A 265653-nucleotide genomic window follows, 5' to 3' on the forward strand; every position below is an offset into this window, starting at 1 on the left:
CCGAAATGGCATTACCTTGAGAGAAGAAGGAAAAAAGGTGCAAAGGTAGCGAGAGATCCAAAAATGGGTGATATTGATATATGCTGGCATGATATTAATATTTTGACTTTAGAATTGAAGATTTCTAGAAGCTGCAAGTTTGAGGTCATTGGCACGGAGGAAGCGACTTACACCATTAGTAAGTCTGTTCTAGACTGGAATTGAAGTTGAGGTCACTGGCTGGAGGAATGGGCAGGTCTAGAAGGATAGCTACGGGTAGCTAATGCCTACCTCTCTCTTCTTTTTCTACTTTATCTTTTAGTCACATCAAAAACTTAAGATCCTATCTCCCAAACATCCATACTTCATTTTCTACTTTAGCTTTAGTTGCGTCAAACAATTAAGATCACTATCTCCCAACCATCCATACTTCACTTCCATTTTCATTTATGGTTGTCCATACTTTACTTTAGCTTGATTTGTAATCCAAAAAAATAGAACCCAAACTAAAGAGTGAAAAAAACGCTCATAGTCTAATCCAAGATAAAAAGATTCAATTAAAATCTTATTTGTAATTTCTTTTAATAACGAAGGTTTTTAATTTATTCTTTTTGGAATACTAATTTGGTACAAACCTACCAATCAGGGACTAAATAGGCATGGAATTAGGCACAAAGTTGTGTATACCCATCTAAAATCTACCAATTAAATTAAGGTACTTATTGATAGGACCAGTTATATGATAAAAGCACTTGAAAAAAAAATCAAGCAATTGTAGCCTTACTTTTAACTCATTAAAGTTTGTGCCAGACTTCAACTCACACTCAAGCTTGACACCCTAGCAAGTAACTAATTAAACCAGAAAATGTGGAAAAAAAACAGTTGAAAAGTGGCAGAGTTCCGTAAAATCATCTTCTTTAATCTTGGCACTGAAGGTTTTGCCTCATTGACATTTTAATTTTAGAAAAACTTAAGAAATAAGAGTTGCAGAGAAAAAGTAGAGGTATTTGTGTTTGTAACAAAAACATATACGAATGATAATATATATAGAGAGTTTATCTGAGAGATGAAGGAAAAGAGTGCGAGACATCATATTGTGCGTGCTTGGACGCAGAGGTCCAAAATGGCTTACCCTGAGAGAAGAAGGAAAAAGGATGTGTGTGTGGTTAAATTGCCAACAAGGATAACAAGACTGAATTGAAAAAAGAAGAACATGAAAAGGAGAGTTTCGACAAGAAAAATCAAGTCTACGTCCTATGTTATCTTATACTTTGTAATTGTTTACAATCAGACTGATTACAAAGAAGAAAAACGATGAACCAAATAACTCTACCTAGGAGCTTAAAAGAACGAAAAAAGAGAGTTCATCCTTCGGGTGAAACACCATTTATATAAGTTATTACAGTGGCAAACTTGTAAGTAAGTCTAACTTGTAGCCAAACTTTAAATTGTGGACAATGTTTAACTTGAAAGCAACACTTAACTTATATTGGGATTAGCTCAAGGTAGGCTGACACATGGCTAGATCTTACCATTGAAAATCCTTGGGACACAGGGGTAAATCTATGCTATTGGATTTCCAACACAATAATAGCCCCCCAGTTTTTGGACTTCAAGATCAAACTTAAAAAATTACAAACTCTAGAAATGACAAGCTTTAGAAATGACGAGCTTCAGAACCATCGAGCTCTAGAAACGACAAGCTTTAGAAATGACGAGCTTAAGAAATGATGAGCTATAGAAACGAAAAGCTTAGAAAATGAGTTTTGAAAACAAGGGGTAGGCTCTCTTCTCGAATGAAGAGTTTGAGTTAAGAGGTCGACCCTTTTTCTCGAGCTACATGCTCGAGTCATGATGAGGTTGGCTTATCTTCAGCTAATGAGGTAGGCTCCTTTTCTTGAATAATGAGCTTGAGTTATGATAAGATAGGTCATCTTCCCAAACTGATGAGCTCAAGTTATGACGAGGGCTTGAGCTGACGAGAGCTCAGTTAAAGAGGTCATCTCATTTTTCTAAGCTGATGTGGAGTTATGATGAGATAGCTTGTCTTCTCAAACTAAAAAGTTCGAGTTGATGAGATCAGTTGTTATCCCAAGCTGACGAGCTCAGTTATGAAAAGGTGGCTTGTCTTCCGAGTTGATGAGCACGAGTTATGACAGGTAGCTCGTCTTCTTGAAATGAAAGCTTAAATTATGACGAGGTAGGCTTGTCTTCTCGAACTAATAAGCTGAGTTATGACGAAGTAGGTTTATGTTGCGAGTGACTAGATGAGTAATGCGGGTCAACTTATCTTTAACTAATGAGCTTGGTTATGAGAGGTAAGCTCATCTTCCCAAGTTGAGAGCTCGAGTTGTGTGATGAAGTAGGCTTTTCTTCTCGAATGGAGAGTTCAAGTTGATGAGGGTGGTTAGAGTTTAGACAAGGTAAGCTTGTTTTCTGGAGTTGACGAGGTCGGCTCATCTTTTGAGCACACGCTCAGCTATGACAAGGTAGGTCGTATTCTCAAACCAAGAGTTCAAGTTAAAAGAGTTAGCTCGTTTCCCCAGCTGACGAGTCAAGTTATGCAAAGTAGGCTTCTCTTCTCAAACTGAAGAGTTCGAGTTACGAGGTAAGGTCTTCTTCCAAAGCTGACGAGCTCGAGTTGTGATAGGTAAGTCATCTTCTCGAGTACTAAGCTCAAGTGACAGGCGGCGTCTTCTTAAGCTAAAAAGCTCGAGTTTTGACAAGCTCGAGTTATAACGAGGTAGATACATTTTCTCGAATTGAAGTGTTCAAATTGACAGGTTAACTCGTTTCTCAAGTTGATGAACTTGAGTTATGACAGGTATACTCGTTTCTCGAATTGAAGAGTCAAGTTGATGAGGTCAGTTCTCCTTCCCAAGCCAATGAGCTTGAGTTCTAACAAGGTAGGCTCATCCTCTCGAACTAGTGTGAGGTAGTGCTCGTCTCTTGAGTTGATGAGCAAGTTATAACGAGGTAGGCCATCTTCTCGAACTGAAATGTTCAAATTGCGAGGTCGGCTCGTATTCTCAAGGTGATGAACTGAGTTATGACGAGGTAGGCTCGTCTTCTGAATTGAAGGTTTGAGTTGATGAGGTCGGTTCGCCTTCCCAAGCCAATGAGCTCAAGTTTTGAGAGGTAGGTTTGCCTTCTCAAACTATGACGAGGTTGGCTCGTCTTCTCAGTGACGAGCTTGAATTATGGCAAGGTGGCTCGTCTTCTAGAATTGAAGAGGTGAGTTGACAAGATCCTCGAGCTGACGAAATGAGTTATGATAACATAGGCTCGTCTTCTGAAATAAAGAGTTTGATTAATGATGAGGTCGGCTGTCTTCGGGAGTCGACGAGCTCGAGTTGACAAGATTGCGTTCGTTTACGAGTTATGACAATGAGGTCACACTCTTTTTATGAGCTATGGCAACGAGGCTGGCTTTTAACTATGCACATTGCTTTTTAATTTTAAGAGGTTTAATCTTCGTAGGAGAGAAGAACAAGGTTAAAGGTATAGAAAAATGGTATAACTGGATTAGAGAGGAGATGGAAGGTTGTGAAGGACTTAGTGAAGCTAGAAGTTAACAAAGATGATGATATATTTCATCGAATTATTGGTACCATCACAAGAGAACCCAAATTTCTAGACGCATCATTTGATATACAACGAAGTCAGAATTTAAATTGGTTTTCTATTTTTCATCGAGTTGTTGATTTTTATGCTTGAATACTATTGCAAATGGTTGCAGACATTACTCTATTCACTATTTTGTAGAGCAAAAAACATGTAGTTATAAATATAGTTTTATGGGAAACCGTAGTCTTGAATGTCCATATTGTAATGTAACACAATATAGTATATTTGGTTTGTATTCATTGAGTGGCATGACATAAATATTGACCAATCATCCATATAATAGAAATAATTCAAGAGTAATAAGCCCATTAACATGTGGTTATAGCAATTTTTTCTTTGTTTGGTTTATTTTTACATAACTATATAATTTTTTTTTTATGCAGATAACAATTTTTGCCTTTATATATAATGGCAAAAAAATATGCAATAACCCACAACTACCAATAATTCAACTGCATAATCTACATGCAGAAAAAGACACCCATAGAACCCTAATTCTAAACAGAGGCACAATTTAATTTCTAATTTTGTTTGCTATATTTGGAGCCATTTTTTAAATTATCTATATTATTAGAGAAAAAGGAAAAGAAGTGAGAAGGAAATTGTGGGAGATCCTGCTAAGGTAATATTAATAAATTCCGTTTTTCTAACTTCATTATACCTTTTTTACTTACATTCATTTAAATGGACAAATACAACTTCTAACACTTCCTCATGTTAGGCGTGTGGTTAGCGTGCATGGCTAGTCTACCAAATTGCAATATGGAACCCATTAGACCACATAATTTTTCCTATAAATGGACATACTCTCCTCTCTCAAATTATGCCTTCAGTTTCCATAGGGAAGCAATGCTCATATCTTCTTATATAATAAAATAGGAAAATGTGGATAGTACCAGACCAAAGAATGTGCAAATTCATAAAGTCATATTAATTTTCACGGACATACTCATGTCCATGAATTGGAGAGTTGAAGGATAAAGCGGTAGTAAAGGAGTAATGTTTTGACTGGAAGAGGTTTGTTGGGTTTAACATAAAAAGAATAAATGATATTAAAATGAGAAAGAATAGAGTACCTTGGATTTGGAAGGTTCCAAGGCCACTGCCATCTCCTCCAAAGTCCCACCAAATCATCTTCTTTAGCCTTGGCACTAAGTGTTTGTATCATTAGATTTTAATTTTAGAAAACTTAGAATGAAGAGTTGAGAGAAAAATTAATGGTTTGTTTGTTCGTAACAAAACGAGATATATGAATGATAATATATATAAAGTTTACCTTGAGAGAAGAGGAAAAAGCATGCAAAGGCATCATGCTGTGGTGCCGGAGGCAGAGGTCAAAATGACATTACTTTAAGAGAAGAAGAAAAAAGGGTGCAAAGACATAACTAGAGTGCCTGGGATAGAGGTCCAAAATGGCATTACTGTGTGAGAGAAGAAAAAGGGTGCAAAGATATCATACTATGCTGCCGGGCTAGAGGTCCAAAATGGCATTACCTTGACAGAAGAAGGAAAGGGTGCAAAGGTAGCACAGAGGTCCAAAAAAGGCATGATATGTATAATTTGCATGATATAATATTCTGACTGTAGAATTGAAGATCTCTAGAAGTTGCAAGTTAAGCTCATTGGCATGGATGAATGCAACTTACACACCATTAGTGAGCTAGTTCTAGACATTTTGAAGATAAGAAAATCTAATAAGATGTTATATATATATATATATATATATATATATATATATATATATATATATATTTTTATATTTCTTCTCTACTTCAGAAACCTGCAAATCAAATAAGTCATGTAATTTTCAAACCACATTTATCAACATCGCCAGACTGGGGAAGATTTTACATTGGGATGTGGAATTTTTGTTTGATTATTTACCTTCTAAACGGACCTAATGATGGTGTCGATAGCTTGGCCTATAAGCTACATAATCGACATACATAGTCGATGTCGTTTTAAGATAAAAATATGCTCACAACATTCTTTTTCTATGTGAGCTGGCTATTCAACCGAAAAATCTTCAATAAGACGAAAGCAATTGTTGAGTTAAAGAAGTTTCCATGGGAGGAGCAAGCTCATATCTTCTTAATAATAAAAATAGGAAATATGGATAGTAACCAGACCAAAGAATGTGCAAATTCATAAATCATATTAATTTTTCATTGGACATACTCATGTTCCATTGACATTGAGACAATTGAAGGATAAAGACGTAGTAAAGGAGTAATATTTTGACCTGGAAGAGTGTTTTGTTGGGTTTAACATAAATGAATTCATAAATGATATATAAAATGAGAAGGACATAGTACCTTGGATTTGTATGGTTCCAAGGCCACTGCCATCTCTTCCAAAGTCCGCCAAATCATCTTCTTAGCCTTGGCACTAGAGTGTTTTGCATCATAGACATTTTAATTTTAGAAAAACTTAAGAAATGAAGAGTTGCAAAGAAAAAGTAATAGGTTTGTTTGTTCGTAACAAAAAGAGATATTGAACGATAATATATATAAAGTTTACCTTAGAGAAGACAGAAAAAGCGTGCAAATGCATCATGCTGTGCTGCCTGGAAGCAGAGGTCCCAAATGGCATTAATTTAAGAGAAGAAGAAAAAGGGTGCAAAGACATCATACTGTGTGTGCCTGGCGTAGAGGTCCAAAATGGATTACCATGTGAGAAGAAGGAAAAAGGGTGCAAAGATATCATACTGTGCGTGCCTGGGCGTAGAGGTCCAAAATGGCATTACCTTGAGGAAGAAGGAAAAAGGGTGCAAAGGTAGCACAGAGGTCCAAAAACGGCATGATTGTTATAATGTTTGGCATGATATTAATATATGACTGTAAAACTGAAGATCTCGAGAAGTTGCAAGTTAAGCTATTGGCGTGGAGGAATGCGACTTACACAACCATTAGTGAGTCTAGTTCGACTTTAGAATGAAGTGAGGTCACTGGCATGGAGGAATGGCAAGTCAGCAACCAAACTAGCTGAGGCGGCTAATGCTACCACTCTCTTCTTTTCCGTTCAGCTTTTAGCACATCAAACACTTAAGATCCCTATCTCCCAAACCGTCCATATCCTCCATGTTCATTTATGGTTGTCATACTTAACTTCAGCCATGGTTTATAGTCCCAACAAATAGAACCTTAACTGAAATGTAAAAGACAGCTCATAGTCTAATCCAAGATAAAGGACTCATTAAAATCCTAATTTGTAATTTCTTTTAGCAAGAAGGTTTTTAATTATTATTCTTTTTGGAATACTAATTTGACCACAACCTACCAGATCGAGCAGACTGAATGGCATGGAATTGGTACAAAGTTTTGAACACCAATCTAAAATATACCAATTAAAGTTACTTATTTGATAAGGACCCATTTATATTGATAAAAAGCACTTGAATAAAAATCAAGCAACTGTAGCCTTACTTTTAACTCATTAAAGTTTGTGCCAGACTTCAACTCACACTCAAGCTTGCCACCCCCAGCAAGTAACTTTTATTCAACCAGAAAATGTGGAAAAAAACAGTTGAAAAGCGGCAAAGTTCCGCCAAATCATCTTCTTCAGTCTTGGCACTAGAGTGTTTCACATCATTAGATATTTTAATTTCAGAAAAACTTAAGAAATGAAGAGTTGTAGAGAAAAAGTAACAGGTATTTGTTTGTTCGTAACAAAAACGATATATGAATGATAATATATATAGTGTTTACCTTGAGAGAAAAAGGAAAAAAACATGCAAAGGCATCATACTGCATTTGCATGCCTTGACACAAAGGTCCAAAATGGCATTACCTTGACAGAAGAAGGGAAAAGGGTGCTAAGGCATTATACTGTGCGTGCTTGGGCGTAGAGGTCCAAAATGACATTACCCTAAGAGAAGAAGGAAAAAGGGTGCAAAGACATCATATTGTGTGTGCCTAGGCATAGAGGTTCAAAATGGCATTACCCTGAGAGAAGAAGGAAAAAGGGTGCAAAGGTAGCGCAGAGGTCTAAAAATGGCATGATATTGATATAATATTTACATGATATTAATATTCTGACTCTAAAACCAAAGATCTCAAGAAGCTGCAAGTTTGAGGTCATTTGCATGGAGGAATGGGCAAGTCATAGAAGTAGACTAGCTGTAGGTAGCTAATGCGTACCTTTCTCTTCAATTCTACTTCAACTTTTAGTCACATCAAACACCTACGATCCCTATCTCCTAAATCGTCCATACTTCACTTCCATGTTCATTTATGGTTGTCCACACTTTTACTTCCATGTTCATTTATGGTTGTCCATACTTTACTTTAGCTCAGGGTTTGTAATCCAAAAAAATAGAACCCAAACCTGAAGACGTGTAAAGACTAGCTCATAGTCTAATCCAAGATAAAAGGATTCAATTAAAATCTTGATTTGTAATTTTCTTTTTAATAAGGAAGGTTTTTAATTATTATTCTTTTTTGAATACTAATTTGATACAAACCAACCTAATCTAGTAGAGTGAATTGGCATGGAATTAGGCACAAAGCTGTGTATACCAATCTAAAATCTACCAATTAAATAAAAGTTACTTATTAGATAAGGACCCATTTATATTGATAAAAAGCACTTGAAAAAAAATCAAGCAACTGTAGCCTTACTTTTTAACTCATTAAAGTTTGTGTCTGACTTCAACTCACACTCAAGCTTGCCAACCCTCGCTAGTAACTTTAATTCAACCAAAAAATATGGAAAAAAAAAAAAAAAACAAGTGGTAGAGTTCCGCCAAATCATCTTCTTCAGTCTTGGCATTGGAGTGCTTTGCATCATTAGACATTTTCATTTTAGAAAAACTTAAGAAATGAAGAGTTGCAGAGAAAATGTAATAGGTATTTGTTTGTTCGTAACAAAAACGATATATGAATGATAATTTATATAGAGTTTACCTTGAGAGAAGAAGGAAAAAGAGTGCAAAGGCATCACATTGTGCGTGCTTGGACGCAAAGGTCCAAAATGGCATTACCCTAAGAGAATAAGGAAAAAGGGTGCAAAGGCATCATACTATGCATGCCTGGGCATAGAGGTAAAAAATGGCATTACCTTGAGAGAAGAAGGAAAAAGGGTGCAAAGACATCATACTGTGTGTGCCTGGGCATAGAGGTCCAAAATAGCATTACCCTAAGAGAAAAAGGGAAAATGGTGCAAAGGTAGTGCAGAGGTCCAAAAATGGCATGATATTGATATAATGTTTGACATTATATTAATATTCTGACTTTAGGACTGAAGATCTCAAGAAACTACAAGTTTGAGGTCATTACCGTGGAGGAATACGATTTATATACCATTAGTGAGTCTAGTTCTAGACTCTAGAATTGAAGTTGAGGTCATTGGTGTGGAGGAATGGGCAAGTCACAGAAGCAAACTAGCTACAGGTAGCTAATGTCTACCTCTCTCTTCTTTTTCTACTTCAGCTTTTAGTTACATCAAACATTTAAGATCCCTATCTCCCAAACCGTCTATACTTCACTTCCATGTTCATTTATGGTTGTCCATACTTTACTTCCATGTTCATTTATGGTTGCCCATATTTTACTCTCCAATTACTAGTAGCATGCCAAGATAGGTGTACAAATTGAAAAAAAAATAGAACCTTCAATACCATATCAACTAATCAAGACCAACAAAACGTATCCAAACTACAAAGAACATTGCCAATATATGACAAACCCGATCACCATTCCATACTACAAAAGTTTGATGACACTCAAATGGATAAGGCCCTTCACTATCATACCATCACTAAATAATTGAAAGTGTACCTAAATCGAATGCTTGAGATCATTTCTTTCCTAAGGCAAGGAAACAAATTTATTAAAACAATTGGGATATTTTTTTTTCGTCTAACATCGATGGAATAACCTAGCTCATGGTTTGGAAGAAAAAAAAATATAAAACAAACCTAAAGACGTGAAAAGACTAGCTCATAGTCTAATTCAAGATAAAGAGGATTCATTTAAAATCCTAATTTGTAATTTCTTTTTAATAAGGAAGGTTTTAGTTATTGTTCTTTTTGGAATACTAATTTGATACAAACCTACCGAATCCAGTAGACTGAATTGGCATGGAATTAGGCACAAAGTTGTGTATACCAATCTAAAATCTACCAATTAAATTAAAGTTAATAGATAAGGACTCATTTATATTGATAAAAAGCACTTTGAAAAAAAATCAAGCAGTTATAGCCTTGCTTTTAACTCATTAAAGTTTGTGCTTGACTTCAACTCACACTTAAGTTGGCCACCCCTAGCAAGTAAACTTTAATTCAACCAAAAAATGTGGAAAAAATAGTTGAAAAGAGATAGAAATAAACAAAATATAATAGTTTGTTTGGCCCAGAGGATTGCTTTCATTTTTAAGATTCAATATAAGCAACAGAATGATACCAAAATTTTGCATTAAGTTGTCTCACAACTGAAATATATTAAACTCAATCTTTAAGAATGATTTATGTATATCATATGCTTAAAGTGCTATATGAAAATTACTATAATGTTTTGGCATGATATTAATATTCTGATTGTGGCTATGGGAGACCGCCATTTATTTACTTATTTTACCTTTTTTTTTTTTTTAACCTTGATACTAGCAACTCACGTGCTTTCCAATAAAGTGTAGCTTTCTCATTGAACCAGCCAGCATAAACCATTAGTGAGTCTAGTTTTAGACTCCAGAGATCTCGAGAAGCTACAAGTTTGAGATCATTGGCATGGGGGAATGCGATTTATACACCATTAATCAGTCTAGTCTGGACTCTAGAATTGAAGTTGAGGTCACTCGCGTGGAGGAATGGGCAAGTCGCAGAAACAGACTAGCGGCAGGCAACTAATGCCTAATTCCCTCTTCTTTTTCTACTTTAGCTTTAGTCACATCAAACACTTATGAAATAAAATCCCTATCTCCTAAACCATCCATACTTTACTTCCATGTTCATTTATGGTCAAAAGAAATTGACCAGGGCCAAAGTTGTAGATCATTTTCATGCCGGCAGTGTTGCCAGGTCCACCACAGATATACTGCCACAACTGTTTTGACACTGTTCATCACATTCCTTCTTAATTTATAATTTTATAAAAGTAAATCTTTCATTAATACTAATTTATTAAATTATCAATATAAATTCAAATAACATTTTCTATTATTAGTTAAAGGTAATTTTATATTGCACAAGTATAAAATCAACTTAAAAACTAATTTGATTTTGAAAAGTTATCTAGGGTATTTTTTTATGAATCAATTTTTATGATCAGCTTCAAATTTAATTAGTTTATCAAACACTTTTATTATTATAACTTAAAACTTAATTGATTATTTCTTAAGTTACAACAATCTTAAACATACATTAAGCAAAATTATCACGTCATCGTATTTAATGTAGCAAAGTCTTTTGAATTATTGTTATTCAACAACCAATTTAAGCTTCAATAGTATAAATGATATTCAAAATATCAGGTTTTTACCATTATGTAAGTGTTTGAATAAAAATGCATACCTTTGTGTCATAATTTTGCTAAGAGTAGGGGTAGGTTGTGATATTTTCTCAATAGTATTTCTTAAAATTTTGGGCCATTGATGCGCTTGGTTTGAGTTCTTATAAACGGGGCTTTTGAGAAGATTTTGATGGAACAAGAGGCAGGACTTAGGAAAAGGATTAAGAGAGAGAGAGAATTAAATTTATTTCTCTTAAAGGACAAAAGAAAAATTTCAACCTTGAGGGCATTTTATTTATAAACAGTAAACCTGGGCCATTCTTGATTTTCCAGGCCTGAGCCCAAGTTTTTTATATACTTATGTCTGGACACCCTAGGCCCAGGCTGGGTTTTTTTAACATCCTACACGAAACCATTTGGTTCCTGAAGGCAAAGTAGCAAACCTAGTGCCTAAAGTTTAGGGAAATACGCTCAGGACCTATTAATTTGAAACCCAGTGCCTAACGACACTCTCTTCACCATGTAAATTAGGATCTCATCACTTCATCTGCATTTACTCATCATAACTACTAAGCTCTGGAAGCTCACCTTTAAGATCTTTTCTTGCTTTTCAAGATACTCACTAAGTCCTTTGTGTCCTGCCGCAGCAGCCAAATCAGTAGGTTTGGGCTCATCTACTAATGCAATAGCTCCACCTTTTTGGATGAGAGATTTCGCTATCTCCATCCTACCAAAATGTGTTGCCCAGTGTGGTAGAGAAAAGGTATATATATATATATATATATATATTTAAAGATAATTATAGGATCAATTAGGAAGACCATGGGTATGGATGGTAGATTGATCTTGTTTTTGTTTTGAATTAAATACATTAATTGATATAGATTATTACAAAACTTTCCAAGAAGCATCTTTTCAATATGCTTGTTAAATGAATTAATGGTGGGTTATGCATACTCACTTCATATGTAATAGAATGCAAATTCTTCATTGAATTCAAAAAGGGTGGAGTAAACATAATTTTATTTTTTATTTATTTGATTGTTGAGAAAATGTGGAGAAGGAATGGATGGAACCTTGAGTTTCTATTTTCTTAACATTTCCAACTCACTTTGAATGCTTGCTCAGGAATCACTTGTTTCAATTCCTTTTTCTGGGTCTTGTAATGATTCCATATTTTGGCAATGCCAATATCTTTTAGGCTTCCGGCCTTTGTACATAACTAGCATCCACGATTCTGATTGAAGTTTTATTATGCAGTTTAATGCTTCGAGGCGACACATTGAAGTTTGTTAATATCACATTAAATTAAATTAATTTTATTCCAATTTCATATTTTCTTTTCTTTCTAACACCCGCATGGGTGTCGTTGACGCTGTGACTCTGCCCAAAAAAAATTCTCAAATAACCCAAACGCCAAAGCAGTGCAGCACTGACACTGTAGAGTTACTTCAACAGGAAAAAGCCATTTCTTTTCACATAACACAACTGCTCACACTCTCTCTCCCTCAAAAAGTAAAGCCATAAACAACCCTCAGAGCATCCACACCAATAGCTTTATAATCATCATCAACAACTCTTCCAACTTGTCACCCTCCATGATAATGCCATATGGTCATCATAATGTCTCTGTAAAACTGTTCTAGGAAAACTGAAGCACTAACGTGCCTTGATCTCAGGTTCGTAGGGACTTTCACCATCAAATTTATGAGTCCTTGAACCGGCATGTCACTATAACGAAACTTGGACATGGCGCTAGAATTTACAACATTGATAATGGTTTGCATGCCTTGGACTTATCTCTTTAAGTCTTGAGGACCTAGAAATAGTTGAAAGTGATAGAAGGGTTATTGTTTGGATTGGTGGTCAGGAGATCAAGATGGTCAATCAAGATCGGACCCGTGATTTTCTCAAGAATAACTCCAGTTCTTATTGTTCCATTGGCATTTGCATACGATTACATGGTTTCAAGAGCACTAGCCATTGCTTCTGGAGTCACCATGGACAGCTGTTGTCCCCTCTGCATATATGTAAATTTTTTTTTTTTTTTTCAAAATCATGTATTAGGCTTGATATGTATTGGTTAGGACCAGTCCTCGCCTAGGTCGGGACCAATCCCTGCCCAGGTCTAGGAATATATATATTTGATTGTTTACTCCAACCAAAATATAGGGTGTAATGGGTGGGAATTCTCATTACCTCAATGATGGTGTCAATTGATTGGCCTATATAGTCACATACTCGACATACATAGTCGATGTCATCTTTTAAGATAAAAATATGCTCACCCGGTTCTTTTTCCATCTGAGCTGGCTGTTCAACCACATCCTACAAGAAAGGGCGAAAAAAAAAATTGACTGAGAAGAATGTTTTGTTGGGTTTAATAGAAATAAATAGATAAATGACATAAAAAATTAGAAAGACCAGAGTATCCTGGATTAGGAAGATTCCAAAGCCATTGCCATATCCTCCCAAAGTTGCGCCAAATCGTCTGCTTCAGTTTTGGCACTGGAGTGTTTTGCATCATTAGACATTTTAACTTAAAAAAACTTAAGAAATGAAGAGTTGTAGAGAACAACTAACAAATATTTGATTGTTCGCGACAAAAACAAAATATGAACGATAATATGGATAGAGTTTACCTTGAGAGAAGAAGGAAAAAACGTGCCTGAGCGTGGAGGTCCAAAATGGCATTACCCTGAGAGAATAATGAAAAAGGGTGCAAAGACAGCGCAAAGGTCCAAAAATGGCATGATATTCATATTCTGACTCTAGATCTGGAGAAGCTGCAAGTTTGAGATTTAGAGTCATCAATGATCAAAATAGAAGATTAATTAAATAAATATTTCATTACATTACTTTCACCTACTTTCTATGTGTTATTAAATATTGGAAAATTCCAGTCAAATTATATAAACAATCTAATTAAATCATCACCCCTTAACCTCATCTAATTAACGTGTCTTTGTCATATATATTTAACAAATATAACAAAGTAGAATCATTCCAAAGATGAATTATTTTATGTTTGTATAAGAATCCAATAGTTGCAGTGATGAGTGGTCATTTTACACTTCACATCTCTCCCCAAAATAGATAAAACAAGCTCATCTTGAAAACCCAAATCAACTTACCATTATGAATTAATAAAACAAATCAATGAAGAAACTCCACTTGTTCTTCATCTCCACTCTTGGAATAGGCAATCTTGTTCCACCTGTTGAGTTTGCTTGTCTTGTAACCAAACACACCCTCGGTTTTCTACCATCATTCTCATCATCACCGTCCCTAAACGACCCCCTTACATAATTTTTTTCGCCCTTTAAATATAAAAAAAATTGGGGAAGGAGTCAAAAATAATTTTCTAAGCCCATAAGACCGATCCTATGGGCCTAGGACCCGTCTTAGGGACTGGTCCAGGTCCTAAAATTTCTCTGGGCGACTGGTCTCAATCGGGCCCAAATTTGGGCCCGGTTGGGACCGATCCTTGCCCAGGTCGGGACCGGTCCCTGCCCAGGTCTAAGAATATATATATTTGATTGTTTACTCCAACCAAATATAAGGTGTAATAGGTGGGAATTCTCATTACCTCAATGATAGTGTCAATTGATTGGGCTATATAGCCACATACTCGACATACATAGCTGATGTCATCTTTTAAGATAAAAATATGCTCACTCGGTTCTTTTTCCATCTGAGCTGGCTGTTCAACCACATCCTACAAAAAAGGGCGAAAAAAAATTTGACTGAGAAGAATGTTTTGTCTGGTTTAACAAAAATGAATAGATCAATGATATATAAAATTAGAAAGACCAGAGTACCTTGGATTTTGAAGATTCCAAAGCCATTGCGATCTCCCCCCAAAGTTACGCAAATCGTCTGCTTCAGTTTTGGCACTGGATTGTTTTGCATCATTAGACATTTTAACTTCACAAAAACTTAAGAAATGAAGAGTTGTAGAAAACAACTAACAAATATTTGATTGTTCGCAACAAAAATAAAATATGAACGATAATATGTATAGAGTTTACCTTGAGAGAAGAAGGAAAAAGCGTATCTGAGCGTAGAGGTCCAAAATGGCATTACCTTGAGAGAAGAATGAAAAAGGGTGTAAAGACAACGTAGAGGTCCAAAAATGGCATGATATTCATATTCTGACTCTAGATCTGGAGAAGCTGCAAATTTGAGATTTAGAGTCATCAATGATCAAAGTAGAAGATTAATTAAATAAATATTTCATTAAATTACTTTCACCTACTTTCTATGTGTTATTAAATATTGGAAAATTCCAGTCAAATTACATAAACAATCTAATTAAATTATCACCCCCTAACCTCATCTAATTAACGTGTCTTTGTCATATATATTTAACAAATATAACAAAGTAGAATCATTCCAAAGATGAATTATTTTATGTTTGTATAAGAATCCAATAGTTGCAGTGATGAGTGGTCATTTTACACTTCACATATCTCCCCAAAATAGATAAAACAAGCTCATCTTGAAAACCCAAATCAACTTACCATTCTGAATTAATAAAAAAAATCAATGAAGAAACCCCACCTGTTCTTCATCTCCACTCTTGGAATAGGCAATCTTGTTCCCCTTGTTGAGTTTGCTCGTCTTGTAACCAAACACCACCCTTGGTTTTCTACCACTATTCTCATCTTCACCGTCCCTAAACGACCACCCACTTACATAATTTTTTTGGCCCCTTAAATATAAAAAAAATTGTGGAAGTAGTGAAAAATAATTTTCTAAGCCCATAAGACCGGTCCTATGGGCCTAGGACCAATCCTAGGGACTGGTCCACGTCCTAAAATTTTTCTGGGTGACTGGTCCCAATCGGGCCTGAACTTGGGCCCGATTGGGACCGATCCTTGCCCAGGTCGGGACCGGTCCTTGCCCAGGTCTAGGAATATATATATTTGATTGTTTACTCCAACCAAAATATAAGGTGTAATGGGTGGGAATTCTCATTACCTCAATGATGGTGTCAATTGATTTGCCTATATAGCCACATACTCGACATACATAGCCGATGTCATCTTTTAAGATAAAAATATGCTCACCCGGTTCTTTTTCCATCTGAGCTGGCTGTTCAGCCACATCCTACAAAAAAGGGCGAAAAATAATTTGACTGAGAAGAATGTTTTTTGGGGTTTAACAGAAATGAATAGATAAATGATATATAAAATTAGAAAGACTAGAGTGCCTTGGATTTGGAAGATTCCAAAGCCATTGCCATCTCCTCCCAAAGTTACGCCAAATGTCTGCTTCAGTTTTGGCACTGGAGTGTTTTGCATCATTAGACATTTTATCTTCACAAAAACTTAAGAAATGAAGAGTTGTAGAGAACAACTAACAAATATTTGATTGTTCGCAACAAAAATAAAATATGAACGATAATATGTATAGAGTTTACCTTGAGAGAAGAAGGAAAAAGTGTGCCTGAGCGTACCAAAATGGCATTACCCTAAGAACGGAATGAAAAAGGGTGCAAAGACAACGCAAAGGTCCAAAAATGGCATGATATTCATATTCTAACTCTAAATCTAGAGAAGCTACAAGTTTGAGATTTGGAGTCATCAATGATCAAAGTAGAAGATTAATTAAATAAATATTTCATTAAATTACTTTCACCTACTTTCTATGTGTTATTAAATATTGGAAAATTCCAGTCAAATTACATGAACAATCTAATTAAATCATCACCCTCTAACCCCATCTAATTAACGTGTCTTTGTCATATATATTTAACAAATACAACAAAGTAGAATCATTCCAAAGATGAATTATTTTATATTTGTATAAGAATCCAATAGTTACGGTGATGAGTGGTCATTTTACACTTCACATCTCTCCCCAAAATAGTTAAAACAAGTTCATCTTGAAAACCCAAATCAACTTACCATTCTGAAATAATAAAACAAATCAATGAAGAAACTCCACCTGTTCTTCATCTCTACTCTTGGAGTAGGCAATCTTATTCCACCTGTTGAGTTTGTTCGTCTCTTAATCAAACACCATTGTCGGTTTTCTACCTCCATTCTCATAATCACCGTCCCTAAATGACCCCCTTGCATAATTTTTTTTGCCCCTTAAATATAAAAAAGATTGGGGAAGGAGTGAAAAATAATTTTCTAAGCCCATAAGACCGATCCTATAGGCCTAGGACCAGTCCTAGGGACCGGTCCAGGTCCTAAAATTTCTCTGGGCGACTGGTCCCAATCGGGCCCAAACTTGGGTCCGGTTTGGACCGGTCCTTGCCCAGGTCAGGACCGGTCCCTGCCTCGATCTAGGAATATATATATTTGATTGTTTACTCCAACCAAAATATAAGGTGTAATGGGTGGGAATTCTCATTACCTCAAATCTTTGTTGGGTTTATCATCATATTACAACTACCAATTATTTAAACCAAAAACCAAATTTTATTGTGGAACATGAAAAAGAAAAAAAAAATATTGGGTTAATCTTTGCTAAAGGTTTAGATTAGATCATTACTATTTTCTGTTTGGTTGATGAGAAAAATATGTGATGAGAAGTTGAAGTGTTTTTTGTTTTGGCTATATAGTTATTTTATTCCTGATTTGCAAAGTTAAATTTCTGGACAAAAACTTTCAAAACAGAACCAATTATCAAATTAGCACAAATCCTATACATAACAAATATTAAACCTTATTACTAATAATTCTTAAAACCAACTGCTAGGATCACTTCAGCNGTCCTCGCCTAGGTCGGGACCAATCCCTGCCCAGGTCTAGGAATATATATATTTGATTGTTTACTCCAACCAAAATATAGGGTGTAATGGGTGGGAATTCTCATTACCTCAATGATGGTGTCAATTGATTGGCCTATATAGTCACATACTCGACATACATAGTCGATGTCATCTTTTAAGATAAAAATATACTCACCCGGTTCTTTTTCCATCTGAGCTGGCTGTTCAACCACATCCTACAAAAAATGGCGGAAAAAAAATTGACTGAGAAGAATGTTTTGTTGGGTTTAACAAAAATAAATAGATAAATGATATAAAAAATTAGAAAGACCAGAGTACCCAAGATTAGGAAGATTCCAAAGCCATTGCCATCTCCTCCCAAAGTTGCGCCAAATCATCTGCTTCAGTTTTGGCACTGGAGTGTTTTGCATCATTAGACATTTAAACTTAAAAAAACTTAAGAAATGAAGAGTTGTAGAGAACAACTAACAAATATTTGATTGTTCGCAACAAAAACAAAATATGAACGATAATATGGATAGAATTTACCTTGAGAGAAGAAGGAAAAAGCGTGCCTAAGCGTGGAGGTCCAAAATGGCATTACCCTGAGAGAAGAATGAAAAAGGGTGTAAAGACAGCGCAAAGGTCCAAAAATGGCATGATATTCATATTCTGACTCTAGATCTGGAGAAGCTGCAAGTTTGAGATTTAGAGTCATCAATTATCAAAATAGAAGATTAATTAAATAAATATCTCATTAAATTACTTTCACTTACTTTCTATGTGTTATTAAATATTGGAAAATTCCAGTCAAATTATATAAACAATCTAATTAAATCATCACCCCCTAACCTCATTTAATTAACGTGTCTTTGTCATATATATTCAACAAATATAACAAAGTAGAATCATTCCAAAGATGAATTATTTTATGTTTGTATAAGAATCCAATAGTTTCAGTGATGAGTGGTCATTTTACACTTCACATCTCTACCCAAAATAGATAAAACAAGCTCATCTTGAAAACCCAAATCAACTTACCATTATGAATTAATAAAACAAATCAATGAAGAAACTCCACTTGTTCTTCATCTCCACTCTTGGAATAGGCAATCTTGTTCCACCTGTTGAGTTTGCTCGACTTGTAACCAAACACACCCTCGGTTTTCTACCACCATTCTCATCATCACCGTCCCTAAACGACCCCCTTACATAATTTTTTTCGCCCTTTAAATATAAAAAAAAATGGGGAAGGAGTCAAAAATAATTTTCTAAGCCCATAAGACCGATCCTATGGGCCTAGGACCCGTCCCCAGGTCCTAAAATTTCTCTGGGCGACTGGTCCCAATCGGGCCCAAATTTGGGCCCGGTTGGGACCGATCCTTACCCAGGTCGGGACCGGTCCTTGCCCAGGTCTAGGAATATATATATTTGATTGTTTACTCCAACCAAAATATAAGGTGTAATAGGTGGGAATTCTCATTACCTCAAATCTTTGTTGGGTTTATCATCATATTACAACTACCAATTATTTAAACCAAAAACCAAATTTTATTGTGGAACATGAAAAAGAAAAAAAAAATATTGGGTTAATCTTTGCTAAAGGTTTAGATTAGATCATTACTATCTTCTGTTTGGTTGATGAGAAAAATATGTGATGAGAAGTTGAAGTGTTTTTTGTTTTGGCTATATAGTTATTTTATTCCTGATTTGCAAAGTTAAATTTCTGGACAAAAACTTTCAAAACAGAACCAATTATCAAATTAGCACAAATCCTATACATAACAAATATTAAACCTTATTACTAATAATTCTTAAAACCAACTGCTAGGATCACTTCAGCATTCCATTCCACATGCTCAAAAGGTCGCAGTTGGTTTTAGCTCCCAAGGAACAATCGACAATAACCTGCAAATACAACGATGCACCGACTTCTTATTGTGTAGACAATAAAGTGGAATGAAGTAACGAATGAATGGTACGTCATACGTGTGGATGTGGCAATGTAGAAGTAGTGCGCAAAATTGTTTGGGGACAATTCCATTTACATGAATAAAGCATCATATTTCCAATAGAATTTCTTATTACTAAAGTGTTTTTTTCTTTTTTTTTTTCTTTTTGGCTACTTGTTTCACCATTTGTTTTCCTGCTAAGAAAGTTCAAGAAAGTGAATAAAAATAATTTTTACGATTAAAACTGTATAAAAGAACTTACTCTCTCTCCCCTTTGTTTATAAATAATAAACTTAGTCTCCAATCTCCTCTCACTCTATTTTCTCCATGGCTACGCTAAACTATAAGTTCCACTAAATACTCTACTCTCTCTCTCTCCTTTCGCTCTGTTTGCATCCCCCATAGCTAAACCAAGGTTTTTTTTTTTTTTTTTTTTTTTTAATATTTTGATGATTTAGTGAGAAAAGCTAAAGACAATCGGCTTACTACACTTGATATCTATTATTTGCTTAACGACCATGAAAAACATCATAAGATGACCCGCAACTAGTCACAAGAAATGCCTAACTAGCCACAAATGACGCCTCTAAGTAAGATTTATTTAACGTCTTCATTTTTTGTTTTTATATTTTGTTTTATAAACTTACATGTACATTACTTTCTAATTTCAAGTGGTACAATCTTCTTAATAAGGAAGAACCATGATAAACATTTTAAAAATGATGGTTATAATTGGATTATGAAATCAACTCATGGGTAGTTCAAACATGATAAAAAGTTGTACGTTTCTCGGTTTCTTGTCTACAAGAGAACGAAAAGTTTATAAGACACATCTATTGGATGAATGACCACTGAAACACTTTTTAAATTTTTTGGTTTTCTATTTTTTATTGATTGTTTGATTTTTATGCCGAATTTTATTGCAGAGCGATTTCAAAAATGGTTCTATTTCACTACATAGAGGAAGAGCTAGAACTAGAAGCAATGGTCAGTATTTTTATATTTTTCCCTTGACGGAGGAATCTATTTCTTAATGATAATGTAGTGAGGCATAATAATTTTATGCCATTTGAGTTTCAACAATATAAATTAAACTTGTGCAAGCTTAGATGACATTATATTGATACCTAGGATTAATAACCATGTGCATTAATATATGAGTAGATAAGTATATTTTTATGGTGAATACTGTTAGTTTAGTTTGTATTTATTTGAGTGGTGACCAATCATCCATATTCATGAATAATTTTGTTTCCTACTTATTTGGAAGTCAAAACTTAATTTATTTATTTTAATTATCTACTAATTATTAGAGGAAAAGGAAAAGAAGTGGCAAGGGAATTGTGGGAGATCCTACTGAGGAGTGAATTGATGGAGATCTTGCTAAGGAGGCAATATTCAGTCAATTCTGGTTTTCAATGCTTCCTTTTCTCTTTACCTACATTTAATGATTTTCAAATTTAGGATGAACCTATTGATACAAAAACCATGTCGCACACGATTCGAAGAGCTATTGTGTATACAGCTAGTGAATCCAAATTATAATTCCAAGACTATGACTGATATAATTGGAACTAAGACTAAGCTCAAACCACTGCTGAAAGAAGACGATCAGGATATGTTAGACCTTTTGGCACAGTTGAATACTTCTTCGGAGGTAGTAGCTGAATGGTTTCATTAGAGTTATCTAAAGGAGAAGAAGTATTTATGGTGCTTTCATAAGCTAAGGGAAGGCAAAATTGTCTTAACTGAGTCAAGTTGGTGTGGCCTAGGTGCATAGCATTTTGTAGCTGCCCTGGGTTACAAATGGGTCGTTGAAGCAATAAGCATTGCAAGTGATGGAAGTAAAGATTTATTTTCCCTTGATGACAAGGCATGGATTCCACTACACTAGGCATCACATTTTGGCATGATGGAGATAGCAGAATTTCTCATTCAAAGAGGTGAAGCTATCGCATTAGTAGATGAGCCCAAACTTGCTGATTTGGCTGCTGCAACAGGATACGAAGGACTTAGTGACTATCTTGAAAAGCAAGAAAAGATCTTCAAGGCGACCTTCCCAGAGCTTAGCAGTCATGATGACAAAATGCGAATGAAATGATGAGATCCTGATTTGCATGGCGAAGAGAGCTAAATTTTTGGACAAAAAGTGTTTTTTTTTTTTTAAAGATAATGACAAGATCAATTAAGAAGACCATGGGTATGGATGGTGGATTGATCTTGTTTTTGTTTTGAATTAAATACATTAATTGATATAGATTATTACTAAACTTTCCAATAAGCATTTGTTTAATATGCTTGTTAAATGAATTAATGGTGGGTTATGCATACTCTCTTCATATGTAATGGAATGCAAATTCTTCATTGAATTCCAAATGGGTGGAGTATATAAACAAAATTTTATTTTTTATTTATTTGATTGCTAAGAAAATGTGGAGAATGAATGGATAGAACCTTGAGTTTCTATTTTCTTAACATTTCCAACTTACATCTCATGGTTGAACCACTTTGAAAGCTTGCTCATGAATCACTTGTTTCAGTTCCTTTTTCTGGGTCTTGTAATGATTTTATATTTTGGCAATGTCAATATCTTTTAGGCTTTCGGCCTTTGTACATAACTTGGATCCATGATTCTGATTGAAGTTGGTATGCAATTTAATGCTTCAATTATTAAATATTGTATGAAGTATACAAACAAAGATAACTAAAATAAATTACTACAAATTAAGAAAGAGACTAACACACCTATTATTGGTTACAATTAGGCAACCTTTGAACTCTCTTGAGAAAGTTGTAACTATGATGACCATGATGTGCCATAGGGTTGCCAAAGTTTCTAAGAACACTCCTTGTATGACTGTTGACAATCCTTTTAGAAGTTAAACCATCCAGTAATGCCCATGCTGAAAAAGTTTCAAAAAATAAGCCTCAATATCCCCAGGCACGAAAGTTTTCCATTACAGTCCCAGAACTTTTCCAATAAGCTATATATCAGTTATAACACCAGTATTTAATTTGAATTCTCTTACCCAATGGTAGTCTTTATTATCGTAATCTTTCAGCACCTATATCTTTATCTGGGTATGTAATGGAACGGGATCCTCTCAAACTAATCAATGAAATTTTTTTATGCATACTATACAGTACTCCACATTTGGACGACGAGTCCACTTAAGTTCTTCTTCTATGAAATTGAAAGATACAATCATCGTCTTGTATTGGTTACCTCCTTAGAGAAAATACATCCAATGCATATCTCCATATGCACTTACTCCACATGAACTTAAAACACAAGAAGGGTTTGAGGAGATTCGAGTCACGAATTTGTACCCAAAGTGTAAACTTGAGTCTTGAATTGCAGTCTCATATAATAAGCACCCGAGATCGTGAACAACCTTGTATGTGTTAGGGCATCTCCAACCCAACACCATTTGGGTGTAAAACACCAAAATGTTGTGGAAATTTTGCTCCAACCCAACACCAAAAGCTACACCAAATTCGTGTGCATGAATAGTATCACACCAAATTTGGTGTAACACTATTCATCCACACCAATTTGGTGTGACATTATTCATCTACTACAAAACATATTTTATTTCCTTATTTTTGTTATTTAATTTTTTTAATTTGTATTTATGTTAATTTGATTACTATTTATATTAATATTTATAATAGTAAATTCATAATAATTATATGATTAAAAGAAAACTTATATAATTAAATGATGAAAAATTAAAAACAAAACTTCATTCAATGTAAATATTAAACTACAATAACTCAAAATAAATTAACACTAATTTAAAAACACTAAAATTAAAAGAAAATACAACATAAACTAAAATAATAATATGAAATTTTACTTTTGTGTTGTTGTTTTTATTTTATTTTTTGTGGCATTTTATATTGGATGTAATGTTTTTTTTATATTGAATATAATTTTTTTTATATTAAATGTAATGTTTGTTTGATTAAACTAAAGATTGATGTGTGTTAAATTAGTATAATTTTCAAAGTATATTATTAACAAAAATATCATTTCCAATATTAATTAATATAAACAAAAAATAATTAGTGGAATATTAATTATTGATTATTAATAGAAAAAAAAAAAAGAAATGAATATTCTAAGGATATCATTTTGGATATATATTTGGAGCAATGGGTTGAAAAAACAATAATGAAATATACTAAAAGTACACCATTTTGGTGTAAAAATTGTACCAATCTGGTGTTTGCGGTTGGAGATGGTCTTAGGTTCTCAACCCAACATCAAACACCAAAATGGGGTAAAAATTTTGCTCCAACCCAACACAAAAACCACACCAAATTGGTTTAAATGAATGTATCACACAAAATGGTGTAACATTATTCATCCACACCATTTGGTGTGACACTATTCATTTACTACAAAACTTTATTCTTATTTTTGTATTTAATTTTTTTTTAATTTGTATTTATGTTAATTTGATTATTATTATATTTATATTTATATTAAATAATAAATTCATAATAATTATATAATTAAAAAATGATGGAAAATTAAAAACAAAACTTCATTCAATGCAAATATTAAACTACAACAAATGTTTCGTAAGATCATGTTGAATGGATTGTGAGCAATATCATATGTTGCTTTATGTCCATAATAACTGGATTGGTTGATTAGGTTGATAGCCCAAATCTTGCAAGAGAAATCTAGCCACAAAGCTTCACAATCCCAAGTGTCATTCCCCTAAATTCACTTCAGCATTTAAGCATGCCAAACATTTTGTTTTTGCTTCTCCATGTGACTAGATTACCCCCTACAAAAGTAAAATAACCCGAAGTAGATCGCCTGTCGTCCATCTGCCAGCCCAATCAGATCAGTATATCATTCACATTTTGGTAATTCGTATTTTTAGTAAATAGGATTCCTTTCCCAGAAGCATGTTTTAAGTACTCAAAATACGCGTGACAACATCATGTTGTTCTCCAGGGTTATGCCTGAACTGACTGACTAACTTAATGCATAGGCAAGATCTAGCCTAATGTGTGACAAGTACATCAATCTTCTCACAAGTCTGATATCTCCCTTTGTCAATTGGTACTTGATCAATCTTGATACATAATTTCAAACCTTCTTCAATTGGTGTATTGCTGGTTAACATGTGACATACCATTTCCTGCAAAAAAATCTAAGGCATAGTTTCTTTGTGATAGAAAGATACCTTTGTTAAATTGAGACACTGATTCCAAGAAAATATTTCAAAGAACCTAGGTCTTTCATTTCAAATTCTTCTGACAAGTACTTTTGCAGAGCCTTCTTTCTTTTGGATTATTTCTAGTGACCACCATATCATCCACATATACAATAACTGCAGTGATCTTCCCTTACTATTTTTTTAGGAACAATGTGTGATCTAATTGCTTGATGGTAGCCAAAAGACTTCATAGCTTTTGTAAACCTCCCAAACCATGCCCTCGGAGATCACTTCAACCCATATAGAGATTTCTTTAACTTATATCCTTTTGGTGTGCTTTTCTGGTGAAATACACCCTGGTAGAGGATCCATTATCTCTTTTGACAATTCTCCATGTAGGAAAGCATTTCACATCAAATTGTTGTAATGCCAATCAAGGTTTGCAATGAAAGATAATAAACATGTACCGTGTTGATTTTAGCTACAGGTGCAAATGTCTTTGTATAGTCATCCCATGGGTTGAGTGTACCCTTTGTACTAGTCCGACTTTGAATATCTCAATTGTACCATTAGCTTTATAATTCACAGTGAAACCCATCGACATCCAACAGTCTTCTTTCCTGGTGGAGATCAACAAGTTCCCAGTCTCATTCTTCTGTAACGATTTCATTTCCTCATTCATAGCAGCTTTCCATTTTGGATCAGTAAGGCTTCCTGCACACGTTAGGAACAGATACAGTAGTAATTGATTCACAAATGACATATTTGATTTTGACAAATGATGGTTAAACACATAATGACATGGGTATTTGACCTTACTGGAAACTCTGGTTGGGAATCCCTCAGTACTACGTGGTGGTAACTGTTTTCTAATTAGTTCAGACTCAATTAGTTCAAACTCTAAAAGGAACATTCTCAACAAATGATGGTTGTGACATACCAGGAATGAGAGACTCGGATAAAAGGGTATACGGATGGGTTTGATACCACCTCCACATTATCATCATCCACTTATCTTCTGTCGAACAATAGGTCTAGTTTGTGACTCATGGTCTCCCACATCTTGACATCATCTGAAAGCATAGTCAAGAGTCGAATTTCTTCTTGACAATAGTTAGACTCAGAAGAAAATACATTAACTCATGGAAACAAATCCATCGTTACAAATGTTTGTTGAGTTGGGGGATGATAACACGATACCCCTTTTGATGAACACCATACCCAATGAAAACACATTTCAATGCATGAGGGGATAACTTGTTGCGTTGATGTTTATGCAGGTGAACAAATGCGATGCAGCCAAAAACCTGAGGCGGTAAGTTCAGGAGATTGGAGCATTCACTGCATTACGCTTACTTGAAGTTTGATGTTCCATTTTATGTCTGCTTGACTCTCTATGTCACTTGTTTTGACGGTCACCACAAAAAGTTAAATTGGTTCATTTTGTTTTTATGTTTTGTGTGCTCACAATGCATGTAATGTGTTCACCTTGCCTGTGAAGAAACTTCCCTCCAGGATCCAGCAAACTCAGAGGATGATCATTATGACCAAAGAGGGGGAAGGCATTAATCTTTTTCATTGAGCTTCATTGTCATCTGTGAAAGTGATCACAGCTGCTGATTGTGATCAATTGAAGGAAATTTTTTATGCAGAACTCTTTTATTTTGCTGAAATTTTGTTGTAGTTAAGTTTGAGTTGTTGAACTTATTCTTTTTGTTCTGCTACTTTTTATTAACTGATACAGTTGTGTCTTTGTGCAGTAAATTTTGTTTACGCTTGTCTTCTAACTGCATTCTTTGTATTGTTATTTGCTTTTGAATTCTTGCTAATTTTCTCTTGATATGCAGATAACATTCTTTTCAGTCATGTATGACTTGAACTATCCCCTTATGGAAATTGATTGGTAAATTCGTTATGTATGTTGGATTAGTTCTCAGGGGGAGTATACTAATTGAGGGGGAGTTTTTTTATAATTTTAATTTGCAAAATTGTTTTTAATTGAACCATACTGATATTATGTTTTGCTTGTTGTCTTTGTTTATACTTATCTCTATGCCTTGATGATTATGTCCTATGAGATATGTTTTTGTGGTTGTTTTAAGTTTTGTCTCTTGTGATTGATCATTGATTTTTTGAGATAGGTTGTGTAATGAAAAGATTGTGCTTTGTATAAGATTGACATAAGGGAAGATGTTGTGTAATTGTCATCTTATGATCTGTTTTGAGTCATGCACTATCTTTTCCTTTCGCCAATTTGGGCATACTCTCTAAAGGTGATAACCTTCAAAAGTGTGAGCACTTTAAAATCTGGTGGCTCACAATGTATCTGGCAGCATTTTTCTGAATCAACACATCACGCACCCGTTTTGCTTTTTGGATAATATTATTCCTTGTTGATATTCTGTTTTGAGCCCCTTTTTCACTTGACCACTTTCTATTCATTGTGTGAGAAAAAGAATTTTGCTTTGTTTGTGGTCCCAAAGATTCTTTTCTAAAAGCAAAACACAAAAGTTTATTTTAACTTTTTTGTCCCCCAACCTAGTCACCTTGTTCTTTATATATTCATACTTATCGAGTGTCTTCTTTAAGAACCCTAATTGCCTTGATTCATCACTAAATATCCTCTGATGTTTTTGATTTGTTCAAGGTTTCTTCTATGCTTTGGTAGGCTTGAAATCACCCCCTTTCACTTGTTCTTGTGTGCTGACTTTGGGACTTGGTTCCATGTTGATGCGGATGTGTGCAAGCTGCTGTCCAAAGTTGATCCTTCACTGATTGAAACTTGAGAGGAGCTAAGTGCGACCGGTGGTCTCGTGTGTGAAGCTTGTTATGGTGGTTGAAGTTCAAACAAAGAAGATATAGTTGTCATATAGAAACAGGGAGTGTTTTTGAACTTTGATATCTTGCTTTGTATTTGAACTCATAAGTTTACATAGTGGATTTGCTTTTTTGGACTTAGTTCTATGGATGTAGGATGTTGCCGAACCATATAAAAATGAGTGTATTCTTTTCTTACTTGATAGATGTTTCACTTATGCCTTGAGCAACTCCTATGCACAATATGAACAAGCAACTTGATGGGAATGCAAAATGTCATATTTAACCCCTTAAGTTTAGTTTTATATGTATTTGTTTCCTAATTGTACTCATTATTACTTTATTTTGGTTTAGGAAGCAAATGGAGGGTGTTAATTGAAAGACGGAATTAATTAGGGGAATTCAGACAGTTTCGCCACTGCTTTGTATCTGGGCATAATTCTCTCATCTAAGCCTGATTGAGATGATTCGAAATGCTGTGGAACGGTAAGGAGAGAGTCTACAACTTTCATGTTTTGAGTTTTTAGAGATACTGCTGAAAAAGGTTGTAATCGAGCTTGAAGTTGATGCACTGCATAGCCGACGTCCTAGAGCGTTCTGACTTGTTATGCAAGTCAGTCTATTATGCACGTTTTGAAGACATACATGCTGCACGAAAATTACAGCTGGAAACACCACTTTCCTATTTATTAGGACTCTATTTTATTTTATTTCCAATTAGAATTAAATTAGGATTAATGTTATTTTAGGATAGGAGAATATTTCTTTTAGGAGATTGAGTGGGATTCGAATTCTAAAATTGGATTTTAAAAGGGAGATCAGATTAGGTTTGAGGACCACACCTCCTCTCTTTTCCTCTCTGGAATTTTCTTTCTCTTGAGTTTTTGTGATGGCCATGAGCGGCTAGAACTTTGTAACTTGGTCGAAGGAAACGGAAGCCTCGAAATCAAATAAACTGTGAGATCTTTCTGTTTTTAGTGTTAAATTCATGTTTGAGTATTGAATGTTATTCTGTGCATATTTCATGATTGATGCATTTAATTACTAGAGGCCTAATAGTGTATTATTTGTTGAAATCTACTGCTAAGTTTGATATCAAATCCGTAATTGTTTGATCCCTCAACTTGTGAAGCAATTAGGGTTAGTAATTTGCTGCGTCAGGAATTAGTAACCTTACGAAAAACATTCAACTAAATTAAATACAATCGCTGTGTTTTGTTGTTTAGCTCACGATCTCTCTAATTCTTAAGGCTGCCACTAGATTAATCTTGAGTGCTTGTCTAGGGTTGTTTAGGGGTAAGATTAATTAGGATCGCTTGTTTCCTGATTAATTACAAAAGAAGAGATAGGAAAATAGTTCCAACGGTGAATATTCAATGTGTGAATTGATTATCTTTGCATCAATGATCAATAGTAAGATTCGATGGTGGATGTGACAGAGACCAAGTCCATCATTTGTTGAATTGAATTAAATGTTTTTGTTTTGCTGAGATTGTTTCTGTTTTTACACAAACCCCCCACCTTTTCACATCAAAGAAAATTCGGCTAGACATCTTCGTGGGATCGACCCTTGCTTACCCTATTTACAGTTCAGTAGTTAGGTTCGGAAGGTTTTATTCTGGGTTCTTACGACAGCACGCCACAACTCATTCTGCATAAGTTTGAATCACTTGGTAAATTAAAACTCTCAATGACATCTAATTTTCTGTCATATATCTTTTCATCTTCACAATGTAGAAGATGAAAGAAGCAAAATGAAGCCTCCATAGGCCTAATTTGGCCATGGTTGAATACCAAAGCATTTCATTTTTTATTTTTGTTTCCTGGATCCAAAGCTCAATGCTGAATACTGGTTCAGGTTTCTTTGGATACCACCGATATGAGGCTTACCAACGCCTTGGCCTCCCAACAATCCGCTGTAAAGTTCGTCATGGAACGAAAGAAACTTTCAGGTTTTGCTTTCCTCAGATTTCCCTACAGTCCTCTAATATCCTGCAGTTATCTCATTAACACTAACAGACATAATATACTTTTTCCATGTTCATTTTGCAGGCACCATCTTCGTTAAGTTCTAGCAATTTGCTTTTCCAGGGTGAAATTCAAGTAAAATTATCCTTTATACGCTATAGTATTTGTAATATACAAATATTTACTATTAATCAATGGCTTTCGACTGTTTGACATTACGATTATATATGTTGTTCCTAATGTATCTTCAATTATATTTATTGGTCAATTTGCATTTGGACGGGCAAACTCCCTCAGATGAACAACATAAACACAAGATGACATAGGGCATTAACTTACATTAACAAAACTGTTACAAAGAGGAAGTCGTGCAGTAAATTCACATACTTTTTTGCAAAATTTGTATGAACAAAGCTTCGTATAATTCAATGCTATTCAAATAACCATCACTGATATGAGACGTATATAATTTACCATTTATTTCTTTTGGTGCCCATCGTCTTTTCTACTTGTATGACATACGTAAATCTACTTGTATGATACTGCAAACCTTGGCAGAGGACTGGGACTTGTGCTCCCAGAAGTTGAGCGTTCGACAAACTAAACTTTACTACGGCTTGAATTGTAATCAAGTGGCCAGAGAGGCGCACATTCCAGTGTCTACCTTCACTGCTCTTTATGCTTCCACTACTGGGATCATAGAAGTAGCCGGAATCATTAGAACTATACTGCAGAGTTGAATCGCCACGAGGCTGCCTTGTTATGGGAGAGGGGATGTGATAATGATACAGTGAGATGATGGCGGGGTGATAAGCTTAGTAACGCCAGCGGGATGGATGCGGAATTCATATAATACGACTGTATATCGATCGGAGAATGGCACAAAGGAAAGTGGGCCAGTCAAGAACAACTTCTGGGAAGGAATGGTGATATCTCACAAAGTTGGTCGAGAAATATAAGCTTGGCTACCATATGAGATCTGTTTAACAAAGGGATTTATCATCAACATCCATACCATTAATAGGAGCTATAAATCTTCAATCAGAAAATTGAACAAATGCATATCCTTGAATGATCATTTGTAACTCAGAAATAGTTATATCTTTGATTTAATGAAAACAAGAAGAATGAGAAGCTATCCTCTCACCTGTTAGCTTCACTCCACGAATCTAGTATTATTCCTGCATAGAATTTGACAAAAACTTGCATTGCAGACTTGATGCTTGCTTCCACCGAAACATGGCTTTGCATTTCAGGATCCAAAGTCTGACCAGCATGGCCATTCTAGAGAGCCTGTATCTGGTGATATTCCCGTTCCAATCTGACATACTCACGCCCTGCAATCACAGCATGAATGCACCTGCCATTTCTCTATTACAGTATCTTTTTTACCAGAACAATGAAAGGAACAAATATGAAAGCAACAATACCAGAAAGCAAAGAAAAATGACAGATTAATCAAGTGATGCCTTACCTGAGCAAGTTCAAGCATGGTGAATTCACCAGGGTTTCCAAGATTAAAAGGTCCCACATGCTCTCCTTCCATCAAGCGCATCAGACCCTCCACCTATTGTGACATACATTCAACAAAGCATCTTAATCATACTGAACAGCAGTGACCAAGCTGAATTTTCAAAATATAACAAATCTATGATTCATGTTACCAGAAAACTATAACAAATTGTATAACTAAAGAGGTAATTTTAAATGACACATATCAAATAATGTAATTTTAAAGAAATAATCCACTTAAGTGGTCTTGAATTGGAGCTAAATTAATCAAGTGGTCTTGTATTAGAAATCTCGACTTCGCATTAATTTACATATAATATTTGTTGTTTGTACTTGTGTTTATATCTTGGTGGCTATGTTTGGCCTACAGCAAATGCATGGGAGGAAATGAAGGCATGTAATTGGTGTTTGCATTAACCTTGTTGTGGAGGGATTCATGAGTTGGGCTGAGTTGGCCCTATCCTAACTCTTGGGGCAATAATAAAAATGGGCTTTAATATTAAGAAACAAAACTGATATGGACTTAAAGTTGGGCTTCATAATTAGACTCTTGTTCTAATTTTCAGAATTTAGTATCTTGCACTTCAAGCGTAGAACCTCATAAAAATATGTTTTATAATACCACACATCTCTTTTTCACTCTAAAGAGAGGCCGATGCTGTGATTGACTTCTTAATATTAGGGTTTTATTTGAAATTTAAATTAATATATTCTTAAATGTGTTTATTTTTGTATAATATTTCTAATCATTCCATTGGAAAACAGATAAAAGAACATTATTTTATTTATCATTCATTTGATATATTTAATTATTAAATTTTTTTCTTTTAATTAATAATTACATTTTAATATTTTATATTTTCACTTGATTTTAAAATCCCTCCAAGTCCAATTAACTTAATAAATTTTTCATGTAGAAAATTCATTTTGATAGGCAAATTAATATTAATAAATTTGTTGGTTTTAAAGATAAATAAACGACCACGTTTCGGACAATGCGGCCTTTTGATGAATTTGAGAAAAGTAGGTGTGAGAAGAAAGGAGAGGGGAAACGAAGATGGGTTTCGGTTGGTTTATGGGAAGAACAAGTAGGGAGAGTCAGAGAGACTGTGCATGGTAGTGAAGGTGCAGGGTGACTCGGTGAATGTGAAAGAAGACAAAAGAGAAGGCAAAAGTGCCGTTTCATATACCCACTATAAAGAGACCTCAAGAGTTAGAGAAGTATAATGTCTTGGTGAATAATTTGAACAGGTGATCAANGGATGATAACATCGATACCCCTTTTGATGAACACCATACCCAATGAAAACACATTTCAATGCATGAGGGGATAACTTGTTGCGTTGATGTTTATGCAGGTGAACAAATGCGATGCAGCCAAAAACATGAGGCGGTAAGTTCAGGAGCATTGGAGCATTCACTGCATTACGCTTACTTGAAGTTTGATGTTGCCATTTTATGTCTGCTTGACTCTCTATGTTCACTTGTTTTGACGGTCACCACAAAATGCTTAAATTGGTTCATTTTTGTTTTTATGTTTTGTGTGCTCACACTGCATGTAATGTGTTCACCTTGCCTGTGCCAAGAAACTTCCCTCCAGGAGATCCAGCAAACTCAGAGGATGATCATTTATGACCAAAGAGGGGGAGTAGGCATTAATCTTTTTCATTGAGCTTCATTGTCATCTGTGAAAGTGATCACAGCTGCCTTGATTGTGATCACATTGAAGGAAATTTTTTATGCAGAACTCTTTTTATTTTTGCTGAACTTTTGCTTGTAGTTAAGTTTGAGTTGTTGAACTTATGTTTCTTTTTGTTCTGCTACTTTTTATTAACTGATACAGTTGTGTCTTTGTGCAGTAAATTTTGTTTACGCTTGTCTTCTAACTGCATTTTCTTTGTATTGTTATTTGCTTTTGAATTCTTGCTAATTCTTCTCTTGATATGCAGATAACATTCTTTTCAGTCCATGTATGACTTGAACTATCCCCTTATGGAAATTGATTGGTAAATTCGTTATGTATGTTGGATTAGTTACTCAGGGGGAGTATACTAATTGAGGGGGAGTTTTTTAGTTTAATTTTTAATCTTGCAAAATTGTTTTTAATTGAACCATACTGATATTATGTTTTGCTTGTTGTCTTTGTTTCATACTTATCTCTATGCCTTGATGATTATGTCCTCATGAGATATGTTTTTTGTGTTGTTTTAAGTTTTGTCTCTTGTTGATTGATCATTGATTTTTTGAGATAGGTTTGTGAATGAAAAGATTGTGCTTTGTTCATAAGATTGACATAAGGGAAGATTGTTAGTGTAATTGTCATCTTATGATCTTGTTTTGAGTCATGCACTATCTTTTCCTTTCTGCCAATTTGGGCATACTCTCTAAAGGTGATAACCTTCAAAAGTGTGAGCACTTTAAAATCTGTGTGCTCACAATGTATCTGGCAGCTATTTTTCTGAATCACACATCACGCACCCGTTTTGCTTTTTGGATAATATTATTCCTTGTTGATATTCTGTTTTGTGCCCCTTTTTCACTTGACCACTTTCTATTCATTGTGTGAGAAAAAGAATTTTGCTTTGTTTGTGGTCCCAAAGATTCTTTTCTAAAAGCAAAACACAAAAGTTTTATTTTAACTTTTTTGTCCCCCAACCCTAGTCACCTTGTTCTCTATATATTCATACTTATCGAGTGTCTTCTTTAAGAACCCTAATTGCCTCTGATTCATCACTAAATATCCTCTGATGTTTTTGTATTTGTTCAAGGTTTCTTCTATGCTTTGGTAGGCTTGAAATCACCCCCTTTTCACTTGTTCTTGTGTGCTGACTTTGGGACTTGGTTCCATGTTGATGCTTGGATGTGTGCAAGCTGCTGTCCCAAAGTTGATCCTTCACTATTGAAACTTGAGAGGAGCTTAAGTGCGACCTGGTGGTCTCGTGTGTGAAGCTTGTTATGGTGGCTTGAAGTTCAAACAAAGAAGATATAGTTGTCATATAGAAAACAGGGAGTGTTTTTGCAACTTTGATTATCTTGCTTTGTATTTGAACTCATAAGTTTACATAGTGGATTTGCTTTTTCTGGACTTAGTTCTATGGATGTAGGCATGTTGCCGAACCATATAAAAATGAGTGTATTCTTTTCTTACTTTGATAGATGTTTCACTTATGCCTTGAGCAACTCCTATGCACAATATGAACAAGGCAACTTGATGGGAATGCAAAATGTCATATTTAACCCCTTAAGTTTAGTTTTATATGTATTTGTTTCCTAATTGTACTCATTATTACTTTATTTTGGTTTAGGAAGCAAATGGAGGTGTTAATTGAAAGACGGAATTAATTAGGGGAATTCAGACAGTTTCGCCACTGCTTTGTATCTGGGCATAATTCTCTCATCTAAGCCTGTTGAGATGATTCGAAATGCTGTGGAACGGTAAGGAGAGAGTCTACAACTTTCATGTTTTGAGTTTTTAGAGATACTGCTGAATAAAGGTTGTAATCGAGCTTGAAGTTGATGCACTGCATAGCCGACGTCCTAGAGCGTTCTGACTTGTTATGCAAGTCAGTCTATTATGCACGTTTTGAAGACATACATGCTGCACGAAAATTACAGCTGGAAACACCACTTTCCTATTTATTAGGACTCTATTTTATTTTATTTCCAATTAGAATTAAATTAGGATTAATGTTATTTTAGGATAGGAGAATATTTCTTTAGGAGATGAGTGGGATTCGAATTCTAAAATTGGATTTTAAAAGGGAGATCAGATTAGGTTTGAGGACCACACCTCTCTCTCTTTTCCTCTCTGGAATTTTCTTTCTCTTGAGTTTTTGTGATGGCCATGAGCGGCTAGAACTTTGTAACTTGGTCGAAGGAAACGGAAGCCTCGAAATCAAATAAACTGTGAGATCTTTCTGTTTTTAGTGTTAAATTCATGTTTGAGTATTGAATGTTATTCTGTGCATATTTCATGATTGATGCATTTAATTACTAGAGGCCTATAGTGTATTATTTGTTGAAATCTACTGCTAAGTTTGATATCAAATCCGTAATTGTTTGATCCCTCAACTTGTGAAGCAATTAGGGTTAGTAATTTGCTGCGTCAGGAATTAGTAACCTTACGAAAAACATTCAACTAAATTAAATACAATCGCTGTGTTTTGTTTGTTTAGCTCACGATCTCTCTAATTCTTAAGGCTGCCACTAGATTAATCTTGAGTGCTTGTCTAGGGTTGTTTAGGGGTAAGATAATTAGGATCGCTTGTTCCTGATTAATTACAAAAGAAGAGATAGGAAAATAGTTCCAACGGTGAATATTCAATGTGTGAATTGATTATCTTTGCATCAATGATCAATAGTAAGATTTCGATGGTGGATGTGACAGAGACCAAGTCCATCATTTGTTGATTGAATTAAATGTTTTTGTTTTGCTGAGATTGTTTCTGTTTTTACACAAACCCCCCACCTTTTCACATCAAAGAAAATTCGGCTAGACATCTTCGTGGGATCGACCCTTGCTTACCCTATTTACAGTTCAGTAGTTAGGTTCGGAAGGTTTTAATTCTGGGTTCTTACGACAGCACGCCACAACTCATTCTGCATAAGTTTGAATCACTTGGTAAATTAAAACTCTCAATGGACATCTAATTTTCTGTCATATATCTTTTCATCTTCACAATGTAGAAGATGAAAGAAGCAAAATGAAGCCTCCATAGGCCTAATTTGGCCATGGTTGAATACCAAAGCATTTCATTTTTTATTTTTGTTTCCTGGATCCAAAGCTCAATGCTGAATACTGGTTCAGGTTTCTTTGGATACCACCGATATGAGGCTTACCAACGCCTTGGCCTCCCAACAATCCGCTGTAAAGTTCGTCATGGAACGAAAGAAACTTTCAGGTTTTGCTTTCCTCAGATTTCCCTACAGTCCTCTATATCCTGCAGTTATCTCATTAACACTAACAGACATAATATACTTTTTCCATGTTCATTTTGCAGGCACCATCTTCGTTAAGTTCTAGCAATTTGCTTTTCCAGGGTGAATTCAAGTAAAATTATCCTTTATACGCTATAGTATTTGTAATATACAAATATTTACTATTAATCAATGGCTTTCGACTGTTTGACATTACGATTATATATGTTGTTCCTAATGTATCTTCAATTATATTTATTTGGTCAATTTGCATTTGGACGGGCAAACTCCCTCAGATGAACAACATAAACACAAGTGACATAGGGCATTAACTTACATTAACAAAACTGTTACAAAGAGGAAGTCGTGCAGTAAATCACATACTTTTTTGCAAAATTTGTATGAACAAAGCTTCGTATAATTCAATGCTATTCAAATAACCCTCACTGATATGAGACGTATATAATTTACCATTTATTTCTTTTGGTGCCCATCGTCTTTTCTACTTGTATGACATACGTAAATCTACTGTATGATACTGCAAACCTTGGCAGAGGACTGGGACTTGTGCTCCCAGAAGTTGAGCGTTCGACAAACTAAACTTTACTACGGCTTGAATTGTAATCAAGTGGCCAGAGAGGCGACATTCCAGTGTCTACCTTCACTGCTCTTTATGCTTCCACTACTGGGATCATAGAAGTAGCCGGAATCATTAGAACTATACTGCAGAGTTGAATCGCCACGAGGCTGCCTTGTTATGGGAGAGGGGATGTGATAATGTACAGGAGATGATGGCGGGGTGATAAGCTTAGTAACGCCAGCGGGATGGATGCGGAATTATATAATACTGACTGTATATCGATCGGAGAATGGCACAAGGAAAGTGGGATCAAGACAACTTCTGGGAAGGAATGGTGATATCTCACAAAGTGGTGTCGAGAAAATAAGCTTGGCTACCATATGAGATCTGTTTAACAAAGGGATTTATCATCAACATCCATACCATTAATAGGAGTATAAATCTTCAATCAGAAAATTGAACAAATGCATATCCTTGAATGATCATTTGTAACTCAGAAATAGTTATATCTTTGATTTAATGAAAACAAAGAGAATGAGAAGCTATCCTCTACCTGTAGCTTCACTCCACGAATCTAGTATTATTCCTGATAGAAATTGACAAAAAATTGGATTGCAGACTTGATGCTTGCTTCCACCGAAACATGGCTTTGCATTTCAGGATCCAAAGTCTGACCAGCATGGCCATTCGAGAGAGCCTGATATGGTGATATTCCCGTTCCAATCTGACATACTCACGCCCTGCAATCCCAGGATGAATGCACCTGCCATTTCTCTATTACAGTATCTTTTTTACCAGAACAATGAAAGGAACAAATATGAAAGCAACAAAACCAGAAAGCAAAGAAAAATGACAGAAATCAAGTGATGCTTACCTGAGCAAGTTCAAGCACGGTGAATTCACCAGGGTTTCCAAGATTAAAAGGTCCCACATGCTCTCTCCCATCAAGCGCATCAGAACCTCACCTATTGTGACATACATTCAACAAAGCATCTTAATCATACTGAACAGCAGTGACACAGCTGAATTTTCAAAATATAACAAATCTATGATTCATGTTACCAGAAAACTATAACAAATTGTATAACTAAAGAGGTAATTTTAAATGACACATATCAAATAATGTAATTTAAAGAAATAATCCACTTAAGTGGTCTTGAATTGGAGCTAAATTAATCAAGTGGTCTTGTATTAGAAATCTCGACTTCGCATTAATTACATATAAATTGTGTTTTGTACTGTGTTTTATCTGGTGGCTATGTTGGCTACAGCAAATGCATGGGAGGAAATGAAGGCATGTAATTGGTGTTTGCATTAACCTGTGTGGAGGGATTCATGAGTTGGGCTGAGTTGGCCCTATCCTAACTCTTGGGGCAATAATAAAAATGGGCTTTAATATTAAGAAACAAAACTGATATGGACTTAAAGTGGGCTTCATAATTAGAATCTTGTTCTAATTTTCAGAATTTAGATCTTGCACTTCAAGCGTAGAACCTCATAAAATAGTTTTTATATACCACACATCTCTTTTTCCCTCTAAAGAGAGGCCGAGGCTGTGATTGACTTCTTAATATAGGGTTTTATTTGAAATTTAATTAATATTTTTAAATGTGTTTATTTTTGTATAAATTTTAATTAAAAAGTAAATAATCATTCCATTGGAAAACAGATAAAGAAACATTATTTATTTATCATTCATTTGAATTATTAATTATAAATTTTTTTTCTTTAATTAATAATTACATTTTAATATTTTATATTTTCACTGATTTAAAATCCCTCCAAGTCCAATTAACTTAATAAATTTTTCATGTAGAAAATTCATTTTGATAGGCAAATTAATATTAATAAATTTGGGTTTTAAAGATAAATAAACGACCACGTTTCGGACAATGCGGCCTTTGATGAATTTGAGAAAAGTAGGTGTGAGAAGAAAGGAGAGGGGAAACGAAGATGGGTTTCGGTTGGTTTATGGGAAGAAACAGTAGGGAGAGTCAGAGGACTGTGCATGGTAGTGAAGGTGCAGGGTCCTAGTTAGTAAACGGGACGGCAAAAAAAAGTACGGGAATTTACGGGTATAATACGGCAAATGGTTAAAAAATACGTTTGTAAAAATTCGGTCATAAATTCGGATACGGAAAAAATACGATTCGGATATATACGGGTTTAATACGACACATGTCAATAATACGTTTTGAAAAATACGGCAATAGCAATCTTGGTTTTAGCACTTTTCAAAACATCCAATTTAAATAATCCATTTTGGTCGACCTACAATTTATTTTTTTATTAAAGTATATTTGAACAATAACTAAGACTAGATTTTATCCGTAATTTTATAGCTACGCCATACAAAATTGGATTCCAATTAGTATAGTTGTTTATTTTTTGAATTAATTGGATAGTGCATTCAAAGGTCAAATAATAATAGTGTTATGAAATCTAAAAACATGACAGAGTGCACATGGGTTTACAATTTGCAGTTGGCGTTGGTTGCAGCTGATGGTTTTTTGTTTTTTTTCTTCTCTTTAAGATATGCCAATTCAAATCCAAGCCCGACAATATTATTTTATGAATTCATGCTTTTCTTTTGCAGTTTTGCCTTACCTTTTGCTTTCATAGATGATTTTAGTCTTTTCATTTTGACCCATACAACACAAAACAACAGAACTAAATGAAAATATATGTTAAAACAGATACCAAATATAAATCTACAAGCATTTCATCAAACATATTTCAAACAAATCTATCAATCCACCAACATAACAAATCCATCCATCCACCAGTCCCTATTACTACTACTCACACACCCAGCACAAACACAAACAAATCACCAACATACAAGATTCAAAGAGAGTTAAAAAGAGAAGAGAAGAATGTGTAGCTAGAGGCTTGAAGAGTTGAAGTCTTGGACTTAAAGCTTGGGAGAAGAGAGTTAAAAAGAGAAGAAGAAGAGATCAAGACTCAAGAGTCAAGAGATGAAGAAAAAAAGAGTTGAATTATTGAAGATTGAAGAGAGATGAAGATTGTGGAAGAGAGAATCGAGGAAGAGGGAGGGATTTTCTTTAATTTTAGTCAAACCCAACCAAAACGACGTCGTTTGCTAACATTTAATTATTTTTTTGTCTGCAAAAATTCGGCAAAAATTCGGCAAAAATTGTGTATAATTCGCGAATTATACGGATAGGGTATATAATTTGCGAATTATACGGCAGCCCTATAAAATACGTGAGTTCGCGTTTTATACGGGAATTATACGGCTAGCCGTATAATTCGCGTATAAAACGCGAATTTACTAACTAGGTGCAGGGTGACTCGGTGAATGTGAAAGAAGACAAAAGAGAAAGCAAAAGTGCCGTTTCATACCCACTATAAAGAGACCTCAAGAGTTAGAGAGTATAGTTTGGTGAATAATTTGAAAGGTGATCAACTAATTAAAATTTAAATTGGGTTTCAGTTATTAAAAAATAATAAAAAAAATTCTGGCCAAGTTTAAAATCAGAAAGATGATGATAATAATAATCAAAGTCTCGCTCATTTCTTGACACTTGCAGCATCATTTTCCTTGGCATACACAATCATGCCTATCAACAAATAAAAAACCCAAAACTACTGTTATATTCTATTTTGAATACTTTCTTAAACTATTGCCAAAGAAAAGTTATATGATGTTGTACCTACCACTCCCCGTGGACTTGTAGCCTGTAGGTGACTACCAAACTCTTGGGATTTGCCAAAGCTTTTGGCAAAAGGCTGTTATGAAATTTCATATTGTTCAGGAATGTTTCCCATAGTTTTCATTTGAGTTGTAGGTGGCTCTGGCCCTTAAGGTTGCAACTTCATCAATCTATTTTATTTCAAGTAATTTAATAAAGTAAGCATAATAAAATATTTATCTGATTTAACAATCAAGATAAGACTAAAAAGATACAAATTATAAGTGATGGTACGAAACAATTATGAAAATCAAATAAAAAAAGGTGGTTACTTTATTAAATTACTTATGATTTGACATCAAATTTAGTGACACAACCAGGTTGACTCATTTTCTTATAATATGGAAATAAGAAGGCATTTATTTAAAGTGAATAAATTAGAGAGAATAAAGTTTATGCTCATCCCATGCGTCATGCTCATATGTGTACTATTAAAACCAAAATTAAAATATTAGAGGAAAGGGAAATTCCATTTATAGTTGAGACCAAACACAAAGACGAAAGACACAAATTGATAGGCAGAGTTTCAACTCAAGTAAGCATACCCACATGCCTAATCTTCTTGCATGTTAATTCTTTTTCAATTACCTGTCTCCCTAGAACTCACAATTTCATAATTTCAATTTTGATTTGATGTATAGATGTGTGTTTTATATTACAAATTTTCAACATTCTCAATTTATTTATTTGCATATTATTATTAGCATTAATTATTAATTGATTACATGGCTAGTGATGATGTGGCAGATACGCAAGTAATTCATTTGTTCATCTGTCTCCTATTTTATTGATTTAATTAAGGATATTTTTCTACCTTATTTTTCTTTTCATGGAAAAATATGGTTATAATTTAGAATATTACATTTCAAATTTATTTGATTATTTCTATTTAATTCATGCATTTTGGTCAGTGTTATAGAATAATTTTTTTTCAATTATCTGGGAACATTTTTAATATACTGTATAATAGTAGGATGGACAATGAACAAACTATCAAATAAGTTAATTAGAATAAATAAAAAAATCATGCCTAGCCAGTAATTAATTAATCAATTATATATTAGAATAAATCTAAAACCGTTTCCAAAACATTCATTACAAGAGTTTGCTCATTGACATTGACAGTGACATTCTGTTAAAAAAAAAAACAAACAAACAAACAAACGCACGTTTAAACAAATGCTTATAATGCTCATGCTCATAATTAACGTATTAGAGAATTGGTTTATTCTCATGTTCATATATGTGCAATTTAACGCAAAGTCTTACTTTAAATTTCTCGCTTAATCTCTTTCTTCTTTCTCTAACTCAAAACTCATTGAGTTAATAACACTTTTCTTATGAAGCTTTTAGGTAGATGTTTTCTTGCTGAACAAAATACTTTATGAATAAGTTAATTGATTTGTTTCTCTGTCTTTTATTTTTATTGAGTTAACATTAGTTTAGTTAAAGATATTTTTCCACATTATTTTTTTTCATGGAGAAATATCTTTCATGTAATTATGTTGGTTATAATTTAGAATATTACATTTCAAATTTAGTTGATTATTTCTATTTAATTCGAGCATTTTGGTCAGTGTTATAGAATATATATTTTTCAACTATGTGGGAACATTTTTAATATACGGTATAATAGTGGGATGGACAATCGACAAACTATCAAGTGAGTTAATTAGAATGAATAATAAAATCATGCCTGGCCACTAATTAATTAATTATTAAAATAAAGAGTTAACCACTTTTTTCCACCTGAATAATGGTGTAATGATACTTTCTTACCCTTAAACATTTAAAATACCACTCCACTACCCAAACATTAGATTCCGTTAACAGTTTTTATGTGAAGATCAAAGTACCCCTACCAAAGATCAGCCCCCAATCGCTAGCCACCGTAATTCAAAGTTTTGCGAACCTCAACCCAAATTTCAGCTGATTCCAACACTGGAAATCGACTCGGTCACCACCAACTCACCGACGTCCCCCTACCAAAACCCCTCTCACCCCTACTCACAATCACTCCTCAATTGTCGATGACACTTGGAGTGGGGCAACTCGTCGAACACTTAGTGTATCCAGTAAATGCGTATTTGAAAATTTTCATGCATTATAAATATATAGCTTGTGGTTACCATTGAGGGCAATAATTTGTTGTCAAGTAATATTTCCATATTTTTAGATATTTATCTACAACACAATGAGGTTGTATCTAATTGATTTAACATTCACATATGATATTTTTAATTAATCATATCACATAATTTCTTTTGTGGTAGCACTTGTTTGGATTGGTGATTGGTTCAACAAATAAGGTTGCAGCTTGAGGTCACAGTTCGTTAACACGAGCTAGTCAGATCGAGGTCATAGTTTGTCAGCGCTAGCTAGTCAATAATATTAGGTTTTTCTCATTAAACTTAATATATAAACATATTATTCTCTTATATGAGTGATAGAAATCATAGACAAATGCATTCATTGTAACGAGAGAAGTGAGGAGATATTTTCAATAATATTAGTTCTATTAGATGTAGTCTGTTTTGGATGAATCAGGATAAATCGCGCATGTATTTTTTTTTTTACTGTTTATGTTATTTGTGTGTAATTGTTTACATGTTTGGTTTCGATTACTTTCTAGATTGTTTTAGCACTTACTATATTATTTTTGGCCTTTCAAAATTTTCGATGGCCTACCACTAATAGAAGTTGGCAGAGAAATAGATGAGAATAAGTGTAAACGAGTTTAAGAATACTAAATTAAGATTTAGGAGAAGAGTATAGAATGAGCATCACTTTTAGATTAGATTATAAACAATTTTATATAAGTTATTTTTGACACATGCGGTTGAAATCAGAATAAAAAAAAACTAGTTAAATTATTTGTTATTAACAATTCTTATAAAACAAAAAAATACACTTTAATGTTCCCCTCTTTCTATTATTTATTTTAACTCAATAAACACAATCGAACCGACGGTTTATAATTGTCTTTTTCACTTCATCTTTCTTTAATCCAAGATTTTATGTGAAAAGAGACATCATTAGACACCACGGAGTTTGGCTAATATAACAAAATGAAATACATTGGATATACATTCCTTAACAGGAAAACACACATTTAAATATTACAATATATAGAATATTGCTAAAACATCATTTTAACATTTATAATAAATAAATAAATAAATTCCAATTTGTTACTTCACAGTAGACAAATGTCCTCCAAATAAATAAGTAAAGTCAGGTAACATCATGGCTATCTGGCTTTAAAATTAGCCGAGTAGCCATGAAAGGACAAACATCCACGTGAGACAAACACAAGTCTAGGATTTCGATAGTTGGACCCACTTAAGAGTTCAAATGTAGTGTTAGCCTTACAAACCTAAATTACAAACATCTAAAAATTACCTTCACCAATGGTTTGACTTTTAAAATATGTGTTTCTAAAACATTTAAAATTATATATATTGTTTTTAAAAATTATAATAATATATGTCAATTAAATATTTATAAAACTACAACACGATATTTTATTAAAATTGTACATATTTTATGAAATTTTAAATATAATTTCCAAAAAAAATGAAAACTTGTAAAAAATAAGAAAAATCCAAAAATAGAAAATTATAAAAATTTGAAAAAAAAAAAAAACTGAAAAAAAAAAAAAAAAGATTTTGACTCCTACCAGTAAAAAGTACAGGCACCTTTGCGGCCTTGTTTTTGTCACTTTCGGTGTTAGGGTGGCTAGCTTTTGGTTTCCACGCACTTTCCGTATCGAATCTTGTTTGTGTATTACATGATTATCATTATATATATTGTTTTCATCCCATAGCAACAAAAATAATTTAACTCTTGAATTAGATTTAATTCCAGAGGGGAAACAGTTATGCTCCTCACTGATAACAATTCCGATACTGAATCACACCTGCCGCCCTGGCTTATGATGTTGGATGGGGAGAGACATTGGTATTTTCTTGACTTACTGAAAAATGGGAGCCCTCAATTAATTACGCCGAACTTATTGGAGAAGAAGCAGTTTAAATTAAGTGTTTGATTAAGGGATAAGGGGTTAGAACCATCAATAGACAATGAGGGGAGTCGGGGACGTCAAATCCAGCCTAATTTTTTTTTTTTCCAAGGATAAAAACAAAATAAGCAGCGCGTGTCTTTTTATTTAATAAAGTAAATTAAGCAAAGTCGTTGGATGGCATCATAGATTCGCAGCGTTAATCAACAGTAATATACTTTTCCGCTCTAATAAAAGGAACAATGCATGTTAAGATAAGTACTTATGTTAACACATAAATAAAGTCAAGTCAATGGCGCATACTCGGGCCTCGAGACGTTTTGCTCTTGCCACTCAACTGAGTAATGGAATTATTTATGTTGAGTGGATAATTTAATTGGTTTGATTGATTAATGTAATGCAGAATCTGCAGGTATTGATCAAATACTGAGAGACGCCAGAGAACGATGGTTGCATCCAGCCGAAATCTGTGAAATAATTCGAAACAGTAGCAAGATTCCTATTGCTTCTGAACCTCATAAAAGGCCTCCCAGTATGTTCATCTTGAATTTTATTTTTTTCCATATTGATATCGTTAACACATACTGGCTTGATTTAGGTTAACTTCTAATTTCAGGTGGATCAGTTTTTGTTTTTAATCGGCACGTCGTGAGATACTTCAGAAAAGATGGCCATAACTGGAGCAAGAGAAGTGATGGAAAGACAGTCAAGGAAGCTCACGAAAAGCTCAAGGTTAGTTTACCAAAATTGATTAATGGTTTATTCGAAGTTAACTTTGAACAAGAAAGATCAACATGCACGCAGCTTTTTTCTCTCAGGTTGGGAATGTTCCCATGTTGCAGTGCTACTATACGCATGGAGCAGAAAATCAAAATTTTCATAGACGTATTTACTGGATGCTCAAAGAGTAAGCATTTAGAATTTTACTCTCACAGTTCTTGACTTGATTTGAGTGACTAGTTGGGATAGAGGATGCTGCTGGTTGATGATAATATTATAATCTTTTTGTTATCTTGTAGGGTTTCCAATAGTTTTTTTTTATATGTTTGAGATGCACCAATTTGAATGATAATGATTGTTTAGTTTGATTAATACTATTCATCTGCTTATTCAACTTCCCGGGTTCTGTTCTTCAATGGCCGGGATGTCTGTTTACAAATTAGTGTCATTAGTTTCAGCTGTGATATCTTCTCTCTTTTTTCTGCTACCTATCTAATTTACTACTATTGCAGGCAATTTTCAAGCATAGTTGTTGTCCACTACCTAGAAACAAAGGTTGCACTTTGTCCTATCAAGTCTGTTATCTTAATTACCGTTGTATTTCTCTGCAAGTTACACTATTTTTCTCAGAAACATATCCTCCACTAATTAGATTTATGTAGTTCTTCCCTCTTATAAGCATGTTCTTGTTTGCCTCATGTCCTTCTGCAAACCTCAATTTATTTTCTTCTTTCTTTTTGAAATTATCAGGGAAATAGGAGAAATTTTAACTGCACCAAAGTGACTAAAAAAATCACTCAATATTCCAATGAAATTGAACCCAATTTGGAGATAAGAGGTTCTCTGTCTTGCGGTGTCCATCCTAACAGTTACCAATTGCCTTTACAAACTACTGATGCAACAAGCCCGGGCAGTGCTAATAAGAATTTAGAACATGAGAATGCTGAATCAAGTAAATTCTGGTAGCTTTTACAGGTTATCAACATATAATTTCACTTGTGTTATGTACTGCAAGAGATACAGTATAACTTTGTAAATATGTTTGTTGGTTGCTGCTAGTTGCAGGAGATGCCTTGGAGGATTGGGCTACCGAATTTGACTCTCAGCTTCTTCATCATCTGTTGTTTTCTTCACCATCTCAAACTGACACCACAGAAAACATATTTGTATCAGAAGATCACATACTGGAAGAGCTTTTTCCTGACAACCTTGATGCATGTTCGGAGTTCAGAAGTCCAGAAAAGATTCAAGAGGGTAGACAGGTAATAAATGATACAGCTTGTAGGATTATTATATTGGCATCAAATGTTTACTATTAGATGAAATGAGTCTTTTTATGCACATCCTGACAAGCAAAATGATCTTAAATGCAGCATTTAGAGAGCGATTCTTATTATCACTTTAGAACAGAGGATGGTGAGAGGAGTGATGGTTCCGACATTCCCTCGGATCCCTATGAACGCGGTAGAGATCTCTCCCAACATCGGCTTGAAAGCTTTGCCAAGTTCCCACCACAATGGTCATATATCGGCTCAGCAATCCAGGTAGACTGTAATTTATATTCTATCTGCTCTTCAATGTTTAATTTTGTAGACTAATTTTTATTGTTATAAACAGAACACTGAAAATGAAGCTATTCATTTATCCGAGCAGCCCATGGATCAGAACTTGTTTTCGGACTCGACACTGGATCTTACTTCAGTGTTTTATGAGCAAGGCATTGATTGTGATGTTATATTTGATTCACTTGATATGCAAAATGGTCCACAAATACAGGAAACTGCAAAAAATTGTGGATGGTCTCCTATGTTTGGGGAAGTGGAAGTTTCGGCAGAAAAAATGGTTGATGGTTTTCTTGATTGCCATAATCCTGAACAAGAAGTTGGGTTAGCTTGCACTGAACTGCCAGAATTTGAATGTGGTCAGATCAGAATTGAAAGTCTCTGTATACGATTTGGAAAGTTACTCTGTCTGAGTTCGGTTGATGTTCCTACTCCAGATTATGATCCTGGCGAAGCAAATGAAGTATCTCAAATGAGCGGTAAAATCAGTACATTGCTAAAAGAGGACAGTGGTGATTGGGACCAGATGTTAATACATACTTTAGAAGGAAAATTTTCATCAGAAATGGTAAAGGAAAAGCTTCTGCAGAAGTTTTTCAAGGAGAAGTTGCTTGCATGGCTCTTGCAGAAGGCAGGTGAAGGAGGAGAAGGTCCCAATGTGTTAGATCAGGGTGGCCAAGGTGTGCTTCATTTCGCTGCTGCTCTTGGCTATGATTGGGCCATTGAACCCACAATTGTTGCCGGTGTAAATATCAATTTTCGCGATGTGAATGGATGGACTGCACTTCATTGGGCGGCATATAGTGGCAGGTAAATGCCTTTAGTAATTTCTTTCTATATGTTTAAATTGCTTCTTCCCTGCCTTCCTTTTATTATTCAAGGCACCATATAGGAAGAGCTGGGCTATGACAATAAGTTTAACAGAATGCTCAAGTTGGGAGAGTTTGAGCACCAGCCATTAATAAATCAAAACCTTGAAGTGTGGTCTTCGAAATTCTCCCTATTGCTTTGTTACTAATATTTTGGTACTTGAATTTCTTGTGTTCCAGAGAGCATACATTTGCGTGCCTCATCTCTTTTGGTGCAGCTCCTCAAGCACTATCAAATCCAACTCCCATATATCCTTCAGGCCAAACACCTGTCGACTTGGCTTCTGCCATTGGACACCAAGCAATTATTGGTTATCTTGCAAACTCTGGTCTGAGTTCTCACATTTCATCCCTGAGTTTGCACCAAAAGGATGGAGATAATTTAAGAATTTGTTGGAGCCAAAGTAGTTAAATTCCCACATAATCTGATCTCGAGAGCAGGTTGGCCTTCTTGCACAAATTTTTTTAAGCTTATTAGTTTATATATATATATGGAAATTCTAATAAGCAGACTCAAATTGTAGATATAAAATCAAATCTATGTGCATTCTATAGTAACCATACTGACACTCTGATAGCAAGAAAGCGTTTTACTAAATGGTGTCTTTAACAAGTAAAGTAAGCGACTGGGGTAAATAAAAGAATAAACTCTGTAAAGTCAGGGGAGACGCGTAGTGTAAGTGTTCAGTCCACAAAAGCAAATTTTATTTTTATCCTATAAATAACGGTCCTACCTTTTATTTTAACAAAAACCCTATTGTTAATGGCGGGGAATAGGCGGTATGCCTATGTAGCTCAACCAGGTGACAAAAATTCAATCATTTTGTGTTAATTTTAATTTTTTCTGGAAATGGAATAGTTAGAATCTATGGCGAATGCAGATGTTGAGCAGATACTGTTAGAAGCACGACATCAATGGCTTCATCCACGTGAGATTTGTGAATTGCTTCGAAACTCTAACAAATTTCGTATTTCTCTTCAGTCTCCGAACCTGCCGCCAAGTAAGGAAAGAGAGAGTTTTAGCAAATAGTTTTTAAATTCATTGTCGCAATATCTCGGTTTGATTTACATTTGTGATTTCAGGTGGTTCGATTTTTCTTTTTGATCGGAAGGTGGTGATACTTTAGAAATGATGGCCATAAGTGGAGGAATAAGAAAGATGGAAAGACAGTGAAAGAATCTCATGAAAAACTGAGCGTGAGTAACAAAATTAATTAATTGGTTTTTTATTGAAAATATGAAGCACTGATGCGGGGGGTAATATACTAATCTTTCAGGCGGGGAGCGTAAACGTGTCGCAATGCTACTGCGCCCGTGGAGAAGATAATGGAAACTTTCAAAGACGAAGTTATTGGATGCTCCTAGAGTAAGTCTCTGAGATTTAGTTCGTTGGGGTTCACTTACATTAGATTGGCAACTCTGGTGCTCAATGGAGCTATTGTTTGTTGATTTCATAAGTAGAGCTAGTTATTTGTGCTCGAAACAAGATGCCGTGGGGTTGTGTAAATAGTATTGCGGAATCAGAAATGTTCGGCTTCTGCAAAATTTTGCTGTGATATCTTACTTAATAGACCCTTATTGGCCACTGCAGGGAGCTTTCAAACACAGTTCTTGTCCACTATCGAGAAGTAAAGGTTAGACAATTCTCTCTTTATATTCTGCACTGCTCAGTTTTTCATCTTTATATTACTTGAAATGAATTACTGTGCTCAGAAACATGTACTCCTCTATAATTCATTTCTAAAAGATTTACCATTGGTAACTAAGGCTTTTCCTTGTTTGCTTTGTGCCTTCTGCAAATCCTGTATGGCTTAGATAGAATATACTGATACTTGAGAATGCACATTTGATGTTTTATGCTATGTTGTCCTTTTGTGCCAGCCCTCAGAAAATTCCTGACTTCCAGTCATGGAATCATTTCGCGAAAATTTGTGATGTCAATGTTGGATCTCTTCCTTCTCAATGTCACCCATCATTTTCTTCCACTCAAACCAAAACCATTGGAAGCATTCCTTAACAAGGTGGAATTTTGGAACAGCTTTTTGCCAAAAGTTTTGGTGAATCCCAGGAGTTTGGGAGTCACCTACAGGTCCATGGGGAGTAGCAGGTACAATATCATATAGCTTTTTTTTTGCAATAGTTTAAGGTTGGTAGAAAGTGTTTAAAATAGAAAATGATCTATAAGGTTCGTTCTACAGATCTTTTGGGTTTTTTTTATTTGCAATTACATTACAGTGACAAGAATAGATGCTTTGGAAGCTGTTAGGACTGAAAAATCTAGCGCTCTCTTGATAAATCATGTTTCTATAACTCTTTTAACTTCAATTACTCTTGTTCAGATTTTAATTTTTCTTGTCAACAGACATTCGAAAATGATTCTGCTAGCAAATGTCTCACATATTCAGACTTGGCACAAGATCTTACTTCAAGGTTTTCTGAGCAAGACATTGATTGTGTTGATTTACTTGATTCCTTTGCACCTTCATGTGCACATCCACGCAATCAAAATGATGTTCAAAGACAGGTTCCAAATGCAGAACGTTCACACATCTTGCAATCAGAATCAGAAATAATTTCGACTATAGAGGGGAAATCCATTCACGCTGATGCTGATGAGTGTCATGTGCAGGAGAAGGTTTGAAGAAGATTGAAAATTCCTAAGTGCGTAATGAGTAAGGAACTTGCTGATGCTGATGAGTGTCATGTGCAGTTCGGTTCTGAGGCAGTTGAAATTGAGACTAGGATTAATGGTTGTAGCATTTCCACTCAACCGCACTTGGGTACGGATCCTTTTCTCTCTGAAGACCAGCTATCAGGCATTATTAAATTCACAACAAATCGGGCATGTGTTGTGTGGGCTCTCAAACTGGAGATATACTAAACTTTAAATTCCTTTTTCGTGGCAATATGTCAAGCTTTAGGCATCTCAACTATTCAATCTCAACTATTCAATATAGGCAGGAACGTTAAATAAATTGTCAAAGTAAAGCTTTGTTCATCTTTTACAGTAACATTCAGTAAATGCTATTTCAAATTTCTAGTTTATTTTTCACTTTACATTCACTGATTTTTGTTCATACTTTTAATTTTCATTGTAAAAAGACATCTGAAAATAATTCATGTGCACATCTAGGCAAGCAAAATGAAGTTAAGCAGCCTTTAGATTTTCTTTTGGAAATAGATTCAGACTATTCTTTAATGGAGGAAGATTTGAAGAAAACTGAAAGTTCCAATGGCCTGATAAAATAGCTTATATAAGAAATACTTTTCATATAGTATGTGTAATGTGACATTAATGTCTAAAATAAATAAATAATGTTATTTTTACTCATATTAAATTGGTCCTCTTTAGTGGAGCTCAAGTAGTTGTAATCAAATTAAGTGTAGAGGATAAATGTTGGTCTCCCAATTTGAATCCATTAATTAGAGAGATAAATGTTGTGGACCAGGTTAGGCTCCGGTCGATGAGCATTTCCTTTAAGAATAACTCCAAAGTTCAGCAAGTTTTGGAGGAGTGGGGTATCCTGATGAGGTGCCTTGTGGTGGGTAATAGAAATCAGTGATGTCTCTTGTGGCTGGTGTTTTTTATTTTGGTGTGGCTGATCACGTTGGATCTCCGGCTGCTGTTGTGTGTGGGTGGTGTCTTTCCTTCTAGGGAGTCTAGAGAGTGTACTGTTATGCCACTTTGCGTGTGCTTCTGTGCAAAGAAGAGTGTGGTTGGGCTTGGTTGGAACTGGTGTTTTGGCTATGTGGATAGGATGGTGGTGGGGGCTGATGGGAGGTGTTGGGTGTGGGGTTTTCGTATGTGGTGGGATATGGGGTCTGGTCAGGAGGGAGGAGGAGGTTTTGGAGTGGGTGGGCTGCGGCCGGGTGTAGGGGGAGGGGTGAGGTTATGGGTTGGTTTTTGGCTTGCTGGGGTTGGAGGTGCTGTGTTGGTTTTTGGCTTGCTCGCTGTTGGAGTCAGTGGCGTTTTGCTCTCTTGTGGGAGCTTTGGTTGATGTTTTTGCGTTTTCTTTTGGAGTGGTCAGATCTCCCTGCAGTCTTGTTGGCGTGGCTGGACTGTCTTTTCCCTCAAGGCAGCTGCCAAAGGCTTTTTGTGGATTTGGCGATTGATTGTTTTTTCCTGCATGCTTGGTCTCCTACCTGGTTGTTTGATGGTTGGCTGGGCTGGTGTTTTATCTGCAGTTCTTGATGGCTGGGGGTTGGCCGCTGGATGATGCTTTGATTGGGTGGTAATTTGTGATTGTTCTGTCTTGCGGTGTGGCTGCTGTTTTGAGCTGCTTTTGTCCCGTTTTGTGTAGGCTCCTCCCCTGGCTGTTTTTGCTGTCTTGGGGTGTGGTGCTGTGATTAGGCTTGATTCCCAGCTGGGGTGTCTTGCTAATTGTAAAGGATTGCATATCCTTGATTTGGTTCTTATAGTTAGTGGTCCTATGTGTCCGTTAGGATTTGCTTTGTTTGGGATTTCTCCCCTTTAGTTATAAATTCTTTATTCATTATAAAATTACCAATTACTCAAAAATAATATCGAGAGACCTTCCAACTAATAGCATTGGTAAATGTCCGGAACAGTTGATTTTTAAACCGATTCTGGGGCACAACTAATGTATTAATGATAGAGATTATATGCTATTATATTGTTGTTATCAAATTCTATTAGATCATCACAAACTTTTCTTTGCCAATAATTGCGAGATTAGTTGAAAGTCAGTAATTGGGTTATTGCTTTATTTTAAATCATACAATCCAAGACATTAAATTCTATTCTACAAGGTTTTTTGGATTATGCTTTGGAATTACATTTTAGACTTTCCATTGCTGGTGACAAGATACATACTCAGTATGAAAATTTACAAGCTATAACATATTAATTATACTTCCCTGCTGAAGCAAATATTTAGTAAATTCTAATTTCCAGCTGCTTTCTTTTTCCCTTTTACATTCATTTAATTTTGCCTACTAATCTTCAAATGCAAGACCCTGCAGCTAATTCTGGCGACATTACACATGAAAGTCTCCATATAAGATTTGAGAACATGTTGTCTCAAACTTCTGTCTGTCCAAACTATGATCACAGCAATATTAGTAAATTTCTTGAGTTGTGCAGTAAAATTGAACAGTTGCTAAAAGAGGAGGGTGGTGATTGGGGCCAGATGTCAATACGTACTTTAGAAGATAAATTCTCCTCTGAAATGACTGCAGAAGTTGCCTTACTGTGTTGGATGGGGGGTGGCCAAGGTGTGCTACATCTTGGCGCTGCTCTTGGTTATGATTAGACCCTAAAGCGCACTGTTGATGTAGGTGTAGATATCAATTACGCTGATGTAAATGGATGGACCGCACTTCATTGGGCAGCATATTGTCACAGGTGAACACCATCAAAATCATCTTGCTTATTTCTTTTGAAGTAAATTTTAGCTCTAGTAAATTTTGCTTGTATAAAAAACATGGTGAAATAATAATTTGTAATCTAAATTCTTCTGATAACAGAAAGCATACAGTTGAGTTTCTCATCTCTAAAGGTGCAACTCCTGGAATACTATGCCTTCCACCTCCCAATTATCACAGGGAAAAAACACCTGCTGACTTGGCTTTTGCCACTGGACACAAAGAAATTTGCGATTATCTTGAAGAAAAAGTAGAGCTCGCGGTGGCATCCCTGGAGCTTTTATAAACAGCTCCTAGACTGTTTTTTCAAGAATTATTGTTTGGGTGAAAACATTATTGACAAGTTTTCAATTCTTCTCATCCCTATATCTTATCATTTATGTTCCATCAATCATCAATATGAGTTCTGCAAAGTTCAACGCTTGAACTTGAAGTGATTTATAGGTAGCTACTAAATTCTGAAAATTAGAATAAACTAATACTACACCCACAATCTTTTCTCACTAAATTTCTCTCACAATTCCAATGAAACAACTTGGTCAACTTATAAATGGTCTTAGCTGATAAATTATAGTGTTGACCAATTACGAGTTGCTACGTCAGAGTTGTGAGAGAAATTTTGTGAAAAAAGATTACAGATATAATATTACTCATTAGAGTGAGAGTCGTAATTTACAGTATTATGAAGCCCAACTTTTAGCCCATATCAGTTTGTTTCTTAATATTAAAGTCCATTTATTGTACTAAAGCCCATTTATTATACTATATCGCAATTACAAGCCCATGTCAATTTGTTTACTAATATTAAAGCCCATTTATTATTCTGTAGCCCAATTCTAAGCCTATACTTGTTTGCTTCCTAATCTTAAAGCCCATTTATTGCGAGATGAGTGAAATACTAAATTTGGGTTTACAATAGGAAGACCAATACCCACTATAAGTCACCGATAATGATTGATACCTCTACACGCGAATACCCACCGATAGGCTATCCTAGGTTTTGTTGACAACATCAAAATCTCTTCAATTTTCAATATCACCTAATAAAAATGAACCAAATAACGAACATGAACCACCCATCTACATAAAATATCACAATTAACATGTTTTTTACACATATATTTCTACGAGTTTTGAAGAAGTTAAAGAAGTTAAGCTCTTTGTACCAAATTTCGAGATTCATTCACTACCACATTAGCACACCAAATTTTTAGTTGTTAGCTACTTGAAGGAATCAGAGAACAATAAATTTTGTACAATTTTTATTTAGTTGTATGATAACAAAACATTATTGTTTTATTTATTGAATGGATTAAATTTATCTTATCTATAATTTAATTTAATTTTTGTACTCTCTAATTAAGTCTTTTTTATTAATGGATTCAAATTGGGAGACCAACATTTATCCTCCACACTTATGTATAATTATATATTACAAATTGTTTTATATTACAAATTTTCAACATTCTCATTTTATTTATTTGTATGTTATTATTAGCGTTAATTATTACTCCCTCTGTTTCCAAATAAAAGTCGTTTTGAGGGCAATAATTTGTTTCAAAATAAACGACGTTCTCTTCTTTCAATGACCCATATCTTCATTCTACGCTCCTCTCTCTCTTTTTATTTTTCTCTTCCCCTCATCTCCTCTCTTTCACAATTTGTCTCTCTTTATTTTAATATTTCACTGTCTTACACACGCGTTGCAAAGGGAGAAACAAAATTTTCCCTCATGCAACATGATGAAAAAGTCAATTCGCTGCACAGTTTTCGATTTCTTAAAAACTGTGTAAAAACTTAAAACGACACTTATATAAAAACGGAGGGAGTAATTGATTACATGATAAGTGATGACATGACAGTTATGCAGGTAATTGATTTGTTTATCTCTCTCTTATTTTATTAAGTTAATATTAATTAATTAAGGATGTTTTTTCACATTATTTTTTTTTCATGGAGAAATATATTTCTTATTGGTTATAATTTAAATATTACATTTCAAATCTATTTGATTATTACTATTCAACTCATGCATTTTGGTCAGAGTCATAGAATAAATAGTTTTCAACTATGTGAGAACATTTTTTATATACGGTATAATAGTAGGATGGACAATCAACAAACTATCAAGTAAATAAATTAGAATGAATAATAAAAACAATTGCTGCTACCACTTCAAGAGTTCTGATTCAAACCTATACTATAAATATCTTAAACTCAGAATTGCACCAACACCCGCACAAGCTTGCATCTAGTCCTTAAAATAACAATTATGTACTCTAATATGATGGAACAATAATATATATATATATACACACAACCAAGGGGTCTAATATTCAACCTCTCAACAATGAAGACTATGAAAAATCCATATGAGTGTCTTTCGTTGTTGAGTTTAGGTAGTTTATGAGTGGCGGCACTCAGCCAACTCAACGTGGAGGAGCCACCACCAAGATGTATTAATTTTCAGAAAAAAATTCATTAGAGCCTTAGAGGTAAATCAAAAATTGGTCCAAGGTAAATTTAATTTTGGAATAGATTGGACAACTGGCAGTAGTAATTCCAAAAATTTAATATATTGAAATAGATTACTTAAAACAAAGGAATAAACTAGTTGCTGACTTTCTACCCATTTTGGAACTATTGCAAGAAAAAGTTGATTTCATCTGATAATAAACATTTAATTTGACATATAATTGATAATAAACATTTAATTCTATATGGTGGTACATCTCTTGCAGAACACTAGGGTAGTTGCGTTTCACAATTTTCCCTTTTCCCAAAGTTTAAAAAACAAATAAAAACATCAATATTTACCTAATAATTAAAAACAGGCCTTGTCACCCTTGACTGTAGCTCAAAAAAAAAAAAAAAAAAAAAAAAAAAAAAATCACTTTACATAAATTTATCATGTATTACATATTATAAGATTTTCTCTTATTTTTAGAGTAAACGACATATTCCCCACAAGGTTCACAAATCCCAAGTTATATTCTTGGTTTTATTTATCCAAATACCCACCCTAAATTAACACAGTTATGACTGTTGAGTTTTGACAAATGTTATTACCAAATTGCACTTCACCCAATTCCAAACCACCATAGCCATCCAAACCACCACACACCCACCAACCACCCCATTCCAAATCCCACAGTCGGCCAAACACACCACCCCACCTTCCAAACCACCCCACCAAACCACCACACGATCAAACCACCCCATTCCAAACCCATAGCAACAGCAAATATCACACCATCTCAATTAAAAAAAAATAAAAAAACATAAAACAAAATCAAAAGCAAAAGATAAAATAAAAACACTAGGGAGAGGGGGCTAATCGACGTTGATAGGTGAGAAAGCGGGGACGAAAAGCATGGGTTATTGGAGAGGGCTCTTTGATGAGTTAAATGTGGCTTGATGAAGATTTTTGGTGATGGAACGCAGAAAGAGGTTGGCAGAGTGCGACACTTGAGTTGAAGGGTAATGGCAAAAGGGGGAGTCAAGGTGGTCGGGGGGTAGTGGGTTGGGATGGTGAGGTGCCGGGGAGTTGGAAAATGGGGTAGGGGGCAATTTTCTTCGCCTGAAAGTTGCTAGAAAACTGCTAGGGGTGACTGGTGAACAGCGAGCTAGTACGGCTAAGGGTGATGGGGTTTTGATGATGGTGACTAGATGAAACCAGCTGTAGTGGAAGGAAAAAGAAGAAGATGAGACGTGGAGGTGTGAAGGGAAAAAGAAGAAGATGGGAGGAGGAGGCTTAATGAGGAAGAAATGGGAAGGGAAGAGGAAAAAAAGACCAGTTTGCCCCTTCACTATTAAAATAAAGGAAATTGTGTTAATTTAAGGGTAGATATTTGGAATAAATGAAACCAGGGGTATTACCTATGTCATTTAGTTTATTTTTAATCGGTAAAGAAAGAGATAGAGATGGAGATTGAGTGGTTGTAGCCAACTGTTACATGAATAAATCAACGAGGTCCTAATCATAGAATTTGATGCCAAATCATAAGTTCACTTCTTTCCAAATAATATAAGTCAGTACATTTTCCAATGCCTAATTCTTGGAGTATTTTTTCTTTGTTTCTTCATTCGTATATGTTAAATGATTTTATTAATCTTAGTTTGCATGCTTGGAATGGTGTTAATTATACATATATAATTAATCCTTTGATGTTACTAAGAAAGGGTTAAGTAATGTTTTGTTGCTAATTATAGATGTTGATGCATATATGTATATTATTCTCATGGGCCGTGATATATTAATTAATTTGTATCTTTAAGTACGTCCATCATTTATAATTTGTATCTTTTTATTCTTACTTTGATTTTTAAAAGTACAAAACAATCTCTTGCTAAACAAGATAAATAGTTAAAAAGATAAATAATATTATGTGTAACATGGGACACAAAGCTTTAATGCTCTTCTTATAGCAATAATATTATGCGACTACATCATGTATACAAAGTCTACCTGTAGTCGTGTGTTGTTTTGTTTTGTGCGTTGATTGGGTTCAAATTGAACGGGAATTTGATTGTTGTTAGTTGTATTTACGGATTGGTGTTTGTTTTGGGTTGTAATTCTAGGCTTTTCCTCTTCCTAGTGATCATTTTTCCGATTGCCTCTGCTCATCGATGAGAAATTAGGTGTCAGAGTGAGAGAGGCCAACGATTAGTGGTGCAAACAGGTGGGGATGACGACAGGGGTTTAGTTAATTGACCATCATACCTTCACTTATAACAGACTTTTAACCATCTTGTGCCCTTCGTCACAACAAAATTTATTAATAGAATTGTGCTTTGGGTAGTAAAATAATATTTTGAAAGTCTATAGATGGAAAAGTGTCATGAAACTATTATTTTGGGAGGAAAAAGTGGTTTACTCCAAAAGTATTTCCAAAAAAATTTTCACAGGTAACAAATTATCGGCATATTATTATCCATTAACTAAAAAATTGAATGTCATGAGAGCTAAAGAATGACCACTACGTGTAGGAATTATATTGCTTTGATGGTCAACTCATCAACAAAATACTAAAGGAGACAGGAATCCTCATTGCATAAAAAGTGAAAGGTTGGCTGCCTATGACCTGTAATTTCTTGTCTATAAATAAACGTTTGACATCTATCTCACTCTCATCTCTTTCTCACTGTCTCTCTCCAATACTCTCACTGTTATTTCTTTCTCGTTCTCCTTCTGGCTCTTTCTTATAAAAAGATTTTAATAATTAATTAATATATCTTATTGATTAAGTGATAGAGTAAACATTTTCAAAACTAAATAAATATGTTAATTTGCAGTGGATAATGTTGTTGCTACGAAAATCTGCAATAACCAGAGACAGCAAGTCGACCACGACAAGACTGGGTAGAATGTGTGTGTGATTATAAATAGCCAGCAAGGATAACAAGACTGAATTGAAAAAAGAAGAACACGAGAAGTAGAGTTTCGGCAAGTAAGAATCAAGTCTAAGTCCTCTGTTATCTTATTGCTTTTTATTTGCTTTACAATCAGACTTATTACAAAGAAGAAATACGATGAACCAAAATGAACTTTGCCTAGGCAGTTTACATGAATCGAAAAAAAAAAGAGTTCATCCTTCGGGTGAAAAATCATTTTATATAAGTATTACAGTGGAAAACTTGTAAGTTAAGTCTAACTTGTAGCCAACCTTTAACTTGTGGACAATGTTTAACTTGAAAGCAGCACTTAACTTGTAAATGGGATTAGCTCAAGGTAGGCAGACACATGGCGTAGATCTCACCATTAAAAAATCCTTGGGACATGTGGGGTAAATCCATGCTTATTGGATTTCCAACGCAATAATAGCCCCCTAGTTTTTGGAGTTCGAGATCGGACTTAAAAAATTACAAGCTCTAGAATTGACAAATTTTAGAAACAACTAGCTTTAGAAATGTCAAGCTCCAGAAACTATGAGCTCTATAAATGATAAGCTTTAGAAATGACGAGCTTAAGAACTGGTGAGCTCCAAAAATGACAAGCTTTAGAAAATATGAGTTTTGAAAACAATGAGGTAGGCTCTCTTCTCAAACTAAAGAGTTCAAGTTAATGAGGCTGACCCTTTTTCTTGAGCTGACATGCTCAAGTTATGATGAGGTTGGCTCGTCTTTCCGAGCTGTTGAGCTCAAGTTATGATGTGGTAGGCTCCTCTTCTCGAATAGATGAGCTCGAGTTATGATAAGATAGGGTCGTCTTCCCAAACTAATGAGCTCGAGTTATGACGAGGCCGACTTATCTTCTTGAGCTGATGAGCTCGAGTTAAAATGAGGTTATCTCATTTTTTCGAGCTGATGTGCTCGAGTTATGACAAGGTAGACTCGTCTTCTCAAACAAAAAGTTCGAGTTGATGAGATTAGTCTGTTATCCCGAGCTGATAAGCTCGAGTTATGACAAGGTAGGCTCGTCTTCTCGAGTTGATGAGCACGAGTTTTGACAAGGTAGGCTCGTCTTCTTGAATTGATGAGCTCCAATTATGACAAGGTAGGCTTGTCTTTTTGAACTGATGAAGTTGAGTTATGACGAGGTAGGCTCATGTTGCCAAGCTGACGAGATCGAGTAATGACGAGGTCAACTCATCTTTTTGAGCTGACGAGCTTGAGTTATAACGAGGTAGGCTCGTCTTCCCAAGTTGACGAGCTGGAGTTGTGATGAAATAGGCTTTTCTTCTTGAATTGAAGAGTTCAAGTTGACGAGGTTGGCTAAAGTTAAGATGAGGTACGCTTGTCTTCTAGAGTTAATAAGGTCGGCTCATCTTTCTGAGCTGACACGCTCGAGCTATGACAAGGTAGACTCGTATTCTCGAACTAAAGAGTTCAAGTTAAAGAAGCATAACTAAGCCATTTTAACTTCGTTTTTTGTTATTCAAAAGTAATTTTCTTCATAATTTCATAAGGAATCTAATAATCTAATTATTATTACCAGAAAGATAACTCTACAAGCATGAAAAACGAAATTTCAGAACTGAATTTAAGTAAGATGCAGAATGTTTTAGCACAATAGTACGAAATTAAAAAAGATGAAAAACCACGGCTCTGATGCTAATGTTGGAAAAAAACTTAGAATAACAAATATTCTAATTAATCCCAAGATTATATAAATATTCACCCATTGCAATCACATTTTACTTAAACAAATTACAATGAAGTTCATAGCATAAATACCTCTTCTCCTTAACTCTGAAGCAAAAATTGTATCTTAAGAGAAAAACCATGTATGTGTTTTTTCTTTAATAAATTTTAGAGAGATTGAAAGAAGTTCTAAAAGGAATTTCTTCTCTTCTATACGGACTACAGTTTTAGGTGGAAACTGCCAGACACATACTTTGAGTGGGTCTCATCATGGGTGTCCCACCCATATCCAATGTATACTTTTATGGTGAATATCGTAATAACGGTACCATATTGTAATGTAAACACAATATAATAGCTTTAGTTTGGTTTGTATTCATTTCAGCGGCATGACATGTAAATATTGATCAATCATTCATACAATAAAAATATATTCATGAGTAATAAGCCCATTTAACATGTGGTTGTACTAATTTTTTTCGTTTGGTTTATTTTTACATAACTATAGTATTAATTTTTTTATGCAGATAACAATTTTTGTCTTTATTAATATAATGGCAAAAAAATATACATAAACCCACAAATACTCAAATAATTCAACTGCATAATCTACATGCATGCCCACCACAACTTATTTTAGTTTCTAATTTTGTTTGCTACTTACTTGGAACCAAATTTTTTTTTTTAAAATTATCTATTAATTATTAGAGAAAAAGGAAAAGAAGTGAGAAGGAAATTGTGGGAGATCCCACTGAGGTAATATTCAGTCAATTTTGTTTTTCTAACTTCATGCTTCCTTTTTTATTTACATCCATTTAAATGGGCAAATACAACTTCTAACACCGTTCCTCATGCTAGGTGTGCAGTTGGCATGCGGTTGGCGTGCAAGGCTAGTCTCCCAAATTGGCAATATGAAACCTATTAAACCCACATAATTTTTCTTATAAATGGATATACTCTCCTTTCTCTAATTATGCCTTCGGTTTCTTAGTTACTCTTTAAATCCTCTCTCTAATTATGCCTTTCATGGTTTTCAAGTATTTTCAATACTTTTTTGGCCTAAGCCATTGACGGTGCGGATCTTGCAGTGATCAGTTAACATATGTATCATTTCACTCAACAAAACAATTCAAATTGCAAGTGATTAACATCCTTTCAGCAATGTAACTTATTCATGAATTACTTTGTTCAACAAGAAAGCGTTAACCTAAAAGCTCCAAAAGAAGGGTGTCTGCAAACTGTGTGAGTTTTGAGCTGGAGGAAGAGAAAAGAGACCAAGTGGGAAATTTAAAGTAAGATTTTGTGTTAACTTGCACACATATGAGCGAGATTATAAACCAATTTAAATGTTGTTTTCCCTACACAATAAAAAAAACTTGGTTTACCCATGGGAGGTGCTAATAGAGTGAAAGGAGACACAGATATAGCCAGAGGAGACACACAAAGAGAGAAGAGAGTATTTAGTGGAACTTATTGTAGTGTAGCCATGGAAAAAATAGAGCGAGAGGAGACTAGAGACTAAGTTTATAAACAAAGGGAAGAGAGAGAGACAAAGAGTAAGTTTTTTTACAGTTTAAATCTTTTGTAAAAATTATTTTTATTTACTTTTTTGAACTTGGTTAGCAAGAAAACAAATGGTGAAACAAGTAACCCAAAAATACAAAAACACTTTAGCAATTAAAATCGTTAGAAATATCTGAAATTCTATTGGACACATGATGTCTTTTTCATGTAAATGGAATTGTATGCTATGTTGTTTCTCCTAACAATTTTGCATACTATTTTCACGTGTTGGTCTCTAATCCACCATTGCCACGTTTTCATATGTAATTCAACCGATAATAATATCCCTTGCACCTTCGCTCGTTCCTTCCACTTCTATTAAACGTCGATTTCCTTGCACAATAAGGAGCTGGTGCATCATTGTCTTTGCAGGTTGTGGAATACTGAAATGATCCTAGTCATTGGTTCTAACAGTTATTATTAATGAGGTTTTAATATTTGTTATGCATGGTATTTGTGGTAATCTAATAATTGGTTTAGGCTTCAAAAGATTTTTGTATTTAACCCTACAAATTAAGTATAAAATAACTAAGTAGCCAAAACAACAAACACTTCAACTTCTCGTTACTTCATCCACATTTCCTCATCATTTTCTCAACAACCAAACAGAAAAAAGTAATGATTTGACTCTAAACCACTAGCAAAGATTAAGCTAATAAATTTTTTTCTTTTTCATTTTTCACAATAAAATTTGGTTTTTGGATTAAATAATTGGTAGTTGTAATGTAATGATTAACCTAACAAAGATTTGATATAGTGAGAATTCCCACCCATTACACCTTATATTTTGGTTGGAGTAAACAATCAAATATAAATATTCCTATAAATTATCAATTATATTGATGAATGAAATTTAATCATTTTAAGATATAATGGTCCCTTCTCATCGATGCCTATTTAACTCTCTTTACCATGTAAATCAAGAATAAAATAACTAAACACCCTAATTTTCACCTCAACCAGCCAAAACACCAAACACTTCAACTTCTCATCACTTCATTCGTATTTTCTCATCATTTTCTCAACAACCAAACAGAAAACAATAATGATCTGACTCTAAACCACTAACAACCACTAAAACCACATGAAATTGAACTATTCACCATAACTTACACACACATTGCTACAAAGAGATGAAAATCTCAGTAATCATTGTATCTATCGTATGATTTGTCCAATGAATATTTACTGATGAAAGAAGGAATTAAATGGAGCTTACCATATGTTCAAATAGAAAATTAAACGCAAATTTGTTTATAATAACACTCATATGTTTGCAATTTTAGCGTGAAGTTTTACTTTAAATTTCTCGCTTAATCTCCTTCTTCTTCATCTAGCTCAAAACTCACAGAGTTATGAACACATTTCTTATGGGGTTTTCAGGTAAGCGCTTTCTTGCTGAACAAAGTGCTTCATGAATAAGTTACATTGCTAAGAAGATGTTAATCACTTTAAATCTGAATTCTTTTGTTGATTGAAATGATACAGATGTTGAACGATTACGGCAACAAGCACACCATCGATGGTTTAAGCCACATGAAGTATTGAAAAATACTTGAAAACCATAAAAAAACTCAATATACTCACGTCTCAACCACTAGAAAGCCGCCAAGTATTGTTTTGTTTTGGATATTGTTTCATCAAATTTTTACATATGCGATTTGCTCTTGGCTTGATTTACATTTATTTCTTATAGTAGGTGGTTCCGCTTTTCTAGTTGAGTGATAGAGGCTTGCAAAGTTTAAAAAGGATGGTCACGTTTGGAGCGAAAAAACGGAGGATAAAAAGGGAATCCTGGAGTTTCAACCGAGTCTTAAGGTTAGTGCAATAATTGCATGAGACTTTTAATATGGTATAAGAATTAATTTTATAATATTTATATTCAGTGCTCTCAATTTAGTAGATTAACAACTGCAAATTTTCATAAATTTTTAATTGCTTGAGCCTCATGCTCATAATTAACGCGTTAAAGAGTTGGTTTATAATAACACTCATATGTGTGCAATTTTAATGCGAAGTCTTATTTTAAATTTCCCACTTAATCTTCTTCTTCTTCTTCTGCTAGCTCAAAACTCACAAAGTTACATACATCTTTCTTATGGAGCTTTCATTAGATTTTTTTTTGCTAAACAAAGTTCTTTATGAATAAGTTACATTGTTGAGAAGATGTTCATCACTTGCAATTTGAATTCTTTTGTTGATTGAAATTATACAAATGTTAAACAATCACTATAAGATCCGCACTTTTAATGGTTTAGGTCAAGCGAAATATTGAAAATATTTGAAAATTATGAAATGCATAATTAGAGAGAGGATTTATGCAAGTTGTAAAAAAAAGAGTAATTGAGAAACTAAAGGCATAATTAGAGAGAGGAGAGTATGTCTATTTTATAGGAAAAATTATATGAGTCCCAAGGATACTGCACGGCAACTGCACGCTGAGCGCACGTCAACCGCACGCCTAATTGTTTTAAATAATTTTGAGATAAGAAGCTCCATCTTTTGAGATAAGAAATTTCATTGTCCCTATTATGTTATCAAAACAAATCCTATTACATATTACTAAACAAGTAAATGAAAATAATGGGACTATTTTTAAGTAGTATATTTGCCAAAACTTGATGCCCTAAACCCTAATCCTAAACCATAAACCCTAATCCTAAACCCTAAACCCGACCATTATTATCTATATTAGTTACTTATAAATGGATTGTTCAAATTGCAAATCTAACAATTTATTGTTCATCATTCAATTAATTACACAAAAACAAACAAAGAGTCAAACTAAATTTATCAAACATAGTTAAACATAATAACGAAAAATATTTTTCATAAAACATATTATCATTTAACATTTAATATAAATCTGAAAAATTTTAAACTCATCCAATAACAACAAAACATTTAAATTAAAATAACCATAACCAATAACATGCAAACACTTACCAAAAAATATCAAAAGTCGTATGAATTAACAATAATCCAATTACACTGAATAAAACACAAACAGTTATTGTAATCATTAATTATAATATAATATTACTTAATAATGTCTGTGTGCAATCATTCATAATGTCATTCAATGACATCTAGAGCTATAAGAATAAACAATTACACCTCTTTATAAAATTATTTAAAAAAAACCCGATAGACGTATTTAATACTTCTTTAAAGAAGTGGATAAGTTTCAATTGAAGCGATTTTGTAAGGGTGAAAATGAAATAAACCCGAACTTAGATTAAAAGATCCCACTTAGAACATGGTCATTAAACTTTTACAAGCCTTGCTTCAACAAATAGCAATACGGTATCATTAGAGTGACCAAATTGCAGTTATAAAATGTATTAAAATACTATTAAAGACTTAAGTAAAATAAAACATTCTGAGATAGAATCTCAGCTTCTCCTTCTCCTGCAACAACATTTTCTTTTCTACTTTCTCTCTTCTCTACTTCCAGAAGCCTGCAAATCAAATAAAATCAATTAAGTCATGTAATTTATTGTTTGTTTGATTACTTACCTTCTTAAACCGGACCTCAATGATGGTGTCGATTGATTAGCCTAAATAGCTACATACTTGATATACATAGCCGATGTCATCTTTTAAGATAAAAATATGCTTACACATTTCTTTTTCCATGTGAGCTGGCTGTTCAACCACATCCTACAAAAAAGAGTAAAAAAAAATTTGACCTAGAAGAATGTTTTGCTAGGTTTAACAGAAATGAATAGATAAATGATATGTAAAATTAGAAAGACCAGAATACCTTGGATTTGGAAGATTTCAAGGCCATTGCCATCTCCTCCCAAAGTTCCCTCAAATCGTCTGTTTTAGTCTTGGCACTGGAGTGTTTTGCATTATTAGACATTTTAACTTCACAAAAACTTAAGAAATAAAGAGTTGCAGAGAACTATCAAATATTTGATTGTTCGTAACAAAAACAAAATATGAACGATAATATGTATAGAGTTTATACCTTGAGAGAAGAAGGAAAAAGCGTGTCTGAGCATAGAGGTCCAAAATGGCATTACCTTGAGAGAAGAAGGAAAAAAGGTGCAAAGACGACACAGAAGTTCAAAAATGGCATGATATTGGTATTCTGACTCTAGATCTAGAGAAGTTGCAAGTTTGAGATTTAGAGTCATCAATGATCAAAATACAAGATTAATTAAATAAATATTTCATTAAATTACTTTCATATACTTTCTATGTGTTATTAAATATTAGAAAATTCCAGTCAAATTATATAAACAATCTAATTAAATCATCACCCCCTAACCTCATCTAATTATCTTGTCTTTGTCATATATATTTAACAAATACAACAAAGTAGAATCATTCCAAAGATGAATTATTTTATGTTTGTATAAGAATCTAAAAGTTGCAGTGATGAGTGGTCATTTTATACTCCAAATCTGCTTCCTTTTGCTTAGTACGTCTAGATTTTGCCATCTTTTTTAATTCTAATATTCGCAGCAAAATATATAATTGATAATCCTCATACAAATGGTACATACTGCATTTAACGATAGCAATAGTATAAGCCACCACAAAAGAAGAATTTAAAAATGCAAAATAAAATTCACATCATATCTGAAGCTCACCTCATCTCTAAACCATGTAAGAACTAAATTTTCCTTTCAATACAACCTAACTACCATAAAGAAACCTAGCAAAATAAAATCTTATAAGCATCATGTCTAAATGATAAAGGAGAATCAATTTCTCCATGATACGTGCTGCCTTATCTTTCTGTTAGCATAATATCCAATATGTGCTGCCTTCCTTTTCTGTTAAGCATAATATCCGCTTGTATAGTTGTAGGGATAAACTCATTATTTGTATTTGATTCTTTCCTATTATATAGGAGTTTGCAACTGTAATTATCGTGTATATACAATGAAGGGTTATCTCCTCATAATGTAAGGAGGATTTCAGTCATTTACTGTGTTTATCAAACATCTTTATGGTATTAGATTTAAGGTTTTCCTTTCTCTGATTCTGACCATGGCTGATTCATCTTCTTCACCTCCTACTCTTCCGCTCAACACAATGGTGCATATGCTCACCATTAAACTGACATTCTCTAATTGTCTATTGTGCAGAAATCAGTTCGTTCCTTTGTTAGCTAGTCAATAGCTTTTTGGTTATTTGGACGGTAGCATCACGGCCTCTTCTCCTACGATTATTGCTTCTGATGGCACCTCAAAAACCAATCCTGCATATACCTCTTGGCTGGATACCAATCAGACACTGCACAACTTATTCTATTCTTTTCTTACGGAGGAATCTATGACTATGAGTGAGGTATTGGGTTTCTGTCACTCCCATGAGGCCTGACATGCGCTTGAAGTCTCATTTTCGCACCAATCAAAGACTCGAGAATTGCAACTCAAGGATGAACTCCACCTGATGCAACGTGGCTCTCAGTCCATTGCTGAGTTTTCTTGCACCTTCAAAGGTCTTTGCGATCAACTGGTTGCTATTGGTCGTCCCATTAACGACATGGATAAAGTCCATTGGTACCTACACGCATTAGGACTCAACTACAAGATCTTTTCTACCACCATGATGTCACAACTTCCTCTACCATCCTTTATAGAGATTGTTCTGAAAGCTTTGAGCCATGAAATCTTTGAATGGCCAGTTTCCCATTCATCATCCAACTTTGCTTATTTTGTGCAGCAAATTTCCAAAGTGGCTAGTCATAAGAAAGTGAAGCATCGGCCTTCAGCCTCTCCTACACTGTCTGCCAATTCGAAGTCATCATTCAACTCCTCCATTCATTGTCAGTTGTGTGACAAAGAGGGCCACTTAGCCAAACGTTGCTAGACTTTCTTGAAACTCAAGAAGAAGCAATCGGCTAACCTTGCTGAGGCATTTTCTTCTTGCTCCATTTAGGATTTGAATGACTCCGAATGGTTCCCTGACTCTGGTGCAACGTCCCACATGACTAGTGACATTGAGGGTGTGGATCAACTGGCTGTCTATTCTGGTAATGAACGTGTCATGGTTGGCAATGGTTAGTCTTTAACCATCCCTCACATTGGTTCCATTTCATCTCTTGTTCCATCTAGTCCTCTTCTTTTATCTAATGTCTTAGTTGTTATTGGAATTAAGAAAAATCTTATTTCTATTAGTCAACTTACCAAAGACAATAATTTTTGTGTTACCTTCTCTTCCTCTGGTTTTACCATACAGGATCGGGTCACAAGAGTGATATTGGGAGTCAGAAGATGTGAAAATGGTCTCTACATGTTGGATAGTCGTCATCATGCATTCGTGTCCATTACTTCTTCACCAGCAGCATCCGTTTGTTCATGGCATGCTCGCCTTGGTCATCCACATTATCGTACTGTCGTTGCTCTTTCTAAATTAGGATCTATTTCTTGTAGTAATAAATTGGTGAACAATGATTCTGAAATTTATGTTGGTTGTAGAATCGGCAAAAGCCACTGTTTACTCTTTTCTCTTAATGATGAATGTTGTGCCATGCCTTTTGATCGTTTACACTGTGACTTATGGGGTTCGTCACCCGTTTGTTCTTTTACTGGATATAGATACTATGTGGTTTTCATTTATGATTGTAAAGATTTAATTGGATGTTCCCTTTAAAACACAAATCCAATTTCTTTGACACTTTCCTCTATTTACAATGTTTTATTGAGATACAATTTTCTGCAAAAATCAAATCATTTCAGTGTGATGGTGGAACTGAGTTTACTAATATTAAGTTTCGCTCTCATCTGTATTCTTGTGGCATTGATCTTCGTCTGGCATGTCCTTACACTCCTAGTCAGAATGGAATTGTCAAACGTAAGCCTCACTATGTCACAAAAACAGGTCTTACTCTTATGTTTCATGCTCATGTGTCACTCTCCTTATGGGTTGAGGCCTTCTCCATTGTCGTCTTTCTCATTAACTGACTCCTGTCACCATCTTTTTCTAGCAACACACCTTATGAGCTCCTGTTTGGTAAGAAATCCGATTACTCCATGCTTCGTACTTTTGGGTGTCTTTGCTTCCCTTATTTGAGAGATTACTCACCTCATAAATTGTCTCCAAAATCTGTTCATTGTGTCTTTTTAGGTTATAGTACCCTTCATAAAGGATTTCGGTGCTTAGACTGTAAGACACATTGTGTTTATGTTTCTCGACATGTGCAGTTTCATGAACATAACTTCCCTATAATGGTGATTCTGTGCAAAATTTGTCATCTAACATTGACTATATTAATTTTTTTGAGTGTTAGGAATGTGTTTCTAGTTCTTCTAACATTAGTTCTTCACCATCTTTTTCGAATTCATCGTGTCTGCCTTGTAGTGATATTCCACACCTATCATCACCTTCTTCTCCAAGTCCACAAGTTCCTGTCAATAAGGAATCTCCTTTGGATTTTGTTGCTCTAGATTCTACCATTCCTTCCCTCGTTTCGTCCTCTCCTCGTGTGACCACTTCCAGCTATCCGATAATTACTAGAGGAAAAGCTGGTATATTCAAACCACGATTGTATCATGCTATGAATATCTCATCTTCTTCTTAGTTGTTTCAGGCTCTTCTTGCTCTCAAAGAGCCACAGGGCTTCAAGTCTGCTGTCGAACACCCTGAACGGCTCTCGGCTATGGATGATGAAATTCACACACTGAAGAAAAATGATACATGGGTTCTTGTACCTCGTCCTCAGCATCATAATGTGGTTGGTTGTCGCTGGATTTTCAAAACAAAGCTTTACTCTGATGGGTCTATTGAGCGTCATAAGACACGACTTGTGGTTCAAGGATTTTCTTAGATTTGTGGGACTTTGGTGACACTTTTAGCCTTATGGTGCATCCTGCTATAGTCAGAATTATTTTATCCTTGGTTGTTACATTTGGATGGCGCTTACATCAACTAGATGTTAAAAACGTCTTTCTTCATGGCTTTCTCAACAAAGAGGTGTACATGGAACAACTACCTAGCTACACTGATCCACAGTTTTCTCAGCATGTTGGTTGCCTAAAATGTGCTATTTATGGCCTGAAACAAGCTCCTTGAGCTTGGTTTCATCGTTTTAGCTCTTTTTTGCTCAAACTTGGCTTTCACTCTAGTCAGGCTGATTCTTCGTTGTTTGTCTATCACTCCTCGCTTGGCACTGTTCACTTACTTCTTTATGTTAATGACATGGTCATCACTGGAAGTACTCCTTCTCTAGTTTACACCTTTATTACTTGGCTTTCCAATGAATTCTCCATGATGGATTTGGGTGTTCTTCATTATTTTCTCGGAGTTGAAGTCAAAGCTAGTGAGAAGGGTCTCTTTTTCAGTCAAACAAAGTATGCTCTTGATCTCTTGCAACGTGCTTCAATGATTGATGCCAAGCCTATTTCTACACCTTTTGTTGTTGGTCAGCATCTATCAGCCAAAGGGACGCTATTCTCTGACCCTACTTTGTTTCGTTCTCTTGCCAGTGCTCTTTAATACCTGACTATCACCAGGTCTAATCTATCCTTCAGTGTCAATTCCATTTGCCAGTACATCATGCTCCCACCAAGGACCATTTTCGTGCTCTCAAGCATATTTTGTGCTATGTTAAAGGCACTGCTCATCATGGTCTTCAACTTCATAAACAGTCCACTCGTGATCATCTTGACTATTCTGATGCGGATTGGGTTGGATGTCCTGATACACGTCGTTCTACTATCGGCTATGCTATCTTTTTTGGCGCTAATTTAATCTCTTGGTCTTCTAAGAAACAAAACACTGTCTTCGTTCAAGTGCAGAAGCAGAATATCGCTCCTTAACTATTGCTACTGCTGATATTGCATGGATTATTCAATTGCTTTGGGACCTTTGTGTTACACTTTTAGCGCCATCTAAAATTCTCTGTGACAATCAAAGTGCAATTTTTGTGGTAGTCAATCCGGTTACTAGTCCTTGGTCAAAACATATTGCGATTGACTACCATTTTGTTCGTGAACTTGTTGATAATGGCACTTTGAAAATCGATTTTGTTCCTTCACACCTGCAGCTCGCTGATTCGCTGACCAAAGGAGTTACCAAGCTGCAATTTTTTCTCTTTCAAAGCAAGCTTAGTGTTACCCCTTCTGCCACGCTCACCTTGCAAGGGTTGATAAGGGAGAATCAATTTCTCCATGATATGTGCTGCCTTATCTTTCTGTTAGCATAATATTCGATACGTGTTGCTTTCCTTTTCTGTTAAGCATAATATCCGCTTGTATAGCTGTAGGGATAAGCTCATTATTTGTATTTGATTCTTTCCTATTATATAGGAGTTTACAACTGTAATTATCGTGTATATATAATGAAGGGTTATCTCCTCATAATGTAAGGAGGATTTCAGTCATTTACCATGTTTATCAAACATCTTTACTAAGCAAAGCATCCCTTTAATCAGTAGTCATTTACTTTATATTTTATGTGTTTTGACTCAAAATGTTTCTTAATTAAGTAGTAAAGTATGTTTTTCATGACGTTGCAAACAATTTTACTATTTATTCTTTACCCAAATCAACCAATTAAATCAATTTCAAAGGTGCACACTAAATTAAGTAACCACATCAAAGAAAAAATCCTTAAATTAATATAAACTCAATAAAACAATTCTAAATTAAATTAAGATTTGTTGATATCACGTGCGAAACTCTAGAAATCACAAGGGTACTGGCTCGAGTCGAGGCGGCACATTGAAGTTTGTTGATGTCACATGAAATTAAATTAATTTTATTTTAATTTCAAATTTTCTTTTCTTTCCAACTTTGCCCAAAAGAATATAATTTCTTAAGGTATTACATGGGCCATGGGCTACCATGATTTAATGTGCATTTTATAGGCTTCAATGGGCCAAGAGCAGACCAAATTCCTCTGTTGCTTTGTCGTTCAAATGAGATCAAAATATGGTACGAGCCTTTTAGATTTAAAATTAGAAACAAAAACCTGATTCATGAACAATTCATAGTTTGAAGAAAGCCCTTGGGCGTGGACGCTTTGAGGGTTGTTGATATCATATTATTGTTTACTTCTAACAATTTTACAATTAAAGAGTGATGGCGAGAGATTAGCTTTACTAATTTTTCTAGCTTTCTTTTTTTTTTTTTTTTTTTTTTTGAGAAATGTGTTTGGTTGATGTGAAAGTGACAAGGAAATTTAGAGAGTTTAGAGAGATTTACAAAGAAATTTTTTTGGGTAAATATTGGAATGATGGATAAACTCTTATTTCATCAGGGTATTTATTTAATGAAAAAGTGTACTACATATTCGATATGGTATATCGTCCACATATTTATGTCAATAAAATTCTTCCAACACATAAATAATAATCTCAAAACCATAATCATAGTGCTGCTAGATCAAGAAAAACAAAAAAAATTCATTGACTCAATATACTAATGACAATATATTGTAGAGATAATCAAAATATATTTTCTTATATAATCCAAGGAAACCCTTGTTAGCTTCTTAAATCTCATTGATTTGCATTCACATTTTTATTGTATCTATGCTGAATTGGCAGGCCTTTTTCTCTCCCCTGGCTGACGTGGCTGCCTTTATTAATTAATTATTCTTCAAACCCTTCATGGCCTCCTTCTTTGCCTCTATACTTTGGTACGATGGGCCTATTCAAGCTTTTGAGACAATTGTGGGAGCATTTACATCAAGCCCTTTACTTATTTTGTGGCCCAAATTCGGCCCATAGGAAAGCCCACAAAGTGGGATTATTGATTGTAAAATAAATTAGAAATATAATGGTTATTTTGTAAATAAATAGGGTTTATTTAGGTATTTACATATGTTTGAAACTTTTAACGGAGTAAATTTAAAGATGGGGTTTATTAAGATAGATTATGAGGGCCAATAGCAGCACTCATAATTTCATTACAAACAAATAAAAATGCGTACAAGAGCTAATGATCCTAACAAAGTTAAAGAACTCATGGATAGTATTAAGATAGATTATGAGGGCCATATTTAATTTTTTAGTTAATGGATATTAATATGTTGATAATTTGTTACATGTGAAAATGTTTTTGGAAATATTGTTGCCCTTAACCCATGATATTAACGGAGCGAACAATTGCTGCCTACGAATACAATCTTAATGGCCATTAGTATGAAATGGTAATCCTCGATGCCCGCAAGCATTAAAGTTTTGACACAATATATTACGCAAAGATTGCCATGAATATATATGATTATTTATTATAATATCAATACTTAACCTACAGTGTGTCACCCAATAGTGATTTCTCTTCTCAGAATATTTCAACACCCACATCTCCATCTATGCAACCTCAAAAAGATATCGTGGATGACATCAACAGGAATATTAACATAGCACTTTTGTTTTTCCTTTTCGAATACTTACAGAATTGGTGAATTCCATTAAGTTCATAGACTCCATATGAAAAAACCAATCAATTTAAGAATCTTGGAGAAAATATATAATTATCCTATTTCCGGGGATTTTAGAAAAAAAAATTGATTATTTTTCTAAAAAGTCATATAAATTTTAAAATACTATAAATATTATTGCAAATTGGAAAGTCTCTACAAATTTGTACAAGATCATTCAACGCAATTCATGGTTCTCCTGGTTTATTACATTAGTTAAAATGAATAAGCCAATTGAAATACTTAGGAAAAAGATTTAACATATCCATCATTGGTTACAATTTAGTCAAAGGTGACAAGCAAACAAAATTAAAATTCTAAGCTCATCATCATTCTTTTAATTAGGCGAAACATAAACATTGGGAACTCTCTTGAGAAATTTGTAACCATGATTTTCAATGGAGTTGCCAAAGTTTCTAAGACAAACAAGACTCTTTGTATAACTGTAGACTGCCCTCTTATCACATATAATTCCCGCTCTATCATAATTATAATTCTGTTCTAGAATGCGTTGACTAATGTGATGTGTGTGATTCTTCTTAAGATCAATAATATAATGTTCATGGAGACGAGTATCAAAAAATAAACCTCCATAACCCCAAACACCAAAGACTTCAAGTAAACACCAAAAATATTGTCGTGAAACTACATCTTTAAATGTTACACTACCGATACTTAATTTGAATTCTTTTACCCAATAGTAATCTTCCTTATCATCATAATCTTTCAACACCCATATCTCCATCTGTGCATAAAATCGAATATCAACAATAGCTAGGGATCCCTTTATATTAATTAAGGAAAATCTTATATCAGAAGCGAACACACCATCCTCAAAATTCGGATGACAAGTCCACTTAAATTCCTCTTTTTTGAAATCGAAAGATGCTATCATCCTCTCGTATTGTTTAGTTTTTTCATAAAAAGGATGCATCCAATGCATATCTCCATATGCAGTCACACCAAATAAATTTAGTTTACAGGATGGGTTTGAGGAGATTCGTCGCCATGAATTTGTGCCCAAAGTGTAAACTTCAGTCTCATATTGATGTGTATAAAACACCCGAACAACCTTGTATGTGTTTATTGTATAATCAAATCCCATCCCATACCTCATTGACAACCTCCACATCCTAATAGTAGGCTTTGGTAGCTCCAAAACTTCTCTCATGAGAGGATTGAATGAAAAGACTGATTCAAGTTGATAGCATCGTCCATCTCGAATGCATAATAGACCATAAGCAACATGACAAAGTTCATAGTCATGCTTTTCCTCTGAAAACTCCAAAATCAAAGTTTCACTTTTCTTCACTACATAATTAGTGTCATCATATGCAATGGAATGCAATTTCTTCACTGAATTCAAAGCAAGAGGAGTATACAAAATTTAAGGTTCTTCAACACATGCTGATTCGTACATGTTAGCAAACGAAACACTGTCAATGATGTCACAACACTTCTTTGACACACATCGAAAATGCAAAAGTGATTTTGTAGGCAATCTCAGAAAGACATCATGGACTATATCAGCAGGAATATTAATATAGCAACGATGTTTCTTCTTTCCGGAAGTACTTACGTATTTGGTGATTTCCATTAATTTGAGCAGAAAACTACAAACAAGACACATTAAATTCACTCTTACCTCAAAATATAATAAGTCATGCTACATATTATCATGAATGATATTATGAGAAGAGACAATTATATATGAACTTAACAAATGAAGAGAAAATCTTACCGAGCAAGAAAACTCAAGTCTGAATTGACAATGCCTTAAATGAATTTCAATCAGTACTATAGCCCTAAATAAACAAAACCAGTGGTTAATAGATAATTAACAACATAAAAATTAAGCAAAAATTCAATTTTAAAATCAGAGAACTTATAGTAACGATAGTATAAACAATTAGTAATCCGAAAGATGTGTATATATATAAATTAAATCTCCCGAATGAATTGGGTTGTTTATTTGGATTGTGAAGTAGAAGACAATATTGATGAAACCTAAGAAGCATCTTTATAGAGTTCTTTTAGGTTGAATCTTTTTGTGATATTTTCTTGTTGATTTTGACTTCTTTTAAAATCTATATATATAAGGAATATAATTATTATACGTGGCACAAATAATAACAAAGCTGGAGAACCTTGGCTTGATTTATTCTATATATAGTTTGATTCATCTCTTTAGGAAAGAAAGATAATTCATCTAATTAGGTGAATTTTTCTAGGGTTCTCTCTTTATTTAGGAAAATCCAAGAGAACCATTATTATTTCTAATTAAGAATAATATTTAGCCAACAAGTTTAGGAAATTCTAAGAGAATATTATTTCTAATCAATATAATTCTAATTGTGAAAAATATAAGTGAGAGATTAGGTGCGTTTGGTTCAATATTTTTACCCATATTTCTAATCCTATTCCCCAAATATTATTTGACATATTATTCATGAAATATTAGTGTATTTTCTTAACTACTTTTAAACACCTTAAGTTTATTAATTTCACTAAATACCCCCAAAAAAGTTTAAAAATTAGCAAAAATACCCCCACCCACCAATACTTGCTAAAAGCGAGGGTTTCTAATGGTTATAATCAATTGTACGGTGGTTGGTTGGTGTCTTTGTTTTACAATTACAATAATATTATTGCTAGAGGAAGAGCATTAAAGTTGTGTGTCCCATGTTACAATGAGTTTTGGTGTTTACTTGGAGTAGAGCACAATTATGAACGTTAAGAACACACCACCAAGCAAGAATAAAGATATATTCATTTGTTTTTTCTATTTGGGAGAAGGTTTCTTTCTCCCAAAGTACTCTTTAGTTTTTCCTTTTTAATAAAAGTGGTATTCTTAAATAAGGAAATTTGCATATTTGCATGAAATACAAAAAAATTTCTTCTTTTGCCTTAAAGTACAAAGCGCACAAATTATATTGTAAGAGAAAAACGTTTGTACTATTAATGGACAGATTAAAAAAGAGTGCTATTTTTTCACTTAACTTTATTCCCGCTTCTACTATTGAAATCAAGCATTGAACAACAAATTTTTCGGAATTTAACCAAACCTCAACTAAATCCGACCCTCCTTTTTTTTTTTTTTTTTTGGTCGGTTTAAAGAAGTTGCACTATGTAATTATTGGAAGAATGTTAAAACTAAATGGGTGCCACCTCTTTAAAGGGAAGAAGTTATAAAAATTACATAAATCTCATTATTTATGCATATGCTAATTCAAATTTATAATGTCTTCCGAATTGAAATGAATTCTTCCCCATTCCTCATACAAAAGTAAAGCCACTTAGCTTTTATTTCAGCCACGTCAGATTGTAGAAGGAGGTTGTAAAGCTACAGCATCAATACTATACTACTATTTACCCTCCAAAATTTACTTTACATTCAACGGCTGTGATGGCGCAAGTGATTTCATGTTTGATGGCTAACAAAGACCTCTCTCTATCTTTAAAAGCAAGAGAGAGAGTACAAAGAGAGGCTGAAATTGAAAGATGGCAAACTTTATTCTGCAACTACCAAACAACTTGAGGAGCTTCTCTGTTTCTGCTTCTTCAAATGGTACTTCTTTTTGTTTTGGCATTTCTAGTGATCTTATGTGTATATGATTTGATGGGTTGGTTGATTTTGGTTAAATTCAGGGAGTCCTCCCAGTAATAGTAATGGTGGTGGTCAAAATGGAGGGCCGGTGATAGTTGAACTGCCTCTGGATAAGATAAAGAGACCCCTTATGCGTACAAGAGCTAATGATCCTAACAAAGTTAAAGAACTCATGGATAGTATTAAAGAAATTGGCCTCCAAGTACCTGTAAGCTCTCTCATTTTTTATGTGATCTCTTGATTTGGTGTTCAAATAAGTTGCTTTGTGTTGAGTGTTAGTTTGTCCGTCCCATGTTTGGTTAGCAAGAAAGTGAAGGGAATGAAGGTAAAGTAAAAGGTTTCGGTGATTCTTGTAGTTTAGAATGAGGGAGATGAAGGCATGATATATAAAGGGGCCACTTGTGCTCAGAAAGAGAAAGGAATTGGACATTTTATAGAAATGGATCCTGAATCCATTACACCATCCTTCTTTTGCAGACAGTGAAATACGAAAGCTTTAATCTATTTAAATGTACTTGAAACACATACTGTAAAACCTAAGAAACACTGAAGAATCAGGAAAACCTTTGACGGGTTCGGATGCTTTTATCATTTTATCTTTTAAATCTCTTGGTAGAAAATGCTCAAAATCAGATTTCTATATTAGTTGACTGATATGCAAAAACTGATGCAGATTGATGTGATCGAGGTTGAAGGAAATTACTATGGTATGTTCACATCTTAATTCTCTGTGATCTTTTCATCTTCACAATGTAAAAGATGAAAGAAGCAAAATGAAGCTCCTCCATAGGCCTTATTTGGCTATGGTTGAATACCAAAGCATTTCATTTTTTATTTTTCGTTTCAGGTTTCTCTGGATGCCACCGGTACNATCATTTTATCTTTTAAATCTCTTGGTAGAAAATGCTCAAAATCAGATTTCTATATTAGTTGACTGATATGCAAAAACTGATGCAGATTGATGTGATCGAGGTTGAAGGAAATTACTATGGTATGTTCACATCTTAATTCTCTGTGATCTTTTCATCTTCACAATGTAAAAGATGAAAGAAGCAAAATGAAGCTCCTCCATAGGCCTTATTTGGCTATGGTTGAATACCAAAGCATTTCATTTTTTATTTTTCGTTTCAGGTTTCTCTGGATGCCACCGGTACGAGGCTCACCAGCGCCTCGGCCTCCCAACAATCCGCTGTAAAGTTCGTCGTGGAACGAAAGAAACTTTGAGGTTTTGCTTTCCTCTAATATTCCTGCATTCTTCTCATTAACACTGACAGACATAATATACTTTTTCCACGTTCATTTTGCAGGCACCATCTTCGTTAAGTTCTATCAATTTGCTTCTCCAGGGTGAAATTCAAGTAAAGTTATCCTTTATACACTATATTTGTACGCAGGTTTTCAAACATAGTATTTGTAATATACAAATATTTTACTATTAATCAATGCGCTTTCCATGGCTTGAGAATACGATTATATATGCTGTTCCTAATGTATATTCAATTATATATATTTGGTCAATTTGCATTTGGACGGGCAAACCGAGTACCAACTACCAAGGACTATAAAAAATGGCACACTTCAGATGAACAACCTAAACACAAGATGACATAGGGCATTAACTTACATTAACAAAACTGTTACAAAGAGGAAGTCGTGCAGTAAATCTACATACTTTTTTGCAAAATTTGTATGAACAAATCTTCGTGTAATTAGTAATTACATATGCTATTCAAATAACCATCACTGACATGAGACGTAGATAATTTACCATTCATTTCCTTTCGGTGCCCATCATCATTTTCTACTTGTATGATATAGGACCAGACCTTGATACTGCAAACCTTGGCAGAGGACTGGGGCCTGTGCTCCCAGAAGTTGAGCCTTCGACGAACTTAACTTTACTCCGGCTTGAACTGTAATCAAGTGGCCCAGAGCGACGCACATTCACTTTACTCTGGCTTGAACTGTAATCAAGTGGTCCAGAGCGACGCACATTCCGGTGTCTACCTTCACTACTCTTTATGCTTCCACTACTGGGATCATAGAAGTGTTCCTGGCTATGGGATGATGATCCTCTGAAGTAGCCAGAATCATTAGAACTATACTGCGGAGTTGAATCGCCACGAGGCTGCCTTGTTATGGGAGAGGCATGATGTGATAATGATACAGTAGATGAATGGCGGGGTGATAAGCTTAGTAATGCCAGCGGTATGGATGGGGAATTCATATAATACTGACTGTATATCGATCGGAGAATGGCATAAGGAACGTGGGGTTCAAGAGAACTTCTGGGAAGGAATGGTGATATCTCACAAAGTTGGTCGAGAAATATGAGCTTGGCTACCATATGAGATCTGTTGAACAAAGGGGCTTATCATCAACATCCATAACATTAGTAAGAGCTATAAATCTTCAATCAGAAAATTGAACAAATGAACATCCTTGAATGATCATTTGTAGCTCAAGAAATAGTTATATCTTTAAAACAAGAAGAATGAGAAGCTATCCTCTCACCTGTTAGCTTCACTCCACGAATCTAGTATTATTCCTGCAGAGAATTTGACAAAAACCTGCATTGCAGACTTGATGCTTGCTTCCACCGAAACATGGCTTTGCATTTCAGGATCCAAAGTCTCACCAGCATGGCCATTTGAGAGAGCCTGTCTCTGGTGATATTCCCGTTCCAATCTGACATGCTCACGTCCTGCAATCACAGCATGAATGCACCTGCCAGCAATAATCATCACAGAATTAAATAAATGTTAAGTTAGGTAGATTCAAGCAAGAATCATAATGATTAACAGCATGAGATAGTACTTCAGTGGATGAATCATTGAAAGCTTTAACAAGTAAAAAACTTCAAAATAATTAGACCACTTCTTTAAGATGGAAATTGCAGTGGATTTGTTGGAAACAATTTGAAAATCCACCTTGCCAGACAATGGATATTGTTGTTGAAACCTCCAGTGTCAACATTGAACCCAGTGGTGTTCCAAATATTGGAGGTCATGAAGCTTGCAAATAAGGAAGGCAACAAACTCCATGAATCATCGTGTGCACCTCCAACCTCCTCCAATATTGATCTTACCCACTCAGAATCATGATCAGCAACCACACCAACACTGTTTGCCAACCCCTTCAGCCTCCTGATTTCCTTCTTTTCAGGTAGTTCTTCAGGTATATGCTTAACTACCCCAGCAAGTAAAGAGTATATCAATGGTGCACCTTCTTCAAGGACGGTTCCAGCAGCTTCAGCTAGAAGGTTATCAAAAGCTAGTGCTTGCCCTGCCTCGACGCAAAATCCAATTAGCGTGTCCAAATCCACTATCTGCTTCAAAGAGGCCTCTCTTTCTATTCGGTCACCATTTTGCATGCTGACAGCAACTGCCTCCAACAGCTCACGGTTTGAACGCAATGATGTGTCAATGCAGTTCAAAAGAGCAGCCGTATGATCTTTCATCATTCTGTCCAGCCTATCCACCCCATAACCACCAAAGAGTCGAATGAAGGCTTGCAATTCTCTGAGATCAGTGACTGACTCAGCAAAATATCCACCAACAGGCCTTGTGCTTTTGAAGCATTTGTGCATTGGTGTAAACAGGATTCCAGCACCAGATACATCCTTGACAATATTGTCTATGTACCAGTTGCATACAATTTCAGTTGCTGATCCAGTGAGTTGCTCTGCTGGTTTATCAAACACGTGAAGAGAAGAAACTGGTCCTGTGAAGGCCTCAGTGAGTAAGACTTCTCGAATACCCTGGGTTAAGTCCATGCTAATATGCTGCTCTGCCAGGTGGACAATGCTCATGTGTCTGCGAATCATCGATTCCAAAATGGAAGGCCGTTGAAGATCATTATCAGTTTTTAGTACAGCAAGTAATCTCCTCTTGAAATTCCCAAGGATGCATTCCCTCATGTACTGCGCCAACATGATCCATCGTATCAAGAGACCAAGCAAAATAAACTTAAGCCAGATAGCATAAACAACACTAGAAAAGGAAAAGGAAATTCTCTTTGTTTCTGATCACTTGAGTACATTAAAGAAAGCCTACTTTGAGGCACAAAATTGGCTGCAAACCAAGGTAGTTAAATCCCAAAAGAAATTAACTTTTCAATCCTAATTGAGGAAGATTCGATCCCAATTAGCTCTTAGATATCAATCAAAGAATGTATATCAATCTTAAAAAACAAGTGACTGAAAACTACTAGTAGTTAGACAAAAAATAGAATAACTATTAACGAACACGTAATTGAAGGGCAAAAGCACACTCTAATTAACAAGAGAAAAAGGAATAATCAACCTGTTGATATTAATTGACAATATTTACACTATGATGATCTTAAAATTCACAGTGAAATAAAAACAGGAACAATGGCAAGTTAACCTGCAAACAGAACACAATTGGTTCCTTTTAAGTGTTGGAAAAAGTTGACTAGCACTGTTATGATTCATGATGCCTAAATGACAGACTATATTAGAGTAGACAGGAAGTTCATTAGCAAAAGAAATGAACAGTGAGAAACAAAAACATAGTCATTAAAGAAGAGGGAAGGAAAACATGAGTAGGCATCCAATAAAGCAAGCAAAAAGAAAACGAAAAGTAAAGAAGGAAATTAGAGTAATCTAATCAACTATAATGTTCCTTAGTCAGATTCTACTAACACGAGAAAGAGTGGACCACTGTGGGAAGAACACCTTACCTCCCTTAGGACAAACACGTGGTTAAGAACACATATAGGCTCCATATCATTCAACACTGAGCATAAGTTGGTCAATCTCTGCATTGCAGCTTCTAACCTGCCACAATAAAGTAAGATTAGATTTCATCAACTGTGAACATTGCAGGTTTTCTCAAGAAACAAGAAAAGATCCTTGCTGTTAATAGAAGTGCCTTACATTTTAATAGAATTATTATTTTCAGGATAGCTCTCATGGCCAGGCAACAGATATCCAGCTGCCATTTTTGGAGATTTTGCTGAAGGAATTGAAACTCTTGATGCATTATTCAAATAAAATGCTGCCTGCTCTGGAAGAAGCTGAGATTTCTTTCAAAGTTAGTTTTATGGAACATATTACCATCAAACAAGTTCTTACACTAAATAACATAAGAATAAGACCTTATCGGAGGGAAAAAATATTAAAATACGAACCTGAATCTCTAAAGCACCAAATCCTCCTTCAGAATCAAGAATGTTGATCAGCCCCTCCAATCCTCCCATGATGGATTCTATAAGAGACTCAACATATAGGACTGCATCCCGCCCAATTTTAGTAACCTGTTTGCAGTATCATATAAGGAAAATTTCTAACCACTTCTTTTTTTTACATGGCAAGAGAGATGGATATTCAAAGCATGTGATTTTATATTTTTCAGTTAATAGAGGTGTATTTGATTTATACATTAGCAGTAACAATAATTAGAGTAATGACAACCTTTTTTATAGCTGCATTTGATTGGTTTATGAGAATGAAATAAAACAAATAAATAAATAGAAAGAAAAAAAAGCTTTTTTGCACTTTGGCCTTTTATGTGAAGTATGTGCCATTTGTGCCTACCCTGAACTTAGAAAGTATGTTTTTTACCCTCTTCAGTTGCATTAAAGCTTTGTTAGGTGAACTTGTTACATTGATCCCACACAGCTCTAGAAGCATTAACCAATGCAGTTTTACCATGCAGTTTTACCACACAGCTCTAGAAGCATTAAACCCTTTTGGTTTTCAGCATGCAAAAGTATGAAAATAGGAGAATAAAAGGGGGTTTGGGTCAGAGAAGTGGTCTTGGTTTTTGGTGGTGGGAAAGTGGAGCTTTGGACTACCTCTTCAGGAACAATTGGAGAAGCACACTCTGGAAAACTACTTGCCACACCAAGCCATGCACAGCAATGCTGAGGACGTCCTTCTGGACCAAACATAGTGTTCCTGAAAACCTGTAGTAACAGTCAGTCACGCAAAAATTACCTTTTAGAGAATTGAAGACAAAATGCAAGCAGGGTTAATATCACTTTGCAGTTAAATAATCCCCAGGAAAATAGTTGTGGAGAAACGAAGCAATAAAATACCGCTGTAAGGTGTTGGTGGTAGAAATACAGCTTTCTGAGACTTCCATGCTTTGATAACTGAGACTCCAGTTCATCCACACATCTACATGAAATAGATTCAAACACATTATACTGTTTCTTTCACATCTCTGGGTGCTTGTCTGTGTACACACATGCACTTCTATGATTTCTTTTATCGAATGTTGAAGCTGACATGCATTATTGAAAGGAAACACACAATAGGCATTACAAGTTACTGCAATAATAATCACAGTATAAATCAAAGTTGGAAGGACCTGGACCAATTGTATGCCGCATTTCCTTCAGATAGTAATCCTTCCTTTCCTGTGGAGACAGTAGCTTTCTCCAAATGTCTTATGTTAATAGATGACCGAGCAGATGTGACAATCGTCAATATTGATAACCAATCCTTACGAAAGTCCTAATTGAGAACCAGAAATGACTCGTATCAAATAATGTAATTTTAAAGAAATAATCCACTTTAGTGGTCTTGAATTGGAGATAAAATTGATGAAGTGGTCTTGTATTAGAATCCTCATATCGCATTAATTTACATATAATAATTGGTGTTTGTACTTATGTTTATATTTGTGGTGGTTATGTTTGGTCTACAGCAAATGCATGGGAGGGCATGTGTTAGAGCTTAAATACTATAGTTAGGCCCTTACCTATCAACTTAACAATCAGGTTTCAGTAACCCATAGGGTTTTGGAACTTAACAAACCCTTAAATTTTGATGAGCGAACATGTAATAATGGCATCAATTAGGTAAAACACAAATAAGTGAAAACACTAGCATTAAAATGTATATATACACAAAGATATGAACAGCAACAAACATGCCAATGCACAAAAAGGCACATATGAAAATTAACAAAAACCTCAAAAGGGTTCAGTTTTCATCAAAAATTTCCCCTGGGGTTCTTGATTAATTGTACTACTAACATTATAGCTAGAAATGTCATTGCAACATTAGCTTCACAGGTACGCACACATGCATCAGTGCACACACAAAATAAACAAATGCTAACCTATACATGTATCTAACAACAACTCACTGACTTTCCCCATTGTTTCTTGTATGTCATTATCTTCTAAGTGTTAGTACTAGTAACGCTCACAATTTAACTTTAGCATTGCAAAACCACTGTTTTAATTTTTTAGTACACAACACCAAACAGATTATTCAATCAAAAGATGAGAAAATATTCATTCAACAGGGATTCTAAATGCTGACAACTCATGCAAGTCAATAATATTTCAGAAGTCACCATGGAGGCCCTAAACAAGTAAAATGTGTTTTGCAAAGATTCTTACAGATAGATCGCATGTGATGGCAGATACATTTTCACCCTGTAGTTTTGGTATGTGGTCAAGTTTCTGAACTATCTGCTGAAAAAGTCTTTTCAAAGTTGAGTCAAGGTCAAGGGCCACCATTCCAGGAGTTCCAAGTAAAAACCGGATTCTACCAGCACAGGAAGAGAGATATGATAATGCATAACCTCGAATTGCTGCATTTACAAATTAATAATTTAAAACCTAACTCATCCATAATACTGAGAAATCTTCCATTGCACTAACAGAACAGAAAGATAAATGCATTATCTTAGCTTATCACCAACAACTAAGATAACATGAGTTTGAATGTCAACTGTATATAGACACCAAGCCCAAGGAGTCAAAAAACTTTAAAACTAGCCAGAAAATGAAAGATGAATTTGTCCATGGTTATAAATTCCTCAAAGTTCTGGTCTTACAGCCCCTACCTATATGTTCAACACCCTCAAAAGCTCTACAGTTCCTCCCTCACAAAAAATTTAATAACAGGCAAAAAGGAACCAGCCTAGAAGACCTCCATCAATTCCTCCCAGACTCCCCCCTTATATATTCTCTTAAGCAGCCCTCCCCATCTAAAAAGGATGAAGAAGCATCACTGACACCCCACTAGGCACCTAGAATGCAGAAATAAACAATCAACAGTTCTCTGTCCATTTGACACATGTGGCATCAATTAACCCAAAATTGCCAGCAAAGGCAAAGCAATTGTCTATCCTCAATAAATAAAGTGAAATATTTGACTGCACATTCATAGATTTGGATAATGCCAATTAACCCAAAATTGCCAGTAAAGGCAAAGCAATTGTCTATCCTCAATAAATAAAGTGAACTATTTGACTGCACATTCATAGATTTGGATATTATTTGGATAGGCCAAGTGCTTTAAAGTCACAATTCCTTAGATGGAAATCAAAATCACACTTCACAACTGCAAATAAATTTATATAATAATAAACTCAATTAACCTGCAATATACTTGCGCACTAGACAGCACAGGCGATCCATTCCATCTAACAAGAATCCAATAGTTGGATCATTTAGATCCTGCAAGCAAAATCACACCAATTCAAAATTAGCACTTGACTCACTGGTAGGCCCATTTCATGTTAATCGATTCAACTAATTCAAGAGAGAAACTCGACTTACTATGTCCACTGGTACAATTCGAGCAGTTTTAGATTTTGATGTTGCAACTCCAACATGTTGAAAGTACCAGATCACCTCACATTGAGCTAGAGCCAAAGCAGAAAATACCATCTGCAGGAAAACACTAAATCATAAGAAAAGACATTGCTGCACCAAGTATTACCCTATTCATGCAAATTAGGTTTCTATTTAATTTTAAAATGTTAAGAAAAATCCTGTTTAAAAAGTAAGAAATTACAACATATAAAGTCTAATTTATTTTGTACAAAAACATAATATAAGTAGACATCTACTTTCAACTGAAGCAGTTCCCTAACAACTTTATGAAGTTTGCAGTAACATCCTAAGCTTCTGTTACTATTCTGCTAACAGTGACAACTCCAAAGATCCATTCCTCCCTCCTGATTCTCAAAAAATCCTAGCAGACAGGTCAAGAATAAAAAATTCTGCTTCTTAATCAAGAATTTCAATTTAGCCTGAAAAAAAACATATTAGACATCCAAGCATATACGTAAATGATAAATATGACAGAAGATGCATTTTTTATTTAAAATAGCACTCATATCTTTTTTTTCCTTTTTCATGCCTTGTTTACAGCACATTTGAAGAAGTCTGTAGAAATTCTAATAACAGTCTTACCTGGATGTTTGGAGCCAATAAACTTGGCTGATCAGTGAAAAAGATTACCATCCTTCCAATTTCTTGCTTTAATAATATTCTCCTCTCCCGGTGTATCACATCACATGATAAAATTGCTTGCTCATGAACCTCACTGCAATCAACAACTTTACCATCTCATACTCAATTCTGACTTGCGTCAGAAAAATTAGAAAGTACTCAACATACCAACTTAACCAACTCTTTGCTTTTGAAAGTTATAATATACCTTAGCATCTTCTCAACCTGCTTTGCCACACTATATTCCAAATCTGCTTCCTTTTGCTTAGTACGTCCAGATTTTGCCATCTTTTTCGATTCTAATATTCGCGGCAAAACATATAACTGATAATCCTCATGCAATGGTACATACTGCATTTAACAATAGCAACAGTATAAGCCACCACAAAAGAAGAATTTAGAAATGCAAAATAAAATTCACATCATATCTGAAGCTCACCTCATCTCTAAACAGTGGAAGAACTAAATTTTCCTTCAGTACAACCTAACAACCATAAAGAACGGAGTAAGTCAGAGACGAAACCCAACAAAATAAAATCTCATAAGCATCATGTCTAAGCAAAGTATGGTCGAGAAAACGACTCTGTCAAAGAGAAATAAATAACAATTACATAATATTCCCAATTTAGCCTTAACACGACAACATCGAATGTCATCCCAAGTCATTTGTGACTAAGACAAATGGCTACTACTTTTAAAGGTTTTCAAGATATGAGAAACAGAAACAGACAGAGTTAACAATGGGCATAAATAGGATTATGAAACTCAAAAGAAGAAATTACATAAAATTAGCTGTTACCAGAGCAATATCAATGCTAGTAACGCGAAGCAGCTCATCAGGGCAAACAAGATATCCAAGTAATACCCATTCTCGATAAGAAGTAACATTTGCAAGATCTTGGGCTCTCTGCAGGTATAAAACTCAAACTTGGTCAATAATGAACGCCTCCATCAACAAAAAGTTTCAGACTACTACAGCTAAAGAATAGCAGGCTGAAACCAAATAGATATAGTCCATCTAAAAGCCATCCAAATTAATGATAAATACCATGGGGTGAGCACTATTTGTGAGTATGTCTGGGTATCGAGGATGATATGGACTCAGAAATCCCTCATTTCTCAGCTTCCTTGTATCTGTAGATAAGAAAATAATAGGACCAACAGCCTCCAGTACCTGGAAATAAGAAATCAAAATACTCATTGTCAACATACCATTTAAACAGGAAATGACTAGGAATAATTATACAACTCTAATTCTAAGATTCAAATGCGCCACCAAACTTGTCAAAGTAATTGACATTTAAATCATTATTCAAAACCCATAAGACCTGAATAACCAGGCAATCCTATTTAGAAATTGTAACATGAAAACTGGCAGCTACACCTGCACTACAATCATAAGTTCTCGTGAGGCAGTTGTGAACAGCAATACAAACTGAGCTTACTCGCTACAAAAATGCTTATTTACGTACACATATATTTATTGCAAAATTAAATATTAAGATATGGAGAGTGCTCTTTATCATTTATAAATTTTCATCCAACAGTCTACCTTCCCCTTATTATCTGCGGGGATGTAACAGTAGTAAAAGGAAGGGAGGAAGAGAGAGATTTTGATAAAATACAACTTATGAGAGGGTATAACTTTACAAGCAGTGAAGGATAACTCCTCTTCATTTTGTAATTGGCAGCATTTTAAAACATATCTATACTTAATAAATATTTCTTAAATCTAATGGCCAAATACCAGCAATTAAAGAAGTATTAATGAAAATTCAAAGAGACATAATTATTATAATATCCCGCAAAGCAAGATAAAGAACATAATTTACCTCCCCAATACGTGGGCTCACAAAATTTAGGTCTTCTTGTAACCCTTTCAATGGTGGATCATATGAGTCTATAAACATAATCAACCTGAAATTCAAAGAACAATATATACATAATGAGATATGTAATCATGAAAGAATTAGTTTAAGACACTGAAAAAGAAAATATGAAGCAAAAGGGAGGAGAGAAAAAAAACACTCTCCAATTTTAGAAAGGCCGAAGAACTTGATAATTAAACAGGTAGATGAGAAACACATCTTTATTTAGCTTAGCAAGTGAAATCACATGTCAGGCAAATTCACACAGAATCAGGAATAGAATCTATGATTCAGGTTACCACAAAACAACAACGAAATTGTATAATTAAAAGGCAGTAAAAGAGGACATGTCTCAAAGTTCATAATTACTGAAAAATTTGTCCAAATCAAGAAAGATAAGACATCAATCAGAAAGATTTCTTACCGATGATAATAATCAAAGTCTCGTTCATTTCTTGACATGGCATGTAAAAGGTTATACACTTGCAGCATCATTTTCCTTGGCATCTGTCACAAAAGCATTGATTGCATCATATCAGAAAAATTCCAAATACATTTATAGAGATGAAAATAAAAAGATATATGGAAGTTGACTTGCCTTCTCAGAGAAAAGATTAACGCGGACAAAGGAACAAAAGACATCCATAAAAGCATGTAGTATAAGTGAGTTCTGATGAGGCTGCAAAATACTGTGCCAAGTTATTAGAAATATCATAAGAAACACACCTATCGTGTTCATCAACATAACTACAGCACATAAGTTTTGCATACAAAATCATGCTTATCAACAAGGCATGACAAAAACTTATTGCCTTAGTGGCATTGAACTTTTTGTTTCTAGGATCATTATTTGGCACCTCATTTCAACTTGATCCTCAAAAACCAGGTAAGAATCATTTCAACCAAAAAAAAAAAAAAAAAAAAATTGTGTAATAAAAAAAAAGAACCAATTTTTTGAACTTACCAAGAGGGTAATAACAGTACTACTTAGATCCAGTATAAGTCGCAGAGCTTGTTCACGAAATGCCAGCAAGTCAAGAAGCAACTATTTCACACAAAAGAAAGCTATTACCANTCGTGTTCATCAACATAACTACAGCACATAAGTTTTGCATACAAAATCATGCTTATCAACAAGGCATGACAAAAACTTATTGCCTTAGTGGCATTGAACTTTTTGTTTCTAGGATCATTATTTGGCACCTCATTTCAACTTGATCCTCAAAAACCAGGTAAGAATCATTTCAACCAAAAAAAAAAAAAAAAAAAAATTGTGTAATAAAAAAAAAGAATCAATTTTTTGAACTTACCAAGAGGGTAATAACAGTACTACTTAGATCCAGTATAAGTCGCAGAGCTTGTTCACGAAATGCCAGCAAGTCAAGAAGCAACTATTTCACACAAAAGAAAGCTATTACCAGTTAAATGTACAAATAATTGATTTCTGACATTTGGATTTCATTATCTAACATGAATAAAATCTGAGAAGCAGTAGTAGTGATTAAACATGAACTGCCAGACTAACAGCTTCCCAAGGTTAATTTCTGGTTTTCACATGAAATATAGCAATAAAAATTGGAACGAAGCAATTTGGATGACAAATAATCACTGTCTTTCAATTTTATTTTATTTTTAACTTTTGAATGTCTTTGTGTTTATATAAAACGAGCTGGAAAAACTCTTTGCAGAACAATTGATTAAATACCTGAATCCATGGTTCCAAGCTCTGTAAATGAACTTCTGCACTGTCATGCATGGCATCCAAAGCAGCTTTATCCACCTGTATTAAGGGTTGAAAAAAATTAGACAATCACCTAATCCCATATTCTCAAGCAACAAAGAATAAACGACTACAAATTCAAAACAGAAGAATTCCAATCTTACACGTTCAAGTTGCAATTTGCTAAAGTGCTCTGGAAACTTTTTTGATAGTAATAAACATATCCTTGGATGGTTCGGGAACACGCCTGATTTCCAGAATGCTTCAGAAAACACATGACCGACCGGATCTGGATAGTCCAATATTTGATTAAACCGATACATCTTGGCCATTAATCCATCGGCCACTTCAATAAGTTGGACCACCCACTGCATGTTCAAACCCCTGTGTGATCCACCCAAACCACCCTGGCTCTGTCCATCAAGACTCCCATTTCTAGAGGTTCTTGATGACACTGGAGAATTTGTGTCAGGACCTAAGTACTCTGTCCATCTCGATGGACCCTCCCATTCCCTCGACCTCACAGCAGTAGGTGACAATGATGCATCTTGGGCATAAAAATGTTGCCTCGATTTTGCCATGAATAAATGAAATCAATCCTCTCTTAATTTTTTACAATCAGAAGTCGGAGTTACGGTCAAAATCCTGTAAAGCTTAAAAATATTACCCTACACAAGCCCTTTGTACCACATGTCCAGATTTATTCACTACCACATAAGCACAAGAAATTTTCAGCTGTTAGCTACTTGCAGGAATCAGAGAACAGCACAATAAATAAATAAATAAAACAGAATAAAAAACAAAACAAAAAACCTCAAACTACTTTCTCTCCAGCTTTTCAGCTTCTAAGATACATTATCACTCATCTACTGAGTTCTCATTTTACATAAAATAAAATAAAATTTAATTTCATGACTCTCAGCTTTAAAGCCATCAAAATAAACCCCATAAAATATTAACTTCAAAACAAGAATTAATTAGCACTAAAAGCATCCAAAATTAGCAGTAATCCTCGTTAAACACAAAGAAACTGAAAAAATTCAATAAAACTATGCCACATTTCTCATCAACCAACCAGACCACAATCGGTTGAATAGAAAATATCTTAAACATCAGAGCAAATCACTAATAACTTACACATTCATTAATAAATAGATGAAAGCTACAAACTTAGCCTCATTTTCTCATCAACCAAACAGACAATAAACAGTTTAATAAAACAAACCTTAGAATGCACAGAAAATCACGAAAACCAAGAGAGTAAAAAATTTAACAAAACTTTGCCTCATTTACTCATCAGCCAAACAGACTACAAACAATATAATTAAAAAAAAAAAAATTAGAATTCATAGCAATATTACTAAACAAAAAGAAAATAAAAAGAAAAAAAAACTAAAGTTTGCCTCATTTTCTCATCAATCTAACAGACTAAAAACACCTTAATAAATAAATAAATAAAAAAAAAAAAACCCCGTAGTATTCAGAGCAAAATTCAAAACAAAAACTGCCAAAAACATGAACAAACATAGCCTCATTTTCTCATCAACCTAACAGACTACAAACACTTAATCAAATAAATAAAACCGTAGAATTCAGAGCAAATTACAAAGACAAAGCAGTAAAAAAGAAAATAAACAAAACTTTGCCTCATTTTCTAATCAACGAAACACAGAACAAAGTTAAACAAAAATAACAAAGAATTCAGAGCAGAAAAAAAAAAAAAAAAAAACCTAGCCATAAAAAAAAAAATTAGACAAATTAACCTGATTTTCTTGGCAACCAAACAAGCAAGAAACAGTTGAAAAGAGCAAATACCTTAGAATTCACAGGTTGAAGTTGAAGAGAAGAGCGAGCGTGAGTTTATGTGAAAGCATGAAGCTCAGATCTGAGGCCTTTGAAAGTAATAAGTAAGAATCAGGAGGTTTGAGAGAGAGAGACAGAGATGAGAGATTGAGAGTAGTTGGTCTAGTTATTAGTAGAAGCAGAGCTGGATTTTAAGCAAAAGATAATTCTTTATTTATTTATCTTTATATATTTACCAATTACCAAAATAAATTACTCGTTTTTTGTTGTTTTAAACTTTAAATTCGAAACAGACAGAGAGCCGTTATTTCCTTTTTCAATTTTTATTTATTTTTAATCTAATTTCTTACGCACGACGTGGCGACTGGCATACTATATTATACCGTATATAAACTCTTTTATTCATATAATTTTCTTACATAATATATCCATTTAATGAAATTATATTTTGATAAATATTTTTAATTAATTTGTTATTCTCAAAATAAATAAACACATATATTAAACATTATATAATATCCAATCATCTAATAATATTATTGACACCAACTCTTGTTATTATTCATCCTTATTTGCATAAACCTAGGATACCCAAAAATTAATGGTTTAAATATTGGGATATGATATGATATTATGATGTTTGTATCATTGCCCCTTTTAAGAGGTGATTAAGGTTGTAAGATTAATTAATTACCACTTTTCACAAGTTCTTCTCAACATATATTTTTGTTTTAACAAATTTTTTAACGAAGATTATCCTAAATAAAGTTGGATGTCCTAATTAGAGTCTCACTTTATTTATACACATAAGGATATTAATTTGACGTTGAAATGATGTAATATATCGGTTTTATATTTTTTATCATACATGAGAAAATAAAAATGTAAAGAAAATTGGAAGTGTGGTGTGAGTGGAGGGCATGATACAATAGGGCAATCTATAATGGAATAGGCAATTATAATAATAATAAAGTTAAGAGTTGTTAAATAATTAGTGCAAGATTTATATAAGATGTGGTGCGTATAGTAGAAGGGAAATTTTGTGGATTTAGCTTTAGATTATGGAGAGGAGAAACGTGACTTAGAAATGAAGCCTCCATCATTCCAATTTTACTATTTTAGAATTGAGTGTTACAAACAATTATAAATCAAATTGCTAGCCTTCAATTTTATTTTATTTTATTATTTTTTTTAAGTTTAAACATAATTATTTTGTTTCATATAATCAAGTTGGTAGATTGTTATATTGTAAGTTGAATTTATCTCACATCGTCAAATTGGTAAACTATTATGGGGTGTGTATATATGATTCAATTCCCTTCAAATAAGTTTTATCCAGGAAGATTAATAAATATATAAGAAAGGGGTAAAAAATAGTTGTTATTTGTTAAAAATATAAATTTTCCAACAAAGTCAACTGTCATCAAATTTGTGAAAGGAGTTATTGGCCTTTCTGAAATTGATATATAAAAATGTTATTGTTAATGAAGTGGGTAAGTGATGAAGACATATATACATAAATAACATATAATTAAACACCTTTTGATTAATTGATGTAACTAACTCTCCTACTTCTTTCCTTCCTTTTCTTCCAATATCCCTTTCATTCTCATTAAAATCTCACTTTATAAGCAAATTTAACACTTTCTGTATCTGGCTGCAATATCTTCTTTTCTTTTTATCTAGAAGATGTTAGCTCGATAATGTTATCAGACTAGAAATATGAGATGTCTCAGTCGCTTTGAGAGAGCTTGATTTATCGAATAACGTACTAGTTTGATAACGTTACCTGACTATATTCTAGCTCTATTCAAAGACTTGCATTTCTGCAGATGGGACTGAAAATTTTGTGCAAACTCCAGGTTGGCTAAGCAATATTGTTTAACTCAATCAGAATGAGTGTAGATTTGTCTTTTGGCAATCCTTTTAACTGTAGAATTTCTAGTAATGCATCAGCTTTGGAATAATATATGTACAAATATAACACATCTCTGGAATCCTTTACTTCTCTTCTGCCAAAAGGAATACTATTACAAGAATAACACCATGACTAGACAACAAAAATCTGCTCTCCAGGAAATATAGATGAACTATTGACCACTCCAAATATGATTGATTTCTCAGGTTGCATATTTCAACAACCGATTGGAATCAGTAGCAGTTAACTCGCGCATGTATTATTTGTAGTCATCACCAATTCGCTGTAAATTACCCATTGTGGTTGTGTATGGAAAAGGGCACTGCCTGGATGAATATAAACAAATCGATTGCCTTTTTAGGTTCTGTAACCCTCTTTTGGAACCTTTCTTGCAGCCTGGAAAAAAGAATCCGGCTGTAATCGCCTGTTGAATCTTACGGAAATTCTTGCCTGCACTCACAACTTCTACTTCATACTTGTCTATTATGTTCAGAAGCTGTTACCTGATTTCCTTTGCTCTTCTCGTGGATTGAAATTGATTAAAGTTTTTACAACACAAAATGCCTTGAGTAATTTTGCGCTCTCCAGTAGTTGTATACAGCTAGATGAGACAAATGATCTCCCTCCCGCTTCTGAAACTTGGCCTTCTCCTCATCTGCAAGATTCTGCTTATCTCTAGACCTGTTGAAGATATTGCCACCTTGAATCATGGCAATGATGCTCACAATCTCGTCGCTGCTCCCTAGTACCACACTCGAAAGAAGGATTTTTAACAAGGAAGGATCAAGGAGAAACTCCTCCATTTTTCTGCCCAATTCCGTTAGTTGTGCCTCTTCATCCAAAGCCTTTAGACTGCAGAGCTATTCCATGGCGCAAACAAAAGCTTGGGAATCAGGTGGATCCACAAAATTAAATGATACAAAGTCAAGTATTTCCCATAGCTTTCAGTGTAAGGGAGGTGGATCCAAGATTACTTCTTTTGATTTCAGCTATGCAGGTTGGAGGCATTTCATTGAGGTATGCATCTTCAGTGTAGAGGCGATAGCATCTTCCAGGCCCTGTACGACCAGCACGCCCAGCTCGTTGCTTTGCTGATGCTTGCGAAATGGGCATCATGACAAGAGATTCAATCCCTTGCTTCGGATAGTCAAAGAAGCCTCAGCAACATTAGTTACCACAACCACTTTTCTCTTCCCAGGAGGGGTTCATTAGAAAATCCTGGACTGACCTTCAATAGAAAGTGCTCTGTAAACAGGTCTAACGATCAACTCAGGAAGATCTTCAGCTAATCCTTTCATCTTCTCGAAAAGTGATTGGCACGAGAAATCAATCTCCTCTTGACCAGTCAAGAAGAGAAGAATATCACCTTCAGGTTCTCTCAAACGTACCTGAAGAACAGTGAAGATAGTTTCATCTAGATAATCAATTACAGGCTGCTTGGCATAAAAAAAATTCTACAGGAAAACTTCTTCCAGGAACTGTGAAGATGTTACCATTAAAGAAATACCTGGAAGACTTCTCAGCATCCAAGTTGGCAGATGTAACAATCAAATGCTTAGGTAAACCCAAAAGAACATCCGTATGAATAGTCCTCTCATGTGCTTCATCAAGGATTATCACAAAATATTGATAAATAAGAACAATTTAACAACAAATATATATAATTAGGAGTTTCATAACGCTTGAAAGCACTCAACCAGGCTTATATAAGTGAAGCAATAAGGTGGTGGCTAATAAATCCAGATTCGGCGTTCGATTTTACATTGTTGTAGTTTTCATGTATAGAGTGTTCGAGGAAGGAAGTAGAAATGGCCACAAGAATCCACAGATTATTTTAGTTTAAAAAGATTTAGTCATTGTATTGTATCCATTCAACTCTAATTTTACTGAAAATTTTCATTTAAAACAATTTTCATTCAACTCTAATCCTTTTCCAAGAATCCAACAGACTCGTTACAATAGGAATCTGGCTTAAGGTTCATATTCTATAGTGTCATATGTCGAAGCCTTGGAATTCAAGAAGTTAACAGTTTCGAAACCATAAAATTGGAAAAATTTCCTGAAACATATTGTAACTTTTTTGTGAATTTAAGGAAAAAAAATTGTTTGTGTAAACTATATTTACATAAATAAATAAAAAATCAATTCCCAAACAAATGAAAACTCCATCCAACTCTCTGTATGGAAACTAAATGCTCCCCTCCATTCTACAGCTTAAACTCAAAAATCTTCTTTCACAGTTAATCACTTCTAAGGTCCACACACAAGCAACTTAAATGCAGAAGCACTCTTTCCAGCCAATGCAAAGACATGGCTCCGTTAATTCATTGTAACGATCTTGGCTTTGAACTGGGCTTTCTGACTTATCCGTTTCTTCTTTCCCTAAGGACTAATCCCTGGAACATGAGGAACAGGTGGCTTTGGCTTCTTTGTTTTCTCTACCAACACAGCTTGAGTTGTAAGGACTACTGATGCGATGGAAACTGCATTTTGAAGTGCACATCTTGAAACCCGACAAGGATCTACTACTCCGGCATCCAGAAGATCTTCATATCTTCCTGTCATTGCATTGTACCCAATTCGCCAATCACAAGTTCGAGTCTTCTCCACAACAATTGTTCCATCAACTCCTGCATTAGTTGCGATTGACATTGCAGGTACAATAAGTGCCTGCAAATCATCATTGACAAACTTTTGTGAAAAAGGATTTGCCTTCAACAATAAGGTCTAAAAAACAGGGTTTTCTTGTTTTAGTAAATAATAAACCGTTTTAGTCATCAAGGAACTACTACAATAACCAATTATGATCAACAAAACAATATTAATAACTTTGTTTCAAGAAAGGAAAGACCTCATATGGGGATCTGATTTGTTTGATATTTGCTTGTATAAAATAGTGAAGAAAATGTCTACTAAGAAATGTGAAATCCACTTAACAGCACACCTTTGCTACAACATCAGCACCAATCTGTTCATCTGGATCTTCCATAGAATTTTTTATCATAGGAATCTGGTTGGATAAATGTACATATGTCGCACCACCACCAGGCACTATGCCTTCATCCATGGCAGCAAATGTTGCATTCTTTGCATCCTCAATTCTGAGTTTTCGATCTTCAAGTTCCACCTCAGTGTGTGCTCCTACCTGGTTTAAATTACACATTGCTCAATTAAGAAGGTAGACAAAGAAACAAGACACAGAAGGTTGGTTTTTGAACCCTTTCAGAATTCCAACATGTGAGACATAAGAAAGAAAACCTTGAGTAATTTGGACAATGCTTTGATGGTTTAAATAAGAATGAATTAGAATCTTATTCACAGTTGTTAACAGGCCCTTTAAGGATGGCCAATGTATCAAGTAAAATTCCTAATAGCTCCAAAAATAGCAATGCATAGATCTTTTTTGGCACAAAGGTTTTGAATTAGAGGCATCTAAATGATGCATAGATTTGATAAGAAGATGTCAATTCAATTTTTTTATTATATTCCAGACCTTAATTACAGCCACACCTCCAGAGAGCTTAGCGATTCTTTCTGAGAGCTTTCTTGACAGATATGAACTATCTGTTTCAGCTAGGTCCTTCTTTATCTGCAAAATTCTTGCCTGAATTTCAGCTTTTGTAGAATGGTCAGCTACAATGGTTGTTGAATTACTTGTTATGGTTACTTTTCTTGCAATGCCAAGCTGATCAGAGGTTGCACCTTCAAGGGTCAGGCCCAAATCTCCAGAAAGAAAATCGGCACCTGATCATACAAAAATGATTCCTATCAGAAAACATAGAAGAATTTGGTCCGTTATGAGGAAGAACAGTTTGTATGACAATGCAATAACATATCATACATTCTTATTGAGCATACAAGAAAGTAATGCTCAATTTGCAGAAAGAAGAAAACAAGAAAGCTTAAATTACACCACTGCATATTAGTGTGATGGAACGGCTTCTATTGTGCCATTTTATCACATTCCAAACACATGAAAGGAAACCATTTTAAGTTGGAAACTTAGAATGCCATATGTAAATTCACCTGTCATAAGGGCAATATCTTGCAACAGAGCTTTCTTTCCCTCTCCAAATCCTGGACATTTGACTACAGCAACATTAAGTAAACCTCGCATTTTGTTCACCACTAGTGTTTCCAGCACTTGCCTTGAGATATCTTCAGCAATGATTAGAAGTGGGACACTCAATTGGGTGGTCTTTTCTAGTAAAGGAACTATTTCTTTCACAGTTGAAATTTTTTGATCAGTTATCAGGACTTTAGCATTGTCAAACTCCACAAGAGATTTATCCTGGTTTGTGATGAAATGGGGTGACATATAACCCTTATCAATCTGTAGACAAGAAAAACCTTGATTCAATTTATAGAACACATAAGAATACACAAAAGTTTAGACAAGCATAGTAATAAGGTATTATCTGACATTAATGCAAATATGCAAAACCACAGTTCAAGCATCTCAGTGGAGCTGGAAGATCCTAACCGTTCAGAGTATTGGTAAAACTTTCTACTGGGTTTTGTTAGAAGTTAAAAAAAAAATAGTTTAAGGATAAGTAAAAATGTAAAATAAAAGATTGTCCACATTAGGTTAGCAACAGTCACACAGATCATCCTCACAATCTTTATTAACAAAACTAAATAAATCATATTACGTTCCAATTTCAACAAAATGCCAACCAATACTATTCTTACAATAAAAATATTCCATTCTTCTAATATTGAACTACATTTTGGTTGTTAAAAAAAATAAATAAATAAATAAACAAGAAATGAAATTTTATCTAAAAGTTTTAGAAAAGTTTCCGGCATGGACTGTGACAGAAGTTGATAGATCAACCAAGTCATGCCCTTATTCCCCACAGAGCAGTAATTTATAATAATTTATATCAAAGAATCCAGATCAGAAAAATCTGATTCACCTTCATTCCTTCTTCAACTATCACTGAGGTCTCAAATGTCGAGGATGATTCCATAGAAATCACTCCGTCAGGGCCAATCTTCTCTATAGCTTCAGCAATCAAGTTACCAACAAACTCATCATTTCCAGCAGAGATTGAAGCAACAGCTGCAAAAATGAAGACTTTCAATTTTCAATATTTTCATTCTTAATCAGAAACAACTTTTTAATCAAAATATGGACAAGGCTAAGAAAGAACCTTTTATATCATCCCTTCCTTTTACAGGAAAACTTTTATTCTTCAAAACCTTGACCAATTCTTTAACAGTCTTATCCATTCCTTTCTTCATAGAAATGGGGTTAGCTCCAAAAGAAACTGCCAACAACCCAGATTTGATCATTTCTCGAGCCACTATTACTGCAGTTGTGGTACCATCACCAGCCAAATCATTCGTTTTACTTGCAACCTGCAAGTAGGGTACTCAACATTCACACCTTACAAATATTTATGCCCTATAAAATTCAGTAAGAGCTTAGGGGATAGAATTATTTAGCAACCATGAATAACCTCTTGCATTAGCATTGCTCCAGCATTCTCGATTGTATCTGAAAGTTCTATGGCTCGGGCAATTGTAACTCCATCATTAATTACTTTCAGTGCCCCGGACTCAGAAAGTATAACATTTCTTCCTGCATGTTTTATCTTAAACATATTAACAACTTGCATCAAAGAAGAGCTTCCATGTTTATTAATTCTTAAATCTAACTCCTACCCCAAAAAAGAAGCTATTTCAAGTCACTATCATCTATTATTGTAAAGCATATGTCATATTGCAATGTAACAAAGGGCAAACATGCATAGCCTTAAGAAACTTTGTGGAGTTATGCTTCCAGAATTAAGATGCACAAAAGATAAAATTATACATGCACATATCTTATGGCCTACCATTGACTCCGGTGTATTCATACATTTAACCAAATTACACAAACAACAAAGATATGAATTAAAATAATCTGTGCACTTTTATACTTCAAAATAAGAGGCAAATAAACGTAAGCATCTATAAGAAAACTTACTTTCTCTAGATCAGTGAGGACTGCTGACACTTAATGCATACTCTCTAAACAATATAGAAGCGTATTTCTAGAAGGCAAAAGCAAGACGACAGAAATAGTCAAAAGCTCCAAAAGATTTCAACACAAATGATACTTTCCAAACTAGTTTAATGATTTTTGCCAAAAAAGGGGGGGAGGGGGAATCTAGGGAATGATCATATGAATTACAGCGAAAAACATTACTTTCTTAAGATTAATTAATCCCTTCACTTACCAAAGATTGTTCACCTCATTCATATATATAACATAAGCAACCATCCATCAAAAAGCTTCAATATTTATCTCATAGCTTCCACATAATAACTATTTCTTTATCAAAATCCATTTTTTCCTCTTTAAATTGTTTCAAGACCTCTTGTACAACCCCGAGAAACCCAACCAGCTGAACTGACTAGTTCCGCTTTCTAAATTCTTATCCCCAAACTACAAAGGAATTAAAACCCAAAGAGAAAAATGAAAAAGAAAGAAAACTCAGATACCTTTAGGGCCTATAGTGAGAGAAACAGCATCAGCAAGCTTATCAATTCCAGCTTGTAAAGACTCTCTACATTCTTTGCCATACAATATCTTCTTTACCCCAGCTCTCACCACCATTTTCCTCATCATCTTCTGAGACTGGTTCCTCCATAACAATTCACCACTCACGCTCTTCTTGCCATCAAAATTCCTCTGCAACAACACCCGCGTAACACTAAGTTACCATTAAAAAAAAAAAAAAAAAAAACACAAACGAAGAGACAGAGAGATACTTACCCTGAAGAAAGCTATTGAAGGAAAGACTGCTGGCGAATGAAAGGAGAGAGCCATTCGGGCATGTAATTTCTAAAGAGGTTTTTGAGGGGTTTTAGCAGAGCAGACTGTATAGAAGACAATGGGCTATAAATTATTAAAAATTGAAGCTTTCTACAAAAATAGCCCAATAATGGGGTATATGGACAAAAATATTATCGACCACGTGTCGAAAGAAGAGCGTGGTAAAACAGAGATTGTGTACAACCATGGTACACCATATGAAGAATATAAAACTGGCAAACATGAGTCAGCACTCACCAACTTCCATGTTAAGTGGGCTTGTTGACACATTGACCCACTGCCATTTTCATATTAAATTAAAATTATTCTCAATAAATTTACCTAAAATGTGACATAATTTTAAAATTAAATTTCATATTCATTTTCTATAAGATGTTACCAATATAAGGATTTCATATCATATTATGTGACTTCATATCATATGTCATAAAAGAACTTGTCTCTTTATCATTATTCTTGTTCTTCTTTATATGCCAAAATCTATTAAAAGAATTTATAGTTGGAGCAATGGATTTATATGGCTTTAAACAACTTAAAAACTATAGTTTTCTGGCACATGAAATCTATCAACCTTGGCCTAGCTTTATGCATACTAATATTATATATTTGGTTAGGTTATGTATAATAAGTATTATAAAATATTTATTAGTTTTAGATAAATATAAATTTTATAATAATAATAAGAAGTAAATAAATAAAAACAAAAACCCACCAACCCCCCAACATAGTATTATAATAAAGAGAGAGAGTAGGAGTTTCGACTGTGTTTTGAAACCCAAGTGAAGAAAACACACCGCAACAAATGGCTTCTTCAAGGTTGTTGTGGGCTTCATCAAGGGCTGCTTCTTATCTCAGGATCTCTGTCTTCCACAGAGGCTTCTCTTCCAGTAAACCACTCTTCCACTTTTTTTTTCTAATGCAGTGATCATGTCAGGGTGAATATGAGAAAACTGGTTGATCAAATTGGATCTTAGTTATTTTTTTGTTTATATGTTTGATCTGTCGTTCTGTTTGACTAAAGATTTGATTTTTTTTGCAACTGGGTTATGTTTGTTTATGTCGTTGGTGTGATGTGATTCATTCAAGTTTTGTATTTGTCGAATGCTGATGGTTTAGAGGAGGTTGAGTCCGTGCATTCATCTGTTGATTTTCTCTGCTAGGATTTTGTCCTTTCTTTTTTTTTTTGTTTATGGCTGCTGATCTTTTGATGGGTTCCTGATCGTGTGTAATGCACTATGACTTCTCTTTTGTGCTTTCTGAAAGGAAAGGTTTTTTTTTTTTTTTTTTTTTTTTTTTTGTTTTTTTTTTTTTTGGTTGTGAACATGTTTGGTGGCCACCTAAATGGCAATGATTGGTGGTATGGTGGTAGTGTTTTTCTTTTAGGATTTATTGTTTTGGTTGTTAAAATGTTTGGTTTCCAGCTAAATGGCAATGATTGGTGGCATGGTGGTAGTGTTTTTCTTTTGGAGTTATTGTTTTTGGTTGGTAAAATGTTTGGTGGGCACCGAAGTTGCAATGATTGGTGGTAATGGTGATGGACTTAGCCTGCTTATGGTGGAGAGGATGACAGTGGCTATAGGGTTAAGGCATTGTGGTTTGTTGATGTTGAAAATGGCATGATGCTATTGATATGTAATGTATTGGCGTGGCAGTGGGGATAATGTTGTGGTGGCTTATTGGTACAGATAAAGTAAAGTATTTTTCAGAAGTTATTTGATGCTAGGGTGAGGATCAGACCGGAGTATTTTGAGGCTTTTGAATGCTTTCCCATGCTTATCAAACAAAAATATGACAGAAATGGTTTCTAATGAAAAGTTATTGGCATTTCGTCTGTGTATTCTGCTTTAGACTTAGCTGTGTGTGATCCCCACTCAGTAATGATGTTATTTGGGAATATATCTATCTTTATTCTGATAAATTATGTTGGCTTTGTTAAAGAAGATATTCTACTCTATTGATCTTAATTTCCACTGCAATTCAGGAGACCTTTTCTCTGTTGGATATAGCATTTTTTTGCAACTTGGGCTTTCTTTTGCGTCAACTTAGACTTCTCAAATTTTCTTGCCGTCATATTGGATCTAATATATGCTGACACTTAAGTGAATTTTCTTGCAGTTATAAAGGATCTAAAATATGCTGATTCTCATGAATGGGTAAAGGTTGATGGCAATTCTGCCACAGTCGGTATAACAGATCATGCTCAAGATCATTTGGGTGATGTTGTGTATGTTGAATTACCAGAAGTAGGGACTAGTGTATCACAAGGTGGCAGTTTTGGTGCAGTTGAAAGTGTCAAGGCTACGAGTGATATTAATTCTCCTGTTTCTGGAAAAGTGGTTGAGGTGAATGAAGAGCTGAACAGCTCCCCTGGTTTGGTGAGTTTGCTTGGAAAGTGCTACATTACTTTGCATTATTTTCATGCCATTGTCGTTTATTTTGGAATTTGTTGNACCGTTCTGTCTTCGAATCCGATGGTTACGAATAATGTTGAAGTTCCGGTTGCGAACAAAACGACGCCGAGTACGAACTCGAGAGTGGTGGTGGGTCGGCATGGGATCCTGATACGGCCGTGGCCCCACCCTAACCCGACGGAAGTGATGAAAGCGCATAGATTAATCGAGAGAGTGCAGAAAGAGCAGAGAGCTCATTTTGGATTTAAAAATCCGAGAACAGTGATTGCGGTGACTCCTACTTATGTAAGGACATTCCAAACGCTTCATTTGACTGGTGTGATGCACTCGCTCATGCTGGTGCCGTACGATCTGGTGTGGATCGTGGTAGAGGCAGGTGGAGTGACCAACGAAACGGCGTCTTTGATTGCCAAGTCTCAATTGAGGACCGTTCATGTTGGAATTAAGCAAAGAATGCCCAATTCGTGGGAGGAAAGACATAAATTGGAGGCCAAGATGCGGCTCCGCGCTTTGAGGTCAATTCTTAGTACTTTTTGCTTCACATATTGGCTTTGATTCTTGTTAATTCTTGGCTAGTGTTAAATTTAATCATATGCAAAAATTAAACTCAAATAATTGTTGAAATTGAGTGAAAAGAATTAGTTAACGTTGCATTTTATGGTTTTTATGTCGGGTGAGAGCTGTAATTAATAAATGAAAATGGATTCTAGCAGATGGAAATGAATGTTGAGAAATTTAATCAAGATGATTTGTTTCAATATTGCGGTATTTAGTTTGTTTTCTTTTGACTTAGGCAGAGTATTTAGGATGTTATTAGAATGTGAATTAATTTAGTAGGTCTATGATGGAACAGAGTTGTGAGAGAAGAGAAGCTGGATGGGATTGTTATGTTTGCGGATGATAGTAATATGCACAGTATGGAGCTGTTCGATGAAATTCAAAATGTGAAATGGTTTGGTGCTGTTTCGGTTGGAATTCTTGCCCATTCAGAAGATCCAGACGACTCATCACTAACAGCAAAGGAGAAAGAGGATGGTGCAGGGAGCTCACCAGTCCCTGTTCAAGGACCAGCTTGTAACGCATCCAATAAGTTGGTTGGTTGGCACACTTTTAATTCCCTGCCATATGCTGGGAAAAGTGCAACTTACATTGATGATAGGGCAACTGTGCTTCCCAGGAAGCTGGAATGGGCTGGGTTTGTTTTGAGTTCCAGGTTGCTTTGGAAAGAAACCGAAGATAAGCTAGAGTGGGTGAATGATCTGGATTTACTGGATAAGGTTGAGGATATAGAGAGTCCGCTATCGCTGCTGAAGGACCATTCTGTGGTGGAGCCGCTTGGAAGTTGTGGGCGCCAAGTTTTAATTTGGTGGCTTCGTGTTGAAGCTCGTGCTGATAGCAAGTTCCCTCCGAGGTGAGTCCTCAATCTTTTGTTCTTGCTACTGCACTATATGTGCTTCCCAATGATTCTAATAGAAATAAGTGATTATTTTATGTATTTTCATGAATAAGTATTAAAGTCAATGTGGTTTATGCTTAGTGGTGCAAAATCCTTTTAGATGTCCAGTGTTTGTTTTCTTTGATCTTTGATGACCGGGTCTACTAGAAAGTAAACACAGGACATAAAATCAGACTATTCATTGAGCCAAAAATTTTGGTGGACGGGGTGTTAATCAAATTTGGTTTTGGTTATCAAGTAGATCTCAAGTGTTCCTATGTTACAATTTGTGGTAGATTTGTTTACTGAATGGAGCTGATTCTTTGAGTAGAATCTTAATTGTATTGCTCTACAAGGGCTAAGATATAGTGTTCCGATCTGTCATGTTCCATGCTTGTTTGCCACACTCGCCTAACTGTTGGTTTCTTTTGTTAACTTCAATAATAAGAAAAGGTTATTGTATCTTTAGCTGAGGCAGTTGCCATTAGATCCCCTTGTTGCACATGTATGATCTTTACCTCTTATAGAAAGCATTGGGTTTCTCAATTCTTTGCCTTAGGATTAATAAGTTCTATTTCCTTTTCTTGGTGGGGGTAGGGAAGGAATATAACTTAGCCGTAGAGTGTCACCTTGATGTTGTGGAAGTCATCAGTTGATCCTGTTGGGACAATTAGAAGGTCATCCTGAGCCAGACCTTTTATTGGTAGGTAACATCAATGAAGCTAATAACCAATGCTTTACACTCTTAAGTCACATGTCCACATATCTGACGGTATACCCCGATGCCTATTTGAGAACAAGTAGGATGTCTGTTGATTTTTTACTGAATTTCTATCTGCCCGTGATACACTCAATATAGAAATTGCAAAGCTATGATGCTTAAAGACACAAGTTATTTTGTTCATTGAACAGCCAGTTTTTTGTTCTTTGTGGCAAGTTAAATTATGCTATTNTTGTTGAGATATCCTTTTTGTCCTTCGGTGGGGAAGATTTGTCACTATTTTGTGGAGCTTCACCTTATATTATACTTCCAAATTTTAGGTTCTTATAAACTGTTCTCAGTGGTCGGAGCTATCCTTCTGAGAACAACATTTGGCAGAACTTGGAATTAAATGTTAAGAAATTCGTGAACTTGGTATATTTTGCTTAAAAGTTAGTAATTAGCTAAGCACAGTAACAAATTTTTTACATGAATTGTGGGCTTAACCCATCATATAGAACATTACTTCGCCTAGATGGTTTCTCTTTTTCTAATAGTAAGGTAGGCTTCAGGATTATAACACAGTGAGGAAATATATTTTTTCCTAATTTGTTTGATATTGATTATCTGATGACATTTTGATTTAGGTTAACTCAAGCCCATATGATAAAGGATGGATTATTAAGGTGGAGATGAATGATGCTGGTGAATTGAAGAGCTTGATCGATGCAGATCAGTACTCCAAGTTCTGTGAAGAAGAGGACTCGAAGCACTAATTGGACCACCTTGGTTATGTAGGAATGGCTTATATTGTGCTTAGAGTGATCATGCTCTATCAGGGAAGCCAAAAGTGCATATTTCTTTCTTGAGGTTTTCATACAACTATGTTATTTCATGTCTCTTATACTTTCTTATGGGCGACGAATTTGTTGGAATATTTTTCTTTAGATTTAAGGATAATCAATTGAGGTTGGCAAATGATTTTAGCCATTTGCATCAAATTTGAAATTGATAAAGCTTTTGATAAAATTCTGGAATGGTTTAGGAAATGCAGCTTGTACAATCTTTGGTGAGTATCATGAAAGATGATATGACAATGGGAGTACTAACTATTTAATGCTGTTTTGCTTATGGTGAATGAAGCATATATTAGTATGAGTGAACACGTTTCATTTTGACAAACAAAAATTGAAACCTCTTGAGGGAATATGGAGAACTAGGCCGAGGATATTCAGTGCTGGGCCGGTACAACTGAGGCCCGTAAAATATACTGTTGGGCCTGACGGGGTATGGACCCTGATTACTTTACATGGGTTCCAAATTAGAGAACGGTCATATTACATTACAGAGGTAACTTTACCTCTATTACCGTAACGCTAGCCTTGTCTAGTAGGAGACTGCCTTAATCCAAAGGCTATTGTGTTTATAATAATTTGGTTATAAGTTTTGACAAAATGGTAAGCGGTAAACTATTCAAACCATGATAATGTGTATGCTGACATATATGGCTAATCTTTGAACTTATTGTTGTCTCCCTTTATCTTGTTGACTGCAAATACATGCATGAAAAGTATACGAGTTAATATGTTCCAGAAGTAAATTACCATGTGTCAGTTCCGTCGAAATTCAGATTAAGCCTTAAGGGAGGGTGTTAATTTATGTGGCACACGTAAATATTTTGTTGATTGAAGTTTTGACAAAAGGGAAAATCTCTCTCTCTAAAGAACTTTCTCTTCTTCAACGCTGTACATATACGACCCTTAACTCATTAATTACACTCTTACGGTACAAGTAATGCTTAAATGGATCAGATACTTAAGACTTTTTGCTTCAACAATTTCACCTGCCGATCAATAATTCAATTTCTTTCACGTTCACATTCCCTCAAATCTCCTATAAATAGCAGCTCACATGGCCAAATTAAACATATATCACATTACTCGAATCAATCCAGCTACCGCCTATACTTTTTTGCAAAGAGAAACATTGAAAATCAACCATGTCGAGATTGAGCTTGTTATGCCTGGTTTTAGCCATAACATCAACAATGGCTCAGCCATCTGACAATAACACGAGCCCTCCTGTGCTTGACGTTAATGGACAGCCACTCCAGCGTTATTTGGAGTACTTAATACTACCCAATAACAACGCTAGCGGTTTGACTTTAATCAATCGCAACAACTCCTGTCCCTTGTACGTTGGTCAAGAAGACAGCTCAGTCACACAAGGTTTGCCTTTGGTCTTCACACCATTCCAGGCTGAAGAGACTATCATCAGGGAGTCTCGTGACTTCACGGTGGCGTTCCAGGCGTCCACGATTTGTATTCAGTCCACAGCCTGGAGGGTTGGGGAAGAAGATCCTGAGACGAGAAGGAGACTGATTGTTACCGGAGGGGAAGCGGGGTTCTTCAGAATTGACAGAAATGGAACTGCATATAACTTGGCTTGGTGCCCCTCTGAGGCTTGTCCAAATTGCAGGCCTAGGTGTGGATCTGCTGGCATTTTGATTGAGAATGAAAAGAGATTGCTTGCTCTGGATGGCCCTGCAATTCCTGTTGTGTTCAGGAGGGCTGGGACTGCTTAGTTCATTCAATTCTTCCTATATTGTTTAACGAATAATGAGTAATCATTGAGTGGTTACTGTAATATTTAATAAATGGGGATCCCTCCAAGCTGAAAAAATATGTACTTGTATTGTTTAAATTTTATATAGACGTGATTTATCATTCTAATATATTTATAATATGTAAAAAACTTTTAATTCATACTTTTTTTGATAAAAAAGAAGGCATAAATTGTATCCATGCACTCAGAAATATAGACATCCTTATCTCTTCACGTCAATCCCAAGAGCCTCTTATCCATTATTATTCGATCATGGCAGGGGCAAGTCAAAATAGAAAAACTTACAACTCATATTGGGTTTAGGGATAATCTAAATCAAGCTTGAAATGATGCCTTCAACTAGTGGAAAGACTACCATGTTCTGTCCAGGGATGCAATCCGTTATCCGCTGCTCTAAAAGAATATTACATCATAAAATGAATTAATGAATATATGCAAAAACTAAACTCATTTAATCCTTAATATATATAAATGAATAACATTTCAATCAAAGATTAATGCTACATCCATTAGTTTACATATTTAGTCAGTGCATGTAACACTTATTCATATTAAATTGTTCACTGTCTTACACATATGTTTGAGACAGTTATGAGGCAATTGCCTACTCCAACGCCAAACTCAACCCATCAAACAAATACAAATCCATATCCGTCGAAGCAGATTTTGACTCGAGCACAAGACCTAATTCATAGTGTTCACTGTCCTATACATATACACATACGAATTAACTTATTCAAACGTGCAAAGTCATGCGCGGGAGTAACCGTTTGAAACAGTTAGGAGGCAATTGCCTACTCCAACGCCAAACTCAACCCATCAATGAGTTAAAATCATCAACAAATCCAAACCCACACCAAACTCAAGCCACCAATGAGCTAAAATCATCAACAAATACAAATCCATATCCGTCGAAGAAGATTTTGACTCAAAAGCACAAGACCAACGACAAACCAAAACCCGTTGGAGACACAGATATTAAGCAATGGAACATGGTCATAACTAGTCACATGCGTGCCGGCCGATGCGACTCGGCTCTTAGAGTGTTTATCACCATGCCGCGTCGAAGTTCGGTTTCATATAATGCTATGATATGTGGGTATTTGTCAAATGATAGATTTGATCTTGCAAGAGAGTTGTTTGAGAAAATGCCTGAAAGAGACTTGGTTTCTTGGAATGTGATGATCAGTGGGTGTGTGAGGTATAAGAACCTTTGTGCTGCACGGGATTTGTTTGAGAGAATGCCGAAAAGGGATGTTGTTTCTTGGAATTCTATGTTGTCGGGATATGCGCAGAATGGGTATGTTGATGAGGCGAGACGCATTTTTGATAGGATGCCGAAGAAGAATGAGATTTCATGGAATGCGTTGCTTGCTGCGTATGTACAGAATGGGAGAATTGAGGAGGCTTGCTCCTTGTTTGAGTCGAAGGTGGATTGGGAGGCAGTTTCTTGGAATTGTTTGATGGGAGGTTTTGTGAAGAAAAAGAAGTTGGTTGAGGCTTGGTGGCTTTTTGATAGGATGCCAGAGAGAGATAAGGTTTCATGGAATATTATGATTGCGGGTTATGCTCAGAATAATTATCTGGAAGAGGCACAAAGATTGTTTGAGGAGGCTTCAGTGAAGGATGTGTTTACTTGGACGACAATGGTGTCAGGGTATGTGCAAAATGGGATGGTTGATGAAGCAAAGAGAGTTTTTGATGCTATGCCTGAAACTAATGTGATTACATGGAATGCAATGATTGGGGGATATGTGCAAAGTAAGAGAATGGTCATGGCGAGGGAAATGTTTGAGGCCATGACTAACAAGAACGTTGCAACTTGGAATACAATGATCACTGGTTATGCTCAAAGTGGTGAGATAACTCATGCTAGGAATTTGTTTGATAGAATGACTCGGCGTGATTCTATCTCATGGGCTGCTATGATTGCTGGTTATGCTCAGAGTGGCTACAGTGAAGAGGCTTTGCGCCTTTTTGTAGCGATGAAAAGGGATGGTGAAAGATTGAACAGGTCCCCATTTACAAGTGCTTTGAGCACATGTTCGAATATTGCTGCTCTGGAATTGGGAAAGCAGTTACATGGTCAGCTAGTTAAGGTTGGATTTGAGGCTGGTTGCTTTGTGGGGAATGCACTCCTTGTAATGTATTGCAAGTGTGGAAGTGTAGAAGAAGCATATCATGCATTTGAAGAAATATCAGATAAGGATGTTGTCTCATGGAACACAATGATTGCTGGTTATGCTAGACATGGATTTGGAAAAGATGCTCTACTCCTATTTGAGTCAATGAAGACAAGGGGTATCAAACCAGATGACATCACTATGGTAAATTTTGATGTCTTATGCCTCTTAATAATATTGAGGCCTTCTGTTATGAACTTTGGACCCTTTTTTTTCTAATTAATAACATCAGACCTCATGTGAATGGCTAATAAATAGTATATTAATTGCTTTATTGTACCTGTGACTTAATGAAGAGGTTTTTTACTGTCTTCAAATGATATTATTGTTTTTACATATGGATCTTTTTCATATCAAATGGTTCTTAGATTTAGTTTTTTCATTTGTTTTGCAGGTTGGTGTACTTTCTGCCTGCAGTCACACTGGCTTGGTAGAGAGGGGCACAAAATATTTTTACTCCATGAATCAAGATTATGGAATAATAGCAAATTCCAAACACTATACTTGTATGGTTGATCTTCTTGGTCGAGCTGGGCGCCTAGATGAGGCACAAAGCTTAATGAGAAACATGCCTTTTGAACCTGATGCAGCAACATGGGGTGCTTTACTTGGTGCATGCAGAATTCATGGCAACACTGAGTTAGGTGAAAAAGCTGCACAGGTGATTTTTGAAATGGAGCCTGAAAACTCAGGGATGTATGTTCTTCTGTCAAACCTATATGCAGCTTCAGGTAGATGGGGTGATGTTAGTAAGATGAGATTGAAAATGAGAGACAAAGGTGTTAAGAAAGTAACTGGCTTTAGCTGGCTTGAAGTGCAAAATAAGATTCATACATTTTCGGTTGGTGATACTTTGCACCCTGATAGGGATAGAATATACGCTTACTTGGAAGAGTTGGAATTCAAAATGAAGCTTGACGGGTATGTCTACTCTACAAAATTGGTATTGCATGATGTTGGTGAGGAAGAAAAGGAGCATATGCTCAGGTATCATAGTGAAAAGTTAGCTGTAGCATATGGGGTTCTGTCTATACCGCCTGGGAGACCAATACGTGTGATAAAAAACTTGCGTGTATGTGAAGACTGTCACAATGCCATAAAGCACATATCCAAGATTGTGGGAAGGTTAATAATCTTAAGGGATAATAATCGCTTTCACCACTTCAGTGGTGGTTCATGTTCTTGTGGGGATTACTGGTGAGAGTGGAGAGATTACTTTTAGCGGAAAATTCTAAATTGCTGTCATGAAGAATACTCTGGATCTATTAAATCCTTGCAGATGAACGAAATCTACATTCTGACGGGTTGGAATTTTTATTGGCTTGTACAAGGAAATAAAAGAAGTGGACATTTCAGGTTCTGCTGCTCATAAAAGGAAATGATAAAGTTATTCCATTATCTAGGAACATGTTTTCTCTCTGATTGATGAAGATGTATTCTTCACTTAATGAAAAAGACAAACAACTGAAGTACGTTGTTCAAATTAGTTACCCACTCAGAGAAAGAGACAGAGAGCAATATTATTGTCTCAAATAGAATGTTCTTGGTGGAGATTAACTGTGAGCAGTAGATACATCAAAATAATTGCAAATTTAGGCAGCTGAGATGTAATACAGTGGCGGTTTAATGCTCTTCTACTGTTTCATTTTCAGATCAACAAGTGTAAATCTCATCCTCAATAACAGATATTTCTCTGCTTTTTGCCCATCAGTTCAGTTAAGAAAGGGCTGTGTCTTGAATGTACCACATTTGGACCCAAATATCATGAAGGAATTGTACAGAACAAGTTGTTTCCTTAAAACTCACACTTTCTTTGTTCAATTTCCCAGTTGAAATATTTATCTTTCACGAATAAATTGAAGTTCATTTTCATCAAAAGTTCACTTTACCAATGAATGAAGCAACTAAACTAAACTAGAATCTGAGCTATGTGCAACAAGTAATAAATGGTACGAAGCCAACACTTGTACATAGACCCAAAAATATAGTATGAATTAAATTTATGTAGTAAGAAACGATTTTTTTTTTTTTTTTTTTTTAAACAAAAGATTACTTTTAAAACATTCAGGAAGCTTCAGACTCCCTTTTTACTATCAGATTATTTATATAACTTTAAGGGGGTTAAGAGAATATTGGATTACTAGAAAGTTAAATTACCTTAAAGATTACTGGAAATCTTTAGGAAAATGTGTTTGGTTAATTAGTGGGTATGTTATATTAATATGTTTGGTTGAGAGAAATGAATTGGTGGGTATATTATTTAAATTACTGAATTTTTCTCTAATTAAATATTATTAGTATATTATTTTTTAATATTGATTATTATTTGGATTATATAACACCCCTACATTTGAAAACTTAGCAAAAACAACCCCATAATAAAAGTTTAGAAAATCAACAAAGCACCCCCATCAACCTAGCCACTACCGGCCGCTGACAACCACCGCCGGCAACCTAACGGCGCACGGAAGGCAGGAAATGGCCTTCGTGCGCCATATGGCCATTTCCGGCCATGGATTTGGCCGAAAATGGCCAGACGTGACCGATTTGGCCGTCAACGGCCAGATCGATGGCCGTTGATGGCCAGATTGACGGATATGGCCATTTCCGGCAAGATATCTAGTTGGAAATGGCCGTATCGGCACACGGAGACTATTTTCGGCCTTCCGTGAGCCGTTCTGACGGCGACAGGTGGGTGGAGGTGGTGACTTGGGTGGGCTGTAATTTGTTTTGAATTTAAGGGTAATTTTGTCCAAAAAATTAATTAATTGGGATGAAATAATAAAAGTCATATTCATGTAAATAAATTTAAAAATAAAGGCATTATTGTCCAAAATTTTTATTAATAAGGGATAGAATTATAACAAAAAAAGATAACTTTGGTAATCTTAGAATACCTAAGAAAATTGAGGTAATCAAATTACCTTCAATATTATTAATAGTAATTAGTATTTGAAGATTACTGTCATCTTATATTACTTGACAACCAAACATGGTAATCAAGTAATATAAGATGACTTAATTTCAGTAATCCCACATAACCCCCATCCAAACACCCCCTAAGAAATGGATAGCAAATGTAATCTCGAGTACAGAAACTCCAGGCATGTAACAAGAATTGCTACTATATCAGGACTTAGGATTTGCAAGCATCATAATTCTTCAAGTATTATGCAGTTTGTATGTACAAAAATCACGATGTGCATGGTATTATACTTAGATTGACGCCTGATTATCAACAAAAAATATAACATAACTTACAATTTAATCTAAGTATGCAACATTTATCAGATGGGCACGGCTGTTTTCATATCTTTGTGCATTGTTCTAACCAGAGTTGTAACCTGCTCAATTTGATCTTCACTTGAACAAGCTGAGAGAAGTACTTTGGCAGTTCCACCATCTGGGTAACAGCCAGCATCAATCATTTCTTCAAAAATTTCTAAGCATCTTGTGTACAATTTCTTTCTTGAATAGGCGCCAAGCCTTGAAGTCCAAGTCACCACATCAGGTGTTAAACTTTTGGCAGGAAGAGACNGATACATCAAAATAATTGCAAATTTAGGCAGCTGAGATGTAATACAGTGGCGGTATAATGCTCTTCTACTGTTTCATTTTCAGATCAACAAGTGTAAATCTCATCCTCAAAAACAGATATTTCTCTGCTTTTTGCCCATCAGTTCAGTTAAGAAAGGGCTGTGTCTTGAATGTACCACATTTGGACCCAAATATCATGAAGGAATTGTACAGAACAAGTTGTTTCCTTAAAACTCACACTTTCTTTGTTCAATTTCCCAGTTGAAATATTTATCTTTCACGAATAAATTGAAGTTCATTTTCATCAAAAGTTCACTTTACCAATGAATGAAGCAACTAAACTAAACTAGAATCTGAGCTATGTGCACCAAGTAATAAATTGTACGAAGCCAAAACTTGTATATAGACCCAAAAATATAGCATGAATTAAATTTATGCAGTAAGAAACGATTTTTTTTTTTTTAAAAAACAAAAGATTACTTTTAAAACATTTAGGAAGATTCAGACTGCCTTTTTACTATCAGATTATTTATATAACTTTAAGGGGGTTCAGAAAATGTTAGATTACTGGAAAGTTAAATTACCTTAAAGATTATTGGGAATCTTTGGGAAAATGTGTTTGGTTAATTTGTGGGTATATATTAATATGTTTGGTTGGGAGGAATGAATTGGTGGGTATGTTATTTAAATTACTGAATTTTTCTCTAATTAAATATTATTATTATATTATTTTTTAATAGTGATTATTATTTGGATTATATAACCCCCTTACATTTGAAAACTTAGCAAAAACAACCCCATAATAAAAGTTTAGAAAATCAACAAAGCACCCCCACCAACCCAGCCACTACCGGTCGCCGACAACCACCGCAGGCCACCGGCAACCTAACGGTGCACGGAAGGCAGGAAATGACCTTCGTGCACCATATGGCCATTTCAGACCATGGATTTGGCCGGAAATGGCCAGACGTGACAGATTTGGCCGTCAATGACTATATTGATGGCCAGATCGATGGATATGGCCATTTCCGGCAAGATATCTAGTTGGAAATGTTCGTATCGGCGCATGGCGACCATTTTCGACCTTCCTTGAGCCGTTCTGGCAGCGACAGGTGGGTGGGGGTGGTGGCTTGGATGGGCTGCAGTTTGTTTTGAATTCAAGGGTAATTTTGTCCAAAAAATTAATTAATTGGGGTGAAATAGTAAAAGTCATATTTATGTAAATAAATTTAAAAATAAGGGCATTATTGTCCAAAATTTTTATTAATAAGGGATAGAATTGTAACAAAAAAAGATAACCTTGGTAATCTTAGAATACCTAAGAAAATTGAGGTAATCAGATTACCTTCAATATTACTAATAGTAATTGGTATTTGAAGATTACCGTCGTCTTATATTACTTGACAACCAAACATGATAATCAAGTAATATAAGATGACTTAACCTCAGTAATCCCACATAACCCCCATCCAAACGCCCCTAAGAAATGGATTGCAAATGTAATCTCGAGTGCAGAAACTCCAGGCATGTAACAAGAATTGCTACTATATCAGGACTTAGGATTTGCAAGCATCATAATTCTTGCAGTATTATGCAGTTTGTATGTACAAAAATCACGATATGCATGGTATTATACTTAGATTGACGCCTGATTATCAACAAAAAATATAACATAACTTACAATATAATCTAAGTATGCAACATTTATCAGATGGGCACGGCTGTTTTCATATCTTTGTGCATTGTTCTAACCAGAGTTGTAACCTGCTCAATTTGATCTTCACTTGAACAAGCTGAGAGAAGTACTTTGGCAGTTCCACCATCTGGGTAACAGCCAGCATCAATCATTTCTTCAAAAATTTCTAAGCATCTTGTGTACAATTTCTTTCTTGAATAGGCGCCAAGCCTTGAAGTCCAAGTCACCACATCAGGCGTTAAACGTTTGGCAGGAAGAGAATGGAACAGCCCTTCCATTCTCTCGATGAATCCTGCTCGTCCATATACATTGATCAAGATATTGTATGTGCTGATATCAGCTGCATATGGTCCTTTCTCCATTGCATTTAAGGCTTCCTCCATTTTTTCAAATTGGCCCAACCGGCCATACAGGTTCAGCATACTATTGATTACAAAAGTGTCTGGCTTGAGCCCTGCTTTGTGCATCTGGTTTAAGATGTCTTCACATTTGGCGACATTGCCTGTTTTTGAATACGCACATAACAGTAGCATGTGGGATTTCATTGTTGGGCTTATTCCTAGCCGCTTCATATCTTCAAATACAGCTTGTGCATCTAATCACAAAACAAGTAAATGGGGAGAGCTAACTCTCATTAAAAAATGAGATGTAGGATATGTTAATGGAAAAGGAAATTTATTAGAAATATTGTTTTTTCCAAGCATGAAGATACCGTCAGAGTTTTCTAGTAAAGCAGAAAAAGGTTTTTTCTCTTGTTAATATTTCCTTTTAATTAAGTTTAGGAACCACAAATTGTCAACTGAGCACGGAAAATTTTATATATGAAGAGCAGTGCTTGACAGGAAATTCAAATATATGGTAATCACTTTTCAGTTAAAGAGTATTTACCCTCATGAAGACCAGCTCTACCATATGCATCTACCATGATATTATATGAAGCTCTATCAGGTTCACAACCCATGTGCTGCATAAGTGAAAATATTTCTGCAGCGCCATTAGGATAACCTGCACGACTGTTCAGATAAGGGAGTCAAAAAAGTTTGTATGCTCACATACATATGCTTGAGGAATTATTCGAGAGATAGCCATAAAAAGTTTGTGGACACATTAGTTTTTGCCAGAAAGCCGGAGGTATATGCTATCATCAACTGAAAATAGATTTCACCAGATAAGATGATCCACAATGTAACTGTACAAGATATTGACCTGTAAGCTTCCATAAGCGCATTATAAACATAAACATCTGGCTCAAGCCCAGCTTCTTGAAGCTGTTCAAAGATTTCTTCTGCCTTCTGGCATAGTCCCTCCCTAGCAAATGCATTCACTAAAGCAGTATATGTGCAGATATTCGGCTTACACTTCTGACTTCTCATTTCAGTAAACAACTTGAAGGCCATATAGGATTTGCTTGCCTGCACAGCAGAATGTGTACATACAAAGATCAAATCATTTGGGAGAAAATCAATTATAATGTAAAAAATTAGAGGCAGTTACAAGAATTTTGGTTTAGTTGATTTACTGTGTACACATACATATGCAAACGTTCTCACCATATTTTCATTCGATTCCTTACGGCCGATAATCAATTCTATTTTATTTTTCCTTTTTTCATTCTCTTTTTTACCTTTTGCTAAGACATAATGGATACGGGGTAAAGTTTTTATTTATAATAAACATGAAGTTATGTAAGATCAAGACTGAAAATGATATATATCCCAGGAGACTGCATTTTACCCTTTATTGCTTTAATATTTTTCTTAATATAAACAGAATAGTTGTTTCAACTATGCCACTTGAAGTTTCACATTTTTTTCATTCATTCCTTTTGTCTACCTTCCCGTATAAGTTGATCATCATTGTATAAGTTTCAGTAGATGGCTGGCAGTAATCTCGCTTCATTCTCTGAAAGATCTCTATAGCCTTCTCTGGGTTTCTTCCCTTCATTAGTCCATCTATAAAAGCATTATACACAATCGCACCTGTATAAAACTAGTAAGATTAATTTATGAACTCGCATTATAAATAAAGCTCATATCAAAGCATATGAAATGTGAAACATGAAGTAAAAATTCGAAATCTAACGTAGCAAATCGAGTAACACAGTGCTTAATGATCAGAAATTGATAAGATATTCTTAAAAAGGTTATTGAGATTCCAAAAATATACTCACCCCTTGCAAAACTAATTCATAATACTGAAACATTTTAAGGTTAAAAACTTGAACAAGAAAAGTCTAAATCATTCATTTAATTATTGAGTTTCCTCTAAACAATAATGTTCCATTGAAAAGAAATTGAAGAAACAAAGAATTAAAGAAGGAATGTTGATAAATTAAAATAGAAACATACTTGGGGGAAGGCCATACTTCCGCAGCTCAGAAAAGACTGCTTCAGCTTTCTCTAGCAGCCCAGATTTGCAGTAGGCCTTTATAAGAAGGGCATAAGTATCTTCAGTAGGGATACATCGGGCTTCAAGAAGTTCTAAATATAAGGATTCTGCCTTCTTGTGGAGAGATTTTTGCCCATAAGCATCTATAAGCAAATTGAAACACATGACATCCGGCTGGAAGGAGCTCCTGTGCAATATCCATTCACATATCTGGAGATGCTTATAGTGTTACACTTATTGAAACTCATACGCCAAAAATTAATATACACAACAAAACCTCAATGCTTTGAAACTGTATGGGTAAAGGTTAAACACATAATGTTCTTGCTTTTGTCAAAGTTTTGAAATTTGGAAAAAATCACAAGATTCTTGTCAATTTGATAAACTAAAATAAGAGGCAGAGCAGCATAAGTTTCTTACGAAGATGATTGGATCCCATCGTTTATTCAAGCGAAGTTGAACAGCTACATTAATAAGATCATCCCAAGTGGCATGAGTTGGAGGAAGAGTATCAAAAGAGTCACATATATTGTTAAAATTCACTTCCTTTTGTACAAATTGTAGGATTTGCTGAGCAATGGGACTCAACACAGGGAAAATTCCATCAACGAAACCAGATCCATATTTCCAGCCTTTTCCCCTCAACGAACCACCTAAAACGAAAACAATGCCATAAACACATATACAGAGAAAGCCATACATGAAAAGGGCACATAATCAACAATTACAAGAATGCAAACATTAAGGAGTATAAAGCTTTCTTTACATCGTTTTCTAGATAGCTTTTTGTGATTAAAGCTTCTCAATTTTCCATTTTTGTCAATGAAAAAGCCATCTGGGTTGTACTTCTGAATAGAAACACCACTAGAGCTGCTGTTTGCTCTGCATCTGAAATCACTCTTGCAGCTCCTCGGTTCTATCAATATACGATTCAGTGAGTTTCCAACAATCGACCTGAAAAAGCTCAATCACAAATTTACAATTAATATAAAGTTGCATCAGCATTGCTTAGTTCCCTAATGTGTCATAATCGTAGTTGTCACCATATGAAGTGAGGCTGGCTCTAATACAAGAAGCTATCACATGGAATCGAAAATCCAAAAACAGAACAAGCTATGAAGCAATGCCGAAAAGTAACCAGAAAATAAAGCATGAAACTGAGAAGAAGTTAAACATTAAGCTTCTGCAGTGAAAAGAATTCCAAAATCTTAAAATGCTGTGAAATGTTTAAGAAAATAAAACCTTTTCTTTAGTAACCTCTGGAGCATTGATGTTCAAGTGATAAAGAACAAACAAAAAGCCATTCCTACACTTGATGACAAGGGCTTAATTTATAATGTCATTGAAACCAAATCCCATTTCCTAGAACAAAGTAAAAACGCCATAAACACAAAGAACATGTAAACTTTTAAAAGAGATAACAGAAACAATAATGAACCAAAAGAGAAGTAGAAAACGAAGATAAAGCAAGAAGAAGAAGATGAAGTAAGAGAAAGGATTAGAGATTTACATGAAGGAATAGAAGTTAGTGGGAAATGTTTAATGTCCAAGAAAAGAAGGTTCAGTTGAAAAATGAAGATAACGAACTCAAAAATATCTAACACTGACAGTTAGAAACTTTGCTTGGATGGGTAGTACTTTGGTACCGATTCCTTGCTAACCGTTGGATCAATGGGATTTTTTTTCTCCAAATGGGATGATTTTTTTTCCTTTAAACAGATTAGTATTTTCCAAATAAATATTTTTTTATGTGATTACAAATTTAATTCTTTTTGTAATTTTATGATTAAATCTTTCCTTTAAACAACAGATTAGTAATTTTTAGCGACAAAATTATGCATAAACTTATAAAATAAAACACTGGTTAACATTATTAATGAAATATTCTTATAGATAACCGTCCTTACTAAACTCAAGTTTATGACTAGACTTGTGTCTCCGATCCTTTCAATTAGATTTAATTGAATTATAAATGAGTTGTGCTAGCTTATTCTTATANAGGTTCAGTTGAAAAATGAAGATAACGAACTCAAAAATATCTAACACTGACAGTTAGAAACTTTGCTTGGATGGGTAGTACTTTGGTACCGATTCCTTGCTAACCGTTGGATCAATGGGATTTTTTTTCTCCAAATGGGATGATTTTTTTTCCTTTAAACAGATTAGTATTTTCCAAATAAATATTTTTTTATGTGATTACAAATTTAATTCTTTTTGTAATTTTATGATTAAATCTTTCCTTTAAACAACAGATTGGTAATTTTTAGCGAGAAAATTATGCATAAACTTATAAAATAAAACACTGGTTAACATTATTAATGAAATATTCTTATATATAACTGTACTTACTAAACTCAAGTTTATGGAGTAGACTTGTGTCTCCGATCCTTTCAATTAGATTTAATTGAATTATAAATGAGTTGTGCTAGCTTATTCTTATAGTGTACTTGTCTGAGGCAATCTCTGTTTTAATAACTGGACCAGACCGGCCAATCGGACCGAGACCCGACAACTTCTTCGGTCCAGTTTAAGTCTTAGGAAGGTTTTTATAATATTTCATAATTATAAGGGTTAATATAATTTTATAAGGGTGATTTGAAGATATGTCAAAAGTTTAGAGAATAATTAATAATTTTTTGGGGCATTTTTAAATAAATAAAAATTTTAAGGATTATTTTAAACTTTTTTAGGGAATTTTTTGTAATATATTAAAATTTAAGGGATTAATATATAATTTTTTAAAAATACGCTGACATCATTAAACCCATGACCCAAGCAGCAAAACAGGTTACCCTCCGGTCAGGTTTTAAAACAATGGAGGCAACTATATCATCTAAAGCTGTTGGCCGAAGTAAAAACATTAGAAATGAACGATAAATGGCGAAATTAGTATCCATGTTTTGGCACTAATAAAAGAAACAGATGAGGGTGATTAGATGATTTAACATAGGACAAATCAACTATTCTCAAGGTTTGAGCATTCACATGTAACTAGATTCTGTTTAGAAGTCCTGAAAAAAGACAGTTGATTCATTCCAAATTGTGAGGGGTAAAGAGCAAGCTATTCCACTTCAGCCAAATAATCGTCAATTTCACCTGGGGTTAGTACCCTGCAAAGACAAAAGAAATTTATTTTACCATACACAAACATCGGAAGCTGGGAATCATTAAACACCTATACTTGAAATTCCGAAATTGCGATATCAGTTAGGTTAGTATTAAAAATAACTAGACAAAACCAAACTTACCGGAATTTTTTGTCTGCACCAATAATTCCAATCTCAATGTTTTTACTAGAAATTTGTCCTTCAAATCTGCACAAATATTAAAAAAAATGTTATTGGGCAACTAGATAAACTGAAGTAAACTTGAAGGAATTACAGCTGGTCCTATGAAATTAGATTTTGGGTCTCTAGACCTTCATATTCATTTGAACATCTAGAAGTGGGGAAGTAGATATATAGTGTGATCTGTAGCTGTTTAAGTGTATAGTGATTGATGGGAACCTCAGAGTAAGAAGAATAGGAGAAGCAAAAGAAACTTAGGAAGAAACCCAATATTATCAATCAATTCATATTCTAGTCTATAAACAATAATAAACTATCTATTTATAATGGTCAAAAAAAATTATATAGTAAATAAAAATACCGAATTAGTCCAAACAGATGATAAATTAAATCCTAACAGAACACGAAAACAAAACAAACTAGGTTGTCCTACATTAGTGATCTCATTTTTTATTCTGTATTCTTGAGCGGTGGACTGCAACTTCATGTTTCTTGTATAAACATCTGGTTTTGGGGTTAATTTGTCTTTGTCTTTATAAACTACAAATACACAATTCTACTTACAATGAAGTATTCGCCACCATAAAAAAGATATTCCCAAGTTGTTCCACACATATGGATTCTTTATGGCCAAGAATATCTAAGAAAAATAATAACTAAAAAAAAAAAAAAGGTGGACAAAAAGGTTTAGTCATGTACCCCTCCTTCAGTGTCAGAATGGCAGTATGCACAGCATCGTCAAGCTCCATATCATCAGTGTATCTAAAGGAAACATTAACATAGTTAATGCACACAGTTAAGGCAAAAAACAAAGTTACTCAAAAAGAAGGGAAACTGGGAAGTAAAATGTAAATAGATGAAATGTCACTGCAAATATTCAATACAAACTAAACAATGCATCAATATATCAAATTAAGGTAACACAACTACCAGCCTTTACAAGTTAAAAGCACAAATAAAACTAGTATAATTTAGGAACTCCAGAAAAAATTCTGTACCAATTTGAAGAAATTAAATAACTAGAGTGACAATTCTAATCAAACTAAACTAAGTCAAATCACAATTCTATTGGGCCACCAGTCTAAGGCGTTACAGGTTTGACAAAAATTTGATCCTAGACCTTTTCCTTCATTAAAAGAAATCTAACCGAGTAAGTTATCCCCTTAGTGACATTAAAACAAAATCACAGAAATTTCTATTTAATCAGAAAATAACAAATGCAAATGAGGAAGAGTTATGACTTAATTAGTACAGAACTTCAGTGGCAACCAGATGCCAGTGCAAATACCTCTTCTCAAGAAATGTTTTTGCATTTGAGACATTCTTCCCCATTGCTGAAGCCTTCCATGAGAAGTAGGAACCAGATGGGTCCACCTACCAAAATTTAAAAAACAATAATTAACTTTTGCATGGTTAAAAATTGTGCCAATCATATAAATGTCAAAAGATTCGTCAAAATGACAAGTAGGGCCTTGCTCAGAATTTTATATGTTGCAATGTTAATAAAGCTATAGAAAGAAAAACAAACAGATAAGTTCCACTCAATTATGAATACTAACAGACCTTGTTACCTAATACTCCCAATATAATCACAAGCACTTCAAATCAGCTATCATTGAGAGAAGCATTATAACAATTTCTGCAGTGTGAATGTTACCGATAATTGAAAGAATGCCAATATGTAAAGTATCAAATTATTTTTTGAAAATCAGGTAGAAAGAATATTTTTATGCTAGAAAACACCAGAGCACCCAAACCATTCTAGATACAAGCAGAAATAGATCAAAATGGATGCCAAGAACAATTAAAACATAATATTCTTATAAAACAATTAATGTCATACACGCCAGCATACAATTTCCAGGGCATACACCTGTAAACTTGTTGGCATATCACATAAAATATTCTAGTTACTCAAGATAGCAACAGAAAACATTAATAACTTCATATAATACAAATTAAAGAAAGAGATACCTGGTATAGTTGCGGACCCTTGTCATCAAACCCAGCAACCAGCAAAGACACTCCAAAAGGTCTCACTCCTCTACCAGAAATAGGATAGAAATAAGATATTGAACTTTGTATATACGAAATAAAATGGTTTCTTATCAATAGTTCTCCCTCGTTAATTCTTTCAAAAAAAATAAGAAGAAAAAAAGAAAGTCAATATTAATATTAATTAAACATAAAAACACCGGTGCATAAAAGTTATGCTACTCTATGAACATTGGTTTCACATTAAATCCCAAAAATTACCTAGCATTGTAATCCTTTAACTTATGCATCTCACATTCATTATAACTCAAAAAAAGAGTGAAACACATTTAAAGTTTTTACTAACTGATATGCAGATTACCCGGATTGAGTGAACTCCTGCATAACAGTTGCAGTTTCCCTCACAAGTTGTGTGACAGGGATTGGTTCCTACAAATAAAAAAAAAAAGTCATGCATTTGAGTAATTGTATAGGCATCAAAAGGGTTCTACATAATAGCCATAAAATTTTCTCTCTGCTGAATCAAAGAAATTCCCAAATTATGCAAGCATGATCATAACTTAATGCAAAAAATAAAAAACAAAAATTCATATTACAAATTCATGTGGTAATAGGATTGTGCAAAAGAAAGCAAAAGGGTGAAAAAATATGAATAAGAGATTGACCTTATATAATCTATGATACTGTTCTGCTTGCTTTCTACTTTTTCGGACCAAAACCCGGAAATCAGGACCCATCCCACTGCAGCAGAAAAATACCAATTAGAGTTTATACTATAGTGTTAGTGAAAAGAATGGATACAGGAAACAGACAATATATTACTGGCAAAGCAACTATATTACAAGGTAAGGCAAATGAGTTAAGACATATGCTTGTGTATGAACCAAAACTGTAAAATATGTATATATACAACCATATGAATGTCCCACTTTAAGCATTGTTTAAAGCAAGTCCCATACCCATGCCAATGTACTGTGATAACCAACAAGTGACATTGAAATGCCTAATATGTTTTCTAGGTAGGCACACCATAAAATTATAACTGTTTCAAGTAACAGAAAAGGAATAGCTTGTTTTATCTTTCAAGAAGTAAAAGCATTCAAGATCTGTTGGTTACACTATCACACACACCAAAAGAAAAGACCTAAGGTTTAATTACATTGATGGCACACTTTGAGTTGAACCCACTTTCTGAAACTGACAGTATTATCAACTAGTATTTCAAGTTGGAATCATACTCGGTAACAGTACTCATATAAAACATGCATATGAATGAGCAGCCAACATCAAATTATCACAACTCATAGAGTTATTAGCAAAATAATGAGATAAATACGACAAAAACAGAAGTATTATCAGCATTCTAACTATTACTTGTACATATCACTTAAACCATAAAACAAAGGACTAACATAAACTCTCAACAGCAAAGAAAGTAAAAGCAAACCTGTAAACAACTCCAATGTTTGGGGTCAAAGACTGAATTTTCTGAACCTGAAACAAATGAAAATCAACTAATTGTTACCCACTAAATGACTACTCACATATTCAATACAACACACAAGCTATATTTTTACTTACAGAAGTTTCATCAACCAAAATCGAAGGCAGTTTCTTTTCGGTGGCAATAACAACGCCATTAGCGGCTGCAATATTAAATCAAAAACTCAAACGAAAGAAAGAAGAAAAGAACTTTTATAATATCATAAATTTAAATCAATTTAATACCTTTGATTCCTAGAGATGTTTGACCAGAACCAACGGCAGTCAACGCGTGTTCGATCTGAACTAGCTTTCCTGAAGGACTGTATGTTTGACAAACAAATCAATTAGTTAATAAATCAATTGAACTACATGAAATGTGAGAGTTGGTGAGTGAGGTTTAAACCTGAAAGTAGTGAGAGAAAATGAGTATTGACTATCGCCCATAGTGAGCTAGAGCTTCAACACAAAGAATCAATTGAGAGAAAGATTGATTTTCTCGGGAAAATTTAAGAGAAAACAATGAGTTTAAAGAAGAGCTCTTTAACTTTCTTGTTTGGGAAGAAGCTTTTATTGGGCTGGGTTTGGCTCGGATCTTCTGCCCATAAGCCCCATCACGAGTTTGCCCCGGCCCGAAAATAATTCTGAAAAAACCGTTTTTGAAATTTAACTTATATAAACCAATCACATTTTCATAATTTCTTTACTCAAAAATAAAAATTATATTTAAATCATATAACACATCGGTGTCATATAGCCCATCTTCAAATTTATTTCAATATTATCAAGTCAACATATCGGGAAAATCTTCATCAAGAATAACATATTATATATTTGTTTCACAAAAGGGGATAAATTTTAAATATCATTTTGCTTTTAAGATTGGTTTGAGGATCACGACTTTTGATCTAGTTAGCATGGTTTATATTATGAGCAATGTTAGTTTTACAAAGACACATATGAAGGGGTTATACAAAGACAATCCTCACCCTTGATTTTCATGATTTTTTTTTCTCTCTCTCTTTTTCCGTTTTTTCTTTGTCTTTTTCTTCTTGATGATGTCACTTTGTAGCTCTCTTTGTATGGGTCTTTGTGAGAATATCATTTTTCTTATATTTTATAAGTAGTATGTCCCAATTTTTTCAATAGCATCATGTCAATAAAGAGAATCTTTAGTAAGATTAGTATACCGCATTAATAGTACGCGTATTCAATAAATATTTTTACATATAAAAAGATTAAAGTTGAATCAATTTAACCTAAAGTTATGGCACCAAAATAGATTGGCAATACTATTATGATAACTAAAACTCTAAAAGTAATGATGTCAAAAATATACTCAATCATGTGATAACCGAAATAATTGATTATGTGTTTCTGATTCTAAGTACTAACTGAATTAAGATAATTATTTTCAACGTAATCATATTAATAATACTTCAACTTTCATTAATCACGTAGGAATATATATTTAAGTAGATGATTATGAAAGTGGGATGTTGTACTAGTTACTTACAAAGGTTAGTCAAAGTATACGTAAATTGACTCGGATACTTTGGTTCAACAAATATATATATATAACATAAATGTCCAATATATGTGTGGAATGAATCAAATCATCATCAAATTTTACACTTCCATTAGAAGGAGCTCATACATGTTCAAAGCTTCATGTAAATACTTCGCTCACATGAGAAGGTATCTATGTTAGTTTAATTTAACCCCTAGTTTTTCAATAATATTAACTTGAATAAGTAGAAATCGAATCATAAGCTCATACAGTGTGTTTGTTTTATTATTTTGAATAATATTTTTGAAAATGTTAAATTGAGTTATTATTACAAGATAAAATTTGAATTTAAAAATGTGTTTGGTAAGATTCTTTTAATCCCCTATATTTGTTAATTTAGTTAAACACCCCCTACAATAAAAGTTTTAAAATTAACAAAAACACCTCCACCCATCCATTAAATGCCGGTAGCCGGCTATCAAGAATATGTGGGTGGATAAGGGTGTTTTTGTTAATTTATAAATTTTTATTATTGGGGTGTTTAGTTAAATTAACAAACCTAAGAGGTTTAAAATAGTTGAATAAAATAGAATGAAAACAAATATTTATATTTTGGGTAGGATATGGATAAGATATGGTATAAATAATGCCCCAAGCACAGCCAATAATATCAATGCTCTTGTGGATAAACTACCCTAAAACTTACAAGATGTTGCAATCAATATTAGGAATGAAATTCTCCAAGATATTTTGGACCTTTGGTTTCATAAATATTAATTTACAAACTAATTAAATATAAATTATTACAATTAATCAAATAATAAAAAAAAAAGGTAATGAAATATGTGAAAGTGTTAAACAATCAATTTCCTCTATGTGATTTGACCTCTTATAAAGACAAAAATACTGAATCTTTTAGACAAAACACGTTGACCAAATAAGTCTAAACCACGCTCAAAGTCCCAAACTGTACAACACTGGGCCCATTCGGCCCATTATTTATTCTAATATTACTCCCCCAGAATCCGAAAACGTCGTTGCTCACCCCTCGATAAATTCTTTACATGCCTTTTTCACCAACTTCTCCTTCTCATGACATCTGTCTCCACCTCTCCTTCTGAGTCGTGACTCCACTATCTCTGCTTCATTTGCAACACGTGGCCATTTCTACTGTCACTCCCTCTTTCTTCCCTGCCTTCGAACCTTCATCGATCCTCTAACGCGCGCTGTGACTGGTCCATGACGGTGAATCTCTCATTACAGTCTCATTGTTCTTTGCAACTATATATTATTTATTGTTACCGAGATTTTAGTTGTTGAATCTGAGCGCTAGAGAAACGTAAGAGAGAAGTACTTCGTTTTTGTGTCTCCGTTCGGCTTACTCTTCTGTCGAACCACCGGTACTTCACTTGCAATATTCAATCACACTAAACAATGCATCATATATCAAATTAAGGTAACACAACTACCAGCCTTTACAAGTTAAAAGCACAAATAAAACTAGATATTTTTAGGAACTCCAGAAAAAATTCTATATCAATTTGAAGAAATTAAAATACTAGAGTGAACATTCTAATCAAACTAAACTATCAAATCACAATTCTATTGGGCCACCAGTCTAAGGCATTCAGGTTTGACAAAAATTTGATCCGAGACCTTTCCTTCATTGAAAGAAATCTAACCAGTAAGTTATCCCCTTAGTGACATTAAACAAATCACAGAAATTTCTATTTATCAGAAAATAACAAATGCAAATGAGAAGAGTTTATGACTTAATTAGTACAGAACTTCAGTGGCAACCAGATGCCAGTGCAAATACCTCTTCTCAAGAAATGTTTTTGCATTTGAGACATTCTTCCCCATTGCTGAAGCCTTCCATGAGAAGTAGGAACCGTGGGTCCACCTACCAAAATTTAAAAAACAATAATGACTTTTACATAGTAGAAATTGTGCCAATCATATAAATGTCAAAAGATTCGTCAAAATGACATAGGGCCTTGCTCAGAATTTTATATGTTGTGATGTTAATAAAGCTATGGAAAGAAAAACAAACAGATAAGTTACTCCAATTATGAATACTAACAGACCTTGTACCTAATACTCCCAATATAATCCAAGCACTTCAAATCGCTATCATTGAGAGAAGCATTACGATTTCTGCAGTGTGCATGTTACTGATAATTGAAAGAATGCCAATAGTAAAGTATCAATTATTTTTTGAAAATCAGGTAGAAAGAATATTTGTATGCTAGAAAACACCAGAGCACCCAACCATGCCGATCCAAGCAGAAATAGATCAAGATGGACGCCAAGAACAATTAAAACATAATATTCTTATAAAACAATTAATGTCATACACGCCAGCATACAATTTCCAGGGCATACACCTGTAAACTTGTTGGCATATCACATAAAATATTCTAGTCACCACAGATGGCAACAGCAACACTTATACTTCATATATACAAATTAAAGAAAGACATACCTGGTATAGTTGCGACCCTTGTCATCAAACCCAGCAACCAGCAAAGACACTCCAAAAGGTCTCACTCCTCTACCAAAATAGATAGAAATAAGATATTGAAATTTGTATATACGAAATAAAATGGTTTCTTATCAATAGTTCTCCCTCGTTAATTCTTTCAAAAAAAATAAGAAGAAAAAAAGAAAGTCAATATTAATATTAATTAAACAAAAACACCGGTGCATAAAAGTTATGCTACTCTATGAACATTGTTCACATTAAATCCCAAAAATTACCTAGCATTATAATCCTTTAACTTATCATCTCACTTTCATTATACTCATCAAAAAAGAGTAAACACATTTAAAGTTTTACTAACTGATATGTAGATTACCCGGATTGAGTGAACTCTGCATAACAGTTGCAGTTTCCCTCACAAGTTGTGTGACAGGGATTGGTTCCTACAAATAAAAAAAAAAGTCAGCATTTGAGTATTTGTATAGGTCAAAAGGTTCTACATAATACCATAAAATTTTATCTCCGCTGAATCAAAGAAATTCCCGAATTATGCAAGCATGATCATAACTTAATGCAAAAATAAAAAAACAAAATTCTATTACAAATTCATTGGTAATAGATTGTGCAAAAGAAAGCAAAAGGGTGAAAAAATATGAATAGAGATTGACCTTATATAATCTATGATACTGTTCTGCTTGCTTTCTACTTTTTCGGACCAAACCCGAAATCAGCCCCATCCCACTGCAGCAGAAAATTACCAATTAGAGTTATACTATAGAGTTAGTGAAAGAATGGATACAGGACAGACAATATTACTGGCAAAGCAACTATATTACAGGTAGGCAAATGAGTTAAGACATATGCTTGTGTAGAACCAAACTGTAAAATATGTATATATACAACCATAATGTCCCCCTTTAAGCATTGTTTAAAGCAAGTCCCATACCCATGCCAATGTACTGTGATAACCAACAAGTGACATTGAAATGCCTAATATGTTTTCTAGTAGGCACACCATAAATTATAACTGTTTCAGTAACAGAAAAGGAATAGCTTGTTTTATCTTTCAAGAAGTAAAGCATCCAAGATCTGTTGGTTACACTATCACACACCCCAAAAGAAAAGACCTAAGGTTTAATTCATTGATGGCACACTTGAGTTGAACCCACTTTCTGAAACTGACAGTATTATCAACTAGTATTTCAAGTTGGAATCATACTCGGTACAGTACTCATATAAAACATGCATATGAATGAGTCGCCAACATCAATTATCACAACTCATAGAGTTATTAGCAAAATAATGAGATAAATACGACAAAAACAGAAGTATTATCAGCATTCTAACTATTACTTGCACTATCACTTAAACCATAAAACAAAGGACTAACATAAACTCTCAACAGCAAAGAAAGTAAAAGCAAACCTGTAAACAACTCCAATGTTTGGGGTCAAAGACTGATTTTCTGAACCTATAACAAATGAAAATCAACTAATTGTTACCCACAATGACTACTCACATATTCATACAACACACAACGTATATTTACTTACGAAGTTTCATCAACCAAAATCGAAGCAGTTTCTTTTCGTGGCAATAACAACGCCATTAGCGGCTGCTATTAAATCAAAAACTCAAACGAAAGAAAGAAGAAAAGAACTTTTATAATATCATAAATTTAAATCAATTTAATACCTTTGATTCCTAGAGATTTTTGACCAGAACCACGGCGTCAACGCGTGTTCGATCTGAACAGCTTTCCTGAAGGACTGTTGTTTGACAAACAAATCAATTAGTTAATAAATCATTGACTCACTGAAATGTGAGAGTTGGTGAGTGAGGTTTAAACCTGAAAGTAGTGAGAGAAAATGGCTTATGCTCTGCATCTGAAATCACTCTTGCAGCTCCTCGGTTCTATCAATATACGATTCAGTGAGTTTCCAACAATCGACCTGAAAAAGCTCAATCACAAATTTACAATTAATATAAAGTTGCATCAGCATTGCTTAGTTCCCTAATGTGTCATAATCGTAGTTGTCACCATATGAAGTGAGGCTGGCTCTAATACAAGAAGCTATCACATGGAATCGAAAATCCAAAAACAGAACAAGCTATGAAGCAATGCCAAAAAGTAACCAGAAAATAGAGCGTGAAACAAAGAAGAAGTTAAACATTAAGCTTCTGCAGTGAAAAGAATTCCTAAATCTTAAAATGCTGTGAAATGTTTAAGAAAATAAAACCTTTTTTTTAGTAACCTCTGGAGCATTGATGTTCAAGTGATAAAGAACAAACAAAAAGCCATTCCTACACTTGATGACAAGGGCTTAATTTATAATGTCATTGAAACCAAATCCCATTTCCTAGAACAAAGTAAAAACGCCATAAACACAAAGAACATGTAAACTTTTAAAAGAGATAACAGAAACAATAATGAACCAAAAGAGAAGTAGAAAACGAAGATAAAGCAAGAAGAAGAAGATGAAGTAAGAGAAAGGATTAGAGATTTACATGAAGGAATAGAAGTTAGTGGGAAATGTTTAATGTCCAAGAAAAGAAGGTTCAGTTGAAAAATGAAGATAACGAACTCAAAAATATCTAACACTGACAGTTAGAAACTTTGCTTGGATGGGTAGTACTTTGGTACCGATTCCTTGCTAACCGTTGGATCAATGGGATTTTTTTTCTCCAAATGGGATGATTTTTTTTCCTTTAAACAGATTAGTATTTTCCAAATAAATATTTTTTTATGTGATTACAAATTTAATTCTTTTTGTAATTTTATGATTAAATCTTTCCTTTAAACAACAGATTAGTAATTTTTAGCGACAAAATTATGCATAAACTTATAAAATAAAACACTGGTTAACATTATTAATGAAATATTCTTATAGATAACCGTCCTTACTAAACTCAAGTTTATGACTAGACTTGTGTCTCCGATCCTTTCAATTAGATTTAATTGAATTATAAATGAGTTGTGCTAGCTTATTCTTATACTGTGCTTGTCTGAGGCAATACGACCTTTAACTATATCATCTAAAGCTGTTGGCTTAAGTAAAAACATTAGAAATGAACAATAAATGGCGAAATTAGTATTCCATGTTTTGGCACTAATAAAAGAAACGGATGAGGGTGATTAGATGATTTAAAATAGGACAAATCAACTATTCTCAAGGTTTGAGCATTCACATGTAACTAGATTCTGTTTAGAAGTCCTGAAAAAAGACAGTTGATTCATTCCAAATTGTGAGGGGTAAAGAGCAAGCTATTCCACTTCAGCCAAATAATCGTCAATTTCACCTGGGGTTAGTACCCTGCAAAGACGAAAGAAATTTATTTTACCATACACAAACATCGGAAGCTGGGAATCATTAAACACCTATACTTGAAATTCCGAAATTGCGATATCAGTTAGGTTAGTATTAAAAATAACTAGACAAAACCAAACTTACCGGAATTTTTTGTCTGCACCAATAATTCCAATCTCAATGTTTTTACTGGAAATTTGTCCTTCAAATCTGCACAAATATTAAAAAAAATGTTATTGGGCAACTAGATAAACTGAAGTAAACTTGAAGGAATTACAGCTGGTCCTATGAAATTAGATTTTGGGTCTCTAGACCTTCATATTCATTTGAACATCTAGAAGTGGGGAAGTAGATATATAGTGTGATCTGTAGCTGTTTAAGTGTATAGTGATTGATGGGAACCTCAGAGTAAGAAGAATAGGAGAAGCAAAAGAAACTTAGGAAGAAACCCAATATTATCAATCAATTCATATTCTAGTCTATAAACAATAATAAACTATCTATTTATAATGGTCAAAAAAAATTATATAGTAAATAAAAATACCGAATTAGTCCAAACAGATGATAAATTAAATCCTAACAGAACACGAAAACAAAACAAACTAGGTTGTCCTACATTAGTGATCTCATTTTTTATTCTGTATTCTTGAGCGGTGGACTGCAACTTCATGTTTCTTGTATAAACATCTGGTTTTGGGGTTAATTTGTCTTTGTCTTTATAAACTACAAATACACAATTCTACTTACAATGAAGTATTCGCCACCATAAAAAAGATATTCCCAAGTTGTTCCACACATATGGATTCTTTATGGCCAAGAATATCTAAGAATAATAATAACTAAAAAAAAAAAAAAAAAAAGGTGGACAAAAAGGTTTAGTCATGTACCCCTCCTTCAGTGTCAGAATGGCAGTATGCACAGCATCGTCAAGCTCCATATCATCAGTGTATCTAAAGGAAACATTAACATAGTTAATGCACACAGTTAAGGCAAAAACAAAGCTACTCAAAAAGAAGGGAAACTGGGAAGCAAAATGTAAATAGATGAAATGTCACTGCAAATATTCAATACACACTAAACAATGCATCAATATATCAAATTAAGGTAACACAACTACCAGCCTTTACAAGTTAAAAGCACAAATAAAACTAGTATATTTTAGGAACTCCAGAAAAAATTCTATATCAATTTGAAGAAATTAAATAACTAGAGTGACAATTCTAATCAAACTAAACTAAGTCAAATCACAATTCTATTGGGCCACCAGTCTAAGGCATTACAGGTTTGACAAAAATTTGATCCGAGACCTTTTCCTTCATTGAAAGAAATCTAACCAAGTAAGTTATCCCCTTAGTGACATTAAAACAAGATCACAGAAATTTCTATTTTATCAGAAAATAACAAATGCAAATGAGGAAGAGTTATGACTTAATTAGTACAGAACTTCAGTGGCAACCAGATGCCAGTGCAAATACCTCTTCTCAAGAAATGTTTTTGCATTTGAGACATTCTTCCCCATTGCTGAAGCCTTCCATGAGAAGTAGGAACCAGATGGGTCCACCTACCAAAATTTAAAAAACAATAATTAACTTTTGCATGGTTAAAAATTGTGCCAATCATATAAATGTCAAAAGATTCGTCAAAATGACAAGTAGGGCCTTGCTCAGAATTTTATATGTTGCAATGTTAATAAAGCTATAGAAAGAAAAACAAACAGATAAGTTCCACTCAATTATGAATACTAACAGACCTTGTTACCTAATACTCCCAATATAATCACAAGCACTTCAAATCAGCTATCATTGAGAGAAGCATTATAACAATTTCTGCAGTGTGAATGTTACCGATAATTGAAAGAATGCCAATATGTAAAGTATCAAATTATTTTTTGAAAATCAGGTAGAAAGAATATTTTTATGCTAGAAAACACCAGAGCACCCAAACCATTCTAGATACAAGCAGAAATAGATCAAAATGGATGCCAAGAACAATTAAAACATAATATTCTTATAAAACAATTAATGTCATACACGCCAGCATACAATTTCCAGGGCATACACCTGTAAACTTGTTGGCATATCACATAAAATATTCTAGTTACTCAAGATAGCAACAGAAAACATTAATAACTTCATATAATACAAATTAAAGAAAGAGATACCTGGTATAGTTGCGGACCCTTGTCATCAAACCCAGCAACCAGCAAAGACACTCCAAAAGGTCTCACTCCTCTACCAGAAATAGGATAGAAATAAGATATTGAACTTTGTATATACGAAATAAAATGGTTTCTTATCAATAGTTCTCCCTCGTTAATTCTTTCAAAAAAAATAAGAAGAAAAAAAGAAAGTCAATATTAATATTAATTAAACATAAAAACACCGGTGCATAAAAGTTATGCTACTCTATGAACATTGGTTTCACATTAAATCCCAAAAATTACCTAGCATTGTAATCCTTTAACTTATGCATCTCACATTCATTATAACTCAAAAAAAGAGTGAAACACATTTAAAGTTTTTACTAACTGATATGCAGATTACCCGGATTGAGTGAACTCCTGCATAACAGTTGCAGTTTCCCTCACAAGTTGTGTGACAGGGATTGGTTCCTACAAATAAAAAAAAAAAGTCATGCATTTGAGTAATTGTATAGGGATCAAAAGGGTTCTACATAATAGCCATAAAATTTTATCTCCGCTGAATCAAAGAAATTCCCGAATTATGCAAGCATGATCATAACTTAATGCAAAAAATAAAAAACAAAATTCATATTACAAATTCATGTGGTAATAGGATTGTGCAAAAGAAAGCAAAAGGGTGAAAAAATATGAATAAGAGATTGACCTTATATAATCTATGATACTGTTCTGCTTGCTTTCTACTTTTTCGGACCAAAACCCGGAAATCAGGACCCATCCCACTGCAGCAGAAAATTACCAATTAGAGTTTATACTATAGTGTTAGTGAAAAGAATGGATACAGGAAACAGACAATATATTACTGGCAAAGCAACTATATTACAAGGTAAGGCAAATGAGTTAAGACATATGCTTGTGTAGGAACCAAAACTGTAAAATATGTATATATACAACCATATGAATGTCCCACTTTAAGCATTGTTTAAAGCAAGTCCCATACCCATGCCAATGTACTGTGATAACCAACAAGTGACATTGAAATGCCTAATATGTTGTCTAGGTAGGCACACCATAAAATTGTAACTGTTTCAAGTAACAGAAAAGGAATAGCTTGTTTTATCTTTCAAGAAGTAAAAGCATTCAAGATCTGTTGGTTACACTATCACACACACCAAAAGAAAAGACCTAAGGTTTAATTACATTGATGGCACACTTTGAGTTGAACCCACTTTCTGAAACTGACAGTATTATCAACTAGTATTTCAAGTTGGAATCATACTCGGTAACAGTACTCATATAAAACATGCATATGAATGAGCAGCCAACATCAAATTATCACAACTCATAGAGTTATTAGCAAAATAATGAGATAAATACGACAAAAACAGAAGTATTATCAGCATTCTAACTATTACTTGTACATATCACTTAAACCATAAAACAAAGGACTAACATAAACTCTCAACAGCAAAGAAAGTAAAAGCAAACCTGTAAACAACTCCAATGTTTGGGGTCAAAGACTGAATTTTCTGAACCTGAAACAAATGAAAATCAACTAATTGTTACCCACTAAATGACTACTCACATATTCAATACAACACACAAGCTATATTTTTACTTACAGAAGTTTCATCAACCAAAATCGAAGGCAGTTTCTTTTCGGTGGCAATAACAACGCCATTAGCGGCTGCAATATTAAATCAAAAACTCAAACGAAAGAAAGAAGAAAAGAACTTTTATAATATCATAAATTTAAATCAATTTAATACCTTTGATTCCTAGAGATGTTTGACCAGAACCAACGGCAGTCAACGCGTGTTCGATCTGAACTAGCTTTCCTGAAGGACTGTATGTTTGACAAACAAATCAATTAGTTAATAAATCAATTGAACTACATGAAATGTGAGAGTTGGTGAGTGAGGTTTAAACCTGAAAGTAGTGAGAGAAAATGAGTATTGACTATCGCCCATAGTGAGCTAGAGCTTCAACACAAAGAATCAATTGAGAGAAAGATTGATTTTCTCGGGAAAATTTAAGAGAAAACAATGAGTTTAAAGAAGAGCTCTTTAACTTTCTTGTTTGGGAAGAAGCTTTTATTGGGCTGGGTTTGGCTCGGATCTTCTGCCCATAAGCCCCATCACGAGTTTGCCCCGGCCCGAAAATAATTCTGAAAAAACCGTTTTTGAAATTTAACTTATATAAACCAATCACATTTTCATAATTTCTTTACTCAAAAATAAAAATTATATTTAAATCATATAACACATCGGTGTCATATAGCCCATCTTCAAATTTATTTCAATATTATCAAGTCAACATATCGGGAAAATCTTCATCAAGAATAACATATTATATATTTGTTTCACAAAAGGGGATAAATTTTAAATATCATTTTGCTTTTAAGATTGGTTTGAGGATCACGACTTTTGATCTAGTTAGCATGGTTTATATTATGAGCAATGTTAGTTTTACAAAGACACATATGAAGGGGTTATACAAAGACAATCCTCACCCTTGATTTTCATGATTTTTTTTTCTCTCTCTCTTTTTCCGTTTTTTCTTTGTCTTTTTCTTCTTGATGATGTCACTTTGTAGCTCTCTTTGTATGGGTCTTTGTGAGAATATCATTTTTCTTATATTTTATAAGTAGTATGTCCCAATTTTTTCAATAGCATCATTTCAATAAAGAGAATCTTTAGAAAGATTAGTATACCACATTAATAGTATGTGCATTCAATAAATATTTTTACATATAAAAAGATTAAAGTTCAATCAATTTAACCAATAATTATGGCACCAAAATAGATTGACAATACTATTATGATAACTAAAACTCTAAAAGTAATGATGTCAAAAATATACTCAATCATGTGATAACCAAAACAATTGATTATGTGTTTTTTATTCTAAATACTGACTGAATTAAGATAATTTTTTTTCGATGTAATTATATTAATAATACTTAACTTTCATTAATCACGTAGGAATGTATATTTAAATAGATGATCATGAAGGTGAGATGTTGTGCTAATTACTTATAATGGTTAGTCAAAGTATATGTAAATTGACTCGAACATATATATATATATATATAACATAAGTGTCCATATACGTGTGGAATAAATCAAATCATCATCAAATTTTATACTTCCATTAGAAGGAGCTCATACATGTTCAATGCTTCATGTAAATACTTCGCTCACATGAGAAGTTATCGATGTTAGTTTAATTTAACCCCAAGTATTTCAATAATATTAACCTGAATAACTAGAAATCGAATCATAAGCTCATATAGTGTGTTTGTTTTATTATTTTGAATAGTATTTTTGAAAAGTTAAATTGAGTTATTATTACGAGGTAAGATTTGAATTTGAAAATGTGTTTGGTAAGATTATTTTTAATCTCTTATATTTGTCAATTTAGTTAAACACCCCCTATAATAAAAGTTTTAAAATTAACAAAAACACCCAGACCCATCCATTAAATGCTAGCAATCGGTGGCTTGCTATTGGGGATATGTGGGTGGATGAGGGTGTTTTTGATAATTTATAAATTTTTATTATTTGGGGTGTTTAGTTAAATTAACAAATCTATGGGTTTTAAAGATAGTTGAATAAAATAGAATTAAATTTTCATAACAGAGAAACAAATATGTATTTTGGGTAGGATAGGGATAAGATATGGCAGAAATAATGCCCCAAACACAACCAATGGTGTGTTTTGTTGAGTTATTTTGAGTAGTATTTTTAAAGTATTATTGTAAAGTTGAGTTAAGTTATTATTTCGAGAATAAGATTTGAAAAAAATGTGTTTGGTACAGTATTTAGTTGGGTTATTACGAGAATATAATTTGATGTTTGGTAAAGTATTTAATATGGTATATAGAGTTGAATAAATTATAGAAAAATTGTTTGGTATATTTTTTTATAAAGGATTTATTGATAGAATTGTTTGTTGCTTTTTTTTAAATTAATACGGTGGACCTCGAAGTCTGAAATGTTTGGGCAATGGGCAGATCTTGAACGGTGGTGTGTTTGGAAGACAGCACAGTGGTGATGAGTGGTGGTGGAAGCCGATGGCCTAGGGTTTTAAGAGGATGGCTGACGATGGTGGTGGATCTTGAAGATCATGCGACGATGGTGGTCCAAGGCCAAAGCGTGTGGGCGTTGCAAGAGGTTCATCGGTTGTGGAGGAGGAAGAGAGATTCCCAGTGATGAGTGGTGGTGAAAGACAGACAATGTGCAATGGGTGGAACAAATTTAATTTATATGGCCACTTTTGGGATAGAGATCTTGGGGAAGGAGAGCTGCAAGATCTTGGGTTTGTTTTCTAATTCAGGTGGAAGATTGTTTGGAGATAGATTTGGGAATTGAGAGGAAGATCGTTTGTGACCGTGGTGAAGGAGTGAAGACAGAATAAGGAGGAGTGAGGACAGAACAAGAAGAAACATAAAAAAAAGTGAAGAACGAAGAAGAAGAAATCACTGCAATATGTCAGCATATTAAAGACAAACAAGGCCACTATTGTCAAGAATCAAATTTTGAAGATTGTGTTTCGTGAATAATAAAACAAACTTACTCTGGAAATAGGATATGAAATAGGGTAGAAAATAGTAAAATAAAATAAATTATTACAATTAATTAAATAAATAAAAAGGTAATGAAATATGTGAAAGTGTTAAACAATCAATTTCCTCTATGTGATTTGACCTCTTATAAAGACAAAAATACTGAATCTTTCAGACAAAACATGTTGACCAAAGAAATCTAAACCACGCTCAAAGTCCCAAACAGTACAACACTGGGCCCATTCGGCCCATTATTTATTCTAATATTACTCCCCCAGAATCCGAAAACGTCGTTGCTCACCTGTCGATAAATTCTTTTCATGCCTTTTTCACCAACTTCTCCTTCTCATGACATCTGTCTACACCTCTCCTTGTGAGTTGTGACTCCACCATCTCCGCTTCATTTGCAACACGTGGCCATTTCTACTGTCACTCCCTCTTCCTTCCCCGCCTTCGAACCTCCGTCGATCCTTTAACGTGCGCCGTGACCAGTCCATGACGATGAATCTCTCATTACAGTCTCATTGTTCTTTGCAACGATATATTATTTGTTGTTATCGAGATTTTAGTTGTTGAATCCGAGCGCTAGAGAAATGTAAGAGAGAAGTACTTCGTTTTTGCGTCTTCATTCGGCTTACTCTTCTGTCGAACCACCGGTACTTTGCTAATGTCCACCGTCGCCGTGTTCGCGATCCGTGATGGTGAATTACTCTTTATTGTCTATCACAGTCTTACTATTCATGATTTGTTGTTACCGTCGTCTTTGGTTACGTGTTTTCAATGCTTGTTTGATGATTTTGATATAGTTATGCTTTCGTGTTTTCGATATATTTGTTTTGGTTTGATACTGTTGTCGATTTGTTTTACGATTTTGATACTGTTGTATTGTTGTTGCTTTTTTTATGATTTTCTTTGTGTTCATGCATTGGATGTATGATGTAGAGAATGGTATATTGAGAATTCTCTTGATTTCTGTGATTTGTTATCTAATGATTATGCTGGTTTCTAGTTGGAATATGATTTGTTATTGTTTATTTGAATTACAAAAGTTAGTGTTTACATTTCTAGATATTATTGAAACATGTGAGTTTGTTTCTTTATGATTTCATTTTGTGTTTTGTGAGAATATTGAAAATAGTGAAAAATGAAAGTGAATTCAAATTATGTATTTTTAAGATTTGTGAAACATCATTGTTTGAAAATAAATATAGTAATATGCGTTTGGCATCATAGTCTTGAAAACACTACTTGAATGAAATTGTGAATATATGTTGTGACCACATACGTATTGGATTCTTGTATATCTAACCAATTCAATTGTATTTCTGTTCTGATACTTATGAAGGTATTGCAGTTTAGAACAGCTGGTTAGTTTTAGTAGTAATATTGAGTTTGATTGTTAAGGGCATCACATAATGTATTGGATTCCTGTATGTATAACTAGTTCAATTGGGATTATTTTCTGATATCTATGAAGTTATTACACTTTAGAATAGGTGATTCAATTAGTAGCATTATTGAATTTGATTGTTGAAGGCATCAATGGAGTTTAAGGATAAGCGTGATGGTGTTCCTGGATGTGTTCCGGAATTTGGAGCCATCTTCATGTCAAATAGGGCAACCAAAAGAGAATGCTTTAGACGGAAGCTTCTAGGCCTTCCCTCTTCGCAGGCGGACTTTGTAAGACAAGTTAAAGCTGGGATGCTTTTGTTTCTGTTTGAATATGAAAGAAGAGAATTGCATGGTGTATTTCAAGCTAGCTCGAATGGTGTTATGAACGTTGTTCCCAATGCGTATTGTTCATCAGGGAAGCAATTCCCAATACAAGTATGAATACGTGTATCTACTTTATGCAATTTTTTTTTGGGAATGATTATTTTATGTTTCAATTGAGTCTTCGTGCATAGTAACTTTTTATTCTCTTTGAAGGTAAAATTCACCCTTTTGTGGCACTGTGGTCCACTTTCAGAAGATGAATTCGGGTATGCTATTCAAGAAAATTACTATGCAACAAAAAAGTTCAACTTTGGACTATCAGAGGATCAGGTTTGCTGCTTTACAAAAAAGTTAGACTTTTATGAAGTGAAAGCAAGGATGATTATTAACTTCTCTTTCTACTTGGTGTCTTAGGTTTACAAGCTTTTGTAACTATTCAGTTTGAGAAAGTTGAAGCCTCAGAGACATTTGCCTAACACAACTGCTTTTACTAGCGATTCCAACACACTACTAGCAGAATCTTCTGTTTATAATCAACTTAAGCCATTTTTAGCATTCCGTTACTCAATAGAGCCGCATGTCAACACTCTTTCTAACTCAACATCTGTAGGACTTGCTGTTCCCTATGATCCAAATGCTCCTGGTGTTGACACTAGGCATTTATCTCATGAGTTCATTGCCCCTTGTATTGACACTAGACACTCATCATCTCACGACTTCGTTGCCCCTGGAGGTGACACTAGACGCTCATCATCTCACGACTTCGTTGCCTCTGGTATTGACATTAGACACTTATCACCTCATGACTTCGTTGCCTCTCTTTATTCTAATTTTGGTTACTGTGTTCCAGTGTTTTCCCCCAATTATTATGAGCTCTCAAGGAGAGCTAGGATGCCTATATTGGAGGTTACTTATTCTGAAAACATGGCTTCAAACAATGGATATATCGACATGATTAGTGAGGCTCCTACTTATGCTTTTAGTCTTAGCCACATTCATTCCTTTGTGTTAGATGATAAGTATCACGAGGCATCATGAGAGAAACATGATTATGAAATGCTGCAATATGGAATTAATGAAGTGCACGTTGCCAATGTTCCTATGTTAAAAGAAAGTCGGAGCCAGCTTCAGAATCATCTTTGTTCTGTCAAAATTAAAAGCCCAGACCTCAGGTTAATTCTTCATCAAAGCCCGACATCGACAAAACTTCTGGAAGCCTAAATTCTGATTATAGAAAGAAAAGGGAAAGTGTGCTTTCACGGTTAGTTGCGGCTTCAAAAGCAAGGGTCGAAGAAAATGATACCCTTCTTGGTGATAATGAAGACAGTATGGATACTTCAATAAATGAAGTCATGTCCTTGCTTTACTAGAGTTGCTGCAAATGGTTGAAAATGAGAAAGAAACAATTTATTGAAAATGATGCTTCTAATCTTTGGAGGAAGACACAGACTGCCTTCAACTCTCAATCATCGAAGAATCACTTCGAGAGGATTTCAAGGGAGGTGAAAATGAGTGACATTCGAGCCAATAAAGAGAGTAATGAATATTTTGTTGAGAAGACATCTTTTGTGGATTTCAGTCGTTGTAGTGAAGTGCGGAAAGGTACTGAGACTGCTAGCTGTAGTCGGAGTGTAGAAAGTGACGGCTTCGAGTGGGCTACATAAAAGAAGGAAGTTGATTAGGCTAGATTTCAGCAAGAATGAGTTGTCTGATGTCAAAAGCATCAATACTAACACTCCAAGTGTTTTATTGCCAGATGTATCCAGTCAAATGAGTCATGCAGACAAGAAGATTATAGAAGTTGAATTGGACTCAAACTGCAAAGTAGTAGAAATGGGGAAAGCTGCACCTCCTGATATATTTGATGAAGATGGGAAAGAATTGATACTAAATATTGGCATCCGAAGCATGCCATCTTCATTGTCTTGTGAAGAGAAGAATAATATTATTGAGCAAGGTCCAATTTTTAAGAGTTCCATGTTGGATGGATTGTCTCAAGATCTCTGTAATATGAGCCATTGTGTTGGGCAGGAATCCTCTCTTGAAACTTGTAAAAGAAATTCTTATGGGATTACTTCTGGTGAAACTGAAAGCTGTAGAGGCAATGAGAAGGAGATACACCCAAATCCTGACGTTGACTGTAACATTGCCATTGATATGGTGACTGACTCAAGTGATCAGAATCCTATGTCAAAGATAACAATCGATGAACTTGTGCTTGATGGATGCAAAGACTGCAAAATGGATTTGCAGCAAAATGTTGAAACTTGCAAAAGAGATTCTAATAGGATTACTTCTGGTGAAACTGAAAGTTGTAGAGGTGATGACAAGGATATGCACCCAAATCCTGACATTTATTTTAACATTGCTATTGATATTATGACTGACTCAGACGATCAGAATGATGGATTTGTGCTTGATAGATGTAAAGACTGCAAAATGGATTTGCAGCAAAATGTTGAAACTTGCAAAAGAGATTCTAATGGGATTACTTCTAGTGAAACTGAAAGCTTTAGAGGTGATGAGGGGGAGATGCACCCAAATCTTGACGTTGATTGTAACATTGCCATTGATATGGTGACTAACTCAAGTGATCAGAATCCTATGTCAGAGACAACACTCGATGAATTTGTGCATGATGGATGCAAAGATTGCAAAATGGATTTGCAGAAAAATGTTGAAACTTGCAAAAGAGATTATAATGGGATTACTTCTGGTGAAACTGAAAGCTTTAGAGTGATGAGAGGGAGATGCACCCAAATCCTGATGTTAATTGTAACATTGCCATTGATACGATGACTAACTCAAGTGATTAGAATCCTAATTTAGAGACGACACTCGATGAACTTGTGCGTGATGGATGCAAAGACTGGAAAATGGATTTGTAGAAAAAATGTTGAAACTTGCAAAAGAGATTCTAATGTGATTACTTTTGGTGAAACTGAAAGCTTTAGAGGTGATGAGAAGGAGATGCACCCAAATCCTAACGTTGATTATAACATTGCCATTGATACAGTGATTGACTCAAGTGATAAGAATCCTAAGTCAAAGACGACACTCGATGAACTTGTGCTTGATGGATGCAAAGACTACAAAATGGATTTGCAACAAAATGTTGAAAATGATATTGAAGTTCTTTCAAGTAGTTGCGAAATCAACGCAAGGAATTTCCAGACAATCTCGAGCAACTAGAACTCAAGGTTACCCCACAAAATCAAGTACTTGCTGCATTTGGCAAATGCGAGGACATGGTAAATATGACATGAAATGTCTTCGTATTACGCATGGTAGTTTAAAAAGTTTATGATTTGGACAGGACATTTTTTTTTTCGGGTTTTTGCATCAGGTACTTGAATTTCATAAGGGTTTTATTTTTTTATTATTAAAAAATACTCTATGGTTTAGTTTTTCTGTTACCAAAAGAAGATTGAAACATGAGGAATATCAATAATGCCTATTCGGGAGAACGACATTTTCCCACCCAAGGTTTAGCAAAACAACACTTTCCCATCCGTTAAGTTTCAAAACGACACTTTCCCACCCATGTTAAGATCTATCAGTCAAGTTTAACTGAAAAAGGATATAATAGTAAATCCAAAAAATATTTAAAGGATAATTATGTGATTTTATCCTATATATATATATAGGAAAAAAAACCATTTCCAATTCATAAAAATATGCTAATACCCTTAAACATATTCAAAGATTATATAAAACAAAGCACGAATATACAACATAAAACATGCAAAATAAAAAGAAAGAAATCACCACCAAACAAAGAGTCAAAAGACAACTCTAGAACAGTGAACACCAGTCCTTAATCCACCTAAAACTCTTCTTGAAAGACACTTTAACTGTAACTTTGCCTTCAACAGTGTAAACCTTATAGCTAGCAAACTGCTTCTTCCTCTGCAACTCTAGATCAAAACTCAACTTCTTGAAGAAGACCCATTTGTTGACTTTCCTTTCTTGAACAGGCATCATTGTTTTGGGGTTGTTGAGTTTGTGGAGGTGGCGGAACTAAAGATCTTGCATTCCATTACCATTGAGGCTGGTCCTGCTATTGTTGTTGTTGGTCCATAGTAATTGTCTATCACCATTCTTCCATCACTGCATGATTTGGATATGAAATCTTCCATCATGCTTTTTAAACAAAAACACCAATGTGGATTTTGAGCTATGTGCTCTACATCAAAATAAAATAGTTGGTTGGATGCAATTTGATCAGAATCTCACCAGGGCGAGTGCGATTCGACTGAAATTGCACGCCACCTGGTGCGATTTGGATGGAATCGCACCCGGCCAACAATTTTTTTTTTTTTTTTTTTTAGCTTTTTTGATTTTTGTGTAAGAAGACTCTGGTGAGAAGGAAAGTGGGAGAGAAACATGAGGAGAAAAAAAGAGAAGAGAAGAAAGAAGAAAGGTGTAGAAGAAGAAAAGATGAGGAGAAGAGAGGTGGCGAAAGAGAAAGAAGAAGAAGAGAGAATGATATTTTTGTCTTTACACGGTTTATACAATGGATTTTCCTAACGGAACAAAACGGTGGGTGGGAAACTGTCATTATGAAACTTGAAGGTGGGAAAAGTGTCATTTTGAAACCTGGTGGGTGGAAAAGGAAAACAATACAGCCACCGACGGTAGTGCACCGAATTTGTGCATTGAATGACGTGTCAAAATCCCGACTGTTGATTAATTTTAACTTAATATTAATCAACGGTCAGGATTTTGTTACGTTATTCGGTGTACTACTGTCGGTGGCTGTAGCATTACTCGGATGGAAAATGTCTTTTTGTCAAGCCTTAGGTGGGACAATGTCGTTCACCCTGCCCATCCCATTGTTTTAAGACTCCCAAGTCCCAAGTTGCAAATGAGAGTGTTAAAATTGGAGATGATATATTGAATATTGATACCAATTGTATTATTTTGTGATCTAATCATCCAATTCTCTCCTGCACCATATATAACTAATATAAATATTGAATATGAATAATATATTTCAATCCAATAAATCAAACATCAATTAAAACCATAATCGTAATGACTAATATATTGATGTCCAACAAACGTAATGGTTAAAGGGAAATAAGAAAAAAAAAATTAATATCGTGAATTTCGCATAACTTTAACTAAAAACAGAAAGCTGTATTTTAAAATAAAACATTTTTGAAAATAAAGTAAATGTTAAATAAAAGCATTTCCGTTTGTTAAATTCAACAGCTGAAGTGGACAACGAGCTCCAAATCTCAGGTCACTTCTCTCTCAGCAAAATCACACCGTCATCATGTCCGTTACTGTCACCATCTTCCGGCATCTTTAGCGGCGGAAATGCTACGAACTCTCAGATCTCGTCGCCGGCCCCGTTACGGCGCACACGTGTGCGCCTTTATTGCCGCTCTCCTCCTCCTTCTCTCAGTCTCTCTCCTCCACACGCGTCTCTCTCAACCGCAACACCTCCTTGATCGCCCCAAGCCTCTGCTAAATGACGGTGCCTCCGATTTTGAGGGCTCTAGTTCCTCCATCGAGGACAAGATCGACGAACTCGACAACGTCGATGAAGGACAAGAAAACGACGCCGTGGATGCAGATACTCATGATCAAGTTCACGACCAGCGTAAGGTTTCTTCATCTGGCTATTATTTCGATCACGTGGCTGGATCAATCAAGCGTGCGTTTAATAAAAGATCAATTGATGAGTGGGATTTTGATCACGTAAGTTTTAATAGTGTTAGTGATTTTAGTGTAGAGTCGAGTGTAGAGGATAGTTTTAAGGGTGTGTTTGGATCAGATGATGTACCGGTGGATGATGAGGTGAGGAGGAAGATGATTGAAGTGATTGGAATTGAAGATGCCTTGTTGTTGAAGGTAGGGAAGAGGGTTTCACCGTTGAGAGAGAAATGGGGCGAGTGGTTCGAGAAGAAGAGTGAGTTTTTGAGGAGGGATAAGATGTTTAAGTCACATTTGGAGGTTTTAAATCCGATGAATAATCCGTTGTTGCAGGATCCAGATGGGGTTGGTGTTAGTGGACTCACTAGAGGTGATAAAATTGTGCTGAAGGGGTTGTTCAATGAGTTTAAGCGTGTACCGTTTATTGGGAAGAAGCCTCCGGGAGTTGGAGAAAGTAGGAAGAGTGAGATTAAGAGGGCGGAACGGCGGACTTTGAAGGATAATGCAAGTAATGGAACACATAGTAGGGGAGTGAATGATGATGGCGAGGAGAATTTAAGCTTAATTGCAAATGTGAATTTAGTGAATGAGAGTAACAGCAATAAGGTAAATAAGTCGTATGAGGAATTGAGCAATGAGAGTAATAAGAATGATAAGGTAGTGGGAAGTTCTGAGGGTTATAAGAGGAAGGATGAGTTCTCGAGTCATGTATATGCTGATGGAAAAAGATGGGGTTACTATCCTGGTTTGCATCCTAGGTTGGCTTTTTCAGGTTTTATGGATGCCTTCTTTAGGAAGGGGGAGTGCGATATGCGGGTTTTTATGGTGTGGAATTCACCTCCTTGGATGTATAGTGTCAGGCACCAAAGAGGGCTTGAGAGTTTGCTTTTCCATCATCGAAATGCTTGTGTTGTGGTGTTTTCTGAGACGATTGAGCTTGACTTTTTCAAAGACAGCTTTGTGAAGGATGGGTAAGAATTCAGAATATGCCTTCTATTTATTACATTTATTTGTTGATTGATAATTTGTTGTTGATTGAAGAACTTTTTCTTCAGTTACAAAGTTGCTGTAGTCATGCCAAATCTTGATGAACTACTGATGGATACACCTGCCCATATATTTGCTTCTGTCTGGTATCAATGGAGAAAGACAGAGTTTTACAGTACTCACTATAGTGAGCTTGTTCGGCTTGCTGCTCTCTACAAGTAAGCTTGCTTAATTGCAGATGCATCTTTAATGGATTTTTAGTTCATGTTTTGAAAATTTGATGTTACCTTTGGCCGTTTACTGAAATATTTGGTTGGTTTCTACTAAATATCAATGTGCCCTGAGCTCAAAAAAAATATGTTGGATTTTGCAGATATGGAGGTATCTACATTGATTCTGATATTATAGTTCTGAACAACTTGTCTTCGCTTAACAATTCTGTTGGTCTGGAGGAGCAACTTGCTGAAAGTCCTTTGAATGGTGCTGTGATGGCATTTAGGAAGCACAGGTAGTCATGGTTTTCTCTCTTAGTCAGTGGAAAATTTGCTACTTGGATGAAATAACTTTGGCCTCTTTTATAAAGCTATTTTGAACTTTGTTAATTGTTATGTGTGTTACGATATCTTCTAGGAGCCTGGGGATTTATTGCAGCCTTACTTCTATATAACCAGTATTTTGTGGAAATTCATTGAACTGAGAAAAATCTTTTGGAATGGTTGTACTTATTTTCTGGTGTTGTATATGGCTGGGATGTCTTAGTTTTGTCATAACTTGGTCGGGGAGAATGGCATGTAAAAGCTTTATCTTTCTTTGCATTTACTGCACTTCCTATATTTAAATTTCTGTTTTCCATTCAGTCCCTTCATATTGGAGTGCTTGAATGAGTTTTATATGACATACGATGATACCCAATTGAGATGGAATGGAGCTGATCTTTTGACTAGAGTTGTAAGAAAGTTTTGGAGTAAAGAGAATACATCTCTCAAACAATTGGAGTTGAAAGTACAACCCGCTTTCATTTTCTTCCCTATCAGTTCACAGAATATCACAAGGTAGTCTTCTGAGTTCTTTATTATCTATTGCCTGTAACCTATATTAACGCACATATTCAACATTAAACATATTGATCATGGGAAATATTTTATAAGACAAATTGTCTATGACTGATAATGAAAATTAAAATCAATATCTTGTGAAATGTGGTTCTGCATGTACTTTTATTTATATGGTTTCTATTCTACTCAAATCCTTTCTTCGCAGCTTAATCCCTTTAAGTATCAAATAAATACCTGCTTGCTTTTGATTTAACTTACCCTTGTATACCTCCTCATTTTTGACGCAATTCATCTGTACTGCAACCAGATACTTCACCACTCCACCAACAGAGAGTAAAAAAGCTGAACAAGATGATCTACTGAAGAAGATTCTGAGTGGATCTTTGACATTTCATTTTTGGAACAGCATGACTTTTGCTATCACTCCTGAGCCAGAGAGCCTCGTAAGCAGGCTTATTGACAACTCCTGTATCCACTGCTTGGATGTGTTATGAGTTCCCTGTAATTCCTCTGATCTGTTCTGAAATCGGTCAAGATAGGATTGAAAAGATATCGTTTTCAGAGCATTTCTTTTTAATTGACGAGCTGGATCGATATTGGAGATCTTAAATCATCTATGGAAACATGAGAAGCAGGCCCATACATTCAGTTGTACAGTTTCATACATTAATATGTGAGATTGTATTCGAAAGGATAATTATTCTTCATTCATTGAGGTCAGAAGATCAATCGTTTGCCGAATCTGGGCTAACAATTTTGCAATTTGGTTGCCGAGAAGGCTAGTGTGAATCATGTGGCTAAATTTTTAAAAGAAATTGTAATTTATTTATTCATTTTGTTCTGTCGAGGCAATTATTTCAATTTCGTTTATTCAAGCTCTGTGCTGCACGCCATTGTCAATCTTTTCCAGTTTACAGAACGGTGTCTTAAACAAGTGACAGTTTTCTACATATACGTTGCGTACACTAAAGGTAACTATAAAACTAATATGACTAAACGAAGCAAAACATCAAATCCCTTCTTTTTTTCACTGCGATATCATAGAAAATTATGCACAATAACAACTCTATTACCTTTCTAATCCATGGCATTAGGCCCATAACATTTTCTTTTTAAAGGGTTCCATATCCATTGAACCAAGAACTTCCTTTTGTTCACTCCATTCACATTGAAACCATTGCCCCAATAATCCTTGTACACTTTTCCCACATACCCACCTCCAGCTCCAGAGCCATACACACCCAAACACAAATCTGCAATTTCATTTGGTGCAGTTGGATCATCTCCTGCGTACCATGCATTCACCAAAGGGTTGCTTGACACCTCCGCGAGCTCATGAGCAATCACACTAATCATCCCATCGGCGCCCACATCGCCATTTGGCGCATGCATCATGTTGCTGTCTCCTTTTGTTCGCGGCGGCGGCTTTCCTGAGTAGTTTGGCCATGCAAATGGATATGCGCACATTCCTGGACACTGACTCCCGCTATAACCAACCCAGGCGTAAGGCACAGTGACGCCAACAATGGTTGGAAATGTGAAGTAGTGAAACCCGCAAACCGCTCTGCAAAAATCCTGAACTTGAACATCATAAGAGGTTAGGATTAAGTAGAGACCATTGTGGGGATTGAGAGGTAATGCTCTTGAAGGTGAAGTGACAGCGTTTTTGATGATCTTTTGCATATCTAAACGACTAAGATAACCACCGTGGGAGTATCTAGAGTCATAAAATTCCCCTGAAAGGAAAATATTTCCTGTAATGTTTGAGTCCGTTTGGTCAGTGTAAAGCCTGGCGGTTTTCCACCAATCAGCAACAGAAGGATAAGGAACTGAAGAGCTAGAGATTGAATGGATAAAGTCTCTGATAATGGTTTGCTGGGTTGGTTTCCAACGGCCATACCAGATTATATAAAGGTTTACAGGAGAAGCAAGGACAGGCCCCATGTGGTATTCAAGATTGACAAGGTCAGAAGAACCTTCATAATTCTTTGCCTGGTTGAATAATCTCTTGTTTTGGCTCCATGAAAAGGCCAAGGAAGAAGCACAAAAGAGAGAAAGCAAGAGAAAATAATAAAAAGCTTGAAGCTTGTACATTTTGTGTTAAGATGAATGAATGACAGTTAGAGAAAGTTCTTATTTAATATATAGAGAGAAGAAGAAGAAGAAGGCGGTTGAATAAGTAAGGTAGAGGGTGGTTGAAGATTCTTGTAGATTAATTGATATTCTTATTATGAATTGGTTGTGGTGGTGGGCAGTGGTTTGCATATGTTTACACATAATTCAATTGTCCGTCTTTATCTACTTTTTAATGATAACAATGATTCTCCCCTTTTGTTTTTTTACTTTTTGATTCCAATCAATATATATATTAGATTATAAAGAAGTTTTTGGGATTAGCTATTGTATATACTTTGTATTTTGTGCCAACCCTTTTAACAACCAATTGTCAAAAGCATATAGGGATCACCACATTGCCTATTTCTTATTTCTCATAAGAGGTTCTTATTCTCCTCTCCCTATGCCACATTGCCACCTATATATTCCTCCATTGGCATTGGGTTAATTCAAATGGTCTTTCTTACATATTATTCTAACAATTGATTCCAATCAATTATAATATTAGTATTTGATTGTGTTTCTTTGATATTAATCTAACTATGATTCCATTGAGATATAATATTAGGATCAATTTGATCGTATTTCTTAAATATTATGTTGGAAAATTTCCTAATTATGGATTAACATTAATTGTACTTTGGTTTTATAAAACAGAGTAAATGCATAATCCTATGAGATACTATTATTGTGATTAATATAATCATAAATGGTAGCTCAATACATTTCATTATGGAATAATCTAGGTTGACGGTAAAAATGTGTTTTTTTGGGTTATTAGGCCCGTATTTTATGGTCCACTCCTTGAAACGAATTACGTACGCTTTACTTATTTTAAATCCGTCATTGAGAGCAATTTCTAGAAAGTAAAATCAGTAAAGGATTAAGCAATTCTTACATACATTATGATGCAAATATGGGGGTGTTTGTCTAAGCCTATAAGCTGGTCAAACTAGCTTATAAGCTCTAAAATTAAGCTGACATGTTTGTTTATAACTTTTTTTAACTTATAAGCCAAAAAAAAAAAGTTACTTTTTTTTTTTTTTTTTGGCTTATAAACACTCTGCTTATAAGCTAATTTGATCAAGTATATTAACATATTATCCTTGTTTAATTTTAAAATTCCATAGTATATCTTTGTTTAATGTAGTACCATTTTTAATCATTTTATCATAAAATGTACTTATAAGTCACATTTTACTAAACACGTCAACTACTTATTAGTCACTTATAAATACTTTAACCAAACACGTAATTGCTTAAAATTTCAAATGCTTATAAGCACTTGTTGTTTATAAGCTAATTTTCATAAGTTCAGTTGCATATTTGGTAGCATGAATATTATTGAAAGCATGTTTGTTTTCTTTTCTTTGATGATTATTGAGTTTATTTTTTCTGATATTTTCTTTACTCGTGGACGAGCAAAGGATTAAATTTAGGGGAGTTGATAAGTTGCATAATTTAAGTGTTTTTAGGGTTGTTTTGATGATAGTTTAGTTAACTTCTCATTTGTTTCCTTTGTTTTGATGTTTGTTTTTGTTAAATTTGAGATATTAATGGTTTACCTATTGATTTGGATAACTTTTATGTTTTTTTTAGGTTTCCTAAAATCCTAAATTTGTTAATTTAGTGTTTTATTATCTATATGTAATCCAGTAATTATTTGAGTGTTGAATTTCCGCATTTTCTAACACACCAATCTTAAGATATATTTAGAAGAAAAAAAAAAAAAAAAAAAAAGGGAATTGACCAAAGCATGATAATTAGAATAAAGGAGATAGATTAAAAAGTAAACGATGAGAGAGTAAAAGGAAGTCAGAAATAAATGATGGGTGGTACCCTTAATAAAAGCAAGCATGTGATACCTTTTCTAAAATTTCTACCTTTTACACTACACATTTCTTCCCTTTCAATATCTTTGACTATCAATGTCTCTTTACCCACAAATCTTGCCTTAAACATTCTCTCATGTAATTTGCTTAGGGCACAAGTCAAGTGCCAACATGTGCAATATTAGAGAGAACATTAGGTAACTTGCACCATTGTTGAAAATTAGCTCCATCGATGATGTTATCGTATCAATTTCTATGTAAATTTAACAATATTCGTTTGTTATAATATTATCGAGACTGGTCTTGATAAAGAAATGAGGATTGTAAGATCTAATTCTAGCCTTAAACTTAGAAAATATCTATGCTATCATTAATGGTTGTATTAGTCTTTAATTCTTTATTAATTGTGACTAAAATATCTTGCAATCATGTGAAGTAAAGAAGGGCATGTGAGAGTTAAAGCATCTTCAATGCCCATACCTTAAAAATAGGAGGGGAATTGAATTTTAAATAAAAAAAAGGCTTTGAAGAAGGGATCTGGATCTTCCATACCCACCAATCATCTACTTAAAAAGCGACATAAACTCATGGTGCCAAGAGTTGCCCTAATTATGGGGGCAAATTGGAGGGAAAGAACCAAGTCAAAGGAGAAATAAAGAAAGAGTATTTAATAGGTAGATTTGTTATGTTGTTCAATAATATTATCGAGTCAGTAATAATTATTATCGGATCCCACAATGCCGTAATGGTTGTTGATGTTCTTTATTATTAGCGAGATTTAATGGTCGGTACTATTATGAAACCAACACAATAATTAATCTTGCCCGTTCAAATTCCATTTTCAATTTGTTTGAGATAAAGAAGACATTAATTGACTTCAAATAGTTGGGATACAAGGTTAGCACAGACAAGTAGTTCCCGTGATATCAATAATTTAGCAATTAATCAAGAGGAGGAAAAGATCTAGTAAAAGATTTTGTTGATGTTTTAGTATCTTTTGACAATACAGCACATTTGAGAATAGTGATAGCAGTCCTCACAGAATTGGAAGGAGGCACCAAACAGCTGGAAAAGCCTGCATAGTGTTTGCCCCCATAGCAGATAAATATTTAACTCACTCATGAAATATAGGGTCTGTTTGTTTTGTTATTTTGGATAAGATTTTAGGAATAATATTGGATACTTGAATAGGGTGAGTATTACGAGGTAAAATTTAAAAATTCACAAAAAAACCCCTTAAGTTTGCTAATTTACTAAACACCCCAATATATAAAAAATTTATAAAATGACAAAAACACCCCCATCCACCCACAATGCCAGATTCCAACCACCACCACCGAAATCTGGTTGAAAAATAGCGTTACGATGCAGACCGGTCGGATCTGACCGGTTGTGCGTCGATATGACCTTTTCCGGCCAGATCCACCACTAATCTGGCTGGAAAAGGCCAGATCTAGCCTTCGACGGCAACAAAAGGTGAGATTTGGTCGTCAGAGACGGCCAAAGATATGGTCGTTGTTGTCAGTCAACGATAGCCATTTCTTTGGTCGTCACTAACGGCCAGATCGGTAAATTACCTACCTTTTCCGGTCGTCTCTGTGCCATTGTGACATACTTCGGCAATCATGGGTGGGTGAGAATGTTTTTGTTAATTTTTAAACTTTTTTTTTTCTAAGGGGTGTTTAATTAAATTAATAAATTTAAGGGATTTAAAAGTAATTAAAAAATAGAATAGTATTTCTCAAATAATAAAACAAACAAGTATTTTAGGAATAGAAGGGGAATATGGATAGGGATAACAAAAACAAACAAGATATCAATCAATTTGTGATTTCTGACTGTACTCTTACACCTATTAACCATATGTGATGAAATTTTATTGATTTGATCGGATGAATGGCGTGATATGATAAATTATACGTTGTACAATATGTGATAAGAGTTTTATTGACTTGACCTATAAATGATGTGCTACATTTATTGAAATGTACATTTATCGAGTTTAATATAACTTCGTAACTGAAGGATCGCGACCATGTTTGCATCGTGCTCTCTTCCTCTTCATCATCTCCATCTCCTTCCGGAAATGATTCATTGTCTCCTCACTGCGAGAAGCAAGATGGAGTTTGCAGACTTGAGAACATCCACAAACTGAAGTATGCAGTGCAGGTGCAGCAAATAAAGAGTAGAGTTTGATTTGGGTGAAATGGGTGTTGCATTTCTTTGTTTTAGCAGTCAATGCAACAAAATGCTATGCATGGATTGTTATGGATGAAATGTTGGAACTCCATTTCAGGGAAGAAGAAGAAGAAGAAGGAGGAGGAGGAGTGTTTATCCATGAAGGTTATTGCATGTTGCATCTGAATGTATAAAGTCCTATAAATATGTGAGATCATGCAAAATAACTGTAATGCACATGGCCAGCTAGTCTTCTTCTTCTTCTTGTTGTTTTCGATAAATGACAATTTTATTCTTATAAAGTAATGCCTTCACTGTTCATGTTCTGATGAAATAATTATTTATTTATTTATTTATAATTAAAGATGATTCCACGATGTTATCATAAATATAAGGGGTGTAATGGGCTAAGTCTAACAGCTTTTGGGCTTCTACTTAAAGCAGACCATGAGATAAATACGTACTATCAGAAGTCCAATTAGCTCAAAGCCATTGTCACATCCATGGAATTTTTGGGCCTTATAAACCCAATTAAACATTTACTCCCTCCTATAGTTTCATTTCACAACACGAAATTCGTCTTATAACAAAGCACCAACTTTGTAGCAAAAAAGGATAAATACGTAACAATGGTATCTCAACAATGCACAAAATAGCATTGCTAGGTGGGAAGCAAGTTATGAAATTTGTCTCAAATAATACCCTCAACATTTAACTAGTTAATGGGTTCTCTTCAATGATATTTAACCTCCAGATTCAATTAATATAATTATCTTAACTTATAATTGACCTTAAAAATATTACAAATCTCATAGTTTAACGACTATTTTGACATAAGAAATTTAAATATGGAGGGCTAAACTAAATGTGTAGTGTCTATGACATTTAAATGACTTAATGACGTTTATCACTTCTCCAAAACCAGAACCCAGTTGCCTCTTTTTATTTTATTTTCTAAAAAGCTAAGTCAGCAACACCAAACATGTTATTAAAACAATTATAAAACAAAAAACCATTACAATGTGATGAGTTATGATCACTTTCTGTAATAAAACCCTCTTATCCAGAGCTCCCTTTACTCTTTCTCTCTTCTCTTTCAAGGTAATCAACCATTTTCATATTCATTTTTACTTATCTTTGCTTTGTTTAATTGTTAGTTCTTTGAATCAACTGATTTCTTGATCTGGGTTGTGTTTTGTTTGATTAGTTTGTGCTCTCTATGTGAACTAATGAGTGAAAGACTTATGTTTATGCCTGAAAAATCACAACTTTACTAATTTCTGCTCTGAATTTATGTTCTTTAGCATACTCTACAAATGGCTTGTTCTGCGCTAGATGAAGTTTCAGATTCTGGGTCTTTTGTTAGACCTGCTTCAACATTTCGTAACTCTATTTCAAGAGACCCCAGTTCCCAGTTTCCTGCTGAATCCGGGCGGTATCTTTTGTATATTTGATATGCTTGTCCTTGGGCCTGTAGGTGCCTTTCATTCTTGAAGATTAAAGGACTTAAGAAAGCCATTACTTTCACGGTATGGTGTTACGTATTTAACAAGTTTGTTTACTAGTAAAACTCTATGTTATGATCATGTAAAGATTGTTTGTTGATTTGTTTTCGCAGTCGGTTAAACCGATATGGGAGAAAACAAAGGAAGGTGATGAACATAGAGGATGGGTTTTTCCGGCTATGAATTCGGAGGAACCAGGAGTTGAACCTGACCCTTTGAATGGAGCCAAAAGTATAAGAGATCTGTATGAGCTTGCAAGTACAAACTACTCCAGGAGGTTCACGGTTCCTGTATGCTGACTGTTTCCTTCTTTTGGTTTTTGTTTTCTATGCTTGAATTGTTCAAGTTGTGTGAATGATTTTGTTTTATAATAGGTTCTATGGGATAAGAAGCTGAAGACAATTGTTAATAATGAGAGTTCGGACATAATTCGCATGTTTAATACTGAATTCAATGATATATCGGAAAACCCTGCTCAGGATTTTTGTCTTGCTGACCTGTGAGATCAAATTGATGAGACTAATGAATGGATATATAATGGGATAAACAATGGTGTTTACAAATGTGGGTTTGCAACGAAGCAAGAGCCCTATGACGAAGTCAGGAATTTTCATCCTACTGTAGTATTCAGGTCTTAAAACCATTTTATTATTGATATCCTTATCATTTGCTATGCGGTCTAAGAAATCTTCATTGATCTGTTCTGCAGGCTGTGAAACAATTGTATGATTGCCTGTACAAATGTGAAGAGATACTTGGCAAGCAGTGATACATATGTGGAAACAGGTTGACTGAAACAGATATTCGGTTATTTGTCACCCTTATAAGATTTGATGAGGTATACATATTAGATTTCAGCATGTAATATACAAGTTTTCAGTTTTCTCGTCTGTTTTACCTTTTCACCGCATGATTTTTTTAGATAGCTTAGAGGTATGTTATTAGCTTTGAACCCTGGCTAGCATTAATGGAGATATATTCTAACAGTTGTAGAATCTGATTTTAAAGCTGAATTGGTCAGTGTTGGTGTTCGAAATAGGGTTTGTAGTAAAATCCACTTGTTCCAAATAGTGCAACAACATTTTGGTACATATCAAGATTACCGTGACCCACGAGAAATCATTGTAATACATGGTCCTTGCAAATATTCTTGAATTCCCTCATTTGCAATTTGGAATTGATGGTTGTAGATGGTTTCTTCGAAGTTTATTCTCTTTTTTCCCTTATACTGAACTAATTAGAGGGGCATATGTGAAAGCTTGCTGTAAAATATTAAAGTTTATGTTATATATTCATTTGGCTCATCCTTTTTCTTCCAATGATATGCCCAAAAGGTCTAGAGTAGTTTGGGCAGTGATGTTTGTGTTTTTCTGGCAAAGTCGGGACATGAGGTAATTGGTGTTCTCTTCCATTTTTTGGGTTGTTAAACAGTTGAGATTTCTACTTCCCCAAACATTCAAAAACATGAAAAGGACTGTCTATATTTCTGGATGTAAAGAGTGGTAAGGCTTACAGCTGAAAATGAGGCAGCTGCTAACATCTTACATCTCCTAAGCTCACAAAAACTATGGCCATGTAAAAGCAAACACCGAATCAGGATTTTTTAGCCAGTATCTCATTGCTTTCACTTATGCTTGGTTGAGTGCTTCCAAGCATTATGTAGTTAAATTGTTCTTATAATCTTAACTATTTGAGCTTGTTGTGATCACAGGTTTATGTAGTATACTTCAAGTGCAACAAGAAACTGTTACGAGAGTATCCAAATTTATTCAATTACACGAAAGACATATATCAGATCCCTGGCATGTCAAGCACAGTCAATATGCAACACATCAAACGACATTACTATGGAAGCCATCCTTTTATCAATCATTTTGGGATCATTCCTCGTGGCCGGGATATTGATTATTCATGCACTCATGACACAGAGAAGTTTTCTGCATAATCTATACACCAAGAATCCAGAATGTGTTATATAGCATCAATGAGGAATATTTCATGTGTCTTGGAAAAGTTGAGGTGTGTACATTCTGTTTGTGATGTTGTCATATTTTGTACTTATAAGTTGGTTTGTGCAAGACTGAAATAAACAGCTATCTTTTTTCTCCAGAATAAAATTGTTCTGATGAGCTTCGTTTTAGCATTTAGCCAAGTATGGGAAGGAGAATATAATTCTTTTATAATAAACTTGGTGCAAAATTTGAGATAGTGTTGGGATCCCACATTGAAAGGAAAAAGGGTGGGCATGTGGGTTATAAAGGCTTGGGCACCCTCCCTTGGCAAGCCGGTTTTCTAAGGAGAGTTCTACCCAAGCCCATGAAAGACCCATGGCCCAGCCCAAATTATTGAGTTATTGGAGTGGGTTCCTATCAGATAGGCTATGAGAAGAGAATCCTGATAAACTCTTTTAACTCATGGAAGAGCGATTCTTTGATTTCTGTATTTAGCCAAGTATGACTGCTAGTATCAGGAGAGGGTAAACTACTCCGGGCTCCCCCATGGTTTAGTAAAAGGGAGAGGAGATATTTTCTTCATCTGGGGGTTCATTTCATTCATTATGAACTAGAAAGTGTAAGACTGATTATTGAGGTCTTTAAAACTCGATACAAATGAATGAATGATCAATGCTACTGTGCATTGCTAATGAAAATAAATCTCCAAAAGGTGTTTTAAATGAAAATTTTAAGTAAACTTAGAGTTGATGTAAAGTAAAAAATACAATGTCTAAAGCTTCTTAAACTGAAAAATGTGTGGAATCTTGTGAGAAGGTGTAATTAAATTGTTCCCAATCATCTGACATTGAACTTGTTATGATCACAGGTTTATGCAATACTGCAACAAGAAACTCTTAAAATAGTATCCGAATTTGTTAAATCACCAAAAAATAAAAAATAAAATAACAGATATATATCAGATCGTCGGTGGCATAAAGAGCAGAGTCGATATGCAACACATTAATTACTATAGAAGTCATCTTACTATAAATCCTTATGGCATGTATCATTCATTCCCATAATTTGGTTTGTGGAGGACAGAAAAAGAGAGCTAGCCTTCTGCGGTAATAATTTAGGTGAACCAGATTTATGAATCACTCTAACTCTAACCCATCATTCAATAACAATAGATTTTTTATAAAATTATGTCACATTACTAATATTTAAATAATTTATAAACTACTTGCATATAGAAATATCCTCTAATATCATATATCTTAAAAACTAAAATAAAGAAATGCCTCAACTCTTCATGTTGAATATATATGTACATTTTGTCAAACTCAGAAAGAGCAGGAGAGAAGATGATGAAGTAAGCAACACAAAAACTTATGAAAAAGTATATGATGGATACTTCGATTCATCTTATGATGCATATACCTGTGCTTGTTATTTATTTATTTATTTATAATAAAGATATCATTAATGGGGTGTAGGTAATATTTGCCTCCAAATACAATGGGCTAAGTCTAATAGTTGCTCTGCTGTTATGTGAAACGGCCCATAAAAATACGGGCGCAGGCCGAATTAGGTTCAACCATACATGGTTGGTCAGATCCATGGACTTTTTGGGCCTGAAAAATTACTCTCTTACCATTGAAAGAGTTGTCTTTTTACGACTAACAAAGTAAAATGGTCATTTTCTGTTTTTTTGTGTGTGTTTAACATCTATATTATAAGTCAAACCAACAATATTTTTTAAAATGAATTTATTTGTAAAGTTATTGATGGGCTAAATGTGCAGTTGTAGTTATGACATCTAAATGACACACTTAATGACGTTGTCTTCGTACCAAAACATGAACCCAGTTGCCAATTTTGTTAAAGAGCTAAGTCAGCAAGGCCAAAAATGTCAAACTGTTAAAACACAAGCCTATTACAATATGTTATATGTATATGACGAGTTATGATCACTTTCTGTAAGAAAACCCACCTAGCCAGGACCTCCTTCACTCTTTCTCAATTCTCTTTCAAGGTGATTAACCATTTTCAGAATTTTTTTTTTTTTTACCAATCTTTGCTTCGTTTAATTGTTTAGTCCTTTAAATCAACTGGTTTCTTGATCTGGGTTTTGTTTTGTTTGACTAGTTTGTGCTCTCTATATGAACTAATTCGGCGAAAAACTTATATTTATTCATGAAAAATAAAAACTTTACTGATTTCTGATATAAATTTATGTTCTTTAGCATACTCTGCCAATGGCTCGTTCTGCGCTAGATGAAGTTTCAGATTCTGGGTCGTTTGTTAGAACTGCTTCAACATTTCGTAACTCTATTTCAAGAGACCCCAGTTCCCAGTTTCCTGCTGAATCCGGGAGGTATCATTTGTATATTTCATATGCTTGTCCTTGGGCCTGTAGGTGCCTTTCATTCTTGAAGATTAAAGGACTTGAGAAAGCTATTTCTTTCACGGTTTGTGAATCTTGCAATGTTATCGTAACGAGTTTGTTTGTTGGTAAAACTCTATGTTATGATCATGTAAAGATTGTTTGTTGATTTGTTTTCACAGTCGGTTAAACCGATATGGGAGAAAACAAAGGAAGGTGATGAACATAGAGGATGGGTTTTTCCGGCTACGAATTCGGAGGAACCAGGAGCTGAACTTGACCCTTTGAATGGAGCCAAAAGTATAAGAGATCTGTATGAGCTTGCAAGTACAAACTACTCCGGGAAGTTTACAGTTCCTGTATGTGGACTGTTTCCGTTCTTTTGGTTATTGTTTTCAATGTTTTAATTGTTCAATTTGTGTGAATGATTTTGTTTTATAATAGGTTCTATGGGATAAGAAGCTGAAGACGATTGTGAATAATGAGAGTTCGGAGATAATTCGCATGTTTAATACTGAATTCAATGATATAGCGGAAAACGCTGCTCTGGATTTTTATCCTGCTGACCTGCGACATCAAATTGATGAGACTAACGAATGGATATATAATAGGATAAACAATGGTGTTTACAAATGTGGGTTTGCAACAAAGCAGGAGCCCTATGACGAAGTAAGGAATTTTCATCCTACAGTAGTATTCAGGTCTTAAAACCATTTTATTATTGATATCTTAATCTTTTGCTATGCTGTCTAAAAATCTTCATTGATCTGTTCTGCAGGCTGTGAAACAATTGTATGATGCCCTGGACAAATGTGAAGCAATACTTGGCAAGCAGCGGTTCATATGTGGAAATAGGCTGACAGAAGCAGATATTCGGTTATTTGTCACCCTTATAAGATTTGATGAGGTATACATATTAGATTTCAGCATGTAATGTAACAGTTTAAATTTTCTCGTCTGGTTTGCCTTTTCACAGCATGATTTGTTTAGGCAGCTGAGTGGTATATTAATAACTTTGTACCCTGGCTAGCGTTATTGGAGATATATGCTAACAGTTGTATAATCTAATTTTAAGCTGAATTGGTTTGGTGTTCAAAATAGGATTTGTTGTAAAATCTACTTGTTCAAAATGGTGCAACAACATTGAGGTACATAACAAGATAACCGTGACTCATGAGAAATTGTTTATATATATGGTCATTAAAAATACTCTTGAGTTCCCTCATTTCATTTGCACTTTGGAATCGACGGTTGTAGATGGTTTCTTCGAATTTTATTATTATCTCTTTTCCCTGATACTGAACTACGTAGAGGAGCATATGTGAAAGCTTTGCTGTAATATATTAAAGTTTATGTTATATTCGTCTAGCTCATCCCTTATCTTCCAATGATATACCCAAATGTCTAGAGCAGTTTGGGCAGTGATATTTGTGTTATTCTGGCAAAGACGGGACATTAGGTAACCCGTAACTGGCATCCTCTTCTGTTTTCTGGCTTGTTAAACAGTACTGATTTCTACTTCCCCAAACACGCATAAGCATGAAAAGGGTTGCTTATATTTCTGGATGTAGAGACTGGAAAGGGTTGACACCTGAAATTGAGGCAGCTGCTAATATCTTACATCTCCTAAGTTCACAAAAACTACAAGCATGTAAAATAGAACAGCGAATCAGGATTTTTATCCCGCATCTTATTGCTTCACTTAGGCTTGGTTGAGTGCTTTCAGGCGTTATGTATTTAAATTGTTCTTATATCTTAACTATTTGAGCTTTTTGTGATCACAGGTTTATGTAGTTCACTTCAAGTGCAACAAGAAAGTGTTACGAGAGTATCCAAATTTGTTCAATTACACAAAAGACATATATCAGATCCCAGGCATGTCAAGCACAGTCAATATGCAACACATCAAACGACATTACTATGGAAGCCATCCTACGATCAATCCTTTTGGGATCATTCCTCGTGGCCCAGATATTGATTATGCACGTCCTCATGACAGAGAGAAATTTTCTGCATAATTTCTATACACTAAGAATCCAGAATGTGTTATATTGCATCAACGAGGAATATTTCATGTGTCTTGAAAAAGTTGAGGTGTGTACATTCTGTTGGTGATGTCGTCATATTGTGTACTTATAAGTTGGTTTGTGCAAGACAGAAATAAACAGGTAGCTTGTTTCTCCATAATAAATTTTTTCTGATGAATTTGCATGTAGATGGGAAAGCGAGTATGAATTCTAATTCTATTTTTTATGATGAACATGGTGCAAAATTGAGACAGACTAGGTTAAGAAAATCCTGATAAATTCTTTCAACTCATGGAAGAGTGGTTATTTCATAGTTGATTCCTATATTTAGGAAAAGTATGATTGTTAGTATCAGGAGCCCAGTAAATTAGTTGGGACTCCCATATGGTTTAGTAGAAAGGAGATTGTTAGTATCAGCAGCCCTGTGTGGTTTAGTAGAAAGGAGGAGATTTTATGTTCCATCTGGGATACGTCATTCATTATGAACTAGGCTGATTAGTGAGGTTTTAAAAACTTCTTACAAAGAACAATCAGCATCGCGTCGTAGCATTATTGATAACTAAAAACAAATTGAAAAAGCTACAGCTATACAAGGGAACACCGAGTCAGGATTTATTATTTGCTTCTCTTATGCTTGGTCCATCTGAGACCTTTCAACTGCTTCTAATATCTATTTGTAATTAAATTATTAAATTGTTCATCACAGCTTTATGCACTACACTTCAAAAAAGGCTCTAACTCTAACCCATCATTCGAAACTGGTTTTTAATAACAATAGAATTTGTATAAAATTATGTCACATTACTAATTTTTGAATCATTTATTTACTAGTTTTCTCTAAAGAATTATCCTATTCCTATCACTAAAACCAACATCATAATATTTAACACCCAACTCAGTTGGAGTAATGATTACAAGTCTATAAGTGGGTAGGTGTCTGCAAGTCCTTTCTTCCCTCCCATTGGCTGATAACTTAAGAAACATCCTCAAATTGTTTGGGGCATGAACAGATGTACGGATCCCCATTCACTTGTAGACAAAACTTGAATCTGCTGGGTTGGTGACACCTGTATCCTCTTTGTCTTGGGGTGATGTGGCAGCTCATGGATGGCGCAAATCTTTCCGAAACTCTGATTGGTGTTTGTTGATGTAAGCTTTCGTCGGCCATGATTTTTTAGGCATAACAAATATAAATAACACTTTATTGAAGAAACTCTAACATATTAGTAAAAACAAAATTAAAATTAGAAAGAAATTTAAATAAATACTAGGTAAACAAAATAAAGAAAGTAAATATGGATTCCTGGTAAATAAAGGAAAATAGGAATATAACATATATCTGGATTCCTGCTAAATAAAGGAAAAGATATATATATATATATGTTGTTGATGCGTGATTTTGATACTAACGACTTGAACGTGTAAAGTGCTAAGCTGTTTTCAGAAATTATACGTGATGATTAAGATTAGATACAAAGACTAAATAATAAATGAGATATATGATTTTTTAAGTGGTTCGGATGCCTAAAGCGAATCCTACATCCACTGTTTTTTTTATAAATGAGAGATTACAAGAGGTCGCGTATAGTGAATAGTGAGCAGAAATACAATAACTGAGTATTCATAGATAATATTAAGTTAGCCTCTTTCTAGTGAGTTATCTTTGCTCTGAAAATAAAGATTACAATCACAATGAGGGTTCAGGATCAGAATCCTGAAAATGAGAGGGGAAGTCCTCTATTTATAGTAGAAGAATTCAAGGTAATGATTACAAATCTACAAGTGGGTAGGTGCTGTTCAAGTCCTTCCTTGCCTCCCATTGGTGATAACTTAGGAAATATCCTCAAATTACCTAGGGCTTGGACAGGTGTATGGCCCTTTATCACTCATAGACAAAACATGAATCTACCAAGTTGATGACAGCCATATTCTTTCTATCATGGAGCGACGTGCCAACTCTTAGGCGATACAAAGCCTTCTTAAACTCTAATTGACGTAAGCTAACATCAGCCCTGATTTTTTAGGCATAACAGGAGCTTCTCAGTTCTTAAGGTTCAAAGATTGAATCTTGAGAACTTCATGATTATGCCGCGACTTGACCTGTCTTGAGCCACACTGTTACAAACGACGTGAGTCTGATAGTCTGACTCGACCAGCGAACTGAGTGTAGATCGTGACATGGGTCTTCGCGAATTACACAAGCAACCTGACATGATCGTTTCACAAAGGTCCAGCGACTTGGTCCAAATCATGATCAGTGCTATGAAAATGTATTTCGAACTCTACTTGTCATTCACGACTTTAAACACTTAGCTTGTCGTGTTTGTGCTCGCCAAATACAATATACAGAGCATCTGCTATCATATAGGGTTGGAAGTCCAAAGTTTTGCTCCTCTGCTGTCAATCAGGGTTACATCCAATCCTAAACCGAGCTCTCCTACTGTTAGCTCATCAAGGTTGTGCTCGTTGAATGCGATATATACAGCACTAGGGTTGTCAATCAAATTAGGGTTCGAAATACAATATAAGAATGACTAAAGCTTCCGAAAAAAAAAAAAAATGTGGAATCTTGTGAGGAGGTGTAACTCACATTTGCTTTGGCAAGTCATTCTCTAACTTACTTTACGGCTCACACAAAAGTTGTTTTTTGTTTTTTGTTTTTTTTTTTAAGCAAAATAACTGCCTCCTAATCCGAAAAGATTTAAAAATATTTTTCTTTTTTCTATTTTGTCAATAATAAAATAAGAGGATTATGTTCTAAATAAAAATATATATATGCTTTAATATAAAANTTTAGAATGAATATGTGAACGGCCATCCGATTTTAGAATAGTATTTTTATTTAGAGTAAACGACATATTCCCACCCAAGGTTTGATGAAATCCTAAGTTGGTATCCCAATTTCCATTTATTCTAGACTCCCACCTTTAAAATAACACTGTTAATAATTTTTTGGGTAGCGAGGGTGCAATTATCATAATGCCCTTAACCCTAAATTAATAAATTATGTTTTAACCCTTAAATTATTAAAATTATAAAATTAACCATCTTATTTTGAAATTACTTCAATTACACCCTCAGTGACTGCGCACCGTCTCGGTTTTCACCGGATTTGGGTTGTTTCCGATGGAGGCGAACCCCCTAGTCACCTCCACCACCTTCCCCATCGTCCATCGTCCAAAACCCCTCTAGTTCTCGACTCATTGGGCCCTCCAATCACTGACATCGTCAAGCTTAGGTTTTTGTCGTTCTTCGTTGGATTCCAATCGATTTCGGCGACAAAAATCCAATTGGACATCACCACTGCAACCAGCGTCTCCAAATTTACAAAACCCCTATGTCCTCAGCAACCGTTTAGTGGCCATTCGCTGGTGGAGACCGACGAAAACCAATCGCATGTGGCGGCTGTCGTGGCTGGTGATCGGCGAGTAATGAGGGATTGTGAAGGGTAAGGTTTTGTAAAGGGAAGGATGAGGGTTCAAATGGTGGTGACAAGGGTGATTTGGGTGGAAGAATGGCCGGAAAATAAACATCGACGGTGATGTTGGCTAATGTGCGCCGAAGCTTTGTTAGGGGCGGTGATCTGCTAATATGCGCCTCCTTTGCAAAATGACCAATTTACCCCTGAGCCGTTATATCTAACCATTTTTCATTATTTTAAGGGTGAGAATCTGGAATAAATGGAACTTGGAGTACGAAACTGGGATTGCGTCAACCCTTGGGTGGGAATATGTCATTTACTCTTTTATTTATAGCATAAGATAATTTAACAAACTGAATCCGATTAAACAGTACTTTGCATATCTTGTATTAGGATCGGTCCCCGAAAGCCACTATTGTTTATCTTGTAGGAGGATCATCAAGGGTAGAAAATGGGTAGGAGGGGAAGTTTGAAGTTAGAAATCTCATTCATGTCAAGCCAAAGACCGTCGACAGGGAGAATATCTTGAAATATTTTTGATCTCTCCTTGCCAAAATGTTTCAGCAGCTGGATTTACAAAGTCAGGGAAGTAGACTGGTCCAGGCCAAACATTGCCCAGATAAGGACACACATCATGTTTATAAAGATCAGCTTCATCCCCTATTGAAAGTTCCAGAGGTCTTATTCACACGATACCTGTGGAAAAAGGCGCCCCAGTAAGCTCATTGCAGTGACAGAATGAAATTTGTTGGTGAATAAGTGAATTGGGTGTCTAAAACCACATACCAGGATCCAGAATGAGCACATATTTCTGACCATTTTGGTGAAGTGTCTCTACAAATTTTGCATCAGGTCCACTGGAAAGTTGACAGGATCAAGAGTGAAATCCTTATATGCCTCCATGTAATCGATGTCTGTCCACATAACTTCGAGAGGAATACCAGCTTTTGCATAGCCAGCAACTACAGATCAATGTCAGACAGTTTTTGTAACCATATCGACACTGATGAATCTGCACATTTGGAAATAAAAAATGGTAACCAAATGAGTGAGTCTGTATAATTACTCAAGCAGTGAACAAAATTGAACCAAAACATGCACATTTACACATTATTAGTGCTTACCAAAGGACCAATATGGCATGGGGCAGGGCGGCCAATCAACTCTGGGTACTGTTGTATCACCGCATCCGGCGACGGTCCAGCAAAAAAATACAAATCAATGATGTCCGATAAACTTATAAGTTCCTATCACCATTATACTAACATCCATGCCATTACTGTTAAAGAGCAAAACACCATGAGTTGTGCCTTGAGGGGATCTCACATCAATGTAAAAAGGGTGAGAGCCATAGAGATTAAAATCAGGATTTAGAGCTCCTATGTAGCAATTCCACAAAGTTAGGGTGTCATTGGGCACCAACTTGAATGACTCTTTGTATGCTCCCCAAATCCATAAAGAGAAGAGGTTTGGTTCGGTTAATGGATGAAAGCTGAATGTATTGATCCTTAAACACCAAGAAGTGTCTGAATCTGAGTGTTGGGAGAGGTGTCAAAAAGGACTTCCCCAGAGGATCGCCGCCACACGGAGAAACCAAACGGGGTGGTGTTGTGAGGGTGAAGGCTAAGTCTGAGGTGGGCTCTGAGAGGCTGAAGTTCCCGGCTGGTTTACGGTGAGGTTAGATTGTTGGAAAAGAAGGGTGAGAAGATTGGCGGGGAATGATTGTTCTGGGATTTCCCATTTGGTGTTGGGAATCTGTTTTCTAACCTCAAACGCTCTTTAGTTCAAGCTGCAGACCAAAACACCATAATCATAAACATAAAGAACTCAATGCAGAACTCATAAAAGCGAACAAAAAAGAAATTCCCTACCTGGCAATGAGATTGAGATTCTGAATATCAGGTCCATAGAGAGATGATGGATGAGGCCAAGATGGGCAGCAAAGAGGAGTTGAAAGAGGAGTCAGAGTGACAGATTGAATAGAGTAACCATAGCCTCTACTTCATTTGCAGCTACATTGATTTTGGAACAAACAAATAAATGAAATCACAAAAACAAGAAGAAAAAAGATGAGAGGTAAACAAAAATGATGAACTTTTTGCACTCAACATTGTTTGTGATGAAGAACTAGTTCTTACCATTTTTTATACAGACACTGAACTAACTGAACAATTCTTCAATAATCCATATATTGAACGGAAAAATGTCCTTTTTAACATAATTATGTATAAACCCTGTTTGTTATAAAAAATTAAATCTTCCCATTCGTCAAGACAAACTAAAAATAATTACTTATTTAGATATAAATAATGGTATTTTGTCTTGATATCATAACCAATCTTAGAATGAATATGTGAACGGCCATCCGATTTAGAATAGTTTTTATATTCACTCTTTAATTATAATACATAATATAAAAATTAATCATCAAAATAAAATTAAAACTTAACCTCACTCCTCACTCCTCAGCAATGATTAGGAACTTGGCTCGACCTGGCCTGTTGAACTAGTTCAACCTTGACTCGTCGCCTATACCGGGTCGAGTAACAAAATTTTCTATTCATTCAAAACCCTAGAAATTAGGACATCAATCCGTGAAGAATTGAAGGCTAGAATGTTAGGGATTTTGAAGAGGAATGGCTAGTGAGTGGAATGGTGGTAGTGGCGTCAATTTTCGGTGAGTGAATCGACCGAAAATCGCAAAACAATATCGTAGGAAAAAGCTCCCTGTTGCCGATGATTAGGGAGGCGAACGGGGGAGGGGTGAGATGAGTTTTTGTCAGGAGGCTAAGGGGAGTATTTTCGTGGTGATGGGGAGTGTTTTCATCGCTGGAAATAGGCTTTATTTGCCGATGGCAACGATGGTGTTTATAGTATTTTTGTAAGATTTCAAACCTATGGAGACTTAAAATAATTTTTAGAGGTGATTCGGTTATATTTCAAACCTTTAGACGCAGGATTGACATGTCGGTCAAACTAGTTAAACTGCTCCACCCATGACCCAATGGCCTAGCCGGGTCACTGCACAGGTTGGGTTTATAATCACTGCTTTCTCAGTGAGTGTTTTATCTTTAAAAGGTATCAAATACTAGAACGTCAAATATACCTTTTTTGTGTTGAGTTGAAGAACGCTTTTGTTGGTAAAAAAGTAAATATATGTAAACTGTTAGCAAATCAAAACCATAAGGTTAAAACGCTATTTCTATTCCTTGAACACTCATAGACATGAGAACTATATGCACGTAAAATCGAACACCGAATCAAGATTTGGTTGGTTGAGTGCTTTCAAGCCTTATGGAACTTGTAATATCTTATTTGTAGTTAAATTGTTCTTATAATATCAATCATCTCAGCTTGTTATGATCACAGGTTATATACAATACACTTGAAATTATTAGGAAAACTCAATAACATACTACTGTGAACTATCCTAAGATTTTTAGGAATTTATACACAATACTAAGTGAATATTATTCGGAATTCAGATTTATTACTAATCTTCAATAAGATATATTGTACATCTGCTAATTGCAGTAATTGTATGCCAATAATGTCCGCTCTTTTAAGAGATTTTTGATGAATTGTTGAGTTTCAGTTCCAACATGAACTCTTTCCCAATCAGCAGTGATTCTTCCGAGATTTCTACTGTAAGAACATTGTTCCCACTTGCCTTAATAACCGAGTTCTCAATCAGCTCTGTTCCTGTCGTAATCTTCACATTATACCCTTTCATTTTCTCTACATTTTCTAGTCCTATAAAAGTCACTTTGTTTATGATCCACCTTTGACTCAAGGCGAAGTTGCCGTTCAGAACTTCTGATCTAACTGTAACATTGTCCTTTACCATTCCACCATAAAATCTCACCAAACTCCACTTACCTTCCTCTTCTCCCATGCCCACTTCTTCTCCATCATCCAAGAAAACTTCTCCTGTGCTATTTTCCTTGCTGCTGATAGCCACCAAGAGTTCAAATGGCGTCTTCCTGGCTTCTTTAGTTGTCATGGCCTCTCCTTGCAAGGCCAAAATATTACCTTCTCGAACATGCACATTTATGTGATCAGATGGTGCTGAAAGAGTCACTTGCTTTCCTAGATTTACACTCACCGAATTTGAATAGTTGAAGAGATCAAACCAATTTCCTGCAGGGAAATATGCGTCAACGGAAACTGCTCCTTGCTTTAGCACAGGTGACACCATGACACCTTTTCCAATCAGAAACTGTGTATTGATTCCATAAGTTTCGGTATCTTGAGGGAATGAGAAGAAAAGGGGTCTTACAATAGGAGTCCCTATTGTGTGTGCCTCATACATTAATGTGTAGAAGTAAGGGAGTAGCCTGTATCGTAGCCCAAGCACCTTCCTTGCTGTTGCAGCAACTGAATCCCAAAGATACAGCTCTTGACGCGCTTTAGACTTATCAGAGTGATCTCTTGCAAATGGGTAAAAGGCACCTAACTGCATTTGGAAAATTCACACAATTTTAGAGACACAAAAAACTAAATGTACAAATCCAATCTCCAAAATTCTGAAAATTGGTTTTACCTGAATCCAACGCCGGCAGAGTTCTTCAGTTGTGTCTCTAGAAAAGCCACAAATATCAGCTCCAACCATTGGAATCCCAAAGAGTCCAAAATTTAAAATGGCTGGAATTGTGTATGCCAAATCATCCCATGTTGCAGCATTATCTCCAGTCCAATGAGCTGTGTACTTTCCGGAGCTTACGAAAGTTGATCTAGTGAGTATAAATGGCCTTTTACCAGTAACATTGATCAAGGCAGCATGAGTAGCTTTGGCTTCCCGGAGTCCATAAAGGTTATGCGAATTATATTCTGTGATGTTTCCAAAATGCAGAGCAGTTGCTGGAACAGTATTTTTGTTAATTGGTCCCCGAAAGCCACTATTGTTTATCTTGTAGGGAGGATCATCAAGGGTAGAAAATTGGGTAGGAGGGGAAGTTATGAAGTTAGAAATCTCATTCATGTCAAGCCAAAGACCGTCGACAGGGAGAATATCTTGAAATATTTTGATCTCTCCTTGCCAAAATGTTTCAGCAGCTGGATTTACAAAGTCAGGGAAGTAGACTGGTCCAGGCCAAACATTGCCCAGATAAGGAACACCATCATGTTTTATAAAGATATCAGCTTCCATCCCTCTATTGAAAGTTCCAGAGGTCTTATTCACACTGATACCTGTGGAAAAAGGCGCCCCAGTAAGCTCATTGCAGTGACAGAATGAAATTTGTTTTGGTGAATAAGTGAATTGGGTGTCTAAGACCACATACCAGGATCCAGAATGAGCACATATTTCTGACCATTTTGGTGAAGTGTCTCTACAAATTTTTGCATCAGGTCCACTGGAAAGTTGACAGGATCAAGAGTGAAATCCTTATATGCCTCCATGTAATCGATGTCTGTCCACATAACTTCGAGAGGAATACCAGCTTTTGCATAGCCAGCAACTACAGACTCAATGTCAGACACGTTTTTGTAACCATATCGACACTGATGAAATCCTGCACATTTGGAAATAAAAAATGGTAACCAAATGAGTGAGTCTGATATAATTACTCAAGCAGTGAACAAAATTGAACCAAAACATGCACATTTACACATTATTTAGTGCTTACCAAAGGACCAATATGGCATAGGGGCAGGCCGGCCAATCAACTCTGTGTACTGTTGTATCACCGCATCCGGCGACGGTCCAGCAAAAAAATACAAATCAATGATGCCTCCGATAACCTTATAAGTTATCCTATCACCATTATACTCAACATCCATGCCATTACTGTTAAAGAGCAAAACACCATGAGTTGTGCCTTGAGGGGATCTCACATCAATGTAAAAAGGGTGAGAGCCATAGAGATTAAAATCAGGATTTAGAGCTCCTATGTCAGCATTCCACAAAGTTAGGGTGTCATTGGGCACCAACTTGAATGACCTCTTTGTATGCTCCCCAAATCCATAAAGAGAAGAGTTTTGGTTCGGTAATATGGATGAAAGCTGAATGTATTGATCCTTAAACACCAAGAAAGTGTCTGAATCTGAAGTGTTGGGAGAGGTGTCAAAAGGACTTCCCCAGAGGATCGCCGCCACACGGAGAAACCAAACGGGGTGGTGTTGTAGAGTGTGAGGCTAAGTCTGAGGTGGGCTCGAGAGGCTGAAGTTCCCCGGCTGGTTTACTGGTGAGTTTAGATTGGTTTCTGGAAAGAGGTGAGAAGATTGGCGGGGAATGATTGTTCTGGGATTCCCATCTTTGGTGTTGGGAATCTGTTATTCTACCCTCAAACGCTCTTTAGTTTCAAAGCTGCAGACAAAAACACCATAATCATAAACATAAAGAACTCAATGCAGAACTCATAAGGCAAACAAAAAGAAATTCCCTACCTGGCAATGAGATTGAGATTCTGAATATCAGTCCATAGAGAGATGATTCTGGATGAGGCCAAGATGGGCAGTCAAAAGGAGTTGAAAGAGGAGTCAGAGTGACAGATTGAATAGAGTAACCATAGCCTACTACTACATTTGCAGCTACATATGATTTTGGACAAACAAATAATTGAAATCACAAAAACAAGAAAAAGATGATGAGGTAAAACAAAAATGATGAACTTTTTGCACTCAACATTGTTTTTGTGATGAAGAACTAGTTCTTACCATGTTTTTATACAGACACTGAACTAACTGCTAACAATTTTTCTTCAATAATCCATTAATTGAACGGAAAAATGTCCTTTTTAACATAATTGTTATAAACCCTGTTTGTTATAAAAAATTAAATCTTCTCCATTACGTCTCAAACATAACAAATAATTACTCTTATGATATATAAAATAATGGTATTATTGTCTGATATCATACCAATCTTAGAATGAATATGTGAACGGCCATCCGATTTTAGAATAGTATTTTTTATTAGGTAAACGACATATTCCCACCCAAGTTTGATGAAATCCTAAGTTGGTATCCCAATTTCCATTTATTCTAGACTCCCACCTTTAAAATAACACTGTTAATAATTTTTTGGGTAGCGAGGGTGCAATTATCATAATGCCCTTAACCCTAAATTATAAATTATTGTTTAACCCTTAAATTATTAAAATTATAAAATTAACCATCTTATTTTGAATTACTTCATTACACCCTCAGTGACTGCGCACCGTCTCGGTTTTCACCGGATTTGGGTTGTTTCCGATGGAGGCGAACCCCTAGTCACCTCCACCACCTTCCCCATCGTCCTCGTCCAAAACCCCTCTAGTTCTCGACTCATTGGGCCCTCCAATCACGACATCGTCAAGCTTAGGTTTTTGTCGTTCTTCGTTGATTCCAATCGATTTCGGCGACAAAAATCCAATGGACATCACCACTGCAACCAGCGTCTCCAAATTTACAAAACCCCTATGTCCTCAGCAACCGTTTAGTGGCCATTCGCTGGTGGAGACCGACGAAAACCAATCGCATGTGCGGCTGTCGTGGCTGGTGATCGGCGAGTAATGGGTTGTGAAGGGTAAGGTTTTGTAAAGGGAAGGATGAGGGTCAAATGGTGGTGACAAGTGATTTGGGTGGAAGAATGGCCGGAAATACATCGACGGTGATGTTGGCTAATGTGCGCCGAAGCTTTGTTAGGGGCGGTGATCTGCTATATGCGCCTCCTTTGCAAAATGACCAATTTACCCCTGAGCCTTATATCTACCATTTTTCATTATTTTAAGGGTGAGAATCTGGAATAAATGGAACTTGGAGTACGAAACTGGGATTGCGTCAACCCTTGGGAGTGGGCATATGTCATTTACTCTTTTATTTATAGCATAAGATAATTTAACAAACTGAATCCGATTAAACAGTACTTTGCATATCTTGTATTAGGATCCTGTCCCAATAGATTAATTTATCTTAAATAAACTTATTAAATATAATGTCTTTGTAACACATTTCAATAGTTCACTGGTTACGCAAGACTGCTTCAGCCCTAGGTCCATCAGCTCAGTTTCCATGACTGAAATGTGTTGTAGAAGTCAGTCAATGTTGACAGGTTGAATGGAGTACCCATACCCTAATGCTTCTCCAAGTACACAAGATTGTGGAACAAAAATGTAACTCAAAATGATGATTCAGAAATGCTCTAACCATTATTTGTATCAACTTTCTTCCATTTTTATTAACAAAATAACTCTGCCTTCAACATTTTTTCACCTTCCACATCCGAGACTTGGACCATCTTTTTGTCTTAAAAGACAATGATCTCCCACTTGTCAGGAGTATTTATTGTCTGTTACAAAATTAGCCTTAAGTCGAGGATATTACTACGGTTTTATACCGTCAACTCAAAGGTTTACAGTATTGAATGACACACATACCTCCTACTCATAGCGCTCTTAACACCACTATTTTAAAAGCCGGGCCGGACCAGACCGGTCGGTTCAACTGGTTGGACCGTGAACCGGTCACATGTCTGGTTCGGTTTACTCTTAAACCCGTTATAAGTATTAAGCTTTTTTAAACCGGTTGAAAATCGTATAATATAAGTGAACCGTCGGTCCAACCGGACCGGCAAAAAAACCGGTCCATACTTTTAATCCCTAATACGCGCCCATCGTCTTCTCTCACGCAGCCCATTCTTCTCTTCTTCTCAGTTCTCTGTCACTCATTGTCGATTCGTCGCAGCCTTTCTTCTCTTCTTCTCTGTCACGCAGCGTCGCAGCCCCTTCTCATCTTCTTCGCTGGATTTCCATGATAACGCACTCCCCTTCTCCCTTGCTTGATGACGGCAAGACCTCCCTTGCTGGATTTCAGTGACGATGCACCTCCCTTCTCCCTTGCTCGACGACGGCAGCACCTCCCTCGTTGGATTTCGGCAGCGATGCACCTCCCTTCTCCCTTGCTCGACGAAGGCAACATCTCACTCATTGGATTTCGGCGACGATGCACCTCCCTTCTCCCTTGCACGACGACGACGGACGACGATGCCTCCCTCCTTCGTTGGAATCGACGACGACAACACTCTCTTTTGTAAAGATATTTCCACTTTTTTTTTTTTTTTTTAATGAATCTATTGCTTTCATGCTTTGATGGATAATTTGTTCACTGAATTGGATAATTTGACTGCTCATTTTAATTTAATGCACCATCCAAATGCATTTATGTGAATCAGTGACATCCATTCAACTAATGAACAAGTCAGTTTTTTAACTAATTTTCCCTTTTCATTTGGATTAACATTCATTCTACCAAGCAATACATACACATAACACAAATGTTATCTTGTTGTATTTTGTTTTTAGTGTTTTACAAAATTCAAATGCGAACAAAAATTTTGATAGTTGCAGTGTTGGGTGTGAGTGTGAGAGAGAGAAAGGTTGGTTCTTCAATTGTTTTGAAATTCTTGCAAATTAATCCCTTTGCATTTAAGTTAACACCAAAGAAACCCTTATAATAACATATCATTTATTAAGTTCGACGGTTTTCTTAAAAATATGCTGACATCAATATGACGTGTGATGATGTCATCGGTCCAACCGATGGTTCAACCGGTTGGACCGGTTGAACCGTGACTCGGCTATCAGAGCGGGTTGCTCTCCGGTTTGGTTTTTAAAACAATGCTTAACACTACAAAATTTGGCCATTTTTACATTCAAAATATGGCACTAATTGATAGATGCTATTTGTGAGGATGATTGAGAGTAGGTATTTTTCAAAGAAAAGTTTTTAGNTTTCTTCCATTTTTATTAACAAAATAACTCCGCCTTAACATTTTTTCACCTTCCAGATCCGAAACTTGGACATCTTTTTGTCTTAAAAGACAATGATCTGCCACTTCTTGGGAGTATTTATTGTCTGTTACAAAATTAGCCTTAAGTCAAGGATATTACTACGGTTTTATACCGTCAACTCAAAGGTTTACATTATTGAATGACACACATACCTCCTACTCATAGCGCTCTTAACACTACAGATTTTGGCCATTTTTACATTCAAAATATGGCACTAATTGATAGATGTTATTTGTGAGGATTATTGAGAGTAGGTATTTTTCAAAGAAAAGTTTTTAGTTATCAATATATGTAGTTAATTACCCTAATTTTTTAGTTATTAATATATCTAGAATGTAGTAATGAATATAAGTTCGTTATGCAATCAAAATATGGTACCAAAAGTAGGTAAGGCTATAATAGGACCCTAAAATGGGAGATACATAAATTGAACTGAAGCAGCTTAACATAATAGTAAAAGGATCTCTAATGTTTTCACTTCACAAAACATACACAACTCTCATTCGACTCCAAAAAGAAGCTTCGCAACTCACTTGCAATATCCTTTCAAGGTGAATTTCATTACACTTTCTTAGTTGGTATCTGGGTTCCTTTGTATTCTCAATATTTATCATAATCTTTGGTGGGTTCTCTTTTAATTGATCTATCATGCTCTCCCTTGTTAGAATCCTGATAGATTTCTAATGTTCTCTTTGCAATTGATTGTTTGTTGTTTTGCTTAGTGGTTTTGGCTCTTAATTGTCTGCTGGGTTTCTCTTAGTTGAGTTCAAATATCTAAATACGTGTATTTAGTGATCGTTGACTGAATACTCTGTGGCTGCACATGGATATTTATATTTAAAAATGGAGAAGTTATATGTTAATTACTCAAAATGATAGTTTTTGATGCTATTTCTGAAGAGAATCTGCTGGTGTTTCCCTATTATATGCATATTGTAGATCTCATTTGATGAGGTGCTTGTTAATGTGCCTCTAGTTTCTAACTCTTCTAAATAGTAGTTAGGCAACTGCCACAAATGTAGAGGTACTCATCAGTAGGCTATTAGCTCTCAGAAGCCGTAAAAAATTGATGTTTGAATTACAAGCAGTGTCTTTCTGAGGAACGGTTGACAGATATGAGGGAATGTAGGAATAGTTTCATACTTGTATAAGTACAATTATAAGGTGTATAAGTACAATAGTAAGGTGTATAAGTACAATAGTAAGGTGTTCAAGCTGGAATGCAAAGTTTCTTCTCCATATGATTGATTATATGACCTCCATGAAACTCTGTCATAACTAGATACACTTACCTAGCTTACTAAATAAATTTCTGTATTTCACCCTTGTGATTCTTTGCTCCCCTGATGACTCACTTGAAGTCTCTCCTAACCTTCTGTGAGTTAAGTTTTCTTTTGTTTATTTTAATTAATGTAATTATCTTATGGTCTGTTTGTATCCTAATATTACCTACTGGTTTGTCTGCTAGACTTTCTGGCACTGATGGTTAGAAATTGCTAAAGTGGCTAAAAGTGTGATTTTTTTTTCTGGTAATCATGATCTAGTGATAGTAAGAAGATATACTAATTCTGCAATTAATCTTCAGCAGACTATTCGAATGGCTCGGTCCTCAATAGAAGAGATTTCTGAGTCTGGTGCTTTTGCCAGATCTCCCTCAACATTCCGTAATGTTATTTCAAGAGATCCAAATACTCCTTTCCCTGCAGAATCTGGAAGATATCATCTGTACATTGCATATGGTTGTCCATGGGCGTGCAGGTGTCTTTCAATCTTGAAAATCAAAGGCCTTGGCAGAGCAATCTCTTTCACAGTAAATATTTTGACTGTCAAAAATAGTTATGTTGTTTTGAACTGTCAGTTCTCATATTTTTCCATCTATTGCAAGGTAGTCAAATCCAAATGGGAAAGAACAAGCAAGAATGATGAGCATATTGGATGGGTATTTCCAGTTTCAGAAACCAAAGAACCTGGAGCCGAGCCTGACCCTTTGAATGGAGCCTGACCCTTTGAATGGAGCAAGAAGCATAAGGGAACTATATGAGATTGCAAGCAAAAATTACAGTGGAAAATACTCAGTTCCTGTATATAACATTCATTTAAAGTGGCTCACATGTTTGAATCTCACAAATTAACTGATGCATTCCTTTTTTTTGTCAGGTTCTATGGGATCAAAAACTCAAAACAATTGTGAACAATGAGAGTTCAGAGATAATCCGGATGTTTAATTCTGAATTCAATGATATAGCAGAGAATGCAGCTCTGGACCTTTATCCTCTTCATTTGCAATCCCATATTGATGAGGTTAATCAATGGATATATGCTGGAATAAACAACGGTGTTTATAAATGTGGCTTTGCTAAGAAGCAAGGCCCTTATGAGGAGGTATTGCTTCTACTATTTCCATCTTTAAAGAACAAATTATGCTTGTGCTATCTGATGAACTAGTGTTAATCTTCCTCTTGCAGGCTGTGAAAAACTTGTATGATACCTTGGACAAATGCGAGGAGATTCTTGATAAGCAACGATATATATGTGGAAACTCTCTGTCTGAGTCCGACATCCGCTTGTTTGTCACTCTAATAAGATTTGATGAGGTATGAACACTCGCCTTTCTCTGCATGTACCGTCGAGACTCTGTAAATGTGCTGGATATAATATCCATAAACATAACAGTGTTCAAGTTTATACTATAGGTTTATGCGGTTCACTTAAAGTGCAACAAGAAGCTGATCCGAGAGTACCCGAATCTGTTCAATTACACCAAAGACGTTTTCCAAATCCCCGGGATGAGCGGCACTGTGAACATGGAACACATTAAGAGGCATTATTACGGAAGCCATCCTTCCATGGATCCATTGGGAATTATTCCTGTTGGCCCTAACATTGACTACTCTACTCCTCATCACAGAGAGAGGTTTTCTACTTGAATTGCAGCATTCTGTCAACCATATTTATTGATATGAAGTCAGTTTTATTACACTGAATTTTCCATAAAATAACAGGAATGAACAAACACAAGACAACCCAGTTGAGAATTTGAAAAATATGGCACATGATATTGATAAAAATATTATTTAAACAGTTTAATTAAAGATTACAATGACTTTGTTGGACAAAAGGGTAATTTGTTAGGAGGTATGAGAAGAGATACAGACAGAGAGAGAGAGCTGGGCTTGCTGGCACTGAGATCGTTTGAGTGCGGTTCCACCGCTCGCACACAAGCTTCGCACCGCCTCCGACTCCTCCGGGCACGCCTCCGACACCAGGCACTGCACCAGCGCACGGTTCAGGTGCCGACACGCCGAATCGCGCGTCCGAGATGATGATCCAACACGCTTATGGCACTCGCAGAGCGCCTTCTGCAGCCTCTCGCACCCGCCCATCGTCGCTTCCCCTTGCATCGACGGGCTCTGTTCAAAGATCCAATAAATTGATTAAACAAAATATTGATTCAATTCGAATCAAATTTTACCATAAACCGGGTTTAATTCTATAGCGTTGTAATTAAATTTCTATTTAAAACAAAATTCTTTTAAAGTAAAATTACTTGTTTTTTTAACAAATAATCACAATTTTATCAAACAGGTAATTCAATATAATTATATTAAACCTTTAACAATATAAATAACATCAACAACTTGACCAATAGATTCAATGAAGAGGCAATTAAGTNGACTCCTCCGGGCACGCCTCCGACACCAGGCACTGCACCAGCGCACGGTTCAGGTGCCGACACGCCGAATCGCGCGTCCGAGATGATGATCCAACACGCTTATGGCACTCGCAGAGCGCCTTCTGCAGCCTCTCGCACCCGCCCATCGTCGCTTCCCCTTGCATCGACGGGCTCTGTTCAAAGATCCAATAAATTGATTAAACAAAATATTGATTCAATTCGAATCAAATTTGACCATAAACCGGGTTTAATTCTATAGCGTTGTAATTAAATTTCTATTTAAAACAAAATTCTTTTAAAGTAAAATTACTTTTTTTTTAACAAGTAATCACAATTTTATCAAACAGGTAATTCAATATAATTATATTAAACCTTTAACAATATAAATAACATCAACAACTTGACCAATAGATTCAATGAAGAGGCAATTAAGTTAAACCAACGCTGAGGTTAAGTATACATAAACAAACACATGGCTATGAAATCCATTCTATCGTCATCAATTATCAAAATTGAAGATTAATTAAATAAATATTTTATTAAATTATTCTTAATTTCCTACTTCTACTTATTTTTTATGTATTATTAAATATTAATGTATGTCGGTGTTCAAAAATTCCAATCAAATTATATAAACAACCTAATTAAATTATTGTTCATCACCACCTAATCTCATCAAATTCACTTGTCTGTGTCACATTTTTTATATATATATATAACAAAATAGAATCATTTCAGAATGAATTATTTTATGTTTGCTAAAGAATTCAAAAGTTACAGTATTATTTTATGTTTGCATTATTTTATGTTTGCGTAAGAATCCAAAAGTTAGTAGTCATTTTATACCTCACGTCTCTCCCCCAAAAAGATAAAATAAGCTCATCTCAATAACCCAAACCAACTTATCGTTCTCATTTAATAAAACAAATCAATGAAGAAACTTCATCTGTTCTTTATCTCCACTCCTGGAATAGGCAATCTTGTTCCACTTGTTGAGTTTGCTCAACTTGTAACCCAACACCACCCTCAGTTTACTGCCACCATTCTCACCATCACCGTTCCTGAACGACCCATTGTCAACGCTTACATCAACTCACGTGGCGCCTCCCTCGCCGCTGATCGTCATCTTCACGACGTCAATTTCCTTCATCTCCCGCCCGTGGGCCCTCTTTCACCCGATGAATACCAGTCTTCTTTAGGGTACCTGTGTGTTTACATAGAGAAGCATAAACTCCACGTGAAGCATGCAATCGAAAAGATCATGACAACTGAGTCTGACTCGGTTGCTGGGTTCTTTGTCGACATGTTTTGTACCTCTATGATTGATGTTGCTAATGAATTGGGTATTCCTTGTTATATTTACTTCGCTTCTCCTGCGAGTTTTTTAGGGTTCATGCTTCATTTTCCAACCCTAGACAAGCAACTCGCAACTGAATTTGTTGACTCGGATACTGAGTTGATTGTTCCTAAAGACTCAACGACTGAGTTGGTTATTCCGAGTTTTGTCAATCCATTGCCTCCTCTTATCTTACCAACAACAAGTCTGAAAAGGAAAAAGGATGGGTATTTTTGGTATTTGTATCATGGGCGAAGGTATATGGAAGCCAAGGGTATAGTTGTCAATACATTTCGTGAACTCGAGCCTTATGCAATTGACTCGGTTTCTATAAGAGGATTACCACCGGTTTACCCGATTGGACCGGTTCTGGACCTTGCTGGTCCGGCAGAATGGCATCCAGACCGACCCAATCAAGAAAATATCATGAAATGGCTGGATAATCAACCTCCGTCATCGGTTGTATTTTTGTGCTTTGGAAGTATGGGGAGCCTGAAGTTAGCCCAGTTGAAAGAAATTGCGATTGGATTGGATCGGGCAAGATTTCGGTTTTTATGGGCAATCCGCGAAGCACCCAAAAGCACAATACACCTCCCGGATGATTACACGAATCTGGAAAGAATACTGCCGGATGGGTTCTTAAATCGAACGGCTGGGATGGGACTGGTGTGCGGATGGGTACCACAAGTGACAATTTTGTCCCACAAGGCGATTGGGGGGTTTGTATCACATTGCGGGTGGAATTCGATACTAGAAAGTATATGGTATGGTGTACCGATCGCCACGTGGCCAGTGTATGCTGAGCAACAAATGAACGCATTCGAATTGGTAAAGGAATTGGGATTAGCGGTTGAGATTAGATTGGATTACAGGGAAGGTAGTGATCTAGTGTCGGCGGAAGAATTGGAAAAAGGATTGGGAAGTTTGATGGACGGTGATAGTGAAGTGAGGAGAAAAGTGAAGGAAATGCAAGAGAAGAGTAGGAGAAGTTTGATGGAGAATGGATCATCATCATCATCATCATATAAATCATTAAAATCATTGATTGATGAATTACTAGTCAATATTTGAGGCTAAGTGGCTTTACTTGACTTTTGTATGATGAAATAAAACGAAATTGTCTCTTCGTCTGAAAGATATTTTCAATTTTAAAAAAGTATATGGCATAAATAATTAAAACCTTTCAAAGAGGTGGAAGTGGAACCCATTTATTTTTAACATCTTTCCAATAATTGCATAATTCAACTTCTTTTTTACGGCCCGACAAAAAATATAAGCTAGGTGTACAAATAAAGTTTTTTTTTGTATAAAAAATAAATGAAAAAACAAATATATATAAATATTTGTAAAATTCGTAGTATTATTTAAAAATATTATGTTTGAGAGGATTTAGTTGAGGTTTGATTAAATTCGGAAAAAACCGTCTTGATTTCAATGATGGGATCATATGAATTAGTCCATTAATAACACAATGTTTTATCTTTTATATTTGATCATTCTCTTACAATATAATTATATATCCATCAACACTTAGATGAGTGCTAACTTTCCCAATTTTTGCATTTCTCTTTTAAAGAAAAGATCTTGTTTGTGGTGGAACCCCTTTGTTTGATATTCTCTTCCAATAATTGCATAGTTGAACTTTTTTTTTTTTTTTTAACAAAAGCATGACTTTGAACTTTGTGACTTTGTTCTTCCTTTCTTATTCACAATCTAATAATGCCTAAGGAGACCATCCCAATAAAGTATAATCACAAACATACACAACAAAAACAGTAGGTGTTTACTAATTAATGTAGTCTTTTACAAGAAGGGTTTCGTATGAATTGTAAATTTTAAAATATTTTCATTCGATTCATTTAGTTTTGAAGTAATTTGTAGAGAGTTTGTTGCTAAACATAACAATCATTGTATTGGCGTGGTGATGACTATTACAGAATTATTGGAAACATATTATTAAGGTGTGAGCAGTATATTGAATAAGATAGCTTGATGATATTATAATATTAAAAAGAGTCTACTGATGATGATTGAAGATAATGTGAGTGACATAAGGTGGAAGATAATGTAAGGGATAATATGTCATTGTTGAGCTTGAGATGTGAGAGAAAGAGAGAGAGAAAAAGACTGAAATCTATTTTACTTCTACTTACACAAAGGCAAATCTCTTTAGCAAACAAAATAAATAATAGATGTCATGCATGAGATGAGAGAGAGAGAAAGAAATTTCACTGTTGAGATAAAACCCATTAAAAGAAACAAGTGGCAATGGTATTTAATAACTTATAATAAACGAATGCATCAATATCGATTGTATATCTATTTAATAAAATTACAAAAAACAAAAATAAAACAGAGCAACACATAAATCATACAATACACTTAGTTATTTGTAAATGTATAGGTGGGAATTGAATTATTTGGGTAGAGAGTGTGCTACTTTTGGGGAGCAAATATGGATGGGTCCCTAATTTCGCCACCAAATTAAAAATATTAGTGGGATCCAAGAAAATTATTTCTTCTCCTCCATTCTCACTCCTTTCTTTCTGCACTTGTTCTCATTTCCACCATATAATTTTGATCAACCAAAACTCAAAAAGAAAAGAAAAAAATAGTTTTTGCACAGCAAAAGAATATAAAATAAAATTATTTGATTAATAATACAAACACAAACAACACTCCAACCGCAGATATTTAGTATCCTTTTTCTCACTCTCTCTCTGTCTTTCTCTTTCACCAGATTAGAAAATTTATTAGCTTTCACTTTCTAATTATAATCTCTTTCTCTTTCTCTTTCTCTTTCTCTATGCAAAGTTGCTGGCAGTCTTACTTGTATCATCATCTTTCAGTTTACACACTGATTGTGTAATAGGGCATCAATGAATGAATGAATGAAACTCTTCATTACTTTTCATTTTGAGTCTTCCGTCACACCTCCACCATTGCTGATCGGTGAGTTTGTACCAAAGATTGTATTTTTATTCTTTTTTTTTTTATATCTGGGTTTTGCTTATTCTGTCAATTTGCTATCTGGGTTTTGCTTGCTCTGTTCATTTATTGTGTTTTGGCTTTCTGGGTTTGGTCTCTTTCGACTGTTTTTAAGTTCCCATTTCAAGTTTTTGGCTTCTTATTATTTTGAAGCACTTTTCAACATTCTAGATTGAGTATGTATGTACTTGGTTTGCTTTATTTTCTTTGCTCTATCTTTTCGGCTTCTCAGCTGTTCCATCTGTCTTTTACAAACACCACAGTGAAGCTGCTATTGTTCTTCTGTCTTTGCCATGCTTTTTTGTCTTAAAGTTTTTCATTTACTTCATTTCTTTTATTCTTTCACTTCTCTGGAGAAACAACTTGCTTCTTTGCTGTTCGAGTTTTGAGCCTAGTAGATATGTCTTTTTTTAGGCTTTTTGAATTAGATAGTATTTGTTTTACTGGTATTTTATGGACATGCTTCTCTGACACTTTGTATGTTATCTTATTAGTTTTTATTTAATCATTGTTCTGTAATCATGATTCTTCCTTGTCTGATGTGTGGCTTTTATCTAGTTTTGATTGTGTAATCAAGTGTTCATTTCTATGTTATTGGCTTGTGGTTTTCATCTTCAATCTATTGCTCATTTTTCTATTAAAAAACTTTGGAGTTGCTTCCAAGGTTTTCTTGGTCCCACTAATGATGCTTATGATGTATGAAAGTAATAATATGTTGATGTTCTGGTTTGTATTACAGAATTGGAAATTTTTATTAAGTTGAAATTTTAATAGCAATTAAATTAATAACATGTAGGAGGGCTGAGAGATGGACAAGGCCAGATTGGATTTAAGATTTCAGCACTCAGGATCATCCCAATCTGATGAATCTGTTTTAGATTTGGAAAGAAACTACTGCAATATTCCTAATCTGCCTTCATCGAGTCCATCACCGCTTCAACCTTTTGCATCATCTGGTCAGCATTCTGAGAGCAATGCAGCCTACTTCTCCTGGCCTACATTAAGTCGATTACACGATTCAGCAGAAGATAGGGTTAATTATTTTGGAAACCTCCAAAAAGGAGTTCTCCCTGAAATTCATGGACGGTTGCCAACAGGGCAGCAAGCTACCACATTGCTTGAACTGATGACTATTAGAGCGTTCCATAGCAAAATCTTACGTCGGTTTAGTCTTGGGACGGCAGTTGGGTTTCGCATTCGAAGGGGTGTTTTGACGGATATACCAGCTATTCTTGTCTTTGTTGCTCGGAAAGTTCACAGGCAATGGCTTAGCCCTGTCCAGTGTCTACCAGCTGCTCTTGAGGTGAGAAACGAACAAACTTAGATGTTGATATTTCAAACTTATTCTCTAATAGTATTTCTTTGTGGCTGACCTTGTTTTGTGTGTGATGTTAAAATGCGTTTTTATCATTTGAAGCAGGGCCCAGGAGGTGTATGGTGTGATGTAGATGTTGTGGAATTCTCTTATTATGGTGCGCCTGCTCCTACTCCTAAGGAAGAACTATATACTGAGCTTGTAGATGGCTTGAGGGGAAGTGACCCATGTATTGGTTCCGGTTCTCAGGTATCTTTCTTCTCCTAGCAATATTCATATGTTACATACTGGCAGAATGATAGGGGATGATCTGCAACTTTGTAAAAAGACATTTTATCTGTTTTCTGATTGCAAGTTAATTAAAGCATAGGCCAGGTTTGTAAATGCTGAATTTGGGATGTACCATTTGAGAATTCGATATTGATAATTCTAATAGTAAGAATGTTCTCTTGCAAATGAATTTCTAGTTTAACGTGCTTTGAGTTTGGTAATTAATAAGTGTTGTTACAGAGATAGTTCCAAAATTTATCCATTTATTTATTTAATCTTTTGGGTTTATGGAGGTAAATATAATTGAAAAAGCAACTGTAATCTACTAGAAGCCAACAATCTGCTTCAAGATTTTTATCTTTCTGGAAATCTTGTGACTTTGTTGCTGACAATGCATGATTTTGAAGACAGTCAATATGTTATTTCAGGGCTTTTGCACTCCATGTTTTGCATTCCATTTCTTGATAAACAAAAAGATGGTTAACCGGGAGATCTGTTGACGAGAAGTATTAAAATATCATCCTTTATTAGAACGTACATACAGCTTAAGAAAGAGTAAACCTTTTAAAAGGGTGTAAACCTTTTAAAAGGGCTGTATATTAACTATGTCTTGAATGTCAAAATTTATGTTCATAATTTCCTGTTGTTGAAGCCTTGAGGGCATGAATATAGATCCTTGAAATGGGAATCACTGCTTTTAAATTTACCATCAGTAATTGAAATTTATTCTTATAAACCATAATTCAACATTTTTCTGGTGGTGGGAAAGCAAAAGGCATCCAGGCTTAAATAAAGACATATCTTTGAATATTTGGAATAACTCGATGTTATTCACAAAATGTTTTATATGATTGATTTATTCCCAGTAAAACTGGTCGTTCAGGATTAACTAATACCATGTTTAATACGGACATATTAGTAATACTGCACTGTTTGTCATGTTGCTTGGAATTTCTCTTCTGGAACATCATGTTTATGGATAGAATATGATTTGCCTGAGTTTGTTTGTTCAATGCGAAATGGCATCCAGATTTGGGCATTGTTTAGTGTAAAGTCAGGATTCTAATTGTTTACTATGGTAGTTGGGACAACACAAGCTTTACCTATTTGTTTAATGGAAGACCTTTTTTTATGTACTTATTCCCAAACTGGTGCATTTTTTGTAAGAATTAATTGAAAGTGCTGAACATCTTCTTCTGCACTCCCGTTTGCTTGCTAATTGTATAATAATCTGGATATCTCCTGGAAGTACCCTCTTCTAGTTGCATGGCTCTAGTGGAAAGGCATGCAGCAGTGAGAGGCAACTGGAGGTCTTGTGTATTGTGGGGCTGTGCTGTTATGACATCCACACTATCATGCTATAAGCACTACTGAAAAGCCACTCTGCCATAAGATTGCTGAAACTTTGGATCTTGTTATGAAAAGTATTTGTTGTTCATGTGTTGTTTGGACATATGCCTTCTTTGGATTTTATTCATAGATTTCCATTTCTCTGATTTGCTTCTCTTAGTATGAAAGCATTAAAATTATCCTCTGGTGAATCTTATTCTATAGGTGGTTACCAGCATATTTTATGGATTTGTGTTAAAGTATCACACCATTATTTGAAGTTGTGGTTGGGTTTTATGGTAGTTAGTTTGTGAAAATTTTCCGGTGATATTGTGGTCATAATTTAACCTTACATCAAATCTTTTCTGAAGAAGTAAAAGTTATATTAGATTATGACAGCAATCATGTCTACATTACTACTTTTTTCATTTGAATTTGTTTCCCAACTTTGAAGCTGACAAGATATGGACCATCACTTAAGACTTTGAGGAAATTTTGTATCCGACTCTTTTCTATTATACAGAAGCAGCATAAATTAATGTTATCTGGAGATACCCAATAAAATTGAGAATTATGTAAACTGAAAAGAGTATACGCGCATCTAACATGCGCTCCGATCCTTGCTCATTGTCGTAGTAGCTTTTGTTAATGGTGGAAATCACCTTCTTTTTGCTTAGCTATGAAATCCCTTTATCCAATTTGGATCTGTTAGAGCTGTTCTGAGAGAATTAGCTAATTATTGTGATAGCTGTATTGTTTTCATAACTGTCAAAGCCATGCGCCCATACTGGATTCAGGATTGTAACCTCATATTTTATCGTTGAGGACCTGTCCAGATCTATGTGGGACGGCCTGTAAGAAGTATTACATCAAGTTTTAGTAGCGCAAATTGAAATCTTAAGAAACAGAAAGAGATTGTTCTGATAACCCAATGTTTGCAGTGTTGGTTTCTTAATAATATTAATTGCGTATTGGTTTGCCTGAACCCTTTTTGCCATTGCTTGTGAGCTCAATGGAGACTTGTGTATGTTTCTAAGTTCTAACTTCCATCTACCAATGCTCAGTATGGAAGTGGGACCACTTCAGAGTGGAAGTTTGCTAAGGAATGTTATAATCCTAAATATCTGGCAATGTATGTCTTGAGTCATTCATTTGATATTATATAGTTTATGTGTTCTTCAAGTATTAGATGTGATTGCTTTTGTCATACTAACATCAGCCATTAGTGTACAAAATTTAGACGAAAATAAAATTTCTTTCACTCTCCTTCAAAAGCTATGGTTATAGTTTCATGAGGGAATACAATTCTATCAATTATTTAGTAACTTCCAAAGTAAAGCATTCTTGATACGTATTTGAATTTGTAAAACTTGAAACTACTTTACATTGCATTTCCTGATTTACACAATTCAGGATTTTAGTCTTTCTTCATATGGTTAGAATCTTTCTGGTCATTTATGAAAATGTTGTCGAAGGACCTTGTTGCTTAAGAGGTTAATATCTTCATTGTCATATAAGTTTTAATGTGATACAGGTGCCGTTGACTATGTACAAGATTTTGTAATGGTTGATGAATTACTTTTCAAGTATCAAACTAACTTTTTCTGCCTGAAAATTCTATTTTATTTTAACATAAGTGGGGAAATGTCTGTACATGTCAGTGTTTGCCAGGTAAAGAACAATGCAAATTTAATGGCTTCAACCAGAGTCTCTACCTCCAAACATTTGGCAGTTAGAACTTAGATCCTGGGCTTGGATACTCACTTGCTATGCTTACGAGTACTGTGTAATGAACCCACCATTGCCAGCACTTCGGAATCATACGTATTTCTCTTTAGGAGGCGAACTGCTGTTACTTTACATTTTTGAAGCTGTCTCTGTTGTATAATATTTCCTGGTAACAAGTCTGTTCAGAGAAGGTTCAGATCTAATTGTTGATGGCGGTATCCATGGCATGTTTATTTTTGTTAGCTTGCAATCCTCTGTTGCATAAACTTTGTAGGGCTAGTTTCCTTGTCACTGTGTTTGCTGTTAAAGATGTCTTATTAGCCTTATACCAAAAAAGGTCAAAAAAATAGCTACAGTAGGGTAAATATGCAATTCCCAGTTTTGGATATTTTACCAGTATATAGTTTTGTGTTTTTTTGCCTTGTTTTTCTATTTTATCATTAATTTTTTGTTTAGGTATGGGCAGGTGTACTTTTTTCTGGAAATTTCTTCTCATGCTTTTCTTTTTTCTTTGTACTCTTTTATGGCCTAAACATAGTTTTATAAATGAGGTTTATTTATCCTATTTGGATATTAGTTTCTCCAATTTTTTTTTTTTTTTCTCTTGGAATCACACTGCTTCTCCCTTTTCTAGGTTGCTAGCCAAGAAACATATGGAACCTTGGGTGCTATTGTTAGAAGCCGGACAGGAAACCGACAGGTCGGTTTTCTTACAAATCGACATGTTGCTGTCGATTTAGACTACCCAAATCAGAAAATGTTTCATCCTTTGCCGCCCAGCCTTGGACCTGGGGTGTATCTAGGTGCCGTGGAGAGGGCAACGTCCTTCATCACAGATGATCTTTGGTATGGTATCTTTGCAGGAACAAATCCAGGTAAAGCAGTTCCAGATTATATCATCATTAATGTACTACCGACAGATCTTATGAAAAACCATCTCTGCTCCTCATTTGTCTGCTTGTTTTCAAGTCATGAATTATATCCCAGTCCTAATCCATGAAATCAAGAATTGACATTAGTTAATTTATTGGGGAAAAGAAGGAAATGAAAAAAGAATGTCAGAAACTATCAAGTAGAATGTACTTTGCACTAGGACTATAAGTAATAAATTTCAGGTTGATAGCTCAATCTGTCATTGGGAATAGAAAGAGGCCATTTTTCCTGAAGTTAAATTGATCAGGGATCAAAACAGACTTAAATCATCTGGCTGCCTATAAAAGTAACCCTGCTGATTGGAAAAAGAAAGAAATTATCCTGTTTTATAGAGGAACTTAACCCTTTTTTCTAATCCATCTACTATTAATATATTCATGACAGACTGTAATTTGGTTTATGCTACAGTGTAGCAGCAGTCATGTTGATATAAGATATTTGTGGATCCATTACTCAAATTTCAATCCCAAATAACAACCTCAAGCTTAATTGCTTCAGTAAACTTAGTCTATAAACCTACCCAAACTCAGTAACTTTTTCCTATCTAACATTGGCTAAACTTGTGTTCTTTTTTGAACTTTTTTAATTTCCTTGAGAGTGCAGAAAGAGTTGTGGACTTTTAAACTATTGGGGCTGGAATTATTCTCTTTATGGATCATTAAAACATACTAGGTTAAAGTATTTGTAGCTTAAAATTGGAAAAAAGTGAAGAGGGACATAACTTTAGGCTACCAATATAAAATTTTGAGTAAACCTTCTCTCCTTTCAATCATTGAACTTAATGCTTAATCCAAGCAGTTGTGCTAAATTTTAGGGTTTGTAATGTGCTGGCTTGGTTAATTTTGTTGTCAACTATTTCTCTCTCTCCCTCTCTCTCTTTTTTATTTTTTATTTTTTATATTTTTTATGGATGGTTTACTGAATATGACTATCTGTAATTTCATGTTTGTGCTATGCATTAAGTCCTGACCCCCACACATGCCCATTACGGTTTGGTGCCCCTGCAGAAACATTCGTCCGAGCAGATGGGGCTTTCATTCCTTTTGCAGAAGATTTTAATCTCAGCAACGTAATTACATCCATAAAAGGTGTGGGTGAGATCAATGATGTTCATAACATAGATTTGCAGTCTCCAATTAACAGTCTCATTGGCAAGCAAGTGATTAAAGTGGGAAGAAGTTCTGGCCTGACTACTGGGACAATAATGGCCTATGCTCTTGAGTATAATGATGAGAAAGGGATTTGTTTTTTCACGGATTTTCTTGTTGTGGGTGAGAACCAACAGACTTTTGACCTTGAAGGTGATAGTGGAAGTCTCATTCTCTTAAAGGGTCAGAATGCAGAGAAGCCACGGCCTGTCGGGATCATTTGGGGTGGGACAGCCAATCGGGGTCGGTTGAAACTAAAAGTTGGTCAACCTCCAGTGAATTGGACCAGCGGAGTTGATCTTGGGCGCCTTCTTGACCTCCTTGAACTTGATCTCATCACCACCAATGAAGGGTTTCAAGGTGTGTTTTTGAATCAATTAGAAACCTTTTTCATATAATATGGTGCTCTGGTTAATTATATAAAAGCAAGAATATCAAGGTATTACACATGAATGATTATCCAGTTTAGTGGTATGCATGTTCTAGAAAGTTCCCTATTGAACCAAATAAACCATTGAATGTTTATATAGTCAGCTTTGAATGGTTATACGTTTGGATGGCAGTGGCTCGTTATTTGCTAGTGGAAGAAGATCAAAGGGTTAAAACAGTTGTTTAAAATATTGCAATTCCAGTCTTCTTGCAACTTGTCATTTATATTTGCGTTTTAGATATTTTAATATTGATGTTAAAGTTGTCTGAAGATTTCTGAGGCCAAGAAAGGCTCTGAAGGCTAGTGTGTTAGTGTTAAAGGCCTGTTTTTTTGCGATCTTAGACATGTTTCTCTAATCCCCCTGTTGATTATTTCTGGGTTCTTCTGTTCAACGTAGCTGCAGTGCAAGATCAAAGAAATGCTATTGACTCTACAGTTGGGGAGTCACCCCACCCTGAACGGGTACCGGCTAAATGTGAAGAAACCTTTGAGCCTCTTAATTTAAATATCCAGCAAGTTTTGGTTGATGGTGAAACCCAGCCCCAAACATTCATCCCCACCGAATTTCATATAGATGGGATTGAAGCATCTCGCGAGGAGGAACATCAGTTCATTCCAAGTTTCACAGGTAGATCTCCGTTGCATCGAAACAACCAACAGGAAAACCTTGAGTCAAAAAGCCTCTCGGCATTGAGGAATGGTCCTGGTGAAGAGATTTATGTTTCATTACGATTAGGTGAGTCTGAGCCAAAGAGAAGAAAACACTCTGATACTTCCTTTAGTATTGAAGAACCAAAATGAAAGGGAGAGTTGCGTGATACTGCATGGTTAAATCATGGATGAGGTCAGGAGTTATTTTGTCTGTTCTGGCTTCAGATTGCTTGGGGCTTCAAGTTCTAAATTGTAAGTATCTCAGAAGTGTCAGAATCCGAATTCCTCCAAGAAATGTAGGTCAATGCCTTAAAATGGGATGAGCCATTATTCTTTGTTCTTGCATGTTTTGGGCTAAGTTTACAGTGGTAGGTTACATATGAAGTTTATACGATATTTAGTATAAAAATTGTCTAGGCAGCAGTTCCTTATGTTAAATATTTATTCGATTTGTATCACTGTGTTGAAATCGTTGTACCATAAACTCATAAAGCACTCCTGAAGTGGGAGTTGAACAGCTATCAGAAGAAAGGTAAAATGTTTAGTTTTGGCAAGGCAAAAGGGCTTTATCAATAGTACCATACCATTAAGTCTCTCTCTCTCTCTCTCTCTCTCTCTCTCTCTCTTCATGTGGAACGGTTAATACCAAGACTTTGTTCAAGTAAAGAACCAAATTCTTGTAGTCTATTTGACATCAAGCATGGTGCTAATAATATATATTTCTTTTCATGTTTCTTGCCATTTAACTTTGGTTTCAATATTGAATTAGATATGGGGTTCGCGCGTTACACAGTTATGTTTATTTAATATTTTTGGAATAGGTTGTAAATAAATTTATTCTAGCATAATAAAGTAATTAGATTGAGACATGATAATTGTTAGATTATACAAGTTTTAGAGTAAATATTACTTTTATATATGTACAGAAATTGTGTTAACAGAAAATTAATAATTATACCTTTATAATTATTAATATCAATTAATATTACGAAGAATAATTATTTGAACTTAAAATTTATATTAAGTTCAATTTCAAGTTTGATATTGACTGATTTTTTCATAGTATAGGATTCTTTCCAGCCAAAGCTTGAAAACAGACTAATTTTTATCTTTATACGTTTTTCTTGAAAATGGTTAGATTTGTGGAATGTCTATGTAATGTATTTATATAATTATTGTTAGTACTCATCCAATGTGTGAAGATGGAAGAATTAAATCAAAACTAACATGTTATGATGGAGAAAAAATTCAATCAATTAATGAGCAATACCAAAATCAAGATAAAATTGAATATAAAGAATAATACTTTTACTATAAAAAAAATAAATAAGTGCATTGTTTTTTTATAATATGAAGCAATGTTTTAAAACCCAACCCGGGGTGAAACTCGGCAAAGCTTTCGGGTTCCAGGTTGACCGGTTTAACCGGTTTGACCAAAAATTTAAAATTTAGCAAATATACCCTTAAAAATTACAGTTAAGTCTGTATAGGTTTAAAATTTATCAAACACACCCTAATTGCAAATCGATCGGCGACTGATTAGCGGCAGCGACACCCCACATGCAACCCCAATCGTCCCTTGAGCCCATTTCCATCAAAATATACCCAAGATCTGGTCGAAATAGGTTTGATTTCAGCCAGATCTCACTGACGTCAGCGTCGGCATTCCAGGCCAGATCCCATCGATTCCGGCAACAACCACCCTCCCCATCACCCCAGAATTACTCCCCTTTTCCTCCCGACCAAAACCCACCTCACCCCACCCTCGTTAGCCTCGTCAATCGCCAGAAAAATCTCATCGTTGCCACTGCTAGTTTTGTTCGATTTCCGGTCGATTTACTCACCGGAAATCAAATCTTTCACCACCATTACATTCACCAGAAATTTCTCTTCAAAAGCCCTAACATTCCGACAGTTAATTGTTCGCCGATCATCACCGAAAATCCTAGGGTATTGGGTGAATAGGAAAAAATTAAACCCGGCCCATTGAAGCTTTCGTGTCCCGGTTGAACTGGTTCAACCAGCCGGGCCGGGCTAGGTTTTAAAACATTGCTATGAAGTGGGTTTGGACGATATAAACTTTATTTTCTATTTTTCTTATAGTTGTTCAATTCCTCTAGTGCATATCCATACTCTCTTTTGTTTAGGTTTAAATAATATCTATGGCAGATTCTATGATTTGTAACATCTGGTCAATGACTTCTGCGAATTTGTCTCTTGCAGTATGTAGATCATCCAGATTGCTCTCAACTTTTTTGAAAATCTCCCTCAATTCTGGCATTCCCTGAAAAATGTCTAAACCAATTACAGAAACAATATACAATCAATTTTTATAAATATATGGAAATAGTAACATGAATGTGTAAATATAATTATTAGATGAACTCTCGACATATCAAAATTTTTTTTAATGGTTTTTATATTTCTGCAAATATGTATCATGGTTTTGCTTGAGATTTTGTAATTTAGGATACAAAAGATGTGAAACATTTATACTTTTTGGTTGCCTCGGTGGAGAATTATTGTTGTTGAGGTTGTTGTTGGTATTAGTTGCACATTCTTCTGGTTGTGATGTTTTATCAGCCATTTTGAATTAAGTTTTGGAGAGGAAATGAACAATTACAATGTATAGTATATGAAGAATGTTAAATAGGTGATTGATGTCAGAGTAATATTTATAGGAGAATAGGATATGAAAAGGTGGAATATGAACATACATCTGGTAATAAATAAACATGTCGATCGAAAAAGTGTTAACAATTATTTGGAAAAGGTAATACGAAATGTTAGTAGACTATCTGTACAATATTAAAGAAAATCGTAATAAATATTTTGTTAAGTGTGCAACATATTAGTTAGGTAGTTAATAATGGTTCGACAAGATTTTGAGTTATTATGATAAAAAAACAATGTGACTTACTAATAGTAAAATCTTATTGATACATTTTTAAGGATGCACAATAAATATTTTGTCAAGTATCAAAGTAATATTTACAGGAGAATAGGATACGAAAAGGTGGAACATGAATAGATATCTGGTAATAAATAAACGTGTCGATCGAAAAAGTGTTAATAATTATTTCAATAAGGTAATACAAAACGTTAGTAGACTATCTGTACAATATTAAAGAAAATCGTAATACATATTTTATTAAGTATGCAACATATTAGTTATGTAGTTAATAATGGTTCGACAAGATATTGAGTTATTATGATAAAGAAACAATGTGATTTATTAATAATAAAATCTTATTGCTACATTTTTAGATGATGAACAATAAATATTTTGTCAAGTATCAAAGTCAGAGATGATATGATGATGTCACAATATATTTATTAATTTTTTAATTGTGGTTCGATAATATGGTTATGAAACATGCATATAGTTCGACTTTGATCTTGTTTGATCAATAATGGTAAAAAAGTTTTTTTAAATGTGTAATAGAAATGGTTATTTCTAGTTTTTTTAATTAAGATTATAATATATTTAGATTGATGTTTGTTGTATTTGTTCAATTTTTTAACATAATGTTTGAACAATTTCTGGGGTACTGTATCACACAGTATGAAAGTTGCTCTAGGAAAATTAACAGACATCTAACAACAGATAGACACGTTGATTGAAAAAGTCTTGACAACTTATAGCAAAACTATTTGTGGTGCATTAAAGGAGAGCGCAATAAATAGTTAACAATGGTTCGACAGGCGGGTTTCCAAAATATGTTGTGATTCGGCATAGAATTCAATCTAATGAATAATGGAAGGAAATTTATTTTTATATGTTATAGGAACATTATTTAGATTTCTGTTTGTTGAACATGTTTAATTATTTGAAATTGTCATAATCATTGGTGTTTAATATTTTTATTAAATAATGTTTACGTTTTACTGATCATTTTAATCTTGTGATGAATTTTTCTTTATAAGTTATTAAATATTTGGATCAATCATTGATAATTGAGTGAGTTTTAACTTCTATTTTCAGATTAAATCTGTACATGTGCAAGAAATTATATACGAAAGTTACTAAAAATTAAATTTCATACAAACTATTTGGTAATCCACGTTACATCTATGACATGTGATATTTTCTGGTGACGTTGATCTGTCCCAATGTATACAATTTTGATTCTCCTTGTTGCAAGTCCCAAATATTTGCCTTTTTAATGAGAATTGTTGCAGTTGGAGTTAGGGACTTGAATTCTTTCCTGCAATATTCCAGTTTGTAGAAATGATTATGTAGTTTTACTAATTTCATTAGAATTTGTATACCTCTGTTGTCATGTACAGTAAGTAGAGCAATAATAGTGTGAGATATTGCTTGCATGTTATATTTTTGGCAAACTGCAATGAGTAGTTTTAATCCCATATATGTATCATGTTCGATGAAGAACAAATGTGTTCCCAGCAGTAGCAAAGCTTGTTTATTTTCTACTTCTGCAAGCATCTTCAGAATTGAAAGTCCTGCTGTTGTTATTGTTGGTAGTTTGTGTCGTTGTTTCGAAATGTCAATTCTTTGTAATATTTGTTTTATCTTTGCTTGTTTGTTAAGAAATTTGCACCTACAAATTGTACGGTAAGTAACGGTTTTGAAGCACAAGATTCATAATAGTTATAAAAAAAAAAAAAAAAAAAAAATCCATAGTTGAGAATCATAATACCATTACCTTATGATTAAGTAATTAAGGACAAATAAGTGTACCAAATATAACTCACTTAAATATGGATCCTAAAATGCATTTTGCTTTTTGTTTATTAGAAAACTATTAACAATTAAAGATGCACATGGTTCGGTAGAGTCATTTGTATGGTTAACCGTTATTGTTATAAGACTGCTATAGAACAAAAATGGTGTGAATTTCATGGAGACCACGACCATGTTACTGCCAATTGTATCACACTTCGCCTCGAGGTAGCCAAGCTGTTGAAGAGGGGACACCTCCGTGAATTTTTTACGGACAAGGGGAAAAGCACTGTGGCAAACAGAGATCGCCAAATCACTTCCCCACCATCGGCAGACGAAATGTGTGGTGTCATCAGAGGCAGATCAGAAGTAAGTGGGGTGAGTTACTCCTCAGCATGGTGCCACGCTTGAGCCACAACCAACTCTCAAATCCAACACTCTAAATCGTCGCTACAGAAAGCTACCAACTTAACTATCGAGTTCGTAGACAATAAAGCAGCAACACTCTAGAATCCCCATCATGACATGCTCGTGATTAAACTCCAGATCGTCAACATCATTGCTAGAGGGATCCTGGTAGATCTCAGCTCCTCAACCAACATCTTGTTCCTAGAAGCATTTAAGGTCATGGGGTTAGATGAATTCGGCATCAACCGTCACCCTACTCTCCTCGTAGGATTAAGCTCAGAACAGAAATACACCATTGGAGAGATTGCTTTGTCAATCTATGCCAAACGAAGCATCTACTGCTATAAAGTGATGCCGTTCAGCCTAAAGAATGCTAGCACCACCTACCAGTGACTTGTGAACAAAATGTTCTCCAACTTGCTAGGGGATTCCATGGAAGTATACATCAACGATATGCTGATGAAGTCCTTAATCGCCGAGCAACGCCTTGACCACTTTCGGTAAGCCTTCGAGGTGCTGTGAAAATACAATATGAAATTGAATCCGACCAAGTGCTTCTTCGGCATCTTATCCAGGAAGTTTCTAAGTTACATGGTGACACAATGTGGCATCAAGGCCAATCTAGATCAGATCAAGGCGGTTTTGGGCATCCCATCTCCAAGTTGGCAAAGAAATGCCACATTTTCTTTGTCGTTGTCAGGAAATCGAAGAAATTTGAATGGACTCCAGCATGCGAAGAGGCATTGATTCAACTGAAATGGTATTTAACGTCGCCTCTACTGCTTTCCAAGTCGAAGATATTGGAACGACTCTACACTTACCTGGCAGTATCTGAATTTGCTATATCTGTCGTACTGATCCGAGAGGAAGAAAGAAAGCAATTGCCAGTCTACTACACCAGCAAGTCCCTACTCGACACCCAGACTTAGTATAACCAACTTGAAAAACTGGCACTTGCCCTAATCATAGCCACACGGAAGCTACGACCATACTTTCAATACCACCCGATCATAGTCTTGGCCTCTTACCTTTTGAAAAAGATACTCCATAAGCCGGATCTCTCGGGTTGGCTCATCCAATGGTAGTTGAACTGAGTGCGTTTGATGTCTCCTTCTAACCCCGCACCGCGATCAAGTCTTAAGTGCTAGCTGACTTCATTACCAACTTCGCACTTAGCACTTCTATTCAGGCAAAGAGGGAGCTCTTATATCTGACAGATTATGCACCCTCCAAATGGATTCTATTAGTAAACGACTCAAGCAATATCAATAGTAGTAGACTAGGACTAGTGCTCATCTCCCCAGAAGGAGATACCTTGCAACAAGCCATATGGTGCGACTTCAAAGTAATCAACAATGAGGCCGAATACAAGGCGTTGATCATTGGACCCTCACTCGCTAAAGGAATGGGGGTCAAAAAGATATAAGTGAAATCCGACTCACAGTGAGTGGTGAATAAACTCCAAGGCTCCTATCAAGCATGGGACGCCAAGATGACTTCGTATCTAAACTTGGCCAAAAAGCTCCAATCATCATTCAAAGAGATCACAATCACCGAGGTCCCAAGGACCAAAAACTCCCATGCAGATGCCCTTACAAATCTTGATTCGGCCTTGAAGACCCACCACCTAACAAAAATCCCTTTGGTACACCTACAAGCATCAGCAATTGCTTTTGGTTCAGTCGAAGTCGCTCTAGTCGACGCAGACGAGTCATGGATGACACCCATCCTCTATTACCTGGAGAACAATGAACTCCCCATAGACAAGAATAAGGCACGAAGACTTAAAGCTAAAATGGCACAGCTCACCATACATGAAGGCCACCTACTTAGGAGATTGTTTTCAGGACCATATCTCAAGTGTATCACCCCCCAAAGAAGCAAAGTGTGTGCTCGCAAAACTCCATGAAGGCGAGTGCGACAATCACGGTGACTGACAGAGCCTCGCCAACAGAGCATTGACTGTCGGCTACTATTAACCCACCATGCGCTCCTACTCGGCTAAGTACGCCAATAATTGCGACAGCTACCAACATTTCGCCAAGGTATCACACCTACCTCTTGAATGACTCGACTCCTTCCTCATGCCTTAACCATTCATGAAATGGGAGATGGATATTATAGGCAAGCTACCAACTGCGCTGGGCCAAATGATGTACATGCTTGCGGTTACTAACTACTTCACAAAGTGGATAGAAGCAAAAGCCTTCACTCAAGTCAAGGATTGCGAAGCAAAGAGCTTTGTGTGGAAGAATGTGATTTGTTGCTTCGGCTTGCCAAAAGAAATAGTCATGGACAACGACTCCCAATTTATTAGTTTCGACTTCCAAGACTTTTGCAGAATGTAGGAGATCAAACTAAGCTTCTCCATACTATGTTATCCCCAAGCAAATAGGCAAGCTGAGTCTGCAAATAAAACCATCCTCTAAACGTTGAAGAAGAGATTGCAAAAGGCAAAGTGAGCTTGGGCAGATGAGCTCACTGGGATGTTATGGTCCTACTGCACAACTGCGTGGTTGTCCATAAGAGAAACATCTTTTTTCTTGGCTTACGGTTCGGAAGCTGTTATTCCAGCAAAAGTGACGATCCCCTCGGCATGGCTCTAGTAGATGAATGAAAATACTAACGAGCAATAACTCTACAACAACCTTGACATCGCTGATGAACTAAGGGATTAAGCCCTTCTCCGCAATGCCATATACTAGCAAAAAATGGCTCGGCATTGCAACAAGCGTGTCCGAGCTAGAGTCTTCAAAGTTAGCGATAGGGTCTTGTGCCAAGTATTACAGAACACAAAAGTGTTAGGAGCGAGCAAACTCAACCCCACAGGGGAAGGCCCTTACAAAATCACCAAAGTTGTCAAGAAATGAGCCTATCAACTGCAAACACCGAAAGGCAAGAACATCACTAACAGTTGGAACACCACCCATTTAAAGGCTTACCATTTCTGATACTACTCGGCTCGACTCTATCATTTGCAGCACCTAGGAATTTTTACAATAGGGGATAGGGTGGGCCTGTCCACTCCCCCTAGTTCTGTTAAGACAATTTTTCTCCAATTGATATTGTTTTTTATCATTCAATAAATCAAGGTATTATTCAGTCATACAAAATTTTTTAAGCTCCAGTATTTTCGTTCTTAAGGTCCCAGCAAATTTCGACGGCGTTTAGACATTTTAACCTGAAGGGCACTCTCCGCAGGTCTATCAAGATTGTCAGTGGCTCATATCATAAGATCCTGTTTTTACAAGATTAATTGAAAATTTTACCGTTTACAGCTATCAAGATATTTGTGATAGAAAATTGAAATATGTTGTTTGAGTTATAGTGTGAATAGAGTGATTTGTCTATTTTATTGAAGATGGAAAGGAAAAAAAAAAAAAAAAATCAATGTCCATGGAACTATCAAGATGATTCCACTAAAGTTCCACCACAAATGAAGGAATTTGATTAAAAACCGCCATATGGAAAGGCTAGCATGAAAGTGACAAATAATAGCGACAAATCATATGCACTTCATTCTCATTGTCTATCATTTTGAATTTGTTGGTTTTGCCAAACATAAACAGTGAATATGAACAAGACGCATGAAATCGCATAATTAATTAGTTCTCTCAGTTTATTTTCACAAAGTTTGGTTAAGAGTTGTTTTTTATTTCTTAGAAGTTGTAGAATTGGACGAGAGTTTCACTTTTAAATTCAAGTTTCTACAATAAGTTTAATGATTAATGGCAGATTGTGATGTATGTTAGGCCATTGGTTGGTTTATGAATTAGGTTATAGGTATACATAGATTGATTGAGATTATTTAATCAATCTTGAAAAGTTTACGGTGTCGTTTAAAGAACATAATATATAACAAAATCAATCAAGTTCATTATTAATTTAACTTAAAGAGAAATAATCATATATGTCAAAGTTTGTCTCCAATAAGTTTTTTGTTATTTGATACGTGTCTCCTCTTGATGTGATGAAATTGAAAGCCCCATCAATGTAAAAATATATAATTATAGGATAAGTTATTAGTATTAATTATCAAATGGTAGCAAACTAGTTCATCTATTATCTATAATATAGGATGGATGATCAACTAGTTGAAACCAGTATTTATTTATAAATATCTCCATTTATTGTTGAGCCACAAATAATTAAAATCTCATGGAAAAATAATTAATAAATATCAATGAAATCTATCTATTATTGAATACCACAGTTACGAGGACAATAATCCCTTTTGGTATGACCCCGTTATGATTTTCTGAATTCATTTTTGTCTTATTTGCAATTAAATAATCATGCAGTAAATAACCTATGAAATTTATCTATACATTATTTGTCAGGAGGTTATATATATATATTCTTCAGAAAACTTTTCGGGGAAGCCATGGTACCTGTGAATTAAACAGTGCTGTTGAAGCTCACTTATAACCTCTTATCTTACATTATATTATATATAGAAGTAATTAATTTCTCATTTTCGATAAAGGGTAGTGTGTTTGAGAGTGCTTTTAGCATCACTAAGAAAGCTTTTATATAATTATTAAAAACACTTATCAGATTAAACACTTATTAGAGAAGCAAGCACATGATACTGATCAATGCTTTTATGAAAGTGCTTTCAAATTTCATTACTTTTCAAGTTGTATGTGATCATCATCTAGAGTTAACAATATATAGTTTCAGTTTCTTCTGACAAAGTAATCTATCATGCATATTACAACCATACATATCATCAGTACTTCTCGTAGAGGGTGTCCTTGATCCTTATATATATATATATAATAATAATAATAATAATAATAATAATAATAAAGCAAGAAACAAAAACTATGCCTCGCATGCATCTTACATATATTCGAAAAATTATTATGTATATAATTGTTTGCTTCTAGTCTCAACTATCTGTCATGAAAATGTCACTTAGAAATATTCAAGAAACTAAATGGTCACCACTAAAAAGAACAACTGGGTGATGGTTATCATCTAAATCNTCGTCAACATTATTTTTTAACCATTTTCTAGTGCTCTACACTCTGCTCATTTTCCAAGTTTCAGGTCTCTTTATCTTTTGATGGTGATATATTTGGTTTATTAGTTTTTCTTGACAAAACAAATCTATCTATCCATCTATTAAAATTTTCTTAAAAATGGTTTTAATGCTACCATAAATGTAATTATTATTTATTTTTAAAGAATTAATTAAATATTTTGAGGATGTATGATCATGAGTTGACACGCAATAGAAAGTCAGGAAAATTGGTGACAGAGTAACCCTATCGATTCGTTTTCTTTCCTATTTGGGATATTATCCCTTTTGGGGCCAAGATTGATTCAAATTGCCCAAAAATTTAGAGCATAAAGTGCAATTAGATTCCATCCCCAAGAAACAAAATCTTTCATTTCTCAATTAAAATAATCTATGGTTGACTTTATTTTTATTTTGATATTGCCAATTAATAAAAGCCATCCATTATAATAACGTAATTTGTCATCTATCAATTTCAGCCACTTGTGTATAATTGAGATTCTTTTATAATACCAAATTACCAATAAAATTAAATAAATTTCTGTGGCCATACAAAATAATTAAGTGGAGCCAAAACAAAACAAATTTGCCAACTATTAGTTGTCCCTCATAGAAATAAATGGCATTTAATCATACGATAATATATTTTTCAAGCAATGAAATTTGATTATTTTAACAAGATAAATCCCCTAGGCTTTGGTGAGATGTCAAATTCTCTTGATTATTGGTGACTAATGACTGACGAGCTAAACTTCCTCTTTTTATTTTATTTTATTTTTATTTTTCTTTTAATTTCCTCAGTGAATTGGACGGACTATCCAATTCATTTTTCCCTTTATCTCATTTACACTAAACAAAACTATTATTAATGAATAAAGATAGACTAACAAACAATTCTCACAAACTTCTCTCATTAATACTAATGTAACAAATTGTAATTAATCGGTTTGTATTTGATTAGATAGATCCATTATTGAACAGACAAAACCTATTACGAACTGATCAATTATAAATTGATACGTCGTGTTTGTAAAAAAAAATTAGTGAAAAAGGTTTGTAAGTGTAAATAATTGATTATTAATTGTAGACTTACCCCCAAAGCCTATTATGATTGACTGTGCTAACCAAAACTTGGGGCCAGTTTTGATTGAAAATGAAAGTGAGTGATGTTATTTAAGAAGTCTTACTAAATTTGTTTTTTAAGTCCCAATACCAATAATACTTAAACTGTGATCCAATAGATTTTGTCAACCACCAAACCAATCTTATGTTAATCGCTTTGGAGAGTTTTCAATCCAATTTTGCTCGAGTAATGCTACAGCCATTGAAGGTTGCGCACCGAATCTGTGCACCGAATGACGTAACAAAATTTTGACCGTTGATTCATTATCAGTTAATATTAATCAATGATCAGGATTTTGTCACGTCATTCGGTGCACAGATTCGGTGTGCAACCTTCGGTGGCTCTATCATTTTTTATTTTCCTCATAACAGACTGATCGGTTTGAATGGATTAATATGTATCTTGCGCACAGAAGCGACTTACCATATTCAAGAGACCGATACAAAATATAATAACTCTTAAGCTTAAACATAATGGCATCTCTCACTGGCCGACCAAAAGCAAAGCCTAAATATCAAGCTTTTCACTCAGAAAACAAGCAATTATGTCCTACATCCCTAAAACATACTTTAGAACAATGTTTTATGGTTCACAATATATCTTAACTACAACAAAGATGGTAATTTGTTTCTTTTTAGCTAATAGTATCATTCTTACCAACTTTATTACTGGGAACAGCCGAAAGTTACTCATTAACTTATGCAGTTATCAGAATAATTATCAATGGTCCTCACTCACAATAAGAGACCATCAACAATAGATTTCATTCATTACCACTTGCTTCCTCAGATGCACTCCCTGCATCTGCATAAATATGGGAGGAAAACAAAAGATAATTTACTTTTTCCCTTTTGAAAATGAAATCATCTGTATTCAACATTATGACAAGCAGCTAGCAAGTGATGCATACCTTCACCAACAGAAGGAGCACAAGGAGACTTTCTATATCGTGTTTGCTGTTGTGTGGGCTGAAACAAGACAAATATAAAGCTTCATAAGCAATCATGTAGATAAGTAATCTGTTTCATACTTGAAAGAAAGAAAGTTCATCATAAACAAGAAAAGAGCATAACAGTTGTTGAAGTACAATTAAATAAAACGAGCCACTGTTGTCTGAATTCCACAACATACTAATTATCATCTTAAGCATTACCAACAAAAGCCTCGAATTCAAAGGAGATTGGAAACATGCCAAGCATGAAAATTGATATATTTTATTAGAAGAACATAGACTGACATTATGTGAATACATTTTATTCTATATTTTTACTAAAAATGATTTTGGTTCAAAATTTGAAACCTATGTCTACACATATAAACACAAACTAGACAAAAACTAACCTACTTTTTGCAAGGGTCTGGACTGCTCAGATTATTGGTTCCCAACGACTTTGAGCGTATGCTCAATATGACTTGCGCGCTTTAAAATACTTGATTCCAAAGAAACCCAGAGCTTGTCCATAATTCTCTTTCTAAAAACTGAAATGAGTTCAATAGCAAGATTACTCACTTTCCATTTAAAGCATCCACTATAGTAGAAAGCGAACTTTTTATTTTTTTAGGTCCTTCATTAGCATACAAATATATTTGAAAATATGTCCTTGATTTACTAAAGGAGACTAGAAATGATTAGCTGTATACCATCAGACACACACATTGAGGTCTATCATAGAGGGAAATCCTGTAGAAGAAGGTACTAGAAGTTGGTAGGCAAATTGATCTAAATATCCCATACAAGACCAAATATAGTCTATGTAGTAAGTGTGGTACGTTAATTTATGCACTCAGCACTTGAATGCCACACATGGAAGCAATTCAAAGAATTTTCAGGCATTCAAAAAGCTACTCCTGGGAAACACCTTTTGTTCTCTAAGAGTGGTCATCTCCAAGTAAAATCCTAACCATGCAGAAGAAAGTGCATTTGTATGTTTGCATTTTTCTTTGAAGAAATCAACAAAGGAGAAATAATTCCTACAATCTTCTCTTCTTTTATTAGTACAATATACTAGATCCTTAAAATTATTTATATACTTTGAGATTGGGATTAGCAATAATCAATTTTAGCTAGATGACTGACATTAATCAGCAGTAGGCTGAAAGTAGCAAACTTAGTTCCTTATTCACATTCCATTCTAGTATTCTGGGACAGAGTACAAGTAACTGACTGCCAATTTGCAACAGTAAAAGTATCATCTTTTGGTATCATCTTTCAACATATGTAAACCAATCAACTACTTCATTGTTCTGGATTGTCTAGAGAAAAAACTAATGTCATCAAATATTCATTTAAACGTTTAAGTCATAACCCAATACCTGCAATTTTGGCCGAAGGGCTTCAAGGGGTCCTTTTGGCTTCGAACCACCTTGCTGCTATTCGAAAGTATTAAAATTATCAGGCAACTAACTTAACGCATAACATCCAGCAAAAACAAGCTAAACATGGACAGGGGAAGAACCAACATAAAGTACCTTTCCAAGTGCCCAATCAGCTGAATCAAAATAAGCGCGCTCATGGTCCTAACACCAAGTTAAATCTTTAGTTAAGAACAACACAACCCAACATCTTTTTCTTAAAATATAAAATAGCAAATTCTTAATAAAAAATCACCTTAGAGATGAGTGGGGGTTTCTTGGGAATGATCCCTCCATACTTTTTTTTAACAACTGCCTCCTACAAAAGCAAAAAGTTAAAATGACACAATCAGGCAACTCGTATTAACAAATTATACCAGCATGCACATTCAAATATTCAACTAAATCAAACATGTAAAGTACAAGATCTAAACAAAACCTCCTCTTGAGACGATGGCATAGACTTCTGAGACTTCTCAGGGGCACTCCCATCCACCATTTCTTGATCTTTTACATCTTCTGTGCCCGACATAATGCCGCCCAAACAAACAGCGAATGAAATTGCACAACACTTGTTTGTCACAACCACACAAAACTCAGTTATTCATCAATTAAACCATACAGCAATAGGCACCATAAAATCAAATCATCTCAAGACAAAACTTAGTTGACTTGACACGTAATAAGAATAAGCGGATAATCTCCAGAAACGTTAGAACATTCAATCTAATATTCAAAACCAGATTAATCTGTAATTGCTAAAAAGAGAGAGAGATCTAAGTAAAGAAAACAATTTAATATTATAAAAAAAGAGGAGTGAATCGTAATTTTCTAACCAGAAGAACAATGCAAAAACAAGATATAGCTAGTTTTTCAACAAATTAAACCACGAAACGAAAAGAAAATGACGGTAAATTTCATTTACCTCCAATGAGATTTGGTACGGTCACAGTGAGATTTCCCGAAATTTGGAAATAAGAAGGTAATGGGATCTTCCTGTAATTAATCAAATGGAATTTTTTGACAAAGAAGCTGATCTCAAATGAAGCATTCAAGAATTAATAATGAATCAATGACAATTAGTATTACAAAACTGCTTCGTACCGTTAAAAAGCACATCAAGATCAAGATCAAGATCGCGTACTTATATTCAAAGAAACAATTGCCAATAAATAAATTTGACACATACCGGGTAGGAACCAAATGATTATAAATCAACTAGTGTCAGAAGCCTAGCTAAGAAATAAAAGGAGGTAAAATGGGGTACCTCATTGGATATGATTTTGAGAATAACATAAACAACTAAACGACAAGTCGGTCGTTCAACAAGTGTGAAGCATGAATCCTAATTTGCTTTTGGGTCGGGTCACGGGTTTATGCATTTGCATCTCCAATAAAAGAGACTTCATACAAAGACCAAAGTGAAGGGGAGATTTTCTGAGTCAATAGTATAAAATAAATAGCATTTTTAAGTTAAAGTTATATTTATTTCATTTCAGAGTTTGTTAAAAGATAATATCTTTACCCATGGGCCATGGAAGCTCTATGATTATAAGACCAGAATATAAAACAATGATAATCTTCAATTAAAGTGGCAAATGTTTTCATATTGAGTTTGAAAAAGGAGTTTAGTTACCATATTGAAGAGACATATATAAATGAGGTAGCTCCAATTTTTATTGTTTAAATTTTTAAAGCTAGTTTTTAAGAGGAAACTTTAAGGGAAATTAGTTATTAATTAACAACTAAAAGTCTACTAGCATAAGCAAGTATCAACACTGAGTTGGAATTAAAAAATCAAGTATTAGTAAGTCCCACGTATAATTAATTTCAATAAACAAAGCTCCTTACATTGAAGATGTGAAATAACATTTACAAAATTTGGATGCAAGGATCAGTCTTCGATACTTTCTATTTTCGGCCAACCTTGATCAGCCTGTGACTTCACAAACTCAGCCAAAAGCTTAATCTCTTCATCTTGCAAACGTGCTCCAAATGTACATTGTCCCCTTGGTGTGCAATTCTCCCCAAAACCCTGCATCTCTCACCGTTAACCAAGTAAAACATTAATAGGAAAAATGTAAGTTTGGAAAGAAAACTTACAGGCATTCTTCCTTTGCCAAAGTATGTTACACGGTATATCTCCTCTTCTGTGTCAACTCCATTTCTGCACACGCAGCTTTTTTGATCACTTCTTGGGGATCATTACAGACTATGGTTTAGAGAATGCATAGTCACCCAAGTAAGTCCTTAACCCAACTGACCAGTTATTTAGTAGTATTTTTGCAACATTACACCAGTTTTGAGACTTTATTGGTTTATATTTTGAATGTTTGAAAAAAAAAATAAAGTTATTTTTCCTCGTTGCTCGTTATGCTTCTATATTTCCCAAAGTTTATTTGTTATGATTGTATAGATTTTTTCTCATTGATTGAGCTTTATCACAGAATATGTTAAAACAAACAAAGAATCGAGTGAAATTGTGGCTTGTCACCTTTGTAGATCTTTAATAAAGAGGGTTGCACCCTGACAAGAAGAAAGTTATAGATTAGAGAAGAAGCTAAAATGAAGATGGTTATATGGAATGTATGGGTTGAGAAAGACTCACTGGTTGAATTACGTTTCCGCCTGCATCATGGCATCCAATGCAAGCTTGACTGAACAATCTGGCCCCTCTTTGTATATCAATGGTTTGCCCAAGTGATACTGCAAAACGTAAGAAGTCAAGGATACAAGGTAAACACGAATTCTAAACTATAAAAGTCACATACTTCTGGATGTTCGATGACATAAAAGTGTTTGTTTCAATGAACTCTATTTTGGCAAATAAGAAGGACATGATGAAACGGAACTGTTAAATAGACAACAAAAATTAATGATAATTTTATTCCCTTAGTGCACCAAAAAATTCTAAACAAATTCCAGCCAACTTTACAGATAAAATATGATATTCCAGAAAAATCTAAATCATAATTAAGTTTTTCTTTCCATGGAAAAATGTTTCAGCAACCATTTTTTTTTTTTTTTTTTTTTAATCAATAGAGGCATTTGCAAATTAGATGAATCAATAAGAAAAGGAATTTCCAGGGTAGAGCAGCAGGTGCAGCTGCTTTTTGCTTCATCATGTGGTATACGATTAAGATAAACTTTCTTTTACGAAAAGTAATAGGTAAAGAGCATAGTGGAAACAGGATGATCATCATAAAATGTATTGTTACCAATCAAACCAGTTTGGAACACACACCTGGTAGAGGAGAAAGAAAAAGTTATACCATCAGCAAACTAACTTGTCATTGAAACTAATGTTACTATCAGCAGCAACAACAAATAATTCTCATATAAACATTTAGGGGGAAAAAGACACAATATCATGCAAATATGCACCTCTTTTCTCTATGTTTAAATTTGATACCATTAATAAAATTTTCTTATTATTTCTCAAGAAAACATGTAAGACTTGCTGCATATAAATGTGTTCTTCTATCTGCAGCATTTCTAGAAATCTCACAATACTCTTCAAAGTGACCAAGAGGTAGTCATGGATTCAACCAATTGCCATAATGGTATGAACAACACTTGACACTACAAGCTTGGTCCTTGATGTTGTCTATATCATTTGCCAACAATGTACAACCCAAACGTAAGAACATGATATTGCATAATTCAGAATTGGTTATCTTGTGATTCATTGTCATAATTTCTTAAGGTGAAGACTAGAAACACAGCAAATGAATAAAGAAATTTATTTAACATTTTATTACAACATAGTTAGAGATGTTGGAGTAATCTAAAAAGATTTTCAGTATAAAAAGAAAGGATAATAATATCCTAATGTAGTGAATTAGAGAATGGTGAACATGATGGGTTAATAATGCAATTGTCTTCATTATAATTTCTTATCCAGTTTTGATGTGTTTTTGGACATAGATTGCAAATTGATAACCACATTTAAGCATTAAAAACGAAATCATTATTGAACCCGTGAATGGGGTGTTTTTTACCTGGATCGTTGACGAGAGGAGACAAGATTACAAGTGCAGCCATTAAAGGTGGAGCCAAGCTCTTCACAAACTTAACTTGTTTATTCAGCAAAGGAGCTGGGTGGCTCTGTATTTCTCCTCCTCCTCCTCCTTTCTCATTTCCCTGTGTTTAGAACCCTTTTAATTTGACAAAAATTTCCACATACAGATAAAAGTAAAGAGAGGGGATAGAGTTAGAGAAGGCCTTCACCTTGGTTGCGAGACGAAATTTTGTATTTATACAACAAGATGCCATGGAAAGAAGCGGCATTTCTGTTCTTGTACCTGTGAGAGTTGAGAGTCGCACAGTAAGATAAAGTGTTCAACGGAAAATAGCCTGGCTGTGGTACGGCATCTCATATATTTTTGTAACGTCACGGTGACAAATTTATCAATTTCGCAAAAAGCAAGGGAAATTATTGATAATTAGTTAATTTATTATATGACACGTCAAATTTCTATTGGTCAGAGGATAAACTAACTTAAATTTGGGAACAGCGTAAACCTTCTGTTAACTCAATAATTTGGAATAAAATAATAATCCCTTCAATTTCATCTTCTTCACGTTTTGTTTTTAAGAAAGTCTACCAAATCCTCCTAATTATTCAATCTTCTCACTCGACCTGATTACCAAATTTTCATTCTGTCGAATAATATTTTTAATCAACAGAATTTGATTCGCCATGGCCGTCTTATTGGAGGACGTAGTGCAATCAGTGGAGCTATGGCTGAGGCTGATGAGGACGAAACCGCAACCCTACGTTGACCCGAATCTTGACCCGGTTTTGCTCGTTCCAGGTATTGCCGGTTCCATTTTGAAGGCCGTGGATGGTACTAATGGGACAGATGAGCGGGTTTGGGTTCGGATTATTGGGGCCGATTACAAGTTTCGGACGAAGCTTTGGTCAAAATTCGATCCTTCTTCTGGTAAATAGTTTGTCTTATATCTTTTTAAAATCGTTTTTCAATGTTGATTGTGAGTTCAAGTTTATTGTATCCAAATTGAATTAAGAAAAAGCTGAAAAATAGAGGAAAACCATATTTGCTTGTAAATTGAAAGTGCCGGGTGCAAAGTCTAAATGCTGGAACCGTCGAATCACTAGTTGATAGCTATATGATAGAGTAATACTTATGAGATTTATATACACCAAGCCTCATATTTGGTATCCTCCTATCAATTGCTCAGTTTCCCATTACAATAATTTCCAAGTTATGATAGTGGTGCCTGCGCACTTCTTTGCAAATATTTAAAATGCATAAGATTCGTTACTCAAACTCAAATCACCTGAAAGATTGATAGCAACTTATTTCCTCCCCGGAGATGCAAAACTGCTTTGCAGTTGTGTTTTAATCATTTTTACTGTAAATAATGATAACTGTAATAAAAAATAGAACAGTGTAAGGGGTGGTGCCATGTGCCTAGTATGAGTTTAAGCATGTAGTCAAATTGTTTAGATTTGTCTTTTTGTCGGGTTGAATCATATAAGGGTTTCCATGTGCTGAGTGCTCAATAAGAGGTCAAACATGTGGTTGTTCAGCTTTGTACTTCAGTCTATACTTTAATGTAGTAGCTAGTGATTTTTCAGTATACTGTTCAGAGTTGAAATCAAACTACTGTATCTCAAATTTCAATCTTGTCCTGGAAAATAGCCTGAATCTACAGGATCTTTAGATTCAGAAGAAATAAACCCGTAGGGAACTGAGGTTAAATCATGTTGTGCTTCATAGACCTATTCCATCTTTTCTGTTGTGATTCAATTGCGTAATCCATGCAACCCTCTCATAATTCCAATTCACAAGAGGGCTACTATCACCAGCAGTTGATATGTGGTCTGTTTTAGAAGACTGTATTTGTGCTTTCAATTTCTGATTAGATTCTTTGGATGCTTCATTAGATCTCTGCAATCACTTGTCTGTGCTATTTAATTTATGATTTGTTCTCTTGTTAGTTTTTACTGATAAGGTATAAAATATTCCGTTGCTTATATGTTATTGATGTGAAACAGGTCAAACTGTGTCTCTAGATCCAAATACAAGTGTTATGGTTCCTGAAGATAGATATGGATTGTATGCGATTGACGTCTTAGATCCTGACCTGGTATGTCTTTACTTTGCATGTGAATTTTAGGAAATAGCAAATTCAAGCACAAATTGAGGTTAAAATTTAAAAGTTAATGACAATTAAAAATAAAAAATAGAATGGTCTAATTTAAATAAGAGGTAAATGGTCACGAATTGCACTTGTTCCACCTAAACTTGGTTTACTCTCGTTTTAGTGTCCATACTAATTAGATTTCCTGCCTGCAATTCTATATATAAATAATTTTTGTTGATAGGATGCCTACACTTAACTCCTTGGTAGCTCGTTCTCGCCTCATAGCTAGGTTGTTTCACTTTATCTTAGATGCCAAATAACTAGTTAAATGAGTTTCAATGAGCGCAGCTTGGAGTTTGTTGCTAGTTTCTCTGTCTGGCTTCACTGGGGCCCATTAATACCTTTATGTCTCTTTGCTCACACTTAAAACCGCTGGTCTTTTCTTTCCTTGATTGTTTTTGATCTGCATGCTATTGCTCTGAAAGCATTAACGGCACATGGGGAAACTAACTGAGATGAAAGTGAAGTTAGCTTATGGAGCAGAATATCCAGCTCCAAATATCATATTTACAACTAAAAAGTCTTTAATGTACATCTATGAAGGGTATCCAATTAGTGTTATTGTACATCACATACGCGCTTTTTCTTTTTTTTTTTTTTTTTCTTCTTGAGACAAACTTATGGCCACTAAAATGCAATGTGGCCACTAAAATGCAATGAATAAAATTTAACTGTTTTTTGGTAGAAATGTGTCATCACATTTTTATTGGAGATTGAATTAGGATGACCAATAATGAAATGATAGATTCCAATTCATTTTTGGTTCAATGCAGATAATTGGACGTGATTGTGTTTATTATTTCCATGACATGATCGTGGAAATGATCAAATGGGGTTTTCAAGAGGGGAAGACCCTTTTTGGATTTGGCTATGATTTCCGCCAAAGTAACAGGTATCCTCTAAAAATTTAATTTTGTTGATGCTACTTTACTTATGACTTTAGTAGTAGAACTTTTTCAAGGTACAAATTTTTCTGGGTCATGTATTTTCTTATGAGTTGTCATACCTATTAGACAATGAATGGCACCTACCTCCTCACCCCCTTAAAGGGAAACTGGAAAAGATTAGATGTGCTTGTTAATGTTCTCATAATTCCTGCATGTTTATTATGTTTCTTGTGAAGTTTGAAGATGGCTCCTTGCTTGTGAAAATTATAAGATTATCAGTTCTTTGAGTGAAATGGAAAGGGTGTAATATTTAATCGGACATGTATACAGTCTATTGATTTAATGATGTAAAACAATTCATCCTTATTGCATTGCAACTTCATTCCTTGGTAGTGACGTTGATCTTACATTTATCGTTACTGGAAGAAGATGGAAAAATTATTGACTTTTACAATATTCACATGTTTTTGAAAATGGAATACATAAATAAAATCAATGTTCTCAATTTTCTTTGGTACAGAGTACTTTGTGCTATATCAGCATTTCCATCTATTTCTTGTTACTCCTTTTTCCTTATAGAGGGTGTTGCTTGAGTCTTGACTTTAGATCTTATATTCCTTCGATGAGTTTTACCATAGTCAATAGAGTTGGGCTAGTTTTTAGGACATTCATATGTATACTCTCAAAGGTGTATTTAATGTATTTATTAATTGGTATTTTTTTGATAGAAGCAAAACTAATAAAATCAATTGATTTCATTATTAAATGGTTGTCTATGAATATAGTAGAGCAGCTCATATTTGCATCAATGAGATTGATGATAGCTACCTGATGAACGAAGATATTTCTCTATTCTGAGACTATAAGGGGGTTTTGAAATGTTTCTGCTCCCTTTGTTTTTCAGGTTGCCAGGAACATTGGAGCGATTTGCTGCAAAATTGGAATCAGTGTATAATGTTTCTGGAGGGAAAAAGATAAATATCATAAGTCATTCTATGGGGGGTCTCCTAGTGAAATGTTTTATGTCTCTGCACAGTGATGTAAGAGTTATTATTCCTTCTGTCTTCCCTCTCCCCATTCCCAGTTTGAATTCACATCTGATTGTTCATGTTGCTTTCTTTTGGTACAATTTAATCAATTTGGTAATGTTGCTTTTCCTTTGGCTCAGATTTTTGAGAAATATGTGAAGAATTGGATTGCAATTGCTGCACCATTTCAAGGTAAGTGATTTTGGATTGTAGTCAACTTGGGCACAACAGGGATAAGCAGCTTTTGAGAGACTGAATCTTTTACTGCCCTGAAAATTTTTGCCTCTAAGAATTTTATTTTGTTGAAGTTTCCAAATGAAAAGGAAGAAAAGGAAAGTCAAAACATATGATATTATCTTTTACTGGGGAAATGTGTGACATCATTATTTTCACTTTTCTCGTCCATAACACAAAGTTGCCAAAATGTAGGAAGTGGGAAAATAAAATTGAATTAGGGAGCCTTGCATGTGATGCTACCCCTAGCTTTAATTTTGTTTCAATTGCAAGATTATAGGATCATCATATGCTTTTAAATCATCATTAAATTTGTATGTTTTATAAGGCCTATCATTGTTTATTCATGTGAACAAAATTCTATATCTTGAAATAGGGCTTATAGCATACTTATGTGGAAGGAGCAATATCTGAACTGTTCTTTTGGATACTTGTTTCGTTAAATTATGTGCAATTTCATTATAATAGTTTGTTCCTCATATTTCCATTAGCTAATCAAGCAATTTGGGGTCGTAGGTTAGATTGAACTAAAAATACTTGGAAACTTGGAGACAGTGGATTCTTTTGTTGGTTTCTATTTCTATCTCTTTGTGCGTACAAGTTAGGAAAGTTAACCTGAAATTGACTTTGGATATGTGATTTAAAATTGTCTAACAGGTGCACCTGGGTATATTACTTCTACTTTTCTTAATGGAATGTCATTTGTCGAAGGTTGGGAACAGAACTTTTTTATATCAAAATGGAGCATGCACCAACTGGTATGACTACATAAGTTTGGCAATTTGAATATCAATTTCGTTTAAAGTTTTATTTTTATTTTTATACTGTTGTCGTTAAGATTAATTTATGTATATTGACAATGTCTCAGTTGATTGAATGTCCATCAATATATGAACTGATGGCTTGTCGGAAATTTCAATGGCAACACAATCCTCTTCTGGAAATCTGGAGAGAGAAGCAAGATGATGATGGAAATTCTCGGATTATTCTTGAGTCTTATCCCCAAACAGACAGTACAGAAATTTTTAAGGAAGCTCTCTCAAGGAATACGGTAAGCTATGGACTGTTTTTGGGTGAAATCGGATCTTAGAAACTTTTGATAGTTTTAACTCGAAAGTTTTACTGAAGATAAATGTTCCAGTGAAATTTAAAAATCTTCCACCATGTAAGGACGATAGAGTGTCATTATGCTCCCGAAATTATGTTTATTTTTTGTTTTCATAAATGACAATTGAACTTCATAATGTACACTCCAACATTTTGTTTTGTCTTTAAAAAATATTTGACTTCAACTATGGTAGTTGAAAAATCTTGTTCCTAAGTAGCAAATTTAACCCTGACCCTTTGTAAGAGGATTAGGTTATGTACTTTATATGGCTTGATTATATCAATATGCATGTATTTGATGGTTTCAGGTGGATTATGATGGAATGACTATTCCTCTACCTTTCAATATGGAGATTTTGAAATGGGCTAATGAAACACGCAAGATTTTGTTGCATGCGAAGGTTCCTCCCAAAGTTAAATTCTACAACATATATGGGATCAATCTTGAGACACCTCATAGTGTTTGGTATGATTTTTATTTTAAATGTTCCATCAACAGTTAAGCTAGAAATATGTAGCATTATGTTGAAGATTAAGAACATAAGAATTTTTGCTACTTCTAGGTGGGTTTGCCTTCTTTAATTTTACATTTACTATGCAGTTATGGAAGTGAGGATGCACCTGTCACAGATTTATCAGAACTAAGATTTCTCCAGGTCATTGTCCTCTAAATATTCCTTCTCATGTTATGTAGTGTTACTAGTGTAATTTCTGAAGTTAATATGTAACAGGTGTTATATATGCAATAGTTTTCTCCTCTTTTAATTTTTTTCTTAATGTCTTATCGGTATGTAATGAATTTTTGCTTTCAGTGATGTATTGTTTGCAAAATTTCATATATCTTTGTATAATTGCAGGCTAAATATGTATGTATTGATGGCGATGGGACTGTTCCAACTGAATCAGCCAAGGTTTGCTAGCTTCCATGTCAACGATTCTTTCTGATGTTCTAATCTACCATATTAATTATGCTATGAATAATTAACATTTCCTGTGCAGCCTTGACTGCTGATTTGCTCTTTTTTTAAAAAAAAAATTATTAATACTATATAAAAGATTGAAATTATCTTCTGATTACCATGCAATTAGGGGTAGCTGCTAGGAATGCTAATTGTTATTATTCTCTGATGGTGTTGGACATTTCTATAGTATGCAAATGAATTATAATAAAATTAGATTTTATGATGAGGGAAATTATGTACGTTTTGGGTATAAATAAGTGTAATATACAGGGTTGAGACTAGTAATAAGCTGGATTCAACTTTCTTAAGTGATAATTGTTGGAGAAAATGGACAATATGATTATGTGTAATTTAGACAGTTGACATGATTGTTACTGTTACAAGAATAGTGAAAATTAAAAATGGAAGCTGTCATTTGATTCTTATAATAAGACTAAGTGACAAAATCAGGCTGCTTCTTTGGTTACTGATGCCATGATCTTCTATGTGCGCATATATATGTGCTCTTGTGGCATGTGTACTTTCAAGTGTGTTTTTTTTTTCTTGTCCCTGAACTGACAACTCATCTGTGATTGTAAATCTTCTGTTACTTTCAGGCAGATGGGCTGAATGCAGAAGCAAGGGTTGGAGTCCCAGGTGAGCATCGGGGAATTCTATGTGATCATCATGTTTTTAGGATTCTCAAGCATTGGCTAAAAGCTGGTGACCCTGATCCTTACTACAACCCAATAAACGATTATGTTATTCTGCCTACTGCTTTTGAAATTGAAACGCACAAAAAGAAAGGATTAGAAGTTACTTCACTAAAAGAGGAATGGGAAATCGTCTCAGAAGTCCAAGATGACTGTGACAATATCAATATCTCCTGTGGTAAACCTCTAGAGAGCTCAATATTTATTTCCCATTCAGGTTATAATCAATCTTCACCGGCAGAAGCACATGCAACTGTTACTATTCGTCCTCAGAATGAGGGCAAGCAGCATGTTGAACTAAATGCCGTAAGTGTGTCTGTTGATGCTTGAGTTGTTTGTACCAACAACGAGAGTGACATGTTGCTGTATATATGTATATGTGCTAAAAAATTGTATGTTTTGTATATAAGAGCCGATCCTATGGTCTTGTTTGGTGGTATGATGTATATATAATTTATACACAATAGCTTTAAATAAAAATAATATTTGTTGAACTTTGTTATCATCGGTTAAAGGTCGGTGGTTTCAGTTATTGAACAATTGTTGAAACCAATAAGGCAATAATGTTCCGACTCCTAACAAAATTGTGATAACTTTTTATATGTTTGAAAAGAATGCTTAGGGTTTTAAAATAATTATTTTTACAAAAACATTTTAAAGAAGGTTATTTTTATAAAAGTTTAGGGTTCGAAAATTAGCTATTTTAGATAAAAAAAAAATTATTTAGTTTTTGGAAAATGGTTATTTTTTAAAAAAGTATAGGATTTCAAGAATAGTTATATTTGTAAAATAATTTAGAGTTCTGGGAATGACTATTTTTGTAAGAATATTTAGGGTTTTAGAATTTTTTTTTTTTTTGTTTGTTTAAAAACAAAAATAATTGTTAAAGATCAGTTATGGAAATCCTAAAATTTTGTTAAAAGACCATTATTGAAACCCTAAATTTTTCTTAAAAAACCATTATGGAAACTCTAAAATTTTGGTTAAAAACTATTATCAAAACCCTAAAATTTTGTTAAAAAACCATAATGGAAACCCTAAAATTTTGTTAAAAAACCATTATCGAAACCTTTGTTGTAAAAACATTGGCGGCCATCCACCGCCTTTACTTCTCATTTTGGTCCCTTGTTATTTACTTTATTTATTTTACCTCTCTTGAGTTACTACTAAATAGCACTACTAAATTATAACACGTTATCAGCACGAAAAGCTTAACAAGTGTAACGATGCACCTCTATTGAAAGTAAGTACCTTGATTTTATATGTGCTCTTTAATCTTTGTTTTGTTTTCACCTTTATGGCTGGATTTACTAATTATTATTAAATTTCGCTTTTATGGTTAGATTTACTCATTATTATTAAATTCCGTCTCTATGGTTGGATTTATTCATTATTGGTAAATTCCGCCTCTATGGTCGAATTTATTTAGTATTGTTAAACTCCACCTCTATGGTCATCAGATCTACTTATTATTGTTAAATTTCACCTCTTTGTTCATTGGATCTATTTATTACTGTTAAATTCCGTTTCTATGGTCGAATCTATTTATTATTGTTGAATATTGCCTTCATGGTCGGATCTGTTTATTGTTGTCAAATACAACCTTTATGGTTAGATATGTTTTTATTATATTTTCGATAACCAATGTTAGCAATTGTGCTTCCATATTATATTTGATAAATGAAGTTTCATAAATAAATATCGTTTTAGAATTTGAAGTTCTAAATACTAATTACAAACATAAAGTTTGTAAAACAAAGACAAAAATTGGACCTTAAGTTCCATATCATGAAGATGAAGTTCTGTAAACATCCTTACTAATATAATATTTTTTTTTTTTTGAAGGATGGACTTCGAAATTAAGACATTGATATCTAGTAATGGTGGAGACATTTGTATAGTAAACAATGCAACAAAGCACACCATCCTTCGGGATAGAAAATATTTCTCAGGTTTGACCTTTACTGAGGCTAAAATAAATACCATATCAGGATCTGCAAACATAATAGAGGGCTTCAGAAGAGTAACACTCGTGTTACCAAGCGAAACTAAATTAAGTATCCATGATGTTTTATATTCTAGTAAATCCAGAAGAAATTTGCTTAGTTTCAAAGATATACAACTCAATGGATACTTCATTGAAACTTTAAGTGAAAAGGATGAAGAGTTTCCATGCATCACTGCTAATATTTCATGCCAGAAGCATGTATTAGAGAAACTCTCCGCTTTCTCATCAGGGTTATATTACACATTCCTGAAAAATGTTGAAGTCTATGCAGTTATGAACCAAAAGTTCACTGATCTTGAACTTTTTAAAATTTGGCATGACCATCTTGGTCATCCAAGATCTACTATGATGTGTAGGATCATAGAAAACTCACATGGGCACCCATTAAAGAACCTAAAGATTCTATCACCTAATGAGAGTGCTTGTATTGCTTGCTCATAGGGCAAATTGACACTTAAGCCATCCATCACTAAAGTTGGTGTAGAATCCCCATCATTTTTACAAAGAATTCAAGGGGATATATGTGGACCTATTCATCCACCAAGTGGACCATTCCGCTACCTTATGGTATTGATTGACGCATCGGCACGATAGTCACATATTTGTCTACTATCAACCCGTAATATTGCCTTCGTTAGATTGCTAGCATAAATTATTAGATTACGGGAACACTTTCCAGATTACCTAATTAAAGCAATCCGTCTAGACATTAATGATCCCAAATATATTTGATGATTATTGTACAGCAATGGGAATTGATGTTGACACCCAGTACCACATGTACATACCCAGAATAGTATGGCAGAGTCATTTATAGAGCGTATCCAATTAATTGCAATAACTTTGCTATTACGTACGTAATTATCGACTTCTGCCTAGGCTCATGCTGTTTTATATGCTACGATGTTAATTCACCCAAGACCCACTGCGTATCATCAATACTCTCCAATACAACTTGTATGTGGACATCAGTCTAATATATCCCATTTATGAACTTTTGGTTGTGCTGTGCAAGTTCCAATTGCACCCCCTCAATGCACCTAAATGGGACCCCAACGTCGTTTGAGAATATATGTTGGCTATGACTTGCCATCCATAATCGGATATCTTAAGCCCCTCATGGGTGATTTGTTTACTGCACGTTTTATAGTTACCATTTTGATGAGACAATATTTCTTCCCTTAGGAAAAAGGGTAAAGCCTCCTGAAGTAAGGCCTGAAATTTCTTGGAAAGTAAATTCTATGTCTCATTTAGATCCTTGTACATATCAATCTAAAATTGAAGTGCAAATAATAACACATTTGTAAAATATCACCAATCAAATGCCTAATGCATTTCTAGATGCAGCAAAAATAACGAGATCATACATTCCTATTATCAATATGCCAGCAAGGATTGATGTTACCAATGAACAATCCATGTGGGCAATGATCAGTTCATCTGTTACACGCCAGAAGCGTGGTAGGCCTATTGGAGCCAAGGATACTGTTCTTAGGAAATGAAAGACACAGAACCAAATATGTGCCAATATTGACAATGCTGGAATAATTGATAGTTCCACATCTTCTAAACTAACTCCAGAAGAGTTAACAGCCGTTGAAAGGACACAAGCTCCTGAAGAGGAAGAAATCCCTGAAGGAGTATAAGAACATAGAAATGAAGAAATTTCTATAAACTATGTTCACTTTAGAGAAATGTGGAATCGTGAGACAACTATTGTCGATAACATATTCTCATATGCAATAACTACTGAACTTATGAATGATGAGTTTGAGCCACATTATGTTGATGAATTTCAACAAAGACATGATTAGCCAAAATGGGAAGAGGCAATTTAAGCATAATTAACCTCCCTAGCAAAACGTAATGTATTTGGACCTGTAGTCCAAACGCCTGAAAATGTGAAAGCTGTAGGATACAAGTAGGTATTCAGAAGGAAACGAAATGAAAAAAATGAGATTGCTAGGTATAAGGCTAGACTAGTGGCTCAAGGTTTCCTGTAGAGACCCGAAATTGACTTCGATGAGACGTATTCACCAGTGATGGATGCTATCACATTTCGATACTTGATTAGTTTATCAGTCTCAAAAGGACTCGATATGCGTCTCATGGATGTTGTTATTTCGTATTTGTATGGTACATTGGATACTGATATCTATATGAAAACCCTTGAAGGATTCAAAGTACCATAAGCAAATAAAAGGAACATGTACTCAATATGTTGGGGATTGGTTAAACCACTTTGGCTTTGGATTACCTATTTTTAAAGTGCAGCGGAAAATTACAAGTTTTTAACCACATCAAACACAAGTGCCAAAAGTAAAGAACACAGCCATATACATGGTTCGGCTAAATCCACTTTTAGCCTACATCCATGGGACCTTGTCTAGATCGAAGCAATCCACTAAGTTAAAAACACATTACAAGATAAAGTTCAAAGCTGATCTAAGTTACAATAAAAGGTGTTAGAGTAGGTACCCTAGAGCCAATCAATTACTGTAGAATTAACTCTGTAATAAATGTTTATTTATCAATAAAAGACATATTCTTCTATATCGTGTATGTAATGATATATCTCCTTAGGATGGTAGAACCGAGATGAGGGTATCAAGTGTTTTAAATCTTGATAGTAAGAACCCAATGATCACATATGGTGGTCATTCTAGAAACGTCTATACCCCCAGTATTATTCTAACCAAGGACACAGATAATATGGTAAGACTATCATAGTGTTGAATGACCCTATCGAAAGGCAGTGACTGATCTCACTTGTCAAGGTTGTTTGCCGACAACCTGATGCAACGCATGGGTGCTTGTTAGAGACAAGTTTACTGGACATACTTACTAGAGGATTCCATATGGATGGTAACCCTAGTGTCTATGGAATAAATCCTCTAACAGATGATGGTGCATGTGGTCCTTAGACTTGAGATCACCGGAGCGCCATGTGCACCAATTGGTGTAGTTTGATACTACCCCAATGTAGTTCTATTCAGAGCTATAAATACGGTAGTAATTGGCTATATTGAGAAGTGTATCAAGACTATGGTTGATCGACAAAAGATTCATCACTCCTGGGTACGGGAGAAGTTATTTCACTGTGTCATTCAGTAAATGACAATGACACTAAATTTGTGGCCATAATGGGATTGAGTTGATGTTCAATCCAATTTATTATTCCAGTCATTGGTCCATTGACTGAATACAAAAATGTCGATGATATCAGAGGTTGACACTATTTTTGTACCTCAGTCTCGAAGAGATAACAGATGATGAAATGATTGGATTACACGGTAACCATACTATTGACATGTTGTGGTTTTGTTGAATTCGAATCTAACGGGTGGCCATGATGTCTTGCTAGGAGCCAATCTTGGTCTGTATATAATGAGACGATTAATTGGTGTTAATGGCAATACTACACACTACCGATATGATGAGAAACCTATGGGTCACACACTTAGAAGATAATTTAAGAATCAATTTGTGAAAATGATATTTTGGTAATCTCACAGTGCAATTAAATTTGTTGAGGTTATTGCCTGTATTTAATTTTAATATTTAAATTATATTAATGAGATTATATTTAAATATATCTATGTATATATTTAAATGCATTATTATTAATTAAATGTTAATATATTATTTATATTAATTGATTTTAATTATAATAATAATTAATTAATTAAAATACAATAAAGGGTGTGTTTGGTTGCAAGGGTGAATTGGGGTTGGAGCCAATGACTATTCCTAAGTGGAATAAGATTTTAATTACTGCCTTATATAGGTGCAACTTAAAATTAAAACAAGGTGATATATTCATTCAATCAAAAACCCCTAGCCACCCTATATCTCTCTCTCTATCTCTCTCACATTACACTCTTGTGTGAAGAAGAAAATTTTTATTGTTCTTCTTTCTTGATTCTTGAAGCCATTGATTGTTCTAGCAAAATAATCAAGGGTACGGATTATCTTCGTGTGGACTTCCGTGAGTGTGATCCTACATTGGATCGATTAGCGAAGAATCACGTGAATAGTGTCGATGAACAGTGTTCGTGTCTGAAGTTAGAGATATTTGGAGAAGCCTCCAAACGTCGGTATGAACTAAATCCTTGTATGAATTTGTTTTTATACAATTTTATTTTACGTTTCAGTTTATGCATGAAAATGTTATAGTTTGCACTCGGATCTTGGTTCATGTAATTGATCGATTCGTTTTAAATATTATGTTTTTCCGCCATGCGAATCCAATCAGTTACTAACAAAAAGAACTCTTTGTTCAACTTTACACTTAGCACCACACTCTAAATCCTTAACATGTAGCAACTCCTTGGAGCTTCTTCTCGTTGAGAGCACACCTGAGAACAGCTTGTAAACCACAAGCTTCAAGCACCGACACCACGGACCAGCATCAGCAAGGGAACCACGTTCCAAAAGTCATCAAGTCTATGTTTGATATGGTGAGGTTTTGGCACAAAATGGAAAATGAACCTCGAACCTTAAGAGAAAGAATACTCTAATAAATTCATAGTAAGATGAAATAAAATATCAAAATGTTAGATTTATTTATGCAAGGAGTATTATCTAATGAAAGATTTATTGCTCAACAATATAGTGCCACATCAGCCAACAAGGGGTTGACCAATGTTTGTCCAAATAAGGAAAGTATTCATTCTTTTTGGTTTGGACCATATAACAAATCGGGAAATATAACTTTATTCCCTAGGATCACTTAAGGATATTATGACACATGTAAAAGGTCTTAAATATCAAGAGACAAAGATAAACAATATCTTTTTCACTTTATCAGATATGCAACTCATGTTAGGTTGCAAAATATCTGAAGTGAGAGTGTAAGCACAGACCGTTGTGCACACATTCTTGAAACGAAACAAGCCAATACACAAGTCTGGCAAACAGTATGCATTAAGAACTGATGTGCACACACACAACAGATAAAACAAGCCAAATAAAAGGATTGGCAGCCAATGTGAACTCATAACTGTTGTGCACACATATAACTCATAAGTTTGACCCAAAAAAAAAAAAAATAATAAATTATTCTACACAATAAAATTGCAAAGACCGTTATATGGGTTGAAACAATCAGGATGAATGTGGTATAATTGTCTTAGTGAAAATTTGATAAAGGAAGGATATATCAATGATCCTATATGCCCGTGTGTCTTTATAAAAAGGTCTGAATCAAGATTTGCAGTTGTGACAATATATGTTGATGACATGAATTTAATAGGGACTCATGAAGAGCTCACAAAAGCTGCCGAGTACTTAAAAAGAGAAATTGAAATGAAGGATTTGGGGAAAACAAAGTATTGTCTCGGCTTGCAGATCGAGCATTGTTCAAATGGAGTTTTGCTCTATCAATCAAATTATACTGAAAAGATCCTTAAGCGATTTTATATGGATAAATCTCACCCCTTAAGTACCCCAATGGTAGTTCGGTCTCTTGATCCTAAAAAGGATCAATTTCGTCCTAAAGAAGATAACGAAAAGATATATAATTGGTCATGAAGTGTTGTATCTAAATGCAATAGGTGAATTATTATATTTGGCACAATGTATGAGACCAAACATAACATTTGCAGTGAATCTATTGGTAAGATTTAGCTCTACACCAACTCACTGACATTGGAATAGGATCAAACATGTCTTTCGTTACCTTAATGGAACAAAAGATTTGGGATTATTTTATTTAAGGAAATCTGTTAATGATCTTAAATTAGTTAGCTATATAGATGTTGGATACCTTTCTGATCCTCACAAAGCCTGCTTGTAGACGGGATATGTTTTCACTCATAATGGTACTGCAATATCATGGTGCTCTACAAAACAGACATTGGTTGCTACTTCCTCCAACCACTTCGAGATTCTTGCGCTTTATGAAGCCAGCCGAGAATGCGTATGGTTGAGATCTGTCATGCATCATATTGAAAGTATATGCAGATTGCCACGTATCTCAGATGCTCCCACAATTATAAATGAAGACAATGCAACATGTATTGCTCAAGTCAGGGGAGGATATATCAAAGGAGACAGAACCAAGCATATTTCACCGAAGTTCTTTTCCACTCACGAACTCCAGCAAAATCGAGAGATTGATGTCAAAACATTGGTGGCCGTCCACCACCTTTACTTGAGGCGGTGAAAAGTGGAACGGGGGGTGGGGGTGGGGTGTGTGTATTGGCTATAAAAATTACCCCCCCTCCTTTTCATTTGAAAGAAATCCAAATATTTGAGGGGCTTTAGTGTATCAATACTCACATCTCTCAATTCTCTCATTTTGGTCCCTTGTTATTTACTTCATTTATTTTACCTCTCCTGAGTTACTACTAAATAGCACCACTAAATTATAACAACTTTAAAATTTTGTCAAAAAACATGACAGCCCTTTTTAGAGCTAAACATATTCCAGACAATATTTTATCCTCAAGGACTCTTTTAAACTTCCTAAACTAAGGAAACATCATAAAGCATGAGAAAATAAAGAAGAGCCAACAACTTCTTTGCACTAAGAAGGAACTTAACTGAGAGCAATTGATAGGATGCAACTCATTTGCAAGAAAAACCAATAAACATTGCATATAGGCTGGTTAGTTTAATGAAAGAAATGCCATATCGGAAACTTCTGTCACCAAATAGTTCACGAAATATAGTTCTATAGGAGGACCAAAATTAGCCAGCTGTTAAAAATGAAAAGTGAAATTTATACAGAACTTTAAGAAGTCTGAAGACAAACAACTCATTTGCAAGAATAACCAAAAAACATTGCATATAGGCTGCATGTTATTGTTTGTTCGTTTTGAAAGTCTCCCTCTATATGAAGGCTTCATTTCCATCCTTGTAACCTGCAAGGCATGAAGTTTCCAAGAAATGAAAATTGTGTGTGAGTTTTGTATGGAAGCTTAAAACCTCTCTTTCTCTATCTCCGATTTTTAGCTATCCATAAAGAGTACATGTTGTTCTCCTAAGGAATCCAGAAGAGTATGCTCTACAGTTGCCTTCTCTCTGAGAGATCCTTTGTGTCAGAAATTATGGGCTTCCCAATCAAAAGATCCTGACTGCGGGTCTGTCTGAAGATGTTTTAAGTCGGTTGATAGCCGTGTAAGTTGCCATGAAGAGCATATGTCCTCAATCAGATTTAAGTTCAGAGAGGTTTAAAGGGGAATTTAATGAGATGTAAGTAAAATTTGAAGGAAAAGGAACGAAAGTACTGAAAAAATTCAAAAAAAAAAATCTCGCATGCGCTTTGTACCGTTGACTGGTTACTGATTTTCTTATCATGTTTATTTCTTTAGAGCAGGTTTTGATACGGAAGATATCTACTGGGGCCTAGAAAGATTGGAAAAAGTGACCAAAATGACATATGCTCAAGTGGCAGTGCATGGTTTCAGACTTCAGTGGCCTGCCCTTAATACTAAATAATTCTACCAAATAGTCAAGACGAAAATCAGGCGACCGATAATTAATATACAAACCAGACAATTGAAATGAGAAGAAAAAGCAATAAAACTTTGTAATTTGTTAGTTATGGAATATTGCAATTCAATTGCGGTATTTAGAAACCAAAAACTAGATATCTTCCGGGTCAAGATTAGCTTCACAGAAGCTCATAATTACAGAAGATGGGTGTTTTTACAAGAATTCCCAAATCGTTTAACTTATCGATGAATAACTACTTGCTAATAACATCTACACAGTTGACAGTACACACAACATAAAAAAGAATATAAACGAGGATTGTCAGCTTGACCATTAAAAACTCCACATGATCTAATGTTTTTATTTTGTGGAATTACCTATGAACAAGCAGGAAAGAAAAAAAAAAAAAAAAACACCTTTGAACAATTTGGAAAACAAAATCATACAATTTCATTTGAATAATATTCACAGAATATTATCTCTGACAACAAAATCTGTTACACTTGGTGATCGCCTACAATCATTCTCACCCCAAGAAACATCGGTTCAGGCAACAAGTTGCAAAATTAGCCAAACATCACCTACGGTAGCTGTAGCGTTTGAAGTTGAAATATACGTGCAGTATCCCACGTTCAAATGTGCACTTAAATCCTTTCTTTTGAGAATACTCCCATTCTTTGTTTACAATTTTAAATGCCTGTAATATCAAGATAAGTGGTTTGAGTAAATTAATCCTAAACAAACTAAATAAGAAATAAATAAAAAAACCTAGATCAAGTGAACTTACAATGTCCTCGTAGGGAGGCTCAGCATGGAACCTTATGATGCATGTTTCACCATTGCTTCCATCCTTCTCAATAGTGTATGTAGGAGCCTTTGTCTTGTCAACCAGGTCTGGATACCACTCTAATCCATAGTTTGTGTTGTGTGGGTAATTGGGAAGAGGGTAAAAGTTTATTTAATCAGATGGTGGATCAAGGTGTACGGCCATCTGTGGTGACTTTTAGTGTGGTCATACATGAATATTGCAAGAAAGAGAAATTGTACGAAGCAACTGGGTTTTTTGAACAAATGATTGGAAGAGATGTAGATCTTGACTCTTATACTTATAGCATTCTAATGAACAGTTATTGCTTAAAAAATAGAATTGATGATGCAAGGAAGGTTTTTGATTTTGTAAGTAGAAGAGGGTATAGACTTAATGTTGTATGCTACAATACTTCAATTAATGAGTATTGTAAGAATAAAGAAATCGACAAAGCTTTTTATCTTTATCGACAACTCTTTTGCCTTTTCTCGCTGTCCAGTTTCATAAAGCCCCTTGATCAAAATGGTATATGTTAAATCGTTCAGCACTAAGTTACCATGAAGAGAAAATTTAATGGTTTTTCGAAGCACAACGTTTTTTCTTCATATTTGACAACTCTTTTGCCTTTTCTCGCTATCCAGTTTCATACCCATCAGGTCTAATTCCTTCAAGAATCATCTCTCAATAAAGATAAAGAACTTTGTCGACTTCTTTATTCTTACAATACCCATTACAACATTAAGTCTATACCCCATTCTACTTACAAAATCAAAAACCTTCCTTGCATCATCAATTCTATTTTTTAAGTAATACTCATTCATTAGAATGCTGCATATATAAGAGTCGGGATCCATACCTCTTCCAATCATTTGTTCGAAAAACCTAGTTGCTTTGTACAATTTCCCTTTTTTGCAATATTCATGGATGACCACACAAAAAGTCACCACAGAAGGCCGCACACCTTGATCCACTATCTGATTAAATAAACTTTTATCCTCTTATCAATTACTCACACAACACAAACCATGGATTAGAGTGGTATAAGTAATCACATTAGGCCTACAACCAACAACAACCATTTCTTAAACAACTCCATCGACTCCACAATCTTTTTCTCTACACACAAACCTTTAATTAAACAAGTAAAAGTCACAGCATCAGGCCTGAAACCCTTCTTCAAAATCCCCCCCAAAACGGCAAAACCATCCAAAACCCTTTTGATTTTACACATGCAGTTAATTAAGAGTCCAGGTTCACTTCTGCACCAGAGCCAAATACGGCATCCCCTTCTTCCATGGCTCCCATAGCTTTCATGGCTTTCAGCTCAAAAGTTACCTTATGAAGGAGTTGGTTTTGATGGCATAGCTTCTTGAATCTGCCTTCGCTGCTCTTCCAACATAGCACTGGCCTCATCAGGGTCAATAGCTTCTTCATTTTCATCACCATGCAATAGTTCAGGTGAAAATGATCCAGGCTCTTCTTCTGCTTCTTGAGCCTCTTCCCTTGATATAAGTTCTGGAGAGAAATTTCCTGCATCTATATATCATAGACTTATTAGCCAATTGTTATCAATGCAATAATCTTAATAAAACATCCAGTATTTCAACAAAAAGGGAAAAAGAGAAAAAAGACATACTATTATCATCATTCTGAAGCTGAATGTCCTCTTCTTCAGACCTCAAATCATGATTGGTCTCAAATTTATCTCCACCGTCCAAAGGTTGCTCGACTCGTTGCAGATGCTTTCGCAGCATTTTAGCATGTATTTCTTTCAAAAAGCCTGCAATTGTACCAACTTACGAGTGAGGTCCAAAACAAGTTGTAAACAATTAAAGTAAAGACATTTAAGGAGAGATAAGTACCTTTGCCTTGTATATATGGAGTCGTTTAAGAATGGCTTCCCAATACTCAACCACCTTTGCGGTGCAAGTACGCATTTGTGATTTAATGAGTTTGTAATGCCTCAAGCTCACTGTGAGTCTTCCCTTGCAAAAGGTTCCTGACATCTAGTTCAATACTTGAATGCAACCCCCTTTCTTCTGCAAGCAACTCAGCAGGAGGTTCCTCCCCACGCACTCTGGCTCGATCCAGTGCATCTTTCTTCTGTGCTTCAGCTAGTTCCCAATCACAAACCACTATAAGTGCCTGTTGAATACATAGAGTCAAGATACTTTCTACTTGACATTCAAAACTAAATATAACAAGAAACATTCGTTAATTCCAGCGATCTCACAACCTGATATATATCAAGTTTCAGTCTATAACCTTCTGACAATTACCGTTTGAACTGGTCTTGAGTAATCATTTCAACCAAAAACTACAGTTTGTAGGAAACAAGAAGCTTCCAAACCAAGAAGATACATAAATTTGAAAACGCAAGCATATATCTAAAAAGAGAGAAAGACAAAGTCCTAACATGAAAGTTTGAGATATGGGAAGAAATACTCTCAATTTGACAAACCACTTCATAATCTCCCCAAAAGATCACGATTCAGCAACATAAATCCTACATAGTTATTTTCTTATAGCGGGGCTAATTTTATATGGAATTGCAAATTACAAAGGGCATGCAAGATGGAAAAGTTTGCAAGAGAAATGTCTGAACAAAAACAGTTTTCTGCATGTACAGCCAAAAATTCTACCTCTCAGGTGGGACTAAATAGCTACTCACAGAGTCTTTAAAAATGAAAGTGGTAATACCTCCCAATACTCTATATGCATAGGCGTTGACCTATCCAAATCCAGATACATCTGGATGTCCTCATGAAGCTCTTCCATCTCCTTAACTGTCAAGCCCTGTATCAAACAATACACATCAAACACCAATGTGAACAGCCTAAGATAAATATTTACTGCATGTCTGAAAATGCTATTACATCAAACAACGAGATTACACCACATAATTACATTGAAAACCATGTAAGGTTCATTTAATTCCAGGTCCGAGTCATCTGAGCCACTGAGGTGGTTGCAGAGAATATCAATAGGCTTCATACGACATTCACACAATCTAATCTCAGATCTAACTTTGCTTTGATCAAAATGAAACTGTAGATTGAATATATAGTTAACTCTTCAGATTGCAAATAGAAAGTCTCAGTATACATTAAAAAATAGAATAGTGGAAGCACCTCAGCACCATACCTCTTCCTCTTTCTTCTCCCAGTCCTGAAATTCAGTGTGAGCACGTTCCTTAGCTAACAGTGCCTGCAGAAATATTTAATCAAATAGCAGTAAGAAAACTTTTCCAAAAAAATTATATGATAACTTCAACAATAATAAAGCACAATGTTGTATCTTAGCCATCATATTCCAGAAAACGTTTTGCTCTATCAAGGGACTAAGCTTACCATTTCTTCTTCATGCTGTGCTTTTTCAATAGCTCTTTCCTCTCTTCTCTTTTTAACCTTTTCAATCTCCGCCTGCATTATGCATGTAATAGATATATTGAAATCTGAAACTCCAAAGAAAACTCCATGAAAAGCCAAAATTAAGACGACAAAGAACTCAACAAGATACAGAGACAACAAACTGCTTCAACTTTGTAAGTAGATGCAGTGACTTCTCATTAACTTACATTCACATACCAGCCTTTCTCTCTGTCTCTTTTTCTCTGCTTTAATTGAAAACTCATCAAGAGCTACACCTTGGGAAACATCCTGCTCAATCTTCTTTCGCCACAGAAATCTGCAGCCCACACATTACAACTCAATCACATTCAAAAAAAGAATCCTGCCTCTAATTTGCAATCTATAATTTTTACTACTTTAATGACCTTCCATATTACCCCAAACTTCAAATTTCGAAATTTACTTCAATCATTAAATATAACCTAAATTGACTTCATTATTGTACAAAAAAGAAATAAATAATTTTTTTTTTTTTTTTTAAAAGAAGTTACTTCTCATTTAGATTGGAATCACCAAACGGATTTGAATCATTTGAATAACCAGAAACATTCTGCACCTTCAACTTCTTAGCAACTCTTGCTGCCTTAAGAATCAAATTACATAATCAATAAATTAATTTAAGAAATTAAAGTTAAACGGATAAACAAAATAAATAATTTACCTTCCTCTGAGCTTTTTTAGCCAAATACTCAGAAATGTCTTCCTCAGTAATCTTCCACAAAGACCTTTGTTTTGAGTCGTCAGATCTCCTTCTTCGACTTCGGTTTCTTTGTTTTGAGGATGACACCGTTTCTCTCCTGTTCCTACCGTGACTTCCCATTTTCAGTTCAACTTTGCTATTCGGTTAATAGGGCTTTGAGTTCTGGTCCTCCTCTGTCTGCTATGGAGAGAATTCGATTTTGCAATTCACTGAATCAACTCGATTTTACGTTTCCAGCTTATGTACCACTAGATACTGTGTTTTCTTAATAGCATACAATGATTCTATGCACAAAACACCCACACAACACACTTTAAAAATCTGCACAAAACACCCACACAACACACTTTAACAATCTGCACAAAACACCCACACAACACATTTTAAAAATCTGCACAAAACACACACACAAGACAGTTTAAAAGTTTTTTTTTTTTTCCCATAGATTCCAATAACAATACCACCTTATATTCTAAAATGATTTCACAGTTTATTATAAAATCCAACAATACTAACAATAAAAAAAATACACTAAAAACACCACAAAAACTAAGTGGTCCAATACCGAACATAATCATCACCAGCCAATCTCAACCTTTGATAACTAATACAAGCACTAACCTTGTTTTCTATAAAGCAAAAAATAACATGCATGCAAGTTCACCAGGCAAAAGAAAATAACGTGATCAGCCTAATAGCGTAGAAGTCACCAAGTTAAATAGAATATTCATCTAAACAACTAAATGAAGTTCAATGCAGCAACTTCCACACAATGCTTCTGATATCAAAGTTCATACCTCCAGCTCGCCACAAGCTTTTGCAATAGTCTGTGCAGTCTCAAGAGCTCGCTTCAAGTCAGAAGAATATACAACAGCGACTTTAAACTCCTTTGCTAGCCGATCAGCCACCTTCATCAAATTAATAAACCATTAGCCATTAACAAAAATATAAAACTATGACGGGGAATCCCCTTCCCGGACTACGGGGATTTTGCGGGAAATAATCGCCGCGGTGGATCGATACATGTCCTAGCTCCCACAAAATTACAGTGGCCAGAAAAAAAAAAAAAAGTAGAGGCAAATTTTCTTTCTTTCTTTCCTTTTTTACGAGGTTTAATTTGTTTTTTGTAAATTTCTTTACACATATAACATAACCAAATAGCTTACAACATCAATAAGTTTAGTAAAAAGAAAATTTAGAGAAATTTCTGAATACCGTCTAAAAATAAGCAAAGACTTATCTTAAAAAAACAAGAAAATCGACAAAACAGAAACACTCACCTCCTATGCAACATTTATTAATCTCACAGAAGAAACAAGCACAAACAAAGCCATCATAAAATAAAAAGAAAAAAGAAAAAGGGAGAGAAATAAAAGAAGCTTGCCTAAGAAAGATAAATCTTAGAAGTGAAAATTTGGTTTGATTTTGTTAATGTTGAGAAGAAAAGAGAAGGGTAACGGAAGGAAAGAAGGACAGGAACTAGAGAGGACACTGGAGCGGCGGCAAAGGGAATTAGGTATAGGTGCGTGGGAAAAGCGGATTTTTATGTGGAAGGCAGTTTTGTAAATTTCTAAATATATCGAGGACAACAAGTGTCTTTAAATAACAAGTTTATTTTTTATTTTAGGACGATTATTTCCTCCCTTTAATTATTATTATTGTTTTTTGGTAACTTTTTCTTTTAAAAATATTACCACATATTTTTGTTCCTTTGATGGGTCTTGCATTAATTAAGGTGCGAGTAAATTCTTCTGGATCTGGTTACTAAAAAAAACGTTGCAATATAATTCTACTCCTTATTAACTATCAAAAGATTTATATAATTATGGTTTTAATCTCTTTATTTTTTTACCCGAAATTTTTATTTATAAGAATTAAATATTTATTTTCTTAAAAAACATATAACTTATCGTAAGTTGACTCGAACACCTGGATTACAAAAAAAGAAAAAAAAAAATTGGCTAAAAGTAAGTGACATAACATGAAAGTTTCGAGATTATGCATCCAAGCATAATATAACTAAGGTTTCATCTATCAACAACTCTCACCACAATACATACAAATTCTCATATTATGGATAATAATAAGAATTTTACAATTTCTAATATTCAATTATACTTTATATCAACTCTATTTAAAGTTCAAAAATAGAGTAAGAGATGTGGTTTTAATTTAGGAGATGAATGTTTGGATAACAAAAGTTATTTTAGGTGGATGTGTAACGTGTAATAAATCAATTGATTTGGTAACTGATCTGTGATAATTAAGTAAAATCTTAAGGTACGTAAATGATCATTTTCAAACTGTAGGGGAGTGCAAAAACCGATAATTTTCTTTCAAATACCCAGCCCATGGGTATTAGGTCAACCCAATTCAGATCCATTTATTTCTAATTCAAAGGGACAGTTTATTAAAAAGACATTTGGAGTTAAAATTTTATTAAAAGGCTATATAGTTTGTAAATGTTAACTAAATGGCCTTATTTTTTATTAAGCTTAATTAAATATGATTAGGGGTTAATTAGGATTAATGAATAATTGTGTAATCTTTTAAAAATTATAATATATCCCCAAAGAGTCGAAATTCTTGCAAATAAACCCAAACACATTCTTCTTCTTCCTCCCGCCATGTTAACGCATTCCTCCGCCATTAACATATTCTCCAACACAGATCCTTCTCCTCCTCCTCCTCCTCCTGACATTTCGTCCAGGTATGCGTATCTCCCTTTCGATTTACAAAAGATCTGGGTTATGATTTTGATTTAGCATGGATTGGGTTTGGGTTAGGGTTATGATTTAGTTGTTTAGGTTGTTGGGCTATGTTTGATGTAATGGAAGTTGAAAACCCTAAACCCTAAACAGAGACCCATGACCATTTATTTTTCAGCTGTGACTTTTCTAGTCATGTTTGGCTGGAGGTCACTACCAGGACGCTCTCTACATGGCCTACTCTCTCCTGGCTCCCTCTGCTCCAATGGGCTAGCTTGCATCTTCGACAAAAAGGTAACTTCAGGCACCTTCTTTCCCGGTTGGTCCTTTCAACCACAGTTTATTTCCTATGGTTTGAATGGAATAATCGCATGTTTCGTCAGCATTGTAGCTCTCGCAGAGATATTGTCTTAGCTATTTGTGATCTAGTTCGGGCAAAGATTTTGGGTCTAGCACTTAAGTACGAGATATCGACTCAGCTCTGTGTGATATGGCATCTTCCTGATTAGCTTTGTAAGGAGCCTGCGTGCTCTTTTGTGCCGGTTTGTGGCTTTGTGTTTGTGGTGAGCCTGCGTGCTCTTTTATGCTGTTCGTGACTTTGTAGGTTTTCCCACGGTTTTTTGACTGAGAGTTATCAGTCATCCTCTTGGGGTATGCCCCTCGTATTTGTACATTTTTGGTCTTTTATACATACTTACCTTATTAAAAAAAAAAAGCTATGTTTGATGCAATGGAAGTTGAAAGGAGTGAAATATGTTAAAAATTTGTTCTGGGTATATGTTTTGGGTATGATGGATCGATTGTAGGTGGAGATGACTGAAAATGTATTCTGGGTATGATGGATCACTTAAGCGATTTGGTACGTTTGGTAATGCAGTAGATAGATCGCTTAAGCGATCAGGTATGTGGCATAAGATAGCTAAGCGATCTGCTAAAAGTCTGGTGTATAGGAGCAGATCGCTTAAGTGATCGGTAAATGGCATAAGATCGCTTAAGCGATCATGGTTATTTATATTGGATCGCTTAAGCGATCAAGTTGATCGCTTAAGCAATACACCAGACCATATAAGTGACTGTGTAGATTCTTTTTAAAATATTTGAACCCTTAGTACAACATTTAAGAATATTTTTTTTCTTGCATTACAGGTAGTTGGCTATTATTACACATGAGACAAGTTGTTTTGGGTGTTGAATATTTTGGTGAGTGGGTGGAGGAAGAAAGTAGCTGGAAGTGGATTGGGAAGAGCAAAGAAGTTATACCAATTGCTGTGAGCACAGAGGTTAGCTTTGATGAGTTGATTGATGAAATAATTAGAAGAGGTGATTTGAGTTGCTCGTGTAGTGATATAGTTGTGAAGTATGTTTTAAGCAGAGTTCATAAACATTATAAGGTATCTCCTGCTATATTAAAGTCAGATGAAAGTGTGAAGTTATATATGATTGATGTGGCTGATAATGGTTCGAGACCGATTTTAAGGGTTTCTTTTGTAGAAAAACCATTGGAAGTTGGTTCAAAGGAAGGGGATAACGAGGAAGTAGGTGGAGATTTGCCTGGTTTTAATTTGAACTAAGAGGCCATTGATTTGTTAGTTAAAAAATCAAGAGTAGATGGTGAATTGGGTGGTGAGAAGGATACTGTAGAAGAGGTTGGTGATGGGGGGCAAAACGAAAATGTTGAGGAGAAGGACCTCGTAGACGTTCCCACAAATGTAGAGATTCCTTTAAATACAGATTAGGCAGAAGACGTAGATTGTGAGGAAGAGAACACTATGGTCGTTTATGCAGGTTCAAAGGGGCCAATTGGAGGTAGTAATGAATCGGCTCATGTTTTTACGGATGAATCGGAGTTGCGCATAAGGTATTTATTTGACAACAAAGAGGAAGTAGTGAGGAAGCTAAAATTTGTTGTCGTGAGAGGTAATTTTGAGTTGATCACCAAAAAGTCAAATTCATTAGCTGTGACAGTTGCATGTCGTGACCGAAAGTGCAAGTGGCGGGTTTATTGTAAAAGGTTGGCGGAGTCGAAAAAATTTATTCTTAGCACATATACCCGTGAGCACACATGTGGTTTGGGACATATTTCAGGTGAGCATCGACAAGCGTCCGCTGATGTTATTGGACAATTTGTTAAAAGTCGGTTCGTTGAAGGGAAAAGTCCATCTCCTAAAGACATTCAGAGACTTGTGCGCACAGAGTTAGGATGTGCTGTTAGTTACTAGAAATGCTGGAAAAGGAGACAACATGCACAAGATTTGTGAGGGGCACGTCGGAGCATAGGTACGCAGTATTAGAAGTGTACCGTTATATGCTTGAGTTGACAAACCAAGGTAGCAGGACGACTTTGAAGTGGGACAGGAATATGATGTTTAAATTTTTTTTTTTTTGTTGCTTACGGTTCTACTATAAGGGGTTTTGTAAACATGAGAAAAGTGTTGGATGTTGATGGTTGCTTTCTGACGAGAAAGTATAGAGGTACATTGTTCGTGGTCACTGCACAGGACATCGAGAATCACACATATCCTGTTGCATGGTGTGTTGTTGACTCTAAGAATGATGAGTCGTGGACTTGGTTTTTTCAACAATTACGTACGATAGTGCTTGACAATGACGAGTTGTGCATAATATCTGATAGGCACAACTCTATAAAGAAGGGGATTACCATTATTTACCATCAAGCACATCACGGATTCTGTATGAGGCACCTTGGTGAGAACATAAAACAAAAATTTAAGTGTGCTGGCCTCCTTCAGACATAGTACATGGCAGCAAAAGTTTATCGGGTTGATGAATTCGAGGAGCACTTCCAGCAAATCCGAATCAAGGATGATAGAGTTGCTAAGTATCTTGAGCATGATGTTGGTTTCGAGCAATGAAGTAGAGCTTACTTTCCTAGAAGAAGGTTTGATGTCATGACCACGAATATAGCGTAGTCCATAAATTTGAAGTTGTTAATAGAAAGAGAGTTTCCAATAGTTGCACTTTTTGATGCAATCTAGAGGACATTGTCACGGTGGTTCCATGAGCATCGTACGGAGTCAGATAATTTTACTATAACCCTTGTTCCGTTAGTTGAAAATTATTACAAGAACGTATGGAACTGTCAAATGCATTGTTTGCATATCCTCTTAATGCTCAAGAGTTCACTGTGTGCGGCTATGGTCCAAATGCCCTAGTTAACCTTGTTAGTAAAACTTGCAGCTGTAAAATGCTTGACACTCAACGTTTACCTTGTCCTCATGCACTAGCAGCACTGAAACACCAATGGAAGCCAGATTTTGGTTCAAGAATTTATATGGAACTTTGCTCCCCTCTCTATATGGTAGATCACTTCTTAGATTATATGATGCAAACAAGCAAAATCTTTCGAATTACTTTCCACTAATGTAGGCTCGACATTGCTAAGGGTCAAAAGGTCTTTGTAAGCTTGTAATGTTAGGCTTGGGTAATAGCCTCCAAAGAAAGGATAGGATACACAAATTAAGAGAGCTCAATTTTCCTCATACAACACTTCAAGTCATGATCCTCCTTTATTGCTCAACCTTTAAACAATGGCACACCTTTCACAACCCCTAAACTTATAAATTTCTTATTTTTGATTATAAATTGAAATGATATTTTTTTTCTCTATTTTTCTTTTTAACTCAAAGTATTTACAAAAATTGATAATTTACTGGGGGTTGTTTTCCTTTTTGCTGCCTTTTCCCAACCCCCAAACTTATGATTTTCCGATCGATCACTTATTCACACACCTTTGTTGCATACGGAGTTCTCCTAAAGGGTATGATAAAGTGTTTAGGCTGAAGGGGTTTGACATTGTTGGTTACACAAGAAAAATAAGGCAATATAATTAAAAGGCTCAAAAGGTTGACTAGAGACAATTCAAAACAAGGTTGGTTAGAAAGGCTCAAACGTTCCAAAAAAAAAAAAAAAAATGCCTAAATCGTTTCCTCAACAATTTCTAATCTGGGATTTCGCCCCAAACAATTCTCAACTAGGTTCTAGAATTTATCAACATCATCAAGACTTCACAACATTCACATAAAATGCCTCTAAGCATGTTAAAACAATTGAAATTTTGGTTGAACTATCAAGGAACTTCTAGCTAAAACAAAGTCAAGCCAGCTTCAACTTATAGAAATACCTCATACTTTTCCAAATATAAAATTCCCAACAACCAAATTCTCATCATGGACTTATATGAATCATATGTGCATTATTTTCAACAAGGCACAAAAACTAAAAACAAACACAACCAAAAAGCATTAGACACAAAGATGAGTAAAATAACCACACAACAAACCACACACTTGAACAACAATACTTCAAACCAAATCACTCACACAAGAAAAGAAAAAAATAAACACACCAAATCAGACAAACAAGAAAATTTTCAAATTTTTCCCTACCCCAAACGTAAAATGACATTGTCCTCAATGTCACACAATAAAGAACAAGGAATAGAGAAAAGAGAAGGGTTAAGAAATGGTCCCCTAATTAATCTGCAAAGTGAGTCCTTGTTGTCTTCTCGACATCTATTCATCGTCTTCATCATCATACAAATCTATCAAGGCATGAAAACTCATGGTGCACCAATTTGTTAAAACACATTACCAATTAATAAGGAAATATCAAACCTCATCAAACTAATAACAAAGTTCAAAAATTGAAAATAAACTTCAACAAAATCAAAATAAATTAAAAACACTTGGGTTGCCTCCCAAGAAGTGCTTTAGTTAAAGTTGAAAGCTCGACTTTCCCATGGTCCTTTATCAATCTAGATCCTTGTGGGGTGCTTCACTTCCCATTGCCACCTCTTGGTCTTTCCTTTGGAATTTCAGGCATTCTCATAAGCATCTTTCTAGAACTTCATATTCTTATTTGCGTACTTGAGATGAGATGGTGATTGTTTGAGTCCAATGTTTGGAGTCTCCTCCCACATCAATTTTGGCTTGTGCCCACTTACACCAAATTCCTTAAATTGTTCCTTGTGAGGCAATTTGCTTGGTTGAAATTCCTTAAGTATCTTGCACACCCTTTCGCTTTGAGATTTTCCACTTCATGATCTTTCAACTCTTCTCTTTGTCGAGGTTCCTCTAAAACTACACCACTCCTCAATGTTATGGCATGAACCTGTTCTCTAGTGATTGCTAATTGGTTGCCAGTCTTGGTGCTCCTTGATTGCTCCAAGAGAAATTCTAATGGATCCTCCATTCATATTGTATGTGTTTCAAAAGGGGTCATTTTACGACCTTTGTGAACTAGCCATGTAATTCACTTGCTCAGTTGTTGGGAAGACGAACGAACGGGTTTCCTACTTGGAACTATACACTCATATGGTTTCCTGCACAAAATTCACAAGTTAAAATAGGTGAGTGAATATAATTTACATTCATACCTTCCAGTTGTTTTTGAAGTAATGCAATTTGTGCAGATAATGCGGTGAATGCATTGACTTCATGTAGACCGAAATTGCATCCTTGCACCATTGGCAAGACATAATCCCTCAACATTCTATGTACTTCTGCCATGATCTCCACATGCACTACAAGAAAAAGTTTGAACTTTAGAATTTACAAAATTTACGCTCAACTACAAAATAAAAATAAAAACTATAAACAAAAGAACTCAAGCTTAAGACTATACAATATTTAGGATCAACTATAAAAATAAAATAAAGATTCAGTTTAGCACCAACTAGATACTATCAATATTAATAATCAACTATCTCTGGCAACGATGCCAAAAACTTGATGCGTGTTTAATTCATATGCATATTTAGCAAGTGCACTAGTTGCAAAAGATAATAAAGTGATCAGTAGAGTATCGTTCTCACAAGGATATTGTTACTAAGTATTGATTTCTCTAGTTTAAGTCCTAATTAAAGCAACAATAAATTGGATTGATGGAAACTTAAAAACTAAATACAATTTAAGAACTAATAAATGATAAAAATTAAATTAAATAAAAAACCCAAAATCCAAACAAATCAAATAGTATTAAAAAACGCTAGTGTGTTGATTTCACCTAGATACCAAACCCAATTCATAGAATCTATTACCCAAGTTCTAATTCCTTGATTGAAAATCAAATTCCCTAAGTTGTTTGGTACTCCTGCTTAGGTTATACCACCCCACCTATTCCTATGAACCTTTCGAACACATAAGCTGAAGTTTAACACTTCAAGCTTTCTTAAGCCTTGTGGAATTCTATCTAGATTTCATAGATTGCATTAATTTATCTCTAGTTTTGGCTTAATCTATGGTATTTATCCCGAAGTCTTATTGTGAACAACACATAGTTGAATGGTGATTAAGCATCCAAAAGTCACTAAGCAAAGAGATAAACATTCAATCATGAAATTAAAACTCAAAGTAAATTGATTCATATAAATTTGAATCATTGTATTAAGGTTACATCAAACCCTAGATAGACAGCTCAGTGCATACTCAAAAATAAAATAAAATAAAATAACAAAAAGAAGTTGAATCAAGGTTCATTATTGAAAAATAAGCAAAAGATGGAGAAATATTTTCTAATTTGAAACCCAAATCTTCAACAATCTTCTCCTTACAAGAGCTACCTGCCAAATGATGAATCAAGACCCTTTTCTCTTCATTTTTCATGTCAATTTATACCCCTCTCACTTAAGGATGAAGCCCTAGCAAGCTAAAACACCTTGTTTTATTTTTTTCACATCTACCTCAGTTTCACTGCAATGATACTTCTTCTTTGCTGCGACGATGATGGTCAAATTTAAGCATGATAATGTTTGAATCTAGAAAAGTGGTAAACAAAAACTATATCCCTTTCAACTATATTTCTAGTCGCTCAAGAAGAATCCCAATCTGAGGTCCACAACTCAATTTATGGCCAAAATACTGAAGTGCATCCAAAGACGTTTTTCTTCAGTTCGCAACATGTTGATCACAAGTTCAAGCCAAGTTTTAACCTTCTTCCAATAAAAATTATGAAAAACCTAAAACATGAAAGTTGTAGCTCTGCTTCCTAGCTTTCCATAGCTTCTAAATTCAGGTAATTCCAAGTTGACAAGCTCAAGTTACACAATTTGTGCTAAAAAAACATCATTTATGCTCAAAATAATCGTTTGGGCCTGTAGAGTAAAATTAATAGAATTAAGTAGCAATCATGGCCCAAAGTGTATGAAAAGTATCCTAAATCCTATTGAAATTCAATGCAAAATCATAGGGAAAAACAGGATTATCCGTCATTGCAACTTTTATATGGAGCGAAGACTTCGGAATGCCATGATGGCCGGTGCATCAACAACGATGTCTGATATCATGCGGTAGTCAAGGGCTCACATGCTCCTACATCATAGCTAATTATGGTGTTCCCTCTACCAGTAGGTGTCTGCATAGGTTTCCTCTTGGTTGAGGTGGAGGAGAACATGTGGGGTCTATGTTCTACTGCATACTGTTAATCGCTGCATGTAGAGTTTACGTGGTGAGGTGATCTGTCTGATGTGAAAAGATATTTTCATCTAGTGGGCCCCTTTTTTGATCTTGTCACATGTTGTGCCCGTGCCTAGGTTGGGTGCTCATGCTCTTTATCTAGCAACTCTTTCTTTTGGACTTGGTGCTTGCTCCGCACAAGGACATGCCTCGGGCTTCTTGACTTATTCTAGGCTGGGGATTTTTGTTAGGAAGTGATCCATTGAGGCAGCGAAAGACAAAAACAATAATAACAAGGATCGTTCCATAGAACCAAGATCAGGGTACAATTTTACAGTTTATATCAAAATAAGAATCTGCAGAAAACTAATATAGAGTTTAAGAAACCATACGCATGTTTGGAGGCTCTTCAACTTTGTCTCTGAACGTGTTTTACTACCGACCCAAGTGTAGGATCGAATCGACGTAGTCCACACAAAGACAATCACAAGGAACTAAGGAGGGATTTGCTAGATCCCTCTTTAGCCGTAAGAAACAAGAAAAAATGAAGCGTATTTTGAGTTTCAATCAAAACCAAGTCTGGCGTGGCTGTGTGTTTTCTCTTTTGCAATGAAAATGAATAAATGAAAAACTCTTTTCCTTTACAAATAACCTTTTTCTTTTATAGAAAAATTTAATTGTCTTATTCCCATATAGAATAGGCTTGGGCTCTAAGCCAACCCAAACACCCCTTGTTTCCAAACACTCCCAATTTGATATTTATTTTAATTCATCATTATCTCAATTAAAATCAATTAATATATATTTAATATATATATTAACATTTAACAATAATGATAATTTATTTAAATATATGCTAACCCATATTTCAATGTAATTTCACTTATTTAATTTTTCTAACAAATTGAATAAAAGGCTACGACCTCAGCAAATTTAATTGCACTGTGAAATTACCAAAATACCATTTCACCTAAAAAGATGAAAACGCCCTTCTTACTTCCTGAGTCTTAAATTATCTTCTATGTGTGTGACCCATAGGCTCCTTATCATACCGATAGTGTATAGTATCACGATTAACACCAATTCATCGTCTCACTAATACACAGACCAAGATTGGCCCTTAGCAAGGCATCATGGCCACCCGTTAGATTCAGATTCAGTAATGTAGCTACCTGTCAACAATATGGTTACCGTACAATTCGATCATTTCATCATTCGTTATCTCGATGAGACAAAGGTATGGAAATAGTGTCAACCTTCGGTTTCTCTCGATATTATGTATTAAGTTTCTGGACCAATGACTTGTATTATAATCTGGATAGAGCAACAACTAAATCCCACTGTGGCCACAGTTTTAGTGTCATTGCCATATACTAAATTGCGCCGTGAGATAACTTCTCCCATACCCGGGAGTGATGAATCCTCTGTCTATTGGCGTGCTATCGTAGGCACCCAGAATTAAAACCCTAAAAAGTACACGTAATAGTGTGAGTAGAGATCGTTTCCACGAAGAGTGTCTGGCCGAGTTTTATGTTACCAAGATGGGGGGGGGGGGTGGAATTTTGGTAAAAAAAATAGAACAATTTCAAGAAACAACTAATAGACAATTCCAAAATAAATTATCAATCAAAAGACAAACCTTGGTCTAGGACAACATCTACCATCGGAATCTTACAAATTGATCATCGATGTAATAATTTATCAATTGCTACTCTGAGTATTTACCATTGGAATTGGTTCCTATCTCTCCTTAGTTGTACTTAATTATGAAACAAGCGAACTAATTAACCTTACTACTAAACAACCCTAGACATGCGCTAAACATTTAATCTAGTGGCAGCCTTAAGACCTAGGGAGATCGATGAAGCTAAACAACACAAACACAAGCGGTTGTATTTAATTTAGTTGAACATTCTTCTTAAGATTTACTAATTCCCGACATAGCAAATTATTAACCCTAATTGCTTCACAAGTTAGAGGAATCAAACAATTATGGATTTGATATCTAACATAGCAGTAGATTGCAACAATTAAGAACCTAGTAGGCCTCCTAGCAATTAAATGAAACAATCATAAAATTGGGCACAGAAGAACATCCAATACTCAAACATGAATTGAACAATGAAATAAAACGGATTAGATCTCATAGTTTATTGATTCCGAGGCCTCTGTTTCCTTTGACCAAGTTACAAAAATTAGCCACTCATGGCCATCACAAAAATTCCAAGGAAAAAATAAAAATCCATCAGAGAGAAGAGAGAGGCGTGTGTGATCTGTGTTTTCCCTAATCTGATCTCCCTTTAAAAATATCTAATTCGAATTCTAATTCTACTCAATCTAAATCTCCTAAAAATATTCTAAATTATCCTAATCTGAGTAATTGAAAATAAAATAAAGTCTTAATACAGAATAGGAAAATGGTATTTCCAGCTATAATTTGCATGCAATAGGTCTTCAAAACTTTTTATAATAATCTGCCTATTTGAATTGCATGACAAGGTGGAATGTTCCAGAACGTCGACAGTGCAGGTGCGTCAACTTCAAGCTCGATTACAACCTTGATTCAGTTAGTATATCTCCAAACTCGAAACATGAACACTGTAGATATCTTTCTTAGCGTTCCACAACATTTGAATCGTCTCAATCAAGGCTCGGATGAGAGAGTTATGCCTAGATTACGAAGCTATGTCAAAACTGTCTGAATTCACCTAATTAGTTCCGTTTTGCAATTAACGCCTCCATTTGCATCCTAAATCAAAATAGAATAATAATGAGTATATTTAGGCAGCAAATAAGTATAAAAGACTAGACATTAAGGGGGGTAAATATGACATTTTGTATTCTCATCATCTATCCACCATAGTCTTGGTACACTCATTGATGCAGCCAATCACCACCGTTTTGATAGCTGCGAATAGAACTGCATTAAGCTAGTGTCAAACTACACCAATCGATACACAAGGCATTTCGATGATCTCAAGTCTAAGGATCACATGCACCACCATTCGTTAGAGGATTTGTTCCATAGACACTGGGGTTACCATCCATATGGAATCCTCTGGTGGGTCAGTCCAGTGAACTTACTGCGGTGTATTCGCCTATAGCAAGCACCCATGTGTTGTACCAGGTTGTCACCAAACAACCTTGACAAGTGAGATCAGTCACTGCCTTTCGACAGGGTCGTTCAACACTAGGATAGCCTTACCGTATTATCTGTGCCCTTACTTCAGAATAATACTAGGGCTACAGAGGTTTTTAGAATGGCCACCATATGTGCTCATAGGGTTCTCACTATCAAGATTTGAAACGCTTGATACCCTCATCACGGTTCTACCATTCTAAGGACATATATCAATACATATTACAATAATAATGATTTATGCGATATAGAATAAAATGCCTCATATTGATTAATGAACATTATTACAAAGAGTCAATAAAACAATAATTGATTGGCTCTAGGGCATCTACTCTAACAATTTTTACCGCACAACATCTGCCTCTAGTTTTCTAGGGCCGAGGCAAGCCTAGAAAACTAAGTCTTCTATGGTCTAACCCATCGATGTCGTCTTGTCTGGTCTTGTCCTTTATTGTAGCCTTTTTGTCTACCTTCAGATTCTCAGGTATTCGAAGGGTTTCTAGCACTGCATTTAATGGAATACAACTGATTTTCCATTTTGCTCCCTGAAGCATTAGGTACTGAAGCTATTTTAGAGATATCGAAGGGTGCATTTGGTTTGTTATTTCCTACCCTACCTTAAACCCAATTTTAAGAGTAATGTTCGATCCCTTATTCAGACAATAGAATCTTGAAAATAGAATCCTGACAGTTTTTTGATCGTTGATGATAGAGTTTGCAGTGCTGTTTGCTTTTATTTCACTTTCTCTTTTCACTGGTTCATTGCTTCACCACTATCACAAACCATCTTCCTACCCTTCCAACAAATTGTTCTCCAACACAATCTTCCACCTGCAAATACAAAACAAACCCATTGCACATTGTCCAAATGACCATCCACTTGAATCAGAAAACAACCGCATAGCACCACCCAATCAATCTTCCACCATAATCATAATAGAAACGCACTTCCACCACCCATCACCCTCTTCCACCATCATCGCATTACTAGCCCATCGCCACCACCCATCACCATTTGCCGCCATCATCACAACACAAGCCGACCATCACAAACCATCAGCCACTGCCACCATCATCACCAAAAAAAAAAAAAAAACCATCCACGAAGACCCACCGCCACCATCCATCACCATCTACCGCCATCATCACAACACAAACCCACCATCACAAACCATCATCCACTGCCACCAACATCACAAAACAACACCATCACAAACCATCATCCACTACCACCAACATCACAAAACAACACCATCATCATAAACCATCCATGGATACCCACTGTCGTTGATCTGCCACGATTCGAAACCAATCGTTACAAACCATCCATGAAGACCCACCATCGTCACCGAACTTGCACTGTGAAGCCCTACCGTTGTCGATCTGACTTCACTGAATATCGTCATTGTAGATCTACCATGATCTAAAGCCCATCATCATGAACCATCGACGAAGACCCTCTGCCATCGCCGATCTGCCATGAGCAAGGCCCATTGTCGTTGATTCGACTTTGGTGAATACCGTCATTGTCGATCTGACTTGTTCCAAAGCTATAGTCGATGACGATAATTTCTGAATCAGCCCAAGTGTTTTTGATGTAATTTTTTTTGCAGGATTGTCAATTTATTATAGAATACTGGATTAATTATTTTAATTTTTGAACTTGTGTTGATTTTTTGCAGCTTGCAGAAATTAGGGAAGGGAAAGAGACCTAAAAAGGGAGGGAATAGATTTTGGAAGAAACATTGGGTTAGGTTTCAAGACACCCAGAGACTCAATTGAAGGTTTCATTTTATTTTATTTTTTGCTTTGTGTTAGTAGTCTTTTTTCCTTTACTTATTCCTTTTATTTGGACTTTAATGTGGCGTTTTATAATTGGTAGAGTCTAAAGTGATTTTTGCACATGATATACTTGGGTCTGGTGGATTAGTTTGTGGGGTTTAATTGTTAGAGCATTTGTATGCTGCTTAGAGTGTTTAGCACTTGCGTCAAAATATTGTGCACTTCATATGTTCTGTATGTAACATGCTGTATGTAATGGATGAATTTTGGGAGTAAAAAATTGTTGGATTATTAGAAATATTTTTTTGGGATTTCACTAACTGATATATTTGTTTGCAGATTCGGCATCGTTCTTTGATTGTAAGAACAAATTACGCTTATATGCACAGATGTCAGTATAATTTGTCTCGACGTCACATGATTGATTACTACTTGTAGCAGAGGTGAAAGTTCGATGTTTTTCCAGACTTGGAGTTTGTCATACGCTCTGTTGGTCAACATTGCTTGTATCTTCCCCTGCATCGACATCTTCAAGTAGTGTCAGATCGAACGAGGTAACAGTTTATCTGTGTTTACTTGATTACATTTAAATGTGCTATGTGTGTTTGTAATGTGATTGGTGATTGGTGATGGGAATGCAAAATGTCATATTTACCCCCTTAATGTTTAGTCTTTTATACGTATTTGTTGCCTAAATGTACTCATTATTATTCTTATTTGATTTAGGATGCAAATGGAGGCGTTAATTGCAAAACGGAACTAATTAAGTGAATTCGGACAGTTTCGACGTTGTTTTGTAATCTGGGCATAACTCTCTCATCCGAGCTCCGATTGAGATGATTCAAAATGCCGTGGAACGCTAAGAAATATATCTACAACTTTCATGTTTGAGTTTTGAGAGATACTCACTGAATCAAGGTTGTAATCAAGCTTGAAGTTGATGCATCTGCACTAGACGTCCTGGAGCATTCTGCCTTGTCATGCAAATCAATTGGGCAGTTTATTATTGGAAGATTTGAGGACATGTGGCACGCAAGTTACAACTCAGAATCACCACTTTCCTATTTTATTTTAGGACTCTGTCTTATTTTAAATTAATTAGAATTAAATTAGGATTAATGTTAGTTTAGGATATTAGAATATTTTGTTTAGGAGATTGAGTGGGATTCAAATTCTTGAACTGGATTTTTGCAAGGGGATCAGATTAGGGTTTTGGAGGGGGACCACGCCTCTCTCTTCTCTTCTCAGGAATTTTTCTTTCTCTTTTGAGTTTTTCATTATGGCCATGAGCGGCTAGAACTTTTGTAACTTGGTCGTTGGAAACGGAGACCTCGGAATCAACCAACTATGAGATCTAATCTATTTTATTTTAATGTTCAATTTTCGTGTTTGAGTATTGAATGTTATTCTGTGCATATCTTCATGATTGATGCAATTAATTACTAGGAGGCCTACTAGTGTATTATTTGTTGCAATCTACTGCTAAGTTAGATATCAAATCCGCAATTGTTTGATCCCTCTAACTTGTGAAGCAATTAGGGTTAATAATTCGCTGCGTCAGGAATTAGTAATCTTAAGAAGAACATTCAACTAAATTAAATACAACTGCTTGTGTTTTGTGTTGTTTAGCTTCATCGATTTCTCTAATTCTTAAGGCTGCCATTAGATTAAATCTTGAGCGCTTGTCTATGGTTGTTTAATGGTAAGATTAATTAAGATCGCTTGCTTCCTAATTAATTACAATTAAGGAGAGATACGAAAATAGTTCCAACGGTGAATATTCAAAGTAAGAATTGATTTAATTTTGCATCAATGATCAGTTGTAAGATTCCGATGGTGGATGTTGACGGAGACCAAGTTATGTTATATTAATTGATTTCGAATTGATTTGTTTTTGTTTTTGTTTTTGCTAAGATTGTTTTCTGTTTTACTTAAAACCCCCCAACCTTATTCACATCATCGAAAATTCGGCTAGACACTCTTCGTGGGATCGACTCTTGCTTACCCTATTTACAGTTTAGTAGTTAGGTTAGGAAGGTTTTTTTAATCCTTGTTGCCTATGACAGCACACCAATTGGTATGGTGTCCAATCTTGATTGTCATTTTCATCGTACTATCCTTAATGAGTGATACTGTGAACTGGTCTGCTGAAATGACCCATAAAATTCTGATTCTGTTGTCTGAGCAGGCGAAAACTTCACACGGTACTTCAATAAAAATAGCAGATTACTAGGAAATGTTGGATGAATTATCATCATTGGCTAGGAGAGACTCAACATGACACAACTAACCTCTAAGTACTTTCGCTTGCAAAAAGTATATCAAGTATAGCGGAAATTGCTACAACACACGAGCTTTAGGTGGGATCATGAGTTGCAAAGTCCAACGTGTCCTGTAGAGGTTTGGCAAGAATATGTCAAGGTAAATTTTCAACATTTTTAACTAATATTAATCAACGACACCGTATTTGTACGTAATTTTTTTTGGGACTACCAAATATTAATATATTATTATTTTGCATTACCAACAAAACCCACAAGTGCAACAATTCTACCATAAGGGACTTCCTCACAAGGAGCTTTATGAAATCATATTTGAGAAGCAAACTGTCACTAGAAGATATGCATACACATTTACATCTCAACCGGTGGAGACCTTCACTTCTTCTAATCAGGGCGCGGTTGACATTGATGATAGCGACTTTGAACCTGATCAAGATCGGACGATAAGGGAAAAAGGGGCAAACACATCTGGCCATGGAAGAGCGAGAAATAGGTGGAACAGAAGCGGCCCGGGATAAACACTTGTGAATGTCATTGGTAGATTGACGGATGTGCTTATGGAGAGGTAGAGTATGGGATCAAGGACTAGCAATCGTAGTGGAGATGAGGGGGACGAAGAGAACACTAGTGGTCCATCTGATCCGTTTTCCATAAGCAATTGTATTGATATTTTGATGGCCATGCAAGTACCCACAGAGTTTTACATGCCGATTGTCAAGTACTTATGTCAAATCGAGGGTGGCGGGAGGTATTCGTGAAAGTCCCACCCAAAGAAAAGGCTAATTGGATTTATAATGACTTTCGCAATTTGTAGATGACACTGTATGTCCTAAGTGTTTGCCAACACTTTCGTATGCGCCAGTGGGCACTTGTCCTTTTATGGGTAAACCAAACTTTTGTTCAGCACCTTGATTTGAAAATGTCCCCAAATGTGTGCTACTGTATAAACTTATTAATTGTACTATTGTTTTATGTGAGATTACATGTTTTATATGAGTTTTGGATTTTCATTAGAATTAATTATTGATTGTTATATTTTGCTAAGTAGTACAACAACTGTTAATTGTTGATCAATGTTTTGCAAATGTGCAGTTTTAAATGGCATCATCTAGCCGTACAAGAAGAATACGATATTCTAAACACTATGAAGAGAAATACTGACAGTATAACCAACTGAGATTCAACTATGACATGCACCTCTGTGGTGTTGCTGCTTTAGAAACAACTGGGCTTCAACTACGACATACATCTGATGCGTGTTTTCTACAACATGCAAAACTAGCAATGCACTAGTCGCTCAAGTAATAGAGTGTGGGTAGGATATCGTTCCCACGAGGACTGGTAGCAAAGCACTAAGTTCCCTAACGTTAACAAGTTGAAGCAACCGAAAATCTGGATTTGTGGGAGCAAATTGTAATTGAAAGAAAACAAAATAAATCTAACAAGAAATTAATCCTTAAAAGGGAAAACAAATGGAACACAAAGATTCAATTTAAGTAAAACGGGTAGGGTTTTGACTTCGTTTGGATTATTTATGGGTTATACCTACAATTACACTATTTTCACATTCGCATGCAGTGGTTGTAAATCGGATTCACTATTATGATAACATACCCTCTCGGCTATGTTTTCCTATTCATCATTATTAACATTCCGCACCCAACAATTTAGGTTAACAATTCTAAATCATGAAGCCAAGAATCCTAAATTACTTCATTAATTCTGAATCTATCTCTAGCATCCAATACTATAATGGTTATTACCCATGAGCTTAACATGAATTTTCTCAATCTCATCATGTTCATCACATACAACAATTAATTTCAGAAACACACAACCACAACTTATTCCAATGAAAATAGCATAACATATATTCAACCCATCTCATCCAAACTAAAATCAAACCCTAACCCATAAAAGATTAGTTCATAGCTAACTTAACAGAATAAAAACGGGAATCAAAAGTAGACAGAATAGACAATGAAACTGGAGATGAAGATAGAAATCTCCCCAAAAACAAATCTTCTCTGATGCATCCGAATGTCCCCTTCACATCCGAAAAATACAAGTTTTTCTCCCAAATTGTAAAAGACGGCTCCTTTTACTGCCCAGAGATCCCTTCTAAAAAGTTAATGTTTTTCTTTTATACCTAGTCCTAAAAACCCAGTTCAAACAAAAACACACGAAACTGTCGTTTACAAACTTAAATTTTGACTTTCGCCGCGGCGAAAGAATTCTTCGCCGCGGCGAAGAATGAAAACCAAAACTCAATTCTGCCCAACTTCGCCGCGGCGAAGATAATTTCTTCGCCGGGGCAAAGCTCCATCAAAAGTTCTGAATTTACAGAACTGCCACTCTGCTTGCCTCTCGTTCCGATTCTTCGATTTTCGACTCTTCTCCTTGGAAACAAGCTTCATCGCGCATTGTCCTACTCCGGAACTCTCTTATCTTCTGGAATCCTTCAATTCTGAGTCAAAACTGCCAGTTTTGCCTTTATTTGCTAAAAGAGTCCTTTTAACCTGAAACACGAAAAGTAGAGAATTACGCACCATTCAGGTAAAAATGCACTAGAAAGTAATTGAAATCCGACAAAGAATCATATAAAAACTGTATAATTTACGGATTATCAACTACCCCCAAACTAAAGAGATGCTCGTCCCCGAGCATACAGTACAAAAACTAACGAAAACAAGACAAAAAAAAAAAAAAAAAAAAAACAAAATGCAGACACATGCACACAAACTGAAAAACCAAAATAAACGAATTCAAATGCTACAACGAATTGCCTGACATTGCACATATCTCACAAATTGTTGAAAGTTTATTATCAGAAATGTCGACATTCCAAGAAGTTATGGGCTACATCGACTTTTTTCCTCAATTAGTCCACCAAGTAGGTAATCCCCACTTCAATCCACCTTCCAACTTCCCGATTATTTTATGCAAAAAGTGTAAAGTTTATCAAATGGTGGCAGACTCCTAGGCCTAAATATCGAACTACTCTCCACTAATGAGGACTACACATAGATGAGAATCAACAGGTCTTTAAAGGCTTGTAACTTTAGGCTCGGTCATGGGCTCCAACAAAAGGGTAGGAAACAAAGTAAGAGAACTCGGTTGTCCTAAAGCAAAACTCAAATCACATCGAAACCCCACTTTCTCAACATCAGCCGACATGTTTACTCATTCACAGTCTTCATACGCGTATCTTAACTCTTGGATACCATAAATGCAGGGGACTCGTTTAAGGTGTACGTGGCGTTGTTAACCCGAGGTCGCCAAATACTGCTAGGCAGTTTTAAGGCGGGTTCTGGTTTCCAGCCGGTATACCCTAAACAGGCAGCATTGTGTTCGAAATAAATATTTTTTTTTTTTTTTTTTTTTCAAACACTAGAATTGAATTGAGGTGACTACCTCCTTGTTTTATTCTTTTATCTCAACCCCCACATCATTCTTTTTGATCTCTTCTTCATTTTCTTCTCTTAACCCCCAAACTAATCTTTCACTAAATTGCAAACTCGTTTCGTTCTCGGTTTTGCACTAAGACCGAATTCTCCAAAAGGTATGATAAAGTGTTTAGGGTAAGGAATTTGCCAACTGTGTTTTTCTGAGAAAAATTAAAGTAATATTCCAATGGCTCAAATGGGTGACTAGTGAAAATTTCAATCATGGGTTGCTAGAAAGGCTCAAACGTTCCAAAAATTGCCTAAATCATATCCTCACCATGTCTAATCCTAAAATTTCGCCTCAAGCATTTCTCAACTAGTTTCTAGAATCCACCAACATTATCAGACTTTGCCTAATCACATAAAATGAATCTAAGCATGCGAAAAATAAAAATCGTGGTTGAACCACTCAACAAACCTCAATCAGAATCCGTCAATAAACGTAAACTTGAAGCAACTTAACATTTCTTAACAAAAAATTCAACAATCTTATTTTCATCATTGATTATACAACTCATCATTGGCAAAACAAAACAAATACACGAAAATACAACACAAAACTAAGTTAAATTTTTTTTTTTTTTTTTTTTTTTTTTTTTTTTTTTTTTTTTTTGATGAAACTTTTAAGGTGTACGCGGCTTGTTAAACCCAGGTCGCCAAATACTGCTAGGCATTTTTAAGCAGTTACTGGTTTCCAGCCAATATACCCTTAAAATAGATTTTACAGTTAAGGTGTACGCGGCGTTGTTAACCCGAGGTCGCCAAATACTGCTAGGCAGTTTTTAAGGCAGTTACTGGTTTCCAGCCAATATACCTTAAATAGATTTTACAGTTTAAGGTGTACGCGGCGTTGTTAACCCGAGGTCGCCAAATACTGCTAGGCAGTTTTAAGGCAGTTACTGGTTTCCACCATACCCTTAAACTCAAAAATCTATTCCCTACCCCCAACTAAATATAACATTGTCCCCAATGTTCCATTATGCATAAGTTAGGAATAGAGACAAACAACAACGGAAAAACAATGAAAAATAAAAAGGTACGAGAATCTCCCTGGTTAGTCATGAATCGTCGTTCCACAATGTTCAACCGTTCTTAGGACTTTTCATCATCCAAATCTGTCAAAACAAAACTGTGGTGTCCCTTATGTTAGAAGAATTCACAACTATAATGAAAGTATTACAACCTGTCTCGCCCTTTTAACACTAAAAAAAAAAAAAAAAAAAATCAACTAAACACACATAACAAAAACACGATCCAAAACCAAAATAAAATGAGTTAAAGTTTCAACTGGACAAAAATTAAATGAAAGTAACAAATATAAAAAATAAACAGGTGTTCCCGTTCAGTCTTCTTCTTCCTCTGCTTCCGCTTCTTCTTCTCTTCTTCCTCTGATTCTGGCCAGTCATCTTTCCAGTCAACCCACTGATATCGGAAGTGTCAACATTCAGATCCTTGAAACTTTTCGTTAACATTTCATGAATGTTCTGTGCGCTCCATCATCCAATCCTGTCGCTCTTCATGTATTTCTCATCCGCATCATTTCTTGCATCATTGCTTTCTGAGATCCTGTGGAGCGGGATGATGTGGCCATGCTCGTTCTCTGCCTCTTTGCCCCTGCTGTTGGTTGGGCATCTGCCGCTCGTCAAGATGTTTGGTGTAATAGTCGTCATCTAGAATTGAGCCGGATAAATACGCGGCTCATCATCTGCAACCTGACCCCTGCTTTTTGGCACATGGCAGTGATAATCGGGAAACAGTAGCTGATCGTCCCTTTTGGGATCTACCTGATACTGTGATAAATGATGTCTCCCACATCCAACTCTTTCTTGTGGCAATGGATTACAGCATTCCGCCTTATCAAAGTCACTGTGCTGTAGTGCGTCTCCGGCATTAGTTTAGCACAGACAAATACTGCCACAGCCGAGCCATGGTGTCAACTGTGTCCTTTGAGTGTCTTTTTCTTTTTTCTCGACACTTCCCATCTACCCCTGTTTTGCAATGCCGACAAGATAATATCATCATTACGGCTTGTTCTTGAACTCCCCATATTGATCGTGAAATTTCGGGCAGGTCGTAGAATTTGTTGATCTCTTGTGCTGAAATGGCACATCCTCTCCTCTTACAAAAACAATATCATCCTGCCTTTCGGGAAGTTGGCATAGAACTCTCTGACCAACGGTTCTACTGCCGGCTCCTCAGGAGCACTCATGAACATGGCCCAATTTACCCCACTCCAGTCCATAGCTTGTTTTGCTGTCAATCCACGCTCAGGGATGAAACCCTTATCTTTTTGTTTGATCACCTCCTCATAACGTTTACGGGCTGCCTCGTTCACAAACCGGTTGTCTACTTTCTTCCCCTTGCCTGTATGCTTAATTTTCGGAGCCATTGATTCACTGAAATTCAATCCAAACTGTTAATCTCAATGAATTTGCCCTATAAAAACATAGCCCTGTTCATCCTGCAAAAATAATTCACACTTCCAAAAATTTTCAATTGACCCCCAAACTACGATTTTTCTATTTTAAGATGTACGCGGCGTTGTTATACCAGAGGTTGCCAGTACTGCCAGGCAGTTTTTAGGGGGTTCTGGTTTCCAGCCAATATACCCTTAAAATAGCTTCCACATCACAATTTCAAATAACCACCTTCTAAAACTTCGCAATTCCACCCCCAACTACGATTTTTTCAATTCAACACAAACACTCCAAATAATCACAAACTCCACTTCTAACAATCAATTGCAATAAACTTCTTAACAAAACAATCACAACTCAACAAACCCAAAAATATCTCAAGAATAAAGTTCACATAAATTCTAGATCTACGAATATAGACTAAAAATTTCCAAATTAAAGCTTTGGGTTTTCGAAATCTTACCAATATGAAGTCGTTTGCACCACCAATTGACTTAGAAACGAACCAAACATAAAAACCCAAATTTTTTGATCCAAAAATTTTGTGAAATTTTTGTGAAAATGTTTGTTGAAATGGGTTGATTTGGTGTTTAGGAATGATTGGAGTGATTATTTGGGTTGGAAAAGTAAAATAGAAGTGAAAGATTGAAGGATTGAAAATTTTCTCTCAACTCACAATGGAAGGCGGCGTGAAAAATGAAGGAAGAAGAGTGAGTATTTATAGAAAAGGAGCTTCGCCGCGGCGAAGAGGTTTCTTCGCCGCGGCGAAGTTCATCACGCATGAACCCTAGAATTTTCCCAGGTTTCGCCGCGGCGAAGAAAATTTCTTCGCCGGGGCGAAAACTTCCGAGAGTTTAAGGTTCACTTCGCCTCGGCGAAGAAGTTTACTTCGCCGCGGCGAAATGCCTTAGTAAAATTTCGAAATTTTTACCTTACTACTTCGCCGCGGCGAAAACAATTTCTTCGCCGGGGCGAAACCTCCAGTAGCAAACCTGGGTTTCTTCATGTCTCTTCGCCGCGGCGAAGAAGTTCTTCGCCCCGGCGAAGTCTGAAATTGATACCTCCTTTGCTCTAGACTTCACCTGAAACACTTGAAAACAAAAAATATCATCAAATTTTATACCTACTCATAATGAATAAGAAAATTTCAAACAACAAAAAGTTAAAATCAAAAGTTAAAACGCTTGGGTTGCCTCCCAAGAAGCGCTTGTTTATAGTCGGAAGCTTGACTCTTTCCATCCTTTAGGTAGGGATGTCCAGCCGGATTGGATGAACTTGCAGCTCATCACCCCCTCAACGTACGGCTTCAACCTCTGTCCATTAACCGGTGAAAGTGCCCTTTTCTTCATGTGTGACTTCCACTGCTCCGATGCATGTATCCCCTTATCGTGAATCCGGACCATCTAACTTAAGTTTTCCGGGGAAAAGCCAAGTCTAAGTTGAACAACAAAACTTTCTGCCAACTTCAAAAACCTTCACCCGATGTGCTTGTCATGCCACCTTTTTGTTTTCTCTTTATAGTTCCGGGCATTTTCATATGCTTCCAGACGCAACCATCCAGCTCGTTCAAAGTCAGCATTCTCTCCTCTCCCGCGGCTTTCAAATCCATGTTTAACTGTTTGACGGCCCAATATGCCTTGTGTTCAAGTTCCACCGGCAAGTGACATGCTTTCCCATACACCAATCTAACGGAGACATACCAATTGGGGTTTTGAATGCAGGGCGATAAGCCCATAACGCATCGTCCAACTTCCTTGACAATCCTTCCTCGAGGCATTGACTGTCTTTTCTAAAATTCCCTTCAGTTCTCTATTTGACAGTTCCACTTGTCCGTCGTTTGTGGATGGTAGGGTTTTGCCACTCTATGTGTCACTCCGTACTTGCTCACAGGGCATCCAATTGCCTATTGCAAAATGTGATCCTCCATCACTAATAATCGCCCGTGGCACACCAACCTTGAGAAAATATCCTCCTCACGAAATTTATCACCCCCTAGCATCATTCGTTGGCAATGCCACTGCCTCAACCATTTGACACATAGTCCACAGCTACCAAATAAAAGTGTTCCCATAAGAACTTGGGAAAGGACCCATGAAATCAATCCCCCATACGTCAAAATTTCCCCCACCAGGATGTTGTTCAACGGCATCTCATCTCTTTTGAGATACTCCCATCCGTTGACATTGGTCACACTCCTGGATCATCCGGAATGAATCCTTAAAGAGGGTTGGCCAATAAAACCCAGATTGTAGCACCTTCGCTGCTGTTCTAGCTCCTCCAAAATGGCCACCCACTTCCTTCTCATGACAATGTCTTAGATGCCTCCATCTTTCTTCCTCCGGGACACATCTCCTTATCATTTGGTCAGTACAGTGTCTGTACAGGAATGGCTCTTCCCAAAAATAGTATTTTAAATCAAGAAAAATTTTCTCTTCTGTTGAATGTCATACCACTTGGGAGCACCCTTGATGAAAGATAATTTGCAAAGTCCGCATACCATGGTGCTTCGTCCACTCCATCAGCTTTTCATCCGGAAATGTTTCTGAAATTGGCATTTCCACCTCATCTCCCTCTGTTGGTCTCTCAATTCTTGACAAATGATCCGCTACTACATTTTCCGACCCCTTTTTGTCTCGAATCTCCAATTCAAACTCTTGAAGTAGTAGAATCCATCTTATCAATCGAGGTTTTGCCTCTTGCTTCGCCAAAAGGTGTCTGAGTGCAGAATGGTCTGTGTAAACGATTACCTTCGCACCTAAAGATAAGAACAAACTTGTCAAAAGCAACACCACAGCCAATAATTCTTTTTCAGTAGTGGTGTAATTCAGTTGGCGTCAACCAGTGTCTTGCTAGCATACTGAATTATATGCAACACTTTATCTTTTCTCTGGCCTAATACTACCCCTAAGGCAAATCACTAGCATCACACATAAGTTCAAATGGCAGTCCCCAATCAGGAACTGCAATAATGGGTGCAGAAACTAGCAATTTCTTTAAGGTTGGAACGCATGCATGCAATCATCATCAAAATCAAAAACAACATCTATTTAATAGATTGCAAAGGGGTTTAGAGATTTTAGAGAAATCCTTTATGAAGCGTCTGTAAACCCCGCATGCCCTAAGAAGCTTCGGACTGCTTTGACATTTGATGGCGTGGCAGCTTCTCAATTACTTCTGTCTTGCCCGATCAACTTCAATCCATCCTTGGAAATTCTATGCCCGAGCACAATTCCCTCGGACCATGAAGTGACATTTCTCCCAATTCAGCACCAAATTCGTTTCTGTGCATCGCTGCAAAACAAGAGACAAATTTGTTAGACAATTGTCAAAAGATACCCAAAACTAGAAGATCATGAAGACTTCTATGAATCTTTCCACCATGTCTCCAAAGATGGACATCATGCACTTTTGAATGTTGCTGGTGCATGCATAACCCAACGCATTCTTCGGTAAGCAAAGTGCCATAGGGGCAAGTGAAGGTCGTTTTCTCTTGATCCTCCGGAGCGATGGCATTTGGTTATACCTGAATTCCATCCAGGAAACAGTAATATGCATGTCCTGCCAACCTCTCCAACTGATCGATGAAGGGCAATGGAAAATGATCCTTTCCTTGTCGCCCTGTTCAGTTTACGGTAATCAATGCACATCTCCAACCCGTTACCGTCCTTGTTGGAATCAACATTACTCTCATTCTTCACAACGGTAATCCCTCCTTTCTTTGGAACAACTTGTACCGGTCCACCCATGGACTGTCGGAAATCGGATAGATATCCCCGCATCCAAGAGTTCACAACCTCCTTTCTCACCACTTCCTTCATTGAAGGATTCAATCTCCGTTGTGGTTGCACCCTCGGCTTAAAGTCGCTTTCCATGAGAATCTTATGCATGCAAAGAGGGTGATATGCCTCTAATGTCCGCAATGGTCCATCCAATCGCCAGTCTATGTTCCCTCAATACTCTAACAACTCTCTTTCTGTAAGGCATTCAATTCTGCTAATAATCACCGGATAAGTATCTGAATCTCCAAGATAGACATATTTGGGTGATTCGGTAAAGGTTTCAGTTCAAGCCTTGGGCTTCTTATTATTTTCCTTTGCCTTCTCTTTGTCAAAGTCAAATCCTCAAATTCTGCATCTGACTCTCCTCAATTGGTTGGAGGCTTCTAACATTCTAGCACAGTCGTCCTCGCTGAGTCTTCAACCTCTACTGTTTTTGATTTTGCTATACACGCTTCTAGAGGCAATTCTGGACTGTTTTCTTCCAGGGACTCCACAATGAGTTCATCCACCACGTCCACACTAAAACATGAATCCGCTTCCGACGGAAACTTCATCGCATCAAACACTTAAAAGTCACTGTTTCCCTGAACCCTTAACAGCAACTTCCCTTCCTGCACGTCAATCAGTGCTCTCCCCGTGGCCAAGAATGGTCGGCCCAAAATGAGAGGATCTCCTTATCCTCTTCCATGTCCGCACTACAATCCCGCTGGAATATTATTTTCCCCACCTTCACACACATCTTCAACTATCCCCCTCGGATGCTTTATCGACCGATCCGCTAGTTGCAACGACATTGTCGTTGGCTTCACTTCACGCTCCCTAATCTCCTGAAAACAAAAAGGCATCAAATTTATATAGCTCCTAACCACAAGCACACGATCAAAAGTAAATTCCCCTATAACACAAGGAATAGTAAAACTCCCTGGATTCTTGAGCTTTGGGTAATTTCTTTTGGAGGATTGCACTACACTCTTCTCTAGCATCACCATTTCCTCATCTTCTAATTTCCTCTTGTTCGACAGTATCTCCTTCAGGAACTTCGCATAGCTCGGCATTTGCTGTATTGCATCTGCAAAAGGAATGTTAATATGCAATTTTTTAAAAATTTCAATGAATTTCGAAAATTGCTTATCCTGATTCTTCTTCTTCAATTCCTGAGGAAAAGGCACGGGTGGGTTGATGAGCTAATTCTGGTGGTATCTCGGGGAATGGCAATTTCTCCTTCTTCTTTTGCCTTTCATCTCTCTCTGTTCTCTTCCCCTAAAGCACCTGAATTCTCTTCACAGATAATCTCTTCTCCATTCTCTCTTCATACTCTTCCTTTCCGGGTTGCTCTCCTTCTTTCGTAGGCTGGCTACTTCTTCTAAAACTGTCCCACTTCTCAAAATGATTGCATTTGCTTGTTCACGTGGGTTGGTCACTGTGTTGCTAGGTAGAGAACCCTGTGGTCTATCATTCAGCTCTCGGCCAATTGGCCCATTTGTACCTCAAGATTCCGAATGGACCCCCTTGGTTTCAAAGTTTGTCCTCGTCTCATTCATGAACCCGGTAGACTCTTGCATGAATTTACCGAACAAATCCTCCAACTTCGACACTCTTGGATCTCCGGTTGATTGGTCACCCCTGGCTGGTTATTTGGAACTTGCCTCTGGTTCCATTGATTACCCTGTTGGTTTTGATTTCCCCAAGCCAGATTCGGATGTCTCCACCCTGGATTGTATGTGTTGGAGAACGGATTGTTCGGCTGTCTTTGATTTCCTGCCAAGTAATTTACTTGCTCCGTTGATGAAGACGACGGTGCAAATGTTTTCCGACTTGGCATTCGCTGCTCACATGGTTCCTGCACAAAAATCACATGTTAGTTGAGGTGCTTGTATAGAGTTTACCTGCATAGTTCCCAACTGTTTTTGAAGTGCAGTGAGTTGGGCTGAGATGGCTGTGAAAGCTCTACTTCATGAAGACCCGAAGATTTCCTCGTTGTTACTCTCTCATTCGGTCTTTGGTAGTTGTTGCTCGCCAAAACCTCAAGCAACTCATACGCCTCTTCAGTGTCTTATTCTGCAAAGCTCCTCCTGAAGCTGCATCCACCTGGTTGCACTTACCCATCAACCCATTATAGAATGTTGGACTTGCACCAACTGGCAAACCATGATGTGGGCACTTCCTCATCAATTCCTTGTATCTTTCCCAAGCCTCGTACAACGACTCGCATCGCTTTGTATAATGATGTAGTATCATTTCTCAACTTCGCTGACTTCGCTGGGGAAAGAATTTGTCAAAATTTTTGTGCCAGCCATTCCATGTTGTAATTGTTCCCGTGGTAATGCCATTACCACCCCTTTGCTTTATCTCCCAATGAGAATGGGAATAAACGCAGCCTAATAGCATCATCCGACACTCCATTCGACTTAAGGTGTCGCAAATTTCCAGGAAATTTGAATGTGCTGATTCGGATCTTCCTTCAAATCGCCGTTGAATCTTACCGACTGCTGGATCATCTGGATGATAGCCGCTTGATCTCGAAGTTGTTAGCTTGTACAGTAGGTCGTAATACTTGACCCACTTCCGTTCACTGTGGGAACTGAAAATTCCCTCAGTGTCCTATTTTCTGGTTCAGCCATTTCACTGCAACTTCTTCCGTTTCTGCAGTAAGTGTATCTCTTTCTCTTCTCTCTCTATTTAGTCTTTTACAGTCCTCTCAAGCTCAAGTCAACAGGAACTACTGGTTGACGTCTTGCTCTTCGCATAAACTGAATGAACACAATGAAGAAAAGTGAAATCACAGCACTAACAAAATTTAGAAACAAAAAAAAACTTCAATCTAGCTAAACTCAAGGAAGACTTAATGTACTTAAAAACAGTCCCCGGCAACGGCGCCAAAAACTTGATGCGTGTTTTCTACAACATGCAAAACTAGCAAGTGCACTAGTCGCTCTAATAGAGTGATGGGTAGATATCGTTCCCACGAGGACTGGTAGCAAAGCACTAAGTTCCCTAACGTTAACAGTTGAAGCAACCGAAAATCTTGGATTTGTGGGAGCAAATTGTAATTGAAAGAAAACAAAATAAAATCTAACAGAAATTAATCCTTAAAGGGAAACAAATGGAACACAAAGATTCAATTTAAGTAAAACGGGTAGGTTTTGACTTCGTTTGGATTTTTATGGGTTATACCTACAAGTTCACTATTTTCACATTCGCATGCAGTGGTTGTAAATCGGATTCACTATTATATAACATACCCTCTCGGCTATGTTTTCCTATTCATCATTATTAACATTCCGCACCCAACAATTTGAAGGTTAACAATTCTAAATCATGAAGCACAAGAATCCTAAATTGACTTCATTAATTCTTAATCTATCTCTAGCATCCAATACTATAATGGTTATTACCCATGAAGCTTACATGAATTATTTCTCAATCTCATCATGTTCCACATACAACAATTAATTCAGAGTAACACACAACCACAACTTATTCACATGAAAATAGCATAAACATATATTCAACCCATCTCAAATCCAAACTAAAAAAAACCCTAACCCTAAAAAAATAGTTCATAGCTAACTTAACAGAATAAAAACGGGAATCAAAAGTAGACAGAATAGACATAATGAAACTGAGATGAAGGTAGAATCTCCCCAAAAACAAATCTTCTCTGATGCAATCCGAATGTCCCCTTCACAATCCGAAAAATACAAGTTTTTCTCCCTAAAATTGTAAAAGACGGCTCCTTTTACTGCCCAGAGATCCCTCTAAAAAGTTAATGTTTTTCTTTATACCTAGTCCTAAAAACCCAGTTCAAAACAAAAACACACGAAACTGTGCGTTTACAAAACTTAAATTTTTGACTTTCGCGCCGCGAAGAGGAATTCTTCGCCGCGGCGAAGAATGAAAACCAAAACTCAATTCTGCCCAACTTCGCCGCGGCGAAGATAATTTCTTCGCCGGGGCGAAGCTCCATCAAAAGTTCGAAATTACAGAACTGCCACTCTGCTTGCCTCTTCGTCCGATTCTTCGATTTTCGACTCTTCTCCTTGGAAACAAGCTTCATCGCGCATTGTCCTACTCCGGAACTCCTCTTATCTTCTGGAATCCTTCAATTCTGAGTCAAAACTGCCAAGTTTTGCCTTATTTGCTAAAGAGTCCATTTTAACCTGAAACACGAAAGTAGGAATTACGCACCAATTCAGTAAAAATGCACTAGAAAGTAATTGAAATCCGACAAAGAGATCATATAAACTGTATAATTTACGGATTATCAACATCCATATTAATTGGTCAGGACATGTTGGAAGTCCTCATGGTCTGTGATAGGATCTTTGACAAGTGCCACATGGACAAAGATTGTTTTACATACTTATGTTACATTTTGGCACCGCAAGGCAAATTGTGACCAACCAGGAGGACAAGTTTGGAAGAACAAGTTATGATATTTCTAACAATCATTGGTAAAAACCAGACAATTAGAATGATGATGGAGGATTTCCAATATTTGGGTAAGATGATCTCTAGATACGTTGGCGTAGTTTGCAAGGCGATATGTGAGTTGAAGATAGAGTTTATCAGGCCATCTGACTTCAGTGATGTTCCATGGGAAATATCAACCAACCGAAAATATTACCCTTTCTTTAAGGTACTTCTTCATTATGTTTTCTATTAGTGGATAGTTAAATTCATTGTGTTATTAATGTTGATAGTCGGTTAATATGACTAAAATTCAATTTTGATGATAGGACTGTATTGGAGCCATTGATGGCACACATGTATATGCTTCGGTTCCACATGAATTTGGCGATAGGTACCAGAATCGAAAAGGAACGTTGTCATAGAATGTAATGGCTGTATGTGACTTTAGGATGATGTTCACTTATGTCGTTACTAGATGGGAAGGATCTGCACATGATTCAAGAGTTTTAAATTCAATTCTTGATGATCCTAATTCTGGATTCCCACATCCTTTACCAGGTATAAGTAGTTTCTTGACGTATTATGCGTATTTGCTCCACTGTTGAGGCCTTGGAATTCAAATAACATGCCTGATTTTATTACAGGGAAATACTATTTGGTTGATGTGGGTTTTCCAAATAGAGAGGGGTTCCTCGCCCCTAATAGACGAGTGGCTTACCATATTTCTGATCATCGCCATAACTGAAGGGGGCCACAAGAGTTGTTTAACTACAAACATGCTTCACTTCGTAATGTTATCGAGAGAACCTTTGGTGTTTTCAAAAGACGGTTCTATGTTCTGAATGGAATAAACAATTACCTGTTACACAAACAAGGGAAGATTGTTATGGCATGTTGTGTATTTCATAATTTTATTAGAATGTACAATATGGAGGACCCTATCTTCAAATGGTACACTGAAAATACAGGTAATGAGCAAGTACATTGTGATTGCCAAAATGGGGCAGAAGATGGCAGAAATGGAGAAGGACCGAGTCAACCACAGCAAGGTATTATAGACAACATGACGATTATACGGGATAACATAACGGCTGAACTGTGGGTAGCACATATGACCATATCGTAGTTGTTAATGAAGTATATGTGTAAGAATGATTGTAAGGCTTGATAATTAGTATTTTTGTCATATATGTATTAATGTGGTGTTTTTAAATAGTTGGATTAGTACTTGAAATTAATATGGGTTTTTTTTTTTTAATATTTACTGGTTATGAAATTACCAATAAAATGTTTAATATTATTAAAATGTAAATTGATAAGTTTTAAGATTATAATAATACATTATTTTAACAAAATGCACCAAAATATTATATTAATAAATCATTTCTAAAAAAATTTATCAATCAAATATTCAACACAAATAACAAGGTCAAAATACTCTACCAAACACATTTTATTCAAATCATATTCTCATAATAATAACCTTACTCAACTATCCAATATTATTTTAAAAATCCTATCCAAAACAACAAACCAAACACACCCGAAGTGATATTGTTGTGTTTTTTCTCCTTATAAATACAGGTGTCTTCGGGTTTGGGAGTTCATACTTCATTTCTTCTGCTTTGCTTTTGAATCCATTGAGTCAATTTGTAGTCTCTAGGGTTTCTTTTTTCTCTCTTGTTCCTTTTCATCCCTAATCTAAAGATGTTGTCCACTAGCAGATGCTTCAGCGAAAACACTAGTTCTTAAGATAGTGATGTCCCTAAGATGTCGTCGGCATCGTTAGGAGAGACTTAGTCTGGTCCATTTTGCTATGGCATTCTCTGTGATGATGGTGCCAGTCTTCGAATGCTCGTCATGGGTGAGGAGGTCCTGGCCAAGCTTAGCACCCTTATCGGATGTCTCTCGCATACCCAAGAGACGTAGTTGATAACGTTAGCAGTCAAAGGGGAGGTTCTATCTATTGTTCCTTCTTCTCGAAGGAGGAAGTAGATGGCTACTCATGCACTATAGGGACTTTATTAAAATAAAACGTAGAATAATTAAAAAATTTTGTTTAATAAATCCCAATCCTAAGATCAAGATTGATGTCATGCAACCCATGTATTAAATCATGTAAAGTTAGAATGTTATACCTTCATGGTGGCTCCTTCAACTAGATTGAATCTCAAACTTTGCTAGCAATTCAAGTGTAGAATCGGGCACAACATTATCCACACAAAAGTAGGGTGAATCACAATTGAATCAACTGCTAGATTGATTCAATTTCTCTAAGGGGAGGCCACGAAATTGAGAAAAAAAATTCTCCCTCAAGATGGGGTTGGGCGGCTATGGTTTTGGTGTGGAGTAAAAAATAGTTAAACTTTTTTTTACTTCTCACTAAAAATTTCCCAATCCTTTTCTTTATATAGTGGGGAATAAAATATTTCCCATAAAGATTAGGAATATCTCCATTCCTATTTTGGAATAAGATATCTCCCACTTAAATTTCCTAATAAATAAATATAAATATTTATTTATCCATATATGTTTAATTTATGGGATTAAATATGTTTAAATAAATTAAATATATTTATTTCAGATTAATATTAATATTAGTATAGTTACTATTTTGCTAAATTAACTTCAATATAAATATTGAATGTTGGCAATGACCTTTCAACGAATTTAATCGCACTACAAAATTACTGAAATAACCTTTTTGTCCAAAAGAAGAAATTACCCTTCATTTAGTTTTCTCTTCTTAAACTGCTTTTAATGAGTAGGGATTTTATTAGAACAAGGCGTAGAATAATTAAAAATTTTTTTATTAATAAATCCCAATCCCAATCCCAAGATCAAGGTTGATATTATGCAACCCATGTATAAATCATGCCAGGTTAGAATGTAATTCCTCGTTGGTGGCTCTTTCAACTAGGTTGAATCAAACGATTCAATTGCAGAATCGGGCATGACAGTATCCAAACAAAAGTAGGATAAATCACAATTGAATCAACGCTAGATCGATTCAATTGTTCTAAAGGGAGGACATGAAATCGAGAGAAAAATTTCTCTCTCAAGAAGGGGTTGGGCAACTAGGGTTTTGGAGAGTGGAGAAAATAGTTAACTTTTTCCTTCTTACTAAAATTCTCCCAATCCCTTTCTTTATATAGTGGAGAATAAAATATTCCCCATAAAGAATAGGAATATCCCTATTCCTATTTTGGAATAAGACATTTCCCAATTAAATACATATTCCTAATAAAATAAATATGAAATTTATTTATCCATATATTTAATTAATGGGATATAAAATATATTTATTTCATATTAATATTAATTGTTTATATTAATATTAATACAGTTACAAGTTTGCTAAATTAACTTCAATATAAATATTGAATGTTGGCAATGACCTTCAGCGAATTTAATCACATAGCAAAATTACCAAAATACCCTTTTCACCAAAAGATGAAATTACCCTCCATTTTGTTTTCTCTTCGCAAATTGCTTTTAATGTGTGTGACCCGAAGGCTCTTTATTTTGTTGGCAATGACTGGATTCATAATTAAGCATCAACTAATTAGTGTTTTGTACACTAACCAAGATTGGCCTCTAACAAAGCATCATGATTACCTAGTAAATAAAGATTCAACGAAGTTGCTACCTTATCAACATTATGGTTACTGTGCAATTCAAATCCTTTCATCATCATTTATCTCATCAAGATTTGAAGTACAGAAGTAGTGTCAACTTCAATTAATACACCTTAATATATTTATATTTGGTTATTAAATTAATTGACCATATAAAATTGGGTTCGAGCACTGATTCGATTACACAGTGGCCACAGGTTTTGTTGTCGTAGTTCTTAACCAAATATCTCTACGAGATAATTTCTCCTATAACCAAGAGTGATGAATCATTTTTTGATCCATCATAGCCATAGTGTACTTCTCCATACAACCAACGACTATCGTTTTGATAACTTTGAACAAGACTACGTTAGGCTAATGTCGAATTGCATCAATAATTACACACAATGCTCTGGTGATCTCAAGTCCAAGGATCACATGCACTACCATCTATTTAAAGGATATGTTCCATAGATACTGGGTTTACAATCTTGTATGGAATCCTCTAGTGGGTCAGTCTAGTGAGCTTGTCATAAACAAGCACCCATGTGTCGCACTAGGTTGTCACCAAACAACCTTGACATGTGAGATCTGTCACTACCTTTTGGTAGGGTTGGTCAACGCTATGATAGCCTTACCGTATAGTCTGTGTCCTAGGTCAGACTAATACTAGGACTATGGACAGTTCTAGAATGGCTACCATACATGCTCATAGGGTTCTCACAATCAAATCATTGCTTGATTCCCTCGTCACAGTTCAACATTTCTAAGGAAATATTGTTAGTAAACGACCTAGTTATGCAGCGGAAAACAAAAACATAAACTTTATGGATCGTTCCTTAGAACCAAGATCCGGGTTCAAAAATCACAGTTTATATAAAATAATCAAATCTGCAGAAAAATAAGTTCAAGGTTTAAGAAACCATACCCACATTTGGCGGCTCCACCAATATTGTCTCTGAACGTGTTTGCTACCGATCCAAGTGTAGGATTAAACCGTAGAGGTCCACACAAAGACAATCAACAAGAACCAAGGAGAGATTTGCCAGATTCTCCTTGGCCTTAAGAAATCAAGAAGAAAACAAAAGAAGTGTTTGATTTTGGCAAAAACCAAAAACAGGCGTGGGAGAGTTTTGGGGATGGAGGTTTCTCTCTTTTCAAATCAATGAAAAATAAAAATAACACACTTTTTAATTTTTCAACTAAAACCTTTTTTCTTTTATAGTTGTTATTTTAGTTGCCCTATTCCCATATGGAATGGGCTTGGGCTGCAACCCAAACACCCCCAAATTCGCCAAACACTCCCAATTAGATATTTTAATTTAATTCATCATTATTTCAATTAAAATCAATTAATATATATTTAATATATATATTAACATTTAACAATAATGATAATTTATTTAAATATATGCGAACACACATTTAAACGTAATTTCACTTATTTAATTTTTCTAACAAATTAAATAAAAGGCTACGACCTCAGCAAATTTAATTGCA

General features: G+C 35.2%; 24 protein-coding genes, 2 long non-coding RNA genes and 4 pseudogenes across 39 annotated transcripts; 15 read left to right on the forward strand and 15 right to left on the reverse strand.

Moving 5' to 3' along the window:
* Nucleotides 1-17813: 17813 nt before the first annotated feature.
* LOC116126510 lies at nt 17814-18416 on the reverse strand. Its single transcript, XR_004127497.1, has 3 exons — nt 18328-18416; nt 18118-18193; nt 17814-18014 (listed from the first exon to the last, which is right to left on the reverse strand). It is a non-coding gene; the product is annotated as an uncharacterized LOC116126510 (long non-coding RNA).
* Nucleotides 18417-44730: 26314 nt separating this feature from the next.
* LOC116126552 (calmodulin-binding transcription activator 3-like) lies at nt 44731-48745 on the forward strand. Its single transcript, XM_031412228.1, has 11 exons — nt 44731-44782; nt 44854-44973; nt 45058-45173; nt 45260-45348; nt 45674-45716; nt 45912-46113; nt 46221-46423; nt 46535-46705; nt 46779-47533; nt 47773-48033; nt 48452-48745. The coding sequence occupies exons 1-10, from the start codon at nt 44734-44736 to the stop codon at nt 48002-48004; spliced, it is 1980 nt and encodes a 659-aa protein (XP_031268088.1). The 5' UTR covers nt 44731-44733; the 3' UTR covers nt 48005-48033; nt 48452-48745.
* A 291-nt stretch (nt 48746-49036) lies between these two features.
* Nucleotides 49037-50081, forward strand: LOC116126502. The gene is made up of 3 exons (XR_004127495.1): nt 49037-49226; nt 49474-49699; nt 49955-50081. It is a non-coding gene; the product is annotated as an uncharacterized LOC116126502 (long non-coding RNA).
* A 16954-nt stretch (nt 50082-67035) lies between these two features.
* LOC116126553 lies at nt 67036-67455 on the forward strand. Its single transcript, XM_031412229.1, has one exon. It carries the CDS (start codon nt 67036-67038, stop codon nt 67453-67455), a length of 420 nt encoding a protein of 139 aa, XP_031268089.1.
* Nucleotides 67456-76447: 8992 nt separating this feature from the next.
* LOC116126520 (sulfiredoxin, chloroplastic/mitochondrial) lies at nt 76448-78091 on the forward strand. 2 transcript variants are annotated; one of them, XM_031412191.1, is made up of 5 exons: nt 76448-76579; nt 76660-76826; nt 77292-77325; nt 77750-77843; nt 77926-78091. In XM_031412191.1, exons 1-5 carry the CDS (start codon nt 76513-76515, stop codon nt 77939-77941), a joined length of 378 nt encoding a protein of 125 aa, XP_031268051.1. In that variant the 5' UTR covers nt 76448-76512; the 3' UTR covers nt 77942-78091. The 2 variants fall into 2 exon arrangements, with proteins under 2 accessions (XP_031268051.1, XP_031268053.1); XM_031412193.1 differs by lacking the exon at nt 77292-77325 and adding an exon at nt 77576-77609.
* A 110-nt stretch (nt 78092-78201) lies between these two features.
* On the reverse strand, nt 78202-91400 carry LOC116126519 (protein NAP1). Its single transcript, XM_031412190.1, is given in 25 exon segments — nt 78202-78972; nt 79133-79345; nt 79549-80540; nt 81323-81419; nt 81519-81658; nt 81773-81898; nt 82439-82549; nt 82682-82763; nt 82957-83102; nt 83999-84192; nt 84985-85063; nt 85166-85276; nt 85805-85937; nt 86052-86200; nt 86203-86276; nt 86279-86327; nt 86643-86750; nt 86892-87017; nt 87676-87760; nt 88136-88218; nt 88310-88390; nt 89022-89102; nt 89417-89491; nt 89596-90138; nt 91247-91400. Coding segments are annotated over 24 exon segments (4305 nt in total). The 5' UTR covers nt 90013-90138; nt 91247-91400; the 3' UTR covers nt 78202-78419.
* A 1954-nt stretch (nt 91401-93354) lies between these two features.
* Nucleotides 93355-94775, reverse strand: LOC116126554 (annotated as a pseudogene).
* Nucleotides 94776-95217: 442 nt separating this feature from the next.
* Nucleotides 95218-100033, reverse strand: LOC116126582 (chaperonin 60 subunit alpha 2, chloroplastic). 2 transcript variants are annotated; one of them, XM_031412256.1, is made up of 9 exons: nt 99919-100033; nt 99645-99834; nt 98618-98739; nt 98309-98516; nt 98072-98217; nt 97179-97485; nt 96646-96896; nt 96097-96297; nt 95218-95822 (listed from the first exon to the last, which is right to left on the reverse strand). In XM_031412256.1, the coding sequence occupies exons 1-9, from the start codon at nt 99970-99972 to the stop codon at nt 95535-95537; spliced, it is 1767 nt and encodes a 588-aa protein (XP_031268116.1). In that variant the 5' UTR covers nt 99973-100033; the 3' UTR covers nt 95218-95534. The 2 variants fall into 2 exon arrangements, with proteins under 2 accessions (XP_031268116.1, XP_031268117.1); XM_031412257.1 differs by lacking the exons at nt 99645-99834; nt 99919-100033 and having other exon boundaries at nt 95535-95822; nt 98608-98715.
* A 736-nt stretch (nt 100034-100769) lies between these two features.
* On the forward strand, nt 100770-105600 carry LOC116126587 (glycine cleavage system H protein 2, mitochondrial). The gene is made up of 3 exons (XM_031412266.1): nt 100770-100865; nt 102094-102353; nt 105172-105600. The coding sequence occupies exons 1-3, from the start codon at nt 100781-100783 to the stop codon at nt 105298-105300; spliced, it is 474 nt and encodes a 157-aa protein (XP_031268126.1). The 5' UTR covers nt 100770-100780; the 3' UTR covers nt 105301-105600.
* LOC116126518 (probable beta-1,4-xylosyltransferase IRX14) lies at nt 102429-103804 on the forward strand (the record flags this gene model as incomplete). The annotated part of the gene is made up of 2 exons (XM_031412189.1): nt 102429-102904; nt 103243-103804. Coding segments are annotated over 2 exons (1038 nt in total), but the record flags the coding sequence as incomplete, so codon positions are not given.
* An 839-nt stretch (nt 105601-106439) lies between the features above and the next one.
* LOC116126594 (alpha-amylase/subtilisin inhibitor-like) lies at nt 106440-107250 on the forward strand. The gene has a single exon (XM_031412272.1). It carries the CDS (start codon nt 106524-106526, stop codon nt 107106-107108), a length of 585 nt encoding a protein of 194 aa, XP_031268132.1. The 5' UTR covers nt 106440-106523; the 3' UTR covers nt 107109-107250.
* A 520-nt stretch (nt 107251-107770) lies between these two features.
* On the forward strand, nt 107771-111155 carry LOC116126583 (pentatricopeptide repeat-containing protein At4g02750). Its single transcript, XM_031412258.1, has 2 exons — nt 107771-109476; nt 109727-111155. The coding sequence occupies exons 1-2, from the start codon at nt 107902-107904 to the stop codon at nt 110531-110533; spliced, it is 2382 nt and encodes a 793-aa protein (XP_031268118.1). The 5' UTR covers nt 107771-107901; the 3' UTR covers nt 110534-111155.
* Nucleotides 111156-112511: 1356 nt separating this feature from the next.
* LOC116126571 (pentatricopeptide repeat-containing protein At2g35130) lies at nt 112512-118537 on the reverse strand. Of its 4 annotated transcripts, none has more exons than XM_031412248.1 (9): nt 118196-118435; nt 117720-117907; nt 117374-117606; nt 116914-117163; nt 116399-116544; nt 115772-115977; nt 115454-115578; nt 114793-115160; nt 112512-112835 (listed from the first exon to the last, which is right to left on the reverse strand). In XM_031412248.1, exons 1-9 carry the CDS (start codon nt 118219-118221, stop codon nt 112620-112622), a joined length of 1758 nt encoding a protein of 585 aa, XP_031268108.1. In that variant the 5' UTR covers nt 118222-118435; the 3' UTR covers nt 112512-112619. The 4 variants fall into 4 exon arrangements, with proteins under 4 accessions (XP_031268108.1, XP_031268106.1, XP_031268105.1 ...); XM_031412246.1 differs by having other exon boundaries at nt 112512-112869; nt 114827-115160; nt 118196-118434; XM_031412245.1 differs by lacking the exon at nt 112512-112835 and adding an exon at nt 118464-118531 and having other exon boundaries at nt 114397-115160; nt 118196-118315.
* Nucleotides 118538-119827: 1290 nt separating this feature from the next.
* LOC116126573 (proteasome subunit alpha type-2-A-like) lies at nt 119828-124252 on the reverse strand. The gene is made up of 11 exons (XM_031412251.1): nt 124124-124252; nt 123964-124040; nt 123817-123881; nt 123683-123729; nt 122901-122976; nt 122597-122664; nt 122215-122284; nt 121529-121614; nt 120940-121002; nt 120202-120267; nt 119828-120063 (listed from the first exon to the last, which is right to left on the reverse strand). Exons 1-11 carry the CDS (start codon nt 124162-124164, stop codon nt 120015-120017), a joined length of 708 nt encoding a protein of 235 aa, XP_031268111.1. The 5' UTR covers nt 124165-124252; the 3' UTR covers nt 119828-120014.
* A 2751-nt stretch (nt 124253-127003) lies between these two features.
* LOC116126555 lies at nt 127004-130092 on the reverse strand (annotated as a pseudogene).
* An 832-nt stretch (nt 130093-130924) lies between these two features.
* On the reverse strand, nt 130925-135215 carry LOC116126581 (proteasome subunit alpha type-2-A-like). The gene is made up of 11 exons (XM_031412255.1): nt 135087-135215; nt 134927-135003; nt 134780-134844; nt 134646-134692; nt 133864-133939; nt 133561-133628; nt 133179-133248; nt 132493-132578; nt 131905-131967; nt 131162-131227; nt 130925-131023 (listed from the first exon to the last, which is right to left on the reverse strand). The coding sequence occupies exons 1-11, from the start codon at nt 135125-135127 to the stop codon at nt 130975-130977; spliced, it is 708 nt and encodes a 235-aa protein (XP_031268115.1). The 5' UTR covers nt 135128-135215; the 3' UTR covers nt 130925-130974.
* Nucleotides 135216-144671: 9456 nt separating this feature from the next.
* LOC116126526 (uncharacterized protein At4g19900) lies at nt 144672-148021 on the forward strand. Its single transcript, XM_031412211.1, has 5 exons — nt 144672-146075; nt 146160-146309; nt 146465-146599; nt 146949-147143; nt 147454-148021. The coding sequence occupies exons 1-5, from the start codon at nt 144766-144768 to the stop codon at nt 147638-147640; spliced, it is 1977 nt and encodes a 658-aa protein (XP_031268071.1). The 5' UTR covers nt 144672-144765; the 3' UTR covers nt 147641-148021.
* Nucleotides 147990-149255, reverse strand: LOC116126527 (protein EXORDIUM-like 7). Its single transcript, XM_031412212.1, has one exon. The coding sequence runs from the start codon at nt 149238-149240 to the stop codon at nt 148224-148226; it is 1017 nt and encodes a 338-aa protein (XP_031268072.1). The 5' UTR covers nt 149241-149255; the 3' UTR covers nt 147990-148223.
* A 5329-nt stretch (nt 149256-154584) lies between these two features.
* Nucleotides 154585-156900, forward strand: LOC116126599 (annotated as a pseudogene).
* A 1703-nt stretch (nt 156901-158603) lies between these two features.
* LOC116126569 (glutathionyl-hydroquinone reductase YqjG-like) lies at nt 158604-161259 on the forward strand. The gene is made up of 6 exons (XM_031412243.1): nt 158604-158745; nt 158957-159181; nt 159279-159455; nt 159541-159765; nt 159875-160003; nt 160881-161259. Exons 1-6 carry the CDS (start codon nt 158677-158679, stop codon nt 161112-161114), a joined length of 1059 nt encoding a protein of 352 aa, XP_031268103.1. The 5' UTR covers nt 158604-158676; the 3' UTR covers nt 161115-161259.
* Nucleotides 161260-164982: 3723 nt separating this feature from the next.
* On the reverse strand, nt 164983-166452 carry LOC116126556 (annotated as a pseudogene).
* A 1596-nt stretch (nt 166453-168048) lies between these two features.
* On the reverse strand, nt 168049-171905 carry LOC116126557 (alpha-glucosidase-like). The gene is given in 9 exon segments (XM_031412230.1): nt 168049-169000; nt 169088-169734; nt 169827-170057; nt 170172-170615; nt 170618-170791; nt 170794-170826; nt 170829-170837; nt 170932-171075; nt 171761-171905. Coding segments are annotated over 9 exon segments (2721 nt in total). The 3' UTR covers nt 168049-168106.
* Nucleotides 171906-174767: 2862 nt separating this feature from the next.
* Nucleotides 174768-177393, forward strand: LOC116126506 (glutathionyl-hydroquinone reductase YqjG-like). Its single transcript, XM_031412177.1, is given in 7 exon segments — nt 174768-174865; nt 175900-176124; nt 176200-176289; nt 176291-176395; nt 176472-176696; nt 176780-176908; nt 177008-177393. Coding segments are annotated over 6 exon segments (996 nt in total). The 5' UTR covers nt 174768-174865; nt 175900-175911; the 3' UTR covers nt 177242-177393.
* On the reverse strand, nt 177348-177774 carry LOC116126507. Its single transcript, XM_031412179.1, has one exon. It carries the CDS (start codon nt 177713-177715, stop codon nt 177443-177445), a length of 273 nt encoding a protein of 90 aa, XP_031268039.1. The 5' UTR covers nt 177716-177774; the 3' UTR covers nt 177348-177442.
* Nucleotides 177775-178819: 1045 nt separating this feature from the next.
* On the forward strand, nt 178820-180613 carry LOC116126505 (UDP-glycosyltransferase 43-like). Its single transcript, XM_031412176.1, has one exon. The coding sequence runs from the start codon at nt 178919-178921 to the stop codon at nt 180392-180394; it is 1476 nt and encodes a 491-aa protein (XP_031268036.1). The 5' UTR covers nt 178820-178918; the 3' UTR covers nt 180395-180613.
* Nucleotides 180614-181996: 1383 nt separating this feature from the next.
* On the forward strand, nt 181997-190817 carry LOC116126522 (protein NARROW LEAF 1-like). Of its 3 annotated transcripts, none has more exons than XM_031412198.1 (6): nt 181997-182275; nt 183108-183614; nt 183729-183875; nt 187588-187828; nt 188894-189394; nt 189868-190817. In XM_031412198.1, exons 2-6 carry the CDS (start codon nt 183120-183122, stop codon nt 190263-190265), a joined length of 1782 nt encoding a protein of 593 aa, XP_031268058.1. In that variant the 5' UTR covers nt 181997-182275; nt 183108-183119; the 3' UTR covers nt 190266-190817. The 3 variants fall into 3 exon arrangements, with proteins under 3 accessions (XP_031268058.1, XP_031268056.1, XP_031268057.1); XM_031412196.1 differs by having other exon boundaries at nt 182001-182275; nt 189862-190817; XM_031412197.1 differs by having other exon boundaries at nt 182004-182275; nt 183732-183875; nt 189862-190817.
* Nucleotides 190818-201781: 10964 nt separating this feature from the next.
* LOC116126584 lies at nt 201782-205101 on the reverse strand. 7 transcript variants are annotated; one of them, XR_004127502.1, is made up of 9 exons: nt 204813-204966; nt 204634-204704; nt 204148-204244; nt 203965-204027; nt 203826-203873; nt 203670-203723; nt 202702-202835; nt 202267-202324; nt 201782-202160 (listed from the first exon to the last, which is right to left on the reverse strand). XR_004127502.1 is itself a non-coding variant. In XM_031412263.1 (8 exons), the coding sequence occupies exons 3-8, from the start codon at nt 204238-204240 to the stop codon at nt 202120-202122; spliced, it is 360 nt and encodes a 119-aa protein (XP_031268123.1). In that variant the 5' UTR covers nt 204241-204279; nt 204634-204704; nt 204976-205101; the 3' UTR covers nt 201782-202119. The 7 variants fall into 7 exon arrangements, 5 of the variants coding, with proteins under 5 accessions (XP_031268123.1, XP_031268121.1, XP_031268120.1 ...); XR_004127501.1 differs by having other exon boundaries at nt 203670-203726; XM_031412263.1 differs by lacking the exons at nt 202702-202835; nt 204813-204966 and adding an exon at nt 204976-205101 and having other exon boundaries at nt 203670-203726; nt 204148-204279.
* A 395-nt stretch (nt 205102-205496) lies between these two features.
* On the reverse strand, nt 205497-208076 carry LOC116126595 (cytochrome c6, chloroplastic-like). Its single transcript, XM_031412273.1, has 6 exons — nt 207939-208076; nt 207710-207851; nt 206317-206414; nt 206203-206234; nt 205812-205875; nt 205497-205743 (listed from the first exon to the last, which is right to left on the reverse strand). The coding sequence occupies exons 1-6, from the start codon at nt 207996-207998 to the stop codon at nt 205603-205605; spliced, it is 537 nt and encodes a 178-aa protein (XP_031268133.1). The 5' UTR covers nt 207999-208076; the 3' UTR covers nt 205497-205602.
* A 197-nt stretch (nt 208077-208273) lies between these two features.
* LOC116126560 (lecithin-cholesterol acyltransferase-like 4) lies at nt 208274-215287 on the forward strand. Its single transcript, XM_031412232.1, has 11 exons — nt 208274-208654; nt 209734-209825; nt 210656-210774; nt 211674-211809; nt 211938-211989; nt 212689-212789; nt 212900-213082; nt 213447-213604; nt 213740-213794; nt 213996-214049; nt 214697-215287. The coding sequence occupies exons 1-11, from the start codon at nt 208411-208413 to the stop codon at nt 215120-215122; spliced, it is 1620 nt and encodes a 539-aa protein (XP_031268092.1). The 5' UTR covers nt 208274-208410; the 3' UTR covers nt 215123-215287.
* An 11097-nt stretch (nt 215288-226384) lies between these two features.
* Nucleotides 226385-243442, reverse strand: LOC116126558 (cactin-like). Its single transcript, XM_031412231.1, is given in 15 exon segments — nt 226385-226584; nt 226685-226825; nt 226907-226998; nt 227000-227193; nt 227749-227844; nt 227956-228096; nt 228193-228255; nt 228399-228470; nt 228636-228735; nt 229120-229278; nt 229388-229479; nt 229956-230066; nt 230325-230376; nt 243213-243248; nt 243366-243442. Coding segments are annotated over 15 exon segments (1626 nt in total).
* Nucleotides 243443-265653: the final 22211 nt, after the last annotated feature.

Source organism: Pistacia vera, unplaced genomic scaffold (assembly GCF_008641045.1).
Source record: "Pistacia vera cultivar Batoury unplaced genomic scaffold, PisVer_v2 Contig180, whole genome shotgun sequence".
NCBI classification, from domain to species: Eukaryota; Viridiplantae; Streptophyta; class Magnoliopsida; order Sapindales; family Anacardiaceae; genus Pistacia; species Pistacia vera.

Bases quoted from the DNA above. Each gene is read 5' to 3' on its own strand.
- LOC116126552 (XM_031412228.1), top strand. From the start codon at position 44,734: ATGGCGCATACTCGGGCCTCGAGACGTTTTGCTCTTGCCACTCAACTG. The intron at 45,349-45,673 runs GTAAGCATTTAG...CTACTATTGCAG, and splicing joins ATTTACTGGATGCTCAAAGA to GCAATTTTCAAGCATAGTTG. The intron at 46,706-46,778 runs GTAGACTGTAAT...TGTTATAAACAG, and splicing joins ATATCGGCTCAGCAATCCAG to AACACTGAAAATGAAGCTAT.
- LOC116126553 (XM_031412229.1), top strand. From the start codon at position 67,036: ATGCAACGTGGCTCTCAGTCCATTGCTGAGTTTTCTTGCACCTTCAAA.
- LOC116126520 (XM_031412191.1), top strand. From the start codon at position 76,513: ATGGCAAACTTTATTCTGCAACTACCAAACAACTTGAGGAGCTTCTCT. The intron at 76,827-77,291 runs GTAAGCTCTCTC...AAACTGATGCAG, and splicing joins AAATTGGCCTCCAAGTACCT to ATTGATGTGATCGAGGTTGA. The intron at 77,326-77,749 runs GTATGTTCACAT...TTTTCGTTTCAG, and splicing joins GGTTGAAGGAAATTACTATG to GTTTCTCTGGATGCCACCGG.
- LOC116126582 (XM_031412256.1), bottom strand. From the start codon at position 99,972: ATGGCTCTCTCCTTTCATTCGCCAGCAGTCTTTCCTTCAATAGCTTTC. The intron at 99,835-99,918 runs GTAAGTATCTCT...GTGTTGTTGCAG, and splicing joins CTTCAATAGCTTTCTTCAGG to AGGAATTTTGATGGCAAGAA. The intron at 96,897-97,178 runs GTGAATTTACAT...TTGTATGATCAG, and splicing joins AGATATTGCCCTTATGACAG to GTGCCGATTTTCTTTCTGGA.
- LOC116126587 (XM_031412266.1), top strand. From the start codon at position 100,781: ATGGCTTCTTCAAGGTTGTTGTGGGCTTCATCAAGGGCTGCTTCTTAT. The intron at 100,866-102,093 runs GTAAACCACTCT...ATTTTCTTGCAG, and splicing joins CCACAGAGGCTTCTCTTCCA to TTATAAAGGATCTAAAATAT. The intron at 102,354-105,171 runs GTGAGTTTGCTT...ATTTTGATTTAG, and splicing joins TGAACAGCTCCCCTGGTTTG to GTTAACTCAAGCCCATATGA.
- LOC116126594 (XM_031412272.1), top strand. From the start codon at position 106,524: ATGTCGAGATTGAGCTTGTTATGCCTGGTTTTAGCCATAACATCAACA.
- LOC116126583 (XM_031412258.1), top strand. From the start codon at position 107,902: ATGCGCGGGAGTAACCGTTTGAAACAGTTAGGAGGCAATTGCCTACTC. The intron at 109,477-109,726 runs GTAAATTTTGAT...TTTGTTTTGCAG, and splicing joins AACCAGATGACATCACTATG to GTTGGTGTACTTTCTGCCTG.
- LOC116126571 (XM_031412248.1), bottom strand. From the start codon at position 118,221: ATGCTCCAGAGGTTACTAAAGAAAAG. The intron at 117,607-117,719 runs GTAAAGAAAGCT...TTTTCGTTTTAG, and splicing joins AAAGCTATCTAGAAAACGAT to GTGGTTCGTTGAGGGGAAAA. The intron at 115,579-115,771 runs GTCAATATCTTG...TTATCTGAACAG, and splicing joins GCGCTTATGGAAGCTTACAG to TCGTGCAGGTTATCCTAATG.
- LOC116126573 (XM_031412251.1), bottom strand. From the start codon at position 124,164: ATGGGCGATAGTCAATACTCATTTTCTCTCACTACTTTCAG. The intron at 122,665-122,900 runs GTCAATCTCTTA...TTTTATTTGTAG, and splicing joins AGTATCATAGATTATATAAG to GAACCAATCCCTGTCACACA. The intron at 121,003-121,528 runs GTATTTGCACTG...TGTTTCCTTTAG, and splicing joins AAAACATTTCTTGAGAAGAG to ATACACTGATGATATGGAGC.
- LOC116126581 (XM_031412255.1), bottom strand. From the start codon at position 135,127: ATGGGCGATAGTCAATACTCATTTTCTCTCACTACTTTCAG. The intron at 133,940-134,645 runs GTTTGCTTTTAC...TTTCTGCTGCAG, and splicing joins AACATTGGAGTTGTTTACAG to TGGGATGGGTCCTGATTTCC. The intron at 132,579-133,178 runs GTATCTCTTTCT...AAATTTTGGTAG, and splicing joins AGGGTCCGCAACTATACCAG to GTGGACCCATCTGGTTCCTA.
- LOC116126526 (XM_031412211.1), top strand. From the start codon at position 144,766: ATGCTACGAACTCTCAGATCTCGTCGCCGGCCCCGTTACGGCGCACAC. The intron at 146,310-146,464 runs GTAAGCTTGCTT...TGGATTTTGCAG, and splicing joins CGGCTTGCTGCTCTCTACAA to ATATGGAGGTATCTACATTG. The intron at 146,600-146,948 runs GTAGTCATGGTT...TTTTCCATTCAG, and splicing joins ATGGCATTTAGGAAGCACAG to TCCCTTCATATTGGAGTGCT.
- LOC116126527 (XM_031412212.1), bottom strand. From the start codon at position 149,240: ATGTACAAGCTTCAAGCTTTTTATTATTTTCTCTTGCTTTCTCTCTTT.
- LOC116126569 (XM_031412243.1), top strand. From the start codon at position 158,677: ATGATCACTTTCTGTAAGAAAACCCACCTAGCCAGGACCTCCTTCACT. The intron at 159,182-159,278 runs GTTTGTGAATCT...TTGTTTTCACAG, and splicing joins AGAAAGCTATTTCTTTCACG to TCGGTTAAACCGATATGGGA. The intron at 159,456-159,540 runs GTATGTGGACTG...GTTTTATAATAG, and splicing joins CCGGGAAGTTTACAGTTCCT to GTTCTATGGGATAAGAAGCT.
- LOC116126507 (XM_031412179.1), bottom strand. From the start codon at position 177,715: ATGCAAGGGGAAGCGACGATGGGCGGGTGCGAGAGGCTGCAGAAGGCG.
- LOC116126505 (XM_031412176.1), top strand. From the start codon at position 178,919: ATGAAGAAACTTCATCTGTTCTTTATCTCCACTCCTGGAATAGGCAAT.
- LOC116126522 (XM_031412196.1), top strand. From the start codon at position 183,120: ATGGACAAGGCCAGATTGGATTTAAGATTTCAGCACTCAGGATCATCC. The intron at 187,829-188,893 runs GTAAAGCAGTTC...GTGCCCCTGCAG, and splicing joins CTTTGCAGGAACAAATCCAG to AAACATTCGTCCGAGCAGAT. The intron at 189,395-189,861 runs GTGTGTTTTTGA...TGTTCAACGTAG, and splicing joins CACCAATGAAGGGTTTCAAG to CTGCAGTGCAAGATCAAAGA.
- LOC116126584 (XM_031412259.1), bottom strand. The intron at 204,028-204,147 runs GTTTTGTTTAGA...TTGCTTTTGTAG, and splicing joins TGCCATCGTCTCAAGAGGAG to GAGGCAGTTGTTAAAAAAAA. The intron at 202,325-203,669 runs GTATTGGGTTAT...GTCTTGTTTCAG, and splicing joins CCCTTCGGCCAAAATTGCAG to CCCACACAACAGCAAACACG.
- LOC116126595 (XM_031412273.1), bottom strand. From the start codon at position 207,998: ATGCCGCTTCTTTCCATGGCATCTTGTTGTATAAATACAAAATTTCGT. The intron at 206,235-206,316 runs GTGAGTCTTTCT...TCTTCTTGTCAG, and splicing joins GCGGAAACGTAATTCAACCA to GGTGCAACCCTCTTTATTAA. The intron at 205,744-205,811 runs GTAAGTTTTCTT...TGAGAGATGCAG, and splicing joins TTGGCAAAGGAAGAATGCCT to GGTTTTGGGGAGAATTGCAC.
- LOC116126560 (XM_031412232.1), top strand. From the start codon at position 208,411: ATGGCCGTCTTATTGGAGGACGTAGTGCAATCAGTGGAGCTATGGCTG. The intron at 208,655-209,733 runs GTAAATAGTTTG...GATGTGAAACAG, and splicing joins AAAATTCGATCCTTCTTCTG to GTCAAACTGTGTCTCTAGAT. The intron at 211,810-211,937 runs GTAAGAGTTATT...CCTTTGGCTCAG, and splicing joins TTATGTCTCTGCACAGTGAT to ATTTTTGAGAAATATGTGAA.